This window comes from Doryrhamphus excisus, linkage group LG4 (genome assembly GCF_037039965.1).
Source record: "Doryrhamphus excisus strain RoL-2023G ecotype Guam linkage group LG4, RoL_Dexc_Guam_v1.1, whole genome shotgun sequence".
Classification (NCBI taxonomy): Eukaryota; Metazoa; Chordata; class Actinopteri; order Syngnathiformes; family Syngnathidae; genus Doryrhamphus; species Doryrhamphus excisus.
In genome coordinates, this window is record NC_136360.1 from 11,935,622 (window position 1) to 12,223,979 (window position 288,358).

The 288,358-nt window shown below is 43.5% G+C and overlaps 11 protein-coding genes across 36 annotated transcripts; 5 read left to right on the plus strand and 6 right to left on the minus strand.

Moving 5' to 3' along the window:
* The first annotated feature begins 1,851 nt into the window (after window positions 1–1,851).
* Window positions 1,852–8,476, plus strand: polr1b (RNA polymerase I subunit B). Its single transcript, XM_058073582.2, has 15 exons — window positions 1,852–2,063; window positions 2,408–2,575; window positions 2,651–2,797; window positions 2,872–3,004; window positions 3,080–3,216; window positions 3,950–4,173; window positions 4,246–4,417; window positions 4,514–4,685; window positions 4,776–5,057; window positions 5,141–5,274; window positions 5,338–5,508; window positions 5,931–6,087; window positions 6,161–6,357; window positions 6,447–6,697; window positions 6,769–8,476. Exons 1-15 carry the CDS (start codon window positions 1,887–1,889, stop codon window positions 7,649–7,651), a joined length of 3,405 nt encoding a protein of 1,134 aa, XP_057929565.2. The 5' UTR covers window positions 1,852–1,886; the 3' UTR covers window positions 7,652–8,476.
* A 4-nt stretch (window positions 8,477–8,480) lies between these two features.
* Window positions 8,481–16,617, minus strand: kdm4aa (lysine (K)-specific demethylase 4A, genome duplicate a). The gene is made up of 22 exons (XM_058073583.2): window positions 16,507–16,617; window positions 15,466–15,629; window positions 15,218–15,393; window positions 15,031–15,145; window positions 14,768–14,961; window positions 14,512–14,561; window positions 14,275–14,378; window positions 14,037–14,174; window positions 13,734–13,963; window positions 13,527–13,660; window positions 12,590–12,963; window positions 12,327–12,423; window positions 12,064–12,248; window positions 11,792–11,996; window positions 11,645–11,721; window positions 11,373–11,428; window positions 11,195–11,303; window positions 10,705–10,893; window positions 10,460–10,630; window positions 10,255–10,374; window positions 9,121–9,213; window positions 8,481–9,050 (listed from the first exon to the last, which is right to left on the minus strand). The coding sequence occupies exons 2-22, from the start codon at window positions 15,622–15,624 to the stop codon at window positions 8,910–8,912; spliced, it is 3,117 nt and encodes a 1,038-aa protein (XP_057929566.2). The 5' UTR covers window positions 15,625–15,629; window positions 16,507–16,617; the 3' UTR covers window positions 8,481–8,909.
* Window positions 16,618–17,119: 502 nt separating this feature from the next.
* Window positions 17,120–86,003, minus strand: ptprfa (protein tyrosine phosphatase receptor type Fa). Of its 11 annotated transcripts, XM_078790178.1 has the most exons (40): window positions 85,611–86,003; window positions 83,754–84,111; window positions 76,724–76,873; window positions 71,488–71,877; window positions 65,916–66,092; window positions 65,111–65,256; window positions 63,163–63,304; window positions 54,026–54,214; window positions 50,897–50,914; window positions 48,689–48,799; window positions 47,517–47,528; window positions 44,555–44,824; window positions 43,200–43,781; window positions 42,895–43,031; window positions 42,665–42,809; window positions 41,459–41,764; window positions 40,042–40,235; window positions 37,044–37,070; window positions 35,020–35,137; window positions 34,180–34,761; window positions 33,010–33,107; window positions 32,678–32,934; window positions 32,523–32,601; window positions 31,773–31,979; window positions 29,800–29,963; window positions 28,047–28,058; window positions 27,720–27,832; window positions 25,599–25,631; window positions 25,192–25,289; window positions 23,848–23,971; window positions 23,602–23,777; window positions 23,362–23,481; window positions 22,002–22,156; window positions 21,469–21,754; window positions 21,016–21,194; window positions 19,763–19,889; window positions 18,975–19,100; window positions 18,735–18,889; window positions 18,265–18,400; window positions 17,120–18,175 (listed from the first exon to the last, which is right to left on the minus strand). In XM_078790178.1, exons 5-40 carry the CDS (start codon window positions 66,007–66,009, stop codon window positions 18,107–18,109), a joined length of 5,787 nt encoding a protein of 1,928 aa, XP_078646304.1. In that variant the 5' UTR covers window positions 66,010–66,092; window positions 71,488–71,877; window positions 76,724–76,873; window positions 83,754–84,111; window positions 85,611–86,003; the 3' UTR covers window positions 17,120–18,106. The 11 variants fall into 11 exon arrangements, with proteins under 11 accessions (XP_078646304.1, XP_078646305.1, XP_078646309.1 ...); XM_078790179.1 differs by lacking the exons at window positions 47,517–47,528; window positions 50,897–50,914; window positions 85,611–86,003 and having other exon boundaries at window positions 83,754–84,285; XM_078790183.1 differs by lacking the exons at window positions 41,459–41,764; window positions 47,517–47,528; window positions 50,897–50,914; window positions 85,611–86,003 and having other exon boundaries at window positions 83,754–84,284.
* On the plus strand, window positions 85,181–88,115 carry hyi (hydroxypyruvate isomerase). Its single transcript, XM_058074112.2, has 8 exons — window positions 85,181–85,907; window positions 85,986–86,097; window positions 86,214–86,328; window positions 86,404–86,482; window positions 86,566–86,615; window positions 86,681–86,750; window positions 87,454–87,588; window positions 87,656–88,115. The coding sequence occupies exons 1-8, from the start codon at window positions 85,709–85,711 to the stop codon at window positions 87,709–87,711; spliced, it is 816 nt and encodes a 271-aa protein (XP_057930095.2). The 5' UTR covers window positions 85,181–85,708; the 3' UTR covers window positions 87,712–88,115.
* On the minus strand, window positions 86,617–123,738 carry szt2 (SZT2 subunit of KICSTOR complex). 8 transcript variants are annotated; one of them, XM_078790173.1, is made up of 75 exons: window positions 123,456–123,736; window positions 122,527–122,652; window positions 121,549–121,722; window positions 121,293–121,463; window positions 121,089–121,217; window positions 120,786–120,948; window positions 120,365–120,471; window positions 120,077–120,287; window positions 119,838–120,008; window positions 119,534–119,765; window positions 119,319–119,448; window positions 118,558–118,703; window positions 118,333–118,485; window positions 117,930–118,044; window positions 117,564–117,769; window positions 117,255–117,491; window positions 117,104–117,182; window positions 116,887–116,975; window positions 116,653–116,821; window positions 116,455–116,572; window positions 115,605–115,718; window positions 115,326–115,529; window positions 114,524–114,621; window positions 114,269–114,407; window positions 113,872–114,195; window positions 113,491–113,686; window positions 113,286–113,333; window positions 112,641–112,768; window positions 112,142–112,409; window positions 111,887–112,052; window positions 111,393–111,485; window positions 111,140–111,218; window positions 110,688–110,978; window positions 110,091–110,226; window positions 109,904–110,020; window positions 109,686–109,755; window positions 109,360–109,545; window positions 108,963–109,178; window positions 108,651–108,843; window positions 108,181–108,255; window positions 107,834–107,972; window positions 107,560–107,695; window positions 107,290–107,410; window positions 107,052–107,204; window positions 106,759–106,861; window positions 106,008–106,122; window positions 105,256–105,343; window positions 105,058–105,176; window positions 104,796–104,960; window positions 104,390–104,474; window positions 104,077–104,247; window positions 102,287–102,472; window positions 102,025–102,212; window positions 101,785–101,945; window positions 101,604–101,701; window positions 101,399–101,531; window positions 101,110–101,240; window positions 99,973–100,026; window positions 99,706–99,827; window positions 99,456–99,641; window positions 96,665–96,920; window positions 96,489–96,568; window positions 96,272–96,397; window positions 96,005–96,207; window positions 95,552–95,648; window positions 93,838–93,918; window positions 93,504–93,578; window positions 92,253–92,318; window positions 90,624–90,837; window positions 90,335–90,512; window positions 90,140–90,262; window positions 89,570–90,080; window positions 89,381–89,491; window positions 89,234–89,302; window positions 86,617–89,137 (listed from the first exon to the last, which is right to left on the minus strand). In XM_078790173.1, the coding sequence occupies exons 1-75, from the start codon at window positions 123,477–123,479 to the stop codon at window positions 88,994–88,996; spliced, it is 11,079 nt and encodes a 3,692-aa protein (XP_078646299.1). In that variant the 5' UTR covers window positions 123,480–123,736; the 3' UTR covers window positions 86,617–88,993. The 8 variants fall into 8 exon arrangements, with proteins under 8 accessions (XP_078646299.1, XP_057930082.2, XP_078646303.1 ...); XM_058074099.2 differs by having other exon boundaries at window positions 101,785–101,948; XM_078790177.1 differs by lacking the exon at window positions 113,286–113,333.
* A 128-nt stretch (window positions 123,739–123,866) lies between these two features.
* ddx10 (DEAD (Asp-Glu-Ala-Asp) box polypeptide 10) lies at window positions 123,867–126,894 on the plus strand. The gene is made up of 2 exons (XM_058074251.2): window positions 123,867–125,293; window positions 125,402–126,894. The coding sequence occupies exons 1-2, from the start codon at window positions 123,950–123,952 to the stop codon at window positions 126,593–126,595; spliced, it is 2,538 nt and encodes an 845-aa protein (XP_057930234.2). The 5' UTR covers window positions 123,867–123,949; the 3' UTR covers window positions 126,596–126,894.
* A 412-nt stretch (window positions 126,895–127,306) lies between these two features.
* On the plus strand, window positions 127,307–131,742 carry LOC131130103 (transcription initiation factor TFIID subunit 4-like). Of its 6 annotated transcripts, none has more exons than XM_078790193.1 (17): window positions 127,307–127,536; window positions 127,664–127,757; window positions 127,863–128,252; window positions 128,355–128,473; window positions 128,556–128,666; window positions 128,726–128,827; window positions 129,014–129,136; window positions 129,217–129,306; window positions 129,393–129,524; window positions 129,597–129,729; window positions 129,797–129,881; window positions 129,949–130,109; window positions 130,180–130,310; window positions 130,851–130,976; window positions 131,041–131,097; window positions 131,175–131,282; window positions 131,380–131,742. In XM_078790193.1, the coding sequence occupies exons 3-17, from the start codon at window positions 127,868–127,870 to the stop codon at window positions 131,503–131,505; spliced, it is 1,989 nt and encodes a 662-aa protein (XP_078646319.1). In that variant the 5' UTR covers window positions 127,307–127,536; window positions 127,664–127,757; window positions 127,863–127,867; the 3' UTR covers window positions 131,506–131,742. The 6 variants fall into 6 exon arrangements, with proteins under 6 accessions (XP_078646319.1, XP_078646321.1, XP_057930239.2 ...); XM_078790195.1 differs by having other exon boundaries at window positions 127,866–128,252; XM_058074256.2 differs by having other exon boundaries at window positions 127,681–127,757.
* On the minus strand, window positions 130,777–140,086 carry LOC131130102 (uncharacterized). 2 transcript variants are annotated; one of them, XM_078790191.1, is made up of 6 exons: window positions 135,619–140,086; window positions 134,903–134,935; window positions 133,898–134,070; window positions 133,500–133,644; window positions 133,013–133,318; window positions 130,777–132,098 (listed from the first exon to the last, which is right to left on the minus strand). In XM_078790191.1, the coding sequence occupies exons 1-6, from the start codon at window positions 136,897–136,899 to the stop codon at window positions 131,919–131,921; spliced, it is 2,118 nt and encodes a 705-aa protein (XP_078646317.1). In that variant the 5' UTR covers window positions 136,900–140,086; the 3' UTR covers window positions 130,777–131,918. The 2 variants fall into 2 exon arrangements, with proteins under 2 accessions (XP_078646317.1, XP_078646316.1); XM_078790190.1 differs by having other exon boundaries at window positions 133,500–133,737.
* Window positions 140,087–140,091: 5 nt separating this feature from the next.
* Window positions 140,092–166,995, minus strand: LOC131130105 (aquaporin-4-like). 2 transcript variants are annotated; one of them, XM_058074259.2, is made up of 7 exons: window positions 166,876–166,995; window positions 166,240–166,293; window positions 144,079–144,189; window positions 141,177–141,627; window positions 140,938–141,102; window positions 140,780–140,860; window positions 140,092–140,710 (listed from the first exon to the last, which is right to left on the minus strand). In XM_058074259.2, the coding sequence occupies exons 3-7, from the start codon at window positions 144,084–144,086 to the stop codon at window positions 140,456–140,458; spliced, it is 960 nt and encodes a 319-aa protein (XP_057930242.2). In that variant the 5' UTR covers window positions 144,087–144,189; window positions 166,240–166,293; window positions 166,876–166,995; the 3' UTR covers window positions 140,092–140,455. The 2 variants fall into 2 exon arrangements, with proteins under 2 accessions (XP_057930242.2, XP_078646322.1); XM_078790196.1 differs by lacking the exons at window positions 144,079–144,189; window positions 166,240–166,293; window positions 166,876–166,995 and adding an exon at window positions 142,464–142,538.
* A 1,689-nt stretch (window positions 166,996–168,684) lies between these two features.
* Window positions 168,685–224,486, minus strand: LOC131130100 (cadherin-2-like). The gene is made up of 16 exons (XM_058074250.2): window positions 224,325–224,486; window positions 221,876–221,993; window positions 192,522–192,733; window positions 190,860–191,033; window positions 187,782–187,937; window positions 186,650–186,794; window positions 186,396–186,568; window positions 185,532–185,669; window positions 185,266–185,451; window positions 184,813–185,066; window positions 183,703–183,845; window positions 182,210–182,443; window positions 181,884–182,117; window positions 180,515–180,654; window positions 175,767–175,928; window positions 168,685–169,762 (listed from the first exon to the last, which is right to left on the minus strand). Exons 1-16 carry the CDS (start codon window positions 224,367–224,369, stop codon window positions 169,556–169,558), a joined length of 2,721 nt encoding a protein of 906 aa, XP_057930233.2. The 5' UTR covers window positions 224,370–224,486; the 3' UTR covers window positions 168,685–169,555.
* A 923-nt stretch (window positions 224,487–225,409) lies between these two features.
* Window positions 225,410–228,482, plus strand: LOC144898366 (uncharacterized). 2 transcript variants are annotated; one of them, XM_078790197.1, is made up of 7 exons: window positions 225,410–225,527; window positions 226,655–226,757; window positions 226,989–227,126; window positions 227,232–227,407; window positions 227,540–227,676; window positions 227,936–228,029; window positions 228,122–228,482. In XM_078790197.1, exons 2-7 carry the CDS (start codon window positions 226,661–226,663, stop codon window positions 228,269–228,271), a joined length of 792 nt encoding a protein of 263 aa, XP_078646323.1. In that variant the 5' UTR covers window positions 225,410–225,527; window positions 226,655–226,660; the 3' UTR covers window positions 228,272–228,482. The 2 variants fall into 2 exon arrangements, with proteins under 2 accessions (XP_078646323.1, XP_078646324.1); XM_078790198.1 differs by lacking the exon at window positions 226,989–227,126 and having other exon boundaries at window positions 225,411–225,527.
* Window positions 228,483–288,358: the final 59,876 nt, after the last annotated feature.

Genomic DNA, 288,358 nt, shown 5'->3' on the forward strand with positions numbered 1-288,358 from the left:
GAATGTAATTATGACAAAAAATCAGGAAGGGGGCAAACACTTTTTCCACACCACTGTATATCTCAAAGCGGTCCCCCACATCTTTTTGATTTCCCGGTAAATTGGACATGATATAATCCTTTTTAAAAAGTGTTTATGACAGTAAATAAAATGTGCTTACAGCGCCCTCTGTTGCTTCGGCATGCACTTGACATTTCATAAGCCAATATTTGTGGAAAGGGATGCGTTGGTTCTTCAAATGACCCTAGAAGGCGTCGCTATTGTCACACCTGTGCTTCTGCTGTTTAACTGCAGGCCACTAGGAGGCACTAGTGTCCCAACTCAAACCTTTATCTTCTTTCTCCTCCACAAACTCTTGTACAACTTTCTAAAGCAAAAGTGAGAGGGAGTGCTCATGAAATCACCTTCATGGCATCATGTGAAGGTTCCTCCAGTGAGTCATGGCGGAGGAATGTGAGCGGCGGGAACACGACCCCAGGGAGCGCTTTCCCAGCCAGGAGTTTCCCGGGAGATGACTGGTGATTAACAAAACACACATTACAACAGAATAAAACTGTCTGCAATTTCCCGCCGTGCTGCATTAGTCGTTATCGTCATCATCATCCTTCATAACTGCTCTGTGGAATGTTTAGGACACGTGAACTTGAAGCAACACGCTGCTCTTGCTACGGGCGCCATTTCATCGCTCGTGTCAATCATTACTGTCACACATCTTTGAGGCGGAATCCTCACAAAATGACTGACTACATGAGCATGGGTCAGAGGTCATTGATGGGATATCAACGAAGTAACTCAAGGAAAATGTTCCACGAAACAATCTTTGACTCATCCAGCAGCCTGCCATTGGAAGCTGGTGGTGGCCAATACTGCACACTTTCTTATCGATCTGATATCAAGTAACGATAGGGCCAGATTAGTTTTTCAAGATCAAATATATATTACAAACAGTTCTCAGCATGTAATAATAAACTTATTGTATTATTGATATAGTATCTCTGTTGCAGGCAAGACTCCCCAGGGTGGGAATGTTCTGGAAATCAAGACATTACACAGGTGAGCTGCCTATGTGAAAGTAGCGGCATTGAAATATGTTCCACATTAGGAGTCTAATGGTTTCTTTCCTGTCCAGATTGTCCACTGGACGCTGCGACTCCACTAAGTAGAGTGCTGGGCCCTCACGCTGCAACCTGCAACACAGGACCTCGGTATTGCAATACAACTGTGTGCAATACAAATGTGCAGTGCAGATGAGCATCATAGTGATAGTACTTTTATATGTGTATATATTTTAAAAACAATTTAGATGCATAAATTGTTATAAATGTAATATCTATTTTTAAAGGGAGGCATTTAATATTTGCGTGTAGTTTTTAAATGTTGTAAAAAGGCTAAACAAAGTTTTTGTTTAATTTGGACCATACCTGTCAATATTAGCATTTAAAAAGAAGTGAAATTCCTGACTAGTTTCGTCTTCTTCGTCTCGTTGAAACGGATTAGGCTCGCTACCGCCACCTTCCGGCGCGGAGTTAGTGTTTACGCTTTGATTGGGTTTTTTTTAAAGACTAAACTCAAAATACACGGATGTATGAATGAATGCTTGGAGTAAGAGTAAAGATGTATCGCTATGATCGGAGAGAAAGAGAAAAGTAGGAAGCGGACAACACCAATATGGCGGCTCCTTGTTTACGTCTACACGTCATAAAATACCCGGATAATTGACTTAACTATGTTTGTTTTTCATTATCTATCTCTTGCACGTTGACGTGTGTCCCTTAGTTAAGCTAGTATATCGTTAAAAAAAACTGGGGAAAAAACAGCGGAAAAGCGCGACTTCCGGTTTTGTCATATGTACTTCCGGGTTGAGCGGCCACATGTGATAAACAAGCATGGACTTCTCAGCGAGGTGGACAGATGTGGCTAAAAGTCCAAGTTTGAAGAACCTGACGGACGGAGGCTTCGGAGTGTTGAAGGAAAGTCAACAGAGCTCCATTCAGGACTTAGTCAGAGCTCACATTGACTCTTTCGACCAGGCCGTCACTGTCGGACTCAGTCGTGTCGTGCAGGTCTCCACTGCTAGCTTTCTTCTACAACTTACCTGGCAACTTTCAGCAAATACATATGGTCCTGTTTATTTGTTCTCGTTTTTGTAACTATTTTTGTAACTAACATTGTCATCACCACAAGCATTAGCTCAAGTACAGCCTCATATTTGGCAACTTTGATTATTTTCTCCTTCACCAAGACAATGTTCACTTTTGATGACACGTTTATATCATTCCTCGTTTAAATTATGTTTAGAATTGTGCTTGTGCATCTACATTATGTGACACTTGTTGGCTAAGTAAATATTTAATTATTGGAGATGATGTACCTACTGTAGGTAACAAGTGTGTCATGTCGCCGTCAGGCCATCCCGCCTTTGGAGTTCACGCTGAAAAATGACAGGATCGGTCTGTCGTTTGTGGAGGCCGCCATCTACCAGCCGGTGGTTTCCAAAGGGAGTGTCTGCAGAGAGATGAGGATGTTCCCAGCTGAGTGTCGGGGAAGAAGATGCTCGTACAAAGGAAAAATAGTGGTGAGTGTGTGTCGCATGTCTGTGTTTGTCACCATTATCAGAGTGTAATCCCCGCTTATTGTTGTGTTATGACAGGCGGACATCAGCTGGTCCATCAACGGCGTTCCCAAAGGCATCATCAAGCAGTCTTTGGGTCAAGTGCCCATCATGGTGAAGTCCAAGTTGTGTAACCTACACGGCATGTCACCCAAACAGCTGGTAGAACATCATGAGGAGGCAGAGGTATGCCCTAGTGCTTTATCATCATCATCAACCTGCCTCAGGGATGACATTGTATGGGTGTCACTCTCTTCCAGGAAATGGGAGGCTACTTCATCGTGAATGGAATCGAGAAGGTCATTCGCATGTTGATTATGCCCAGGAGGAACTATCCTATTGCCTTGTCACGGCCCAAGTGGAAGAGCAGAGGGCAGGGATACACCCAGTATGGTAAACTTCAGCGTCCACTCCTTGTTCCATGCAGACTCTTTTGTCTCTGCATGTCCTCACATCTCCTCCTGGTAGGTATTTCCATGCGCTGCGTTAAGGAGGAACACACGGCCATCAACATGAACCTGCACTATCTGGAGAACGGCACGGTGATGGTCAACTTCATCTACCAGAAGGAGCTCTTCTTCCTGCCGCTCGGCTTTGCACTGAAGGTAGCACCCTGACTCAAGTATCTCATGTTGATGCATTTTGTATGCTGAATGATTATTAAGAAGTATTTTAGAGGAGTACACATTCTGCCAATAGTAATAATGTCTCACACTCGCATTAACTCATTCACGACCAAAGACGTATCTATACATTTTGTTCAATCTGGTCATTCACTCCCAAAGACGTATTTATATGTCTTTTATGTTTTTTCTGTGCGAGAGGCACAAAGAGGTGATGATGCAACTCCACAAGGTGTAGTAGTGTTCATTCATTCATTCATTTTGTACCGCTTATCCTCACGAGGGTCGCGGGGGTGCTGCGGCCTATCCCAGCTCTCTTCGGGCGAGAGGCCGGGTACACCCTGGACTGGTGGCCAGCCAATCACAGGGCACATATAGACAAACAACCATTCACACTCACATTCATACCTATGGACAATTTGGATCGCCAATTAACCTAGCATGTTTTTGGAATGTGGGAGGAAGCCGGAGTACCCGGGGCGGAATCGAACTCAGGTCTCTTCGCTGTGTGGCCTGTGTGCTCACCACTCATCCGCCATGCAGCCGCATTTTGATTGAAATTGTACAGAAACTACATTTTTACAGATACACAGGATACGGATCGTATGTCCAGTATGTGCATAGAAATATTCATAGTCCAGCTTGGACTAATGGAACAATCCCTTCGTGTTGACACCCGTTTAAGACCTGCCATGTGTTTTTTTTATGCTTCCAGGCGCTGGTGAATTTCACAGACTTTCAGATCTTCCAGGAGCTGATTAAAGGCCGTGAGGACAACTCCTTCTACAAGAGCTGCATTTCTGAGATGCTGCGGATGGTCTCGGAAAAGGGCTGCACCACACACAGCAAGGTGCTGGCCTACCTGGGCGAGCGCTTTCGTGTCAAGATGAATCTCCCTGAGTGGTACACCAACGAGGAGTGCGCCAACTTCCTGCTGGAGTACGCGCTTGTTCTCATCACTCGAAGCACGTGTTTTTTTGTTTGCGCTCACGTCTTTTATCTTCTGCTCAGCGAGTGCATCTGCATCCACCTGAGGTCCGGCCTGGAGAAGTTCTACATGCTGTGTCTGATGACCAGGAAGCTCTTCACCTTCGCCAAACAGGAGTGCATGGAGGAGAACCCTGACAGCATCATGTGTCAGGAAGTGCTGACTCCTGGTCAGCTCTACCTCATGTTTCTCAAAGTACGTCGTCATGTGTGAATGGAGCACGTTGGCCACTAGGTGGCAAGCTACGCGGGACGTTGGAAATGTTAAGCGTTTCTTTGGTGGTGTTGTCAGGAGAGGATGCTTGCCTGGCTGGTGTCTGTGAAGTTGTCCTTCGACAAGCGAGGAAGTCGGATGAATGGCGGCTGGAGCGCTGATAACATTATGAAAATCTTCAACATGGGCACTGACCTCACCAAATCTTTTGAATACCTGCTGGCCACGGGGAACCTCAGCTCCAAGACAGGTGAGGTCCTCAGGCTTATGACGGTTTTTGGTTCTTCAGTCAATGTATCAAACGCTATACCTGACCCCCCCGAACCCCCTTCTCCTCCAGGTCTGGGCATGCTACAGAACACGGGTCTTTGCGTGGTCGCTGACAAGCTCAACTTCATCCGCTACGTCTCGCACTTCCGCTGCGTGCACAGAGGCGCCGCCTTTGCCAAGATGAGGACCACCACTGTTAGGAAGCTGCTGCCTGAGTCCTGGGGCTTCCTGTGTCCTGTCCACACCCCCGACGGAGAGCCGTGCGGCCTCATGAACCACATGACTGCCAGCTGTGAGATTGTGACGCCGTCGCTGTCCACGTTAACACTGCCCTCCCTGCTGTGTTCCCTTGGTGAGTGCTCGCCTCTGTCCGCCGTTTGCCACACGTCATCTTCTTGTCTCATCTCAGCATCTGTTGGGTTGGGGGGGGTCAAGGTGTCACTCCGATGGACGGTAGTCCCGGTCAAGCCTATTCGGACTGCTATCCTGTAGTTCTGGATGGCGCTGTGGTGGGCTGGGTGGAGGCGGAGTTAGCCCCTGGCGTGGTCGAGTCACTGCGCACATTCAAGGTAAGTGGACATGTGATCTATGCACGTGATGGAGGACATGGAGTGACACTTGGACTCTGACAGGTGCTCAAAGAGAAGAAAATCCCTCCTTGGACTGAGATTGTTTTGGTTCCCAAAACCAAGAAAGCCAGCTTGTACCCAGGCCTCTTCCTCTTCACCACGCCTTGCCGCATGGTGCGACCTGTCCACAACTTGACCCTGGGACAGCAAGAGCTGATTGGAACCTTTGAACAGGTACCTTTTCCCACATGGGTATTGTCGGAAAAAAAGCAAGTTTCATATTTGATACAGTAGCAGGCTTGGGAAAGTCGTATATTTCCCTCTTACACATTTTAACACATTGTGGAGTTAATCAATCTGTTCTGGGGTCAACCTGTAGCCTCCATACAACTTTTACTAACTGCACAGGCAATGTTTTGAGTAACATTTAGCAACAATGAGGATAAGCGGTAGAAAATGAATGAATGAAGCATACAAGCCAAAATTTACCATTGAGAAGAAAACTGAACTATGTAGTACTACTACAAAAAGTTTAGTAGTGTGACTGTAGTACTCAATTATGAGTAACAAAGTAGCCTTGACTTTAACTGACATTTTCCTGTGATGACTTCTTCTGAATAAAAAGTTGTTGACGTAAAGTTGTGATGCGTGTGCAGCTCTACATCAACGTGGCCGTCATGGAGGATGAGGTGGATGCAGATGTGACCACCCACCAGGAGCTCTTCCCTCACAGCATGCTGAGCGTGGTGGCCAACTTCATCCCCTACTCGGACCACAACCAGAGTCCCAGGAACATGTACCAGTGTCAGATGGGTAAGCGTCATGCTGTTTTCGAGAGGGACACGTTGTTCTGTCTTCGGTCTCTTAAGGTGGTCCTCCTCACCAGGTAAACAGACCATGGGCTTCCCGCTGCATGCCTTCTTGGACCGCTCGGATAACAAGTTGTACCGACTGCAGACCCCGCAGAGCCCCTTGGTTAGGCCTCACATGTACGACCACTACAGTCTCGACAACTACCCCAGCGGCACTAATGCCATCGTGGCCGTCATATCCTACACGGGCTACGACATGGAAGATGCCATGGTTAGTCGAAGCCAACCAGTTACTTCCTCAGCTTCTGATTCCACTGCTGCTGTTCGTTGGCATCCTGATGTGTGCTTTCTGGTGGTTAGATCGTGAACAAGGCGTCGTGGGAGCGAGGCTTTGCTCACGGCTGCATCTATAAGACAGAGCTGGTGGACTTGGCCGACAAGGCGCGTGGCCAGGACGGTGTCGTGTTTGGTAACAAGCCAGGCGACCCGAAGGTAGAAGACAGACTGGATGCGGACGGACTTCCTGCCGTTGGATCAACACTGCGATACGGCGACCCCTACTACAGCTATATCAACCTCAACACCGGCCAGACCTTCGTCACCTACTACAAGTATGTCTCAGTGTTTGCGTCTTTGTAAGAAGGCCAGTAGTTTGTTGCTCATTTCTTCTTGTCTTCCACAGGAGCCAAGAGGCGTGCGTCGTGGACAACATCAAGGTCTGCAGCAACGACGCCGGCTCAGGTCCCTTCAAGCGTGTCTGCATCACACTGAGAGTGCCAAGAAACCCGGCCATCGGGGACAAGTTTGCCAGCCGCCACGGCCAGAAGGGCATCCTGAGCCGCTTGTGGCCCCCCGAGGACATGCCCTTCACCGAGAGTGGGATGAGTCCAGACATCCTCTTCAACCCCCATGGCTTCCCCTCACGTATGACCATCGGGATGCTCATCGAGAGCATGGCGGGAAAGTCGGGTGCCTTACACGGCCTGAGTCACGACGCCACGCCCTTCGTCTTCTCAGAGAAGAACTCAGCCTTGGAGTACTTTGGCCAAATGCTGCGGGCAGGCGGCTACAACTACTATGGCACAGAGCGCCTCTACAGTGGCATGAGTGGTCTGGAGCTGGAGGCGGACATCTTCATAGGCGTGGTCTACTACCAACGACTCCGTCACATGGTCTCAGACAAGTTCCAGGTCAGAACCACAGGGGCGCGCGATAAGGTGACCAATCAGCCGGTCGGGGGCAGGAACATCCAGGGAGGCATCCGTTTCGGGGAGATGGAGAGAGACGCCCTGCTGGCCCACGGATCCTCCTTCCTGCTCCACGACCGCCTTTTCAACTGCTCTGACCGCTCAGTGGCGCAGGTGTGCGTCGACTGCGGCAGCTTGATATCACCCCTGTTGGAGAAGCCACCGCCCTACTGGTCCTCCACGCGGCACCGTAAGACGGTCTGTACGCTGTGCGGCAAAAGTGACTCCATCGACTCTGTGTCTGTGCCCTACGTCTTCCGCTACTTTGTGGCAGAGCTCGCCGCCATGAATATCAAAGTCAAACTGGATGTCAAGTGACGGATCTCAGGATTTTGTTCCTACACGTTACCATGGTGATGGGTGGCTCGGAGTGAATGCCCCGCCTCCAAACTGAGTCACAAGTCCTGCTGAGCAGAGAGTACAACCAGAGGATGACAAAACTTAAACATCGTCCTTTGGCGGCGGTTGGTTATATCGCCATGGCGACCTGCTAGTAATGGAATGACTTATGGAGTTCTTCTCACAAATTATTACAAGTAATAAAATCCTGTACTTTTGCAAAAGGGGATTAAATGGACTCAAAAATCCAGTTCTAACGGTGGACAAGTGAATGCGATATAGTAGAATAAAGAGACTCTTGGCTGAGGGGTTTCTATAGTTAATATTATTAATTTGTGTTTAATGTTGTACAAAAACACTTGAATATCTGGAAGTTCATCTTGTCTACATATAAATGACATTTACACAGAAAATACACATAGAAAGATGTTTTACAAAACAAATATGAATAATATTATTAATCAAAAGCTACCTATGTCCGCTAAAAGCAAGTAGCGCACACACAGACCGCGACATCCTCGCATACTTAAATTACCAAGTACAACCTTGGGGGTGGGGGGGTAATAGAAGTTATGTTTTAAAAAAAATCTGAATTAAATCTTTTTTAAATGTATCTATGCGGTAGAAAAAATAGACGGAGCATCTAGGAATGGTTCATAAAAAGGAATGCCGTTATATTAGTGGCACAAAGTGTCTGACGGACATGGCGTCGTACAAGTACGATTGCACTAGCTGAACATTAGCATAAGCACGCAGGCTTTGGAAAGTAAATATTCATGGCCTAGCTTGTTCCTAATGTTATATCAGAAGACACGCTGACAGAAGCTAAAAGTTGGAGCACCACTTTTGGAAAGAAAACGGCGACTGTTCTAATCTATATTTTGTCCGTGCTTGTAATAAAAATGGTGTTAGAAAGCAATGAGTTAGTATCAAATTCATAATCAAAGACCAACAGTCATGGTTTGAAGATAGGTACCAACTCGGCAAAACGTGAAATGATAAAGACACCTTGAAAATGACTGATTGGACCGTGTATGTGTGTGTTACCTTAGACATGTTTGATGATGTCACAGGCCAGGATGGCATGAAGACACTGTCCAGAAAATAAAAAGTGAGGTAAATACAAGAGTGAGGTGAAGCTTCCTGGCCTCCTCGTCCTGCTGCCCTTTTAAAATAGGTTAAAAATAGATCATGAAAAAGTCCAAAGTGGTCCTGATGTAAGTTGTCCATGATGGCTCTACTCCATGATGGCTCTGTAGATGACGGGTTCGATATAGTCGCCACGGTATCGTGAGTTGATGACCCGCTGCCTCTTGGACTCCTGGATGATCTCCTTGTCCTCAAAGATGCCGTCGAACCTCATGTCCGACGCTTTGGACTGCACAAACGGAGACAGCATGAGGCCCGAGTGCAGGACCACATGGTGAAACTGACGATGAGACACTCACCAATCTGGACTTGACCCTCTTGGGGAGCTCCTCGTCTAGCGTGTAGACATCGTCTCGCTTGGCAGTCAGCTGTGAGCCGTCTTCAAACTCCACCTGTGCATAGACGGGCCATTCGCACTTTGTCTACCACATTTTATATACAGTAAAGTCTCGTTATATCGATATTCTTCTATAGTATAGAACAATGTTGAGCAGCTTAAATCAATCTTTGCTTAAGGATTTCAATACCAAAAAAGAACACGGCGAACGGCTGCTTCCAGTCAACTTTATTTTTCACACTTCCACCACCAGAGCACAGCACACACACACCGATTCCCACACTTCCTGGTTCACAGGTTATGCTCAACCCGCCCCACATAGCTGGCCAAACACATGCCTGCAACAGAAGAACCAACTGCGTTCGTGGTTTCTCTCGTGTGTATAGAATCTATACACACACGAGAGAAACCACGAACGCCAGCATGTACATATGAAAAACAGTGATTATTGCAAGCGATAAAAAGATATCTGAATACAACACAATTAAATACATGTATTTGTACGCTTGTGTCTTCGTTGGAATAGGTGTGTATGCTATGTCAGTTGGTTCTTCTGTTGCAGGCATGTGTTTGGCCAGCTATGTGGGGCGGGTTGAGCATGACCTGTGAACCAGGAAGTGCGGGAATCGGTGTGTGTGCTGTGCTCTGGTGGTGGAAGTGTGAAAAATAAAGTTGACTGGAAGCAGCTGTTCGCCGTGTTCTTTTTTGGTATTGAAATCCTTAAGCAAAGATTGATTTAAGCTGCTTTTGTATCAATATAAGCGGACCAAATTGGCTGGCGGGAGATGAAAAGGGCATCGTAGTAACCGGATTATCATAATAACCGGGTATCGTACTAACGGAACTAATTATATCATAAAAGACTAGAAATTTGCCAGGAAATGAAAATAGTATCGTAATAAGTAGTAATTCGTTATAGCCGATATCGATATAACGAGACTTTACTGTATATGTATATTTTATATATACACACACACAAGTAATTCAGCTTTTATTTTTTGTGGACATGACGACTACCCTTTACTAAAACACAGTCATGGAAGGATTAGCTCAAAAAAACCTCCTAACCCTTAGATAATGACGATGAGGGTCTTACCAGATACATCTGGACAACGCGTGATGCCACAAACTTGGCACCGTACACAAGGCCGTCCGTCCACCGCACCTGGACCACTTCGCCCTGGGGCGGAGGTCCGAGCTGGGCACAGTCTCGACTCTGGAGGTAAGGGTGATTCAGTCAAATAGTACATTGTTAGCGTCACTAGATGATGTAGTGCATGCACATTGGGAGCGTGACCCACCACAATGTCTTCAGGGAAGAGATTGTCACTGAAGGAGCCGTCGTCAAAGTTGACCTCGTAAAAGGTCTCCTTGGAGAGCTGGACCACATCACACTGGTAGTAGCGGCCATTCTTGTGCTTGCAGATGACCTTCTGGCCCACCGTCAGCTCGTGCATGGCCGCCTTGTTACGCTGGTGGAAGACATGTGAGAGCCAAGCACACACACAAAAAAGAAAATTGCATCTGGATGACAGCGGTCACTTACTTCGATCTGGGCGGGGCCTTTGTGTCGACAACAGGTTACGTGCACCACAAAGGGCCACTCATCAGGCTGCATGAGGACGCCGGCAGCCTGTGCGCATGTGGGGTGGTAGGCAGTGGGACAACGGCCATGTGAACACTGCACGCAACAGCCCGACGCCTTCTTCATCCTCTTCTTACAGTAGTAACACTTCTGCAGTCCAAACGACAACAAAGCTGCTTTGTACATCATGCTGCACCCATTTAATTCCTAATACTACACACGTGATGGCAACACACTGTTTATCTCCTTCAAACCAAGAAAAAATAAAAAAAATAAAGTGCATACGGCATTCACTGCGAGGACATGAAGTCTTGGATCGCAAGTGTCAACATTATTTGCAGGGACTGAACTACACAGTTTGCAGCACTATCACTGCGTACATGTTAACGCTATCTGCTGTCATATCATACTTTTCAGCAAAGGAGTGTATTTTGTTGTTCACTGTGCTCACCAGTTTAAATCTCTGCAAGGGAATCCCACTCAGATCCACGGGAGTCCTCTCAGTGATGTTGACAAAGCGAGCCTCCAGCACGGCCACCGCGCACAGCACGTGCACCCACCTGCGACACATGGCACCATTACTCGAGTACAACAATGACATCCACTAAAAAGACATAGACAAAGCATACTTGTTGTTGTTGGCCTTCTGCAGGGCTCCGCCCCTCAGGCAGCACAAACAGCAGTTCTGCAATACACAACATCATCAGTGTCATCCCTGCTAGTCTAGCGGATAACGTTAGACTGTACATAATGAAAAGAGTCCTTTTTTGGTTGGTTAAAAAAAAAAATTACACACATAAATCTAACCTGTGGCCTTACAGTATTTTATAAATTTCGCATTTATACTTTATGTTTAAGGAGCGCCAGTATTATCGTTTGATGTCACATCATGTTGCTTGACCTCCATCATGGCGTTGGCTTTGCAGCGTGCACACTTCCACTCCTTGCTCACTCTGGTTGGGTTGATGCCATAACAGCCTAGAAGAAACAGAGAGAAGAGACTTAAGAGAGTGACCATTACTTTCAAACCATACTCATGCTCTCTTACTGGTGTGGACACGGACGCTGCACTGCGAGCAGCTGATAAGCAGACTGGTGCCGTCCTCCTCCAGGTGAGGCGTGAGTGGTGGCTCCTCGCACTCAGCGTCTTCCTCTGTGGTGGTGGCAAAGCACGTCTCCGGGATCAGCGGCTTGGTCCGCATCCGACCTCCTCCCACCATGACGGGAGCGTTGGTACCACTCACACGCTCGGTCTTAAAAGTAGGAAGAGAATGTGAGACCAGCAGACAAGTGTGGTGGTCTGTGATGGTGATGATCTACCTGCTGGTATGCGAGGAAGAGCGTGCAGATGGAGCAGTATGGAGGTTTGGAGCCCATCCTCTGGTTGTACTCTTTCTCCTTCTTCATGTTGGGGGGTCTGCTCTGCCACAGGTGGGCCAGAGGTTTGGCCCAGCCCTCCCCTTCCAGACCCCCCTCCTCCATGGATGATGCCTCCTCTGTAGCCTCTGAGACCCAAATACACATGTTGACACATGCTGAAGGTATCAAATGTGGACATAAATGTTGCACTCCTACTGACGGACCTTCATCGCTCAAACCGTCCTTGATGAGCGGGTGGTGGCCAGGCAGCTGACCAAGATCACTCTCCTCTGTGGTGCTTCTAGCCACTTTTGGCCCCTGCTGGACAAAAACAAATACAATGCATATGATGATTTTTAAGCTGTTTACAGTTGAATGCTTATTGGCTCAAAGCATATCTGATGATGTGTATGAGAGAGGGCGTGGCCTTGACGATGATAATAGTTTCACTAATAAAGTTGAACTGTATTCAAACATTTACACTCACTTTGATAACGTCTTTCTTTGCCTCAATAACATTTACACTGTTGTCTTTCTCTTTCTCCTTCTCCTCCTCCTTCTTTTCCTCCTCCTCTTTGGGCGGGGCCTCATCCTCGGCATAGTCTCCCTTGGCGTAACTGTGCACGTGCAAGACGTCGGCAGGGCTCAGCGTCCTCTGGAAGACTTTGTGTGCCAAGCCGGCGCCCAACTCCGCCTCCTCGCCGCTGCCAGTCGCCTGCATCGAGCACAGCGCCACCACCTGGCCTGAATCGGAAGGTGGCATGCTGTTCTCGATTGTTGTCTGACTTTGCAGTGCAGGTATTTGCTTGATGCCTTCTTCCTCTTCTTCCTGTGGCTGTGACTCCACTTTGACTGCCAGGTCTGAAAAAGAAGAAAAGTTAACATTGACTCTGTTATACAATGAACGCTTATTTTTACACTTGTATGACACTTATGTTAAAGGGGCCCGATTATGTTCCTTTTTTCATGCATTTGTATTGAGTTGTGGGCTCCTATAGAGCAGCTACATACAATGACCCGCACAGCAAGCTTTCTATATCTTCCAGAATCTGCACCTATTCCAGCTGTATTTCCTTGGATTTACAAAATGTTTAATTTATTGAGTAAAGTTTAATTTATTCCACCCATGGCCCGCTTCAAGGCACACCCACTCCACTCCACTCCACCCCACTTCTAATTTTGTTAGTATAGGAGTTGACTTGTGGGGTAGGATCAGTGGGTATAGTGGTTGGCAGTTCGTGCTGGACACTGTGACTTCACAAAGAGCCGGTGATTTGAAAAAAAAAAAACTCTCTGAAATAGCATAACAGGTCCCCTTTAAGATGTGACTTAAAACATTGCCTGTACAGTAAAATATGGGAAATGTGTTTTGAAATCTGATGTTGACCATTAAATCCTAAAAATTCTCTTTTATCAAGTGGTACCTTGTGTACCTTGAACTGGAGCTTCCATGGTAGTCAGCTTGACCTTCTTTGGCTCCGCCTCCTCTGCATCTGTATCAGCTTTGATGTCCTCAGAGGCTTCCAATACCCGTTTTGTCCCCCTCTGAAGTTTTGGACTGACCCACAGAGACATCAGTGAAGACTCCTCCTCCGCCTGTCAACAACCATGTGGCCGGCATACACCATTACCTGCTGTTCTCTTGGGCAGGGTTTGCCGTATGGTCGCATTCGGCAACAAGTGGCCGCTCTTTCGGGGTCACACTCGGGTCTTTGAAGAACTCTGCGGCTTCAGGTGTAGGCTGGGAGTGGTCGATGGGAGCATTGTCTTTTCCTGCCTTCCACAGCTTGTAACGCTCCGGCTGGAACTTGCGCACAAAAACATCCATGGAGATCTTCACCATGTCCTGGCGGCATGAGCACTGAGCCAGAGAGTTGGGCACATCAAAGGCAAGAAAACGCAGCGTGTGGTCTAGTAAACAACATGCTGTGTACCAGCGTGGCTTGCTTTCCATAGTCGATCCATCTCTGAGTGGCAAAGTTTGTGGATTCGGCACAGTTGAACCCGTGGTTGAACCCTGCATGGTAGCCGAACGGGAAGGTCACAATGAACTGGCCTGCCTCCTGCGTGACCTGCACATTCACAACGTGACATGCTATTAAACATATTGACTGTATCTTTACCAACTATTAATTTAGAGATGCTGATTATTACTTCTCTGTGGTGCCTCACCTTTTCAAATGGTATTCCGTACTTTTTCAGGATCGAAGGTGAAATCAAAGTCATCTTGTGGCGCAGGAAGGCCTCACAGCTCTGAGCGTTGCCAGGAAAAAAACCTGTGAACAAACACATCACAGGTCTAAAAACAGAACTGTGTGAGCAATGATATACACACACTGGCCACTTCATTAGGTACACCATCTAATGAGCACCAAAACAAAAATTCTCTAATACGAAGACCAGCTGTACCCTTGGCAAGTCGCTCCAATCTCCTCCCGTGTTCTGGCGGGACAGCATACCTAAACAGAACATAAGCACATATACTTATTCTTATGAATATTACTGACATAGTATAAGTAGTTTAACCCTGCATGGTAAGGTGCTGCATTAAAAATATTTACTGACAAAGAAAACTACAACACTAATCCGTAGACCTCAGAATCCAACACAGGGGCAGGTGACAAAATAAATAAATACAATCCTGTCTGCAATTGTTTGCACATACCATGACTTGGGCTCTCCAAAGTGTAGGTAGTTGATGCTGTAGAGGTCCATGTCCTCCGTGTGCCAGGCGAAGGCACTCTTCCACATGCCAAAGTAAAGATAAGGTGTGTTCACTCCTTTGATCTTGATTCCACTCTCGTGCTCCACCGTGTCCAAGATGGTATCGAGTCGGCCGATGTTCCACTCAGTCACATCCTGCGAATGACCACACAGTCAGCCTGACGTAGCTGAACTGGTACCAAACCTGAAAGTCTCTCTCCTCACCGGGTCATAGAGACTTCCGCTGACGTCCGCTCCATAGAGGGGAGGGTTGAAGGTTAGATTCTTCCAGAACTTTCTTTCCAGTTCATCAAAATCAACATATCGTGGATTGCAGAACCTGTAAACATTTGAAGATGCTTTGTGAAAAGCTGAGTAAAAAAAAAAAAAAAGTCATCACTCCAAAGCTTACTTGTCCATGTTGGAGGTCTTGCGGAACTCATCAACTGTCATGGGTTTCTTCTGGATGTTATACTGAGTGAAGAGGCCCGACTGGCCTGTCACCACCTGTTGGATGGGAGCAGGAATGACCAGGCTGTCGATATCATCGTAAGTCTTCCTGGGTCTCCAGCCTTTTGGGGGAATCACCTGCAGCCGGAGAACACAAGCCGGATGGGTCAGGCCCATTTTGTCAGCGATAACATGCAAAATACAACCTACTTTTGCCATTCCGGCTTTGTGCGCCCCTTGTGACTCCATGTAGGCAATGTAGCGGCTGAAGTCTTTGAATTCCTCTGAGGATGGGCTGAAGGTCATGATCCTGCAGGCCCCACTCTGGCCTGCCGAGTCTGTGCTCATGGTGGACGCCTTCTTCAGCATCAACTCTTATTGGCAGATGATATAGAAACATTAAAAATCTAGGTTTTGGATCCCTGACAATTTGCTTTTTTCCAGCTGTTACAATGAAAATTGGTTGATGCTGTTAGTTGCATGGACGTAAATGGATAGTTTGGATTTGTGACATGAAGTATGACATCCCCATCAGCAGTGTGGCGCAGGTGTCACGCATTACTTGAGTGGCCCCACCAGCTAAACAAAACTGATGATGCACTTTGCACTGCTGACGGAAATACAACTTCATGTAAAAAATCAGAAGTAACACATCTACTTCATCACAACTTAACACGATGTTTGAATTACGCTACATTATCTGACTTTCCCTGGTTTAAGCTCATGCACACAACTTTCTATATAGTAACAGACTATGTTGACGATGTACCAACGGGAATGTAAATAATGCAAAATAACACCAAAACATCCAATCCTAAACAGGCCCGCCCATTTCAGTCGACCAATCAAAACCACGCTCGCCTCTGATTCGCTGAACAACGTGTCTGTCAGAAACTGTGGCCCATTGACAGCGAGGCTCCTCGGAAAAATAGCTAAGCTAACACGCTAACTGTAACACAGCTTGTTGTTTGGCGTTACAAGGATTAAGTCAGGTTCTCAACAAAGAAAACGCGACAACATTTATAAATGCAACTGTGCGATTAACACCTGCGTGTACCGCGGTTCTCTGTCAAAACACAATATCTAAAAGCAGAAGAGTCGCCTTGAGCGGACGGAGATATGACAGCTGCTAGCATGTAGCCAACTAGCAAACACAGCTTGTTGCTCACCGTCGCTCCTCTCTCCAAAACTGCAGTTTACTCAAACTTCCGAATAAGCGAAGTGACACACAAGCGTTAAAGATTAACTTACGTGAGGTGCAATGCGGGCGAGTTGTTTAATCTCGTAACTCGCAAGTTAGCGGAGTAGAAACAGAGACATTAGTGCAGCTAAAGACAGTCCCCCATTATTGCAGTGACGCATGCGCAGTATGTGTTTGTTTACATATGCAAGGAGGGACTTCCGTATACCAACAACCAATCATCGGCTCTATTTTCTAACCCGTTTTCTTTCACCTACATGCCCCCAAGAACCGTCGTATACTATCTCTTTTTCCATCAATGAATTTACTCAATCAGACATTACAGATCAACTACCGGTTCTAGTCTCCCTCACCCCCATTCTATTGCTGTTATGCAAAAATTGTCAGCATTTATTACTGTCATTTTTTCATGTAGCTTCTCACATTTAGCCAATAGTAGGATAAAAAAGGCCTGGATTAAGTAAGAATTCCCACATTTAGTCACCGGGAAGGTACTGTAGAAGGACATTCATTAATTAATCCATTCATTCATTTTCTACCGCTTTTTCCTCACGAGGATCGTGGGGGGATGCTGGAGCCTATCCCAGCTGTACTGTAGAAGGAAGTAGGACTGAATAATTACAGCTGCGACAGGAGAAAACGTAAATTCGTAGCATTTAGGTGTTCAAAGCCATTTATTTTCATGTTTCTTTTATTTTATTAAAAATAGAGAGGCGATCACATATGCAAGAGACAACATAAAATATTTTTCATTACCGTAATTCAGTCCCCCCTCCACTGATGACTGAAGCACCATCGTATATGTTCATGATGTTTTTATTCATTTATTTTTAAAAAAGCAATTGGACTATTCATTTTTTCGTCAGGATTTAGGGCTTTGGAGTGACTTTAATTTAACAACACCAAGACAACTATATCATTATTCTTACATTTTACTGATGTGAAACAGCTGTCATCACAACACAGGCTGGACAGACAACTAAACTTGACCCAGCAGGCATTCTTGCTCTCCATCAAATCGAGTACCTGCTGTGACATTTTGTCAAATCATTCAGTGTTGACATGAATCCAGTGGATGGCGTACGACTGCATATTGTTCCTCTGCAGGCTTTGAAGCAACAAACCAGTATTTAGGAACAATAAACTGTGTCATGTGGTCTTTTCCCTTCTTCTTGGTATGATGCGGACATATTTTTGTGGATGTCAGAACAAAAATTAGCTCCTCTACCCCAAATAAAAGAGTGTGAGTAAATAGAATATGATGTATATGATACAAAAACATGTAGCAGCAGTGAGTATATGCTCTCCAGTATTAATAATAATAATTATTACTATGATAACACCTTGGAGCGTTTTGACAACACATTTTCAGTGTTAATAAAAAAATAAAAGCATAAGAGAGTCATTAAGACGTAAAAAAATAAATGGCAAATATTTGCAACAGAAGAGAAATGAGGAGTGTTGGATGTTCAGAGTGCGTGTCAGGGTCCATGAGGGTTCACCGATAGCCACAGAAGTCGCATCGCAAGGAGGCGGTCTGACTCCTCCCCCCCAGTCTGCGGGCACTTCTTCCTCGGCCCACATTGTCACCTCCTGGTCGGATTGTAGGAGCTGGACACCAAACTCTTGCGAGGGTGTCTTCATGATGGGTTATGTTGCATAGTGGTCAAAGCTTCCCAGGTACTCCAAGGCGGCCCGGTAACACAGTTGGTACTGGTCCTGACGGCACACAACCAACATGCTATAACACAGGACACATCACAGAACAGGAAGTGTGAAAGGTAGGGTAACCATGTGGAGTCTCATACCTCAGTCTGCACCATGGCGGGCCGCTGAGTTCTGAGCGTCTTCACTGTTTGAAAGACATCGACCACACCCTCATACCTCATCCTCTCCAGGACGATGCTCAAGGTGATGAACACGCCGGTCCGCCCCACGCCGGCACTGGTGAGTGGGCAAACATTATTGAGCATTGAGTCTTTTTCTAATGGTGGATATTCATGATGTAGTGGAATTTTAACGTCACACATGAATAAAACAACATTCAGTTCATTATGAACACCCGTACAATCAGAAACTGCACTCCAGTCCTATAGGTGGCAGTAATGCACATTAAAAAGTGACAGCTGCCACACACAGCAAGCTTTTTTTCCACCACAGCTCCATCTGTTGGATCTGGTCGGTCTCTGCCCCGCTGGGCCCCAATGCAAACAGACTGGAACTGTAAATTCTTTTGGATTGGAACCAAAATGTATACTAAACCTCGTCCAAAACTCACCTGCAGTGCACAGTGATGGGTCCGTCCTGCCCAAACTGCTCCTTGGTTTTGTGGACTTGGCCGATAAAGTCAATGAATCCCTCCCCTGTTTTTGGCACACCTTGCTCTGGCCAATCGGTGAACTGGAACTGCCTGATGGTCCTGGACTGGCCGTCCTGGCAGACGTGGTCCGGTGGAGTGTTAAAGTCACAGTAACAATAACAAAAGTCAAGCAATAGAAGATGATTAGACACTGCTTACCCTGGCGTCGGTAACTTTGAACTCTCTCAGGATGTACTGTGGCATGTTGTACTCTGCCATGGGGTCCACAACAAAGTACTGGTAGCGGGCCGAACGCTCAGCAGGCCAGTACTGATGGCACTTTTCCTGAAGGAGCAAAGGAGAAGATGCAGTGTCTGGTGTGTTTCAGGTGGGGGCGGGTGGATCAATCCAGATATCGATGGTGTCAATACAAAGAGTAGTATCAGTATTGGCTCAACACTAGCATAAGATAAGACATATATTTTTGATATCTTTCAATTTTATTTTGAAAATATCCCTGCATTTTTGTTGTGTTATTTTACTTTTTTTTTGTTACAAACTCAGGATGCAGGAGGGTTTTGGCAAAAAGTAAAAAAAAATGTGAATGAGGACCCAATTGTATACAATTATCTTACACTATTTCCTTTATTTTGCTCAAAGAATTGTATTTCATAAGATGAAATGGAATTAATAAGATGGATTGATGGAATAATTGTGTTGCTATTGTTACATGTTCTTATTTAGTTGTAGTTTTATATTATTAAATTGCTCACATATAACTTTGTTGAAAAAATAAACTATATACATATCAATGTTTTGTTTTATACTATTATTTTTATTGTATTTTTATAGTATAATAATTTTAAAAAATGTTTTTTTTAACAAAGGAAGGGGTGCTTTTCCAAGTTTTTGGTACCCTGGACAAATATACACACTGTCGGACATGCAGACCTAAAAAAAAAAAAGAAGACACATTTCACTGCACTACATCTACATGCATCTTTTACCCGTCCCATCTCGCGGAGTTTGGTGAGCATGACGACAATGGTGGAGTTGTGTTCCCATAGCATCCTCCAGAAGTCCTCAGTGGTTTCCGCTAAGGGGCCCTGTGTGGCCATGTAGGCTTTCTGCAGCCTGCAAGGAACACACACACACACACACACACACACACGTCAGTTTACTCCTCAGCAAATACACATCTGACATTGCATCATCACTCATGGCTGCGTTAAAGATGAAACCGGTTGAGTTGTGTTGTGTGTGACAATACTGCCACCAGGGGTCAGTGTTGACATAATGAAACACGCACAGGATAAGCCCGTGTGCGCATTTGGAACATCTATATCCACCATTTGAATATTTCATGTTACAGTGTGCCAACAGATGAAGTGTTTAAGTTAAGTGTTTCATCAGAACCATAATCATCAGTTTCATCAGACATAATCATCATGTTACTAGCTAATGCTGCTGGGTGGCAAGGCCAACATCCCATATTTATATCATTCATAATTACTGTAATAATGTGTAATGTCCCTCTTTATAACTTGTATATTTCCAAAAGTTATGTACTAACAAAAATGGAATACAAAGGTAATAAATGTTGGTAGAACATTTCTTTGCCACTACACACACAAGAAAGACAAAAAAAACATTAAAACCCACATCTGTTGGACACTCCACGGCAGTGTTGGCTTACCCACCCCCCTCTCTAATACTTTGATTGAATGACGAGAAGCTTTTTCCATCAATTGGAAGATGGCGTCAGGTTTCATTGCCTGTTTACTTCTCAAAGTGGGTGCCTTCCCTCACCAACAGCGCATACAAATGAAAAAAAAGTATGAGGACTGCACTGTCAATGTGCTTTGAAATGTAGCGTCATCAGGATGCGACAACATTTTCTGGACTCCTGAGAGTTACTATAACAGTAATACTTATTTTGAAATGACAGTAACTTGCAATGTACTACATTTGGAAGCAACTTGCCCAACACTGTCTGGCACCATGGGTCAGGGTGGCAGGAGTACACAAACAGATGCTTGCATCTTTCAGTGTATTTTAGATGCAAGAAAAGTTTATTTGCTATCCGACCTGTCACATCTGGCAAACATCAGGTCCAATTACAGCAAAGAAAAGACGAGAAACAACAGGCCCGTCGGTACGACCCGTTTGTTTGGACAGCCAACACCTCAGGCAGAGGAGAGGCGCTCATTAGAGGTGCACCTCTCCTCCTACGGTTCCAGCATCATCTCGGTCGACTCGCCTGTAGCCGTCAATGAAGCTGCCGTTGATGTAGTCTGAGCCCTCCACACCTCTGATTGGCTGCAGGCAGACCCGGCTGGACTCGAAAGGCATGATGTTCACCAAGCGGTTCTTGAACTTGTTGCACGGAAGATTGGCACTGATGAATCTTGAGGTATGTGCTTTGGAGTTGGCCAACTTCTGCACAGACAAACACACGTCATTAGGTACAGGGTGGTGATAGTAGTAGGTAGTAGTGGGTATTTGTAGGTACTGAGAGTGCCGCAATTCATTAAATACACTTGCAAAAACTAACAACAAGCCAATCTCAAACATTTCATGAAATTAATAAACTCTGTGGTCGTAGTACTGTGAACTTGTGTTTTGAGCCTTTTATGAAGCTGAACAAATATGGCAATCATAATAACAAGCATGCTGTATCATGAATACCTCCCTAACATTGAACTTATCTTACCTTAAACTCCAGCTCCATGGCGGTGACTGCCTCTCCCAGAGGAACCTGGCTCAATTTCTGGATGTGCACGTACAGGTTTCGGGCAGGAACCTCAGTGTTGCCGCACGTTGCCGCCTCCAGCAGGGCCTCGTGGATGAAGATATACTGGTCCTCCGTCTGCACCATGTAGTTCCTCTGAGCCCGCATGCATGTCACGTGGCCGTAAATGTCCACCGACTTTTCGTGTTTCATCCTCTCCAACATGGCGTCAATGACGACGAAGCAGCCAGTGCGGCCCACGCCGGCGCTGAAACAAGAAGTTGTGCTGACATTATATGTCACCCTCCACACATCCACACAGTGCAGTGTGTTGGTTGGTGGACAGAGAATGGTCAGAACAACACCAGAAGGAAGAGGTCCTCCGTGTTCTTTCTTGACAGTGTGGCCATCCATCCCACTGGTGTACTGCGAGGCTGCACTAGTTGGCCTTAGCTACTGTAAATTATTACTTAACTATTAGTTTGCTACCGTCTTAACTATCTTAGAGAGGGTACCTGCAGTGGACCACCATGGGCCCGGCATCTGGGGGGTTGCATGCTTTGATCCTGCGAAGGAAGGCCAGCGTCGGGGTGGGATACTCAGGCACTCCGTGGTCGGGCCAGGCCATGAACTGGAATTGTCGGACCTCTCTTCTCTCACTCGAGCCATTCTGACACAACATGGATCAGTGAGGTACGTTATAATGTAAATATAGTACATTAAATATGATGTCAATATCTACTATATTCATTCATTCATTTTCTACCGCTTTTCCTCGCGAGGGTCGCAGGGGTGCTGGAGCCTATCCCAGCTGTCTTAGGGCGAGAGGCGGGGTACACCCTGGACTGGTCGCCAGCCAATCACAGGGCACATATAGACAAACAACCATTCACACTCACATTCATACCTATGGACAATTTGGAGTGGCCAATTAACTTAGCATGTTTTTGGAATGTGGGAGGAAACCGGAGTACCCGGAGAAAACCCACGCATGCACGGGGAGAACATGCAAACTCCACACAGAGATGGCCGAGGGTGGAATCGAACCCTGCTCCTCCTGGTCTACTATATTTAGCAAGCAAAAAGAAAATTATAGGTACTCTAAATAGTCAAATAATATGGATACTAAAAAAAAGCAACTTGCGACTACTCCATACTAGTGTAGACTTCTGCAGACTACAATGAACGCTCAAGAGGCTTTCTATCATCACTGAGCAAAGAGTGGAGCTTCAAGCACTTCACTCCTTTGTGCTAACATGCCAACATGCTAACCACTCATGCACCGTGTGGCCTCGGTAAAATATCAGGTCTCAAAAAATGGAGAAAAACAATGTTTTGTGAAAAGATACATTTGAAGTATAACTTTATTTAAAGTGGGTGCCTTCTTTATTTTAATACTTTAAAATAAATTTAGCAATATAGATTTAGCCACAACATAAACAACACAAAAATCCTTGTTTTACATGAAAATAGGAAGTATTTACAATTTGGAACTTAATTGTGAACGCATTTGTGTGCGCATGTGCATGCCTTACATTTCTCTTAAATGTGTACCTCCTGGACGCTACACTCCTCCATGCTTTTACACTTCCTGCTGTGGAGGATGTTATTACATGGGAAAGATGGATGCTAAGCTCTTATAAAATGTGTTTCTGCCACCTTGTGCCGATTTTTACGATGTAAAAATAATATTGTGCGTCATCACCTATTTGCCTCCCGTGCAAAAAAATAAGATGTATAAATACAGTCTTTGGGATTGGACGTTCAGGTTGAAAAAAAATGTAAAAGACGCAAAAAAATACATCTTTGGCAGCAAATGAGTTAATTTGCATACACACACACGCAGAACACCAAGAATCCTAAAAGAGGGCTGACCTTGTAGAGGGCAAAGGTGCGCACGCTGTAGGTGGCCAACTCCACCGTGTCTAACATGGTGACCTGGATCATACCGTAGGTCTCAGTACCACGGCTGGGCCAGTACTGGTCACACTTAACCTGCAAGAACATTCATTTCATCACTAGCCCTCTAGCTGAGTACCATTCATTTCTTCATTTCTACTTCACAAACAACATTCATCGGGGGTGACACTACCCTTATCATCATGCTCCTCTTACCCGGGACTTCTCCTCCAGGCGTGTCATCATGACAATGGTGCAGGTGCGCTGCTCCCAGACCAGCCTCCAGAAGTCACTCAGCGTTTCAGGCAGCGGGCCCTGTGTGGCGATGTAGGCGTTCTGCTTCCTGTAGCCGTCCACGTAGTTGGCATTGACGTAGTCGCTGCCAGAAACCCCTGCCAGTAAATCAAACCAAATGAGCCTCGCTGCGTCAAAAGCATGATGCGGCAGTTTGTTCGCACCTACCGTCCACAGGCGTGAGGAGGACTCTCGAGTGGTCGTAGGCGATGACATTGGCGTAGCGATTCTTTGGCTTGTTGATCTCCATGTTGGAGTGCTCCCATGTGAACTGCTGCCCGGGGTCAATGGACTGAAAGGTGAGCCATTGGTCGAAGGTCATTTAACACGTTGTCACTAGGTTGTCTCATTACCTCCAACAATCACACACAATGATGTCATTTGTTTCTTACTAGTATTGCCCTAATGCACGGACAAAGGAAGAAACAATTCAATTTCTGGTTCTAAGAGTTACCGTTTGGATGTTCATTCAGGATGACAAAAACTACACAACTTATTTCTTGTAATTGGACGCTTTCTAGTGGGGCTCACATGTTCCGACGTAACGACGTTATCTTCTCAACTCTAAATGTGCTATTTGTCCAACGCTTGCGCCTCACACAGTAGAAAGGAAACCTTGATGCAGATCCATTTTGCTCCACAATTCCAACACCTCTGTCCTGGTTTATCTGCTCTGAAATTCTCCACTTTAAATGCAAATGAGCTCCCTTTGTAGGACATCAAGAAGCCGTAATCCCTCAGCAGCCTTTACAGCAGCTAAAAGCAGCAAAATGTTATTTGTGGAAACCAGGGAGATAATTCATGCATAGTTGGTGGATTCCCTTCCTTCTTTAAAGACAGTGTGAACTTTAACATGGAGAACGACCTCAGGAAGGAAGGTTTGGAGAAAGGAAGTTGATTTTCCTGGTGTGCACAAAGTCCAATGTAGCTAACATATTGTATGTTTTTGTGGCCAATGAACATTTAGAGGAGGGACTATCTGAACTAAAAATTCACATCCAGCTCTGTGTTATCAGTGACAATCACAATTAGTGTAATATTGAATAATGTCTCTCAGGAATAATGTATTCATTTTATTTTTAACATATCCTGAGGGCCAATATAAATGAGCTACAGGCTGAAAATGGCTTTGGACACCTACTGATCCACACAGTCAACATAAGGAACATCTTTAATAAAAAAAATTCTGGTCTTTCCATCAGACCTACTAATACAGCTGTGTTTTACTGGCCTGCTTTTACTTTGTAGGCCTGACTTAACCAACTACAGGATGTGTTACACCCATGCTGTGGACTGCCGGACGATGTGCTGCTGTGACTTTTTTTCATGAAAGTTCAAATACTACGGCATATCAGCACGGGAGGGTATGGTGGAAAAAAAAAGTATGCTCTGATTGAGAGACCCCACTGACCCGCATATGTATGCATGTCCCACATTGGAATATAGGTTCCAAAAAGAGAGATGAAAGAAGACACATGGGAAGAGAGTGTGTGTGTGTGTGTGTGTGTATACCTCATATTCCTGAGAGAAGCGCAGGCCGTCGTTTGCCTTGAGTCTCTCGATGTGGTCGTTGAGGTCGCAGGTGGCGATGGGAGGATGTTGCCTCATCCCTGCGGGAAGATTCGGTGAGTACAGTAGCATGCACGTGAAGGAGCTTGCACACACATCAACACGTGCGCATGCATGCACGGTGACGGAGCAGCAGCGTGCTCTGAGCGCAGCAATGATGCTGAGGAGAGCAGAGAGAGGCGACCTGCAGCCTTTTGGTATTTAACATAACACATGTTTGAAGTTATGTTGTCATGGTTGATGTGCACAGCGGTGGCAGCTTGCTGTGTGTGTGTGTGTGGGGGGGGGGGGGGGGGGGGGTAGTGGTAGAAGCAGAGCGAGGAACACACACATAAGGAAGGACAACTAACTTGGAGTGGTCGGGCAACTGAGGGTACTGGAACCTGTTGGGGTAGGGGCAAACAGGACAGGAGTCAGTGGAGGTGATCATGACCGCCAGCATGCAGACGGATGAGAAGGAACAAAACGACAACCAAAGCTTTGTGTTGTTTGCTGTTACCATTGGGCCAACGTGTGTAGGGATATTATTATGAAAAACAATATACAGTAGTGGGATGTGATAATGCAACTAACTAAATAACGCTAAATGGATCTTTGTCTCCTTTATAGACTAGCGCCATAATCACCATAGTCCATAGCCTGATATTACTTTTCGATACCCCCAGTGAATGACAAAATATCACAAATAATGGCAGAACCTATAAAAAGTCCTAAAATGCTCTAAACCCTATAATATGCCTCTAACACTTCATAAACGCAATGGCGACTAGGCAAAGGCTATACTGGGACGTATTTAATTTGAAATAAACAGTGAAACAACATCAAAGTGAGAACAAAAGAACAATAGCAAAGTGACTCTACCCACATCGCAGCCCTCGATGGAAAAACGTAGCCACCCCCGAGTTAAGGGCAAAATATAGCAGTTGATAAACTGAACCCAGTACAGTTCAACCCCTCCTCACGTCAGTCCCCCACCATCATAAAGACCCAAACAGCCGAGACAGTAAACACCTTCAAATATCTGTCAATAACTCTGGACAATAAAGTCACCTTTGATCAGCACACCATGGACATTCAAAGAAGAAGCCAACAAAGACTGTTGCACCCCACCTTCAGTTGGCGTCATTCAACCTATCCTTCCATACTGTTACCACACTATGCTTTCTGTCACCAACCGAGACAAATACAAGATATCACCCACTAATTGAATCAATACCTCATCCCATTACCTCCAGGGCGAAGGTACAGAGCAAATAAGTTCAAAAGGGCCCGTCTTTTGGGAAAAGCCTGATTCCTGCCCCGAACAGCAGGCCCCGCTGTTACTGTAATGTTGTTGTTGTCGTTACTTGTCATGTTGATTGTTTGTTGTTACTGTTGTGGTACTGTTGTTGTTGTAATGTTGTAAAGACAACGTTCCCCCTGGGGACCAACAAATCTCATGTAATCTAATCTAAAATTCATCTCTTAGAGCAGGGGTGCTCATTAAGTCGATCGCGATCTACCGGTCGAACGCGGAGTGACATTAAAAAAATATCATCCTAGCATCAATGCCGCCACTTGATTGATATACAGGGCAGCCATTCAGATGACAACTGAATGTTGCCCTTCGGGTGACCAATCAAATCAAACAACGTCTCTAAGTGCAGCAGAACTTACGATGTCAGCCTATCATCCATCCCCGTTACTTGATTGACATACAGGACAACCAGTCAGATGACAACTGAATTTTGACCTTTAGGTCACCGCTCATGCGTAAACAACGATGCAAAGTGCTAAGCTAATCGGCGAATTGCGTCAGATTTTAAGCCCTCGCTAAAGTTTATGGTCACTAAAATGAGTGAAGTAGCTGGACCAAGTAAAAAGGCAAAAACATATCACTTCCATACGGAATGGGAGGTGGACTTTTTTTTCACAATGTCTTTTTCGAAGTGCGTTTGCCTGGCTAACCTGGCTATCAGCAGCTACTGTCCGGACTATGCATCCCTGGCTGATTCAATTCAGTGCAAGTCATCAAAGTAAACTCAGGTAATTACAAAAAATGTTAATAGTTAATTATGTGTGTTTTGCAATATTGGCTCATTTGGTTATGTAAGGTACATCAACATACATTGTACGTACAAATAATCCTCAATACATTTGAAAATAAATAGATGTTTTGCATTTTTGTAGTGTCTCAGTCATTTTAAAAGTAGCTCGAATGCTGAAAAAGTGTGAGCACCCCTGTCTTAGAGGATGTACTCATCGTGGTTTACAGCCCATTTTATGTCTTTGCATTGTATTTTTAATGAGTGCCTATTGGACCCAATAGATTCAATAAATCTTATTAATAATTAATTCATTATAAAATGGTGAAAAAAGATGCAGGTTGAAAATAGCCCTCAGGCTGCACTTTGAACACCCCTGTCCAACATGTTGCCCATCACTCAGGGTCATTTTGGACAATAAAGTCTGGAGGTTAGGAGTGTTCTTGCCTTGTGTCTGATAGTTAAGCCTCCTCATCTCTACGGGGTCTGATGTGTGGGCCAGCAGGGAATCCTTCACCCCCACCAAGTGCTCGTCTTTGGCTGACGGAGACGTCCGTTTCCTGGAAAGAAGGACACTCTTAAAACATTTTTTTTACAGATCAGATAAGGTCACTTCCGAGCATCTGAAGAAAATGCTTGGAAAAGTAATGGACTGTAAGCAGAAACACTAAAGTGTCAGAGAACACGGTGTCAGCAAAAAGAACAAAGGGTGAATGAATCACTGGAGATGGAAGAAAATGAAGAAAATGAAGAGGATGAAAAAGAGTAACTCACCTTTCTTGTTTGCTGCATCCACAGAAAGCAGAGAGAAGAAAGAGATAGAAGTTTAAAAGTTGAGTTTTAAAATTTGACAGAGTGATAATCAAAGATAAACACAGAAAGACTTGATTTGGACTAAGTCACAGTTGATGCACTACTGTCATATGTACATACAAAATCCACTTAAAAGTCGTTAGGTTTATGCTTCTGCAAACCCATTGTGGCAAAGTGTGATCCTTTCATAGTTCTGCGTCTGGGTTGAGTGCACGTCGTGTAATTCTTTGGCAAACCAGTAGGTCAGGTGTTTCCCAATGAGTCAACTCAGTGAGCATCCATAACACTCAAAGATAATTTAGCTTGTTGGCTAAACACATGGCGTGTCCTGCCTTATGATGATACTATCACAGAGGTCTCCTATCTCACCAGCTGATGTAGAGTTGCTCACAAAGGCTCAAACAATATTTGCTTCAACGTTTTGGTTTTTTTCATTATAAGTGCTGAATTCAGACTTTATGCTTTTAAATAATGACAAATGAGCACAAAATAGGAGTAAAATAAATGAATGAAAGTATTTGGAGAAATAATTGAAAAGTGTTTAGGAGCTACTGGATGGAGTCCCGTGACTTACCGAGTATGAACTCAAAGAGAGGCATGGCTGGTGCTCCTCCAACCTCGCCTGACTGAGGAGGAGCCCTCATTGTTGGACACACTTTGTCAGAGGCACCGCTGGTGCAATGGAGCTCAGAAGCCAGACGTGAGGGTGCCGCGTTTACTAACTGCAGATAATCTTGGCACAGCATTGGCCGTGGAAATGTAGTCATTACACGTTTTTTGCAGGACTACTGTGTTCCAGACAGTGAGCACTGTGGTTCTTTCCACCTCCGTGGATGCACAGCAAGAGCGCGCTGCTTCTGGCTTCAGCATCAGTTTGGCAGATATTTCATGTTCATGTTCACAAAAACAGTCCAGTGTGAAATGCCGTTGACAGATGAAAATAATTTTTCATCTGAGCTTGCTTCGTAAACAGAGAACATCACAAAGGAACAGTTTTGCAACGCCCTCTGAAAGCGAACGTTTTGTGGCATTCCAAACTTCTTTTAGGGCTCACTTCCAAATGTGCAAATCCCATTAAGTTAAAGTTTGGCATCTTTTAACACGAGAATACAACATTGTAACTACATATATTCATAGGTCAAAAAAGTGGAAAAAGCATAATAGGTCCCCTTTAAGTACGCTGTTTGATTCCTGCATGAGGTGAGGCTAGCCGACATGATGGCTGATTTGTATGGGTAGCGCGAGAGGGGACCAGAAGGGATGACAAAAGACAGTGGAGCAGAACAGAAGCCATATGGACCCCATCTCGGCGTCCTCAGCGCTCCAGATGTTTGGGACTCCGTGCGGGGAGCACGAGCCAACTGTTGGCCTGAAAGAAACAGAAGAACCCACGGGGGCCCCGAGGCCACAGAGCCTCTCCTCCCATATGTCAGCCGGGACCTCGGTGGCCCCCGGCCGAGCTCGTCCAAGATGGCATCATGCGTGTTGTTGTCGTGTTCTGTTTGATCTGAGGATGACCACTATGAAGGCATGTTGCCTCCAAGCCACACAAACACAGCCTGTCTTCCCTCACATGTCACATTTGTTCACAGAAAACAGGACCGCTGATCTTGTTGCTAACGCTAAGGAAGTTAGCCTTTCATTGTTGGAAGTCGTTTAGCGTGTTATTGTAAAATACCACAGCTAGATGTATGTCTTCATCCGCCACACTGACCTCTTGAAGAGGAGGATAGCGATGACGATGATGATGATGAGGATGACGGCCAGCACCGGACCCATCACCCACAGCATCTCCGGGTCCTCGGAGTGTCTTGCCATTCCGCTGTGGAGCTTCACCAGGATGGGCTCAGAGAAAGGGCTGGCTGCAAACGTCCTCTGCTGCAGAGAATAGCACAATAACAATCAAGGTGACAGCGACAAGGACAAGGTTCATTTGTTTGCTTACATGATTCATAAATAAATGGTGGGCAATTTTGTTATTGTAGCCGATTGCTGATTAATTTATTCCATGAGGTTCTGTTTTGAAAGAGACGATATGAGCCTTATGTCTAATTTTGTGTCTAAATGTAGGTACAGTATCTTCCTCACACCCAAGCATGGAGCTTGCTGTGTGCACTGTGCACAAAGATGGAAGCCCATTGTTGTCCAAAATGTCTGGCTAGGACGAAGAATGAAGATTGAGGGACAACGAAGAACTCCAGTCCGACCTCTCATTTGATCCACTCATCTTCCAGAGGAAGTACACGCTGGCCTCATCCCGCCTTCCTCTATCAGTCATCCCTCTGGTCAGGTGACCTTTCGCTTTCTTCCTTTGTCATCTTGTTTTACTGCACTGTTTCAAACTTTTATTGCTTCTCTTTCTTCATGGCCGTGTGCGCTCCATCTTTGCAGCACCAGGAAAAGCTCTCCCCAGTAAGAGAAATGTGATGAGGGTTCTATTTTTTTTTTCAGCAACGTACGTGTCATTTACTTAATCTGGGCTGTACGGCGCTATCTTTAATGAGCTTTGTTCAACTGCGGTAATTAGAGGAGGCAGAGAAAACGGAGGAGCCATGTTACATCTGCTTCACTCGCTGGCCACATTAGCCACACCTGCAGAATATTGGGTTTTGCAGAAGGAACACAAACTCTCCTCACTTTAGGAAGGACAAACAACAGCCTTAAAGTATGAAAAAGCCATCCACGCCGCCTCAAATCTCCTCCCGCTGTCCATTTATGAGTTATTAAAGAGCATCATGACGTGCACGCTGCACCGCTGCATACAAAGCAGGCCAAGCTTTATCAAGTCAGACGTGAAAGTTCATCTGCTTCCTAATATCTTTATACATAAAACAGGTGCATCCCAATAAATCTAAATATTGAACAAAATACACTCAAGACCACAGCTTTAAAAAATGTGGATTCAATGTCATTTTCTGTCAGGTAAAAAAGCTTTCTCTCTCTGATGGTGGTCGGATTGTTGAGCTGCATAAGCAAGGCCTCTCGCAGTGCATTTGTAACTTCTTCCAAGATCCTGAAGGTTATGGAACAAAAAAGTCAAGTGGTAGAACCCAAAAAATGTCCTTGAGGATCCAATGGGCGATCTGTCAAGACACAGGACCATCATCCCATCAGCCCTGAAGGTTATTTCTGGTGCCGAGTGCAGTCCAATAACCATCACAAAAGGTCTCCTTCAATGCCACAAAATTGCTTTTTTGGAATTTGCACAAGAAAACCAACTGTGGGACATTGAATGGTGGAAGAAAGAAAAAAATGGAACATGATGGTCCTGATGGCTTCCAATGTTACTGGCATGACAAAGGGGGCTTTTTTTTTCAATAGAACAATGGAGCTTCAGATTGCACAGGGGTGTCAAACGGTGGTAATGACTGGCATTTTCAACAGGACATACTACAGTTCATATTCCCCACCTGACAAAAGAGGAATAACTTAACTCTTTTGGACCATCCTGCGTGTTCCCCAGATCTAAGTCCAACTGAGAACATTTGAGGATGGATGGCAAGGGAAGCTTATAAAAACAGACATCCATTCCAGAGAGAGGATGCCTTCCGTGAAGCCATTTTCACTACATGCAGTAACATTCCTACTCGCCTCCTAGAAATGCAAGTAACCTATTTAGAGACGGCGGTAAATGTTTAAGGACTGACTCGGAAGGTGCCAATTAGCTCTATAGGGATATTAACTTACAGACTCGTCGTCCACCAGCTCGGCGAGGACAAAGCACCGGTACTGCTGTTGCCCCGGCAATGGTTTGTTGTGAAAGCCATGGTATTGGTGCTCGTCACCCAGCGTGAAGATCTCAGGCAGAGAGTCCAGCTTGGCAGTGATGTAAGGCTGTAGGAAGTTCGTGCTTTGTCTCCTCTTCCTTTGTGCACTGACTGCAGCGTCCAGGAGCTACCAGATTAGAACAAAACAAATCAAAGGGGAAGAATTCATTTCAAGAAGATAGAAGTTAAAGGCCTCATCACAGAAGTTTCTATTCTGTCCACATGCTATCACCTTAGAGGTATCTGTAGCCATTCATCATCAACAACGACATGATTAGAGGTTGGGAAATAATCCACTCTCACTAAATTGGTCCAAAAAGTATTACTTACTAACCGCAAATCTGTTTACGCTGGTGACTAATCGTGACAGGCAGAGCAATTCAACCTGCTTCCACTAGATGGCAGATGGTACATAATTAACTGTGCATCCACCCGTTGCCATGCATACACAGGATAAGAACATGCATGCTAGGTTAATTGGCGACTCCAAATTGTCCATAGGTATGAATGTGAGTGTGAATGGTTGTTTGTCTATATGTGCCCTGTGATTGGCTGGCGACCAGTCCAGGGTGTACCCCGGCTACACCGGTAGAAAATGAATGAATGAATGAATCTATCTAATGTAGAATACGACATAGTAAACACAGACCTACAGTATATATTCACTCACCTCATGAAGGTCCATATCGTCAGGGTTTTCCCACATCAGAGAAGTGGGTGTCAAAGGCACCACCACAATGTAGAAGTACCTACACCACATAAATTCCTATTCATGAACAGTGTATAAAAATAAATGACTACTGGTCAAAACCATGGAGCACAGACTTGACCGGCGTTCCAGGCGGGACCCTCGGCAGCCGCACGCTCACTTTCCCGCCCTCCTCCACATCCTGATGATACTCAGACGGTTTAGTCTTGAGGAGATCTGGTGAGGTCCGGATGGAGACTTGCTGCTGGAGTCCGCCGGCGCTGTTCCCGCGGCTCATGAGCACAAAGGAGTAATGCGTGTCTGGCTGCAGCTGCGTGATCAGCTTCCTCCTCTGGTGACCCGGCACCTCCACGCTCTGCTGGTTGTAGAGAATCTAGCAGGGAAGACACCGTCACCGCTACACCTGCTGACACCACATGACTCTTTCTGCTTGGGTCACTGAACATACCTTGAGGGGCACCTCGGACTCAAAGCTTTCTGGAACATCCCACGTCAGCAGGACGGACGTTTTCATCACGGCCTTCACGCCAAAGTTCTTGGTGAACACTGAGGGAATATTTTAGTCATTATGGACTTTGGTCTAATATGAGCCAGTGCAAGTATTTCTATTCCATTCAGCCACTGGAGCGTCACTGATTGAAAGTTGAGCAGCGCTAGCCAACGAGTTAAAAGGCCAAGCTGTCAACTTGCTGTCCAGTGCAGCTTTGAAAGGCGTTTGAGGTTTACCAACACATTTTAGTACAACCACACTAGCTGGCATCTGTGACAGAAGGAGGAACGCTGAACCACAGTGTCTGACACAGACGTAATTTGGGGATGTGTCCCCTGCACTTTTTCAAAAGGCAGTTTTGGTCCCATTTAGTTTTTACCATCCAAAAACAATACGATATTAACTGGTTGAACACTACGACCAAGCGGAAAACAGCCACACAACCCCTTTAGACGCTTACAAGCTTATTGATTGTCTCTGCCGTTTTTTTTGTTCGTATGTCATTGGCTTTTTTTTTTCCACAGTCGTCCCGTATATGAGGTTTCATTTACAATAACATTTGAATCTGTACCTGCCTGTGTGCACAGCTATATGTGTGTTTGATACGCCCCTCCCCACTAGCTAAAAGTTACTACTGTACGTATAGCATTTAGCTAATCTGCAAGTGATTCTCTATTGTAAATGCTGCATTTGTTGACTAAAACTGGATCACAAATATGAAAGCGGCTCCCCCTACAGTAGACATATTCTCTTTCTGCAGCTTCAAGCATTTTTCAAAATGGACCAGTGGTTGCTGACCAGTTGAGTGTCCTGGTCCTACGTTTGGTGAAGTTTGTCCTCACCAAAGTGCAGATTGGATGGCACACTAAAAAGTGAAAGACGTACATGTCAGTAAAAGTTCTATTAGCAGTAAAGTGTTTTTCTAAATCCTGCACGCTGACAAGCTATAATGCACGCCCACCCCGCACCAGCGCCTCACAAAAAGCTGCACACTAATCTTTTCCCTGGGAAGAACTCTTGGCTTGGATCAAACACTACAGGATGGCGCCGGTCCAGGCGACAGTGTGGAATGAAAAAGGAAGCTGCTATTTGTGAGAGGAGAAGAAGGATAGATGAAGGTGAGCTTACCTGGCATGGATGTGGACATGGTCCTGCTCTGGATGCTGGGGCTGATGGGTCCGCCCCCTTTACTGGTGAAGGCTTGCACTCTGATGTCATAGGTGGTGTCAGGCCGCAAGCCTTGGATGGTCATGCGTGTGTTGGCAGTGGCGTTGGAGCTGTTGTTCTGGCTGTTGATGTCTCTGTAGACCACCACATACTTTATGATCTTCCCATTGCGGTCCGCAAGAGGGGGCGGGTCCCAGGCCAGCTCCGTGGTGGTGGCAGTCAGGCCGACCACACTCAAGTTCAGAGGGTAGCTGCCGGGGATGTCCTCCGGGGTGCTGACCTCCTTCGTGTACTCCTCACCATTGCCGGCACGGTTTTTAGCGCAAAGTTTGAAGATGTAAGTCGCCCCCTTGTGGAGGCCGGTGACTGTGAAGTGATCATCGGTCTTGCGGAAATCTCTAATGGTGAAGACGTCCTCCTCGGCTCTCTTGTACTGCAGCTGGTAGCCCACGTGCTCCCCCACCACCTCTTTGGGGGGCTGCCACTGGATCAGCGCTGTGTTTCCAATGGTGGTGCTTATCATCATGGTGGGCTTGCCAGGTACTGCAAAGCACATTTATTCACATTGCATTACATCTCCTAGTTTTGGGGGAATAAATTGGATTCTACATTCTACTTCCCTTTCACTAATCCTAAGTCAGTCAGTTAGAACGAGCCAATGTGTGCAGGAGAAGTGAAAAAAGAAGCTCTGCCGGCAAGTGACATAATGTTGTGTCCTGAATTACCTCAAATTCGATCTAACCAGTTTGCGTGTTTCCATGGCAACACCATTTCGATGGATGATAAAGTACAACATCAAACCTGCGCCTGAGGTAGTGACCACCCTGGCCTTGCTGCGAGCGCCGTCCCCCTTGGTGGTGTATGCCGCCACTGTCACAGAGTAGCTGGTCTCTGGCAGCAGTCCCATCAGGACCGCCTCCTATTGGGAGTGCACAGAGAGAGGTGAAAGGTGAACATTTTTCTTGGTACCAGCAAAGGCTTCCTCAATTAACACAACTTCTACATTTCATTTGTGAACAATTACATACTAAGTCATCATATTCTAATAAAAAGCACCTTTGCTAAACACAAAAACATTGACATGCAACTCCCACTTGGTGTGGTAGAATCCAAGTTAATACAGCCATGCTTTCATTTTGAAGCTCAATTTGCATTGAACAGGAAGTTAAAAGAAATTGTGTTTTAACGGCCCGTGGAACATTCTAAAGTTCAAATTAAACGACAAAAAATTAGCAGAAATGGAACCCCCCCCAGCAAAAATAGGTTGAAACTGTTGTTACTAATAACACTAATAAATAATATCCAACGTCACCAAAAGCACAAAACTGAGGCTATAATGTAGGCTAAGAAGAAGACTAATCTTAAATAATATCATATTTCAAACAGTACTGATCACATATTGGATGTAGACACTCTAATCAGAGATGACCAAAGTGTGGCCCAGGGGCCATTTGTGGCACAGCTAATTTTTTTGTGCAAATACAATTAATAAAGAAAACTATCAATATGTATATAAAAAACACAGCAAAAATAGCGAAAAAGAGATAAAAAACAATAAATAGTTGGAATGTTGAGACAAAGAATACATTGGATGGATTCAAGTCCTGTTAGAAAATTAAAATATCATACTGGTCCTTTTACTTTTCAGCATGTGGCCCTTAGAGGAAAATATTTGGACACCCCTGGTGTAACCGGACAAGAGGAATGTTGCTGGCGATGATTTGAATCAAATAATACCTTGTAGTATCATTTATTTCCCGCTCGTTTGTGGCATGCCTCAACGGATTTTACTATAAGATATAATTATTACATACAATATATGGGCTCAGGAAATTTTGCAGGGGCTCAAGCCACTCTAAAATAAAGTTAAAAGGATGTCCAATGTAAAGCCATTGTAAATCATCAGAAGCCTAAAGAAAGTCATTTGGGCAAAAGACAGAAAAACAACATATTATTGTTTTGACACAAGTGCTGATGTTCAAGACCTGTTGCATGTGAAGCATGTAGGTGTGTGTGTGTTTTGCTTCACCTTAGATATGAACAAACAAGTCAGCAACAAGCTGCCAGAAGCTTTAATTATGATTTTACGGCCGACAGTGATAAAACTGTCGCCGGATGTTTCAAATGTTCTAATTTCAAAACAGACGCTGGCTGACGCTATCCGCCTTGTCGTCTCCTGTGCGAGGATGGGAGGAGTGCGGGAGGTGGGTGTTACCTGAGGTGAAAGATGAAAGCGCACGTGAATCGTCTGAAGTCATCGTGTTTTTAATCCACAGGTCTTACTTTCACTGGCATTCGGAGAGACGAAAGAGCTTTACCTTGTCTCTCTCTCAGCATGTGAATGAACGTGAAGACATCTTTTACGTGTCTGTTATTTGTCTTCAATGTTTACACGAACCCCTTTTTTTTTTAGCCTCAGGTACAGAACACGGACGGATGCTAATTGAGCGAGGAGCTTAGATTGGTCTTCCCCGCTCTTGTTTTCGTTTTGTAAAAGCAGATTAAAAAAGGGCTTGTATGAGTAAATGGAACGTGGCTGCTGGGGGAGGGAGGTGTGTGAGGATGAGGAGACAGCTCCAGACCTGTCCACACACATCTCATGTTTATGTGCTGCTGCTAACAACGATTCCATGTAATTACAGCAAAGAGTGTTAAAATGACATGATTATTGTATATGTTTGTTTTCTTTAATTGCACGTGCCCAGACAAGGATTAGACAAAAGTGTTTTTTTTGTGGTTGAAGGTGTTACAATCAGCACACACACCATGTTAGAAGAGAAAACACACTTTAGAACGCCGTGCACGTTAGGGGTACATGTACTCACGTAGTCCATCGAGTCCTGGTCACGCCACTGATGAAAACAACAACCACAATGAGACAACTATGAGTGGAGGTCAGGGTGCACGTGAATGACAGTAGCCTGTGACTGAATGTGTGTACCACATTTCTAGAGGCGAACTTTGACCCCAGTTCCCTCAATCAATAATCAAAATACACAAAAATGTAACTCTGAGGAGTCTGCGAGCACGAGGATGTGGAACATTCAGAAGGAAAACTGCACAATCCTGATGTCATACATCAACATATGTCTCTCTTCTGTGCATTTTAAAGATATAAAAACAGCTAAAGGGGCACAGCAAAGAATGCATGTAATGGGAAACAATAAAGCAGTCTGAAAAAAAAAATCCAAACAGCGCCAACATTTTACGTTGAATTACCCTGACATTGTTATTATTATTATTATTATTAACAGCGTTATGCCGATCAAACAGCGTTACTGGCGTCTTGACACCTTGCCAGACCACATCGGCTCACGCCTGGCTTCACCACTCGTCGGAAGCGCTTTAGCGCCGGCCTCACAGTGCCTCAGGCAGATACTTTCAAAGTGAAAGTAAACAGGCAAAGAAAGATGATAGCACTTCCCCCTTATTGCTGGATGATGAAGGATGCAGCTATCTTTTTCCCCCAATGACTATAAGAACATTCATTCGGTCCACTTTTTGAGTACATTCGTCAAATACACAGCAGCTTGCAGGCCCCGCAGCAGTGATGTTGTGTTGGCGTGTTGCCATGACGATGTGCTATTATTCTCACGATATTGCAGTATCCCTCCATGTCAACATGTTGTTTGGACATGCCGGCCTGTCCTCTGTACATGTGGACCTACTAGTAAGTCATGCATCGAAAAAGAAACGGGATCTTCTCACGCTCCCTACACTGGCACCCATGTGGATCTTGGCTGAGCCTGAGCGGTTCTGATGGGAACGGAGCGACAAAGAGATAAGACAGCTGAGGCATGACTGATGGCGGCGTGCTGAAAACAACTCGAGTGCAGCTGCTCAAGATCACCAGTGTGCTTTGACGAGGTGACGCATTGACTAACATTGTTCATCCATACCAAGACTGTGTTTTTAACATTACTGTGTTCAGAGTACTTTCTAAGATATTTCTGCTGTGTTTTGAGGTGCTGGATGGAGTACCAAAGAGGTAGATGGTGGAGGCGCATGCCCAAATTGCTTTTGGAACTTCGCAAGCAGAGACGTGCCACAGATAGGCTGCCGAATCTTATCAGGTCACGCTCCGCAGCCATCAGTGCTGAGAGGTGTCTTCATGCAAACAAGCCGCCAGCACAGGAGTAATTAAAGGTTCACTTAAGCCGCATCAACTGCACGCAGGATGTCAACTTGGCACCATAGATCCAAACAGCTCCACTCCTGCATGGTCTGATTGTATAGTCATTGGGCGGCCTTCATGTCAGGCACCCATACAACATGACTAATTCCCCTCATGTCAAGGATTCCCATCCATCATGGAGGGAAAGTTTCATGTTGTGGGAGCGAGTCATGTTCCAAGTGCACATGCATTCGGCGTGTGCATGTTTCTAAGGTCAAGTCGCAATCTGTGCGTTGCCTCTCATCAGCGTCACCGCTGCCAGGGGGCGGGACTAAACTTATCAGGGCTGAAGCTGCGAGACAGGTCCCTGGAGACCGATCCGCGGGCGGCATGCTGACAGAGCGGCGCTTCTGCAGACGGGAAGGGAGATGCGGGCGGGCTTTCATCGGACCTCCTGCTCGCTCTGATAAGACAGGAATGCTGCTCGGGAAGCAAATCAGGTGAGACGCTCCTCCAGGTGAACAAAACAAACCTGAGGGCACTTGAAGCTTAGACCACCAACACAACCATGCTACTAGAAAGTTGTGGGTGATGCTTCACTGCAAGCTGCCATCTTGGTGTGACCTTTCAACAACACCTTTTTCCATTTCAGGAAAGGTTTTCAGTGTCTATGCGTTTGCTTTATTTCGAAGTAGTACAACGCTTTTCATCGAAAAATTCCAACACACCTTCTGAATTTTTTTTTTTTAATTTGTCCTGCAATAGCCTGGCAAAGACTCGTTATGCAGCAATTAGATACATTTTACTCTTCATATTTTGTTCAAAAAATAAATTGGTATTTTAGAATTGTCCCAGTTTTTTGTGTGGTGGCAAACATGATACAAATGTGATAATAACCATAGAACAGGAAATGTAGCTTATTGTGATGTGAGGTACAGTGGAACCTTCTCATCCAACTGCTGGTCCACCGGTTCTTCTTATTACTAAAATACGCTTGTTTAAGCCGACGTCAGCACACATCGTTGCAATTAGATATTCCAGGGAGTCCTTTCGATAAAAAATGAGTCTGTTTTTGTGGCCAAGTGTTGTAGTATTGTTCAAGTCATCGATATTACTAAGCAGCGTGAAACTGCAATTACACAGCATTTACATGTTTCCCGTTCAGCGCAAAATAAGTCAAATACAATGATTGCAGTATTGACCTGGATTCTACCACAACAACTAAATAAATGCACCCATTTAATACAATATGAAGTTTATTAACCACCAGAAGAAAGATTTCTGCCTGCATAAAAGCCTTATTGTCATTGTAGCAAAGACATAGTTGCCTCTTGCTACTTTGGGGTTTCGAACATTGTGCCCGCACATTGTGTGCTTTTTCAAAAATATATTAATTACCAAATGATTGCCGTTTCGTGGTTAAATATGGTCTACTACTAGAAAAAAATCATTAAGTAAATGAAGCATTTTCAAGCATTAAAATAGTCAAAAGAACGAAAATAAAAATATAAGGCGTTCAAAAGAAGTGCTATGAAGTGTAATACAGTATCTGTGACTTGTGTGCGCTTTTAAGTGACGTCAGCTCGTAGAGTTTGAGTGCTATCAGCAGGTTAGCAGTGTAGAAAGTGGCTGACAGCAGCTCCTGAACATTGTGCACTCTAGCGAAACCTCACATTAGGCCCCGCCTCTGAAGAGAAAAAAATGATTACCTGAGCTTCTGGAAGGGAGACGTCCATGATGAGGGGTTGCCCGTGAGGTTCTCCCTTCTCCAGCCTGGAGTAGATGATCTGGTAGCCCCGGATCTGGCCGTGCTGCTTGACTGGCAGGGGGGGCTTCCAGCTCACCCGGACCGCCGTCGAGTTGAGAGCGTCGGCCTCCACCTTCCTGGGCGGGGCTCCTGGCACTGCGGCGGAAAACAAAACAGTATTGTAAGTGACGTGATGGCTTGTTTGGGCAGTTTTAATGATGCCTCTTTTAATGATGCCTCTTTCATTTTTGTAAATGCTGTTATAGGAGCTGAAATTTCAACCTAAAACTTTTTCCACCGACGGGACACATACTGAAAAGTGAAGGGATTGAAAGGGCCACTTTGATATTTTGTAAACAAACACATTAGTTATAGAAGTTATATGTGTATATTTCAAGAAGAAATTGGATTTGGTTTGTGATATCGGTGAAAAAGTATACTATGAACTGCAGTCTTTTTTCCCCCAAATATTTCAACTTTCTTCTTAAACAAAAGTTCTTTCCCGTAATATTATGACTTTATTCCCATAATATTATAACTTTATCACAACCAAATTTTCTTCTCATATTACGACTATTATGAAGAAAAACGACAGTAAAATGACATTGTTTTTGCAATAATATTTATTATCGGAAGATTGTAACTTTTTTCTTGTAAGAATTCAACTTTTTTCTTTTTTCTTTATTCTCATAAAGTTACCGCTTAGTTGTTTTTTTAAAGAAATTTTTTCAACTAAAATTTCTTGTTGTAAATTGTCTTCTCGTAATTATGACTTCATTGCCACAATAAACGTGACATAACCCAATAAATAAACCAAAACCCAATTTCCCCAAAATGACTTGTTTTGTTTGTTTTCCATAGTATTACAAATATATTACAAACATATGTATATATATATTTTTTTATTTCAATCTTTTTCTAAAATGTCCTTTTTCTTTTCTTTTTTTTTAATTCTGAGAAAGCTATCACTTTTTCCAGGCGATACTTTGGACACCCCTGACCTAAAATCTTGTCACTTTGAGTCAGCAGTGCTAAATAGGACTGTGGGGGACATTTGGATATTTTAATTAATTATTTTTTTTAAGCCCAAAATTCTGTCTATTTAAAAGAAAAAAGTTGTTAGCTTAGTGTTATATGTAGATGACACCGCATATTATGCTAAGTATTAGTATTAACATTTTCACATTTTTTTTGCTCTTTTTGCCATTTTTGCTGTATTTCTACAATGTTGTACAATGTTCCATAGGACAATAAAAAACTGCGGGCCACAAATGACTCCCAGGCTCTTTTCATGATTGCTGATTACTTAGAGCAGACAAACCAAAACAAACATTTCCTTGTTGTTGTTTCCAGACTACTTCCTGTCACCGGCCACGTACCGTCCTCCTGAGTTCTGATGCGGACCGCCGGACTCTCCGGTCCGGGCCCGATGATGGTGTGAGCTCTCACCCACACCAAATACTCAGTCCATTTCTCCAGGTGATCCAGCACATAGCTGCGGGTGTCTGCTCCAATCCCAGACACCTGGTGGCGCTGCATGTTCTCCTCGGACGGCGCTTGGTAGGCAAGGGAGTAGCTTATGATTCTGGCGTGGTGGTGGTCTGTCGGCGGCGGCGTCCAACTCACTTGGATGCTACTGGAGCTCGGACTGAGCAGGGTTACATCCTGGGGAGGGGCTGAGGGGGCTAATAGGAGGAAGTGGTGGGGAGGGGTTAAGCAGGATGGATAATGGAAGACAAAGACAAACTCAGCCTCTGGACTGTGGAGACATTACATCACAGGACATGGACTCTCACAAGGACATGAGACTAAAACGTCGAATTGTTTCACTTTAGGAACTTGGAGGCTTGTGATCACAGCATAAAAAGTACGGTAAAATACATCACAGCCTATCATAGCAAAGCCCACATGCCATGCTATTATGCCCCTCCAGGGACGACTGGATGTGCTATGATCTTCAGATGATGCTGTTTTTCTTTCCATGATCCAAACGGGTTTAGGTTAATGTGCAAACATTAAAGTATTTGCCCAAGATGTCCTCGCAGTCCAGAGACCAGCAAACTGGAGTGATGATGTCACACACTTTCAAACACATTCAGGTCACACAACCACACATGAGCACACCACAACGTAGCGGGGGAAGCAGCTGGAGGGGACGACATAGGAGGCAGGTCCGGCTGGACGATGCTCAATTGAGACAGGTGGTAACAGAACCTTCCATTAGTCTTATACGAACTCTGTGAGGTCCGATGAAGAAGCAGGTTTAAAAGCTGATTGAGGAACGTAATGGAAAACAAATAAAGCAGGGTCTGGGATCAGCCTTTGTGTTCTTTTCCATTCCAGTGTGAGACACTCCAAGCTGGAAGGATGGAGGTGGAAGTGGAGACGTTGACGTGGGAGATCAGTGTTCGAGTCCAGTTACGTGTCTAATCCGTGCATTAAAACTTCTTCTCTTTTCCATTTTTGTGTATTTTTCGAGGTCCACAGTGTTTCAAGACCAGCTAGGAGTTTATGACCATCAGATATCCACAGCCTTCACGCCCAAACCGGAATATTCTAGTGTGACAACATGAGCATGTACTTACTAGACTGGACAGTCCTGCACTCGATGGGCCGAGTGAAGACTCCCAAGCCCATCTCAGATCTGGCAGCCAGGGAAAACATGTAGACTGTGTCGGGTTTCAAACCATCCACCGCATATGATCCAGATGGCTCGAACGTGATGCTGTGCTGCCGAATGTTAAGAACCACCAACAATCAACCTCTTGGACGTCTCAAATGGTCTCGGAACAGACCCTGACAAAAGTCCATTTACCTTTTCCTCTGGATTATTGGCCTCCCAGTAGAGCAGCTCCAAACCAATGATTGGGTCCTGCACGGGCCAAAGCCAAGATAGCATGATGCGCGAGTCCAGCTCAGCTTCAGCCTCAAAACCAGATGGCTGCGCTGGAACTGGAGCAAGAAGAAGAAGAAGATGATGACGATGAATGGATAATTCTAAGTGAGCTGGGAAAGGCTCCCGCATCCCGGTCTGCTTGAGGAACTCTAAGCTAACAATAAGGTGCTGTGGACCACACAGTGTTACTTAGGATTGTTTTAGGTTGTCTCAACTGTCCTTACCTCCTTGCTGAGTCTTGATGAGCAGGACCTCAGATGGGGGCCCATCACCCACCGAGGTGAAGCCCAGCACCCTGACACCATAGGTGACATCAGGGGTCAGGTCAGCGATGGTGGTCAGCTGACTGTCATCTGTGTTGTGTTTCTGCCAGGCGCTCATTGGGGCCTCTTGGTTGGCGCTGTAGTAGACCCTATAGCCACGGATCTGCCCATTGGCCTCCTCGGGGGGCTCCCACTGGACCAGCATAGTGCTGGGGCTCAGCATGCGGGCCTGGACATGGAGCGGGGTTGACGAGGGCGATTGCTCACTGGTGCGGGTGTCCACAATTCCTCCGGGCAGCCCTCGGCCCACGTTGTTGACCGCCATGACCCGGAACTCGTAATGGGAAAATGGGCTAAGACCGCCGATGCTGTAGCGGGTGGTGGCTACCCCGTCCACTTCCTGGAAACCATTCTCGGACACTTTGGGTCGGTACTGGATCACATAGTAGGACACAGACTCAGGGTTGCCAGACTCCCATGTCAAGGTGATGCTGGTGGCGGTGGTTTCTGTCACAATTAGGGATGTGGGTGGCTTGGGCAAGGCTGGTGGGACACCAAAAAAAATTTACTTAATTGTCACCTTTTTTGTATGTGGATATGTTATTATGTTGCATGTTTACAATTTCATGGAACAAATACTAGAATTGGAGTTGTAAATGTAGGTCAGTGTTTTTGATACATTGGAGTATAAAAGTGTTTGTCCCCTTCTGGAGTTCTAATTTTTGGTCACACATAAATGTTTCAGATCATCAAAGACATAAAATATTAGTCAATGACAACACAACTGAACACAAAATGCAGCTATTAAATAAAATATTTTATTATTAAGGGAGAAAATTGAGATTAATTGAGATCTGGTTATAATAGGTCATAGAGCCATTTCTAAAGCTTTGGGACTGCAGCAAACCACTGTGAGAGCCTATATTCACAAATGGCGGAAACATGGAAAAGTGGTGAATCTTCCCAGAAGTGGTCGGCCAACCAAAATTACCCCAGGAGCAATTCAATTGCCTCAGTTAAGATCAGTGTTCATGACTCCACCATAAGAAAGACACTGGGCAAAAACGGCCTGCATAGCAGAGTTCCAAAACAAAACAGCCACGGCTGAAGAACATTAAGGCTGATCTCATTTTGATGATCAAGACCTTTGGGAAAATACTCTGCACTATGTTTAGGTCAGTGAAGAAGGCCTTAGTGGCCCTGACTGCACACCACAGGTTCGAGCTCCAGAGTGATGCTCATGAGAACAAGTGCAATAGAAAACACCATGAATGGATCTTCATGCAAGTATGTGAGAGTTTGAAAGTGAAACCAACCTTTCACCGTGATCTGGGCGGTGGTCTCAATCATGCCCAGCGAGGAGATGGCCACACAGGTGTAGTTGGCTGATTGGCGGATGTTGGCCAGCTCTAGCACGTTGCGTCCGATGGGCATCTCCTCCTCGGGGGTCAGCTCCGCCTCGCCGCTCATCCACTTAACATACGGCATGGGTGCCCCCACCGCCACACAGGTCAGGTTGACGCTGCCGCCGGGCATCACCTCTTGGTGGGTGGGGGGTATGGAGAAACGAGGAGGCACGCGCCGAACTGCAGGGGTAAAGAGAGGGAGGGTGAGAGAACACTCACAGAGACGACGGGACACCACGGTAGACCGCCTTCTACTGTGCACCACTTTGACTATGTCCTAGAATGGCTTATGACACGAGCAGGGCACTTGCAAAATGTCTCAGTTCCTCTTGGGGCATCCTAGGGATTAAAATTCACCTGGGGGGGCCGTGTACACTGCTCGTCATGAGTGCTTCCATCACCTCCTGAGGCAGCGGGATGTGGAAGGAGAAGAGGAGCATACCAAACAGCTACTTCATTGTCTTCACGCCTCGATCAACTTCCTCATCACGCAACACGCGGATTTATGCAACGCTCGGTCTTTGCAAGGCATCTCAACACAAGGTCATGAAAAGATAACCTGCAGCCAGGTGGGACAAACTGGGTTGAATTTACGTGGAGGAGATGACGAGTGGGAGGAGAAAGGTCGAGTCCAAACAACTTTATTCATACGCATTATTAAAATACACTAAGTGTCATGTGAATGGGATGGTCCAATCAAAATTATTTATTAAATTATTATCAAGGTGCACAGTAGAAGCTTGATGTACACACACGCACACACTGACATGAATCAATACATACTCTAACTACGTATTACGTATTATGGTACATCATTATTATACAGTTTTATGCTATGTAGGAAAGGACATTGTTTTGTCAGAGCCAATTAAATATTTCCTGTTGATATCCACGAGGTTAATTAATTAACACTATTTTGGAAACGCATTATTTACATACCATTATAGAAACACAGCAAAATGTGCACCGGTAATCATTAGCATGATATTTACAATACTGCGGTACTTATTTTTATTACGTTGATTTATAACCTTTCATTACTGTTACTATTATTATTATTAGTCCTTATTTGTCCTAAAAAGGGGTAAAGGTTAAAAATGCAACATTCAGGTACCAGACCTCTTAAAAAGCGTGTGTGCGTGTGTGCCCTGAGCTAATGACAAGCATGCTAACATTACCTGCTCTCATCCTTAAAAGCTCTTTAAAGAGGATCAATGAGCCTCAGCTGGCCAGCAGCCTCCACTGCATCTCAATGAGCCACTTATATCATTTATATGCTATATATATATATATGTTTTTATACTGCATGACGGTGAGAGTGTTGCATGTCCCTGGACAGCAGTAACATTTAATAACAACCTTGACAGGAAGTTAAATAGATAAATACCGTAGATCCCCACAAGGGTCTTTGAGTTTATTTCTTCATTTCAGCTTTCTTTGCAGTATTTCTATACTGCATCACAAAAGTTTTGACTGTGCAGGGAAAGTGTTAAATAATGCACCGAGGGCCACTTAAAACCCAGCAGCGACCTAAAATGGTCTTAGAGTCACTTCCAAGGCCACAGGGACCGCCCCCCCCCCCCATATCTACTGCAGGTTTCGCTCCTCAAAAATTAAACTGTTAGTCTCGCTGGCCACTTCATTTGGTACACAATCTAATGAGATCCAATACAAAGGTTCTGCCTTTACAGATTTAATATGGACTGATACTGTCAGAGAGATACAGTCATCCCCCGTTTATTGGTTCTATGATTAGTTATTTCCATGAAATAGGATTTAATAATAAGGGCAATAATAATAAGACAACCTGTTTACGACCTTCTAAATACGTTTCTTAACATTAGAGCCCAATAGACCCATTTAGTTAGATTTACATTATTACCCAATATAGTAGATCACATCAAGAGAAATGAAGACATATTCCTTCCATACCTTCCAGCATACTTTCACCATTACAATATGACTTTACACTCATATTACCCAATATAGTGGCCAAAATAAAAGCAAACAAAACTCCTGCTTGTGGCCGATGTTGAATACAATATTACATTCACAATTAGAATTCTTCTTTTGCCTTGTTTATGTATTTTAGCTCATTTAGTTAGTTCCTTTTTGCCATTTTTATGCTCAAAATAGATAAGAAAAAAATCCCTGTTGCTCAAATATGCATGCTTTTTACTAATAATAGGGTATATTTGATCACTGTATGGGACCTCATTGGATTGTGCAGGTGTACCTAATGTTGTGGTCTCTGAGCGTATGTAATCATCTAATGCTGGCCAGCATGGAGGTAAGTCCACATCGCGCGTTAGTCCATCTGAATTGCTAGCAGTGGGGAGGATGAAGGATGACCACAATGCCGTGACGTCTTTTTTTAATCAGTGTGGAGCATGGTGTTTCACGTGAGGATGGCCTCCCAGGTTGTCATGGCAATACTGAGGCGTTGTGAGAGTGCATACAAGCCAAAGAACAGAGGCAGGAGGGAGAGCAGAGATGCAAGGAGGGGCAGGCGATGCTAAATGGGGTGAGGATGCAGTGGGAGGAGCCATGCAGGGAAAAGAGGCGGTGAGTGGGGGGACAATTTCGGATAAAATATGAATAAGTTGTCAAATGTTAAAAAGTGATGCTCATGTCTCAATATGCCTAAAAGCTTGTGCAGGCAGTGCATGCAAAGCAGGAGCAGGAAGGGGTAAAGCATAAGGGTGCAGGCAGGGGTGCTCGGAGTCTGGGAGAGAGAGAGAGGGGGACAGGGCAGATGAGGAGGGAGAGGGGAGGCTGGGACGGGCCTGAGGCGCATGGCGACCCGCCAACGCTGCCTGGCTCCAGTCCAGCAGGCCTCCACGTCAGGAGGAGAACGAGCGAAGAAACCAACCTTCTCGCTGATCTGACAGGTGAGAGTTGGAGTGTTGGCAGTGTTTTTTGTGGTGGGGGTGTGGTGGGGGTGTGATGGGGATGGGTGAAGGCAACGTAGGAGGAGTCAAAAACAACAACAACAACAGAGGGGAAGCAAGGAAGCAGGAGGAAGGAGACAAGGAGAAACAGAGAAGAGTAAAACAGGCCAAAATCTGCTTATCCGCACACATGCGCGCACACACACACACACACACACACACACACACGCACACGCACACACACACGCACTTTGAGGGATAAGCTGTCAATGACACTCGGTAGTGTAATGAATGAGTTTGTGGTCCAAACAGAAAATGATGAAGAAAAGCAAACAATACCTGAAAAGGTCAAAGGTTACAAAAATGCAAGACATTATAACAAATAAAAAAAATCTCTAAATTACACTTTGTTGATAGCTGGTGGCTAACTTCCAGCATGGGAATTTGGACAGCGTTGCATCCCTTAACATTAATTACAGTACATGCTGCTTTTAGGAAGTGTGTTCTTTAAAGTCAGTCATACAGTGGCACCCGTTTATGTCAACACTCCCCGGTCTGCCTAACTGCATCCACATAAGCGGTTGTCAACATAACCAAAAAAACAAAGTGCTTGCACATTTACTTTGTCTAGAGACACAAGGATTGGTTAAGGAGTCACAATAAAGGATTTTTTAACACCGTTTTCCTCCATATTCTTTTGTTTTCGTGTAATACTGTATGACTACAATGACAAAGATTTTGTACAAGTGAAAATAAAAATCAAAACAAAAGGGTGCATTGAATTAGTTAATCCAGACTAATACTGCCATGCTTTTGATGCTTATTTTGCACCGAACAGGAAGTCTCTGTGTGGATGTTTCAATGCTGTGTAACTCCACAGTAGTTATATTACTGATAGCGGTCGACTTAAGCGAGCATTTTTTAATAATAACACGATGGTGCAGGACTTGATTTGGTCGACATAAGTGAGCGCCACTGTATTTTGCTGTTAACATGCTGGAATAAATTTATTACATAGATGTATTATTGCCACCATATTATATTACATCTGATAATGGAGGCGTATTGGACAAAGCAGCGAGTCCATCAACAGACTGGACGTGGCAGTGACCTCCAGACGGGGTCACGCAGGGGCCTAGAGGGGGTGTCTTACCTCGCACATAAAGGTTAGCTGGAGCAGAGTAGCGAGTCCCGGCGCTGTTGACGGCCACGCACTCGTACTTGCCCTGGTCTGACTCCTCGCTGTTCTCAATTTGAAGAGCCCCTGTGGACACCAGCGGTCACAGGTCACATACAGAAAGCATCGAAAACACACACACGCACACATGCACGCGCACACACACTTGCATGTCGTCCATCTGTTTGTGAGAGCTGACATCGCCTGAGTGGGTCCACAATTTCATGTAGCGCAGTTAGCTACGGTTGTTATATGGAATGCTTATTGCTCGTTAACTTGCTAGCGTAGTGGTTCATGTAGTGGACATTTGTCTAACTTACCTTATTTATATACTTGTGTCTCCACGTTCAGTAGCGAGACAGACAACATGGATGTGTCATCGTAGGCGTGTGACAGCACCATGCAATGGCTTTATGAAATAATGCAGCGACTGGAAGTCCAATTAGTAGGTTTTAGCTCATCGGTAGGGGTCGTCCAAGTAGGGGTGTCCAAACTGCGTCCCACAGCTTGTTTTTTAATCCCTTACTCCAAAAATAAAATTAAACATGGAACATTACAAAGGATTACATATTGGGACCACACTAACAAAATAGTGGATACCATCACTTTTGTGATTTAGCATTCAAAGCCCTATAAAGTTGCAGACTATTCTGCAAAAATAAGCTATTTTTATCTGCAGAAAACACACCTTATTCACCCCCAGTTAGTCATATTCCATAAATACATGTTATACTGGTAGTTATGTTTATGTGTTTAGTAAACAGGAAGGTAAAGAATATACAGGAGGCCGGGCAAGTTCTATAGTTCTATAGGCTAAAACTGTATTTCGTACAGTAGGGGGCAGTATTTTAGCAGAAGGACGGCACATCTCACTCTGTGGCAGGGGCCCCTAATTCAACTCAACTGGGGGCCACAGGAGGTGAAGCCTGGGTGAGGCTGGGTGTAGTCATGTCTACTATTATTGGATGATAACAACTAAATACATAATTATAACTGTTTAAAACACAAGTGTTGCAAAGCATGCTGGGAAGCTGGGAGTACTCCCAAACAGGCTTTTTTTTGCAGCTCTTGCTTTGTAAAAAGTTGCAAAAAAAGAAGTTGCCCTGTTACCAATTACACATTTTTGTGATGGTGCCGTCATTGTCGTTACTTTTCTGTCTAGTGACCTCTCCGGTTCATTCCACTGTGTGGTAAGCTCATTGTGAGTTCAGCAATGATTACTTCTTCCTCAAATAAAAAGCTGCTTCCTTTAAGCCGGCTAAAGTGGCTCTCACCATTTCCCCAGGGTGCACAGGCTGCACTTACATTAAATTTCATGTAAGGGGGCACAACAAGTTTGAGACCTCTGCTCTATGGGAAGAAGGAAAGGAAAGCTAGCCTAATTGCTGTGGCTCAAACTTCAGTCTAACATCCCCAAGCATCAAAATCTTCCTTAAAGTCCAGTTTTAATCCATGTTACCCAGTGTGCCGCAGAAATAGAGCACATAGCAACCTGTACATGACTTACTGTGCTCAATACGTCCGTCGAAAACAACAAATGTTGGCTGTGGTGTCTTTGAACGTTTTTGGCTGCTGGTTTTTTCGTGTTTGTTAGCAATTTGGTTGTTGTGACTATGTGCCAGGGTTGTAACATTTTGATATTGCTTATAATAATTGCTAGGTAATGTTCAACCAGGTGTATGTATCATCAGTGTATCACCTGTAAAATAACAGAACGTGTACCTTGCTGTCAGAACTCAAACAATAATCTTCACAAAGCGAGGCGAGCCTCATTTTGTGACTGAAGGTGTTTTCAGTGCTTCATTCTCACCGAGAAAGGCAAACAGATGCTGATGGATGTTTGCTCTGCAAGACTATGAAGCTGCCGAGACTTCCTCTGCCCTTTAGACGCGCTCACTTCCTGTTTGCGTATCCGTCATTGACGCACTACGTGCTTAAACAGCCTGAAAGTCAAGGTGACTTGCAGTCAAATCCTTAACGTCAAGCTTTTTACCCAACCAATTCACCTATTCAGTGAGCTATCATTTAAAAATGAAACACTTCCGCTTAAGAGTGACGGCAGAGAAAGTGTGGCAGCGAGCGTTGAAAGACGGACAAACACCTGGAAATGGAACAGTGAGATGACGGCAGGAGGAGGAGGTGTATGGGAGGGGTGGTGAGGAAGGTGGGAGGTGGCATTCTTACCTCTGATTGGTGTACCACCTGGCGAGGTAATTTGAATGCAAATAGGATTAAAAAGAAGCATTAGTTAGGAGGACAGACTACTCTTCTCTTCAAGCCACAATCATGGAGGCTGTCATTTGCAATTATCTTTTTTTTTTTAAATTCTCCCAAACACTGAGAGAAAGCACAAAATGTTTTCTGTCACAGTCTATCATTAGCGGATCTGCTTATTTGCCATCTGCACTTGCTTATTAGGAGCATCCTGTTGTCCTGCGGTATCAAACACCTGACCGCGACACACCTGCTTGGGCTCAACCTTGCTAACCTGACGCCATCGTGCCATAGCGAGGCTGGTAAACAACCCCTGTTAGCTCATCTCGTGATGCAATGCAAAGACTTGCAAAGATTTGCTGACTTAGCATCAGAGTTGCTGTAGTTAGTCCAAATGTTGAGTTTCTCTACTGTCATTGATGGATTAACTTCATAGCAGGATAGCGTTCACCTTGGCTGAAGTTGGGAACCTGCGAATTAACCGCAGAGTTTCCTACAGAAGGAAATAACTGCCATGGCCTCTAATTAGCACCGGGTCAGAAAACTGCTGTGGCTGTAGGCAACCTCCTAATGCCATTAATCCATCTACTTGTGCTTATCTGAGGTCGGGTCGCAGGGGCAGCAGCCTAGGCAGGGAAGCCCAGACCTCCCTCACCATGGCTACATCATCTGGCTCGTCCCGACGGATCGTTGGCCAGTTGAGAGACATAATCTCTCAAACAAGCCTCCTACCAGTCGTGCTCCGAATCCTGACCAGATGCCCAAGCCACCTACCCCGTTTGGGGTAGGATCTTATCCCCGACCTGGAGACGACATCTTTTTCCGTGATAAAACCATGGGTGCTGATTCTCATTTCAGCCCCTTCCTTCTCAAGTCATTATTTCTAGGAATCACTCCACCAGATGGCAGTAGCTGCATTTGAAGTGTGATGAGCAACTAGCAGCTTCAGAATGACAACACTTGTTGTTACTGTTGTCGCTATTACAACATTGGTTCTGTTAATAAATGACCATGTGGTCAAACATACGTACTTATGATTTACACTTAGCTGGCCTCATGCTTAGCTGCTCTCTCGCTAGCTCTTTGTGGTCTTTGAAGTCCATTTATATATATTAATATATTTTGATAACAATGCCATCATAATTTCAATATAGTGAGTAAATGAGACGTAGAGGTATGGTTACTATGCAGATATCATTCATCTGGATAATAAACCAAACTCTAGGAAGACAAAGAGATATTTTGGAAGAGGGGCCCTGGAAGCTGTGTGGACCCCTGGAGTGGGGGGAGGGGGGGCTCGCAATGGGGGGTCATCAGCAGCTTTCAAAGGGCCGGGCACTGAGACCTGCCATGACGTTCCTCCAGTGTCATGACAGATCTTTCATTGTGAAAAATAATATGACTTTATTATCTTTTCACAATGGGGACAGCATCCGAGACACACACTGTAGATTATGTCCATTGTATCCTTCTCAAGCAGAGCTCATGGAAACACGTGGAAATGTGATTAGCTGTGCAGGTGACCTCCGCTGGTTTTAATACATCCTTTCCCTCACAACGACACAGAGCGCTCCTCGTTCATTGTCCTCTGGAGTTCTGGAGACAGCTTGATATTAGACCATTTCATGTAAATAGACTGAAAGGTGAGACTAGGAGGGTTCTAGAAGGTTCTTGCAATATTTTAAGGACTAAGGCTGCAGTGTTTTTGTGTGCTGCGTTCCTTCTGAGCCATCACTGGAAGGTACCTGATTTGAAAGTGTCAGGGGGTACAAAAAGAGTCTCATATGATAGTACTTTCCATAAATGGTATTACTGTAGTATTGGGAGTGTGCTGTTCAAAATCAAGTCTTGTACTGGGAAGACGCCATTTTGTGCATCTGTAGCTTTAATTCTGGGCGTGTGAAGCGACTTTACAGTTCAGATTTGTAGAATACCACATATGCCACATATCACAATTTGCATCTTCTATTATTGCCTTATAGTTATTTATTATATATATTTATTTGTAGTTAATTTTGCAATTTCTATGCTAAAAGATGCTTCAAAATTCTGCAAAATTGGAACCCGCAATGTAGGAAGGGACGCCTGTACACTAAAAACAGCACAATAGATACTGTATGCTACATCAATGTAACATTAAGGAGTGGAATGCGTATTCTTATTATATATTAGCGTATTCACTTTGGCATCTGTAGCTGACTAATGGCTAGTTGGTAGAACTTTATTTTAAGATGTGTAACAAAGCCTGCTTGATTTCCAAAACACAGGGGAGGATCAATCCTTTATTATGTCATGAAAGGCTGCAACTTGGGCACCAAAAGCCAATGCGTTTGGGCACCTCTTCTCTCAAAATGAGGGAGATGATGTATTCTCATGTTTTGGTGCCCATAAAAGGTAACCTTTGCATAATAGGGAGCTTTTATGTTGTATGTTGCATCCTTTTTGTGTGGGTACGACACCTGCCCATAAAAGCACAACGGCCATTTTGCTGTTCTTTGCAAATAACTCGAGCAGAGGTTCCAGATGTGACGTTCCGACTTGATGATTTTCAAGACTCTCTGTCCATCAAAGCAGAGCTGTGTTTCAGAGCGTCAAAGGAGACTTTTCCTCTTGCTGTACAAAAGGCTAAAGGTGTCAAATTGAAAAAGGGAGCTATTAGAGTTCCATAAAAGGGGGTCAGACTTGTCAATTTGTGGACAAATCCAATCATGTTGGATATAATTAATGCAATCACAGACATGCTGGTGGATGACTGAAACTAATTGCTGAGTTTTCTCTGAACGACTTGTTGATCCCAGCTGGAGTCGTTTAAAAAGTAAGCTTGCAGAGGGGTTTAATGTGGGGGGGCTAGAGAGCTCATTTATCCATGGACAGATGTTCCAAGACTGAGTTTGACTTCCTTCTCAAAGGGTGAAGCAAAGGATACAGTTTGGTTCATTGGACGTCTGCCTCAACGTCTCCAGATGGTTTAATCACCACTGGAAGACCAGTATTCCCAAACAGCTGCTGCTCCCACACTTCATCCGTCATCGTCATGTGTCTTAACCACAACGTCATATTCCTAGCTAGCGCTCACTGGTGGCGTTGTTGGGAGCTTACCTGAGCGGAGCTGCTTGATACGTCCGTCGCTGCTGTTGATGTCCACGGGAAGGAAGTCCTTAAACCAGAAAATCTCCGGGTCGGGGTTGCCGCTGGCTGCGCACAGCATGGTGGCAGTGCGTGTTCTCTCCACCACCTTCAGCTGGGGGCCCATGTCAATGGTGGGGAAGCCATGAGGGATCTGGTCCTCTGGGAACGACACGGACGGACACATTAATGACTATTTAATGTATTTACAATATCGAGAAAAATTCCCTCACAAGAAAGTAGCAACAGTCGCCCTCATCTTGCCTTCACGCCACCAGCCATGTTTTGATGCCTTAACCACGCATGTTTTTCTTGCCTGTGCATTCTAAAGATACAGTGCATCCGGAAAGTATTCACAGCGCTTCACTTTTTCTACATTTTGTCATGTTACAGCCTCATTCCGAACTGAATTAAATTAATCTCTTACCTCAAAATTCTACACAAAATACTCCATTATGACAATGTGAAAAAAGTTTTTTTTGACATGTTTTGAATTTATTAAAAATAGAAAACAAAAAAATCACATTTACATAAGTATTCACAGCCTTTGCCATGAAGCTCAAAATTGAGCTCAGGTGCATCTTTTTTCCACTGATCATCCTTGAGATCTTTCTACAGCTTAATTGGAGTCCACCTGCAGTAAATTCAGTTGATTGGACATGATTTGGAAATATAATAACTGTCTATATAAGGTCCCACAGTTGACTGTGCATGTCAGAGCACAAACACCAAGCATGAAGTCAAAAGAACTGTCTGTAGACCTGCGAGACAGGATTGTCTTGAGGCACAAATCTGGGGAAGGATACAGAAAAAATTCTGCTGCTTTGAAGGTCCCAATGAGCACAGTGGCCTCCATTATTCGTAAATGGAAGACGTTTGGAACCACCAGGACTCTTCCTAGAGCTGGCCGGCCTTCTAAACTGAGCCATCGGGGAAGAAGGGCCTTAGTCAGGGAGGTGACCAAGGCCCCGATGGTCACTCTGTCAGAGCTCCAGCGTTCCTCTGTGGAGAGAGGAGAGCCTTCCAGAAGGACAACCATCTCTGCAGCAATCCACCAATCAGGCCTGTATGGTAGAGTGGCCAGACGAAAGCCACTCCTTAGTAAAAGGAACATGGCAGCCCGTCTGGAATTTGCCAAAAAGCACCTGAATGACTCTCAGACCATGAGAAACAAAATTCTCTGGTCTGATGAGACAAAGATTGAACTCTTTGGTGTGAATGCCAGGCGCCATGTTTGGAGGAAACCAGGCACTGCTCATCACCAGGCCAATACCATCCCTACAGTGAAGCATGGTGGTGGCAGCATCATGCTGTGGGGATGTTTTTCAGCAGCAGGAACTGGCAGACTAATCAGGATAGAAGGAAAATGAATGCAGCAATATATAGAGATATCCTGGATGAAAACCTGCTCCAGAGCGCTCTTGACCTCAGTAGACTGGTCATGTACCTTGACCATATAGACAGTAGACATTAGCACAGCCACAGTCAAAAGATTGGCTTCAGAACCACTCCGTGAATGTCCTGGAGTGGCCCAGCCAGAGTCCAGACTTGAATCCGATCGAACATATTCAAAAAGACTTGAGGCTGTAATTGCTGCCAAAGGTGGATGAACAGTATTAAGTATTAAAAAAGAAATTATAAAAAAAATTATAAAGTATTAAGCAAAGGCTGTGAATACTTATGTAAATGTGATTTTTTTGTTTTCTATTTTTAATAAATTCAAAACATGTAAAAAAACCTTTTTTCACATTGTCATAATGGAGTATTTTGTGTAGAATTTTGAGGTAAGAGATTAATTTAATTCAGTTTGGAATGAGGCTGTAACATGACAAAATGTAAGGATGCACTATAAAAACAGCTAAAAAGATTCAAATAAGTATGAACACAATGCACGTTATTCCGCCTAAAATGCCTTCTGAAAAAGACTCCAAAAAAGGGCCAACAATGCTCCATTTACATATACAGTGTTCCCTCATTTATCGGGGGGATAGGTTCCCATCCGCAAAGTAACCAACTTCATTTTTTGGGGCGCCATTCCGCTATACTGTAGCGGTTTTGTATCTTTTTTTAAACATATTGCTGCAGCACTCCTGTTGCAGTCCTCCTCCTTCAAACACAAAATTCATCTACACGCTAGAAATTACACACGAGACACGGCAATGCGGCAGGAAGGATATTGGAAATACGGTAAAAGTATTACATGTTATCATGAATGTACCTGTTACTACATAGTTACAGCATGCATGTATACGTATATACAAAACCATAAAGCGTTGTTGGATGTTTTTGGAGGTGTTTTAATGGCGGCCTTTGTGGACGGAATAGGTGTGTTCCATTACGTGCAGTAATGAGCTGTCTCTTTTTATCGGTGTTTATATCTTCAGAGGGCGCAGAACAGAGAAAGATTGTGAATGATGGGCAAAATTCCAGGAAAAGTGCAAGTTTCCTTTAAAAGCCAAAAAGATAAGAGCCTTTAAAGCTAAACTGTCTTAACATTCACGGCTGCTGGTGAACTGCCGATGAACTGCTGTAGTGCCATGCAGGTAGTCTTCAGTGTGACACTACATCAGTGTGATGAACATCAACACCCACACACACAGTCGCAACACACACTCTCCAAGTCTTTAATGAGAAAATAGACAGTCATGTAAAGATTTATGTGGATGTTGGAAAATCCTTTGTTGCTGCAACTACTGGTGGACTAATGAGACGTCATTCATCAAAATCAATACTGTGCTTCCAACGTATCCTCACATTAAGTACACCACCACAATAATATTAACAATATGTTTATTACTATCCTTGTAGAGATGAGGATACTGAGGTTCTCATTGGGAGTGACCAGGATGGATAGGATCAGGAATGAGTACATCAAAAGGACATTACATGTTAGAGGCCTTGGAGATAAAGTCAGAGAGGCCAGATTGAGATGGTTCGGACAAGTCCAGAGGAGAGATAATTAATATATTGGTAGACCTGGCTGGACCACCTTAGACACAGTGTGTCCGAAGTGATTCATTTTTTGCAAAAACAGAAAAACAAGAACAGCAAAAATAGAGCAAAAAATGCACAACAAAATGACAAAAACTGTTGACACACACACACACAATAACAACTTTTTATTAGGGCTGTCAAAGTTATCGTGTTATTAATGCTTGAACGAGAGTTTCCTTTAGTGCCACTACTTCTTTTGACGTGTGATTATCGTGCACATCTTGTTTGATAGGCACAAGCTTTAGTTTGAGAAAACAGTGGTGACCGTTTAGCTAAAAGCGGGGATAAATATTGAGCAGAACCAACGTCACCCCTATCCTTTGCGATCGCAACAGATCCACAGCCAAAGTCTGTGCCAAGCTGCCTAAGCTGCCTGTATTTTTGTCGCCCCCATATACAAGCTGTTGCTGCTGACCGGAGGAAAATCGAACTGCTGCCCCATGTGAGTTAACTATGGACAATGTGATTAATCCTGATTAAATATATTAATGGATTGACAGCCCAACTTTATATACAGGACACTGCTGCTTCTTGTGGAGGAAAGTAGTACTGTATGACGATGTTGATGCTACTTTGAACAACCTATAATGATCACTATTGATGCTATTGTGCCAGGTTATTCATGTTTTGTTGAAAAAAAAACATTTTCACAATTTATTTTAGCTGTTTTTCTTACTGCAGTGACTCACTGCTGCTTCTTGTGGAGCAAAGACACACATAGACAAAGACGGATGTTACGAGTCTCGTACGGTCGATGATTGTTGTTGGATGGAGACGAGATTAGTCACTCGCGAGGCCCATTAAAATGTGGTTTTTGTGCTTTAAACCAACAGAGTAGTGAGTCTTGCTGAGATCAATGGCATTTTTTAATGATGTCAGGGTTCTGGCAGTCTGTGCTTGTTCTGAGCCAAAGAATTCCCCTAAGCAGGATTTGGGTCCAGTGTGAGTCGAGCTGAAGACAGACAAGCTTGACTTGACCCATGAAATTCTGTTACATTCACAAGTTTCCCAGACTGACTGTGGGCGAAGACTTGAAACACACAAATGTGTTCCATTGAATGAGGCAAAAAAAAAAATCAGGCTGCGTTCATTGTAAAGTGGTTCTAAAGGTAGCCATATTGTCAAATGGTACTGTTAGTTGAAGCTAATGACCACCAATTAAAATAAAAGTGTTTTCTCGCCAAGATGTCACCCCCCTTCCGAGCTCTCCACCCTCCAAAGAACTGACCTTCACACTTAAATATTTCTCTGTGCTCTCTCGCAAGATAATGAGCAAAGGCGGCGTGCATGTTTTAATAAAGTTAATAAGTGAAGATGCCTCCCTTGAATGGTGGGTTCATTGACAGGTCACGCTGCATTTACAGCCTCGGTGCATCTACATCTTTAACTAACTGGCATGGCAATGTGTGAAAAAGAGTCATCGCATTTGTGGGTGTGATTGTGGATAAAATGTCTTTGTGACTGTCTTTGACCGTCTAGGACTGAGGTCGGCAACCTTGTGTGATCAGACTATCCAATTCCTGTTTTTCTTTATCTTCCTGGTAATTTACACATGTACACACACATTAGTAAGCTGTTTTTGTGATGTTCAGAGTGCTCCTGAATACATCTCGCATTCTTGGAATGAGAATGACAAATGATGAACGAACTACAGATGTGTTTAGGTTGGAGATACTGTACATAAGGTTTGTGGTGTTGGAATTGTACTTCTGCGTGTGTTCAGGTCAGAATGAAGTGTCAGGCTCGTGTGACTGTGAGAGGACACTCCGCTGTGCTTCATTGTGGTATTTTTATGAAAGACTCCTTCATGTATTCTCCATTTGTGAGCAGGCGGCTTCCTCCTCTCCAGTGAGGTGAGTCAGCTATAACGCTAGCAGCTGTGTATGGAGCTATCATTTTATTCTTGAAAGTATTTTTGCCCTGTTTAACCTTCCGTAGTAGTTCCCATATAGCTCCCTTATGCCGATCTGCAGTTGGAAAAAGCTGAATTTGTCAGAACGCCATGCAGAATCATTCACAGATTTGAGTTGAATATTTCACAATCTTTATGAAAACGCACGGTTCCTCCGGTTGTTATCACCAATTTCGGCGTGGGAGATGCAACCAGGGGGCTGAAGAGCCAGGGTTGCTGACCACTGGTCTAGGAGTACAAGGTGAAGGTGTTACAGTGGTGGACCAATCAGACAGACAAGCTCCAAACACACTTCAAATGATGCCCAAACAATGGATGTCTTTCCAGTGTGACAATGATCTTTGACATGCCCAATGTTGAATGATCCAAGAGGTGACATCCTGACAAGTGGTGCCCCTCCCACGATGTGTTTACAAGCAACATCCTGACAGATATCATCCTTGCAGGTGATGTCCTGCCAGGTAATGTCCTTACAAGTGTGACAGGTCATGGTCCCATAGTATTTTGGGGTAATGCTGTGGCAGGTGATGTCCTTACATGTAATATCTTGACACTTGACGTCTCAACAGCGATGTCTTCACAACTATCATCCCAGAAGGTGATCTCTTCACATGAGTAATCCTGATGTAGACCATCTGGACAAAAGACATCTTACAGGTGATGTCAACAAGGTGATGTCTCTATGGTAACCTTCTAACAGACATCCTTATAGGTAATGTCCTTACAGGTGATGTCAGCACAGTGATGTCTTGATCGGTAACGTTCCGACAGGTGGCATCCTTTTAGATGACTTCCTTACAGGTGACATTGTTATACAGTACGTAACGTCCTTAAAGGTGAGGTCTTTATGGTTAACCTTCCAACAGACATCCTTATAGGCAATGTTCTTATAGATGATGTCAAGATAGTGATGTCTTCATTTGAAAGTGGAGGTCTAGGTCTGGCCGGACTCCTCGGCTAACGGGGCGGGGCGGGCTGAAGAAATCTCAAGAACATGGTTGTGGCCACGGCTATGGAAAACTAATATAAAAAAATATTGATAGCTTCATTTGTTTCTTGAAAGGTCACCTATATTGTCCATAATCCTTCCTTATATCATCCTTTTCACACAATTTATACTATCTTGAGCTGAAAAGAGGTAATTTAATTTTTGCTCTTGTTCGGCCCTGCCGCTCAAATCTCACCACGGCTGTGGACGGCTGTGGCTGTCGTGCCACGGTTGTGGGGCGGGGCGGCCAAGGAAAAGCACAGCCGTGTAGACCTCTATTCAAAAGGATGACATACTTACAGCTAATGACCTTAAAGGCGATGTCAAGATAGTATCTTCATAGGTGAGGCGTTGGTAACGTTCTTAAAGGTGACGTATCTTTGAGTAACATCCTTCAAGGTATCATTCTTACAGGTGACAAGATTTTATATCTTCATGGGTATCATTCAAGATAGGTAGGCAGGTAACATCCTTACAGGTGATGTCAACAGTGTGATGGTAAAGTTAAAGTTTATAGGTAAAGTTCTGACAGGTGACATCCTTGCAGGTGATGTTTTTACCTACAGTATGATCTGAAGGGTGGCATCCTTACAAATGATGTCACAACCTTGAATGGAATCCAAAGACGGGCGTAGAGTGACTTGTCAATATGTAGAACAGCAAAGTGTGTGTGTGTTGGGTAAGGAAACAACTTTAGAACAAGACTAAAATCGAATTACTTCTTTATCAGCATGAAACACCCTACAGATGTACGCACGTATATTTGTGTACTTGTCCGTTGTGTGTGTGAGTGTCTCATACGTATGCCCTGTGTGTCACTGCTTGTCTGTGTGTGGAGGAGATAAAGAGAGCAAGATGACTGATAGGTTGAGTGAGTGAAATCTCTTTGCTGCAGACCCCAACACAGAACCTCCTAACAAGGTCACAGGCTGGATTTGGGAAGGGGAAACGGGCCCCGAGACACTTTAATGTCTTTAGTTGCTTCTGGAAGGACTTGAATTCCTGTCACAAATCCTCATCTGGCTGATAAACTTTGCCGCAAAGTTGTTTACTGCCATGTGAAGGTGCTCGGAGGAACAAGGTCCTCGTTCCCACCAGAGAACCACACACCCTGTGCCCTATGAGTCCATTCAGGCCCGAGAGATTCCAGGACGGATTTGAGAGCCACTCCAGTTTCAAAACATAGTGTGAACATGAGGCGATGACCCTTCACGCCATCCCGCCTGAAACCTGATCACCTGCAGTTGGCTGGCATAACAAAAGTGTGTGTGACGGGGGACTTTTCAGATCTACTGCTGGTCTGAAAGGTCCATGCAAGCACTTAGTCGCCGGTAGTCTGTTCATATATTTTGTGACTTAATAGGCTAACAGTAAAAACAAGGCTTATGGAGGCCATAGCTCCACCTACGTATGGTAGTGGAAGCCTGCATATTGTACTGTACTGTACAGGTATTTAAATTAGTGCCAGTATTACAATGTACACATACACAAATAAAGTGCAATGTGACATTTTCAGCCTTGAAGGAGTTTCCTTGCCCTGCATGTTGTGACCTCGCTACAGCATCCACCTCAACGCACAGCCGGGCGTGCAAACATGCATGCAGACAGCATAAAAAGTCCCAGTTATGCCCAGGAGGTCACGTCCCTGGACAGAAACAGGTGTGGACTTAGATGCTGAGCTGCACGCCCCAAGGGGGACGGGGGCGAAGGTCACTTTCACTGCTCTGTATGGTCGTAGAGACGATGTTGCCACCCATCAAGGCCGTGGTTATTCATCCAGAGCAAAGCAAATGACAGAAAATGTTTGCGACGCACTGGACCAGAAGAAGACATCAACTCAAAGTCCAACTAAAATTAAACATTGTTAATGTTTGCATCACACTCTGGTGTGCATTTCAACACGTCCACCCCCAAAACATTCAAAATGAATCATCATTACTTTATGTTCCACACATACAATATATAATATTCTTTTTCATTCATTTCTACCGCTAATCCTCACCAGGGTCACGGGCGTGCTAGAGCCTATCACAGCTGTCTTCACGCGAGAGGCAGGGTACACCCTGGACTGGTCGCCAGCCAATCACAGGACACATATAGACAAACAACCATTCACACTCACATTCATACCTACGGACAATTTGCAGTCACCAATTAACCTAGCATGTTTTTGGAATGTGGGGAGAACATGCAAACTCCACACAGAGATGGCAGAGGGTGGAATTGAACTCGGGTCTCCCAGCTGTGTGGCCTGTGCGCTCACCACTCCTCCGCCGTGCAGGTTCACAATCATAATAATAATTTTAATTAGCATTTTTTGAAACTGAGGTGAAAAGATTGAAAGTATAATGCGTCACTCAGTAGAGAGCAGACCTCCATGAAGGCCAAAAAAACACGTCAGCCTGACTCATCAGTTCCTCCTCGGTCCTGTAGGTGGTGGTAATGCTCATGACACGGCAAGCAGTTTTTTGTTGTATTTTTACCACAGCGCCACATACTGGATCTGGTGGGTCACTACCCCACTAGGCCTCAATGCAATTGGACTGTAACGGGCATCAAAAGTTTTCTGTCTTGTAGTTTTTACATCATTGAAACGGACAAACAAACTAACTAATACTCATCTATATTCTATGCACATTTAGCATTATATTAGCAGTTTGAGGGGTTTTCCCGCTTTTCGGCTTTGTCAGACAGCACTGCCTACTACTGCCAATGAGCCTACTACAACTACTACTAATACTACAAAGACAAAGGCCAACAAAAGGGTGTCTGTCAGGAGGTGTATTGTGAGAAGTATTAGCGCACAATGCATTGAATATTTGTCTATGAAGCACAATCGTTACTTTTAAGGAAGCCCCCTGAGTGTTTGTGTTTGTTTGCATCAACAGGCTGCAGAGCCTCAGGCCTCCATGATGGAGGAAGTCTAATGGGTTCCTGAGTGGTTTGGAACAGCCTGTACGGGCTCTTGTTAGTCTGTCTATTAGACTGTCGATTACATGACTGTGTTTGGGATGCATGTTGCCTTTGGCGCTAACATGCCTGTCTATCTGTCTGGAGACACACCTTTGAGAAATCCCCACCATCGCATTCCTAGTCCTGACATGCTGATGTTGTACATCGTCAGAACATAAACGCTGGATCACATGACCACTGAAGAGGAGTGTAAAGAAGTCAGGAGTCGGCAGGTGGAAGTCAGGAAGTCAGGTTGGGTCTTACCTTCCAGGACGGTGAGCTTGGCACTGGTGTTGATCTCGCCCACGCTGTTAGTGGCCGTGCACTCATAGATGGCCTCGTCACGGTGGGTCCTCAGCGGCTGAATACGAAGAACGGATCCCGAGCCGTCATCAAACTCGATCACCTGATCGGTGGAGAGACAGGGCCGGTTAGCCTACATTAGCATTGCTGCTAGGGGCAATAGCTGGACACGCGACTGGTTCTTACGTTATCATAAGTTCTGACTTTTGAGGTGATATCATCAAAAGGTTTGGAAATTTAATTAAACTACAATGGTACCTCACTTTATTCATTTCTTCCAAAAGGTCTGACAATTTACAAACAAATTAAAATTACAATGAAATGATTACTGTTTCTTACTGTGATCGGATTGCTGGCACTTGAAAACTTTCTTTGGCCCCAAGGTGCGTTATTGCGCAGTCACACTCAATAAAAAACATACAGTTTGTTTGGGCACTCGATTTCATGGAACGATACAGCACAACGCAAATGGACTAGTTCGCTTTGTGCAATATTGTACAAAAACCAAACTGTGGTAAACAAAAGCAAACTATGGCATACAAAAAACAAAGTATGAATGCAACTTAAATACTTTATCTAAAAACACATCTTTATAATTATAAAGGACAGTGGGCATTCTGACAGCTGGAAGTTACTTACAGTCATAAGCATTATTGCCCCCTACTGGACTGGAGAATAACAACTCAATCTATATTTTTTGCAACAGTACTCAAGCACGTTTTAGGTCATTTGGGTCCCAGACATGTAACCAACCCCACCCGGCAGATTGACAAACTGTTCTAGATACACTGAATCCAGTATACATGTTTTCATCATGACAAATCATCAAAGAACCTATTCTTTAAGAGTCACAGGGAGTTGGAGGTGCCATTTTTCATGCATTTGGGGCAGATCCATTTTTACTGGGTGGCCCCTTCATAATTTTTAAGACATTTTTATGTGAGCCGTATTTAGTTCAATTTCTAGTATATGTCACAGGCCGTACTGTTGGCACCCGTATTTTAAGGCTTGGTGGAGGTTTCTTGAACAGAATCTCGAGAAGCTGAGGCACTCCACTGAGGGACCACCCCGTGGAGGGCAGCCCAAAGAGGAAGTTTTGTGGACCCATGATGAGCTTGAGTGGACATCAGCTATGTGGAGGCTTTTGAGAATGTTCTTAAAACCCTCAGGAGGTCAGGGCATCGGGCGCTGCACTTCCGCCGTGGATGCAACGTGTGTGTGACCCACAGAGGAAGAACATTCCTGTACTAATGAGGAAGGTGCATTCTGTTCCTGGAGGTAGCAGCCCCCCCCTCATGCCCTCTCCCACCCTCCCCGCACTTGGAGGCCATCACTCTGAGTTTGAAAGCAGGAGGAACATGCCTGATTCCCGAAATGACAGGAGCCACGTCTTCACGCTAAGAGGAATGACTTTCATTAGCAAGCAGGGGCGAGAAGCTGAAGTATCACCGTAATCATCGCCATCTTCATCAACTTTGATTACAGTGAAAGGTGACACCAGTCATCACAGAAGCATTCCTGCGCTCACGTTAGCTCACAACATTCTTCATTGCCACAAAAGGTGAAATATGGTGAAATCTCATCAGTGGCTATTTGACGTTTGTTTCCAGGCCTCCCGGAATGTGATAAGCTCTTAAACACAATCATTTTCAACTGGTTTGCATTTCATTCAATGCCAAGCCCCGCCCACTCACGCAGCCTAGCAACACACACCTGAGAGAACGTTCAAGAACCACAGACCACCGCCACTCCACTTATTCATCCTATGTAAATATAATGCATTTCACATAATAAAAAAAAATCCAAGTGGTAGGTTAAAAGAGAATTTAAAATAAATAAAGAACGTACATGCTTAAGAACAAAATAAAAAGTACTAACTTGCCAGGTGAAGATGTGCGTTGTGTCTCACCTCAAAGCGCTGCGAGCTGACCTTCTTGCCCTTCTTCATCCACGTGATGCGAGGTTTAGGGTCGCCCACCGCCTGGCACACGAAGGACGCCACTCCCCCCGAAATCCCCGTCTGATCGTCGGGGGACTTGATGAAACTGGGCATGCCTGAGGGAAGCCCGGCAAATACTTAAAAACATATCTCCGTGCTACGTTTGAGTGTTCTCTCAGCACAGAGATGCTGCTCGGCCGAGTTGCCGTGGAAACAACGGTCAGCAGGGAGACGCTGGCCTTTGCTGCGGCAAAATAAAGTTAGCAGCAGAGAGGCTGAGGATTCTATTATTAAGATAGTTATTTCCCATGGCTGCTGCTTGCTGACCCGCAGCCTCCACTTGCTCAGTGCCTTTGGTGGTCTTTGTACTTCCTGATTGGCCGACATGGCCTCTCCTGCTGAACAACACGTTTTTATCATGACAACAAACAGCAGCGGGAAGCAGATGTTTGTTTTCATCGTCCCTTTAAGATGATGTTGTGTGTCGTGTCCTGAAACTGCTGTACAGTCATACATACGTACATCACTGGTATCCTTCTTTGGCGAGGTGTAATCACATGAAAAGCCAAAGACAAAGCAAAAAAATTATCATTGTGTTTTGTTTATACTTTTGCTGCTATTGCTGTCTTGTATACTGCACAGTGTTGCTGCTACTCGGAAACTTTCCCTCAGGGAAATGATGCTCACATATATTACATGCCAGTGAAAAGTAGTTTATATGGATATGCATGTATGTATGTATGTCTATACGTATATATATTACATTCATACTGACTCTCAGCGTGCGATGGCAGGACCAGCATGGCCAACAGCAGCAGCATGAGGTGAACAGCGTCCCCATCAGGTGGCCATCTGCAGCTTTTGACCATCTTCCAACCGACCACCCACTTTTCTCTCTGGTCCCCACAAGGCTGCTGATTGGTTAAAACGTCACACGGTCATCAAGAGACACCTGCCAGGAGATGACAACATGAGAGGGAATGTCATGTCAGGGTGTCGGGTGGGCTGTAAATACAATAATATTAACGACAAAATTCCCCTAAATTTGAACAAACAACAAATCAATATAAGAGCAAGGCAACAAAAGCACAAGAGCACAAAGTCCGAAGTCGAGTTGCAGCCAAACTTGCTAACCACTCTAGACTCTACATTGCAAGCATCTACAAGGCAAGACATTGCCGTGTATATTTCATCTTCGCGACGCAACCTAATGCAAAATAAATCTCAATCCCCTTGCGAGCATGAAACCAAAAAATCAATTTGTCATTAAGAGAAACCCGCTCACACCCCTAAAGATGAAAAGTACAACACATCTGATCAATTGTGACCTTTTTGCACATAACACACAAGCGGAAGATCTCCCGACTCAACATCACAACAATCTGTCGACTACAGTTCATCACCAGCAGGGGTGATCACACTGACGTATGTACAGTAATTAGTGTTTACATTAGTGGTGGACGACACTACAAATTTTGGTACTGATGCAATACCAAGCAAATACAGGGCAGGTTTCGCTGATAATTTTTTTTGGGACATTTTTCAAGATCATGAAATGATTTGAATTATTGATCGATGATTGTGTCATTCATGTTTAGTGAACCAAAGTCAAAGAGAAGGTGCTATTTTTTTGTTTGTTTGTTTGTTTTAACTCCGGCTAGCATGACGTGACTCCTCGGGTGCTAAGAAACATGCAAGATGCACTCTCTGACTTATGTCCCAGCGAGAGGATGTACTGCTGCATTCAAAGACTCGCTTGACTGCAGGAGCGGTGCTGTGCTGCGCTCTAAACTGAGCCACATCACAACGGCAATGCTGCCTAGAAACATAAGCCTAACCCCTACACATTAGTGCCTCAATAACCACTCTAAATGTAAGTGCCTCTGTAACTTAGTTCCTCATTAGCTCGTCATTAGATCCTCAGTAAACTACTGTATACATTTTTGTGAAACTTATTGTAAAGTGACCCCAAAAGGCGGTCACAAAAATGTTTGAAAATGTGAAGCACTGTGTTTTAATACACCAGGAAAAAACTAAGAATCTTTTAGATTAAGTTTTTAAAGTCTGGCTCAGATGTACTATTAATAAAACAGGCTGCTTTAAGTGTCTCCATTTCCCCAGCAAAGTCAGTGACACTAAGAGCTTGGTCAGGAAGGAGAAGACAAAGAGATGAGACGTCTGTGACAACACAAGCCCACAATGTTTTGACATGCAACCGGCAGGAAAGTCAACAACACACACAGCTCTCACTCGGCTTTTTTTTTTTTTTTTCAGCAGGAGGTTTGGAAATAGATTGGCTGAGCTGAATAATTGATGTTCCTCTAAAAGCCATCTCTCAGCCAATTACTGCCACAGAAGCCCAATTTCCTCCAGGGCCTCTGTAGTGTCCACCCTTGAACCTCTGCAGGCCCACACACCACGCAACAACAAACGCGACAACAAACACACTAACATGCATCACGTAGAGACAGACAAGAACACATGGACACACTGAGTACCAAACATTGGGACTTCAAGCCAGGCGCAGTAGGAACATGTATTTTCTCATACGAAAGGATACAAAAGTGAATTCATCTGTTCCAGGGTCAAACTGCAATGTTTTCCACAGGACTGCAATCTGGGTGGTTGGTTGGTGGGGTAATAACGTAATTATGTAATTGCCCAATTTGCATAATTGCCCATAATGCATGAATAATAAAAACATCCATTTTCTTCTGCTTACCCAGGACCAGGTTGCAGAGGCAGCAATCTCAGTAGGGAAGCCCAGACTTCCCAATCCTTCGACTCTTTCAGTTCCACCAGGGGGACACTGACGCATTCCCAAGCCAGTTGTGAGACATAATCCCTACAGCGTGTTCTAGATGTGCCCTAGGGCCTTCTCCCGGCTGGGCATGCCTGGAACACCTCACCACAGAGGCGGTCCTGAGGAATCCAGACGAGATGTCCTTGCGACCTCAACTGGCTGCTCTCGATGTGAGCTCAATGTGAGCTCCTCCCAAATGACCAAACTCCTCACCCTATCACTAAGGTGAAGGTGGGTACAAATTGAGATCATTGCCTTCCGGTTCTGCTCTCTCTTCACCACGACGGTTCAGTTCAGCGACCGCATTAGTGCAGACGCAGCTGCGAACACTGAAGGTCACAGCCTGATGAGGCCATCAGGACCATCATCTGCAAATAGCAAAGATGAGATCTTAAGGTCCCCAAACTGAACCCTCTTGATGACAAGGCTGCGCCTAGAAACTGGGCCCATACAAATGTCTGCATAAACACAATGGGTGACTAAGGGCAGCCTTGGTGGATAGGCCAACGTTCACCAAATTATGCAAATGAGGCTCCTGCTCCGAATTGCACATAGTAGCGTGCCACCAACCCCTTACTCCTGAAGGAGCCCCCCCACAGGACACTGTGAGGGACACGCTTGAATGCCTGTTTCCAAGTCCCCAAAGTGAGTGAGTAAAAATACATGAAAAGCAAAACAAATAATTAATTTGTCATCGTTTATATTGTTGCAGCCGGACTACCAAACGCTACTTTTCATCTTGTGTCATTACAGCATCATTAGCCAGTGTGTATCTCATCATCACATTATTGTCCCTGTTGTCTCCATGGAGGCTGTTGGCGCTTTATCACATTCCAGTGTGGGCGCCACCGCTCCTCGGCAGCCATGTTTGACCACGCCAGAGGCCACAGAGAGTCAGGACGGCTTTAAGGTGACGCTTCCTGAGTGGACAGCTGCCTCGTGCCCGCCTGTCGTTAACACGGTTAAATGTGACTGGCAGTGGAGCCTCGGCGTCTAGCAGTGTTGTAGCAGTGTTGTAGCAGTGTTTCATATTGACAAGCAACTCAGTGAGACGCTCATTAAGTGTCATGTAGGCTTCACACTACATCCAGAAAACCCTGGAAGGATTTTATTTGCAGCCACAAGATGCTGAGGACAGAGACTTGTTGGTTACTGTTGGTACACTTCCGTACTGAGAAATGCAGCAAAACGTGCAGTGATGGACCAACAACCTCCATGAGTAGTTGCCACGTGAACCACAATAAAATGCAAATAAAGTAATGAATTCAATTTTTAATTACAGTCCAATCGGGGCAAAGTGGTCGATGGGGCCAGTGTAGTAATGCAATTGGAATTAGAGTCTGAGGAACCATAGGTCTCTAAAGTGGCATAAAACTCAGAGACTAGAACTGCTGTGGCACACAATCTCACAAGACCACAGTTCAACGAGCATCGAAGGATTTTTGCTTTCTCTTTAGCTTTTTAAAAACACCAAGCAGCCTCTTCTTGAGAGAACAATATAGGCAGTTACGTTACATTCAAAGACTCCACCATACACGTCCTCACTCTACAGTTAACATTTGATATTATTGACATTACTTCACTTCTTTTTACACTTGTATGACACTTACACATGTAGTAATAAAGGACGTGGTTGTCGGAGCATGGCGAAGGTGAGCGCTAATCAAGGACTACACGTCAGCTGACACGCTGTCTCCAGCAGGAAGCAGCAGCTGCACAAAAGCAGGATTAGCTCCATTAGCGCTGGAATCTCGGAGGCAATTAACCTGCTCCCAGCTCAGATTCCAGCATGCCGCGTCACAGCGACCCCCCCTGAACACAACGCAGGGGTCAAAGGTGACGTGAGGGTGGAAAGGAGGAAATCCAAAGACATCCTCTTTCTTTTCTTTTTTTTTTTAAAGTGAATTATGCAAAAGCAATAGTTAGCATTGCCTGTACACTCAAAGCCAATAGTTTTGACCCTGGAACAGATGATTTCTCTTCACATTATTTTATATGGAAAAAAAACAATTGTGAAGAGCTATGAATGTATGATTTAACAATCTAGGAGCAAAGCATTTTCAATAATAATACCAAAAGTACACAGACAAAAAGCTAATTATATGATATTTTAAAGATACTGAGATGAGATTTGATTTATGTCTACATTGCCAACATTGCCTATGGGCTGACTCTGGCAAACGGACAGAAATGTTCATTCATTTGAACACTCCATGTAAAAAATAAATAATCTAAATAGCAAAGTATAATCCGGATGACATCAGAATTAAAGGCAAATGAGTTATTAAACTCTCGCTCTTTATTAAAAATGGCTGAAATTCTCCATATGTGGATTTTTACCAAAATTGAAGAGGAACATAGTTACTGAGGCCACTTAAGTAGATGTTTGGCTTCTCAAAACAATATGCGATGAAAAGAGTAGCACATTTGCATCACAAAAATGCACAAAAATGACATTACTGACACCTAGTGACCAATGTAGAATACTATGTAGCACTCAGTTCTTTGAACGCATCCTCTGTCCTTCCAACAAACAAAAAACTAAAAAATATAACTATTCAATCACATAACAGCAAGATTTATGAATGAATCTATCTTTTTAAACCGTGAAAGAGTGAAGCCCTGAAATTTGAACCGCAAAGTAGAAAGGGACGACTAAAAAAAATCCTTCTTTTCAGTCTATTCAAACTCCTATTCCTCAGGGTCGGTAGTACTTAATCTGACTGCTAGCGATACAAATTCTCCTTGTTGGCTTCTAAAAGTGCCAATAGCCATGCTTCTACTCCAACTGGTGGAAGGACAACTTTACATTTAAAAAGGCTTTTTCGTGTAAAAACTCCAGAACGCTGGGTCGTGTTCAACTGCTGAGGCATAAAGCTAACACTTTGTGAAGGTATTTTGCGAGTTAAATGCCAAAAATGAACGATGAAGTCAAGTTTGTTATTCTTCTGAGTGAGGTCATGAATATGAAGCATGAAATTAAAGACAAGCGGATCTCACACTCTCCACATTCCTGCAGTGAGAACACCAGGAACAGTCGGCATTCCCGTCTGGATCCGGGTACTTTCTATCTTAGCAGAAGTTGGGTCTCAAAGACGTAATCCCAGCTGCGTGAAACTTAAAACTTCCCCCCAGGGACTCTTTTGCTCGACACCGTGTTGGATTTCTCACCAGAGCACTGCAACACTTTTCTTTTCTCATGCGTCCTGCACATTTCAGCATTATTACAAATAAAGTTTAAAATGTTCAAAGTAGCCACCAGGTGAGCGAAACCAAGCACTATCTTCATGCTAAAGGAACGATTATGGATGGATTGGGTCACAACCTTCCAGAGCGGGGCTGAGATCATCATCATTAGCAGGTTGGTCACCTGACTAAACATCTCAACGTGGATCCAGACACCTGCTAGACTGCAGCAGGGTCAAAGAGTCCGACCGGGTCACTCAACAAACCCCTCCCTGCTAATTTAAAGTTACTAACTTGGACCTGCACAGACTAAATCCATCTTTGAAAGCACTAGAAGTTCTTGAAGCAGGCGTCTCACCTGCAGCACAGGTCCACAACATGAAGAAGAAGACGACGTCCAGAGGTGGAGGAAGAAGACTGCTGTAGCCTTCAGCTTAGAGACAGAACAATCCCCTCACCAAGCCCAGAAAAGTCTCCTCCTTCAGGCTGGGGGGTGTAAGACGGGGGCGGGGGTGCTGCTGGGTTCATCCACAGGTGGAGGCGTGATTGATCCAAGCGGAGAACGTCTGCTTGTGGCTGCTCTTCACCTCTCCTGAGAGTGTAGAGCAGCCAGCCCGCCAACGCTGATGATGTCACAGGTGTCAGGTTTCAAGCCGTGAGGGTGGGCCGGGTGGGACTGTGGTGGGAACTGTGCTGGAGGTTTGACCCAGGTGAGACCGGCTCCTCCCCCTCACGCTACCTGGTAGCACTGGAACAGACAGGAGGACAGGGAAAAGGGTGGGCGGGGTGGGATGTTTGTCGGGAAACAGAGCAGCTGTGTGAGGGTCCATCCGGGCCTTCTTTAGAACCTTGGACCACAACAGTCCTTCTGTCAGAACCTAACATTTGCTACATTCACATTCTTGGATGTCACAAACGCTACCGCTAATGCAGCTCCACTGGAAGTGAGCTTTCTTCTTCTTCTGTTCACATTTCATGTCTGTCATGGAGGCTGGTGGACGGGACTTTTGCTCCAAAGTCTTCAGGACCAATACAAATATTGTTTTTTATCTTGTGTTTTATTCATCAATTTAAAGGCAAATAAAATCATTTTCACATAAAAATGATTGGTATCAGTATCAGTACGGGCAATACTGGTACAGAATTTACTTGCCGTCAGACGATACCAAATTATCCACTATTACCTACTCCTATTTCAAATTGAGCCGAGTCAAAGAAAGAAATGAAATGGCAACGACAGCGATCCCTTGCAATATCCTGGTTTGATTATTGCTAGCTTGCTATATCTGTGTTTTTCCAGTAATTAATTGATTAATTAATTATTTTTATTAGTCAAAACTAGGGCGGTTGAAGTTAACGTGTTAAGCTTCCTTTAAAGGCCTTTCCATTTTTCTGACACGCAAATAACATGCGTTCCTCCTGTTTGACCCTCAGCCTACACCGTAGTTTGATTGACGCATGGTAACTGTAGCCACACGCTGGAACAAATAGCAGAAATGGAAAGAAAGAAAAAGAATACATCCATACATCCCTCTGTGCATCGGAGAACGGTAGATGGTGCGTTCAATGAAAGTAGAACAAATCACAGCGCGTATAAAACTGTGGGATTTCTAATTAATCGTTACAATATTGTAATAAAATATTTACTGTAGTACAATGATTAATTTCTATGTATTTTGATGAAATGTTTTATGACTATTACCCTATGTTTTAGGTATTTTCATTTGTATATTTCATGAAGGAAAGGTACAAATGAAAATACTTAAAACTGCATGGATGGAAAGGTGCATTGAGGCAAATCTTTAATAATCCTTTCTGAATGTTCCTAAATAGGCCTTTTTACTCAAACATTTAGAATTTAAAACCAGTATCATAAATAAACAAATCTTATTTTGAGCTGACACTGTAATCAAAAAAACATGTCTATGTCAGTGTGAGAGGTCTCACTTACTCACGTTTTGTTTTTGCTCAATGTTTGTGAGCAAGTTAAGAGCTAATATGGTAATAATAAAGAAAAATAGTCATACAAAAATATGCTTGCCGACTGTATTGTTTTAAATAATGGCCCATAGTTCCAAAATTGATACCACTTTTCATAAAATTATCATTGTAACAAAGATTTCCACGACTTATCATAGATAAAAACTTATTTCTATCTGCGATTGAATGTGATTAATTCTGACTTAACTATGGACAAATGCGATTAAAGTGATCAATATTTTAATCCATTGACAACCCGAATTAAAACATATTGAAAGTTTGACTGTAAGTGATATTCTGGTCTCTAAGTGGTAGTAAAGACACAAAACATTGAGATGTTACCTTAGATTCCATTTACCTTAACCCTGCAAGTCCTGAAGCCACTGTGACAGTGGCTTATTTATTATTTTTCCACTTAATGATTTAATGAGCAATCTGTATTAACATTAAAAAAACTCCAAAGATGTCAGTGGCCTGCCAGTCATGAACCTCACTGCACACCACTGCCCCCGGTGGCCGTGAGCATCAAAGATGATGACATCACAGCAAGGTATTGAATAAGTAGTAAGTGCTACGATCGTCTTTGTCTTTATGTATGCCACTTTGATACATGTCATGCATGAGTGATGCTAACACCAATCAATGTATGCTTTGCAGCCAAGTCGTGGACGCCATTTTTATGGATGGGTGATTTTGACTTCTTTATACTGAATATCAAGTGTAATTTGATGCCTATGTGGATTGGACAAACACAATAATGCAACAATAATTCATAAGTGTTTTCTCCATCTGCAGGGTGTGTTAGCGCGTGGGGGTGCTGTGGTTGCGCAAGGGGGATCATATCCATTTCAACACAAAAGCACAAAAGCATTTTTCCAAAGGCCACCAGCTCACGTTTCTACTGTGGATGAGTCACTGCTGAGAACATGAACTCTGAGGGTCAAAAGTCACATGAAAGCAGCATAATAGAGGGCGTGGTCAGCTGGTGGGAGTGGTCAGGCTTTGGGCGTGGCAGCTACGTGACACTGCCTTAGACATAGTCTCTGTGCATCAGTGATGGTGATGGAGACCCCTCGCATGCGGCGTGTGTCAATCAGTGTACAGCCATACTTACACTTTGCATTTTCAGTACATAAGTGTGTTCCACTGGGAATTACGGCATTAAGCAGTGCACTGTCAGTACCCACCCTCTATAGTCGCCACCTTGGCTTCATAGCACAAGGGGAGGGGCTAACTCAAGTGGAAGCAGTAATACTGCAGTAATGGATATAGGACAGCACTACTGTCAAAATTCACACCCTCAGGAACAAAGTATGCTTAGTGTACAGTGGAACCTTGGTTAGCGTCATGAATTTGTTCCAGAAGGTCCAACTCTAACCAAAACAGATGTTTTCAACCCCCCCCCCCCACACACACATACTAGGGGCCGTCAATAAATTACTATTGCATTGAAGAGAGTTTGTTTTACAAAAGCAATATATTCCAAAATCGACCAGTCCAGGGTGGTGTACCCTGCCTCTTGCCCGAAGACAGCTGGGATAGGCTCCAGCATACCCGCGACCCTCATGGGGATAAGCGCTACAGAAAATGGATGGATGGATTCTAAATCAAACCACCAACCTCCTCCATGCAGATTGGTTGGAACTCAGTAACATGGTTAAGTTACACTTTGTCCGTTCTGCATCATAAGACACACTCCAGCACAAACATCAAGATAATTGTCACTTTTTGTTCATAAGCTTTTTAAAAATAAATATCACTTGTGAACATGTACTCCTCTAGAAAGAGTCTAATCATTTATGTTATTAATAGGCCTGTGAGAAAATCATGGTAATTAATAAGTAATTCATAAAAAAGGTTGTATGATTAAAAAAAAATACTTTATCCAAGAACTTTGGTTAGTGCACTGATTTAAACCATGCAAACTTTTTATGACCCCACCTCTGAAAAGAATCAGAATCGTTAGGAATTGGAATTGCTAAAATTCAAACAATACCCAACCCTATTTGTATGCATTTAGAATTGTTTCATGCATGTAAAACTACAAAAATGTGGTTTTTGAGAGTCAAATGTTGGGACATTATAGACGTAACGGAGGTCCCGGTCAGTGTTGTCAACTTGGTGACTTTGTGGCTAAATCTGGCAACATTTCAAACCCTCTTAGCGACATATTTCCTCAAAAGCGACGACTGATAAATCTTGTTACTTTTTCTGCTGTCGCTGTGTTCTGGTGTTTGGTGACTTAAATATTGATCTGCAGTTTGTGTTCTCACTAATGAGCAGCAGGGGCTCCTGAGCCATCCGTCCCGCCCCTAAAGCAGTCACAAACCGTCAGCTCAGTGAAACCCCAAGCATCCATGAAACAAAGTATCGGCTACAAAATGTGCTGCTTGTGGACAAGCAGACTCGCCAGCACACGGGGTTCAAACTCATTAAATTCCTAAACTTTGCATAGAAAAAAAAGGCCACTGTATCAAAGTATTATATTGGTTTTTCTTTTGGTAAATGTCAGATAATGCTGGCTTGTTTACATAAGTCGTAAAACAATGACTACTGCGACGAGGCAGAAAAAGTGCATAGCGCCTATTGCAGTGGATGCCCACTCTCAAGCGGTCTTATGGCAGGTCTGAGTGGGGCTAGCGCTGACGTTGATCAGGTGACATGGTCCGGCCGCCATGTTGTCTCGCACAGAGTGTCCTTCTCCTTCCTGCAAAGCATTAACATTTCCTGGCTGTGATGACAAACACCGACTGTGTTGATCAGAGGATAACGACAGCTTTGTCTAAAGGTCGCCTCCTGCGGGCTCACACTCCTGCTGCCCTCAATCATGCCCGAGACCTCAGCATCGACATCAAACTTTGTTTTCTGGGATATCATCAAAAACGGTCCTTTAGGTTGAAGGTCACAAACAAGAACATTGTTTGAGCCTAAAGTGAAGACACATTCTACTTCTTTCTATCTGCAAACAACTAGACTGTGTCAAAATTTGGGGAATTTTGCCCATCATACACAGTTATTGTGTAAGGTATGAACACATATGTTTGACTCTTTTCTGTGTGTTCTCTAGGAAAACAGCTAAAAAGAGGCAGGTAATGAATGCACGTAATGGGACACACCTATTCTGCCTAGAAAGCCTGCTATGAATCAAAAGCTCCAACCACATTCTATGGTTTTGTATCCATGCTAAAAGGTACATCCATGATGACATGTAGTACAGTATTTTGTACTAACTGCAACCTTCTTGGGTGCAATGATTTCTCATAGCAACAGCAACATAGAAACAAACCTATAGCATTAACTTTCCAAACCCGCTCCATTTGAGGAATACAAATTCCAACAAAGTTGAAAACACTGATCTTTTCTGCTACATCTTCTTCTTCTCTGGCAGAGGTGAGGTGAGCAGAGTTGTGATGCCATCTGCTGTACAGAATTGGAACAACAAGCTACATTCAGAGACAGTCCCATTATAATGTGTTCACGAGGCCCGGACGCCAAAAATAGACGTATGGGAAACAGCAGGTTTGCACAAATAATAATTTCTCTATGTTGTCCATACACAGTATGCACATATAATAAGCTCTTGTTAGTGCATGTACATTCCAGTTTGTCCTCACCATGCCTGTTCACAATCAGCCAAAAGCATGCAGAAGTGTGTGTGTTGTCTCTTCGGGTGCTGTGATGAAGTGCAGTGTCAGCACAGTGATGGCCTCCCTCCTACTGGTCCAAAAGCTGCTACACTTTCACCGTCTCCATAACCACTGTGTCTGCAGGCACACACACAGCTCACATTGTGTCATTTGTCTCCGCAGCTCAGCTCCAACAAGCTAACTGCACTTTCCACTTCATGAGGTAAGCAATATGTTTATTATTGTGCCGACAACCGTTCCTAATATATTTCGACCTGTCAAGCAGCTAAAAAACAATGGAAAAAGACTGTAATAAATAATAAAAACGCAAAATGAACACCTCTCTGACAGCGTTGTTGTCATCCTGTCTGAATGAGTCTTCCCTGTTTTACAGTCAGGACGCTGCACCGAGCAGCTGAAAGCCTTTGCAGCTCCAAAAAGTCAATGTGGCCCAATGAGACGCTCAGGAGACCTTGTTAAAGTCCAACTAAAGGGACGCGAGACAGACGGACTAAGACGCTGAGGCGCAGGAGAATAATAAGCCAAGTGTCAAACATGACTAATTAAAGTGGCAGCAGGACATCAGGCACTAATGCTGCTTTTAGCTTGAATCTACCTGGAGGAAACAGTGGAAACCATGCGTCATTGAACACAGCAATTACAACCAACAACAATAGAGACTGAGGCTCTCCTGTATTTACTTCCTGGTCAACTTTACTGAGACTGAAGTCAAAGTGCAGCAAAGTGAAGACTGGAGTATAGAACTGCAACGGCCAAAGCAAGGCCAACAGCAACAGGCTAAGCTAACATTAGCATGTGACACGTATGACCAAGGACAATAATGATGGTGAATGCCAATAATTGACACACCTATAAAAATGGATCAAACATCTGCCTCTCACACTTAATAAATTCATTTTAAACTCAGTTTTACACATCCCATCTTGCCAAAGCATCTTCTTGCTGGAAAATGGTGAGTGTATTGGCTTGTGAGAAAGCGCCCTCTGCTGGATCCATAACTGCAGCATTCTTTTTTCCCCTGGAGACAGCACCATCAAAACATTTTGGTACAGTAACAACAAACAAAAATACCCCAACTATAATTTAAGGTAGAGAAAATCATTAGTGACCAGTGGTGCAAAATATACAAAAACGATAAATAAATCAATAAATAAAATCAATATTACAGAGAATAAGACTACAAAATATCAGGACAATGGTGACTGAGGTGAGTCATATGATTGGTGACATCAACAAGCTGGCGTTTTTGGATTTTCCCACTGTGGAAGCAGTTTTCAAAATACAATATACCATGAGACTTTCTACAACTGTGTAAAAAAACTCTTTTCATATAATTCTTAGTCCCATTTATTGATTTTCTTATGAACTGAAAAACATTTGTGTTTTGACCTTTTTATGTGTATATGATGTACATGCAGCCATTCCTTCTCCCGGAAAAGTTCTGATACTTTGTTGACCTCCTGATCAGTCTGGGTCTAAAAACCTCCGTCTTGGAAGTCAAATTCATTCATTCAGCTTTCAGATGGAAATAATAAAACAAAAAATGCTGGCTTTTCCTCTGTGGAAAGACAGCAGCAACAAGTACCTTCCAGCTCACGCACGCCCCCGCTCTTTTAGGATGCAGCGGTACTGCAAGTGCCTCCAGTATGACATTTCTATGTTCTATTTTATTCTATTTTATTGTTGGATTAGCAAGGATAATGACCTGCAAGAAGTTGGCCCCCAACTCACTCAAACGCTGGTCAAATAGACTAATTTGTTTAGTGCTACATTTGTGCTGTTTTGTGCTGTTAAAATTAACTTTTGTTTTTGAGTTATTAATGATTGAATATATTTAATATACTATACATTATATATAATTTTTAATATTACATAACCAGCCCCCGAACATGCTCCAAATTGAACCAAAATAAGTGTCATTTTTTTATTAGTGATTATTATTAGCTAGATTAGTGCTGTTTTGTGCAGTTAAAATGAATGTTTTTGCTGCTTTAGTGTTTGAATTATTACAATTTATTACATAGGTCAACCAAAGGTCACCCAGCCCCCCAACATGCTCCGAATTCAACCAAAGGAGTCTAACAGTAATAGGCCAAAACTTCAATCGTTAATAACTCAAAAACAAAAGCAGCACAAACGTTAATTTTGACTGCACAAAACAGCACAAACGTAGCACAAAAAAATTAGACGACTTCGGAGCATGTTGGGGGGGCTGATTATGTAAACTCCAAAAGAGTCTCACCAGTGCCTCACCAGTCATGAACCTCACCGTCAGTGAACTCTACAGGGGAGCCAATGGCTAACCACGAATATGTGGGGATCTACAAATATCTTACAGTACCTGCTTCACCAATGGTACCTGCTTTCAGTATGGTGAGTTGAGGAGTTAAAAGGGGGACTTTTAGGGGACATATTGTGTTTAAAAATGTATTGTTCTAATGGGATCACGGTGACCCACAGCGTGAGTGAAGCCTATGAAGGTTCTCCAAATCCAGTTAGTAAGCGCCATCAGTCCCACTTTGAAGACTTATCTGCACAATCATTAGCAGTCAGCTCGTGAGGACGGGCTAACGAGCAAGCCACGAAACCAGCTCAGTGCTGCATGAACATTCACAATAAAACTCTCCACAAAAAAAAAAAAAAAACACACGATGAGCAACATTTTGTCTCGTCACATCAGCAGAACGCGCCCTCTCATGGACGGACAGTTTCCCTGCTAAGCAGTTTGTTTACCTCCTCAGAGGACGAACACATCAAGCTTCCAGGGGAGCGGCAGATTGTTAGAGTCTAGAACTGGGCCAGGCTCAGCGGGTCACATCCCGTCAGAGTCCAGGCCAGACCGCCGCGGAGGCAGCAGCCATGAAGGACGTGACGCTCTCGGAAAAGCGGAGCCAACATCATCGCTTTCCCCCGCCCCCGCCCTGCATTGCCTCTCATTATTCAGCTTGGAGCGGCGAGCATATCACGTCCCAAACATATGGTCGTGATTCATCACCTCCTCAGGAGCAAGAACCTCCACCAGCAGCACACACTCAAGAACACGTCCCAAAAAGGACAGTTGTTGCATGTGATGAAAAGACCAGGAGGACCACCTTACACCAGCAACACAGCACTGTAGACAAGTTCATGAAAAAGTCACTTTGTAATGATGTTCCAACCGCATAATGTCCCAAGAGCTGGCTTCACTTTGACCCACAACAAAATGAAAAGCTGCAGCGAACGCATTGGACAAGCATGTGGAGGAAAGCCAGGAAGCATTTAGTCTACAAGACGTAGCAATGAAGTTGAATGACATGGAAGGCAGGCTGAATGAGATCAGGGAAAAACTGCAAGATGACACAAAGTCAAGGAAGTGATTCATGATGATGGGCTGGAAGAGAAAATGAATGCCTGCAAGGATGGTATTATATCAAGGATGATGTGCAGAATAGATTATCCACATTACACAAAGGTCACCAAGATGTTACTTCAGCAGAGCAACAGGTGACCAACTTTCTACAATGAAAAGGGTTGGACGTGGATGTCTATCAGGAATAACACCACTACGCTAGTCATCTTCACAAAGTTCACCCTCCAAAAAACAAGGAAGCAAGCTAAAAGGAACAAACGTCCATATCATCAATAATCAACAACAACAACTGCACAATAATACCCTAAAATACCACATTCAATGATATTAAGCAATTCATTCAATACAGTCATTGAAAGTGACCAGTAAGTTATTCATCTACAGTATATCTGGAAATTAGGCATGAATGGTGCAATTCTATATGGTAGAAAATGGGACTTTAAAAAGGAGATGGACATGTTCTTTTTAACCCAGAAGATAAAATGTATTCAGAGATGTGCATGGTGGCCTCAGAGAGGAGACTCTGAGCATGTAGGATGATGCCGGGTCAAAGTCAAAAGAGTCCGGTGCAGAGCGTGCATGCAGTGAATGGTCCTACAGGGACTCTGCATTCATTAGCGAGACATGTGGTCAGAGAGCAGCTCGGGTTCATCAGTATTCCTCCACACTCGGCCTAGCTGCAGCCTCACAGCGGCTCATCACTGCAGGAAGCAGTGGCTTTGATGGACAGGAAGATAAAAGTTTACATACTGACATCACAGCAGGTCTGAGCGACACGGTGGAGTTGTGGTTAGCATGTCTGCCTCACAGCCAGGTTGTTCTGGCTTTGAATCTGGGATTGCTCCAAAAGCATGTGTGTCAGCATCTTAATCGTTCAAAGGTTAGTCTCTCTCTCTTCGTCAGCACTACAAAATGAATGAATGAATGAATGTGGAGTGAGGGCTCCAACTTAAAAAACAATCTTGGAGCCGACGGGTCCCAAACAACATGGCGTGTCATAAATTCACTGGCGTATCTTTTAACAATCTAGCGCCCAAGTAAACTTGAACTCTCCTCCCCGCCAGCAGTACACTTGTCCACTGCTTGTTGTCTGGTTCTGATCCATTTAGCACCGCTGCCTGGGGTGGGGTGGGGGGGCGGGAGCTCATGAATAAGGGGACAAACTGAGGACGACCCCAACAACAATGATGGATGAGAGACAAGCCTGCTGCGTCCTCCTGCCCATGGAAGACTACTTCAGCGTAGATGTACTTTAGCATGCTAACTTCACTTAAAAGTTTGTTGCTGTACCACTCCGATGGCCCCCTGGTGAGTGTTTACATCCTCTCTGTGAAGCGAAGCCTCCTTCATCATCTGGCCACAAAACACAAGGCCAGGCGGCCATGATGGAGCGCTTCGCTGGTAAAAGTGCAATAAAAGACAAGGCACGCTCCACTTTACAGTGCTGCAATACACACAATACCCCCATAAATATCAAGTCTAAAGCAGTTGCAGAGTCCTTCAATTCCAGCTAATGCTCATTTCTCAGCAAAGGCCGTGTTTCAGTTTGCATACTTACAGTTAGCATTTTGAATGCACACGCCACTCGTTAGCGGTTCATTGGTTGCGGACCCGGCCGTGTTAAATGATTTTCTAATGGTAATGAATGGAATATTTTCACAGAGCATAGAAAACCACATAATGACTTTCTAAATATGGTGTTTAACATTAGTAGAGCTCTGTAGATATGAAATAAGACCCCTATAGTAACCTTTACACCCCTATTATTCAGTGTTTACAGCACAGTGCAACTCTGCAGCGCACACAGCTACATTTATAATTAGCAGATGAATGCACAGACACCCTCAGAAATGATTCAGTGTCAACAACATTTTAAAATACAAAACAGCTGACTGTACAGAAAGGTAAAGAGGAACCTTACAATTTTACTTTTTCTTGAGCTTTTTCACACACAGAAAAACATGACTGTCCAAAAGGGTTGTTAAGGGAAGAAGAACAGAGACAGAAAGTTGTGTCACATTCAAAGTAGGAAGACTCCAGCATCTCTATATGCTAACTCCCATTCTATACCAGGGGTGCCCAAAGTGCGGTCTGGGGGACATTTGTGACGATAGCTGTTGTTTATTTTTATTACATACATTACATTGCACTTTTATTACAACATTCATTCATTTATTCATTTTCTACCGCTTATCCTCACGAGGGTCGCGGGGGGTGCTGGAGCCTATCCCAGCTGTCTTCGGGCGAGAGGCGGGGTACACCCTGGACCGGTCGCCAGCCAATCACAGGGCACATATAGACAAACAACCATTCACACTCACATTCATACCTATGGACAATTTGGAGTCGTCAATTAACCTAGCATGTTTTTGGAATGTGAGAGGAAACCCGGAGAAAACCCACGCATGCACTGGGAGAACATGCAAACTCCACACAGAGATGGCTGAGGGTGGAATTGAACCCTGGTCTCCTAGCTGTGAGGTCTGCATGCTAACCACTCGACCACCGTGCCACCCCATTGAAATATTAAAGAAATAATATTTTTTAAGACTCATAGCAAATTTGAAAATTTGTTATGTTATTGATATGTTTTGTATTATAGGAATAAAGTCAAAATAGTGGTTAAGGTGTTGGCCACAGAAGAGCTGGGTTCCAATTTCTCTCCTTGTGGAGTTTGCGTGGATTTTCTCCGGATACTCTGGCTTAGTCCTCCCACATTGCAAAAATATGCATGCTCGGTTAATTGTTGACTCCAAATTGTCCATAGGTATGAATGTTGGTGTGAATGGTTGTTTGTCTAGATGTGCCCTGTGATTGGCTGCCAGGGTCAGCTCCAGCATACGCCTGCTAATGAGGATTAAGCAGCATAGAAAACGAACAAATGGGAATAAAGTCATAATATTATGAGAAATATTATGAGAAAGAAATTATTAAGAAAATTGATATTTGAAAAAAACCCTAGCAAAATGGGAAAAGAGAGCACTGAATAGGCTTTTCCAAAGCTGACATGCAATACAGAGAGTAACTTTTAGCTATAGCCACATGTGTTGCTTTACAAAATATCAAAGGGGCCCTTGCATCCTGTAATTATAGACTATGTGGCTATTGGTGGAAAGGTTTGGACACCCCTGTTCTACACCATTAACAATGTTTCACTTCTTTTTACACTTGTATGGTATTTATAACATTGCTGGTATACTTGATAAAAATTGCTGTGCAGTTTGACTCTGGAACAGACGATTGCTATTATATAAAGTGTTATCTTATGGTGTAATGGACACTGAATTCAAATAAAGCAGTTTTTTGAAGATGGGAGGCAAGAAGAAAAGCCTCCTCCATGACTCTCCGAGCTGATGAACTATAAAACTGTTTTTCTCCAGCCAGGCATGTTTTATCTGTGCAACCAATTAAGTTTAGCATCTCATTCATAAATAACATTGAAACATCAACTTCATTTTTATTATTTTTGGTACTGCACTGTTTATAAATGTAGCTGCTGTAGTTCCTGCAATAAACTACCTATTTTGTTCAGTCATGTTGACACATCTATTGATTTGGAGCAGGGCGTGCACGCCCCAGGCTCGTGCACAGGTGTCATGACGTGCACGCCACGTGCACACACACACACACACAAACACGCACACTCACCATTTTCCTGGAGGGCCGGCTAAGGTGGTCCGAACCAGAAGATCAAAAAATTAAACCTGCTCCAAAAAATAAAAAAAACAGCTCCACTTCCTCTCGTGCGTCAGTCCTCCATAAAATGAAAATTAACAGGAATAAAAAAAGACAAAAAGTAAATCCAGCTCGGTTCTCCTCTTCAAGTAGTGTTCGGTGGTTCCGCTCAGCTCAGTCTTCTCCGACTGTCCACCATCCTCTCTGGAAGACAAGCTCCATGCGTACACTCGCTCGCTGCCATCGGCAGACTTCGGCCTCGCTCGGTTCTTTCCGTAGAATCCGCAAAGGGAGGATGTTGATTGGCTGACGAGCTTTTCACAGTTCAGTTCTAGCACGTCAATAAAAAAGGCTTCACTTCTAGAAATTTTAATAGGTTTGAATTATTGGTTTATTGTTTAAGAAGGGTTCGGTAATTTAATAAAATAATGTATCATTGTACTAACAATTTTAAAAGTAAAAGGTTAATTGTGTTGTTGCAGATTGTATACATTACTTCTACATCCAACACTGAATAAAAGCAGTTTTAAAAACATAAACTATTGTTCCATCGTGTAAATTAGATTTTGATGCTTTATATTTTCCATCTGTGTCACATTTTTACCATTAAGACGAGGAGAGTCGAGGTTGATGCTAGCGCGATATGAAGTTTCCAAATCGTACAAAATTAATACTAATACTTGATTCATCATTGTGCACAAAGTGCATACTGCCACACGCAGCATAGCAAGGACAGGGAGAGGTGGCAGTCCACATGTTAAGCATTTACGCACACATTGTGCGATCAAGCCTCCCTCCCATCCTCGCCCCTCATGTCGAACAAGGCAGCAGATGGCACCCCCCCTCCAGGCTAGGATGCATGCTGCTAATATTAGCCTTATTCTCTCAAGGTGGACTTCCAGTGGCAGATGGCATGGAAGCGTCCCAGTGACTGCACAATGTTCCTCTTCCTGCATGTGTAGTGCTTTTTACACGCAACCTCTTTCCCCCCTAAACTTGTTGCGTTTTCTCATCTTTCCTTACAGTTGAATGATGTGTCTAATTAGCTCCACTTCTGGATTTGCTGTCTGCAGGCGGGCCGGGACAGAACCCGGGAACGTCACAGACTACTGTGAACACGGACTATAATAGACATCATGAGCTCAACATGTCCACAAAATGTGTGGGCGGAGCTTGTTTTAAATTCATAGATGGCACCGACCAACACGCCGTCAGGCCGCCAGCTACAGTTACAATTGCATGCCACCTTCAGGGGGCGCCGTCAGCTGAACCACTAATTAACAAACGCAGCCTCCGAGGGGGTCACGACAGCAAGAGCGTGCGCTAATTTACTTCCTCGCTGCCAGTTGATTACACCCCCGCGACGCTTCCTGCCAACATGGCCGCCAGGGAGGCTACAGGGCGGCAGTGGACGTTTTCCACAAGTTCTCGTCGTGGTTTTTGCTTATGTAACTGGAAAGGGAAGGGAGAAAAACCTTGGGATAATTTCCAAACCAAAAAAGTCAATTTTATAGCAAAGTTAAGATGGCCAACGCACAAATTATCCCATCATTGAATTATCTGAACGCAAACGTCTGACGGCCATTTTCTATTTTTTATGCTGGACGGTGTGCCTAATAAAACATTTTGTAATAAAAACACTAGCATAGTAGTCAAGGGACAACTGCGCATGCACTTGTGAGCGCGAGGTACTTCTGAAGACTTCGAATTAAAAAGCTAAAAGGCGACAGTTAAACCTTATATGTACTTACAGTAGTTCAATCTATATTGGTATAGATGTACTGTATAATTTTACATTATGCAAATAAGTCACGTGAACACTTTGTTTACCTACTTCACTTCCGCTTTGCGACATTTCCGCTAACTTGACGAGCGAAAGTCCATCACAGTTCAACTTTGTATACACGTCTGTGCGAACTTTTTGCGCAATGCCTTCGCTCAGGTTCTGCGCCAACCTAAGCTGGCTCTTCACAGAGCTGCCTGACGTCAGCCAGCGGATGTACGCTGCCGCCGCGGCCGGATTCCAGGCGGTAGAGGCGGCCTGGTTGTACGACTCGGATCCGCAGGAGCTCCGGAGAGTCCGGGAGGCGACGGGACTGGAGGTGGTTCTGATCAACACTCCGCCCGGTGAGCCACAGTATCCTCTCTGATGGACCACTCCTCCCTTTCGTCATCATCACCATAATCATCAGGTGTGTGTTGCAGGTGACCTCAGTGGGGGAGATCTGGGTCTGGGGGCGGTTCCAGGAAGAGAGGCAGAGTTTAAACAAGGATTGGCTCAGGCCCTCAAGTTGGCAAAAGCATTGGACTGCAAAAGGTCTCACACACACATAAAATAAATGATTATGTCAGTGATCAGTTCCAACCATCAAGGCCTATAGGTACAGTAGTGTTGTGGTTTTAAAATATGTTGTCATAATCCTACATCATCAGGATCCACCTGATGGCCGGCAAAATTCCCACGGGGGCGCACAGAGACGATATCGCCAAGGAGATGGAGACCATCTTTGTCCAGAACCTCACCTACGCTGCTGAGCTCCTCTCCAAGGTGGCACTGTAGGACACGTCGACATAGCAGATGATGGCTTAACTCCAAGCTGCAAACCTTCCATGTTTCTGTCAGGATGGAATTGTAGGCTTGATCGAGCCCATCAACACACGGCTGACTGAGCCCAAGTATTTCCTGGACTCGCCCCATCAAGGTAAGATCACCTTCAGCACGTGTGAGCAAGAGATGTTCCTATTGGAGGTATTTACCGCGTTGACCTCATCCAATGTGCCGCAGCCGCTGCTATCCTGCAGAAGGTCGGAAAGGCAAATATCCAACTGCAAATGGTGAGCTCTCTCTGTATTTATTTGTCAAAGTGATGCAGAGACGATGTTAACAAACAAACTCTTAGGATGTTTTTCATTGGCAAATCATGGATGGAAACCTGACACATAACATGCGGAAGTATTTACCACTGATTGGTAAGTAAGAGTTCATTCTCCCATTTATGACTGGATTTTCTGCCCATTAATTGTAAGACAATTGGAATGCAAGCTGGGATAACCAATATTTCAAATAAATTCTAAAATACAGTAAACCACCACTTATTTACAGTATGGCATTTGTTCCTCCAAATATTTGAACATTTCTTTTTGTTTGACAATTTTCTTTGAAGGCGTTTTTTGTTTTTACATAAAACATTGTCAGTAATAATTTATAACATATACAGTCTTAGTAATAAGTGTTACCAGTAGGTGACAATATAAAAAACAATATAACTTAATTCCTTCGACTGACCTGAGTTGTCATGAGTCACTCACTGAAGTTATTTGCGTACTCAGTTTCATTTGAGTCACCCAACACAGAGTGCCTTGTTCCCGCCAGTCTGTGAAACTCGACTCTTCGTCAAGTACAGTACCTGTGGGTCAGTGAAACTGGACTATTGTCCACCTGTGAGTTAGTGAATTTGAGTGTTGTCAACCCGGAAGTCAGTGAAACTCAAGTCCTTGTCAACCCGTGAGTCAGTGAAACTCCAGTCTTCGTCTACCCGTGAGTCAGTGAAGCTTGGGTCATGTCAATCCGTGAATCAGTGACAGTCGGGGAAGATGAAAATGAACATTTTTAAAACTATATTGACGGTGAAGATGGACTAGAGCTGTGCAGATCATTCTCGGTGTGTCTCAGGTCACATTCAAGTGGCTCAGGTTCCGGGCAGGAACGAGCCGGACAGCCCTGGAGAGCTTAACTACGACTACATCTTTACCACGCTGGAGGAGCTGGGCTACCAGGGTTACGTGGGCTGCGAGTACAAGCCACGAGGTAGGCAGGATTGATCCACCTTCTCTGGACTCCAATGTGACATTAACTGTTAACTGTCTTCTCCCAGGAAGCACACAGGAGGGTTTGGGTTGGCTGAAGGATTACTGGACCAAACGGAAGTGACGTCACAGCATTTTTAACAATAATGAATGAAATCAAAATGTCACGGTTTAACTTTTTGAAAAGAACCAAAAAGTTTATTTTGTGTGATTTATTGGCCTGTATATACACGCTATGTAGGACAATGTACAATGTTAATTTCCGCATCTGTCACATGATCTCCAGTGTTTGACATCCTAATGTGAGCGTCACACAAACGTGACCGTTGTCCTTAAGTTCGTTTGCCTCCCTGCGCTTCATCAATCACGTGGCAAAGTTGGGGAGTTAAAAGTCCATTTGAAAAAACTAAAAAAAAGGCACTTGAGGTCACATGACGCATGCAACAGGTTTGACAAGCCTGGGACTCAAATCTGAGACCAAACACTGATGTGGTATTTCACAAGGCACCAGTAAAGTGTTCCATTTCATCACAGAGTCTGTCAGTCCGAAGTGTGGAGTCCAAAGCTGCAAAGCTTTTTACACCTCATCAGTCACACCGCAGCTGGATGAAGTTTTATTCAAAAAGTCCATCCTGACTTTGGGACCAAAAGAATTCATAATTCAGAGGTCGGGAACCTATGGCTCTACATCTGGCTCTTGCACATTTGTTAACACTATAACATTTTTTTAATTTTCTTTTTTTTCTCCTGCTGACATTTTAAAGTAAAACATTGTAGAATTCAAAGTGTTAAAAATAACATTAACATTAAATATGAAACATTATAATGTATTTAATTAATTTTGGCTAGAGACAATGCAATCTCCTTCTGATATTTTCCCAAGTCAGATGCCAAAACACAATTATAATTGGATAATGCGGTAACCTACCAGGTCACTGAGAGAATTAAGAATTTGAGAATTTTACTTCCTGACCTATCAAGCAAACACTTTTGATGAAGAAGATATACCTATAAAAAAATAATGCAGATACTTATTAGATTCTAAAATTGTTGGTCATGTCTAAAAATGCACACATTTAGTTGTATTCAGAGTTTCAAAAAATATTCTATGGCTCTCACGGAAATACATTTTAGAATATGTGGCTTTCATGGCCCTCTTAGCCAAAAACGTTCCCGACCCCTGCCCTAATTCATCAGCTGCACCTCTCAGGAGTGTGCACAATGTGTGTGTTCCATACATGTAAAAATGCCTTTTAGCAGTTTAGCATAATGCTGATGCTAGCTAGCCAAAAGACCGTCACAAGATGGTTTAAATGTCCCCCAAGTTTGTAATTTTGCACGCATGATGAAAAAGCTAAGATAGCAGTCAAGGCTTCTTGAAGACTCCTACTTGCGTGCTCAGACTGTCACAAGAGTCCGGTCCACAGGTTATAGCAGGCTGTGTTGATGACCGACTCCAGGTGGTGGTACATGGACACCAGCTGGGGAGGGGGGCTGCTGCCATCCTGCGGCTGAGGGGGCAGAGGCTCTCGTAACACGACCTTCAAGCTCTGAAAGCGAAAGATGGTGTTTGATATTTCAAATACACTGAAAGTACATTAAACCATCCGCTGAAAGGACAGTTGACGTAAGTCGGGACAACTAACCGTTTTTCCAGCTTGGGAGTCCAGAAATACCAAAACAAAGCAGTCAGTGAACTTATGGTTTAGAACGGCCTGGAACAAAGTCATACCGGCTCAGTGTGTTTGACTTGGGTGTTTAAAGTTGAGTGGAGAATGGAGAAAACCCCTCACCAGATACTGGATGCCACTGTCGTCGAAATGCCGACAGCTTTGTGGGAATCGGCTGAGCAGAACTTTGATGAGACTTTGGTACCAGGCTGGACTCATGTTCAGGAAGCAGTCCTGCAGCAACAGTGGAAGTGTGTTTCAGGACTGCTACAGACTCTTTCATCAGGTCTGAATGACAAGATTAGGTCTCACCAGCTGGGGGTCAATCTCCCCCACCGAACGGCTCTGGACGGCCTCCAGCAGCTCCTCCAGTTCGCTGAAAGTCAACTTGGTCAGCTTAAGTTTGTCCATCGCCAGGTGCTCACCGTGGAGGAGCCTCCTCCACAGGTTGTCCCTGCGGCAGTGACCCATGGCCTCCTCCACGCTGGCCTGGATCTGCCGGCGGGCGGCCGCCACCTCGTTGTTGAGCAAGGGAAACAGAGGGGAGGGGTACAGCAGCCCCTGAGGCTTGGCCACGGCCACCAGTGGGTAAAACTCATTTCCGTCACTGGGTGTGGAGGTGGCTGCAGCCTCAGACGAGGTATCATCCCAGAGGTCCTGCTCACCTCCAAGAGAGCTGCAGGCCTCCGCCCGATCCGGAAGGCGGCTGCCTGGCTCACTGGCATCACGGTGGATCTGAGGAAGCTTCTTGAATCGTCTCATGTCAGCGGTGAGTCGAGGAAAGAGCTCTCTCTGGCTGGTCATGATCACGTAGAAGTGCAGCCTGCATAGACGTACATTACAGAGGGATCTTCATCAAACTTAACCACCAACCAGTCTTACCTCAGCAAGTGCCTCTCCCCATCCGACTGATCCTCAAAGGGCGCAGCATTGTGGCAGACCACCAGGGACACATCAAAGTCGTCATGGTGATGGAGACCCTCCAGGTCCTTGTACGAGCCGGAGCTGAAGTGGGAAAAAATTAAAAGTCAGATGAGGCCTCTACATTGAGGTCTTTTGCTCCTGAGGACGTTCTACCTGTTCCACAGCGCCACCAGTGCGTACTCGTGCAGGTCAGGAGTTGCCTTCTTTGCATCGGTGGGGACAGCGGCCTTGGACATGCGTAGGGGCTTCATGCCGTAGGTGCTGGTGTGGTCGGTGATGTAGTTGTACAGCTGGTGGGCAGTTATCATCCCCGTGGAGATGGAGAAGCTTCCTGATGGGCAACACAAGGACAATCAACCTGATGCAGAATGCATCTGAACATCTATGGAATGTTTTCTCATCTAGGAGGAACGACTACAAGGAGTACAGTTTCCACCCAGACCTTGGAAGACATGGTTGCGTCCAAACTTGGGGATGTCGGGATGCTGCAAGATGAAGTCATTGAGGAAGTCTGTGAGCTGGTAGCCCTGGCGCAGAGTCATGTGGGAGCCAACCAGGTACTGGTGCACCATCCGCAGGTGGAAGTCGTAGCTGAAGGAGTGCACGTGCATCAGGTCACGCACCTTGTCACACTCCTCAGTGAAGAGCATGGAGAGCTGAAAGACAGCATCAGCACTCGTTAGAGTCGCCTGAGGACAGCGTGCGTGTGCTCTAACCTGGAGCTGCTCAATGTCATGTACGCACAGCATTCTGGGAAATGATTAGAAGGGAAGCTTGGGGTCATCATCAAATCAATGGAGCGGCTTTGCATATGGTTAGCATTTCTGCCTCACGGTCTGGTGGTTCTGCTCTTCCCATCTTTATCTGGGTTTTGTAGTCCAGAACCACATTGGTGTGAATGTGTCCTGTGACTGACCAATGACCAGACCCGAGTGTAACCCACGTCTCACCCAATGTCAGCTGGGATAGGCTCCAGCTGACCCATCATCTGGTAGAAAATGGAGGGAGGGAAGGAAGGGGACCATTGATAGCCTTCACATTAATGCTGAATCGTATTCAGAGACCAGTGTGTCCTTTGTGGACTTTGCAGTGATCCAATCCAAAAGAATCCAAATGTTTGAGAGCTGCTGGAAGACGAGTGGTGAAAAGATAAGAGCCAAAAATATTCTGACATGGAGGAACAAAAATCTGAATTCTTCCCTTCCTCCCTGCGGTGTTCCAGCAGTCTGGCAGACAAATTAAGTGTGACCTCTGAGCTGGTTATCTACGGCAGCGGGAGGCCGCCGGGATGCTTTAAAGCGGAGGTGTGTCACCTCCCTCTGTGTGTTCATGTGACTATCAAGTTAGCATGGTTACTATTCCATCATCTACAATCCCCCTTGGCTCCCGTTCTGGACAATTAAACTCCCAGTGCGACTTTCACAGGAACAAACTGGAAGGTTCAGTGGAAGGGCTCGTCTCCTGGTGGTGCCACTCAAAATTTGTATTGAAGAGAAATAAACGGAGCTAAGGAGGTGAAATCATGGGAATGGGAAAACAGAAGACAAGACACCCTGACTCTGACCCTTGGGGAACGCCACACATGTTTTTGCATAGTTTGACAAGAATGAAGGAAATCAATCCTAATGTTGATCAATGAGCAGAGTAGCACTATGCTAATGAATGACCCCTTCAAAGTACAAGACAACATAAGGAAGACAGAGGCAGAAATCCTAGCGGGAAAGCTCAGCTACCAAAGACGCAAATACTGCAGCGTGGCAAGACAATCACAAGCGGACAATATCACCAGCAAGCACAGAGACAAACAGGAAATCGCAGAGGAGCCGGACAGTTCAAAGGTCATTGCCATACTCAACCTTTGCGCATGTGATCACTGAAAGTAAGCAGAAAGGACTCATTTCACGACAATGCCAGCCATCCCATAGGAGACAAAAGACAAACGTGTGGAAGAAGGGACGGCAGCAAGGAGAGCGGCGGGGGGGAAGAAGGAAGGGGGGTCTGATGCTTGAATGCAGCAAGAGCACCCTCCCCCCTCTGTCCCCTGTCCAGGAGAATGGCTGGTGGGACGTACCGCACAGTCAGATACTGGGGTGGCGTCTGGGAACGGCTTGCAACGAGGTTTGGTGAGGAGGCTGCCCTGATGGAGAGATGACAGGAAGTGTGTGTGCGTGTGTGTGTGTGGAGGGGGAGGCAGGGAACAGAGACAACACACACAGCGACAACAGGATGGAATGATACACAAATGAATGAAACAAAGTTGGGATGGGCCCGATCCGATCCAGCTTTGGTATCAGGTTCCATACCAGCCTAATTGACCAATCGGCATCCCTTGCTACATTGCAGTTAGAACATCTCCTTCACTTTACTGCAGTTTTTCAAAAATAAATTCATTAATAAATGATCACTGTGCCATGGTTAACTACAGCACCAGACTTGACCACCAACAGACTTGACCTTTACTACATCAGGCACAATCACAACACAGGTTACTGTTGTGTCCATTGCCACCATGTGACAAGATAAAACTCAATTCTGAACCTCCAATGTCACTTCCTGTCCACCACTGATTCTGCTCCCTTAAAAAGTAAACTGCCTTAAATGGCTTACTTTGTCTGATTATATCTACTATTTTGGGTAATACAAATGTAAAGTGACAATATGGGTGTACAGAGAGCTATAACTACGTTAAAAAACGTATTTATATGCAAAACTATCAAAATATTCAATTTATAAAACAGGAACAACCTCACGTCTGGAACCAATTAGTCACGATAAACAAGGGATTACTGCATCTGAAATTGCTGACACCACCTGCGGTGATCTTCAATCCATGAGCCATCTCTGCGCTTTAATGTTCTCAGCAAACATAGCTAGAAAAATATCAGCAAAGCAGCCAACAGACTGACATCAACCATGATGATAATTTGGCGACCCGAAAGTAACATGAAATGTAATTTGAATGATCATGTGATGTCCAACTGTCTGTGAATCCATGAATGCTATATTTGCTAATATTCTTTTGGCACATTAAAGCAAACTGAGCTCAGTTATCGGAATTGTATCAAGATCGGCAGATATCTGAATTCAGGTACTGGGATCGGATCGGAAGTAAAGAACAATGAAAAAACAAACACATCCCCTTCAAAGTTGATCTTTGGACATTTGATTGTGTCAAATGTTACCATCCACAATTTCTTTCCACTTGAAGCCTTCAGCCATCGCATTCAGCCCATTTACATTTGCACTTCCTCCTCCCCTTTATGCAAGCTGTAGCTATCAAAACATAGACTCATGATATGCATTCATGGTGCGGAGGTCCTACCTGGGAGTTGACGGACTGTCCCATGGGAATGCGGGAACACTCCAGTGCGTACTGCTTGACACAGAAGTAGCATCCCTGCCAGAGGGGACATGGACAGTGTGATGTAGAGTTACTGTACGGGGATTAATAACAACAAAGTCTCATTAAAGCTATAAAGCGCTCGATTAAAACACTCTAATTGCCTCATTACCCAACTGGTCCAGCGAATGCCAAGAAAACATGAAAGGACAGCACTTTTTATCCCCTCCACATTGCCACTAAATGCCCCCCCCCCATCCAACTGTTTCTAATATATTGCTTACATTATTTGGTGGCGGGAAGCAGAATGTGTTACCTGAAATGCTAGCTCCATCAACACGATTCCACCTGGTAGTGCCCTCTGGAGGTGATACGCAGTGGTAGCGGACACCGTGGTCTGAAAAACGTAATAAATAGTCATGTGTATAGTTATTCGGGACTTGGAAAATTCTGATCACCTGATCATAAAAAGGCTAGCTCTAGCCATCAAATGATTACACATGACTGGCCAGCAAGGTCTTCTTTAACATGACAACAAGGTTGCCGACAAGGGTGCCGACAAGGGCTATATACACTAAGCTACATACAGTATGACAAAAGCATCCACATCTTGTTGCACAGCAAATTAAGTATCTAATAATATATCTCTGAAATAATTAATTCATTTATATTTTTACAATGGGCAGCACGGCGGTCGAGTGGTTAGCGCGCAGACCTCACAGCTAGGAGAGCAGGGTTCAATTCCACCCTCGGCCATCTCTGTGTGGAGTTTGCATGTTCTCCACGTGCATGCGTGGGTTTTCTCCGGGTACTCCGGTTTCCTCCCACATTCCAAAAAAACATGCTAGGTTAATTGGTGACTCCAAATTGTCCATAGGTATGAATGTGAGTGTGAATGGTTGTTTGTCTATATGTGCCCTGTGATTGGCTGGCGACCCGCCCAGGGTGTACCCCGCCTCTCGCCCAAAGACAGCTGGGATAGGCTCCAGCACCCCCGCGACCCTCGTGAGGAAAAGCGGTAGAAAATGAATAAAGGACAGGAACAACATCAGATTAAAAGCAGTCAGTGAATAGACTCCACCATCCATCTGTATGAGCCTGGAGTTTGTTTTGCAAAGAAAAGATTATACATCGTTGTTTGATAGCATGAATTAATATAAAGTTGTTCACAAACCCAACATACAAATATTCACATTAGCACTCAATAACGTCATCAAATCTTATCTTGTCGCATTCCCACATAGTGTAGTAAAGAAAAAGGGGGAAAATACAGTATAGTAGTCTAGCTGTGCACCATCGGATAAAGTTAAATGGTGGGTTCATGGACTCTTGAACAAAGTAGTACATGTCGCCGCTTGCAACAAAAAACTGTATGCAAAACTACGAGATGTTTCTTTTGTACATTTGAAAATATTTTACTTATTTCAATATGTGCGATTAATAGGATCCAGCATAGCCACGACTCTAGTAAGGATAAGCGGCATAGAAAATGGAGGATGGATGAAAAATATGCGATTATTATCTACATCACCGAGTTGTAAAATCAAATTAAATCGTATAATTTGTACACTGCATCAAATAATTCTGTTTTAAAATATGATCCTGTGTATCTAGATTTGATTTGAATCGTCCAAAGATATTTACATTCTGACTTAACCATTATGGAAATAAATAAATACTGTATTAAATCAATCAAGGTAAAGTAAAAAATATCTTGACACCATATTTCTGTAGTTAGAATACTACGTCCTGGTTCATGGAAAATTACGTAAAATTTTATAGGTACAAGAATAGGGCAATGTTGAAATCCCTATTAAACTAAAAATGTTTAAAAGAAACGATAACACTTTCATCAAGTTCTCGCCAAAAGGACAACCCCTTTCACACCTATTTTGTGCAACACTGAAAATCAAAAAGATAGTAATGTTCTTGTAGCTAAAATGCCGAGGGGTGAGTAGCAGTATATTAAAAAAGAGTGAGACATTTCTGTTGTAGGGCGTGACTCTGCCCTCTCTGAGGTAAACACTCACCTTGGGGCTGTCCTCGCTCTTCTGCTTCACATAAGAAAAAGACATCCTCCCCTCTGATGACATAGAGCTCAGCATGGCAGCGCGAGCCCGGGCGATGCTACAACAGACACAGGAGGGGTGAGAAGGGGGTCAGTCCGGATCCACTTAAAGTCCAAAAAAGACCCGCAGGATCCCTGCCAAGATGCAGAGCAGAGTGAGTCACACATGTCGAGAGCCTAGAAAGTGACAGTGGGCACATTGCTGCATCCACCAGGGGGCAGTGATGCTCAGAGGGGTGAAAGGTCAGAGGAGCACGGGTGAATGACACCAGAGGTTGAAATGGATTAGTCAATCTGGAAAAGTTTCCTACTAAAAGTGACAAATGCTGAGGAGCGAGCATGCTGCTGATTCTGTGTGACAAGAGTGTGCTACAAGACCAGCATAGAATCCTGGAGTTCAAACAGAGGTACAGACCTGCGTGCCGGGGACTGGGGCCGCACCTGGACCAGGATGAAGCCCATGCTCTGCAGGTACTGCACATACTGTTGCAGGAAGGTGCTGGAGATGTCCAGCAGCCACGGCTCCTCCTTCAGTCGACTGGGCAGCATGTCAGCAGAGTCAGTGCTGTAGCTACGATCGCGGCCTGATGCTGTGGAGTCGTTGGACCGATGCCGCTTCTGGCCCACACAGAGCACAAATTAGCATTGATATTCTCAAATTGTCTTCCTGGTGCTTCTCTACCTTCGCTGGCGGTGGCACTGCTTGTTCCTCTTGGATCTGCTTGCGAAAGATGGGGTCAAACAGGAGCGGCGTGGCACAGTAATGGACCAGCCTGGATGACTGCTTCAAAGTCTCAAGGTCGGCCAGCTGAGGAAGACACTTGTGCTCAGTACGGACTGATTGCTCAACCAAGGACACACTTGACTTGAAAAGTGTGATGGGCACAGTGAGAACTCACCGCGATGGGCATGTTGGACTGAGCTGACCTCTGCTGCCATGTGACAAACAGGTTCTCAATCTTCATCTGTTTCTCTAGTTCTGGCAACACAAAGACAACGTGTCAGGAAATGCATATCATCGCAAACCCCATGAAGCATAAAAATAGCATCCGTGTACGCTTATCATTGCTTTAACCTCTTCGCTCGGCCACTTTGATCTCCAAGAGCTGGCCGCCATGTCGGGCCACAGCGTCGCCCTCCATCAAGGGTCGGATAGTGCAGACGTCCCTCAGAGCCTCATCAAACGGCAGCAGCTCGGAGGGGAAGTGGAGAGGAGCTAGACTTCGACCCGAACCAGACAGCCTGCCTTGCTCTTTGCTGTGAAGCGGAGGAACAGGACTCCGCAGCAGCGTGTCCGGCTCCATGGCAGGCCCAAGGAAAGGGTTCGGATCCTGAAGAGGAAGGACACAAGTTAGAAGTTTATATTTGTTGAGGGGACCTTCTGGAGAAATTACAATATGGACAGACTTATTTTGGCCCACAAACAACCTCCAAGGTGGCGATAGGAGCATTCATATCTCCACGCCGAGAAAAGCTGTACACTTGATAGTCACTTTTAATTCCCTGAGCTGGGTCCATGCTGGCTATTGAGAGCAACTTTGGGGCGAGTTTGCTCAGCAGAGCAGCTCAGGGCCGAGATGGCCCAGCATGGCAGGCCTGGCCGCGGCGTGCCCAAAGGCGGGAGGCTCAAACTGTGCGCTGGTGCTCCCTCTGCCTCTCATCACATCCGTGACAGATGAAGGCCGGTTCAGGCAAATTTTATGCTGCTCTGACTCTGCTTCCTGTCCCAGCTCATTAGTGATGCAGCCATGAAGGCCATCGGAGGGAAAGCAAAAGTCAACTTCTTACTATTCTTTTGCTTTGCTTTGCAATTGGCCGTGGGGAAATGGAGGATGATGGGGGGGGGGCACTTAAAGGGCAATTGCTGGAAGATGCTGCTCCAATAAATCTCAACCAGTAACACACAACATGTCAAAAAAGCACCATGTGACCTGCGTGGACTCGAGAGGATGTCTGGGACCAACATGTCTTCCATCATGTTTTCGTAAAAGCAGCCCAGCAGCTTTTATTGTGCTGAGACTTGCCCTGCGTTCGCACACACGTGAGTTTTCATGTGGGGCTCAAGTGGGTCAACAATGTTCTAGTTTACTGGTTTATCTGTGGAAGGTCTGCTGTTCTTGAGGAGTCCTGCCGCAACCTGCATTCCATTGTTTTACTGCATTGTATGGTACAGACAATGACATTCTGTCCGTATGTGTGTGTGTTTTGTGCCCTATTGTGCTTCAGCCACCAGTACTCCAACAAAAGGGTGACTGTAACAGTCAAAGATTCGTGTTTCTTCCCAGTCAACCTCTGTGGATTACCATGACTTGAATTCCAAAGGAAAGTAAACGTCGCTGTAACAAAATCGCTCTCTGGGAGGTGATTAGGCGTACAGGAAGAGGCAAGGCCTGTGGCAGATTTGTTGTCATGTTGACTGCAGAAACACTCTGCAAATATTGATCTCTGTTGCATATTTAATATATAGTAGCTGTGCTGGTTTTGGTAAGCGCTTAGAACAGCAAATGGAGGAAATGGGCCAAAATAAAAGCAGTTCAAGGGGACCTATTATGCCTTTTCCACTGTTGCCTTTTCCACTGTTCTGACCTATAAATATAGTTAGAATGTTGTATTCCTGTGTTAAACGATGCCAAAGTGGTCCGATAATGAGGTCTGAACATTTGAAAGTGAGCCCTGAAAGAAGTTTGGGCTGGCTCAAAATGCTTGGTTTCAGAGGGCGTCGTAAAACTGTACTTTTGTGATGTCACAGAACAGCAGGCTTCCTTGTGTGGGGATGGCTGTAGGCAAGATACGCTCTCTGCCCTCCCCCAAGCTCTCCCAGAGGCTGTGGTGCCCCTAACAAAGTGTGTCCGACAATGAGTGCTCCTCCTCGGGCAGGCAAAGTTGGAGGCAGCGACCACAAGTCTGGCTTCACCTGAGCTTCACCGCACCAGTGGTGCCCACATTTACCACTCTTAAGAGTTCATACATGGTAAGTTAGGGGTCTCCAGCCAGTAGATCATGAGCTGACAGTAGATGCTAAACACTTTTCAATTAGCTATCCAAAGAATGTATTTATTTATTATCAACTCCTATACCCACTATATTAGAAAGTGGGGTTTGCAGTAGTCAGGAAGTACTTTGGGAGTGTGACCAATCAAAGTGGCGTGGGCATGCCCGGAGGCGACCATGGTTGAAATAAATGAAATTAAAACACAACAAAATTTGGCGGGAATCACAATCCAAAGATATAAAGCTCTAGAAAGTTTTCTGTGTGGGTTATTGTGCGTACCTGCTCTATAGGAGTCCACAACTCAAAGTGTCAGAAAATGAGCATATTAGGTCACCTTTAAATCAAAGATGAAATTGATTTAATGTAACAAAATATCAATACAGGGACTCATAACTGCTCTTGTGCTTGTGATGAGTCATCAAAGACTGACAACACATTATGTGCGTAGATATAGATATAGTACACACACACACACACACACACACACATCAAAACTGAAATATATATTTGCTATTGTGCTCTGTAAGCAAGTGGAGCACACCACACATCACACACTGGTCATAGCCAATCACTGTTTTACATGTAAATGTTGAAGTAAGGACGTGTTGGCTACAAAGGTAGCAAGGAAGGGCTTTGACTTCCTTGGGACACAACAGCTGCATGCAGGGGGCCCCAGGACCTGCAGCCTCGTGCCAGAGTAAACCCAGATGCTGGCCTGACAGGCTGCTTCCACCTGAACTAGCAGACACCCCCAACCAGATGGGAGGCTGGTGACGGTTTGAAAGGGCAGCTGTTGAAATACTGTATGCAATATTCCACAGAGCCACATCAAATCCTTCATTTGCAGTTATTATGTAATTTTCTCTGCACCTACCCGCTTGGAGTCCATGTCATGGAGCGGTGTGTCGGAGAAGCAATGGTGATGGAAGAGGCCCATCTTCTGGCTGAGCAGACAGTGGACCACATGGGCCCTCGCGTTCTGCCACTTTACCAGTCGAATCAGCTCACGGTTCAGGGAGGCACCGAGGTCCACAGACCAGTTATAACTGTACAGCGTCACCTGGTGAACAAAGGTGTCAGTTCAAGTGTCCAGAGGCGATATTACGCCGTGCATAACATGTCACCTTTTTGTCCAGGATGTTGATGAAGAGGAACCTCTGCCGGGGAGCTACTGACCCGGCCTGGCCAAAACTCAAGCAGTCGACCTGCTGCTCTGAGGCCTCAAAGCGCTGGAAGCCCTTGTGAGCTGGACACAGGAAGAAGGCCAAGGAAGGTCAACTGAAGCATAACGGACAGCTCGCCAGCACGCAAACCGAAAGAGAGGATGCACTTTCAGCTCCTAATGCAAATCTTTACGGCTGATGAACACTAAAAGTGGAAGTCAAACTCACGTGTGAACCTATTTAGTGAAGGCATGTTTTCCTCCTCAGAACTGTCGTCTGCGGCTGACATGAGATGTACAGACGGCCGACATGGACAGAGAGAGGACATGGCGCAACACAAACTGATGTTAGACGACACAATGTGTTAAGACATGCACATATACAACATAAGTAGTGTGAAAAAGTGTGTTCTCCCTTCCTGATTTCTTATTTTTTTAGCATGTTTGTCACAAATGTAACTGCATTGGGCCACCCTGAGTAGCAACAACTGCAATCAAGTGCTTGTGATAACTTGCAATGGGTCTCTTGTGAAGGGCGCTGTGAAGGAATTTTGGCCGAACTCATCTTTGCAAAATTGTTGTAATTCAGCCACATTGGAGTGAAGCATGAAGCACCTTTTAAGGTCCTGCCACTGCATCTCAATAGGATTAAGGTCTGGACTTCGACTAGGTCATTCCAAGGTCACTTTTTCTTCAGCCATTCACAGGTGTTGGTGTGTTTTGGATCATTGTCACAATGTTGTTGTGGGGTCTTTTTTGACCTCTTGGATGAGTTGTCATTGCTCTGTTGGGTAATTTTGGTTGACCAGCCACTCCTGGTAAGAGTCACAACTTTTCCATGTTTTCACCATTTGTGGATAATGGCTCTTACTGTGGTTAGCTGGCATCCTAAAGCTTTAGAAATGGCTTGATAACCTTTTCCAGACTAATCTCAGTGATGTTTTTTAATGCAAAAAATAAGAACTTAGGAAGAGGAGAAACACTTTTTCACACCACTGTACATATGTAAACACAAACAGCCAACAACAACATGCACATACAAGCCACCATAGCAATGTGCTGCGGTCAATAGTGACATCACGGTCTTCATGTTTTGATCCCTCTTTTCAAATTTTGCCTCTTTTACATGAATTCACACATAATTGTTTATATAATGGTCTTTGATTTCCTAAAAATAGGCATAATGTGTTCCAGAGTCAAAACTAACACTGTGGATAGTAAAAGCAAAGTAAGTACATTTTGTTTCTGAGATCATGCGAATGTATTGTCAAACAAAACATGAAGGCAGGTTCTGTTGAAGTGGTTCCTCACAAAAGGGGCCTAAAACAAAAATGCAGTATTAAGGCAGCAAGGAAAGGTATGTTACCTTGCTCTGTGCTGCAGTGCCACTGGTGAAAGTTTCTCCCAATGAGAATAAAGCTCCTGGAAGCATCAGGACTCAGCCAAGGGTTTTGGACCAAGGTGGAAGGTACAAATGTGTCTCCAGATGCTGGGCAGCTGGAGAAGGGATGGAGACATTCATTTAACATATTCGAAGAGTTGAACACAGGTGTCACTCTTGTTCCCAGACGGACTGTGAATGCTTAAAACAACAATAACAGAATACTGGGATGAATAAGGATGCTTTTGACCTTGGCCCACGTATCCAAGCTCACCTTGTCTTGGCAAAGACCTTGACACTGGTGTCATTGGCCAGAGAGCTGACCAGACTGACCACCTCCGCCAGGATGGACGGCAGCAGGAAGTGAGAGGCGATTTCAGCCGTGCACTGCTGAATGGAGGGGCAGCCTGTTTCCAAGCAGATGTATGCAATTGGTGAACAAACACATCCTGATCAGGTGTAGAAAGAGTTGAGAGTACCAAGTTCAGCCATGAAGGAGATCCAAGGCTGGTAGGTGAGCTGATAGACGGGATGCAGGGCGCCAGCATCGCCCTCCTCCAATTGACACGCCTGCCTCCTGCAACAAGGGCCCTACTGTGAGTCTTCAGGTCAGCGCTGAAGGAGGAACGGTATTATAAAATAACAAAATCCAAAACAAACCTCTGTGCGTGCTCTAGTTCGCTGACTTTCTCTTGGCACCACGGGTGTTTCACACTCTCTGTCTTGTGCCTTCGCCGAGCAACACGTCCCTCCTCTCCTCTTTCTTGTACAATGTCATCAGTCGTTTTTGGGCTTCCCAGCTCAGAGGACTCAGGTTTGCTCTGCTGGGACAAACAAAAACGACCATGCTCACTGACCTGCTGACTGGCTGACTGTGAGCAAAGCCTTTGTGGAACTGACCAGTATGTCCCAGAAGCTGCGGCGTGTGCTCTTTCCGGTGGGGGTGGTGGACTCGGGTGTGCTGGGCCCTGTCATGGTGCCACCTTGTGTTAAGGTGATGGGGGAGGGGCTGCTCTTAAAGACCCGTGACCCACTGCGCTGTCTGGGACTGTCCTTAACATCCTTGATCTCAGCCAGACTCAACAAGCCTGAAGACGGCAACTTTTAGTTAAAGTGAACAAATACTGTCTCATTCAGTCAGTAATAAATAAGAAACACTCACCTTTGACCTCTTCCTTTTGGGCTTTGGTGGCAATACACGGCACGCAGAGAGGATTGGGCAAGACCCTCAGCTCCATGATGACGTCACAGAGGGCATGGCGCAGCGCCCCCTGCAGTTTATCGGCCAGCTGCGAAGGGCTGACGTTGCCTTGCTCCCAGACATCGAAGCGCACCAACAAGTGCGTCTCTGTGCATCGTAAACAAACATTTCAAACGTTTCTAACATGAAAGCTTTGCAGCACTCCCACTGCTAGGATCACTATTCTGGGCGTTGAGAGGGAAGAGCCCACTTCGGAAATGAGAACGTGCTCTTAATATTCCAACTCCAGATAGGAGCTATTAATCACCTCCAACGTCTTGTCATCCCTTTGAGAGGAATCAAGATTATTATGAAGGTGATGTATGAATGGTTTAGCAAGCGGCGAGGCGGCCATCACTCCCCGCCCTCCTCTGCTTTCTGTTTGTGCCGCCTGATAAAAAATAAACAACGCTGCTTATCTGTAGAGCCAAGCTGAGGAATAATATTCCTGCTAGGTGATAAGCACATGTGGAGGTCCCAGCCCACTGATGCTTCCTGCTTGCGGTTGGTCTGTGCCATGTGATTTAGCTGGACCGCCACGGTTTACTAATGTAGACAGAAATGGTCCAGTTTGGATTCAAACATTATTTCTTTATTTTTTACATTAAAAGGGGACCCATTATGCTTTCTAACTTTTCTGACCTATAAATGTAGTTACAATGTTTTATTCTTGTGTTAAACGACAATGCCTTTGCAACTACTTTGGTCATGTCGAAATGTCAGAACAGCAAGAAATAAGTAACCCAATAAGTGTCCTAATAAGTGTCCCAACTGTGTTTATTTTGTGCAAGTCATGGAGCAAAGCGGTTGTCTGTGTAGCATTATAGAGTGTGCATACATTGAGCGAGGCAAATTACAAGCTCACAAATCAATCAGTGGGTCTACCAGAGTATTTTTAAAACACTGGTAATCCAGCAAAAAAGTGAAATGACGGACATTTTAAAAAGATAAATCGCCGTTTATTGTCAACTCATATACCATTTATCAACTCAGAGAAAGTTGGGTTTGGCAGCTATCCGGAAGTCATAATGAGCAACCCTCCTCTGGTGGAATAAATTAGAAAGTTTTCTGTGTGGGTTATTGTGTGTAGCTGCTCTATAGGAGTCCACAACTCGACACAAAGGGCCAAAATAGTCTAGAAATAGAGATTCTCAATTGTCAAGATTCGTGGAAATGGCTGACTATATGTGCCCTGTGATTAGCTGTATCCTGCCTCTCGCAGCTGGGATAGGCTCCAGCTCACTTCTGACCCTGATGAGGACAAGCACTATGGAAGGATACATGGATGGATTTGTAGACCCTCAGTGTGTTTGACAATATCTCTGTATTTCCTGATAGAAGCATGAAGTAGGTATTTAGAAATACTCCATGTAATAAAAGCAAATGTTAATTTATTTCTACGTTTAAAAAGCTCCCATATCTGCTATCTTTGTGTAACACTTTTCCCGAAAGGCTATTTCATGCAACCTTTCCTCCTGTGTGACATTTAGCTCCTGTGAGTTGAGCAGCCTTTGAGCGTCAGACTTTCTCATTAGCAAGTGAATATGTGACTAGGTCACACAAAGAAGAACAAGAGGAAAAACTTCATAGCTATCAAACATTTCATCGCTGCTTTGAGGTCATGTTCACCTTCGAGTCCAAGTCGTGCTGAAACTTTGCTATTCAGGACCTCTTTATCCAATCACACACATGTACAGCTGCATGTGTCTCACCTCGAATCCAGCTGCTCTCCACCTTCACCACACTGGTCAACTGGTCAAACTGGCTGGGATGAAGAGGAACAGAGCTGTTCTCAGATCTCTGTGGGGCGCCACAGTCCTGAGCTGGAACTTGAAGGGGTCGCCCGCTGGCATCAACAAAGGTCAGTGTGATGCAGGCAATACCTGTTGGAATATGAACAATGTAGCTGTTGCAGTAACAAGACATTACTGTTGCAGTAATGTATTTGGAATTATTTCAGGCCCCACTCCAAAGTGAAACAAGGTGAAAATATATGTAGTGTGTGTGTGTGTATGCAGCTATTACCTTTGCCTCCTGTGCCCTGACCCCCAGGCTTGTTGTACAGGTAGATGTCGCCATCAGCTGCTTCAGTGCCCGAATGAAAGCAGTGCTGCAGAATAACAACCATATTTCACAGACCATGTCGCTGATCACTTATTCGCATTGTAAATGATAGTAACAATGAACTAGCTTTATATAGCATCTTTCAAGATAACCAAAGTGCTTCAAATTGAAACCATTAAGTCTGGTGTGTGGGTGCTTACTGAACATAACAGTGTTACTGTATATTTAAAAAGTTTGGGCATCAACGCTTGTTTTTGTGTTATTGGATATGTCACAGGCCAATAAAAAAAAGAGATGCGGGCCACCAATGTCCCTTGGCCAAACTTTGGACACATCGGCTGCAAGTTTAAAAGGTTGCATATGCTACCTTGAAATGGTGCGCCGTGTTGCTGTCCGTGTACTTGGGCACATGCAGGAAGATGAGCAGGTTCTGACGCAGGTAGTGCGCCACAGCGGACACCCAGGGAAGACAGAACTGGGGAAGGCTGAAAGTCATGACCTCTGTGGCGGGAGAGCCCGATGGTTGGATGAACTGAAGACAGAAGACAATGTTTTAACGCTGTGTGTGCAAATGGGAACATTCAACAGGGTTCATAGCCATTACGGAGCCTTCGAGTAAAAGAACTGACCTCCACGTCAGCGGGCGTCAACTTGCAATTCCTGACCAGCATCACAGTGATGAGGTCCAGCGTGGTCTCGTCCAGGCGTTTACGCAGAACCTTCACCAGCTCGTCCGTAATCTCTGGACCTGCGACAACATGCAATTTCCATCGGAACACGTCACTGGTGCACTGGAAAGCATTTGATGACATGATGTTGCTTCTCACCGGCGTTGCCGATGCCATGCACCAGCAGAAGGATGTGCTTGTCCACTTGTCCCACTGGACGAGAACCTTCAAGAGACGACCTGGAACCCTGAGGAGGGGACACGGCAAACATGTGAAGACCGCCATGACGATGCTCGTGTCACTACTTTGTCTGGAACGTCTGAACATGAACTACGCTCACTGGTCACTTCATTCGGGCACAATGTTACAAGATATGATACTAGTAGGGACCTATCATTCCAATGGTTTTATTCTTAAGCTCACACACGAACAAAGTCTGACGGGAGCAAATGATCTATTCAAGAATCAGGAGGAATTGGAGCAGGGTGGTAGCAATAATTTTTTCCCAGCTTTTAGGGGCTTAAAAAAAACAATGTGGCACGTTTAATCCTGACATTAGATAAGCTGCAGAGGAGCGTTGACGTCATCCGACTAAAATGGATCTTTCCTGAGTCTTCAGCAGCACACAACTTCACAAGTTCCGTATTATCAAGTTATTGATAATAACAAGTAAGGTTTTATGAAAAAGGACTGCAACACACTCTTCTACATTCAAGTCAAAGCCAACAAGATTATGTTATGTTTTTGTGTGTGTTTTTTTAGCAAGGTTACACAAAGACACCTGAACCACTTTACACAAAACTTTGTTGTCAAACATGTACAAGATTTTTGGTACTTATCCTGAGGACTTGTACACGGTAGAATACAAGCGCTACATTGATGTCATACAACAAGAGTTTATGATTGCATACCATGAGGTCCTCTGAGAACAGCGGCTCCTGACTCCTTGCTAGGCCGATGCAGCGATTCATGTGGAGGACACCATCGATGTCTGAGTACTTCCCTGCCAGAGACGTCTCATAAAGTCTGGAAAAGAAAGACCAGCAAATGCCACCATTAAGTGTAAACTAACCCTCTGTCATAAACACATTATGATAGGACTGTCTGTGCCAAAATGTGTGAATTTGTTGTACTCTGCACGCAATTCGACCCTTGAATATGCTTGGATGCTTAGCCGCTCTCCATTTTGTACAGTACAGATAAATAAACAGTTTCTGCGCATGAATGTAGTTGTGAAACGCTTATTCACTAGCTGTGATGCTCATTTTGTCCAATCAGAAGTCTGACAAAAATGACCACAACTGACTTGGCTGTGCATTGTAACACATTTGTTGTTTGTTTTTTTAATTGCGTGTGTTACAACATCAGTAAGTCAATAACTTCACGTTCTGTTATTAATTGATTTAAAAACATGATATACAAATTAGGCAAAGTCTCAGAGCACCACAGATAGATCACACCCCTGTGGAAAACATCTGACAAGCATGTTGAACATCTCGTATTGCGGGTTTCTTCACAGTCAAATACACAAACACAGACAACCTTCATTAAATGATGTTTACATTTCCTCTCCACATCATTGCTACATTTATTTCATGCTTTATGCCCAGATGAAACCCTCCTGCCGGTGAAGATGCAGCCCAGAGAGAGGTTTTCACCAACCTGAGGTAGAAGACCGATTTGGTGGTGCGCTCCTGGTAAACAAACATGTTCTTCCTGTTGACCACCCAGAAAGAGATGAGCACAGAGCGCAGTGCCTGGATGGCTGTGATAAGGAGACACAATCAACATGTCAATGTATAATACTTAAATACTTGACCATATTTTCTCAACACATGGTAGATTTGCCTTGAAGGGATGATCAAATATTATCTTTTACATGAAAATTATCTTTGTGAAGGCAAGACTTTTGAAATGATTGAGAAGTTTATTTTTCCACGCCCTTGTACACCCACCTCTGGAAACCCCCATGTTGGCACCCATCTTGAGGCGTGGATGGATGTGGATGATGGTGCTCCACACCACATCGCAGGCAAAATGGCCTGGTATGAACTGCATGGTGGCTGCCAGATAGTCTCTGGCCTGGTAGCTCTCCTCTGTGTGGTAATCTACTGAGCACATAGGAAGTCCTTAGTACACACTATGTTTAGCTTGTGTTTTTAGCCTGGAAATACAGTAGCTAGACAAACTGACCATCTGATGTGTTGCGCTTTTGCCTGTACAGAGATTCGTTCTTCCAGATGTCTTCCTCGCTCTCGGCCACCAACAAGGAGTTGCACATGTGGCTGTCGTGCAAGTCCTGCAGCAGCATGCGCTACAAAATGCGAGCAAAACCCCAAAAATGTCAACCCAATGGCATTACATTCATGAACATTCCAAATTTAGGCAGAAATTATGACTGTTGTGTACCGTGTAAAAATGTGTACTAGCTTAGAAAGTATTTTAGTTTAGTAGTAGTAGTACCTGATTGACTATTCGACAGAGTTCCCCGATCTTCCTCACTACCATCTGATGCAGTTGTAAATATTCGGGCAGCTCCTGCTTGTCCTCTCTGGTCTCCAGCTCCTTGGTGCTTGGCTCCTGTTCTTCGCTGAGACTCCTGCAAGTAAAAAATAAACCTCAATAAATCACATTAAACTTTTACATTTCATAAATAAATGTATATAGTTGAGGACCAGTGATATCGACTGAAGACCTGTTTATTGATGTGAAGGAAGGTTCCTGAGACTTGTCTCACCTAGAATGCGAATAGACCTTGACTCGGTCTTGGTGGATCTTCACGATAAGCCAGAAGTCAGGCATCAGATGCGTCCGACTCTCATGTTCGTCCAGGGTGGGACTCTCGCATTCCGAGTCGCTGCTGCCACCATCGTAACCTTTAAGAAACGTGATATTAACCATTGAACATCGAACAACGCAATGAGAGGAAGCTCCACAAGGTTGACTGCAAGGCCGCATGTCTTCAGTGTTATTGACACAAGCCAGATGATGTTTATGTTTATTCAACATTGTGGCCTTGTTTGGATTTTTTCATTTTTTTTAATTCATGAAAACAGTGAGCTTCCAACGTGACTTCACACTCACCCTGCATGTCGGAATCCAAACTTCCTTGGCTGGAAACGACACTCTGTACTCGACTGGGCCTGGTCTTGCCGCAGTCTGAGAAAGACAATTACACAGTTCTGTCAGGCTCCCGACCTCAGCAGGATGACTGGAATAAATCAACAGCTAGGCCCGAGAGGCGTTCGGGTGGATCATGTGCTCTCACTCTCGCCTGTCTGGAAATGACTGCCTCGCTCCGCTAAAACAAAATGGAAAGCTGGAGTGAGCAGCACAGCATAAGCTCTGTTGTCTGTCTGTTCAGATGGTTAGCTTGCCGGGAATCGACAACTTCAATGTTTTTACAATCGTATGCGTTCATAAATCTGAGGACTTTTAGGATTTTAGGACTTTGTGGGAACATTTTAGGGAAGGTGCAACAATTTAATGTAATATGATAAAGTGATTAACAAATAGCTTTACTAGAAGAGCCATTTGATGTGTGGACCACTTACTGTGAGAGACCGACTGCACCGACTCAGCCAGGCTGACGCTCGAGGGGGTCTTGGGTGGTGAGGTGGGCTCGGGGCAGCGCTCATTCAGGAGTAGGAGGCTACTGGACTGACTCTGTGAGTCGTTGTCAGCGTCAGACTTGGAGGGTCCGTCCTTCTCACCAAGCTCTGTGGTCGAGTCATGTGTGACGTTGGCCTGCAGATGCGACATGTTTGATTATTTGTTATGATAAGTTATTTATTGTTTCAACTGACAACTAACAGCCACATTAAGGCACTAAGCCAAGACAGACAAAACTGTGACATATGTCTGACCCCATCGCCTGTCTCTGTGGTTGCACTCTCCAAGAGGGACTCTTCCTGAGGCAGCCCACTGTTAGAGCCGGTCTGCTGGAGGGGGACGGATGTGCTCTCAGACATCCTCTTGTCGGTGTGGATCCTCTGAGGGTGCAGCCGGCTCAGAGACACGTAGTAGAAGCTGTCCTGTTCACTGTTGAGCACATAGCCTGAGAGTGGCATCCGACGAAACTCCTGCAGGGTTCCACAAGTTACAGGGTGAAGATGTGGGCTTTCTACCTTTACCTATATTTTAAGGTGATGTATCTAAGGTTGATGTATCTAAACCAAAAAAAGAAGAGGAGCTAAACCACAAGTCTCACTAAAATGTGCATGTCAGCAATAAGAGCTCCTTTTAAATTGTGTAGGAGCATGCCTCTTTGAATTTGTCCAGTGACTGCTCCGGCCGAAAGACAAACTGAAGGGGAACATCTTCACTGTGGCAGTGTGGACGCCCGACCGACAGCATGACGTGCTCCGCCACTTTGTGTAGTGTGGCCAGGCCAATGGTTTGAGATTGGCGCAGGGTGGACACGATCTCATCTTCCAGCAGCCAGCGGATCTGACAGAGAGGAAACATTTGCAGTGTTTGGTTCACATCTCAGCAGAGCTTTCGCCTCCAAAGTAGAGCTGTGGTATTGTGGCCAGCTGGTGGCATCTGCAGGCGGAGGTGCGTCACTGCATGTGAGAAAGAACACTTACCTCATCCATTGTAGCCTCCATTGCCAGCTTATGAGGAAGTGGCAGCTTGGATAAAGGTTCACCACAGACCCTGGCAGAGGACAAAAAGCAACATTGCATTTCTCTGCTTCACAGAGACTAAAACAAACTCTTTTGATACTTTTCACATTCACATTTTAAACCTTGTATAAAATTCCAAATGGATGTGTGACTACAGCCAATAGAACAATGAAACTCACATGCCCACATCAGCTCCCCTCAGGCCATCCAGCACGGCTGTCAGCTCCTCGTCGGACCGATAAGATGACGGCTGTGCTGGAGAGCGGTTCAAAGACACGCTGCTCTCTGAGGTGTACCTGCATATGCGTATATGACGATCACATGAATGGTGACTTCGATTACACCTGACAACCTGCCTCAGCTCACCTGTTGTGATGAAAGTCACCCATCACTTCAATATCCAGAGGAAGTGTCAGTACGAAGATGTCCAATGTGACCGAGAGCTCATTCAGGTCCACGGACTGTAAGGCCTCTGCGTCATCCAGGCAGGAAATTATCTCACCTGGAGTCACAATATTAAGGCAGTGTATCAATTCACACACTTCAGTGAGCATTTTGATTGTGTGAGTGGGTTTGTTTAGTATTAATATATCATATTAATATAATATAATATTCAGTCATTCATTCTTTTTCTACCACTTATCCTCATGAGGGTCGCGGGGGGTGCTGGAGCCTATCCCCCTGCCTTTGGGCGAGAGGCGGGGGACACCCTGGACTGGTCGCCAACCAACCACAGGACACATATAGACAAACCATTGTCTATATGACACCATGTGTTATGAAACCATTCACACTCACATTCATACCTATGGACCATCTGGAGTCGCCAATTAACCTAGCATGTTTTTGGAATGTGGGAGGAAACCGGAGTCATAATATAATATGTATTATAACATAATTACCATTATTATAGTAATATGTCTATAAAAATCAATCAGGTTTTATGAATCAATCATGGCTCACCAAGGCAGGTGGGCAGTGTGCGAATGGGGGTGGAGCCATGGCAGCTCTTGGCGTTGACAGAACAGGTGACATGTAGGAAAAGCGGTGGCATGTCGAGCATCCGCCCCTCCGCCTCCAGCAAGGAGTCTCCATCCAGGATGCTAAAAGAGTCCTGGTCTGGATTGACGGTGTTTGAGTCAGAGTGCGACCTGCCCTCGCCACCCGTGTGGGTCCTGGTGCCAGGGTGGTCCTCGTACTCCACCACCAAGTCGTTGTCGCTCTCTGTCGTGACACCGCCGCCGGATGTTATTTCTATACCAAAATACAACAAAAGGCATTATAATGAAAATGAGTGAAAATCAGTTGTGGTTGTTCATGTCCAAAAAGTGTTTAACAAAGCACACTAATAACTTTTTGTAGCTGACAAATACATGTAAATTCACAGATTTGGAGGATGTAAAGTTATTTTTCACCTTCCTCAGTAGCTTGCTCGGCCTCTGACAGCAACTCCTCGCTGGGCCTTACCTCCATCTCACCATCCTCTGAGTCCTCCTGAGGAAGCAAAGCACAGTTTGACCCTAACATGACCTAAGACACCGACATACCACACTATCAAGAATCAGGAAAAAGACATTGACAAAAAAAATCCTTCTACTCCATATTGAGAAAATGTGTAGAAATGAATGTTTGTGGGTGCCAATGAAAATGCAGATCTTGGGGACTCACCTCTTTCTTGGACGATGGCGGGCAGTAGAAGTAGTAATGTGGATTGGAAGGCACGGGTTTGAAATACTGGGACACAATCCCCATGAATTTCTCCTGTTGAGTTTAAAGAAGATCAGTTTGAAGTGTACAAACATTTTTACGTTTGCACACTGAAAAAATCCCAGAATGCGGGCGGATATTTATTTATATATATCACTTAGTAACGACAGCACAACTGAACGTGGAGTTTTTAAAGGGCCCTTTTTATTATTAAGGGAGTAAAAACAATCCAAACCTACATGGCCCTGTGTGAAAAAGTGATTGCCCCCACTGTTAAGACATAACTGAGATTAATTGAGATCTATCAGTCTGGAAAAGGTTATAAAGCCCTTTGAGACTAAATACGTATATACGCGTGGCAAACATGCGAAAAAATAGTCATGAAGGAGGCAAACACTTTTTAATACCACTGGCACTTTGGGCACCCCTGTCTTTCTGTTACCCCGGGAGTTCACCTGGATTATTTTGTGCACATCTGGACTCATGTCACAGGTGGGATGCGTCTGGAGCACCTCCAGAGGGAACACTGGGAGCCTGGATGTCTTGGACTCATCCACAATGATTGAGGATACAGGCACTGGTCCTCGAGCTTCAACTTCACTGGAATCTTCCATCTCAAAACTGTTTCCACATATCACAAAAGTACATACAAATGAACAAAATTGCAATATCTCTACAACAGGTTGAGCTTCATTGCACCTTGCCCATACCTGGACAAGGAGGCTACAGCAGACTTGGCACCAGGCCTTTCTTCCTCAACCTCTCCAATGATGAAGGTTGCAGACCTCCCTGTGGGCTTTGAATTTTGAGGCCAGGTCTCCACCTGGCCATTCTCCCTGAAGACCCTGATGTGTCCACAGAGGGTCTGTAGGAAAGAGGTGACGTCGATTTCCTGCAGAGATTCCTCACAGTAGTCCATGGCCATCAGGACATCTTGGGAGCTGATGCTGTAGGACTGCTGCAGGCTACGATAGACACCTGAAAGCCAGAGTGAACAGGACTTAGGCAGGGATGCATTCAAACCCTCAAAGAAAAAACTAACTCCCACAATGCTGGTGGTCATAACTGCAGGCTTAAGCCTAAAGTCAACAGGTTCCCAGTATTAGGAGGGATCTATGATGGAGCCTTGAGACACACCACAGTGAGCTTTAGCATTCAGTTGCCTTCAGTTCAAGTGTGAATGACCGACAGTCTCCACAGGGTGTTCACCTTTGGCAAAGCACTGCTGGTAATGCTCCTGCAGCAGACTGCAGTAGTGGGCCAGCTCTTTGTGTTTGTGAGGGTGTGCCAGGAGGTCGGTCCATGGTGAGGGACTACTGCGGTCCTGAGACAGCGACCTGTGGGAAGACAGCAGGAGGGTATGACTGTGAATGCCTCATATAGTGGCAAAGGAACATGACGAAAAGAAAACGTGTTGCAAAACACAGATCAAGTACACAAAACAAGAAGCAAACGTTTCATTTACATACGTTTCCAAAGATTACCTAGTAAGTTAGTTACCACAGGAGACAAAACAGTTTGGCGATTTCCAAAATCCAAATGTAGGGAGGGGTCAAATGAGCAAAATCTTTTGGTGCAGATCCAGATAAAAGGTTATTTGTACATTCTCAAAGTGGAATAGAGGCACCAGGAAGGTGTTGATGTTAGAGCTGTCGTATTGATTGTACTGCTATGCATAATGTTGTGGCTGGTGAAGTCTACACGCTCTTCCCTAAACATTTCTAAATTAGCTCTATGCAAAAAAACAATGCAGCTTGTGAGATTGAAAAGCACTCCGGCGTGGAAAAAACAAGCAAGCTCCCGAAGGCAGCACCTCAGCAGAGGGAGAAGGAGTGCAGAGGCCAAAATGTCTACCTGAACTTCATCTGCTGAGACATCTGCCAGAACTGAGCCTCTTGAGGTCTATTCTCACCATGAAGACAACCAGAGAGACATCAAGTTAACACGTGAGGACAATGGCTCCAGTCATGGTCACTATCTTCTTCACAATTCAGTACCCAGAAGCACCACATTAAGTTATGGTGCACTGCATTTGTGGGACGTGTCATTGTTTTCGTACCTGAAGAAGACATCTCTAGGCTGGCGATTGGTGCCGGGGTGGACCAGCTGCTCCTTCAAGAGCTCCAGGCAGCAGTTGTACACGTAGACGGGACACTTCAGCTGGCTGCCGATGCTCTGCTGCGACAGTTGCCGGCTGAAGCTGCTGTGCAGATCAGACCTCTGTGGTTCTGTGAAATGAACTTTTTCCCCCAGATCTGGAAGAGACACAGAACAGCGGTGGTTTTATCCATTATTCCACTGGTGTGACTGCTCGGCCTTGATCCAGTTCCCTTCCAGCACTGTCGGCGTGTAGTGCACATTACAAAGTATATCATAAAATAATGAAGATGATTGGAGCATTTACACTGGTGTTTGAATGGGTGGTCTAAATCTTACTGACCTGAGCTCGGCGTTCCAGGCTCCGTTTCCAAAACCCTGCTGTCCCAACTGTCCCGGTCCAGTAACAGGGGGTCAGCAGGTCCGGGCTGACCCTCAGAGCGTGGCGAGAGCAAGGGTGACCTGGCGCTGAAGTGGCCGCTGCTGGAGCTCCTTCTCATCTTAATAGCCAGACTGAGGCTGGACTCGAACCTATCGAGTCCACTGATGGAACCTGACAGCGAGTCGGCCTGTGACTTGTTGCTGGGCGTCAAAGTGTCGTCTTCCTGTGTGCTGACATTACTCAAAGGATCCACCTCCGAGCTCGATGACATCAACATCAGGACATCTGTCAAAATGCGGTTCTTAAAAAAATAACCCATCACCAGTTTCCCTGTGCTGAAAGTTTCATTGGGTCGCACCTGTGAAGGTGGCTGGCAGGAAGGTGAGTAAGATCTGCTGGGAACTAATGTGCTTGGCATAGCACCTCCACTGGGGCACAGAGCAGCTCCGCCCCCCCATCAAAGGCTCCTCATCCACGAGGTCTGCATTAGTGAAACTCTGCCAATCACACGTACAATAAACATTAGCAATTAACATGAGAAAAACGTGGTCTGTTGTTTTACATTAGCTGTGTTGTGACTATTCCAATATCTGAAAGTGTGTTGCGGGATTACTTGTAAAGTGCTAGTGGATCCCATCATCTCTCTAATGCTGCCAGGGGTGTGGAATGCAGACATCACTTCCTGTCTGTCTGGAAGCTTCACAAACTCTTCTGATGAAAAGAAAGTTCTATCAACACCCAACACATTCGCAATTCAGCAATTCAGTACAGGCAATCCATGTACACAAGTTAATAGATCATACGTTGTTACTGGTATTACAACAGGCAAGCAATATGGATTATATAGACGCTGCTTTGAGAACCACCTTCTGTAACCTGCTAGTCTCTAGGGCTAGCCCAACAACCAGGCTAAGGGTTACACAGTGAATCAGAGCCCATCTGTCATCACTCATCTTACATTATCATTCTTTAGTGGAGAGTACCAATACATATTACACATACTAAATCTCTTTAGTAAGTGTGTGTGGCATATTCATGGTTTACCTGGATTGTGTCTTATATGAACAATGGCAATTGAAGAGAGAAGGGACAGTTTGGGAGTTTAATCGAACCTAATATCAGTCACTTTCATTGCAAATGTTGATCTGAAATTTGGAGATGGTCAACATCATGCTAGCAGACATTTTTACAGGCGTCTCAAATACTTGCATTTTTTCGTCCTTTTTGCCAACCCCAAATATAATAGCAGGGATCTACTGTATAATAAACATAAGGATCAACACAACAAAAAACTTTAAAAACTGAAAAATATTGAACTTATTACATTAGTATAGATCTAATACTACCATTGGTATCGATCGTATCAATATTTGGATGGAGCCACCCACCCATGTGCCGTACAGTTGAGAGCTCACCTTTGATAACAGGAAGGGCAAAAGGAGCACAGTGGCCGTCCCGTTCTCGTTCCAGGATGTGGTGCATGAAGGCGGCATGGTCGCCATGGGATAAGGGGATCTCTCTGTCGCTGAGCTCCTGCTCCAGGCTGCAGTGGAAGAGGCTGAGGAGAATCTCATTGGGCAAGCAGGGGGCGCTACGGAGGTGCTCCTCAAGCTCCACTTCTGTAAATACATGACAACCCTGTGAGCTGTTGTGAGTGTGAGTTAGATGGCACGGCAACAAAATAAATACTATACCTGTGCTGAATGTGAGGAAGAAGAGTTCCACCTGCTGACACTTTGGGAGTAGCTCAATGAGATCAAACTGGAAGGGAACCATGTGAATGCTCTCCTCTGAAGTGGAAGGTTCTCCTAAAACCAGAGGAGACACATAATAATAATCCGCCAGATGCAGAGCAGGAAATGTAATAATAGATCAATAATTCCATTCACTTAGCATGTTGGCCGCACAGTCAAGAAAGATCTAGCTTTCAAGCTCAGTTGGGCATCTCTGTGTGGAGTTTGCATGTTCTCCCTGTGTGTGCGTGGGTTTTCTTTGGGTACCGGGGTTTCCCCCACATTCTACATTTTAACCCAGTTCAAAGCTACTTAGCAGACAGACATCTGCAAGCTAGTAGTATTGTGTGGCATTCCCCTGGGATCAATATCGGGATCAAAACTGTTCAATATATACATAAATGATATCTGTAAAGTCACAAAGGACTTGAATCTGGTATTATTTGCAGACAATACAACTGCATTCTGCTCTGGAGCTACAGTCTTTCACACAGGGCCATGTACTGTAGGTTTGGATTTTTTCTCCCTTAAAATAAAGACTTTCATTTAAAAACTGGATTTTGTGTGCAGTTGTGTTGTCATGACTAATGATGATCTGAAACATGTAAGTGTGAGAAACATGCAAAAAAAAACCCTGAATTTTTCACACCACTGTATGTGCCCTGACTGGAGACCAGTCCAGGGTGTACCCTGCCTCTTGCTTGAAGTTAGCTGGGATAGACTCCAGCATACCCGCAACCCTAGTGAGGATTGTGGCATAGACGATGGATAATGCCACCCATACCGAAATGTGATGATGATGTTCTGTTACCTCTTACGTCCTTCAGTCCAGCAGGCAAAGAACACACCTGGTCCTTGTTCTGGCATAACTGGCTGAGGTACTCAAACGTCATCATGGTGGACATACATGCTAAATCTCTGGGGAAGATCTGAAAAGGAGTGAAATGCTTTTAGACACGATGCAACACCTGTTCACGTATCACACGGTATGCAAACGGGGTGTGCGCACCGCTTGAGGCACTTCCTGGTAGCGGAGGCCCTGCAGGTGGCGGTGCTGCTCCAAGCAGTTGGTCACCGTGCCGCTCTGAGGCTCCACCCAGCACTCAGTCACCAGGTTCAGCTCCACATCCATGTCCACGGGCTCCACCTCTGTGTCATTGTCATCGTCTGTGGAGAAGCTGCAGGGGGCAATCAGGGAGTGTTTAAAAAAAACACAGCCTTGGATGCTTGAATGAGATCTTACCTGTCCTTGGTGGAGGTAGCGTGAGGGGGGAAGAGGACGTACTGAACAATACAAGAGTGACTCTCTCGGTCAGATTCGGTCGACATGCCCTGCAGAGAGAGGTCACACCGTTTGTTTATAATGCCGCCATGGTGGATAACTACATCATCACAACATCACTGAAACAGAAAAACAGTCTCTTTGTGCTCTTGTGTTGGTGTGAAGTTGCATTCTTTACTTTCATTGGCAGCTCGATGACCATGTTGACGATGCCGTCTCCACTGGCAGCAAAATGAAAACCCTCCGACAGGCGGATCCTTCAAACACATCAAGCAATCATTTTAGACCAATTGTTACAGAGCGATGCAAACAAAGGAGTGCAGACTCACTCGGACAACATGGACAGGATGTGGGCGACCGCTTGCATGGCCACTGCCGGGCCTTGGCTGCTCTGCACAGCCCACACCCAGCGCCGGTGCAGGAAGTAGCGAGACAGCGACGCCAGTGTGGACGAAGCGGTGCGATTGGCTGCCACGTTGAGGGGCCCTGTGCCGCTGGAGGGCTGCGCAGAGTTCTCCATACTGAGAATGAAGGGCGTCCTGAAGTCCAGCGGCAACTTCTCGTACCTGCAGGTTGACAATAGTGTGAAAAGAAACATCGTTTTGTCTTTGTGTGTTATCCGTTAATAAGCCACTGACCTGATGAGCAGCTTCTCCAGTGGCTTGTTGAGTACCACCACACACGGCCGGTCTGACAATGCCTGCTTGGGAGCGGAGAGGGAGGGAGACTTGGATGGCGAGGGGTGTCCCACGGCCTTCCGCTTGGTCTTCGGTGTGGCCTCTTTGTTTTGAACGCGATGTGGGAAGCGCAGCTTGAGGATCTGCTCTCTGAGCTCGTCCACAATCTTACAGGAGACACAATATGGCAGCTTGCTATACAATCCCTGCATCTTAAGTAGTTGTGTGATTTAGGGCGGGGGTTATAATTTGAGGATGATTTATACATTTAATGTATGAATACATGGTATATAATCGTCTAAAAGCAACAACGTTAGCTCTCTCTACCTTGTTTCGAACATGTGCTGCCGTTCCAATTGGGAAGCCCAGTCTCAGCACCATGCAGGGCGTCTTGGAAATGAGACGCACCAGATAGAAGGAGGTGGGAGGCTGGTCAGGTGAACTGTGGACACAGAATGTGGATCTCAAATTTGATGGAAGAACAACTTTTTTTCTTCTTGTTTTGCTCCAATTGGACACTTGAGTTCCACTGGTGAAAACCTTGTACATCACATACCACTTGATTAGGTACACCAACACAGCAAGGACCACAGCACCAACACAAGTAAATAAAAGTCAGTATTTAGAAATTTGATTGAATTTTAGTGTGAATCGACTCATGTCTATTTTTAGTGCAGTCCTTCTTATGCACACAACTTGTTAAATGGATACCTCTCTGGCAATGTGTCACCTGTATATGAGTTTGACGTAAGAGTATCCCTCCACCAGCACGAAGCTGCTCCAGTCCCTCAGCAGAGATGTGAGCGCAGAGTGGGAGATGCGACACTGAATGGTGCTGTAGCGGCCGTTGTTGCCAGCTGTGTGAAGGTGTTTGGGCACAGGCCTGCTCGGACATTACATGATGTTGGAGGGGTACGCTAACAAGTTGCATAGAATTGTATGGTGGACGTCTTACAGGTCATGCTCCAAAATGATGGTGATGCGATGCATGTGCAGCCATCTCTGCCAAAAGTTGGCATCCATGGACAGGATGGGCTTCCAGTAGGAGGCGAACTGGGACTGGGAGGAGTCTTTGGAGCTGCTGTGCTGCAGAGAAAGAACCTGGGAAGGAGGAATGTCACCTTATGAAGGACTAAAAGTTCACAACTCATCCATCCGTTGCCACATTTGTCCTGTTGTTGGAATAGAATATTTAGCAACATATATGTGCTTATCTATAACAGAGCGATAACACACTCACAAGACTTTTACTGGGAACAAAGACGCCCTTTTTTAAAAATTAATCTCTCACACACAATTTCATTATGAGTCTCCATCATGTCGGCTGGCTTAGAAGACCAGTCTACTCGCTAAGATTAGTTAAAACCAGATCAGCCCAATACACCAACAAACAGTTCACGGGAAAAATGTCCTGATCATTGGGGCCGCCCACAGCAGGAAGAGGAACTCAGTTTCACTTTGGAGACCACTTGGACCTCGCCACACCTTGGTTAGCGGGCTAACATTCCCTCCAGTGCTGGCATAGCAATTGTTTGTATCCAATATTAAATTAAAAGTACTAGCATTATTTCACATCTGGTAGAACAAAGGAATCTTCATCCTGCTAAAAAGGGCAGGTTCTTCGCAATGTTCAATCACATGACACATCGTGACCTCAATTCACACTGCTAAGCACAGCTCACGGTCAAACAGACCAATGCAGAGTGTTTCCATTACCGGGGTGGTCGAACCAGGAGGGATGTAGAAGAGAGGAACTCCGTTTTTGGTGCTCTCGGGAATGGTGTAGTTCTCCGGTATGGAATTAAAGGACTGCAGGTGCACCAACATCTGATCCGTCTGGTTGATGCTGAGGAAAAGGTGGCTGGTGAAAGCTCAGATCTTATTTAGCAGGTTTTTTCTTTCTTTTTTTCTTGTGTTTGACATCTCTGTACCTCTGCAGTGTGTTCCAGAAGCGGCGGATGACGGAGGTGCGGTAGGGGCTGGTGATGGGCTTCCTCTGCGTGCAGCTGATGTCGTGCAGGATGTCATAGCTTCCCTCCATGGTGACCTCCACCCGGGTGGTGCGCTTGTTGGGGTCCAGCGGCCAGGAAGCAGCTGCCAGGTACTCAATGTGCATGTTGTGCTTCCACAGCAGCACCAGCTTGACCTCCAGCTGGGTCCCACCTGAAGGAGCAGGAGGACAACACGTGAAGATTACTACATTCTCTTGTCATTCAGCCCAGATTGACACCCAACCTTTCGTGAGGCTGATCTCTCGGATGGTGTAGCCCTCTCTCAGCCGCACAGATACCACGCTGATCAAATAAGCATGGACTTCTTTCTCCGTATGCTTCTTCCTCCTCATGACCAGCGCCGGGTTCCCACTTGCTGACACCAGGTGTTCGTTGAACAGCTTGTGCTGAGAAACTATGAAATGTTGCCTTTTAGGTATTGTTGATCATGTACAAAACATCTTGTATGAATTTGTGTCTCACCGCAGAAGTACTCAGAGTTCATGGACTCGGGGGACTTTAGGAATGAGTAGGTCAGGAAGGCCTTGTGGTAGGCGTTCATCTCCTGGCTGTCCAGGTCCAGCTGAGGACAGCTGGGGAGGTAAGAGCCAAAAGTGGCGAGCGAGATGAACTTCATGAGCTCCACGTTGGGGATGTAGCCGAAACTGCAGTCATAGGAGTAGGCCCCGCCCACCTGGACAAGGAAGGATGGCATCTTTGTCACTGATGTTCGTGCAGAGTTAAAGCGTGAACTGACATGTGTGTGAGAACCTGCACAAAGGAGCAGGCGATGGTTCCACTTCGTAACTGATTCAGCAGCGTTTCACACACGACAACATCAGGAACGCTCATCACGCCATCTGTGATGATGATGATGCCTGGGACACACAGGAAGCAATCGCTGCATGTCACAGGACCAAGCAGGAGTTCATATTCATATTTCAACATTCATATGTTGAAAATGTTCAAAACTGGATTCTCTAAAATTCACCCAATTATATGCAATATGCAATTTTTCTCTAGGGTTTGAGCGGTGGCAGTGGGCTGGAGCTCTCAACACATCTGGATATTTATGGAGTATTTTATGAAAATAAACTTCTTCTAGTGCCCGACTGGAATCAAATATAATTTTTAAATGCCTAAAATGAGCGGAAAAGGGCCCCTTTAAATTGCGTCATGACGGCCTGCATACCCGCACTGGAATTGGGTGGCAGCAGCTGCAGGGCTAGGATGCCTTGGCGCACCATGCTAACCAGTCCCATGTCCGCTGACACCATAGAGATGCCCTGCCGCCTGTGAGGCTGCTCGTCCAGGTTGTTGCTATGGAGACCTGAGCTTTGGCCTGACTCCACACTCTAAAGGTGAAACAGAATGGGACTTTGCGTTAAATACGAACCACAGACTAGATACAATTGTTGGCTCTGTAAATAGTCAATGAAATAACTCCACACTGACTTCCACCACACGTGTGTAAATGTGTGCGCTGTTTACGTACACTTGGCGCTTCATGCTGCTGATTCAGGACGTCCGCAATGTTGCTCTCTACTGCTTTGAGCTGCTGGTAGATGTGATGCAGAAACTCACCGAGGTCTGTTCGGTCCAGCTGACAGCCCTGCACCAAAACCTGCACATGCAATACGAGTTGAACTTTGAGGAAAAACACAAAAACTTAAATCAAAGTCCACTATTAAAAAAAAACCTGATGGGATGCAAGGCCAAAAATGGATGAATACACCAGGATAGTGATGAAAATCTTTGGCTTGAATAGCTGATCGGTTCCGGGAACCTTGAAGGGTTGAACTAGACCAGCCAGACACCTCGACAAGGCGTGAAAAACCTCATCAAATATCATCTCTCCTGTGCTGTCATCCTGGGAAACAACACACAAATCATTGGTTAGAAAAATTAGCAATTGTGATTGTGTTTCCACAAGCAAGACCAAGAGCAGAACTTACCACAATCCCTGTGGAGGGGCTGAGGTCCATCTCGATGATGAAGCGGTACCTGCGGGCCAGGAAGGTGGCACGAGTGGAAGGCATCAACATGGAGGGATGGAGGGATACCAAGAAGTCTTGCTGCCATCCTTTGGGTAATATAGTCAGCAAGTCTAACTCGTTGTCAGAGTTCAGCTGTGAGTGAAAGTTACAAAAATATATATTTACCGTAATTAAAAAAGTAAAAGTATAAGTGGATAGGATGCAGCACCCACTGAATTTAGAGAGAAAACCAGTTTTGTACATAGTATATATTAGTTGCACCGGACTAAAAGCCGTACATGTCCACATCATAAAATGGCATATTGTGGTGCACACAAGTCTGTGAAAGTCACAACAAGCTCATCCATCAGAAATCGCAGGAACACTAAGAACACTAAAATCACCATGCAGCAACTTAACACTCAAAAGGTAGGTATGAAATATACAATACATGTACCAATATGAGTTTGGAAAGAAAAACAACTATTTTAAAAACTTCCCATCATGCATTTCTTACCAGCAAAGCATTTCATTGGCCATGGCGTCCCTAAACCAAAAACCTTCTCTTTTCTGCCTTACTCTGGCTTAGATATACAATTCTTATAACTCAAAAAATATTTTGTGGCTGCCATTTTCATGAAAAAGCTGAGAAGAGGGAAGAATACTGAGAAGCGGTTGCCAGAAGCGGCAAGTTGTGATGTGAGAAATTCTAACAATCTCGTGGAAATCTTGTGACGTTTTCATACTCAACTGTTCACCAGCTTTAGGAGAGAAGTAAAAATAAAACAGAGGATAACAGACCAACCTCATGATATGACACTTCCTTATCAAGCAGAACAACAGTACTACATTTTAAACATGCTGTACATATACTGTACATATGTGTGAAAAGTCAAATTTAGGATATGCCCCACAGTATGAACATAAGGAAGAAAAGTAAGAAGCAAACAAACTCACCAGCTCAGGCTTTGAGGCGGGCCAGATGACTTGGTTAAGTTTACTTAAAAACCAGGCCAGACGCACGTTCCTGGATATTCTATATTCTTCCTTCATCAACAGGTAGATGTGATCGGCCTCCTCCACCTGGGGTAGCACAAGCATTCACCACAGAAACTTTGAATAGTCACAAAGAAACTAAACCACATACAGTGACGCTCCTTTGGGGGTTTAAAGACAAGATGTGTGTCGGTGTGTTTTAAGTTTATGCCTTAATTTTTATGTTGTGATTTGTCATGTACAAGAACATCACACAATTTACACAAAATGATCTGGACCTGTCCCTCGACCAATCACAACACAGTCGGCGTGGTCAGGGAGGAGACTATCAGATCTAACTTGTACACAACTTACTGACAATAGTGCCCCCATATGAAATGAGCAGCATAGGCCCCCCACTTGTTTTTTTTTTAACCTGTATTAGACATTGATACCATTTTACTGTTTATTTTTATTATTTGTATGTTTTATATGTATCATTTTTATGATTCACGCAAAGTGAAGTGATTGCTGCTTTTAAATAGTGATATACAAAAAGTTTACTTACCTTTATTATTTATTTGTATTAATTAATAATAAAACAACATATCTAATTATAGACCTCCTATCTAATAACATTCCTAGTAAAAGTCTGGTGCTCATTCTAGTTAAGTAAATAAATATCACAGGCCACAATTTACAGCATTTACAGTCAAACACTGCATAAAAACTGCATAAAACTGCCCATGTTATTATTTGACGAACATTTAAGCTGCGCTGTAAGTGCACAAAAAACATTTCCTACTGTTGTTTTTATATTTACTACCGCCACCAACATACAAGTCATATTATGGTGCACCACTTTTGCCAGCCTAACTCATTATTTTGCGGTGGGCGAAAGCCGTTAATACCTCATTGTCCTGTGTCTCTGCCATGCCTTGCGTTTCATAGGGGCTGCAGGGATGTTGTCGGTCCTTAAATAACAGATACGAACTTATGGTGGTCCAGAATGACGAGTCTTGTCTTGTTTGTCATGCTATAGCTTGACTGCTGTTGTCGTCTTCTTCAGGTCTCGTCGTGGCGGCTGGGACAAGCTCTCTTATGCACTACCGCCACCGTTTGGTTCGGAGTGCCACCGAAGCTCCGCCGTTCTAATTTGTCAAATGAGATTTGTATTCTTACACATTAAATACTATGAAAAAGTAGTTGTTAATTATTAATGGACAATATTAGCATAATCTTAAAATATCCAATAAGTTAATCATGTTTCGCTCCTTTGTTTAATAAAGTTTAGATTTTAAAAAATGGTGGCGCATGTTGATGATGTAATCACTACGAATCGTGTTCGCCATGCTGATCAACACAGTCGACTTGACTTTTTTTTAAGCAGCCCGTATGTTTAAAAATGGAGAAAAAAGGTTCTTACGGGAATAAACCAAAATCGGTAGATGTGTCAGACACGGCAGATCCCATCCAAAGCTTCGAGAAATGGAAGAAGAAATACAACATCACGAAATCTCGCGTTAAACAGGAACGACGGCAGAAGAAAAAGCCAGACTGGCAGGTCGAGCGAGAGAACATAGACAAGCTTGTGAGCAAGTATAGTGACATAAACACCAAAGATGTCATTAAGTTCTCAGATTTTCCTATTTCCAAGAAGACCCTGCTTGGTCTGCAGGAGTGGCAGTACAGGCAGCCCACAGAGATCCAGAGGCAGACCATCGGCCTCGCCCTGCAGGGCAAGGACATTCTCGGCGCCGCCAAAACGGGCTCTGGAAAGACTTTAGCCTTTTTAATACCTGTGTTGGAGTGTCTGTACCGCCAGCAATGGAGCTCTTTGGACGGCCTGGGTGCCCTCATCATCTCCCCCACAAGGGAGCTGGCCTACCAGACATTTGTGGTGCTTCGTAAGGTGGGCAAGAACCATGACTTCTCCGCAGGGCTCATCATAGGTGGGAAGGAGCTGAAGGGCGAGTCGGAGAAGATCCACCACACCAACATCGTCATCTGCACCCCAGGGCGGCTGCTCCAGCACATGGACGAGACGGCCACCTTCCACGCCTCCAACCTGCACATGCTGGTGCTGGACGAAGCCGACCGCATCCTGGACATGGGCTTCGCAGACACACTGAATGCCATTGTGGAGAACCTTCCCAAGACCCGCCAGACGCTGCTCTTCTCCGCCACGCAGACCAAGTCCATCAAAGACCTGGCTCGGCTCAGCTTGAAGGACCCAGAGTACGTGTGGGTCCACGAGAAGGCAAAGTTCAGCACCCCAGCCACCCTGGAGCAGAGCTACGTGGTGTGTGAGCTCCACACCAAGGTCAACATGCTCTACTCCTTCATTCGAAGCCACCTGAAAAAGAAGGTCATTGTCTTCTTTGCGTGCTGCAAGGAGGTGCAGTACCTATTTCGAATCTTCTGCCGTCTCCGACCGGGCATGCCGATTCTGGCCCTCCATGGTAAGCAGCAGCAGATGAAGAGGGTGGAGGTCTACAACGACTTCATCCGAAAGAAGAGCGCTGTGCTGTTTGCCACCGACATCGCTGCCAGAGGCCTGGACTTTCCTGCTGTCAACTGGGTGCTGCAGTATGACTGTCCCGAAGACGCTGACACCTACATCCACAGAGTGGGACGCACAGCCAGGTACAAGGAGGGCGGAGAGGCGCTGCTTCTGCTCCTCCCCTCAGAGGAGAAGGGCATGGTTGGACAGCTGCAGGAGAAGAAGGTGCCCATCAACAAGATCCAGGTGAGGCCACACGTTAATAAATCACAGAGTAGATTTGATTGCAATTTGTAGATGCACGGTGAGTTACTCACAGAGACTTGTGGTTTCGTGGGGCTTGATTGTTTCCAGGTGAATCCAGAGAAGCTTCAGAATGTTCAGCAGAAGCTGGAGGCCTTCCTGGCCCAGGAGAAGGAGCAGAAGGAGCGTGCCCAGCGATGTTTCGTCTCCTACCTGCGCTCCGTCTTCCTGATGAGGAACAAAGAGGTGTTTGACATCTTCAAACTCCAGCTTCATGAATATGCGCTGTCTCTGGGCCTAGCGGTGGCGCCGCGTGTGCGTTTCCTGAACAAAGCTCAGGCACAGAGGGCGGAAAAAGTGGAGCAGTGTGAGGACGATGAGGAGCTCCGCAGTTTCAAAGCCCAGCTGAGAGGAGGTGTTCCAAGCAAGGAGGAGTCCGATTCTGAAGAGGATGCTGAAGGAAGTGATAATGATGATGATGATGATGAGGAGGATGAGGAGGTAGATGACGTAGCTGACGTAGATGACGAGGGTCAGGCCAAAACGCTCTTGGGTGAAGATGCCGATGAGGACGACCTCAGAGACTTAGACTTCCTGACAGTCAAAAGAAAGGACGTGTTCAGTCTGGAGGAGGACCAGGAGAGACAGGAGTCCACCAACAGCCCCACCAAGAAAAATAAAAAAACCACAAAGTTTAAAGAGGCCAAGAAGATCCTCAAGAGGAACTTCAAGGTTAACACAAAAGTGGCGTTCACAGAGGAAGGAGAAGCCAGGCAGCTTTGGCCTCCAGTGCAGCGCTCAGCCACAGGCCAGGAGGAACAGCAGGAAGAGGAAGAGGAGGTCTCAGGGATCAACTTGGAGAAGGCCAAGCAGCGTCTGAAGAGAGAAGACCAGGAGTTTGACAAGCAGGAGTACAGCCGCAAAATCAAGGCCAAACATCGTGAGCAGAAGTTGAAGGCCAAGGCAGCAAAGAGGGAAGCCAGCAAGAAGCCAGAACCCGAGTCTGATGAAGAGGATGAGGTGGTGGCGTACCTGGCCAATGACAGCGAGGACGAGTTTGACCCTAGCACCCTGCCGGATCCTGACAGACACCGCTCAGACGATGAGGACGAAGATGAGGATAAAGCTCGGCCCGCTAAACGGAGCCACAGCAGTGACAGCAGCAGCAGTGAGGAAGAGGAGCAGCTCCCAGCAGCGAGGAAGAAGGTGAGGCAGCAGGATGAGGAACACACAACGCTGGACACGGGACTGTCTCTGGCTGAGGACGAGGAGCTGGTCCTGCAGCTGCTGGCTGGACGGACGTAATCAACACTCCCGATGGCACGCTGACCCCGCCCACTGTCCGAATGGTGGGGACATTTTCTTTCCTTTTAATCATCATAATTGTCGTCATCGTCATGTCACATGACTGCCATCCTTCAGAGGGACAGCAACATTCATGTTAGGACATTTTGGTGTCAAAATAAACTTTTTTGCCGTTTATGTACAAGGTGAACTGTACTTTTCTGTCATACCCGACAAGATTGTTAATTATGTCCTCGATGTACATTTATCCTGGATACTTCTATATAAAGTTATATCACAAATGTGTATTGTCAGTTTATTTTCTTCATAACGACATCATCTAACCCGAGAAGCTTTGGAAACGCGTGTACCTTCTATTTAAAGATGGAAAACTATTTTTATTTTTTATGTTTAACATAAAAGACAGCAAGCAATGAAATGCTGACGTTGAGTTTTTATGCAGTACATATTTGCCTCCATAGGGTGGCCGTAGAGTTAACTTCTGTAGCCGCTGTAAGGGAAGGGAATTGTTGAAAAAACACACAAACATCGAACATTTCTATTTAAAGATCGAGAAAATTAAATCAACTGGATCCTTCTCTGTCAATTGACTCTCTCTTAATTGGTTTTAGTGTGCAACTGAACGCACCACCAGTCTAGCGTTCAGGATGCAAGGTGCGTCCGCTTCCCTGGAGGACTACGGAATTTACACACATGCCCCAGCGCTTGATTTGGCAGGCGCGTCGAATCCAGACTCGAAACCAATTGACTTCTTATTTCTCATTACATCATTTCAATTCCATGTCGTCTTAGGCACTTCTCATAGTTCCATTCATCTATCAACATGAAATCCCATTCGTGACGTTGGCAGTTTCATTCAAAGTGTTTTGACTCAACCGCTAATTGCGAGTTGGCTAACTTTGCACAGTTGGCGATGTTTTCAATTGAGCGCGTCAAATAAGGTTTGTATTTGAGTGGGTGCCGTGTATATGGAGTGAGTTAAGACATTTTTCTGCATTTTATGTTGATAAAACAGTTGTGGATTTATCTAAAAGAGCTAAATCACACCTGCCAATATTCTAAATATAGCATCTCTTTGGAGCTAGCTCCCTTTGAAGTAGCTGAAGGATCGTTTATTGTTCGTCTTGGGTCAAACAAAATCAACATTAATGCCGACAGGAAGGTACGTTTTTACATTTATTTTGGCAATCTTAATCTCACTTTAGATGAGTTTATGTTAGATTTTGCCAGTAAAGTTTATAATTCAATTGTGTCGCTTTCCACTCAGAAGTAATGATGTCCACAAATAAAGAGACAACTGGGACTATAAGAGAAGACATTCAAGTGAAGACATTAGCAATTCCAGCCAAGTGTGGCCCCATACCTTCTTCAGGTGTTTCCAAGGTGGATGTGGTCTCCACTGGCCCTGTTCTCCAAGCCAACACCTCATCAGTTCAGCCCCCTCAGACACCCTCCCCCGCCGTCATGGTGGTGACCACTGTGTCCAAGCCAGGTGGGATCGGCACCAACCATCTAACCAAAGCAGCTTTGAGCCAAGCCAGCTCCACTCAAGGAAGGACAGTGGTTATAACTGTGCCAAGGTCAGCAGGGCCACCGGTGGCTGTGACGTCTCGACCGGCTCAGACTCCGCTCCCCACCAACATCCAGATCCCGCCAGGTGAGCCTTATGGTTGTCTATAAAGGCCCGCTCTGAGGAGCTTGGTGTTTCCTCATTCTTTTGTCCATATCAGGTAAAATGAAAGTATGTGTTGATTGACAGGTATGATGCTGATCCGCAGTGAGAGTGGTCAGCTGATGCTGATGTCTCAGCAGGCTTTGGCCCAGGCTCAGCAGGGAGTGAAAAGCAGGAACGAGGCAGCAGGAAAACTGATCCCCCAGGTGTGTGTGTGAGGTCTGCTGGGGTGCTCCACTGTTCAGGTGTCAGCCACCATCCATATTAAAGATATTATTTCATCTCCAGGCGTCGACAGCAGCTGCAAGCCAAAGCAAAGAGAAGGTGACAGTGATCCGGATGACGGCTCCTCCTACTTTCCAGCCAGCAGCAGCGGTTCAGAAGACGGCGGCGGTGAAGGTGAAGGTACCACCATCCGGTTGTGACGGGCACCAGTTTGACTTGTACTGTACCTTCAGGTGATTGGCATGACTCCCAAAACACCCATGGTTCAGACCTGCAGCCTTGTGCAGCCAGTCGCCATGGAAACCAAGAAAGAGCCCCCACCTACATTTAGCCAAGTGAGTCTTCAATCACAGGTGTCCTGTTGACACCAGTCAGTAGAAGCATATGAAATTTGAACTTGTCCCCACTTTTGTTTATGGTTTGGCCTTGGAGGAGGTCTGTTCTGTACTGAGTGACATCACAACAAATTCACAAAATTGGCCCACACTAATTGTTTGCGTGACCGTCTATCCATCCATCAGGAGACCTTAGAGAGCGTGAAGAAGTGCAAGAACTTCCTGGTGACCCTGATGAAGCTAGCGTCCAGCAACTCCAACTCTGCCAACATGGCCAACAACGTGCGAGGCCTGGTCAGGAGTCTGCTGGTGTGGTTTTCTCGCTCCTTGCCATTCATGTTAGATGTGTCTGCTCATCGGGTCACGTGCCCACACTGTCTCCCCCGCAGGAAGGCAAGCTGGAAGCAGAGGAGTTCACAGAGGCACTCTATCAGGAGCTCAAGTCCACGCCACAGCCGTGCCTGGTGCCTTTTCTCAAGGTCGGGGTCACATGACACCTTTTATTCCTTTTGCTGCCTCCGCCACACTGAACTAAACATCACAGTTGTCTTTTCCCTTGTGTCAGAAAAGTCTTCCAGCTGTCCGTCGCCTCACCTCAGACCCCCAGTTATTCATCCAGCAGGCCTCATCTTCCTGCACCCCTGCTGTGAAGAAGCCCAGTGTGGACACAGTACCAAGTCCAAGACCAGCCCAGCAGGTGGACTGTGTGTTCTAAAGATCTCCATCATTGTAAAAACAATAATGTAACATCACTTGGCTGACATTCTAGCTGTCGAGTGGAGTAACGAGTCTGAGACCTGAGCTCACCATGTTGGCCCAGTCCAGAGCAGTCATCCCCAAGAACATCAGGCCCGCTTCCACAGCCAAAGTCACCCTGGTCCAAACAGGAAAACACATCACAGGTGCAATCAAACATCCTGGATAGTAGCAAGACATTGTTGAAGCAAAGTGTCGTAAATCTTTTTGTAGGAGCTTTCCCGCTGAAGCAGCCTTTTGTTCGAGATCCGCCCAGCACCCCTCGACTTGTATTCAGGGACACTTCAGCATCTTACAAGTAAGAAGATTACATTGGACACCTAAATCCATCACACTCCTGCTCTCATCTGTCTGTGTTCCCGCAGAGATGATGACGATATTAACGATGTGGCGTCCATGGCAGGAGTCAACCTGAGCGAGGAGAATGCTCAGAACCTGACCAGTGCGGTGGGTTCTGTGGTCCAGTCCTGTCAGGACCAGCTCTTCCTGTCTCCTACCCCTGTGCTCAGCAGAATCCTCCACACGGGTACAAATCGTTTGGTTTTTGACTCGTTTTGATACCAGCACTTCTTATCCTCCTGTGGGTTCTGCTTCAGGACGGGAGCTAGGGGTGACTGAAGTGGGTCCGGAGGTGGTGTCTCTGGTCTCTCATGCCACCCAGGAATGTCTCCGTGGGATCCTGGAGAAGCTCACTGTGATGGCAGAACTCCGCAAATCAGCAGTCAAGGTACTGGCCAATATGTCTACAGCCGTCTTCATTGTGCCCTCATTCACCTTCGGATCTCTACTAGCTCTAATTTGTAATTATTAAAACGTAAAAGAATGCGTTATTATTAAGGGTGTCACTAAATGTTCTGTTCATGAGACCAGATGGTACGAGAACCAAGACCAGGTGATGTTTTAACATAATTTTGAGAAAAGTACAATGAAAACAAAAAGGACAAAATGGAAATATACTAATTTCTACTACGTTACACCCTCTGTACCAACTCTGCCTCCACCCAAGACAGACTGTATGACTGACAATAGGGTTCAACCCCCTCTTGGAACAAACACACTAAGGTGCTAAAATCAGGAGGCGAGAGACGAGGAACATATGCATATGGCATACATATACCGTATGAGGACACGCATGCATGTGGCAATGTATCGCAGCCTGCACAATGTTTGAGTTCATTTTCATTTGTGTGATTAAATAATTGGTCCTAGGACGATGTCCTGAACCATTCGGATTTACAGAGTGACATAACCGTTCTGTGGATTGCAGGAGGACTTGTGGCACGCCAAAGTGAGCGATGTGCGCTCTCAGCTGCGCTTCCTGGAGGAAGTGGAGAGTTTGAAGAAGAAGCAGAAAGACGAGGAGGAGAAGGAGAGGCTGCTGCGCTTGGCCAGGGTAAGTCGGACACAAAGTGGACCAGCTTTTTGAGCGTCGGTCTCACATCAAATTTCTCACACAGAGTCGCTCCCACACTGAGGACCCCTTGCACCAGCAGCTCAAGCAGCGAGCCAAAGAGGTGACTCTTCACTATCTGTTGCTTACATCAACACAATTCAAGTTGCACAAATGTGTATGCCTGCGTTCTGTGTTTAGTTGCAACAAATAGAAGAAGCTCAGCTGCAGCAGCGCGAGGCAAACATCACTGCTCTGGCCGCCATCGGGCCACGTAAGAAGAGACCGCTCACTCAGATGGAAAGACAGGTAAAATTTTGGATGACTTCTGAAAGCCTGCTACTTTAGTTGCTGCGTACCTACTTGTGTATGTTTGTTTGTGTATATTTTTTTCTCTGTGTATCAGGTGTCCCTGCCGCCCAGACAGGGCTTTCAGCGCGTGACTCGGGTCATGTTGCGTGACTTGCTGGCGTGCATGGAGCAGGACAGCTTCCTGCGTCGCTCCCTCATTCTTTACAAAGCAATGCTGTGATAACTTGCCGGCTCCTCCCACTGATTGGTCCAATATGAATAATAATTGGTGTTTATATTGACTCATTTTTGTTCTTTCATATATTTTGTTATTTATGCAGCTGCTGCTGTGATTACAGCTCTTCTTTTTTTGGCGGGGGGTTTGTTATTTTTAAGTTCTCCTTACTTAACTTACTAAGTTGTAAAAGAGTTGCAAGTGTTAAATATGTTTCTTCATCCGTCACATTAAAAAAATGTCCACAAGCATTTTTTTGTCATCTTTCCGTGTTTTTCCTTTTTTTTTTTTTTTAAGAGGACAAACATTTTGTGTTGAATGTCACATGACAGCGTGATACAAAAACCCAGTCTTATACTATAAACAATAAGATGTATAATATTTACATGTCCATGTCGTATATGATTTCATATATCACCTCACTTCCTGTCAGGCGGAGTTGGCTCCAGCTCTTCGTGTTTGACTCGCAAGAGGGGGTGCCGGCCACCTAGCCCCGCCCTCTGGAGCACGTACTCACTGAAGTGAGAAGGGGAGTCCACGCCGCCGCCACACGAGCCGCACATGATACAGAAGCCTCTTTGCTGTAGTCGCTCCAACACCTGCAGCCACATGTGTACAAGTAAGCCACACACAACACGCAGCATAAAATGTTACACAAACACAGATGACTGTAAACCATATAGGCAAAGTATTTGGACTCACCTTAATGAAAGAAATGGTGATAAATGAGGAAAGGGTGGAACTTAGTGATGCAGACTTCCCATACATCCTACTGAGATGGAATTTAATAATGTTTCTCACCTTTAATTAATTACTTTTAATTACATTTTACATTAATGACGCTCTCAATTTTCTTTGCCCCCGTGGCAGGTTATTTATCATTCACACTCCATGCACAGAAATGTACGGTTAGTTACCAACACTTAGGGTACTTTGTTTGGACACATGATTTTGCAAAATCACCAAGTTACCAAAACCAAAGCCAAATTTGTTTGAGGTTTGACTGTACAAGATTTTAAACATACACAGTCATGGACAAAAATTTCTAAAATGGCGGAAATATATATATGTTTTTTTACAAAGTCCGCTGCCTCAGTTTTTATGATGTCAATTGCCACATACTCCAGAATCTAATGAAGAGTGACAAGATGAATGGCAAGTCCTGTTTGTCATGAAAATGAAGTTAATACCCCCCCCCCCCCCCCCCCCCAAAAAAAAAAATTTCCACTGCATTTGAGCCCTGTCACAAAAGGACCAACTGACAGCATGTAAGTCATTCTCTGGCAAGGACAAAACAAAGGCTGAAGATGATTGAGTGAAAATAACAGACTGTTAGCTTTAAAAAGGGGAGTGGTGCTGTTCATTGCTTAGCACAAAAAGCCCTATTAAACAATAACCAACAACAAGCAACAATAACCATATACTTTGGCCTTGATTGTACGCAAGTCTGAAAGGTGGGAAATGTATGATAGGGCTGTTTTTCTGTATACTCTGTGTGAGTGATGTTCCATACCTGGACAGAGTTGATGTGGCAGTAGTCACTGAGCGGAAAGCGGATAACGTGCTTGGAGTCACGTTCCCGTCTGCCGTATTGGGACTCGCACCCATTCTTATTGACCTCCGGGAAGACCTCCTCGATGGTGGAGTGGAGGCCACTTACGCTGATCCTCTCGGCCAGGTCTTGGGCTACCTGAACCGTGACACACTCCCACGGCTGCAAAGCGCTCTCTCGTTCCCGCTCTGCTCGCCAGTGACGTAGTTCTGCCTGCAAGGGAACCAGCTGGAAAAAGGAGGCCTCCTCGTAGAGCAGCTCGTACTCCTAAAAGATCAAAGATCAGCAACTTGGAGAATACTGTGGATATTGTATTTCCTGTATTATAGCCCCAAGTGGACAGATCAAAGATTCTATTTTTACCATCTACTTGCATTGGGGTCAAGTGGGGCTTCATCCAGCAGATGAAGCTGTGGTCAAAAAGTTATTGAGGGGCACGAACACTCACTTTGAAGTCATCCGGCAGGAGAAGCTTGGAGGTACGCAGGAAGTTGAGGATGTACCGGAAAATTGCGCCATCCCGATCGATGAAGTAGTGTTGCTTCAGACTGTCCAACACGATGGGCTCGCTTCCGTCGAACAGGCGTCCGATCCTGCCGCCACGTGTCACACGAGACGAAGACAAACACACTGCTAGCGCGTCACATACAGGGACTACTGAAGCAAATAGTCCACGAGTTTGCAGTCTAAAAAAAGACAATGTCCTCTGTGACACTGGAACCAGACATGTTTCCTAAAGAGTCAAGTCAATGAAGTCTTACAAGCTAACTTTTGCGATGAAATGCTGCCCCCTTGTGGTTACAAGCATACCAACATCACCCACAAGTTCTGCTGAGTGTCACTCACCGTGACTCGGAGTACCTGGTGAGTGTGGCCAGGCTGCTGGTGTACATGTGACCTCCGACGTCAATGTGGACGGGTGCGTTGGTTTTGGTGAGCTGGGCGGCGGCGGGGATGCCGGTTGAACACAGCGGAGGTACATAAGGAGCCGGCGTCTCACTGCTGTCACCGCCGCCATCCTAGGACACAAAAGGAGAAGGAGGTGACCACTAGGCGGCCATATTGGTGACAGGCACGGGCTGTGGTAAAACAGGCTGTGTTGAAACAGACAATAACACACAGACCGTGAAAGACTAGATCCAGCTGACATAGCATCAAGCAACATGCGACCTGAAGGCGACATTGCTGAGGTTTCTAAATGCATTAAATGAGTCATCCTAAAATGTACCCCGCCTCCCTCCCTCGTCCATCTGCAATCCAGAAGCATCCGCTGTCGCTTGGCCTGAGACTCCAGACTCGCTAAAACACAAGTAATGGCCGCCTCAGGCTCGCCATTGGCCTCCACTGACGGGTTCTTTCCATGATGCACCTCTTCTCTTTCTCATCCATTCACATTCTTTAACAATATTTGTTACCGCCATCTTAAGCCTCTTTTTTTTTTACTCTGTTTTTCCCATCCAAGAGCTTTACAGTCATATGTCATATTAGTCATGTGTTTCATTAGAAGCAAATTACTTTTTTTTTTTTACTGAGAACAAACATAACCAAGCAGGCGTCATTCACCTTGAGGCTGTCACTGTAGTGCATGCTGGGTAAGTTCATTAGCAAGGCAAGGTTACCCATGGCAACCGAAGTGAGTGTACTTGACAAATTCACACTCCGTGGACACATCATTAAGTCAAAATGGTCATGGTCAAAAACATTGGCACCCCTTTACTTTGCATCAGAACATCCCCAAAAGCAGAGAAACATTAGCATTTGAATGAAAAGGGACACCATGACAGGAGACCCAAGAAGACCCCATTGTTGATGCAGACATAAAAAAACAGGCTGGAGTTTGTCAACACTTACCTGGAGAAGCCCAAATCCTTCTGGAGGAATGTCCTGTGGACAGATGAGACCAGAGTAAAGCTTTTGGATGACGGACATCACTGTTTCCATGTTCACAAAACAGTCCCTTGGGAATCAGCAACTCCAACCACTTCTGCCTAATGCTCATTAGACCCAAATAAACATTTCCTAGGAACCTAGAGAAGCAGGGCTAGGGGAAATGGCAGGCCTATAGCGTATCTGGACACGCCCATATAAGGAAGTCCGGATCGCATTGACGCCACAAAGCTTATTGTTAGGAAAAACTCTGAAACCGAGCATTCCATCCCAAAGTTCTTTCCGGGCTCACTTCCAAATACACAAACATAATTATCTGAAACTTTGCTTAACAAATACAATATTCTAACAACATTTAAAGGTCAGATGAATGGAAAAAGCATAATCGGTCCCCTTTAAGGTGTTTTTGACACTCACGACTTTTTGGAGTTGTATGTGGAATTATCACATTTGGCTTTTTTCTCTGCCTTTCTTGGTGTTCCGATGCAAACAAAAGAAAAAACATGTGAATGGGGTCACTTGGATACATGTTGTCCTGAAAAGATGCTAAAACCAATCCAATCAAAACATGCTAAGCTAAGCTACTATCTGAGCTGTGTGTTGAAAGTGACAAAGCATTTAGTTTTATATCAAATTATATATTTAATTAATAATATACAGAGGGCCAATGGTGTGACTACCTGTTTGACTGTGGAGAGGACAGTGTGCTGCGCATGTCTTTGACTACCCTCCAGAGGAGACAGTGCGCGTCTTTTCGGGTGAGGAGAGGGAAGGAGTCTACTGGGCTCCACGTGACCCTGTCGCGTCTCTGTGGCAACGCAGCTCGCTGTGGTAGCAGCGCCCACGACGCCGTCGAGCGTTGCTATGGCCACGGCTCCTATGCAGTGATTAGTGTAGGTCTTGGACAGCTTGGCCGCGCGAGACAGCATCTGCATGCGCGTACCCAGCAGGTTCTTGCCGATGGCCTTGTTCTCGAACCACGTGACCTCCGAGGTGCAGCAATGATCCCGGGGCCTCTGGAAGAAGGCCCGACACAGGGGGTTCCTTTTGGACAAGTACCGGACGAAGCTGGCGTACGGGCAGAGATCCGTACACGTCTCGTACATTCGCGGCAGGGTGACGCCATCCGCCTCGGGTTTTCTCCTGGGGTGACGGGACTTGTGGTAGGGTCCCAGGGCTTTGAAGTAGACGAACTTCCGGCCGTGCTCGTCCACGGCCAGACCGAATGAGTCCTCCTGCAGCTCCCTCTGGTTCTCGCGGCCTCTGGTGCAGAAGTACATGCAGGTCTCGAACCAGACCTTGTTCAGGAGTCCAAACGGCGTGTCCACGTCGAACATTGACGACTCGTACAGTCTGCGCAGGTCCGAGCGAGTAATGGCTTGCTTCTGGACTACCGGCCCCGCCCCCTGCTCCTCCAGACGCCGGATGACCGCCGCCAGGGTCAAGTTGGCGTTGCGCAGCTCCGGGTCCTTGGTGAGGTCCAGGGTTCGGCAGTAGGGCGGGTCGTTGAGGTATCGGTTTAGAGAGCTGCGGATGCTAATGAGGGAGGACTTGCTGTACAGCTGGCCACTTTTGGAGCGGGCTTCCGCGTAGAAGGAGCGCAGCAGCGCGCACAGGTCCTCCTTGGATAGACTTTCAAAGTCCGGACTCTGAGCCTTCTCGCTCAGGTATTCCCTGAAAATCCGGACAGCGTAGCGGGTCGCCAGGCGGGTGTTCTCACTGAGCTTGTTCCGCTCAGAGCGCGGGAAATGAGTGGCCAGGTGAGAGTCTGTCACTGCGGGGGGGCTGCTGCACTCCCCCTCGTCCACACTCCTGCTGAGGACTTCCACTGTACTGCCTGAAACCCAGTCCAGGTCCTCCCCTTCCTCCTCCTCCTCCCCGGTGATCTGTACCTCCTGGATGTCCTCATCGTCCCCCCAGCTGGTGTGCTCCGTGTCTCCGCTGTCAGACATTCTCGCCATATTGCAGTCTGCATAGAAGCAGTCCTCTCGCACTGCGCATGCGCTATATTGGACCGCAGCGCCAAAAAAGCCCCTTTTGTGTTTTAGTGACCTTCAACCGCGCACGCTCTTATTTTAAGCTAATAGGAATGTGCACGGCTGCACTGTGGACTAAAAGAACAACGTTAACTCTTTCATGAAGCATAACATGTTTATTTAACTTTAATCAATTAAATTTAGCTGATTAAAGTGCCTCATTGTGTTACCTAAAAGAAACATGACATCTTAGCATTCTTACATATACATCATTTTCCATTCACTTTAATGTTACCCGCTATCACATACACCAACTAATTACATCTACATAAAAATGTAAACAGAAAAGAGATTATTCACATTACAGACAGACATGTAAATTTCACAGGTCTGAGTAGATTCTATGGTAAGGAAATTATTTAGTTATTATCGTCACTTACCCCAGAAAGTGATTAATTAGCAACAGAATTACTGCAATTAGTTACCTGGGAAATGTTTGCATTAGTTGTTTTATTTTTATTTTTTTAAACCTTCAAATATGTAAAAGTATTGAGCATTGTGGTGCTGTGAGACTTTCATTGGATTAGGGCTGAGGGAGGAGCCTGTGTCTTAGAGTTTGCTAACAAAAGGGACTATGGGACTTTGTTTTACCAAGTCAGAAACCACAGCTTTTCTTGGCTAGCTATTTAGTCTCAGGTGTTGTTGTGGAGAACAACGGTAATTGAAGTGACATCCAGATCACTTATAGAGATGAGTGTGTTTTAACTTTTTAGATATTCACATTACCAGTTACTGTTACAATAATGGCACCGTTGTTTTTGAGTTCATTGCTCCCAACACTAGAAGTGACCACATACATAATGTTTCTCCTTCATCTCACTCAGCCGTGACATTAGCCACCATGCTAAATAAGGTCAAGCAGGAAATGCGGGTGCCACTTATGGTGGTGATTTTGGCCAATCCTTCTGTGCATACGTAACGCACTTAAAACTCAATAAACAAATGAATGCAGTTATAAAATCTTGTTTTTATCATCTTCGGCTTTTATCTATAATTAAATCTTTTTTATCTTTGCGACACTTTGAAAATGCACGCTTTTATTTCATCACATCTGGACTACTGTAACGCACTTTACTCTGGAATTAGCCAAAAGTCTCCCTCCCGCTTACAGTTAGTCCAGAACTCTGCGGCACGGCTTTTAACAGGAACCAAAAAGGGGGAGCACATCACCCCAATTCTGGCCTCCCTGCATTGGTTGCCTGTTTGCTTTAGGATTTATTTTAAGATGTTATTATTTGTTTTTAAGGCGTTGAATGGGCTGGCCCCCAAATACATCTCGGACCTCATCCAAATTTACACTCCAGCGCGGTCACTGAGGTCCGAGGGCCAGCTCTAACTTGTGGTGCCCAAGACGAGACTTAAGACCAGGGGAGACCGAGCCTTTTCTGTGGTTGACCACAAGCTATGGAACTCTCTCCCCTGATGATGATGCAATATCCATCCATCCATCCTTCTGCCCATCTTCTTCTGCTTATCTGAGGTCAGGTCGTGGGGCAGCCTAAGAAGAGAAGCCCAGACTTCCTTCTCCCCATCTACTTCGCCTAGCTCCTCCCAGCGAATCCCAAGACATTCCCAGGGCAGTCCCGGGTCTTCCCCGAGGCCTCCTACCAGTCAGATGTGCCCTAAACACCTCCCCAGGGAGGCATCCGGGAAGCATCCGGACCAGATACACGAAGCACCTCATCTGGTTCCTCTCAATGCGGTTTCTCTTGGATGACAGTGCTTATGCCACTACTTCTCACCCTCATGGTGATTTGCAACCACTTGTTATCGCCAACATTTGGATCGCAACATAAAATCCAGTACTGCGCACTCACTGTTGGAGGCATGTTGAGTGAACTAAGAGCCCACAGCCTTTTTCCGTATACTTTGCATTGGAATTATGTACTCAAAATACTTAGTGTGAGTATGGCAGTGCACAAATTGAGACAGCCACAGTGAGTGTTGCAGCCACTAACAAGTTTTGGAGGCCAAACAGAAGCAGCTGTGCCTCCAGTTTCATCTCGTTACGAGAAGCATTTAATTGTCAGCCATCTTGCTTCACAGACGCTGCTCACTTAGCAATTAGCCAAGCTTCTGATATACAGCACAAGTCTGATTTGTATGCACTTTGTTCACACACTGATAAGAACGGTCCTGAGCGCACGTGTGCCTTTTTTTTCCATTTTATCAACGCTTGCATGCCAGCGTCGCCGCGGGGGGTCGGGAGAAATAACATAGCTCGCCTTCAAAAAGGAGATGTGCACATTGACGGTTTTGAGGGGGGAGGAAGGGACATGCAGGTAATTTGCTCCTTGACTAATCAGCAAAGCATTTACACAAAGAACACACTTTAGCTAGCAGGCAACCTGAACAGATTAAATGTGCGAAGATGTGTGCGTGTGCGTGCATGTTCAAGTGAGGATAATGTGTGTGCTGAGTCGTATGCAGTGCAGGAGTGTTGGAGCGGAGGAGGTTGGAGCAGTTTAAAAGTGAAAGATGAGGTGCAGAAACGTGAACTATTTGTGCAAAATGTGAGCAGTGAAAAAACAGAAAAAGACAAACTGGATTCGTCTACAATGAAGCCAATGTTAAACTCCAAAAGGCCTAACTTTTTTAGACGGTTAAGAATGTTAAAATGCGACTTAAAACATGGCCTGTACATTTAATGAAGCTTTTTTGATGGCCAATTTGACCCTGGCACTGGGTCAACAAATTGTCAATGTGTGAGTGTCCATACGCTGATGTACAGTCAGGCCGATAGTGACATCTGCTGGTTGAAATGAAACATTCCGTGTGACAAAACATTGTACACGTTCATAAACATGTGCAATTCATCCACCCATCTTCTATGCCGCTTATCCTCACTAGGGTGGCGGGTATGCTGGAGCCTATCCCAGAGGTGAGAGGCGGGGTACAGCCTACACTGGTCGCCAGCCAATCACAGGGCACATATAGACAAACAACCATTCACACTCACATTCATACCTATGGACAATTTGGAGTCGCCAATTAACCTAGCATGTTTTTGGAATGTGGGAGGAAACCGGAGTACCCGGAGAAAACCCACGCACACGCAAACTCCTCTGTGACATTGTCCAGAACTTCCGATTGTGTGGCCAACATGCTAACCACCCATTAATTATTTTTTAGTAATTCTAGGCAAAACATTGAGTTAAATAATATAATTAATTAAAAATGTGTCATAGTTTATTACCATTTGTGCTAACTGATAAACACCCTGAGAGAAATCTTTCTATACTGGTTTCTTCAGTCCAATCAGAGGATTGAAGCCGTACACCTTACACAAGCTAATAAACTAATAAACGCCTCCCTCAAACAATCGGCTTCATCCAATACAGTAAATATACCCATATTATTTTAATCTACAAGTGTTTAAACCAAAGTACCTTTCAATGGTTGATATTGTCTACAGCAGGTCCGTCTCCTTCAGACCCAGTGTTGTCTCAGCAATGCAGACCTGGACCCGCTTCCTGTCTAGTCATACAGATGACAGAACCTCCCCGGAGACCTCCCGCTCCCTGCCCCGCTCCTTCCTCTCGGCCCGCTCAGCTTCCATGGCGCCGAAAAGCGGCTCCTGAGCCGTGACCGAGTCCTGGCGCTGCTTGGAGCCCATGAAGGGTGTCTTGATGAAGCTGTCAGAGTATTGTTTCTTGGCTTCCAGGTCTGGACAGAACAGGTACTCGTACAGGGCAGCAGCCACACTCCCTCCCAGGGCCGGGCCCACCCAGTACACCTAGATGAACATGAATAGTCCCTATGATAAATTCCTCATACAACAAAGACTTCTGTAGAACAAAGTTACCCAGTGGTTCTCCCAGGACCATGTGATCACAGCCGGGCCAAGGGAACGAGCAGGATTCATGCTAGCACCAGTGTACGGAATCTAAGGATGGAATGAACACAACTTCCTTCACTCTAGACACGCAAGCTAGGATGACGACAGAGGTAAGGCGACCTTACAGCAAACAGGTGGCCGACACACACCGACAGGCCGATGGCCAATGCCGATGAGCCCTTGAGGTCACTGCGTTTGTGGTCGCACGTGGCGAAGATGGTGAAGATCAGCTGGAAGCTGATTAAGATCTCTACCACCAGAGCGTTCCCCACTGACAGGTTCTTGTTCACCTGTGAAGAAAGCAGCATGACACACTGACAGGGAAAGCTTCCTGACACGGGTCATTAAAATGTCTTCCCCTTACCGCCGTGATGCCCATGCTACCCCTCACTGAGGCTGGCGTGATCCCATACAGGACGGCGGCCCCCACTATGGAGCCCAGGCACTGGGCCAGCACGTAGAACACGGCCTTGGCCACGCTCAGCTTGCGGGTCACCACCATGGCGGCCGTGACCGCCGGGTTGATGTGAGCACCGCTGATGTGACCGAAGCACTGAACCAAGGTGCTGATGGTCAGGCCGAAGCACAGCGAGATGTGTGCCAAGTCAGGGACCTGGGGGTCCCCTTCAGCGGCCCCCCAATTGATGGTGGAGCCCAGGCCCATCAAGACAAAGAAGAGCATGGCCAAGAATTCTGCGCCAACGCAGCGCCAGAACTCCTGAGTCCAGATGCCCTTAAAGGCGGTCATGGCACCGGCGAAGCAAGATGGCAGCCGGCGGGGACGGTGTGGCATGTGGCAGGGGAAGCAACACCTCCTGGAGCGGGAACACCAAGATTGGAAAATGTTCTGTCGGCTGTTTTCTCGGGTACACACACACACACACACACACACACACAGAGCTACACAGTGTTTAGTGTAGAACATAGTGGGCTCTTTGTCCTGGTGTACCCCACCAGAATCAGAACCTCATGTTGTTAGTGGGAGCACAAACACAATGAAGACATCACAACATCTTCACTAATCACACTAATTGCTTTCTTTCACTTTCAATCAAGCAAACATGCAGGACATAAAGGGGTGCTGGGGGTCGTGGGAGACTTTATTTGGTTTATTTGGTATTTATTTTGTATTTATTTATGTACAGTAAAACATTAGAATTAGAATTAGAATTATTTCCATTAATTATTTTGGATTTATTCCTTACCATGATCAAACCTCTAATAATCTTGTTTACATAAACATAGTACATTATTTGTACAGTATTTGCAAAAAAAGTTTAATAAATGTAATAATACAAAATAATAAAAAAATTAACTGAATATAATATAATCAAACTCATAAAATACATATGCATACATATGTATACAACACATTACAATTAATACATTAAATTAGAAAGGACAAATATGAATTTATGTCAAAAATATTTTAAATATTATTTTAAAATATCTGACATGTGTCCAGACTTGAATTAAATAACAATTACATCCAAACATGGATTCTAGCTGTATAAGTAAATTGAACCAACTAAACCATGACTCAACTACTGTCCATCATGGGATGTCTTTACAAAAAGAGAAACAGAAACAATGCTATTACATAAAGTTACAAAGTATAAAGTAAATAGATTGCTGTTATGCATGGACTCACCTGATGTGCTCCACACCCCCGCCACTCTCACTCATGACTCCACAGCCTGAGACCACCCTGTTCTTTTATAGTGGGAGGCGGGGAGGAAGAACTTAACTAGGACTACAGTGGAACATCCATAGCCAGACAAAACAGTCTGGATAGATCTACCTCAAAAACCCCATCATGGGTGACACCTCAGCTCAGTGAGTGTCGGTACCAGTGGGGTGACAGGAAAACTGTGACAATAACCATAGAACAGGAAATGGAACTGACAATATGCAATCTGAGCAACGATATTCATTATTATATTATAAGGCTTTATTAATTACATCAGGACCTTTACAAGGCCACAAGGCTTTCAGTTTGACCTAGGAACATATTTTTTCTATTTACACCAGAGGTCTCAAACACGCGGCCCGCGGGCCAAATGTGGCCCGCAGGACACTAGTTTGAGGCCCCCGCCTTGATATGAAAGTTTAATGTTAGTGCGGCCCGCGCAACTTTGATATGGATGCTGTATGATATCATGTACCCAGAAAAAATTATTACGTTTGATTAATGTTCATGTTAAAGGTTAAATAACTGTTAATAGTTATCCTCCCTATCCGTGTGGAAGTGGTAAGCTTTTGGCTATTTAAGTTTAAAGGAAATAACTAGAAGGCTACCGTTTAGGTCGCTAGCTCTCTAGTTTGCGAGTTAGCATGTGTCTCAAGACCCTGCAGTTGCGCAATATGTTGTAAATAAAAAGAGTATAAATGTGACTATAGTCGTGTTTTGTCATGTCTACAGGGCTCTGATAATGCTTTGTTAATTTTAATCTGAAAAAAATAATTTGTCTACCCACCAATGTCTACCCAATATGTGGTTTTTTAAGTTTTTATTATTTGTCGTTTTATTATTATTATTATTATATTTATTTATTTATTTATTACTGATTGATTTTCTTTATTCTTGATTTGTTTATTTATTTTTCATCTTATTTTGTGTAGAAAAATAAAAAGTAAGATATTTGAGAACAGTGGAATGTTTTATCAGAGCTTTTCTTGTAGAAAATCGGAACCAAAGCAAAGTTTATTCATTTTTCTGTTTTTAATAAATGCGTTTTTTGGTTTTTTTTTGGAAAACCTGATGCGGCCCAGTCTCACCCAGACCCTAGCTCCAGTAAATTGAGTTTGAGACCCCTAATTTACACAATATCCTGTATGTACAATTAGCATTGGAATGAGAACAATGTGGAAGTCAACTGTCAATGTCATGTTTAAGAAGTTAACAGATGGTAGCAGTTTCACAATGACGCCACTTGCTGCTAGTGTTGTAGCAAAGGCGTTCAGCAGGGGGCAGTGCAGCTCTTCTAATTGTGTGTATGTTTGTTTCCAAAGAGAGCTAAGGTAATTAAAGTGGCTTTTTATTTTAAAAAATAATTTCTTTCAGCACAGCAGAGCTAATTATTTCCTCCTCTAATCAATCAGATGCAGACATTGACTGTGACATTTCCACGCTGGATCATTTCCACCTGTGCTCCATGGGGATGTCTGCCATTACTTCACACTCGTTTTGATGTGTGTGTGTGTGTGTGCGTTACCCTCATTAGTGGGTGGACACAGTTAACTGTGATGCCGTGATGCATTCTGACCTGCGCATGAAAACATCTGTTGTCTCACATTTAAGCTCTCCCTCGCTGTCCACTGGATCTTCATGGCAGGATATGGCCCCGCTCCTGTACAGCCAATTTGCTGAGAACAATCTAGAAGAAAGGACAAGGTCACACAACGAATGAGTCAATAATACAAAAACAACTATCAAGACTAACTACATGTCTGCCATAGGAAATCATAGAAATAATTGTAAGCCACAATTTAGCGTTCTTAACTTTGCAATGGTAACAGGCCTGTCTGTCTGTATGATGTCAGGAAGTACAGTAAGTGTGGATTTTGGGCATCCACGGAATGTTGAAAAAGTCTACCCAAAACCTGAGCAAACATTTTTGGTTTTATTTAATTCAACAAGCTTAAACTGTACCTGCGTTTAGTCCTGTCCATGATAGTTGTTTATGATGATGCTATGTAAAAGAACCTTCCTATGATCAGGTGGAACTTTTGCCACAGGAGCTGTTGTGCCAGGATTGTTTCAGGTGGGAACTTCTGTACCGTGCCTCAGATACAACCTGGATGACCAACTGCTATAGTTCAATCTATAGCATCTGGATTCCTACTTGGTTATTGGGCTACCATATTCTGCGACCTGTAGCAAAAGTGAAAGTCAAAGATGTGTGAAACCAAAAGTTACCCCGCCCCTCTTTTTCTAGGGGTCAGCTTTCCAGAAATACCACTCACATTGGGAAGTACCTGAACTAAGACTTCCTGGGTTTTCTATAGCTTGTTCTGTTCAAAATAACTTTTGAGCAGAAGGTTGGAGATGAATGAAAATAAGTTCTACCCACAAAGTGTGAGCTTTCCAATGAGGCCATCTGTGCCCTTCTGCAATGTCTGAAAGTACCAAAGTCTCCTGTTTTCCATTTCAAGGACTTTTTCTCCAGCTATTTATCTAAATCCCTGGGATTTTGGAAAAACTCCTGTGTTTTCACCAAATGTAAAAGTAGAAAATGCTCCCCAGAAGTCAGAAAAGTTTCAGGTTAGTGACCAGGGTCTCCTTCTTCAGAAGTGTAGGAACCTCTCTGGTGTAGTGTAGACCTGAGCCTATGGCACACGTCAAATTGTAGTGTATACCTGTCAACATTTGCAAACAAAAAGAAGGGCAAAATATGGGAGTTTCCTAAGGAAAGGTATGCTTTTAGAGAAACGGATGAACGACTCTTGAGTGGAAATGGCGACATGGACCAGCCAAGTCTGTGGAAAAATAGCTGACAAGCTGGTGAACTTCAATGTAGGACACACGCAACAACAAAAATATGAAAAGTTGAAAAAACTTGAAGGGGACTTTTTATGCTTTTTCCACTTTTGTGAATGTACTTAGAATGTTGTATTCTCGTGTTAAATGTGAAAAGTTTCAGATAATGAGGTGAGCCCTTGAAGTTTGGGATGACTCAAAATGCTCAGTTTCAAAAGGCGTGGTAAAACTGTCCCTTTGTGATGTCACAGAGGAGCGGACTTCCTCATATGGGCACGGCTGTAAGCCAGATACGCTTTTTGCCGTCCCTCAAGCTCTGCCCCGCCGTCCCCCACCAAGCTCTGCTCCTCTGTTTGTTAGCAATGGCTTGTAAGGGAATGCCACATTTGTTTACAATTCCAAAAACCACCACCATCGGGCACAAGTGGTTGGAGTTCCTGATTTCCTACCAGCAAAAGAAATGCTTTTCTAATCTGTCAACAGCATTTCACAGTGATGTCTTGAAGTAACCTCTTTTCTTGGGAGACTTCGAACTGTCCAGTTTCTACTTCCGGATCGGATTCGGAATCCAACACATATGGCTGTAGGTTAAAAGGCGACATTTTAAAAAGATACATCGCCATTTATTATCAACTCCTACACTGTTCGCAGCAGAAACCGGAAGTTCCTTTTAGCACTCGCGAGTGTGACCAACCACAGCAGAGTGGGTGTGCCTGGAGGTGAGCTGGGGGTGGAATTAATTTATTTAAAACAGACCATTTTTGTGGGAACCACAAAATCCAAAGAAATACAGCTGAAGAGGTGCACATTCTGGAAGAACTTGAAAGCTTTCTGTGCTGGTTACTGTGTGTAGCTGCTCTATAGGAGTCCACAACTCAGTGCAAAGAGCCGAAAAATGAAAATATATATTTTTTTACAAGAAGCTGAGGGATAGTAATAGTGGATCCAACCTGCATACCAACAAGCTGTACGACCAACTAGTTGTTTTAGCTAAAACTGAATGTGTTTGTCTTGCGGCATGAGATACTGACATTTATTTATTCTAAAGATACGTGAATTTCGCCTTTCATTCATTGATTCATTCATTCTCTACCGCTTTTCCTCACGAGGGTCGCGGGGGGTGTTGGAGCGTATCCCAGCTGTCTTCGGGCGAGAGGCGGGGTACACCCTGGACTGGTCGCCAGCCAATCACAGGGCACATATAGACAAATACTCACATTCATACCTATGGACAATTTGGAGTCGCTAATTAACCTAGCATGTTTTTGGAATGTGGGAGGAAACCGGAGTAAAACCCACGCATGCACAGGGAGAACATGCACTCAACCACTCGACCGCCGTGCAGCCCCCTACAGTCACCTTTACACTCATATTACTCAACATTTTAGATATAATCAGAGAAAATATGCCATTTTGGTCATAAATAAGATTTATGCTGGTGTGTGTTTCAACGTCTTACGGACATGTGGACAAGAAGTGTTTAGTTTTAGCTGGAGTATGATGCAATAGGAGCCCGAGTTATTATTATAATGATGAAAAATTATGAAAATTGTCTTATGTTACAATGTGGACACCTGCAGCCTAAATATTTATGTACAACATTTTTTCTCTTTAAAGTTGACAGTTGCGGCTTAGATTCAGGTGCGCTCAATAGTGTGGAATTTCTTAAAAGGGACCTATTATGCTCATTTTTCGTCCCTTTGTGTTGAGTATTGGACTCCTATAGAGCAGCTACACATGATAACAGCACAGAAAGCTTTCTAGAGCTTCCAGAATCTGCACCTATTCCAGTTGTATTTCTTTGGATTTTGCGCTTCCTGAGAAAATGGTCTGTTTTCATTATTCCACTCACCACCCGCCTCCAGACACGCCCACTCAAAATCGTTAGCTGCAGCCCTATCCATGGACCATTCGGACTGAAATGTTGTTCTGACTTTGCTGAGTCATGCCAGGTTAAACCAAATGGGAAACTTTGGACTTTCCAGAATAAGGACGTGGGCGTCGTCAGGTTGCTGCTAATGAGCTGAACACTCCATGAGGGGAGGCAGGTCAATCAGGGAGGCTGATTTGTGCTTTTTCAGCTAACAAGATTAACACGCCAATTCCTGCTGTACACTCTTCCACCACAGGGGGGCGCACTGACACTGAGCTCTTGATTTTGACTGAGAATTTTCCTGAAAACCCCCCAAAAAAGTGTTTTGCCCTGCAGACAAGCATGAGCAACAAATGACGCTTGAGGGGAAAGATGTTCAAAAGAGCACATCTTTATCTTTAGTGAGGCTCGTGTCTTTTAGCGGTATATTAAGGAGTGCTCTGTAAGATCGTGCTCCTACTGCAAATTAGTGCAGGAAGCGGCCTGACATTTTGATACTTTGATAATGAAGACTTTATTGTGCGTTTTAAGAGGCTGTCGCCACAGAATCCAGACAGAATAATGAGGAAATCCTCCAACGACTTTCATTAAGCTGGACAGCATTTTTAATCACATGGCTGTTGACTCGTCCATTAACCTTTCCATTAAGTCTGCTACATTTACACATAAATGCTAAATGTGACCTTTGAATGTGGGATTGTGGTTGATCCCAGAGATTACGCAGGTTTAATAGTCGGGGGACTTCTTGTTGGAGGGAGAAAAAGGAAGGAAGCAAGTTAAATGTAGGGGTGAGTTCAGGTGCAACAGCTACGCGTCCGTGAATGAAGGACTAAATGACAAGGCAGAGTTGGCAAGTGAGCACGTCGCTCAACACCCACCGTTCCCTTGACGACCGTCATCAGCTACATACCGCCATATCTTTAATATTCACAGCCTCGTCAGTGGGCTGTTTATGACATGAGCGAGGCCCGCGGGTTGCGGCCGGAGGCGGCTGGAGACCTTCATACAAAAGCTCTTTTCCTTCAGAGAAATGTCAGCGTGCTCTTTATCGGCAACACAAACAGCCGTTAAAGGCGAACGCCATGTCCCACCCGGGAGACGCCGTGTAGCATATCATCGACCCTTTAACTGTGAGTCCGCACGCACAAGTGGACTGCTAAACAAAGCGTCCGGAGATCTAGCTGATAAATCTATGTGAGGACTTTCTCACTGCAGTATTGATCGTGGAGCACGGTGCAATTCATTGGAGTGCTTACATTTGGACAAAATGCCTCAACAACACACTCAAAACTTTGTTAGCATTATTGTCTTCAGTAGAAACATTTCCTCATGGGAACTCAGAATTAAGTGTGCAGGCAATGTTTTAAGTCACGTTTTGACACGAGCGTACCAGGTAGTGAAGGTTTGTTAACTTTGTAAGGACATTTACGGTGAAGCTGGAGTCCAACTGCTTTTGTCTGGACACTTCAAAAGGATCTTTCCTAGGTTCATGCCCAAGACCAGGGATCTTGGCCTCAAAACGGTTGGCAACCACTCCTGCATGCAATGATGAACCTTGGTTTTAAGGTCACCCAATAATTAAGTACACATTTTATTGGTAATTACCTATTTTTGGGGTCCCCTGCCAATCAAAGTACCTTGGAATAGTTCTGAATTCAGCCCTTTGTACGGCGCTCCTGGCCACTCCAATACCGCTCATCATAAGTACATTGAAAAATATATACAATTAATCCATCCATATCGGTATCTGTATCAGCCAATTTCAATCCTGGATGATCGTGATTGGAATCGGTAGCATAAAACCCTGATTGGAGCATCCATAATACATACACATATGTATATCATACTGTATATACACATATACATACCATATACTCACACACACATAAATACTACTCTCAAAAACAGGACCTTTGGAACGAGAGGCGAGAGCACTGACCATTCAGCCAAATGCCCAGGTAGTCGACCCAGCATTCAGCACAGCTCTTAAAGCCAAGGGAATGAGGTTGACCAATGTATACTTGCACAGCCACATTGGCTGGCATGTGTTACATATACAGTGTATACACATATATAGTACCTACTGTTCACAAGGTGTTTTTTGTACAGTTTGAAAAGTGTAAATTATTATTTTCTTGTTAATGCTGAAGCGCAGCACAGTTCCAGCTTGTAGCCTCATCTGTGCTAACAATGGCGACACAAACAGGTGACTTTTAATAAAGGAAGCTGGTTTTCACGCTGTGGCTTTTCCTTGGCACGATCGCTAGCCATTACTAGCTAGCTTAAGGCTAAACTGTACTGTACAGTCATCCACGTTTGTCACGGTTCATTGGTTCCAGACCCAACCACGATAAGTGAATTTCTGCAAAGTAGAATTCAATATTAATAAACGGAATATTTTCATAGAGCAAAAATAAACCTGTTTATGACTTTCTAAACATTACTAGAATCCCGTAGACATGAAATAACCCTCCAGTGGTCACTTTTACATACTTTTTAGTGTTTGTTTAGGCTTCTTCTAGGCTATGAGACAGCCGCCGCTAGAGCTAGCTAGTTAGCCTCTTGAATGTACACATTGTAAACTTAAGAAAGTGTTTCAAATGGAGTGGAGAAGAACAACAAAGAAGCCGAAAACCTACCACTTCCACACGGAAGAGGAGAACCTTTTTCCACTCAATCTCAGCCATGACATGTTGGCTCGGCACTGCTGGCTCAGTAAGCCAGTCTGTGTGAAAGGTAATGGAATATACTGATTTTACTGATGCCTACTGACCAGAATACTACATATAACTTCTCTTTCAATATTTTCTGACTAATAATAGTCCATAGTCAACCATGAAAGAGTGATCATTTATTAATTATTGACTATATCACAAGGCACACTTCCTGTCTCTCACTCAATGTGTTCCATGTGGGTACTGGGCATGCCTCAATACTAGACTGAATGTTTCATTCCGTAACATTCTGAATACAGAGAGTATATAAGTTGATACACATCATTTTCTGATGCCTTAAGAGTGACGCTACACATGAAATTGACAGCCTGGGCTTTTAGCTCGGTGGCTAGCGCTGTTGACTCTCATCTGTGAACTCTAGTTTAAGGCCCAGCCTGAACGCGAGGCTGAATGAACCAATGGGGTGACACCAGCAGACAAGATCTTCAAGTAGTCAATGCTGTTGACCCTGTGGTCATTGAGTTGAATATGAATCTGACATGGAGGTTATTTGGAAACAAAAGTTCTTGTTGGTGAAACGTCAAGTCATTTTAAACTAGAGAATAACATGTCAATATGTTGGCTTAAATATAATTACACAATTGACTGAATGGACTGGTTATAACAGGAAGATGAAAAACACTAATTCTAAATTTGTCTTTAGAAAAGATGACATTTGGGTTCTGCTTTCCACCACCACCACCACCAACGACCCACCATCCCAGGTTTATCTTCTCTGGGTTGATATTCATCTTCACTGGGTTTGTAGTGGACATTATTTCTCCAAAGCTGAGCAGTTTTCTTCCCTCATAAATTTAAGTAACATGTCACGTCACAAGCGAAGGTCTTCCCTGCGACTCCCTGACTTATCTTCACTGATTTACCGCCAACGCCGCCTGTCCTCAAACACGCCACAGATAGCCAGAAAGTGTTTGCCATTATCTGCTGGGCTGGACTGGACTAAAAATTATTTGCCAGTTGTATTTGTCCTCTAGTACTTGTGGAGGACACTACCATTACATTTAAATAACAAAACAAATACCACTTGTGTTGCATAGTTGTGTAGCTTTGAACACCTTTCTGGTAAGTCTTGATCAGCAAACTACATCAACATTGTAATTACTGTTTTTGTAAACACATGATTACAGTTTTGATACATGATAATCAACATTTTCATAATGACAAAGCCCCCCCCCCCTCCAGCATTCTGTTTGGTTTTTACAACATGTGGCTTTTTTGCCTGCCAGCCATTCATCACGCGTGCACACAACAGTTCCTCAGATTGATCATGTGACCAGCCGCACCCCACTAAGCATGTCAGGTGATGAAGTGATAGCACCTCAGCTGGGGGTTTGGACTCCTTGTTGAGTTAATTGGCTGATTATTCCCTCACCGCCGGTAATGAGTCCTTTAGCGTCGTGTAAGTGATCCTTGATCAATTTTGACGTGTGCCATAGGCAAGTGCCTTTTGATACCCTTTTTACTCCACACAGGGCCTCTCGCCATGCACTAACTGTTTGAATTAAAGCAGGCCGCCAAAGACATCTGCTTTTTTTCCTGAATGGCATGCATCATTTATTGATCACAGATGTCCGATTCCAGTTTGTCAGTCTCTTTGATGTCAGAGAATATATCAGTTTTATAATAGAACACGACTGTAATTTGCATTACCACTCAATATGAATTATTCCAGTCCATATCCTCTACTAACTGAGAACATGCATACAACTACAGCTTTGTACAGTAAGATCAGAAAATCTCTCTTCTCTCAGACTTTTTCCACTGTCTGCCACATACAGAAAAATTGAAGGATGTGAGGGTTCACTTTGGTACATTTTCTACATTAAAGATACTAAAAGACAATTCAAATTAGGGCTGAGAATTTCAGGGTACCTCAAGGTATGATACAATTTGAAATACATGGCTCGAGATAACAATATCATGATACGGTGAAAGAAACCCCCCCTAAAAATGTCATTGTTTATATTCTGCAGCCTTCAGCTGGGATAGGCAACAGAACTCAAATAAGGACAAGAAAATGGGTGAATATTTTGCCGCATATTTATCTAGAATACAACCAGCAATGGTTCAAAACAATGAAACACGTCGAGAGCGTATCGATAATCCATTGTAGGGTTAAGTATTGCCATAGTTTGATATACGTATCAATACTTCGTCACACCCCTAATCCAAATGTAGGTCACTGCATACTAAGCTATCTGAACAAAACATCCACATCTTAGCTTTGTGTTATACGTAGCAATGCAAATGAGTGTAATATACATCTCATTAACAATTAATTTAAAGAATATGTAGGGGCATCTAAGAAATGAGTCCCCCGGGCTTACCTTTGGACAACGATGTCCAACTGTGAATATGCAAATAACTACATCAATTATATACAGTACTAGTATTCAGAGAACCCCACGACTGTTCAACAAGTAACAGGAAAATACATCATGATGAAACTCTTTCTTAAAATCCATAGTATAAATCTTGTAACTATCGCATACAGCATGTGGACAATTTAGTGCTATAAATTGCAGAAGATGTTTGAAAGTATTTTCCCATGAGTCTTGCTTGCTGTGGCTGTAAAGACACGGACATCCTGCAGGAGGTAGCTGGTATTCACCTCTTCAGCCCCCGTTGGTAGATTTAAAAGTTGCTAAAATTGAGTAGTTTCTTTGTCAGAGACCTCCATGAGACTTCCTTGTAGCTGATGCCTTGTGGACAGATCGATGTGTTTGGTGACCTCATCAACTTTTGTGAGAAAAAGTGTTGTGTCTTGTCCTCCAACTTGCTGCTTGGACGTGCTTTTGCCAACAGGCGGAAACAAAAGTCTTCATGCAGGGAATATCATGTCCACTTCTAAAACGCTCAACTCATGTGCCCTCGATGCAGCTCTGCTTCCTCTGCGACGCCTCACAACGTGACACTATCCCGAGGGAAGCGTCCATATTTGTTATTTATCTTGAAATAACCTGTTTATTCCCCCAGAATACTCTTATTCTCCTCCTCCTCCTCTGAGGATGCTGGGAGGGTGTCAGCGTGCACTTTCATCTCTTGCCTTTCATTTATTATTCAGCCCCCCGCAGCAAGAAACTCCACAGCGTCCTCATCACGCCTGCTTCCAATAATTATATTATTGTCTCGCTTTTCTTTACTACTACTTACAACTGTGAGTTTTTTATTGCTGTTCAACGACACTAAGCTACGGGAATTGGCATCCTGACGATTGGTCTGCTTCTCCTGTTCTTATTGCAAACCCTACAAGGTTCAGTCTGTGGTGATGAATGTTATGCAGCTGCATTGATTGGATTGATCATGCTGTGTGTGTTATTATGGGCCTGCTTGCAGAGCAAGAGTGCAAAGCTGCAACAGAGACGGCTAATTGCATAGCGATGCAGCCCATCTTATTATTCCTGCTACCGGTGGTGTGTGGAGTTTGGAGTTTTGTTTTTAATGTGAGTGCATGCGCCATTTCCTTTACCAGGAAAAGCTCTGTTACCTTGTTGTAAAGGTCTGATCACTTTCCGTTGAACTTGGACATACTGTATATAATCCTCCATTCATTGAGCAGAGCATCACTTGTTGCCGACTTCAGCTAAAGCAAAGCAAAACGACAGTTTTTTTAATGCATTTGTCTGTGACTTTCAAACCTTTACGGACAATAAAGTTTGAAAGAGCAACCTTTTCCCACCCTCGTTTTGTGACACAAATTATCAAACTGGACAAACCAGGAGATTTAATATGGATGTGGTGTCTTTGGACGTGAACGTTGACACCTCAAGTCAGCCCTTAGATGAAAAAGTTTTTGCTCCCAAATTGAGATTCCTTAACGAGCCTCAAGCGATCAAAGAAGAAGCAGAAAGTGAAGTGACTCACCAGAGAAGAAAACGTCAAACCTTGTTGGAGTTGCTGACTTCCTGAGTTTCATCGGATTTTAAGATTGAGAGTCGCCAACGCGGCTTTTTTCACTTTTTATGCTGTCGAGGAACTCCGGCGTTCCCGTGTGCTTTTATTGATTTTCCTCTCTTCCCAACCTGAAGCTCTTTGGCTCAAAGCGGAGCGTCTTTTTCTCCAGCAAAATGTCAGGTGGGAAGTGGCGGAGCGTGAAGGGCTCAGAGTGCTTCTGAAAATTCGCTGACAGAAGAGAGGCAGAATCAAACCTCTGACATCTGACTTTGTTCCACACTGAGGTTTTGTAAAAATACACCTTCTCACACATAGTTGCTTCCATTGCCACTTTGTTTGCTTTTTCAATTAAGAAAAACACGAATAGAACTACGGCCATTTGGTAGATATTTCAGGTAAAACAGGTTCATATTGTGAGTGTCATTTCCAGTAAGTGTGCAACGACAGTAAAGTACTAAGTATACAGTGTACACCAGGGGTCTCAAACTCAATTTACTTGGAGGCCACTGGAGCTCGGGCGGGTCTGGGTGAGACTGGGCCGCATCAGGTTTAAAACAAAAAAAACCCAAAAAACGCATTTATTAAAAACAAAAAATTTTAAAAAACTTCGCTTCGGTTCCAATTTTCTACAAGAAAAGCTCTGATAAAACATTCCACTGTTCTCAAATATCTTACTTTTTATTTTTCTACACAAAATAAGATGAAAAATAAATAAACAAATCAAGTATAAAAAAAATCAATCAATCAGTAATAAATAAATAAATATAATAATAATAATAATAAAACGGCAAATAATAAAAACTTAAGAAATCACATATAGTTGGTGGGTTAGGGTTAGGGTTAAGATTAAAATTAACAAAGCATTATTAGAGCCCTGTAGACATGACAAAACACGACTATAGTCACATTTATACTCTTTTTTTATTTACAACATATTGCGCAACTGCAGGGTCTTGCGACACATGCTAACTCGCAAACTAGAGAGCTAGCGACCTAAACGGTAGCCTTCAAGTTATTTCCTTTAAAATTAAATAGCCAAAAAATTACCACTTTCACACAGATAGGGAGGATAACTATTAACAGTTATTTAACCTTTAACATGAACATTAATCAAACGTAATAATTTTTTCTGGGTACATGAAAACTTGCGCGGGCCGCACTAACATTAAACTTTCATATCAACGCGGGGGCCTCAAACTAGTGTCCTGCGGGCCACAATTGGCCCACGGGCCGCGTGTTTGAGACCCCTGGTGTACACTGTATACACTGTCAGTGTTCTGACATAAGTGTTCCATTTGCACACAATTCAGTGTATTGACCATTTCAGTCCATGGCAATAAATCTAAATAACAAATCAAGTGTTACTACGATAAAGCCTGCTGTGGAATATGGAAATGATCAGTAAGTTCATTTCCCTGCAAGATTGAAGTGGTTCACTACCCTGAGGAATAACGATTGCCATCTGACACTCTTGTCATTCCTCCCAGGTGGCTAACAGCCGCAAGCACAAACAGGAAGTGAATTCCATACAGTAACAGACAACTTTACCTCAAGAAAAGCATTGCACCGCTTACCCAAAACCTCGAAGGGCCGTATGATGCAGAGAACACACTTTTTGTCTCTTTAATCACTCCTGACGACCATCTTTTTTTTCTCCACATCTTCCTGAGTGTAATTTCCTTGTAACCCAATTAATTTCCCCAGTGCAATTACACAGAGGTGCGCTTTAAATCACTGCAGAGACTCACATCGTTAGCATTCATTATCCGCTCCTCGACTGTCGGCAAGACAAAACACTTTTCACACCACAGACACGCTCATTTAGTCACCTTATCCAAGTAAGTTGGCGCTAGGCATGGCCCGCTATATGACTTTGACGGTATGATAAGCTTGGGGCAAAAATGTTTTCACGGTACAGCTCTAAAATGTGTTGTTTGAAAAGAGAAAAATGTTCCCATCATCTGCATGTGAGAGATGAACACACATGTCTTTCTCTTTTCTATGGGTTCTAAATATATAAAAAAAGAAATAAGAGGTAGCTAAGAATGCACGTAATGGGACGCACCTCTTCCACGTATAAAGCCTTCTGAAAAACCTCCAAAAACGGCCAACAATGCTTACTGTATATATGACATATTACATGTGACTTGGATATTGAGTAAGCTACAGCAACATTGTTACTAGGGCTCGAGTACTGACCAGTGCGAAAGCCCTATTGTAATCCTAATGTTTATTAGGGCTCGAGCACTGACTATGAATGTGTGTGTCCATAGACTCTATAGCGCTACCAACTGGTGAAAATGTATATCGGCCATAACTTCCTTATGCATGGTCGGATCGTCTCGATTTTTTTTGGTGGGTTCGGTCAACCTCCACTCTGTGACTCTGTGTGTACATAGACTCTATAGCGCCACCAACTGGTGGGAATGTATATCTACCGTAACTTCCTTCCACATGGTCGGATCGGCCCGAAATTTTTTCTGGTGGTTTGGGTTACCCTCCCGTCCGTTACCATGTGGGCGCATAGACTCTATAGCACCACCCACAGGTGGAAATGTATATCCGCCACAAGTACCTTCCGCATGGTCCGATCGTCGCAAATTTTTCTATGGCGATTTGGGGCATCAGACGGGACGTGACCGCATACCCGCCTTGCCACTGGTGTCGCCCCCTCCTGGCAGAAAATTATAAGTGCCAAAACTCCCTTAGGACTTATCCGATCACCACGGTTTTTTGTACGGCATGTCCCCGCGCCCGTCCACTCGTGCGCATACCCCCGAGCGCGCCGGGGTGCTCCAGCCCGCTCATCACTGCTTGCAGTTTTAATTATTATTGTTATTAACATTGTTACATGTTAGAATAAAATGTAGATACAGGTATTATTTTGGTAGTTATCACCCTTATATCCATTTGCTTAGACAATAGAAAGTGTTTGAATGTGCTGAAGAAGGAATGTTCCCGTGACCCTGATCAGAGACCCACCAGCGACCCCCAGGTCCTGGAGGTGCCTCGATGCACCAACAGCGACTTTGCATATGCTCATGTTAATCCTGCAAGAATGTGTCAAGATAAGAACTCATAAAACATTAAAAGTAATTGCTCTCACATACACACACACACATAGACAAACAAATACAGCTTGTGCAACTGCCTTCTCCACCCCCCCTTAGAGTTGCACGACCATGTAGTAGGGACCCCCGAAAGAGAATAAAAGGAGAGGAGTGTGAACTGCATATTCAGAGTGGAGCGGCATGTCACTGCGAGTAACTTTGAATATTGTTGTCTGTCTCTTCTGTATTTCTGTATTTAAGTGTTTTTACAAGTGTCACAGGAGTTTGAACCTGACATTACACCAAAGAAATATGATACTGCCGTAGTGACACCTCGCCACACCACACCGGCTAGCGACTAGCTTCACCACACACTCGCTCACAGCGCATCAACGCCACGCTCACAATGCCTTAGGCCACCACCGAAAGGTAACCCTACATATTGGAGCTGCCGCCACTGCTGCTGCATATTTGTTTTTGAGTTTGGAAAGTTAATGCTCGGTGTAGTGTTCGTTTCCATGTGGCTTTGTGAAGTCGGTAACACATTGAAGGGAAATTTTAATGCATACACGGTAAACACACACAGAAATTTTAACTACTTGATGGTGTTATATTTGTAAAAAAAATTGTTCTTTTCATGTAAAACAACAATTTTTGTATTGTTTATGCGGTGGCATAGTTGTTTACATGTTTTGCCAAAGTATATATTTGTGTAAAACTTGTGTCAAAGTGAATGTTATGCTTGAAATGTAGCTTTTCACAAAAAGCTGTTTTTCCTCCCTTTTTTTTGTTGAGAACTGATATTTTGCTGAAACTTACCCACTGATTACAAGCAGTAATGAGCTGCCTCTTTTTTTTTTATTATCTGTTTTTATATCTATAGAACGCACTTTCTATCCGGTTTATTGTGTGTAGCTGCTCTATAGTCCATAACTCGATACAAAAATGAGCATAATAGGTGCCCTTTAAGTGGTTGTTGCTTGTTGTTCAGTGGAGAGTTAACGGTGTACACCACTTATCCTTGACTCCTGAATCACATCTCCACCCTTCGTGTGAGTAATATGCCAAGTGACAATTGTGACAACAGTGCAGCTGTACTGGTGCTGCTCAAATGGTAACAAGGTAGCTAACGCCAGGTGTTATCTACATTGAAGAATATACAGTATATACACAATAAAATACTTGAATACATTGAAGGCCAGTTCTGAATGCGAGGAATAACACAAAGTGGCCGCACTGGACCTCCACTTTCTCTCATACTGAAGAAACGGTATGACATACAATTGTAGTGGTTTTGAAACTGTGACTTTTGTATGCCGTGGTATACTTGAAAACCAGTAACCGGACCATGCCGAGTTGGCGCTGAGCAGCAAAACATGTACCATGTGTCCACTTTTTATAGACTTTTTTTCCACCAAACCACAAAAGAACATTCAACCGACACTAATTATAAAACTTTTAGAAATGTGTCAGAAAAGAAAAGAAAAATATACTTTGTTTGAAATCCAAACTACAAAGTTTTCCCCTTCAAAGTAATCCCTCTGGAGCCTTCTCTGCCACGCCTCCATGCACCCCTGGAAGGATTCATCAAGGCCATCTTGATGTTGTACACATATTCAAAAAAAGGTCCTCTTGATGAATTGGGAAAGAGGGTTAAAAAAATCATATGGAGACTGGTTGAGTGAGTAGGAAGGTTGCCATCTTCTTCCTGGCCAGGAAATGTCGGATGCTCACGACATTGATAGCAGGCGTATTGTCCTGCAACAACTTTTGCACACCAAATAGACATACTGGTTGATCTTCTGGCCCTTTGTACGATGCCCTCGCATATTGAATAATGCCATCATCAACATCAACAGTCCTGGAACCTTTCTGACGCATGTAGTATTTTTGAATTTTTTTTAGCCTGCTACTATACTGAACTTAGCATTACCTCAAGCGACATTAACACTTCTTTATAATGTTTGAGTTAACTTTCATGATCATGTCCGGCAAAGGGCGCCTCCCCAGAGGTTGCACTAACAAAGGGATGACATGGTCACCAGTTCAGGCCACAATAAAGCTGCACTGTTTGGTTGCCAGTGATGACTTCCAATGGAAGAATCTTCCAAGAAAGCCATTAGAGAGCGTGAGTCATGCTTCAGTCTGCTCTCGCGTCTCTGCCAGCAGGCTGATAAGAGTCAAGCTGCCCCCTTACCAAGGCAGTTGCCATGACAACCACCAGCACAGAGTGTAAAATATATGAACAGTCTCCAGCTGGGCCAGTAAATAGACAGATCCTGGTGATGGTTTGTTCAAGTGATCACAATTGATACATTTACTGCATACTAAATTTCCGAGTATTGCGACAACAGACAAGTCCTTAGTTGCCCCAAATCTTCATTCTTCATCTTAGCAAGACATTTTAGACAATTGTATGCTTTGAACTTTGTGGGGATATTTTAGGAAAAATATATTTTAGGAATAAAAAACTTTTCTGTTTGCAGTGCACAAAGCGAGGTGTCTTAAGGCATGCTTGGGTGACTTTCAGTTGGAAGAACTATAGGACAGGTCCAACATCGGTGATCTTTGACTTCACAAATGGAAGAACGTATTTCCAGAAGACTTGCGCAAACATTTTCTTCACTTTTCTCTTCCTGAAGCATGACACAAACCGGTTTTGCTTTTCCTAAACTCGTTGAACTACGTTCATAAAGAAATGAAGGAGTTGACTAATCACTTTTGACTTAGTCTGGTTCAAAACATGGTAGAACTAGAGTTATAAAGTTACAGATCAGTTTGTTTTGTTACGGCTTGGCAGAACTTTTTGAAACTGTGTGTCTTTAGAACCTGGATCATTCAAAAGAGAACTTCTTCTTTTATGAAATGCGCCAGTTTGGACTGCACGTTTGGAAGATGATTCCCAATGTAACAATCTGATGTGATGTTATTGTGGTGAGAAGAGGCAAAGATTGGGGCTGAAGACGCAGCACGGATGTAAAAGAGAGAAAAGCCTCTGGAAGTTGGACTTGACATCAGAGAGATTCCAAGAGTTGCCGCCTGCTCGTTTCCTCCTATCCAGGCCTCAATCTGTCAGCGAATAAGAAGTCGTCTTCTTTCCTGCCAAATTTCAGGCTTTGCTCCCTTACAAAAGTGAAAGTGGAGCAGCAGTTTGCAGCCTTCGAGCGTAGGAGAGAAAAAGGATAGAGGACGTCTCACTGGCTTCCTGTAAGCTTGTCCGACATCCCGTGGACAGATGTTCAATGGTCATAGCTCTCCTCTCTGTGTCTCTTTCATCTAATGAATGAGCAATGTAAGGCAGGCAGAGGGTTAACACAACAAAAGGAATGTGCGTGTGTGTGTGTATGGGGGGATGAGGAGGTAATGAGATGAAGAGGAAGAGGAGGAGGAGAAGGAGGGATGTGCTGAAGGACAAGATAAAGAAATTAAATTGCATGGAGAGAGAAAAGAGGATGTGAGGAATGAAGTGTGTGTGTGCATGTGTGTGTGTGTGATGTTCACAGTCTTTCAAGTGGGTCTTATCTGTCAAATTCAGTGAAGGCGATTGGTGTGGTTGCCATGACGATGTGTGGAGTGGACTTGGGAGATGGGGAGGAGAAAGTTTTTCTATCCTTAAATAAAACATCCAAAAAAGACACATAAACACCCACGTGAACGCTCACACAAACATTTACAGTTACATGCATATCTGTTTGTTGTTTCACTGAAATGTATGCTGCTTTTGTCCTGATATGACCCCCCCCGTTGTCAACATCATATATCACACTTACTGTATATAACGCTTTTCTAGCTACTCAAACACGCTGATTGGACATTCTAGCAGATCTCCACACATTGGGGTTTCAGAATTCACAGCATATATTAGTGGAATGTATGTTTGCATGTAGGTATGAATGTGAGTGTGAATGGTTGTTTGTCTATATGTGCCCTGTGATTAGCTGGCGACCAGTCCAGGGTGTACCCTGCCTCTCGCCCGAAGACAGCTGGGATAGGCTCCAGCACCCTTGTGAGGAAAAGCGGTAGAAAATGAATGAATGTTTGCATGTATGTAAACGTGTCTACTCTGTGATTAATCTCGATTAATCACAATCGCTTTAAAATGGTGCCACCCTGAAGCCTTTCAAGAAGCTAGCGATCGATCAATCAATCTATCTGTCTATGTAATCACACATTTACCTTAATTAAGTAGACTTTATGTATTAGCTTGATTTTTGTTTTGAGATAAAAGTATGGTTGCTTACTGCTGTCCAGCTGGTCCACCTCTTCACTCTCATACAGTTCCATACAGAATTCTTGTGATGAGAGGTCCCCTGTATGAGGTCCTCGTTGTTGACTTTTTGTTGATTGGTCCAAGTCTTTTTACTGTATTTAATGAACACAAAGATAAATGACAGGACCAAATAAACTGAGTGTGTCAATCAAGCCAACAGATACCACACAAGTCAAAAATCTAACACTAGTCTCTTTAATAGTAGCAGAACATTTGAATCACACTTTAAACTGTGCTATTATGAGCAATGAGGAGTTATAATTTAAGGTAAATGTACTTCTTTTCAATAGGGTTGGGTTTACCTGTAGAGAGATGATAAGAGAATGACTTATACTGGTAAAAATGATAAATGTAAACTGTGTGCAGCGGCGGACTTTTTGATACATAAGATGAATCAAATGCTGTCATCATGAGGAAAAGGAGCGTTCGGATGGGGAAGTACTTACTCGGCCGACCACGCTCACTATAAACACTAAACCACTTCCTCCCGAACTAAACAGGTTGAAATGGCGATACACCGGCGATACACCAGCGAAGGTTGGCGGGACCTCAGAGTGTGAATGAAAGCTTATTTTGTTTAGCATGCTAGTGTAGTAGCATAGGTTGGATTAATGTAAAGAGTGTTTTACAATGTCCGAGAACGACGTGCAGGTTCTGAGTGAAGATGGGAAGCAAGTTTATTCTTGCTCCTTGTACAGAATTCTCAACACACAGAGGACATATTACCGGTGTTCAAAATAAAAGCGCTGTTTGCTGTCTAACTGTGTAAATAAGAGTCATAAAAATATCTTCCACATGAAGTTGGAATTGCATGGGTGACTACATCTTCCTTAATCACAAGCACAAGCATTACAGTTTGTTCAAGATTTAGTAGCAATGTGTGCAGAAAAGTTAGCCAGTTTGTTGCCAATAAATAAATGTGCTCTACAATGTGAGACAAGTGTATTTCATTATGAGGCTTAAGGTTTGTAGCTTTTTATACAAGACTCTGATTAATTTATATTTTATATCGTCATATATCCCGAAAATCTTGTGTTCACCCAACACACAAACACACGCACATTCATTATAAAGCCGTGTTTGTCATGTTGAATGTATCTCGCATTCTTGTAATGTCAAGTGTCGCTCCCAGGATGAATGGACTAGAGACGTGTGTGAGTCGGAGATACATACAGTGTATGGTGTTGGAATTGTGCTGCTGTTGATGTGTTCAAGTCAGAATGAAGTAATGAAAGAGCGGACTGTGTGGGGATGTATCACTGTGAAAGTATAGTATATATATATATATATATATATATATATATATATATATATATATATATATATACACACACACACACACACACACGCACACATACATATATGTATGTATAACTTACACACCTAGACTCCGACTCCACCTGTTTATTTATTTTTTACATTATCATATCATCATCTTACATTATGTGTGAGCCACACTCTTGAGGGAAGATTACTGGAGCTGAATCTAATCTAATAACCGCAGCAGCGCAGGGATCTACTGTATTTTCATATTAAATACTGTACATATTTACATACATTATTGATAGAGTCAATGTGGCCTTCAGAGAACCAGCTGTAATGATGCAAGCATATAAATGTACTTTATCTCTTCATCGTATTAACACATAAATGCATGTGATTATTATCGCTTTTGAAGAAAATGAAATACAGTAATCTGTTGTTTAATCGTGATTAATTGATTGCAGACCCAACCGTGACAAGCGGATGGTACAAGGATTCCTTTTGAATAGACGGAATATTTAAATGGTAAGAGCATAGAAAATCCCTTTAAGACCTTTTAAATATAGTTTTTAACATTATTAGAACTCTAGACTCTCTCCTCTAGACATGAAATAACACCCACATAGTCACCTTTCCACTCATGATACCTAATATAGTATACATAATAAAAGAAAATAAGCCATTTTTGTATCAAGTTGTATCGGGTCTCACTTTGATACGACGGCAGAGAAAATAACGCCAAGTGATTTGTGAAGTCTGATTTTTTTTTTAAGGTAGGCATTTTTGTGATGCAAATGTATTCTGCTTTTGAAAGCAAATTGTTTTGAGAAGCCAAACTCTTTACTTAACTGTCGCCAGCAACTAGCTGGAACTACTTTCCTCAGCACCGAAATCCTACCAGAACTCTGCTCAGAGCACAAAGTTGTTCTGGTGATCAAATTCAAAATCAAGCTTGCGTGTCTCACCAAACTTTACAACTCGTGAACAGTGTAGAATACTAGATATCATTTACAGCGTCTTTGAATGCGTCTTCTGAATGCCTTGTATTAGTATTATAGCTATTTTAGCAATTTCTAGTCTTGAAAATGCTTCATTAGGGCAAAATAAATGCCAAATTTGCCGAAATATATATAAATAAAAACTAATAAAGGAAAGCGTGGATCAATTTAAAAAATAACAACAGTGTTTCATCCTTATTGACCAAAAATACACACAAGGACACAATGACTTTGTAGTCAGTGTTACTCTGTTACTAAAACGAAATACATTATACATTAAGGACAGACAAATGTGCAAGGTATAGAAAGTCAATGATGAACAACAGCAGTGTGGCAAAGTGTCAGTGCAGCAGTGAGGAATGCAGTAATATTAATGTCTTTAGTTTATAGTCTTTATACATATTCATGTTTTACAGTTGGGCTGCACGGTGTACGAGCGGTTCACGCGCAGGCCTCACAGCTATGAGACCTGAGTTCGATTCCACCCTCGGCCATTTCTGTGGGGAGTTTGCATGTTCTCCCCATTCAATCGTGGGTTTTCTCCGGTTACTCCGGTTTCCTCCCACATTCCAAAAACATGCTAGGTTAATTGGCGACTCCAAATTGTCCATAGGTATGAATGTGAGTGTGAATGGTTGTTTGTCTATATGTGCCCTGTGATTGGCTGGCCACCAATCCAGGGTGTACCCTGCCTCTCGCCCGAAGACAGCTGGGATAGGCTCCAGCACCCCCCGCGACCCTCGTAGTATGATCTATCATATGAAAACAGAAGAATCTAAATAAAAACATGCACAAATGGAGGAAAATCTGCTGTAGGTTGAGAAATCCATTATCATCCATCCAAGTCTTTACTACTCTGGTCAAATTAAAAGTAAATGTGCAAGCAATGGCTTGTTTTTGGTTTTGGTTATGCCGACAACCTCTTCTGTCGATGTGAGTCAGCCAGCCTGAGGCGCTTCATGCTTATTTCTGCTGGAAACCATTTTCTGCTACAATGTTTGTTTGTTTATTTGTATGAAAAGGGTTCCCTGACTAAACACGGACTGAATGACAGCAACAACAATAAGGGACAAGAACAAAAGGACAAAAAGGCAGCAGCATTCACTGCAGAAAAAATAAACATGTCAAGTCAAGAAGTGGTCGCCTGCACGACGCCGCTGCCAAGCTGAAGCATTTAAAAAGATGCCAGGCGATGCAGGCGGCCGGGAACACGTTTCTAAGTCGTGTGGCGAGAGCGGCAAGAAGCAGATGGCGACTGAGTGCACCAACACACTCATGACAAGCTGACTGGGAGCTGCAGGGGAAACTTCCAGAAGATGTGTGCTTCCCTGACACGCTCTCTTGAACTTGGTATCTTTTTCTTTGTCATCCACACTCACTTTTTTTTTTTTTTAGGTACATAATCTAATCAATACAATTTCACGGTCAAACTGTGGCCATCATGAAAGCTCAATTGACCGTACAGGCAATGTTTGAAGTCACACTCCAGCATACTTTTAACTGTCATACAAGTGTAAAAGGAAGTTAAGAGAGACCATGCACACGTCTAGCACGCCACAGTGTATACACATGCACACACGCAAACAGCTGCCCAGGCGAGATAAGTGGTTCTGCCAAAGACTTGTGAATTTAAGTGGAAAACTGCAACACAACACATCACTCTCTGACACACACACACTTACTGTGGAACACAATTAGACGCAGACAAAGTGGTAAATGTCATGGTGCAGGTTCTGGAAGGTTGTTTGCACACTTCAACCATTGTCTGTTATCATTAAGTCGATGCAATGTTGACCTCTGAAGACTCTCAAGTCTGCAGTCACTACATCGCCATGATGAGACGCTGAGATGCTGGGGGGGTTGGTGGGCGGGGTAGCCTTTTCTGACTCTCAGAGCGAGTGAGAGAGCATGATTGAGGCTGCATTTTTCAGATGCTTTAGCAGCACTGTCGCTTTAGTAGAAATGACATCATCACACACAACCATGTCATTCCATTTTTTTACCCAGTCATCACATTGGTCTCCGGTTTGGGGGGGCCCCAGTCGGTCAGTTAGTCAGACCACCACCGCCCACGGGCATCTCATCGTCTCATCAATAAGTAGTAGGGTAGTAGGTCCTTAAACGTACATGTATTTCTAATTGGATTCTAAGTGAAGGACAGGAAGTGTGCCATAGTGTCAAGGAAAAGCCAGAGTTTTCTTAGTTAAAATAAAAAAAGACAAGTGTATAGGATGAAAGCAGTGTGCTGCCATTGTTCGGTAGAGATGAGGAAGCTGGATCTATTCATTGATGTTTCTTCTAAGGCAAAAACATCTACCAGCTATATCAGGGGTGGGCAAATATTTTGACTCGTGGGCCACATTGAGTTAACAAAATTGCCCGGGGGGCCAGAACATATATTTAACACACACACACACACACACACACACACACTATTTTATGCTTATAATTTTCCTTGAATTATTTGTCTAATTTTATGTGTAAAAGTGTTATACTATCAGCTGTATGTTCTCATATCCCTTTTTTCAGGAGCACTTTAAACATCAGACCACATCAAACTATGTCATTTCATTTGACAGTTTTGTTTAGTTTTTTTGTTGTTTTTTTTAACTAAATAAGACATTCCACTTGCAAGTCATGTGGCCAATTTTTATGTTAAAAGTTGAAATACTTAGAAAGCAACTGGCGGGCCGGATTCAAACACTTGGTGGGCCGCATGTGGCCCCCGGGCCGCAGTTTGCCCACCCCTGAGCTATATCAACAGGAGAAATTTAATTTTCCATACTACTGATTTTCACTCAGTGATGACGACATCTAACATGTCATCAAATCACACAAGCGAAAAACAAAGACAGAAGACTTACCAGCTAAGACTTGCCAGCGTAGGCAGTTTCCATGGAAATACGGCCATGTTGGCTCTGGAGAGAGAAAAAATAGGGATGACAGTTTATGTTGGCATTTCCTTTTCCTGGCAGGTTAGCAACAAAGGAAGGAAGGATGGATGGAGGGAAGGAGGCTCTCTCAGGTGAGCATGAGTGACATCCAAACATTCACAAACAACATAAAGATTAGCATGTCATGCTAAGAAGATAGTGTGTCAGCGCTTTGAAAATACAGCATTAGCGTCCATTAGCATTTTAGCATAGCACAGAAAGAGGATTATTAAAATGCGAGTTTGTTTTGTTGGCAGCAGCTTATTTCCCCCGCTTCACCTTGCATTGCCGTGGAAGAACAACACGTGGGAATCCTAACAACACACTGGAAGAGCTGCTAACACATACACACTCATCTATCACTTTTAATTATTCAGTAGGTCTCTCATAAGGATACTTCGGGGTCTCAAGTATTTTCGCAGCATTGTTAAGGTTCTACCAAGTAGAAAACATCTGGTTTCTAAAAGAGTAGTATGTAGTGGTTACATGCTAGCATTACAAACATGCTAGTATTTCACAGAAATTGTAAGGGTTACACATGCAAAGAAACAGATAAACATTACTTACATTTCAAAGTGTAAGTAGTTACGTTTTGTCGTTGGCGTTTTAGCAGCCAATTGACACATTTGAAATCCTGTGAGTCTGGGAAAATGGAAAGATGGCTAATAGCTGTAATAGCTCATTATGGGGTTTTCCTTTAAATAAACTAGCAGCACAGTACTGAAGAAAACGCAACTGGTAAAACAGCACCCCCACCTGGCTATAAAGAGGAACGTGCGACGATGTGAGTGTATCCTGTCTGCTTATCGTCATCAGTTGATCATTATTATTTGAAGGGTTTATCGTACATTATGGGATTTGGTAAAATTATTAATTAAATTAAATTATTGTACAAATACGATAATTATTGTGCGTTTGGCAACGTTGACTGGATTTGAAGCCTTCTCTTTCATGCATTTTTTATGCGGATTACTGCCACCTACAGGATTGGAGTGGAACAGGCTTTTCTTATCTGCTTGCCATTCTTGGTATCTCTGTTTTTTATTAAAACAAACAAAAACAAACAAGCCGCTAACTCTTGCATTTGATGTTATTGTTGTAAAATAACACGTATTTGTGTGCATTTAATAATACTAATAATGTAGAAAAATGCCGTTTCCTCAACATGAAAAGATAAAAACATGCAAAAAACTTTAATTTGTAATCCAAAGAACATGTACATTAGCATTTTATCTTCACGATCCAAAGAACGACAAGAGAGAGAGAGAGAGAGAGAGAGAGAGTGAGAGAGAGCGAGAGAAATACAATCTGTACAGTTTACAGTGAAGAAGCCAGCTGGAAAGTTTCCAGAGAATGCTAAGGCAAAAAGTCAGTAACTTTGCCTTGTTGGTCTTCAAGCAGCATCCAGAAAGTTCCGTGCTACCGACCAGAACTCGACTGGGCTCCCTCTGTTGGCCGACGGCTGAATAAGTTACTTGTGGGGGAAAAAAATAAAATTAAAAAAGGTAATCCTTTAGGAATCAGGTGTTACTGTACACGTCTTCTCGCCTTCCAGGAAACAAACAACAAAAAAGAAAAGGTGACAACTTCCAGGTGCTGCTCAAACTCTCATTCAACACATTCATGCTGCCCGTTAAGAATGAGCATTACGGTACACATCAGTTTGTAATTGTTGGTAGCAAGGTAGCTTGAAGACAAGTCCTTACTTTTACACGACAAAAATGTTATGTTGTATGTAAATATTAATCTTACTGTTAATTGTTTGTTCCAAAAACTTTATTCCTGAAGCAAATGAAGGCAGTTGAAAAAAACAACAACACAAGATTAAGCTACTGACATGTTTGACTTTGTATCCCGTCCTCCTTGAAAGGTTTAGCTGCTCCTTTTTAGCATTAGCGCTGCTAGCTTAGCATTAGTCACGTTGCCACTTTAACAACGAAGGAAGGAATTGAGTGTTTGAAGTTATGAGATAAGGAAGATGAAGCATCACTTTTCTGTCTGCAAGCATATTAGCGTGGGCGTGCTCGAGGAAATATCTTAAAGGGAACCCTCAGTGTTCAGACTAGTTTATAGCATTATATTTATCAAGGTGGCATTAAAATCACGATATACCTTTTGGGTTTGACTGCTGTGCAATATACCAGTGTTTCCCCATGTACATTCCATTCACTCATAATTACAAATCTGAACCACCACAAAATAGATTTGGCGCTACCTGCTCACCCTCGCTCTTAAACACCTTAGACAGTAACGCACCAAGTCTGCCAGAGAATAAAAAGACGTAGCATAAGAGATTAAGTGTTGCCAACTCAGCAAAAGTGTCATTACATATAGTAAGTAATCAGACCCCTCTAGATCCTTTTTTTTTGTGACATATGGCTGTCCTCAACGAGCGGCGGGTGATTGATGCTGTGGGCCCCTTCACCATCTACAAGCACTCAGTTTTGTTTGTGACTTTTTGCAAATGCATCATAGCCAATCATATCATCTTCCTGCCCCCCCCCCGTGGGAAACACTGTATACTAGGTATACTATTATTAATATGTTTGACTTTCCTCTTTCTCATGCACACTGCATCATTATTAAAGTAGAAAAATGAACTCGTTATTCAGTATATAATGAGTTTTCACACTTCAGAACTAACAACCTCTCTCCAATTACTATTAATAAAGGCCCCGCCTATAATTCGAGCATTTCCGCTACTGGAAACCCAAAAACGCATATAGTGTTTTTAATGTCATATTTCAACCTTAGAAAACATGGAGCTGCACAGTAAAGCTGCCATGTTTTTTTCTGACCTTTTACAGCATCCATCCAGTGTGGAAACAACTTACTCTCACACAGGCGCACACACACACAGGCGCACACACACACACACACACGCGCACACACACAAACACTATCATGGCCGTGGGCTTGCTAGGAGCTTGAAAGCAACATAGAGAATGAAGAGCCAACACAAGCCAACAATGTACATAAAGGCACATTTGACCTCAGTGTTCATGTCCTGTCAGATTCAAGTGTAAGTGAGCGTCCTCCATCGCGATGGCGCCGAGCTCGCCCTCACTCCCACGGTAGCTCCCGGATGCTCGCCACTGTCGTACGGCGACAAGTCTCGGAAAGTCCTTAGAAGCTGTTTGGCGCTGAAACAGAAGTGCTGCTGACACCCTTCCCCAGCATCCCTCCCCCTCCCCCAAATGACCCCCCAGAATCCCCTCCACTGAAGACACCTGTCGCCGCCAGAGCGCTAGTCGTCGCCTCCGCCATACAGGTCGGCCAGCTTACGGAAGCGGGGCCCCCAGTCGCCGAGGTAGTCGTAGTCCTGGTCGCCGCAGCTTGAGGAAGAGTGCAGGCTGCTCAGTGAGCCGGCTGTAGAGCCGCTCCCCTCGTAGTCGAACACCAGCAGAGAGTCGTAGGGGGGCGCCGTGGGGTCGTTGTCTGCAGCCTTCAGGCCCTATGAGAACCGCAATTGAAACAAATTGATTTTTATTATTTTATTAGTCATCATTTAAGTAACAACTGCAGGTTTTTGGTGTTTGCTCAGCTTAATATTGACAGTGGTTCGTTTGCACTTGCATGACAGTTAACTCATTCAATCCTAGTCTTTTTCAAAAGGCAAGTCCTTCAGTACAGTTTAGTAATCAGCAGTAGAGCATATGTAAGTTTCAGGGAAAAATCAGTTCCCAACTAGAAAAGGGAGAAAAACAGCCCCCCCCCATTTTGTGACAGCTCAAATATTCATTCATTCATTAATTTTCTACCCAACATGAACATAAACACAAAAAATACATCAAAATGATTTATTTACAAACTGCACGCCGGCCTCACAGCTAGGAGACCCATGTTCAATTACACCCTTCCCTCTCCACCACACGGGCATCTCTGTTTGCATGTTCTCCCCGTGCATGCGTGGGTTTTCTCCGGGTACTCCGGTTTCCTCCCACATTCCAAAAACATGCTAGGTTAATTGGTGACTCCAAATTGTCCATAGGTATGAATGTGAGTGTGAATGGTTGTGTGTCTATATGTGCCCTGTGATTGGCTAGCCACCAGTCCAGGGTGTACCCCGCCTCTCGCCCGAAGACAGCTGGGATAGGCTCCAGCACCCCTGCGACCCTCATGAGGATAAGCGGTAGAAAATGAATTAATTAATGATTTATTTACAGATATAAAACCATAAACTATTTTCACATGTGGAACTGATGTGTGTGTGCATGCGTTAAAAATTCCCTAAAACAAATACCTAACCTTGGGCAAAAGATTATTTCTATTTATATTATGCTGAGGGGGGGTTTCGGCACAGCAAAGCTTTGTTTGTTTTTAATTTACATAATACATGGATGCCAACATGCATGAATGATGATTGGCAGGGAAGAAAGATGGGCGGTCGTAAAAAATTAAATGTCACGTGAACGAGGGCCGCACATTATTTTCTTAAACAAGCATCTAAACAAGCATCTAACATTAGAGGGCATTGTGGACACATATCACATATATCAAGCAGCTCTGCTATGCTAGACAGCTGTACCGTGACTGTGGCCAAGTGACGCCTGGTCCATTGTGTGAACAAGGCGACCATGTTTGCAGAGTGCTTATACCGGCTGTGGGATAATGACTGCAGGCATTGAAAGCAGATGGATGTCACAGGCTAATCCTTGGACTCCCATCACATCGAAGGCTATGTCCACACCGACGCCGACAGTTTCAAAAAAGGTATATTAAGACTCTCCATCCAAACCAGTAAAGAGTAAAAAAAAAAAAAAAAAAAAGACCATTGGCGTGCAAAAATACATGTATATCTAAAAGTGGTTTTGGACACTTACTTGTTATTGTTGCTGTTGTTTTATGACATATTTAAACAAAAATCTTCTTAGGGCTTAAGTTTTTAAGTGTTACCTTGGCTGTATTGTCATTTCGATAAATATTTTAGTTTATTTCCTAATTCTAAATTCCAAACTCAATGTGTACATGAACTGTGGAAATAATTAACGCTATGTAGAGTAGTTATATTCAAGTACTATTGAATCTATGAACACAACTACTCATGAATTATCTTCATTGCCATGTTCAACGGAATTGCGAATTGTTTATTTTATCATGACTTTTACAAGGTGCTGTTTTTGTCTTATATGGTTCTAACTTGAAGTATGCATAGCAGAAAATGAGGCAGGTGCACCACATATATATATATATATATATACGTATATATTTATATATATATATATATATATATACATATATATAACTTTGTTTAAAAACAGTAGTTTTCAGTTGAAACCATTTCAATAAAATGCAAGTTTAATACAATAAAATACAAGTTGAACATAACCATGCCACTAAAACATCGAATCAAATCAAACCATGAATTTTTTGTATCGTTGGACCCCCACTGTCCATATCAAAACACATTTTAGTCAGTAGAAGCCCGAAAAAGCTACCACAGCTACAGTGATATAGTGTGTTACATGTACATTGATGTATAGCTAAGTTTCTTTGAATGAAATACTCCATAAATCTAAGTACAGGTACACAATTACAGGGTCAATCTTCCTTCTACTTCTTCTCATCTTGAACGAAACACTCGAATTGCACAACCTCCTGCTTGACTTCTATTCTGTTACTATTGTCCCGGGGCTGAGGGTCTACGCTACCCCCATCTCTGATCCAAAAACACATTTCATAAGGACAAAAACCTGCATTTGCATTTGTGCCGAAAGACCAAACTGCATCAAAACACGCACGCAACCTAAAACCGTCCAATTCCAAGATGGACTAATTATTCTGCAGCGTTTGCTGACCATTGAGAAAGACCATGAGCTGAGCCTCCATGGTCGAGCGGCTGCGAGAGCGTCCGGCCTGCACATATCTGCGGCGGGATTACAGGAGTAATCCCACAGTTCTCCTATGTAGGCAGCGCAGTGCAGTCTCACGCCGTCAGATCCCAGTTAAACCCTCCCGCTACCTGCTCCAGTGACCCATGCGGACCCTTTCAAGACTATGACAGGAGCAAAATTCACAAGTAGGACTCGGGGATGTCAAACTTCCAATCGCCGGCCAGCCTCTCTAACTTCCACATTAGCCCCTCCCCTCTGACTGGTTCCCTGGAGGAGACGCATCACAGCAGAGATGAAGGAGATCAGTGTGTGTGTGTGTGTGTGTGTGTGTGTGTGTGCAGCGCTGGCGATGGACAGCAGGGAGTGCTGTGGGAGAAGGAGAGATTAGCAGAGCATGGCGGGGGGAGGATTTGGGTCAGGCTGGACAGACGCTGCCTACATCTCTAAGAGGAGATTCAGTAGATTACTCTGCATAACCTCCATTCCAACCCCCACCCCACCCCACCCGAACCCAAACACACTTCCTTGTTTACACCTGTGGGGGAGCAAGGACTGCTTAGACTGGCTGTCAGGCTCACATTCAACACAAATCTTCCCACAGATCCCACATATTTATCTGATCTGAAAGTTTTCCCTTTTTGGCATGTCATGTCTTCATGGAGTGCCTGTTTGGAGACACCTTTGCATGCTGATAAATGACAAGGCGTCTATAAACTTTTGACTTGGGGTGTATTGTCTCACCAATATACTGCAAAAAATATGGTAGTTTTCTGTCATGTATTGATGGACAACAGTAGTGGTAATGCACACTGGGAACAAACTGTTCCCAAAACAGTGGAACAGGTACCATTGATTCATTCGTTCATCCATGAAGAGCTATGTCCCCATACTTTTGTCTGTATAGCTTTCCTTCACCCCTGCATTGTGTCATGTGGCCATCGCTGGAGACTCGGCGGGAGGAGAGAATTAGCGTCAACGAAGGGAGGCGGGGCTTGAGGCATCCGCTCGTCATGTCTGTCGGAATTAAGCCGTCTAGATCAGCTCGCCGTGTCTGACAGGCCCGGCTCATTATTCATAGCTCCGCTTGGCAGATGTCTTTATGCAGCCCGATGACAAGATACACACTCTAAAGCCCAGAGAGTGACGTTGATGGCAGCTTTGGCTGTGTCAACAATGACTTCTCAGCTGTGGAGATGGTTTGAAGCCCCTTTAAAAGGGAAGACGTCTCACTCTGCATGGCATCGGAGGACTCTTTTAGGATGCTTTAAAGGCATCATCACAATGATATGTTAGGCTAATCAGCGAAGCCGCAGGAAGTCTATAAACGACAACATCCTGCTGAATTCCATACTTGGAGAATTCCAAGACATAAAAAGTTTTTAACCTTGTCAAAAGAGAAGGGTAAACCAATCAAGAGCGGCGTAAAAAGCATCTACAAGTCTTAAAAGCAGATAGAAAGTGTTTTATGATCTTCTGGCGGACAAACAGACAGCAGACTTGCTGTGAAACGGCAACATTGATAGTCAAGGTGAGTGAGCTCGGGGACATAATTTATTTATTCCACGGGTGGAGAAGGTAATGTTCTCAATTTGCTGATTAATTGGATTTCACTACCTTTAACTTTTAAGTTACATGGTTATACTGTTCAAGTTAAGTTTCCTGGAACAATAAAAAGAAGATGGAATGTTGGCTTTGTTTGTTTTTTTTTACGTCGAACTGACTCAAAAGCATTGCGGCGTCACTGTTGGATTACCCTCATGTATTCAGCGGTGTATTAGCTCATCCAGGTTGTGACCACGTCGGAGGCTGGCTAATCCTGAGCAAAGCTAATTAGGAAGCACAAAGCCACCAGACATTGCTTATGTTCCTGTCTTGCTGCTCTCATGTGACTTTGGATGAGACAAAGGTATTTGGATAGGTGATCAGTGCACCTCCAGGAAGTGAAAAGGGAAGAGTTTAGATGATGTCCATTTGGGAGGTCTTGAATTGTCTTGCTCTGTCTTGAATGGAAGTGGTCGTCTTCCAACCTGAAGGTTGTGGGTTCGATACCCCTTAATCCCTTGATCATGTCAGGACAAGATACGGAACCCCCAGGTGCTCCTCATGCTGCGTCATCAGTAGGTAAATGTGCTAACAGAGTCAAAGCGCTTTGAGCGCCTTGGAGGTGGAAAAACACTATACAAGTGAAAAACCATTTACCATTTACAGCGTGTACTTACCTTCTAAGTGCGCCAATTTGGACAGTGTACTGATTCCCAAATCCATTAGTCTTTGTGCACTCACACTATCTTCTTCTTTTGGAAGGGTGACTATATAGCAGAGGTAGGGAACCTATGGCTCGGGAGCCAGGTAGGGCTCTTTTGATGACTGTATCTGGCTCTCAAGCATTTCTTACCACAATAAAAATGTATTTTTGCTAACATTTTAAAGTAAACATCACAGAAATGACTGTTAAAAATAATATTAAAAATCAACAACTTTTTTATGCATTTTAATTTGTCCATCTATTTTCTACTGCAATACGGCCGACCATATCCATCTTTCCTGATATTTTCCAGGTCAAACACCAAAACTCGATTATTACTGGGTAATGCGGTAGTCTACCTCGGTCATTGAGATGTCAACATGTAAATATAAACTTTTCTCCTTTAGTCAAATAGTCACCTAGCTAAAGCTGCAGAACTAAGCCTTCTGGCAAAGATGGCCAAAAGAATGAAATATACTGAGTATGGTGCAAAATTATGCAGCAGCAGAAGTTGTATTAATGGCAACAAGTATTTGATTTATTATTAGACACTGCGCTGCTCACGAGTGTGCTGGCCACACCCCATTGGCGTGGTGTAGTGTGCCTGGTCTACACAATTAGAGCCCATTATATCTAAAACTCTTGGTCTTACATAAAAATGCACACATTTTATTGCATTCAATGTTTAAAGAAATGTAAATGGCTCTCACAGATACACATTTTAAAATTTCTGGCCTTCATGGCTCTCTTAGCCAAAAAGGTTCCCGACCCCTGCTATATACTATATACTATTTTTGAAGTTTGTCGATGGAGACACAGCACAGGAAGTAAGGATGGTAAGGATGATCCGATGCAGTGTCAGTATCCAGTTCAGAGACCAGCATATTTTGTGCATCGGAAATTTGGGATACCGTCTGCAGAGATTTCCGATCCGTGATCCACATCTGTGCTTAAATGTTGTCAGCTAGTAGAGTATAAGCAAGTACTGTTACATTGATGAGACATGACATTAGACTACGCCTGAATCCCAATTCTACCCCATACCCCGAGATTTTGCGCATTCAAATCGAGAGGTAAGTTTGAAGGGGTATACAGCAGACATGAAATGAAGGAGAGGCACGGAGGCCGAAATAAACATATAAAAGTAAGTAATTTCGCATTATTATCGAGTTTCACAGTAACATAACGCATGTTTTATTATGTATTCAATCATTTGCTACTCCACGTAAATATTGGCCATGTTTTGAATTGTTGGGTTTCGCAAGTTATAGCTAGTTGGATAAGTGTAAATACGGTATTGCAGCTTTGGAAGTAGTCATGTACCGCTTCCTTTGTGGCAACACCAAGAACACGCAAGTGGTTTGAAAAGAAAGTCGTACCTCGTGGATGAAGTCCCCAATGTCTCCAGGGTGGGGCGCGGCAGAGCGTAGGGGGTACTGGTGGTCATGATGGAGGGGCCTCTCGTCCAAGCGTCTGATGCCAACCTTCACACACTCGGGCTCCAGAGAGTCAGGCTGCTGCAGCTGGCTCAGGTCGTAGTCCTGCAAGAATGCACAAAATAGCACGCAGGGTTTGCATGAGGACATCCACAGGACAGTACCACATGTAGAGTGGATGTACACTTTGTGACGATTTTTATTTTCACTGTGTACTAAGTTTACTATCTTTGATATTCTAGATCTACTAAGCTGGTAAGTATATTTCAAGATGGGGGTGGCAGGGCTCAGTCAGTCAGTCCTCCATGTGGAAGTATCCCTGGGCAGGATACTGAATCCCCAGTTGCTCCTGATGCTCCATCATCAGTAGGTAAATGTGCTAACAGTATCATAGCACTTTGAGTACCTTGGAGGTGGAAAAGCACTATATAAGCGAAAGACCATTTACCAAGATATCTTGTTCAAACCTTCGATATTATGTTTCTATGTGGCCCTAATTCTCCTTGCTTAATTTCCTTTAATAGAATATTCTGTGGGGGCCAATAAAAGGGGAGCTGCATGCCACACATAGACCCCTGGCGCGCATCCCTGACCTCAGTAGTTAATGTCATGTGACATCCACAGGGAGGAGTCAAACCCACACTAATGCTATCAATTTACTATCAATTTCTAAAGAAAATCACTTCACCATTCACCTTGCTTCCTGTAGAATGCCTTACCATGGCAACCGTCAGAAAGCATTCAGCTCTCTGCATCCTCCGGGTAAATCCACTTTCAGGACCACTGTGGACTGACCTTGGCTGCTGTACGCAATCAAGCGCCGGCAACGCCACGATTTTCATAAAGACCTTTCTCACATGAGTGGGAAGTTCTGCGAAGCGGCGAGAAAGGGTCGCCTCTTGTCGCGCCACACTTAAAAGCTTCACTCGGTTCTTTGAGGACTCTGCGGACGTAGCCTCAACTTTCCTACTTCAGTTCTGCCGTTAAATTATTTAATCGCTGGCAGTGGAGTGGACTCAAGTGAAAGCACTCACAACAGATGGCCCTGCCATTGGCTCACCCCGCCCGCCCGCCATGTGGATAATGAACGGCTGCCTGCAAGCTCGGACCCACCAATGATCTAGAACCGTGAAGGCGCTGTTTGTCATTCAGTCATTATGTGCCCTGGTTCTTAGTCGAAATTTCACAAACAGCTACGGATCAAGTTAAATTTCAAACTAAAGCACCCAAACCAAGGGTGTCTTGAATGTTGCCATGATAACAAAATGAGCTGTGAGTTCCCAATTCAACATGCTCGAAGAGTTTTTTCAAAAATATATTCATCAATATAGTAAATCCTGCTGTTGTAATGCTGTTTCACGTTGAACATTACCTATTATTACTCAAAACATAAACATTTTAGCACATTTTATGTATAGTTGGCCTAAATTAAGTATTTTGAAGCCTAAAAGGCTAAATGTAATTTTCCACACTGATCACCAGGTGTCAGTAATGTCAATGCAATGTATGTAGAGACACACAAGCACCAGACTAGCTCCCTGGAAGGATAAGTTTGGATTAAGTCACAGCAGGCATAACAAGCCCCAATAAAAATCTCTCATGAAAACACAATACTGTTGTGGTTGTAACCCATGCCAAGCTGAAGACTCAACTCTGAACCCCCGACATCACTTTGTCCACCCCTCATCGCGCCAGAATGCATTTTCAGCAACACACATGAGCACAAATCTTATTTATGTCTTAAATGGATATTGGGTAATACGAGTGTGAAAAATGTAAAAAAGTGTTTTTCTTTGGTCTAAAGCCAAAAATATTAAATTTCCTACATTGTGGAAATTCACTTATCATGGTAGGGTGTGGAACCAGTCAACTGTGATAAACGAGGGAATACTGTATAGTTATAGTGTTATAGTGCAAGGGAAAAGTTTTTAAAAATAAATGAAAAGTAAAACTTCCCCGCCCTGAGGACATCTCGCATGCAGAGAGCCAAGAATTACCCTGATAATTGACAAGAGGTAGAAGGTTTACAGGAAAAAAAAGAAGAAAAAAAACCCCCGCTGTGACCAGGAGAAACAGAATGGTGATCAACCATTGGGTGTGAATGTGGTCCAACTGGCATTCCCCAGCTGGTGTGGGATTATTAATTAATATCGGTGCCTCTGTGTTGGAGTCATCCACAGTGAGCAAGACAGTCATTTCCCTACGCCTTCGCTTTGGGGAAAGGGACATGATTGTCAGAGTACCCAGCCTTCTTGGAGTCCATCAGACTGGGAGACCTCAACGCCCATGTGTGCAATGACGGTGTGACCTACAAGGGCCTGAGTGGGAGGAATCCCTGATCTGAAACTATGTGGTGTGATGTTATTGGATTTCAACTGATCATCACCTGGTCACGAGTTGGATTAGATGGCAGGGGATGCCGGACAGATCTGGGAGACATGTAGTGAGAGAGTGCTGGGAACATCAGGCAGAGTCTCCCGTTCGCCGAGTCTTCAACTCTCACCTCCGGGAGAGCTTTGCCTGCCTTCCAGGGAGGACAAAGATATCGAGTCCGAATGGACAGTATTCCGTGTCTCCATTGCTGAGGCAGCTGATTGGAGCTGCGGATGCAAGGTGGTCGGTGCCAGTCATGCCAAACACCATGGCGGACACCAGAAGTCAGGGCTGCTGTCAAGCTGAAGGAGTCCTACCAGCATGGATGGCTTGTGGAAGACCTGAAACAGCTAAGAGGTACTGTCAAGCCAAGTGGCACGTGGCTTCGGCAGAGGCAAAAACTCGGCCTGTCGGACAGATCCATCACCCTGGCTAAGGTATCAGGGGTAGTGAAAATGCACCTTGGTGACAAAGCTCCAGGGGTGGATGAGTTTCACCCTGAATTCCTCAAGGCTCTCGATGTTGAGGGGCCTCTGGATTAGCAGACCAGGGGTGGTGGTCCCCCTTTTCAAGAAGGGTGACCGGAGGATGTATTCGAACTATAGGGGGGGTCCTGTGGGGCATGACTTTGTGTGATTTGGTCCTTGTACAACTGGAGCAGGAGCTTGGTTTGCATTGCGAGCAGTAAGTTGAGCCTGCTTCCAGTCAACACTGGCCTCCGCCAAGGCTGCTCTTTGTCACAGATTCTGGTCAGAATTTTCATGGACAGAATTTGTAGGTCCAGCCAAGGAGTCCATGGAGTCCAGTTTGGGGGCCTTCTGACCTCATCTGTGCTATTTGCAGATGATGTGGTCCTGATGGCCTCTTCGGGCTATGACCTTCAGCGTTTACTGGAACGGCTCAGTGTGAAGTTTCTTGGGTGAGACTCAGCACCTCCATATCCGAGGCCATTTGTTCTCAATTGTTAGCCACTGGAGCAAAGATTTTTTGTTGACAGCTTCATATGACAATGCCAGTCAGTTGGTCTGAGCGGCTGGAGGACAAGTTGGTGATTTACACTAAAAATGTCATAAATTTATCAAAATTATAGATACAATCTTTCCCATGTGGAAATCTCTACCCGTCATGCCTGTGATGAAAAACCAAAAAAAGATAAGTGTAATCAAGCTCTAATCAGTGGGCAAAATATTCCCCAAAATCATCATTGTGTGTACTTTGTTAACAGAAGTAGTTTCTACTGTAAGAGGCAAACTTAGTGGGGTCAAAAGAGAGTTTCAGCTCCCGCCCCCAGGGGCTTATATGAGCTTGGCAGCAAGACAGCGACACAGGAAATGATTCTCCAACAAAAAGCAATTAATCCCCATTGCAGGTCCTCTTTTGTACTACACTTAATCTTAGCTGGAGGACACATGACAGAGTGTGTGTTTGTTTGTATCGAAACACTGTGTGTCTTTTCTGGTTCATTTGTGTATGTGTGTAAGCGAGGATTGGTAGAGTTCATTCAGATTTCACCGGTGAAACAAAACACCAATCACCACCTCACTTTTTTTGCCAGCGGACTGTGGCAAGGCTTTGTACAAATAGCACAGCACAAAGACAAATGTCAACCTTTACATCGAGTGTGCTTGTCTTTTCCAGTATTCGCTTCCTTCTAATCCGTCACGATATACTGTAGAAAGATGGACATATTCTAAGATGGAATAAAAATATGATATATCAAAGAAAAAACACTTTATCCTTGGCTAAGCTGCCTTTTGTTTGATTACATTTTACTCACTGCATCAAATCTATAGTATATCTGATGTCGGAAATCATTTCAAATCAACATCAAGCAGAGGGAGAGTTTCACAAACAGATTTGACGCCGCCTGTTGGCATAAACACATTATAATGGGACTCTCTGTGAACTTTGTTCCAACTCCATACAGTAGATGGCAACATAACTCTGCTTCTTAACACACGTCATATGCACCTGGCCTGCCAGACAATAAGAAGACGAAGAAGGAGGGATCCCTGATGCCAACTTAGTTGCTATATTTAGGTGTACATTCCAAAAACACGCTAGGTTAATTGGCGACTCCAAATTGTCCATAGGTATGAATGGTTGTTTGTCTATATGTGCCCAGTGATCGGCTGGCGACCAGTCCAGGGTGTACCCCGCCTCTCGCCTGAAAACAGCTGGGATAAGCTCCAGCACCCCTCACGACTCTCGTGAGGATAAGCAGTAGAAAATGGATGGATGGATGGGAGTATTCTGTGCCTTTTCAAAAACATGTGAAATCTAGCGACTTTATGGGCTTACTCTATATTTGTGTGTACCTGGTCTTCCTCTCCGCCACCCTCCTCGTCATACTTGAGGATGTTGTCTCTCACGTCGTCCTCGGGGTCAATGAGGAGCTGCTTGGCCTGGCGCTCCTTATCTCGCCTCTTCATCCACATCCCAAACAGCAGCACAAGTACTGGGGAGGCAAGGAGTGTGGCGAGGAAAGGGTTATATTTACTTTTCACTCTCTTTGCTTCTCCGATAATAATGCTGAGTTTGGACTGACACTGTCAGAAAGGTATCAATTTACCTTCCTACCTAAGTCACTCTATCACTGTTTTAAAAAAATGAATACATTATAGCTGTTTCATGGTTGAATACGGCCTACTATTCTAAAAAAAAATGCATATTTATGCAAATTGTAGGTATTCTTGGCCAAAATTAAGCATTTTCAAGCATAAAAATGCCTAAATGAGTGAAACTACAGATATAAGGTATTCAGAAGACATGACATGAAGTGTAATACAGTATTTGTGACTTGTTGTGTGCGCCTGGAAACTAATGTGTGTGACAATTGATGAGACAATAGCCACTTCAGAAAGAATGCTGTCAATGCTAATGTGTGAGTCTTATTTATGTGTAAGGTGGCTTATTTCCGTATGTCTACTATACTGGGTAATACAATATGTAAAGGTGACGATAAGGGTGTTATTTCATGTCTCTGTGCCTATGTGGTCTCTGTACTCTAACTATGAAAATATTCCATTGATTAGTACTGTATCTTACTTCGCAGAAATTCAATTACAGCCAGGGTGGTTATTCACTTAAACCACAAAGAGGACAGAGTGTTAATTGAAAACAAGTGATAAATGGAGAGGGGCTGTTATTTGCTAAATGTGAAAACTCATTAATTACATAAGTTCATTTTTGACTTTACTACTGCATCATAATGCAATGGTTGAGTGACCATACCAACACATTAAGGCGCATACAGAGGTAGATTAAGCTGTTCAAGGTACTTCAAATGCTCATTATATACAACAATTTTTTTGTTACTTTAATTATGAAAAAGTGGAACGTAAATTGTAGCTCTGGTCATTTATGATGTTCTGAAGTTTGTTGCACATCACAGCAGCAACACAACCAATGTGGTAATAGCAGTAAGGTAAGGTAAAGACATTCACTGTAAATAGCAGCACGGCATGTGTAACACATGACTTTCACACCAACAGATGAGTAGCCATATTAACATTTTAAAGCGCATGCAGAGATGACAATGCTGGACCCTGACCACTCACGATGTCCAGCTACTACCAACTTGTGGAGTTCATATAAACGACATTAGCTTTTATTGGAGCATCTGGTAACTGAAGCATTAATTGGTGTATTTACATGTATATTGGTGTATACTATATGTGTGCTCACCTAGCAGTATGATGATACAGATGAGAATGCCAATGATGGCACCCATTCCTAGGCCGGCGGCCATGATGCGCTGCATGTCCACGCAGTCGCCATGGTGATCACACTGGCACACCTTGACGCGTAGGTAAGAAGTGTTGGACATGGGCAGGTTGCCGGAGTCTGTGATGGTGATGGGGACTTCGTAGATGCCGTTGGGAAGGGAGCCAGTCCGCAGGCGGAGTTGAGCGTGCTCACCTAGTGGAGGATGTAACCTCATATTTAATCATTTCATAACCACTTCTTTCAGGAAATGACTGTAGAAGCTCAGACACAAATGCTGCACTGACCACTGAGGCGACTGAGTGTCCAGTTACGCCGCACATCTGACGGGCGGCTGGGCAGTTCAAAGGCAAAGGGTCCGGCGTTGGGGTTCAGGTCAGGGTCGGTGGCTGTGATGTTGATGCCATTGGGGTCCGGCTTCTCGCACATTTCCACTTCCGGCGGGAAGACATGCGGCGCGTTGTCATTGATATCCAGCAGGTACATCTGGAGGGTGCCGGTCCCGCTGGCCGGTGGTATACCTGGACACATACGGTCACACTTCCTGTTTAGTTATGCGCATCCTTGGCATTCCCCGGATGAGCTGTCCTACATTGAAAAGACAGACGAAGCACTGTGTCTTTGGAGGACAGGCGGCGACATTCCTCTTAGGCAATTTTCCACTTTGAACAGACAATTCTCCTTTGTCTGCCAAGGAAGGCCAATTTTGAGCACAACATAATGGAGGAAAGATTTGGAAACATCTGGACGGGAAATGGCCGTGTCAGCAATAAATGGTAGGACTGTTTCGGTGTCATCCTGCTTTTGGAAAGTCTGTCTGCCACTACAGCCATGAAGAATGGACAATACAGGCATTCTTCTCGGAAGACGTCCTTGTCAAAACACAAAACTATGTGGAGGGATGGTTGATAATAACCGATTATTTATCATATTCTTTCACTTGTGTATATTTTTATTGGTTTGCATGGGATATTGTAGTGATGGAATATTTTGTGTATGGTTCTGAGCTGTGATTCAGGGGTTGGCCTATACAGGGCAGGGTGTTTGCCCACTAGTTGGAGCCAACTCAAGAGAGATGACGAGTCTCCGAGCCACATAGGCCGGATTAAGGTGTGTAGTAATGGGTACAGTGCTGTTTTGTAGACCTGTACGTAAAAAAAAACAAAACAAAAAAAACAGCAGTAATTTTACAAGAATAAAGTCAAAATATTAAAAGAAAAAAATCATCCAATGAGAAAATGTAAGAGAACAAAGTGAAAATATTGTTGGATAAGCATAAAATTTACAATAAAGAAGAAAAATGTAGATAAAAAAAACAACAGTAGAAATTGAAAAATCAGCAGTAATTTTACAAAAATAAACACAAAGTATTAAGAGAAAAAAGCCACAATTTTACAAGAATATTATAAGAAAAACATACATAATAATTATTATATAATAATATAAATATATAATATAATAATAATATAGAAGAATTATCAGAATTATAATATAAAATATATAACATGAGTTTAAATATATTCAAAAAAGTTCATATTATGAGAAACCAACAAAACTAAATGTCTGGAAAATTAGATTGGGGAAGACGTTATAATATTATGAGAATATAGCCAAAATATGAAAATAAAGTCATAATGTTGCAAAAAAAACTACAACAAGAATGTGGGAAGAAAGAGCAAGCTGACATGCATTTTTCTTCTTGAACTAAATCCGTATGTGGCCCTAGGTGGGAAAAGTTTGGACACGCCTGGACTCGAGTAATATAATAATAACATCTCACCGTTGTCGGAGGCCATGAAGGTGACGTTGTAGAGGTTGTTCTTGACATAAGGAGACTCGCGGTCCAGGATGGCAATGGTGGAAATCCGACCGTTGACAGAGTCTATCTCCAGCCAGTTGGCGGGGTCGTACATCTTGGAGTACCTGAATTTGGTAAGAGGGGTAAAGCATGAGGAAGTGAGTGTGTATCCGCTTTGGGAGCCAAGTTAGTATTTACATTTCTCCTCTTATTTCCAAATTTCTAACAACTCTTTACCATATATTTAGCATATGTGTGTGTGTGTGTGTTGCGGCAACAGCAGAAATAGTACACAAGTGTCAAAAAGCACAGAATTAAATGAACAAATATTTAAAAGAGCCACCATGCAAAGACCAAGTAGTCCTTGTGTGGATTTAATTGCTTGGAAAGAGAGCGAGAGGCTCATTGAGTAGTAAACACTACTTGCAGGACGCAAAGCAAGAAAAAAGAGGCATCAGAACAACACATTCACTCTGCGTGCATGCGTTTGTGTGGACGCATGTCTTTTGCGAGCCCCCATTGGCTGTTGCTAGGCGACAAAGACAGGAGCGCTCCTCAAAAAAACAGTGTGGTGTTTAAAAAAAAAAAAAGAAACAAGAAAGGAAGCAGCCGTCTGCAGGCTCTCTGCACACTAGCCAGGCTTCTGTTGGTCTGAGATCAGCGCTGAAGGATGCATGAGGATACACATTTTGTAACCTAAATCATGTTTACAGAAAAGCAACTCTTTACTTCCAGGAAGCGGTTTTTGCACCAGCAAAAATGAGCTGGTCATCCATGCGGAGATATCATTATTTTAATGGATTCATCACAAAATGAGGCCCTGGTGGTATAATTAATGGTACATGCTGCTGACTTTTGTGCAGATGGCACGGATTCTATTCCCGGCCAGGGGGAACCGACATCTAGCCACTGGAGACGTCCAGCACCGGTCCAAAGCTCCAAAATTAACATGCGATTGACTGACTTTGGTGACCCAATGGGGAAAAAAAATGCATGAAAAAATGAAAAAGCGCTGACAGTGTGAACCTGGAAGAAATTATTTCATGATGTGAAACATTGCTGAGACCACAAAGAATGAGTTGAAGTTCTTACCGGATCGTTTGCCTCATGAAGCGGTCGGGGTCCTGCGCGATGAAGCTGGTGAGCAGCGAGCCAGCGGGCAAGCCCTCGTCCAGCTTGATGGGTTTAGGATTGGGGCTGAACTCGGGGCTCTCGTTGAGGTCCAGAATGCGTATGGAGACAGTTGCTGTGGACTGGCGTGGCTGGTGGATGCCGCGGGCCAGCGGAGCCTCATTCTCAGCCTCCACCGTCAGCACAAAAGAGCGTGTTACCTCAAAGTCGATGGGCTGGTAGGACAGATTGACAGGGGGTAAGAAACACTAGATGAAATATTACGGATGAATGAAAGAGACAAGAACTTTAGGTACTAAACACTCTCTCCCACAGATTGGCAAAATTTGCACAGCAGAAGAAGCCCTGCTTGAATCAATGAGCCGTTTCCATTGCTATGGCAAAAAGTGTGCGTCTACCGTACAATGTTCTCACCTTGATCACCGTGAGGAGCCCCTCGTTGGTGGTGGGGTCGGTCGGGATGGAGAAGCGTCCAGTGGGATCTCCGCTCAAGATGCGGTACACGGCATTCCAGGCTGAAGTGTGGGGCTGGTCTTTGTCCGTCACCGTCAGGTTGGTAACGATCACATTCACCAGATTCTCGTGGACCTCGCCGAAGAACTGGAAGAAGACAGACCACGGTGGAATTCACAACAGGAATGCTTTCAACTTGTGGAACATTGTTTTTCAAAATGACGTACTGTGTCAGTGGTGAATTCGGGGGAATTGTCGTTGACGTCTGTGATCCTGATGACGGTGGTGGCGGTGTTGGAAAGGCCATATGTGGGGTTGCCCTCCATGTCGGTGGCCTGGATGATCAGCGTGTACTGGGACACTTTCTGCACAACCATGAACAAACCCAAAGCTAAACGTTTTTCCCTGCTAGCTTTGTGTAAAATACAATAAATACAATCTATCATTGACCAATTTAAGCAAGGCTGTCCTACAGACTAATGCTGTCCTATCTTGTCTTTAAGCATGAACTACCAATAGTATGGCACCTTTAGTCTGGCCTATCTAGTTGTTGAGCATGAAGTGATGAAGCCCTAGACTAGATAGCTCTCGTCTGTAGGAGATCCGTCTAGTCTGTCCTGTCTAGAGCTGTTGGCAGTGTTTGTGCTCCAAGACTAGATAGGACAACTCTAGCCTGTAGTCCTATCTAGGACAGACCTAGTCTATCTAGAGCTGGCCTAGCAAGTCTTTGACCGTGACAGCTCCAGTTGGAAGTCTGCTCAGATGAGAGACGTAACGTCTTGTAAGACAACCAGGGCATCCAATAAAGATTGTTGCTCTCTGGCCGAAGTTGTCTATCACAAGTAATATCTAGTTGACCTGTCATACAGAGACTTTTAGGAGGAAACATCTGTGAAATCTCCATGCTGCCAAATGGCGTGCCCTCGGAATGGCGGCAACATTTTGTCGGATCTACTGGTGTTGGATTATGACTAAAAAAAGCCACAATCTGTCTTAACACTGCGGGAAGCGCTGCAGGCCAGACAGACATTGACAGGCTGAGACTCCATATGGGGATGAACGCCACCAAATCCCAACACACACACACACACCTCCCGGTCCAGGCCTGCTGCCACAGTGATGATGTCACCAGTTTTGTTGTTGATGGTGAACATGTTGGATGACGGACTCTGGGGACTCTGAGACAGGATCTTGTATCGCAGCATCCCGTTGGCCGTCTTCGGATCATCCTTGTCCACGGCGGTCACCGTCATCACAAAGGTCCCTGCGGGGAGGTGCGATGACACACAGATAGGTTAGCTCGGTGTGAGAGCACCCACGTGGGCGAGCACTGCCGTGTCCGTACCCGGCTTGGACCCCTCGGGCACGGAACCGTTGAAGACGGTGTGCGTAAACTCAGGTCTGTTGTCGTTCTGGTCGATGACGTTGATGTGGATTTCCACGGGAGTCTCCACCTGGTTGCCGTTCAAGTCCACGGCGTGGGCACGCAACTGTTCACACAAACACACACTTACAGTATGTTTGACACATATATAAATGAAATAAGAAGTGTGAAGTTTGAGGATGGCTTCATTCAAACGTAGCACTTTGCATAACGCCCAACAATACCCAGAAAAACAGAACAAAAAGGCAAAATGTATAGAGAAAAAGCTGAAATGTTGATACTAGTAATAAAACAAAAGTATAAAGTATGATGTCAACATTGCAGTTAGCATTCACCCAATGCATGTTTACCATTACTGTTACAAATACTATTAAATACTGGACTCTGTGGAGAATTTATGCAGTCACAAAAACATTTTTGGCATCATTGTGTATATTGGTCCCCCGAAAGATGAAAGTAACACCGGTGTGAACTGCTTGACTCTGAGCGTGGAGCCAATTGGAGGCTGTGCCTTTCCTTTCCTTCCCTTGTTGTTGTCGTAGAAGCATCGGAGCAAGATGAATGTGTTTTGCATAAAAGGACCAAATATGATGAATAAAGCTATTGGCTGGCCTCCGACCCTCAGCCAGTAATTCGTTTAAAGCGCGCTGGGCCAAAGCCTCCCTCATGAATAAACATGTCGGCCCATCTCGGCTCAGAGTTCTGACAACTACATCCAGCCACATGAATATTCATCAGACGGCTTAAATGCAAATCACCCTGCTGCGACTCCAGATTCGCACTCCCCGGTGCGACTCTGTGCTGGCGTTCCTTCAGATCAAAAGGTTACCCCCGGTTCTCGGAGGGGCGGGTGACTGCAGTAGACACACTCAGACTTTTTTTTTTTTTTTTTTAAAGAACTACTTCTTCACCTCCATGCATGAGAGGAAATTTATCAAGCCCGGCGATGGGGACGGGATGAAAATAAAAACATATGGTGAACGATTTGAACGGTACTTACTGGGGAAATACAAAGGCTTTATGAAACATTTAAAAGTTAGCTTCCAGGTGACAAACGCAGCGCTGGAAGAAAGCAGTAGGGTGAAGAACTTACATGGAAGTTGGGGATGTGTTCCCTGTCCAGAGGCTTGGTGACTGACAGCTGACCAGAGATGGGGTTGATGATGAAGATGCCAGTTGGTGGCTGATCGGCGCCAGGGCCCGTCACACTGTAACGTAGCAGCCAGTTCTTATCCCGGTCCGATCGGATCTGTGTTCAGAAGGACATACGGCTGATATTAAAGACAAATGAGGGTACGGTCAGACTTTTTGGACTTCTTGGGTGTTCAAAACTTCTGCTTCTCCTCCAGAACAGAGAACCAAACGATAAAATACAACAAACACGTTCTGCAAGCAACCAGAGGTAACCAGAGGTAACCTTTTACCCAGTGTTGCCCGTGTATGACATCATCAGTGGTTGACTCTGTAATTCTTTGCTAGCTAACACAGTTATGCCCCAGGTCTCTGCTTTTCTTGGTGATCACGGCTGTGAAATAACTCACAATGGGGCCAAAGAATGTTGCAAGTGCCAGCATTTTGACAAAGAAGAAAAGAAACAATATTGAAGCTCGTACCTCCTCCCTCACTCCCCATCTTTGTCAAAAAAAAAAAAATCTTCAATCACGGTAAAAGTGATGTCTTGAGTAAACTCTTTTTAAAAAGTGTAATGTGTTAACATCTTGGGGTGTGCAGAACAAATTAATGGGATTTGCATTATTATTTAACGGAAAACGAAAAATATTTAGCAAGAGCAGGTGTGTTAAACATGGAATAACTACAACACAAAAAACTGCAAAAAAAATGATTAAAAAAATCAGGAGTAATAACGTAATACTATGAGGAAAAATAAAAATTTTAACATGAAGTATAAATATTTTTAAAGTCGTAATATTATGAGAACAAACAGAAACAAATACAATTTTTACTAAATTATGTTGATGAAAAATATAGAATGCTATGGGAATAAAGTCAAAATATTATGGGAATGAAGTCATCATTCTGAGAGGCAAATATACATGAAGAAACTTTCAATATTTGAGGGGAAAAACAGCAGGAATGGAAAAAAATGCTTTAAAATGTAAGTTATTTTTATGAGAAAAGTCAAAAACTTAAGAGAAAAAAAATCACCAAAAGACAAGGAACTAGAAAAATAAGGTAATTTCAGCAGCATAAAGTTGAAATATTAGAGAAAAAGTTATTTATTATTTTAGTTATGTAATTTTTTTGTTACAATATTATGGAAATACAATGGAAAGTTTAGAAATTAGTTTGAGGAAAAAGTCAAAAGTCTCAGTTTATTTATTTTAAAGTTTATTTAATAGGAAACTTTAAATACTAGGAACATTTTTTTTCAAAATGCAAAAATGACATTAATATTAATATATTAATTTCTAATATATCATAATATATAAGTGGCCCTTGCATCCTCTCATTTTTCAATAAGTGGCCCATGCTGAAAAAAGTTTAGACACACCTCAGTTCAAGTATGTTTCAGTTTGAGTGTAACCAAATGCTAACCAAAGCACTCCTGCAGTACAATACTTCCATACAAAGTGTCTGCTGAGAAACATCCAGGCCCTTGGACAAATGACTCCTGATTGAAATGTTTTAAGGTCAACACTGCAATCTGATCTGATTCTGAAAGTGTGAAGGCTTCTAATTAGCCAGCATTAACTAGAGATGACAGGCTGCAGCTCCAACAACCCTGCAACTTCCTGTTGGCCACCTGCCAAAGTGTTACCACGGCAACAGTTAGCTGCCTTCATGTTTCCACCAAGCCTGCAGCCAGCTGTGGTGTTTGGGCGCACAGACAGATGAAACAGGACGGAGATATTTCATCACACCAACTCCCCCATCAGTTTGGGATTAATAATGAAAGCGTACACCTCGCCTACAAGCCGGCGCTCAGCCTTGCACCATGTACGCCAAGAGCGAGGGTTAACCGTAACGCGGTTTGTTTGTTTTTCATTGCTGCGAGCTGCTGGAACGCTGTCAGAGCCCATTAGATCATCTGCACTGTTAATATTGCAAAGGAGGCTTTCGCAAGCTGACAATTGCCTTTATTTGGATTTCAAACAGCATTTTGTTGTTTTGGCATTGTGGATGAACAAATCAGGGCAAACTCTTAATAAATTAGGGGTCGGACCTGTTATGCCATTTTTTCCACTGCAGGGTACCGACTGAAATCCCCACCGCTCTACTTGTCATTGACACGTTTCAAAGCAGGCACTTGTTCAACATTTGAAGATGCACATGCTGTGGCGTACAGTGTACTCAACAGCGGGGATATTCCACCGGCCAAATCGGCCCATGAATGACATCAGGGAGGAATTCAGTTCAAAACATTGGAGCGGTAGGTTCCTAAAAACACCACAGCACTCCTGTCATACACACGATCTTTGACCAGCATTTGACCAGCAGGATGTCTTTAAAAACAGTAGGGCACTCCTGTCAGGTCCCGTAGAGAAGATCATTGACGGCAAAGCACCCTAGTATCTTTGAGTAGAATTTGTTTTTAAAATGACTTTAAAAACACCAACACAATCCCATTATATAAAGGATGTCAGGCTATTTTTTGAGATAGGTCCTTAGGAGAGCTCGTGTCATACTGATACATCATGATACATCATGATTCCTCTACGCCTCCTACCTGGCAGCTCTAAAGGCAGCTTCCTTCTACCAAAATATTCACTTTCTCCCCTCCGGACATGTCCCAACCATCTCAGTCTGGCCTCTCTGACTTTATCTCCAAGGCCTCTATAACATGTAATGTCCCTCTGATGTACTCCTTCCTGATCCTATCCATCCTGGTCACACCCAATGAGAACCTCGCATTGACATTCTATAAAGTCTCTCCAAGTTTCTGCTCCCAGTGCGTAAAGCAAGGTCCAGAAAGGACATGGCCAACATCGGTGACAATACAAATGGACAAGATCTTATATAAGGTTTCTCTAGAATAGTGGAAGCTGTAGGAGCTGCAAGAACTCCATATGTTCTTCATTTGTATCATCTGGTAGCAGTCCCAATACTTTTGTTTGTAGTTTGCACTGAAGCCACAGCGAGCCAACAGTCCTCAGAGCTTCAGAAGGATTGGCTTGCTGTGTGTATTTGTGTGTGTCTGTGTGTGCCTTACTCTGACAAGGTCCTCGGGGAACTGTCCGCGCGAGTTCTCGGGGACGTTGATGGGCGGAATGACCCAGTCCCTCTTCACTCGCCTCAGCCCGCCATTGCCCCTGACAACCACGCTGCGCCATGGAAACAAGATCTCTGGTGCCCGCTGAGTCAGTGTTGCATCACTGGGCTTCACCTGCAGAGACAGTAAACAAGCGTCATACACAGGGCACACGCACGCACGCACACACACACGGACAAGACGAGGCTGGCAGGCACAGTGCTGAGACGGCTCAGTGACTCAATGTATTTCTGATCTCATTGCACTGGCTTGGATTAATGCTCTCATTACCGTCCTTCTGATAAATGGCCACCACCTGTCACTGTGTGTGTGTGTGTGTGTGTGTGTGCACTGCTCCATCATGGCAGGTCACTAAGGAGCGACACTGCAGGCTTCACCCTGGCTCGTAAAAGAAAAAAAAGATCCATCCACTCTCTCTCCTGACCTTGGCCCGAGTGGACATTCTCAGGCGCCATTCACTGACTTAAATGTTGTTAAGGGAATAAACCCTCATAAAAAATCATAATAAAAAACAATAAAAGAAAAAATCATTTCCTGTGTAGCATGAAAAATACATTTGAAAAGAAATAGTCATAAAAGAGGCCTAACACAAACATGACGCAGACAAAATTATGAAAAAAAAACGTGCATGTACGTATAATTGGTGGCAATCTTATACTGTACACTCACTAGTCACTTCATTAGGTACAGTGGTGTTTGCCCCCTTCCTAATTTTTTGTCACACTTAAATGTTTCAGATCGTCAAAGAAATGTAAATATTAGTTAATGACAACATAAATGAAACCTTTTAACCTCATCCATGAGGTTACAAAAGACCCCACAACAACATCAGTGTTCTTGACTCCACCATAAGAAAGACACTGGGCCTCCATGCCATAATGACAAGACAAAAACATTAAAAAAAAGAACATTAAAGCTCATCTAATTTTTGATGATCCCCAAGACCTTTCGTCTGACTAGACAGAAGTTGAACTTTTTGGAAGGTGTATGTCCCATTACATCTGGTGTAAAATGAATGCCGCCTTTCAGGAAAAAAACATCATACCAACAGTAAAATATGGTGGTGGTAGTGTGATGATCTGGGGCTGTTTTGCTGCTTCAGAACATGGAATACTTGCTGTGATAAATGGAACCATGAAAGGAAGTTAATATACCACCGGGGACTGTTCTGGACTAGCCTAACCTATACTGACGTATATTCTTCAAGGACGCTCAATCTCTGAGACTACATCAGACCTCATCTTGAAATAATTGGCCGCTCCCATGGCAAAGCACTTGCTTCCCCTCATGAGCCATTGTTGACAGCTTCCTCTGGCCGCCGAGGCGTATGGCGGGCGGCTGCTTCTGAGCTGCGTTCACATGCAAAGCCAATCAAAAGCGGGCGCAGCATCTAAATGTGTGTTTATTATTGCTATTACACACGAAACAAACAAACAGATGGCTCGTGGACTCGCATTGTGTCTGCAATCAACATTCGGCCAAACTGCTGTGCCTGCTGAGCCAGGAAAGCTGTGATTTTATATCTGTACATAGTTCTCCATAAATGACGGAGGCCTCGGAGGGCAAATGCTGCACACTGGCGTCCTTGAAGTATGAACTCACCAATCCAGGTCCCTCCATGTTTGGACGGACAACAAGGCGCACTCGGGTCTTCCAGGACTGTTTGGTCTGCAGGTCTCGAGCGTAGATCACTGCTACCGTCTCTCCTCTCTCCACATGACCCAGCATGTACACTACTCCCTCCTTGCTCACGTAGAGTTGGGATGCGTCATCAGCATCCAGCCACATCTTTCTGCCACAGTCCTGGAAGCTCACTGCAAGAAGACATGGGAGATAGACGTCAGAAAATAAAAATACATCAGAAGTCAACTAGAACATGCAGACCTGCCGACCTTGAAGAAATTTCATGTTTATGACATTAGAAAATAGATTTTTCTTTATTTTTCCTCAAGCTGCTCTGCCTATCACTCCTAGTCAAATCGAAATGGGGTTGTATTTTATGGCTGTTACGACCCAGGGGAACATAACATACAGTAAAGTCTCGTTATATCGATATCGGTTATATCAAAGTACTGCTTATTACGATAATATTTTCATTTCCCGGCAAATTTCTAGTCTTTTATGATATAATTAGTTCCGTTAGTACGATACCCGGTTATTATGATAATCCGGTTACTACGATGCCCTTTTCATCTCCCGCCAGCCAATTTGGTCTGCTTATATCGATACAAAAGCAGCTTAAATCAATCTTTGCTTAAGGATTTCAATACCAAAAAAGAACACGGCGAACGGCTGCTTCCAGTCAACTTTATTTTTCACACTTCCACCACCAGAGCACAGCACACACACCGATTCCCGCACTTCCTGGTTCACAGGTCATGCTCAACCCGCCCCACATAGCTGGCCAAACACATGCCTGCAACAGAAGAACCAACTGACATAGCATACACACCTATTCCAACGAAGACACAAGCGTACAAATACATGTATTTAATTGTGTTGTATTCAGATATCTTTTTATCGCTTGCAATAATCACTGTTTTTCATATGTACATGCTGGCGTTCGTGGTTTCTCTCGTGTGTATAGATTCTATACACACAAGAGAAACCACGAACGCAGTTGGTTCTTCTGTTGCAGGCATGTGTTTGGCCAGCTATGTGGGGCGGGTTGAGCATGACCTGTGAACCAGGAAGTGCGGGAATCGGTGTGTGTGCTGTGCTCTGGTGGTGTGAAAAGTGTGAAAAATAAAGTTGACTGGAAGCAGCCGTTCGCCGTGTTCTTTTTTGGTATTGAAATCCTTAAGCAAAGATTGATTTAAGCTGCTCGACATTGTTCTATACTATAGAACAATGTTCTATACTATAGAACAATGTCGAGTGCATTATTGCCCACTTTTAATGCAGTTCGGCGCAGGATCGGATATATCGACAGTCCGGTTATATCGATATTTTTTCCGACTCCCGACAATATCGATATAACGAGACTTTACTGTATTTAACACAGGAGGCGGGAAAATGAAGTCACCCAAGTTTATCGATAAACTAAAAAAATAAGAAAAAAATAAGAAAACCCCCTTCTGTGCAAAAAAAAAAAAAAATCCTGGTTCCCAAACAAACAAAAGCATAGCGAGCACGAAGTAGCCGAGTGGCCCAGGAGTATGACGATAAGTGGAGACAAGCCTGCAGCGGACAAAGCCGCACGAACAGAGCAGGGAGCAAAGAAACCGAGCAGAGCACACCTGAACACATTAATAGGCTCCTGAAAAGTCGGGGGCAATACGCTGCTTCCTACAAAAAATAAACACAAAAAGCTGAAGCACAAAATAAGCAGTGCTTAAAAACAACAATGGGGTAAAAACAACAGGGCTGCGTTTGCAGGGGGCGGAGCTTCTGTACATACAAAGGCCTCTACTGTAGGGGATGTTTTTCATTTGTGAAAAAATGAATTTTCTCCAGTGGATTTAGTGGCGGCCTGCTCTCAGAGTGCCCATCTGTCAGGGGGATTAGGCAGGAACTACCCGGGCAATTTTTCCAAAACCTGGAGGAGGGGGTGGCGCAAAGCCAAATCACAAACAAGCAGAGATCCAACCTGAACTTACATTTGGGAATATGTCATTTCTATATGTTTTGTCTGCATAAATATTCATAAATAACTTTAGTCATTTTACCATACAACTTTCTTCAGGTTTCTGATTGCTTAAAATGATCATACACTTGAATAGCGCCACCTGTTTCTTTGGCATGCACATACACAGAGATGTATGCCACCTATGGCACGTTGAAGGAGCAGTACTTAAAAAAAACAACTCACAAAGTCGTGTTCCCGTGTCACAGTCAACTCTGCGAGAAGATGCTCCTCTCGTCAAAGTCGGGCACACGAGCACAGAGCTGCGACCGACTGCAATTAAGCGTAAATCATGTGCAGTTTGATGTGAGCAGACACGACGCTCTCAGGCAGAACAAAGCTGTCAGTGGCGAGTGGCGACGCTTTAGCGGTGACGGGCTCTGATCTTGCAGCAGACGAACAGCGGCTGCAGCGATTCGGGTCTTTGTTGGCCGACGGAGGATTAAATGGGTTTATTTTCATCACTTTGGAGAGTTTGTTTGATTATCATGTCACACATACATGGATTGCACAGCTCTGTCAAAATCTTACTCCAGTTTTTTCCATTTATCCTTAATATATTTACTAATTAATTTTTTTGTATGTATCATTTATCTTGGGGGAATTTTATTGGGTTTTTATTTCATTTTTAAGATTTATTCCATAAAAATTTTCCTCTAACATTACACAAGCATGTTGGCCACACAGTCAGGAAATCAGGAAGAACATTTGAAGCAGCGTTACTCAGGAAATTCCCACGGGATGACAAGAAGTCATTAGCTCTCACAGAAAAGATGACCAGCCCTGTCGGTGAACACTTAATTGAGCACCCTGAACCTCGCTATATTATGCCTAGCCGCCCCTACATTGATATAACTATGCCCCACATGATCAATGATTATTATAGTATAGTATAGTATATTACACTATGTCAGTGATTCTCAATTATTTTTATTGATTTTATTTTATTTTATTATTTTTTAATTTTACACATAACACACATAAAAACCGACTCTAGGTTTAGAAGAATTTAATACACGTGTACAAGTTACAGTAGCGCAGTATCTTATTTCCCATGATGCATCAGTTCTTAGAAAGCGCCATCCTGGACAACATAGTACGCTGGCGTGTGCATCTGTCAGAGAACCCCCACATGCCCCCTCCTTCCAGTGGACCTGCTCGCTGTAAATGCTCATACATTATCCACGCTCACGTTGAAAAACAGCCATGCCGTCCGATTTAACACGCCGCTGCGCCTCATGTGAGCGGCAGGAAGGAACTGGGGCAGAACGAAGAAGGCTTTTAGATGTCGACTGTGCTGCTTTCACTTGGGCCGCTCGTATCGGCTCCCAAACATCAAAACACAGTGCGTGGCACACTGAGACGGAGGACAAATAATTGATAAGGTTTCTCTTCTACCCTTTAAAAGTACATCCTCATGTGTGTCTGCTACCTCTGCTATCGCTCAAACGGCGATGGGAAAAGGAACCCTCTCACCATTAAAGTCACCTATACAAGCGTATACCCAAGCGGCTGTTCGCACGTACTGTTTATATCTGAAAACAACAACGATGGAGCACAGTGCTCGTCTCAAACTCTTCCCCATCAATGTGTCACATTACTTAAATACATTACATATATGTTTGTGAAGACTCACATGTTAGCATTGACAGCATACTTCCTGGTGGCTATTTTCTCATCAATGTATCATTGACACCGGTGTAGAATACTACTGTACTGCTACTGTTTATCATCAAGGAGAGAGATGATGCAACAAGTCAACAGTCCAGAACAATGGCGATTGTGAAAAGGAGGTGAAGAAGTGTGTGCATGCAGGATGGAACGGGTGGAGAAAAATGTCAGGTGTGATGTGTCATAGAGGGGTTTCAGCTAAAATGAAAGGACAGGTATACAAAACTGTGGTGAGACCAGCCATGTTGTTTGGCCTAGAGACAGTGCCACTGAGGAAAAGACAGAAAGCAGAACTGGATGTAGCACAGATGAGGATGCAGAGGTTCTCATTGGGAGTGACCAGGATGAATAGGATCAGGAGCAAGTACATCAGAGGGACATTACATGTTAGAGGCCTTGGAGATAAGGTCAGAGAGGCCAGCCTGAGATGGTTGGGACATGTCCAGAGGAGAGATAGTGAATATATTGGTAGAAGGATGCTGAGTTTAGAGCTTCCAGGCAGGAGGCGTAGAAGAAGACCAAAGAGGAGGTTTCAGGATGTAGTGAAGGAGGACATAAGGTTAGCTAGCGTGAGAGAGACTGATGCAGGATGGAGGACATTGATTTGCTGTGGCTACCCCTGAAGGGAAAAGCCCAAAGAGAAAGACCAATAAAAAAAATTATCTATGGCCACAAACGGCTCCCAGGCTGCACTTTGGATGCCACTGAAACTCAAGGCAAACCTTTACGTGCTTCCAGAGTTTTAATGGAGATCACTCGCATCTTATTGAGAAGAAGCAGCAGCGTTCACGTAAATGATTAACGTTGTTAGAGTTGAGGTGAAGCACAATGAGCGACAAACATCCATCCAGGCCACCAGCCAAACACAAACACAGTCAGGGTCACCTTAACGTGATTACCGTAAGACCGACACGGACGTTGACCGGAGGGGATTTAGGACTGCTCGGAACGCTGATCAGGAAAACACGGAATGCTGTGAAGTGTAAAGATGTACTTTGGACCCCCAAATGCTGCCTTGTGGCCACGAGAGGCTTAGTGCACAAAAGATGCGCACGTTTACATAAATAAACACGCACACTAAGCAGCACACATGAACCCTCGTGCACACGCACACACACACACACACAAGCAAAGAGCAAAGATTAAAAGTCAACAAAGAGAACTTAACCGGATTAAAGCCTCACTAGTGGATCTTCCAAAACAATTTTCACTGTGCAAAATAATCACAAATACTGCTCAACTTTGGAGGCTTGCGGCATGCATGCATGCATGCGTGTGTGTGTGTGTGTGTGTGTGTGTGTGTGTGTGTGAGACAGCTGGCTGTTGCTAGATAAACTGTGTCTTGAAGCCAAGCCAGAGGTTGTGTCTTGGCTCTGTCAGCCACCCGGCCCAGGCAGAGTATGTAGATATTTCATGAATCTCATTAAGACGCTCTTGCCTGGCCTCCGTCTTTTAAAAAACCAGTTCAAACAACACTTGGGTGCACAGATGGGGCACACCTATAGAGCATAGAAGTGGAACAGACCGTATAATTGTCATTTAGACGTTTGTTGTCATTATAAAAATGTCTATATTCATAAAACCCTCACATTATAGAATTCACTGCTGGTAGCATCAACATGCTCTTTACAATTTTCCTTTAATCACTCTCCTCACTAATTCAGGTGCAACTATTTTTATTTAGAAGCATTTATTCATTTGCTGCCTGCCTGAAGTGTTCTTGTGAGGGAAAAAAGGCTTACAGATCCAGGGAGACTATTCTTAGAGGAGGCGCTTTCTTTTAACTGTGCAAATGGAAAAGCTTCAATTGTTTTTTTTAAATGTTCTCGTTTGTCCCACTTTTAACTGTCCACTTCCAAAAAGCAGCCATTTTCCCCAAACATGGTCTTGTTTGCTACTTTGCTAATTGGACTCACATCAAACAAAGCCAAAAGTAGCAAAGCAAGAACAGGAAGCTTACTTGCCAACAAAAGCAGTTCGAACCCCTAATGACAGTATTGATACAGCTCGTAAATCCCATTTTTACTTACAAATATATATATATATATATATATATATTTTTTTTTTTCTGCTTTAAATCATGACTATTTTTTATGGTAAGTTAAAGAGAAAGTGGTTTGATGGCGCTATCTGCGGGGGGATTATACTCACTCAATATTTTCTTGGAGAATGATGCTTTGACAAGACGTGATGTTGTGCAAATGCAGGTTTTGTCCATACAATACTGTATCCTGGAATTATTTTGTGTAAAACTGGATTTCAAATGCATTTAATAAGTGTGAAAGGCATATAATTAAGATTAGAGCATCAAAAATAGGGATTTTTAAGCTTTTTATGGGCTATTCGTCACAGGTTTTCAACATTCACTGGGGGTCTTGGAATGGAACCCTCACAAATAGAAATAATCTACTGTTCCTTATCAATTATTCTCTTTTAACGTCTTGAATTTTACCACAGCACGACAGCTAGTTTGGCAATACTTTTTACACATTATAATGGGACCGCACCACAAATACATTGTGGTCCTGGCAATTAGCAATTAGCAATGGTGACCACAACTTGTTTGGATGAATGCGTTTCAGCTAATTAATGTTTTTTTGATTTTTTTTAACTCATCCTAACTTGCATCCAGTCTCCCAACTGCGGTCTGAGGAGCGGCAGCTAGCAAATATTCCCCAACATTCTTCGAAAGTCAACAGATGAGATGTGAAATCAACATGAAACGTCTGATAAACAACTTGTGAGCTCCGGGATGGACCATGAAGCCTTCTCCCTCCCTGCTGGAATGCACATGTTCGCACCACTCCCCTCTGTGCCGCAGCAACTGTCCTCCCCAGGCTGATGTTGTCCTCTGAAGGGGAGAGGTGGGTGGGGTGGGGGTGCTGCCGCACCTCCCTCCTGAGCGAGCATTTAAAATCAATCAGCTCGGTGGCTGAATGGACAAAAAGACCCTGTCCAAGCGGAAATGATCCTGAGATATTTTTTTTGGTGGGTTGAAAAAAATATTGCGTCCACACTGTCCTGGATTAGTAAATATGCAACCAGATGGGAACGAATCACTGAGTGAAAAGGCTGTAATACAGAAGTCTGGTGTTGTGAACAGACATGCAGATGGAACCATGTGACACACTATACAATAGAAGGAGAAAGGACGCATGAGCACAAGTCCGTCGTCTTCCGCTTTGTGCAATATCAAGATGAGAAAATATCAGCAGATTGACGACTGCACTCTAAGTATTGAGGTATTATGTTGGCTTGTCATAAAAGCTCACTTCCGGCCACGTGACTGCGTTGGGTCGATGATGTCATTGTTTTAAAAAAGCTGCAGCTCACTCGTCGATACGAAAACAAAAATATTGTTTCAGGTCACCAAGAAAGCTGTTTTTGTGTGGATGAGAAGCTGAAACAATAACATACTTTGCCGTTCAAACTTGTAACTGTTTCTGTGTGAATAGCCCGCAAGTCTCCAGGGAAGGTAAACAAAGATATGAAGCCACATCTGCATTCACAAAAGGATGGCGGGCTGAGAATGAATGGACGTCAATTAGTGCTCCGAGAAGCCAAGGCTGGAACGCTATCGTCACCTGCTGTTTGCACATTTTCTCTCTGCACAACTGGCAGCGATACTGCAAACGCACACGTGCTGGAAGGGAAAAATCAATACACACTCTTCAGTGATGGCGGCGATCCAGCGGGAAGGCTGGCCTCAGCTCCAATGCTGGTATCCATGACACTTCAATCATTTTAAGAACAACATGAATTACATGAACCCTCATTGCGGACTTGTACTATAGCAAACACAAAATGTGTACATCCCTCACTTATCATGGGTTTATTGGTTCCAGACATGACAGTGATACGTGAATTTCCACACAGTGGATGTCCGTATTTCTAAATGGAATATTTTCATAGTGACACAATAGAAAATCTGTTTACAACCTTCTAAATACAATTTTTAACATTATTAGAGCCCTCTAGACATCAGGAATCCCTACATAGTCACACTCATATTACCAAATAAATTAGACATAATAACAGGAAATAAGACATATTAAGTGAAATAAGTTCACCTAGTGAACACTGTAATACTACATATTACATCTTACGTCACTCATTTTTATGCTTAAAAATGCTTTAAATTTAGGCCAGTGCTACTCCATTATTTTCTGTCACCCCCCCCCCCCCCCCCCCACCAGGAATTATTTTTTTTGGCGTGCCACCACCTGACTTAAAATACTAGAGAAACTGATATTTATTCATTTATCTGTACTGTACAGACTGAATTTGAAACTGAAACCAGGAAAATTCAACAAAAAGGAGAGTATACAAGCATCATGTTGAGTACTGTAAATTTGTACACGTTGGCAGGTCTGCACTAAAATGAAAACCACTCGCAACCCCCCCGACAGTTACCTAGCTTCAGTTGTGCAACTCGCTTGTAAACAGTCGACAGTCGCTTTTTTTCAACGCCTCAAAAAAAAAAAATCCCTAGAACGTTCCAGTGTGGACAGGGCCTGAGTCTACAAGCTGTGAGCATCACTATAATGCATCCAATGCTTCGAGAGAAAAAAGGTGAGAACACAGCCACGGGTTCTTTTGGCAGAGATTGCTAGTCTGCATCCACCAGCACTCTCCCACTGCTCCTTCCTCTTCTTATCAGTGGGAAAGCTGTGAAAATGGACGTCAGTTCCCTTGTTGCCTCAAGACTAGAAATTACTACCAAACATTGCACAGTCACTATGGTTACGTGGACAAAGACAACCAATACTTGCATGAACAGAGTTGAAAACAGATTCGAAAATGCATGTAAACACCTTAATTAGATTTTTTTAAACAGAAGTAGACAACATGATTGGAAAACATCTCCACCTTGCATGTTTCCACTGTCACTGATCAATCAGCAACTTGGGATTTTTACGCATGTGTCAGTCAATTCACAAGAGAAGACAAAGCTGATGTTTACACCAACAATGGCACAAAACTGTCATGAGCCTAAGCTATGGAAGCCATAAGTGATCAAAATATAATATTGGATCACTGCAATATTGCAGTCATATACACTTCAGCTTGCTTGCTTACTTAAAGTAAGTTGCATTTGGACGGAAGTTGAACTTGCGGTGTCATAAAAAAAAAATAACACCATAACTATTACACGGCAACTTGACACACAACAAGGTAGATAACATACATGGGGCAACGACTACCAGTAGTAGATAATAATAAATATGTTAACTTTAAACATGCACGTTGAGCAATCATTTACAGAACGGTGCCGTAAGGTATGCTCGGAGCAAGCATCACTCCCAGTTCTGTTTTCTCAGCATGCTTTGCGGCACTTGTTTTGTACAAACCTGCTAACGTTGTGTATTTATTTGTTTGTTCAGTGTTGACTATTGCTCCAATTAAAGAGCCGCTTCCTTTAAAAGGGAACTGCAACCCATCATTCACACATATTTCTTTCCCTTTTCTGTGTATTATAACACGAGAAGACAAGTTCATTTGAGCTCTATCAATGTTTTATCGTTTGTTAAACATGCTGTGATCATGCAAGAACAAGTACACTGATCATAACATGTGATACTTATAGTATGTTTCCGTGTTTTGATTAATTAAAACATGATCAAAACTTCTTTCCTCTGCACCTTGATTACACTTACGCTACTTCGGTCAATAACAGCAGCATAGATACATCGACAACACTTACATCGTCCGCTGTGCTTGGGCTGTCTGTGTCTTCCAGCACAAGACGTGTGCCCCGGTCTTCAGATAAAAACCGCTGATAGCAAACGAGCATCTTGTTGAGTCTTGGTAGCAAAATTGAGAGCTAGGTATCAACTCTGTCTATGAGTAACGCTGACACGAACAGATAGCGAGGCGGTAGGTTAGTCGCTAGCTAAATATAGCTTTTCGTGTTAGCTGCTCCAATAACAATATCACTGTAGCTTGGTCTGTTGTTATGTAAATGGAACATTTAGCGTCAAAATACGTATTTCCCATGTTAGTTAGCTCATATTAAATCGTTTTCTCCCGCTAGAATGCACAGAAAAGAGAAAGAAATATGTGTTCATGTTTCACATAAAGATTGTGAATGATGGGCAAACTTCCCCCAAAAAGTTCCTCTTTAAGCAAGTTGAAGTGCCTCTGACCACTTCCCATACTTATACTACATTTAATGTCAAGTAGGGGGCTACAAAACATGGTCCTGAGATGGGAGTCGTTAGTTTGAGACCTTTATTCTAGAAGAAGCCAATTTCAATACCTGACTTGACGCCTGAGCATGAAATTACCAAAATTGCCTCATATCGTTTGGTCAACACTGCAAGTGTAAAGTGTACTATTTGGGTAACCTGTCTTTTTTATTGCATATAAACGTAATGACGTAGTGGCATTATAGTGATACTCAAGTTTTCGACATAATTCACACTAAAAGTACACAACACCTCTTATGATGTCTCATGGATAAACTATAACAGCAAATAGGAAGTCAGCCAGTTGTTTAATTAGGAATATTAGCACTTGTATTGATTATGTGATGCTATATATGGATGGCATGGGATATATTGGAGGCAGGCTGCCTAGGAACCTTTACACTGCGTCATATCACATCCTGGCCAGCATCAACAGGATGTTTCATTAGAAGCTTATTTGATCACACTGCGCCATGCTGCGGTGCATCACAGCAAATTGACAAAGGAGAATCGCTGACTTGCTCCGAGATATAAATCTACTTTATGAGTGAGATATAAATCTGATCACACACATACACACAGACGGAAGGAGTGTTTGACGGCCAGCGTGCACACATACAAACACACACGGAAGTGGTTTAAGGAAAGCCTGGTCTTCAACAGAGCTGCCATCTGTTATTGCAACAGTCCAGGACACACAATCAATATTTGTAGCGCCGAGCTGCGACAACTGCTGATAGCCTCGGCCCGCTCTTGTGGCCAAATGAGATTTACTTCATTACGCTTCTTTATTTAATTGTGCCAGCGCCTGTACGGAACCGCAAAATAGCCCGCGGGGAAATCAGACCGGCGCTCGGATTTTGTGCTCGCAAAGTGTGCTTTCATTTCATTTTTAATAGAGCAATTCCACTTATAATGATACAATGGAAGACGCGCATTTATTGTGAAAGCATATAACTTGACTGCTCGGCCCTCCCAGCCCACGCAGCAGCTATTTAAGATGACAATAATTAGCTTTCAGCTTTTCGCTCACTCCCAAGAGGGCGATGTTGAGTCAGATAGAGGTGAAAGAAACCCCGGAGGTCAGTTTAACCTGGACGTCTTTGCAGATACCTACCATGATGCTGGACTACTATGTTATGCTGAAGTCTACAAAAGAAGTACATTTCAGACTTTTCATCAGGGAAAAGTGCAATAGGATGACACTTTAGTTCCACTGAAAAGAGAAAAGCCATACAGTGTAACCTGCTTACATCGGTCTTGCTTATGTTCCCAACCCTGTTCCTGTTGTTACTGTAAAGGAGTGGCGGGCGGTGCGTGTAGTACCCCACGCCTTCAACATATTTTTAACCTGAGGCCCAATATCATAAAAAAAGAGATTTTAAAAACTTGTCTTTCAGGGTTGCTTGAGTTAAGTACTGGCAACATTTCCACAGACTCGGAGGAACACCGACACACCGACAACCGATTACAATGTTAGTCCTCTTATTGTCAAATACATAGTCACCGAAATTACTGCTAGTATCATCGTGCATGAGTAACTCATTCCGACTGGTGATTGGCGGCGCCAGTGCAAAACTTGGCGCTCAGCCCAATGCATTGAGGTTACATGGAATGACTCGGTGATGAAAAGGTTAAGACAACTCCAAACCTCTACACTGCAACATGACCTGGAGCAGTTCAAAATGATCTACTAACTTGAGAAAAAAAATTTGCAATAAAATACATTCACTCACTTACCGAACGTCAACATCCACGGTCAACACATTTCTATAAAAGTGTGCGTTGTATTTTTGTTAACTTCACTGTTATCACTAAGCAGCATATGAAAACAAAGTAATCCAAATCAAATATGCACAAATTGTTTTTGTTATGATCTCCAAGCGAGAAGACCTCCCACCTCCCAGTTTAGCCGTCTTTAATGATTTTAATGTTTCAGTTGAAGGTTGTCTCCAGGGAAGTGTGATTTATTTAGCATATTTTTCTGTCCAATCATTTCCATTCAAAGTGAGAAATAAGAATAAGGGAGTTGGGTGAGAGTGAGTGAGTGAGCTAGAGTGAGGTCAGTGTGTTAAGTCAGTTGACTGGACGTGAGCAAATAACCTCCAATGATCCCAGCTTACTTCCCTTATCAGTACGGAATGATGTTTAGTAAAGCCCTGATCAATCCTGCTATTGATCAGAGCTTCTTATCACACCACATGCACATGCATGTGCAGCATCAGATTTTCAGCATGCCTTAGAGGAATGTTCAAGATCATCCAAAATTGGCAATACAGGCATGGCCAACAATACTGGCATGCCAAAGATGCCATAAATTATAAAAGAGATTGTGAGACTCCAAATTCTCCATAGGTATGAATGTGAGTGTGAATGGTTGTTTGTCTATATGTGCCAGGTGATTGGCTGGCGACCAGTCCAGGGTGTACCCCGCCTCTCACCTGAAGACAGCTGGGATAGGCTCCAGCATCCCCCGCAACCCTTGTGAGGATAAGCGGTAGAAAAAAAATGAGTACCCACGTATACATGGACCCAAATATTCCAATTGCATTCGGTTTATTTGCTGAAACGGAAAGAATGTAACCTTTGAAAACACCTCATTCCGAAAGAAAAGTGCCAATCCAAATGAACATATAATCGGATTCCTTTCTCCAATCCGATTGAGGTATCTTGTACCCGCTCAAATGGAAAGTTGTCAGGGTGCGTTCTTCTTCGTGTTTTTCTTCTTGTTTTCTTCTTCAGCTTTCGGTGTGCATTAACGTCATCTGTGGAACTGAATCTAAACCCTTCTTCAGAAAGAAAATATATATCAATATAAAACATGTCCTGAGTTAAATTGTAAAATATTAGCAAGATTGAACTTTATCTTGTTTGTCTATATGTGCCCTGTGATTGGCCAGGGTGTACCCCGCCTCTCGCCCAAAGACAGCTGGGATAGGCTCCAGCACCCCCTGCGACCTTTGTGAGGAAAAAGCGGTAGAAAATGAATGAATGAATGAACTTTATCTTTTCCTGTTTAAATTTATATGATGTAAAACGCAGCTTGAGACGTTCTTCAGTTTTAAAAATGGAGGCAAGCAATTGGCACTGGACTGCTGCGGAAAGTTTTTTTTTTGATCCAAACTAAATTTCAAGACTGGATGAACCAAAAACTCGCAATACAGAGTTATTTCAACAAATGAAGCCGGGGAAGCCGGTATTTATACGTTATTGATTATACGTAGCTGCGCATGTGGACAAGAGATTGGAATATTCCTTTCCATGTGTACCATTGTTTTTGGAAAAGTCATTCGGAAAGAGGAAAAACTCCTCATGTAAACGTAAATAAATGAATAAATTAGCCTGATTTGGTTGAATTCTATTCATTCCATTGGCATCTTTGGTATGCCGATATTTTTGGCCATGAAAGTATCCTTGAACAGTCAGGAAAAACAATGACAACTATTGGTTTAATTTTACTATAATAAAATATGCATTCGCAACCCTGCAATTTTGCAGATTTTATAACCCGCAAAGCAACCTGAGAAGCCTACACAAACACTCATGTGCGTCTATTTCCATGCCCGCATAGCCTGTGTGGCACAGTTCCACATGTTCATTGTTATTTTTGGTTGCACCGTGAGTGAGTAAGGTGTTTGTTTTGTGTTTTCTTTTCTTTTGACAACATCTAAACTTTTCTTGGCTTCTTCTTCCAAAAGACCTCAACAGATTATTCTTCAATAAAATGTATTTCATTCAGGTGTAATTTCTACAACAATTGACATTTCTGGAACGTCTAGGCCTCCCACAACAAGCGATTTCCCGGAGGCATCCATCTTGGATTTCCGTCTGTGACGCCCATCTTGGAGTTCTGACTTCTGAGGTAAATTACATCTGTGCTTCAGCGAGCACAGGACTAATAGCAATCATCACCTGCCACACACACCCACATACACACACACACACACACACTGCTGCTGCTGCTGCTGCTGGGTGTTAAATGAAGCCATTCACACTTCTTCTTCTTGCTCCTCTACTCTCCTTTAAAAAAAAGCACCACTTGAATTTAGACGGTGCCTTAGACAAAGAGCGCCAATCTGCCCACTAAAAACGAATAAAATAAACCTTTCATCTGCCTCGGGAACATTTAGTGTCGCTCTCCCCGAGGACGCCGCTTCGGGGAAATCTTTTGCGGGAGAAATGAGTCCGTTATCTGATCCCAAAGCGGCTGCGTTTTCATCCACTGAGCATGAACGACCCCGCAGTAAACGACATAAATCTAGTTGGTGGAGGAAATCGATGGCAGAGCTGGAGGGGACTAGCAGCCCGGGAACACACATACACACAAACAAAAAAATAAAGCAGGTTTTTGTGCACCTGAGGCTGCTTGAGAAATCTGACCTGGAGTCAGTTCTCTTAACAAATGCCACAATTTCCCTTGACAAACATAAAAAACCCACCTTTTTAACACGTCATCTTCCACTAAAGATTCTCTGATGTAATGAACTATTAAAAAACATGCACGTGACTCGTTTGTGATGTTAGCTCGTCTGCTTTGTTAGTTATACAGGCGGTCCTTGGGTTACAAACGAGTTCTGTTCTGAACACATAAGTCACTTGAGTTTTACGCCAAACACATGAACGACATAAAATACCGTCGTAAAAACACAAAATACAAGAATTAAATGAATGAGTAAAAAAAAAAGAGAGAACAAAAGAAATCACTACACTGCTTAGTTAGTGTTATTTTCATAGGAGGAGATCCTTTAACATGCTCAAGGATACTGTGGTAACCTGGCAATTATCGGTTTCCAAAAGTCTGTCTTCCAAATTGCAATTTTTTTCCTATGAAAATTATTTTACCACAGATAGTTTCCATTTTTTTCCCATTTACAATTTTTTTATTCTGTTTTTTATACACTTATTGCACCACCATAGTGACAGTGAATATAATGTATGTTAATTAATGCAATTCCAATTGCATTACTAACTAATTTTAATGACACCATTATTTTGTTTACACAATTAGTGTAATAGTGCTCTTATTTTAAAGACCCAAAGTACGTTTTGTGTGTTGAGAATAGACCATTAAGACAAGCTCATCCTCATTTCACTCAGAACCTGCATGACATCAGTGGGCATTACAAGACGCTGGTTTGCATTAACAAGGGACCACCACACGTTATAAACACACTCATACAGCCTGAATGACAAACATATCAACGTATCATATCTGTCATCATATCTATTTTATCACATGTAATGCTGGAGTAAGGTAAACCAAACGCTTCATGTCATTCTCCAGGAGAGAGGCATTTTGAAGGTTTTTGCCAACTTTTGTTGGTGTTTAATTTAGTTACAAAAAATATATATATTTCATGTTTAAAAAAATATGTTTGAAATAAACTTTTGGTGGTGTTTCAAGCCACCATTTCAACATTTAGTTTAGTTTAGTTTCTGTCTATACCGTCATCGGTCTGTTAGTTTCGGTCTGCTGGGAAAATGACATAATTTCCAAGATTCCTTATTCATTTGTTTATTTTTTTGTCCTGTCCAGCCATTGAAGCAGATAGTATAATGAAACAGATTTGCTCTGTCAGGGAAAATCGTAAGATACTCTTTCTCTGTTATATAGATTTTTATTAGACTTTATTTGATGTTTTGTTATTATGCAAATTTGGGGTGGCCGGACAATCTTTCTGGAGAAGGAAGGGACGGCAAAGAAGAGAAAAGAAACGAGAGGGGGGAGTGTGGAGGCAAGGCGTGACAATACAGAGGGAAACAAGAACAACAGCAACAACAACAATTGCAACGACAATAACCAACAGCACTATATCAGCAAATGTCTATGACGGCTATAAAGACCATAATGGAGAGGACAAAATAGCATGTTATGCTAATAACACAGCTACAGTGATAGTACTGTAGTGCAATAGTAGTAATGATGATATTAACCAGGATAGTGAACACAATGACAATAACTGGAATGCATACAATTATAATAGCTATGATCTTATTGCCAACATCACCACCACCGCAATAACACCAACAACATGATAACATTATGGATATGTCAGTGAGTTATGTGGGGAGATACTTACTGTATGTGCTGTGAATGTGTATGTACTGTGTATACAGTATATACATGAAAGGAGGAAGGACTGCCACCCACCACCCAGCAAGCGCTGCCCCACACAGCCAGACAGAGCCCCCACCACCAGAGAGCCACCGGCTCCAGCCACTCCCCAAAACGCTGTAAAACGGCGTATTTTCTCATTTGACCTTCTATAAACAATGGCAATTCACAATTCACTATTTCTTTTCAGTCTCTCTATATTTCTGTTGCTACCTGCTGGTGATACTCTTGTCACTCTGTCTGGTGAAAAATGAATATCGAGTGATATTTTCAAAAGGGAACAAAAGAGAGAGAGGAAATTTGTGAGCGAAAATGTGAAATCTGAGACAATTGACAGTGTCGAGCACGAAGAGATGGCAACTGCTAGCGTTAGCTTGAGTGTTACCGACAGTGCTAGCAAAGTTTAGAAGTTTAAATCACACTGGATCAAACACTTCTTTTGGCTGGAGTTTGAGAACAACCCTGTGTTCTGTAAATATTGAAAAGGGCAGACAGGAGGTAAAAAACGACAACCACTCCAAGTGGCACATCACCTGCAGAGACAGCTGTCTCTGTCATAAGAGACATGGAACTTGGAACACCAAAACAAACCAGCTTCGAAGGTGACTGTTGCCCTGGATAGGCAGGTGATGGGTTCCAAGGTGGTGATGAGAAGGCATCTGAAGATCAAAATGAACATGGCCTACTTTTACATATGCCACAATAGCATTACATTGGTTTGGTTTAGAAATTCACCATAGTTACAAAGTGCGGTATTAAGGGTGTATCAATGCATCGATTTATATTCCTACAATTCAACTATATCGATGTGTTTTTAGCAAGTTTTTCATTCCGGATGCCGTATAATCGATCTAACATTATTTAAAAAAGTAATCAATCTACTGAATCGATACTAGAAAATAAAGCATCGGATTTAAGCACCGTGGGTTGTATATGTTTTTGATAGCACTTCAATGATAAAAACTCTATAAAGATGATAAACACATTCATTTCATGTCTGTGACGTCGTCGTCTTCCGGGGTATGTAGTGGTCATGGGAGTTGCCAAGGACCTGCGGAATAAAGTTGATTGGCTTTTTCTTGTTTAACTTGTCTGTCTTCATCTCCGTTTAAGTGACGTTGTTGTGGACAGTCTTGATGGTAGTTTACGGTCCAGTAGCATTGACGCAGAAAACCTCACTATCTAGGTCAAAACACCTATGTGTATTCTTGCTAGTTGGTGCACCGTTCTTTCAAATGGCTGCTCTGATCAGGAGGATTATCAACACAAAAGAAAAAACCCCTGCTTCCATCGGCCTGTACAGGTGAGAATGTTTTAATTGAAGATACAACACTACATTCATTCTGAGGAATTTGCATAATGTCCCTCACCTTTGGATGCAAGTGCAACTATGGATTGTATTATTTCAAGTACATAATTCATCATGCCAAGCACCCTATGTTTTGTACTGCATTTTTAACTAACTTTTTTGTACTCATTGATAATTTATTCTTAAGTATGCCCGCATTATTAATAATTTATACCTGAATCCTTTACAAAAAACATTGGGAATCTAGGAAACCAGCACTGTCCATTATTCTGGTATTTGTTTGACATTAATAGTGGTTGAATATTTGGCTAAAATGTTACAAAATTGATATAAAATTACTTTGTTTCATTTGAAAAGACCCAATATCGTTCTTGAATCGTATCGGCAACCACGGATTGAACTGTTTATTAACAATGAAGCATGACACCCTACACAATATCATTATTCATAGTACTAAATATTCATAGGCCCTGTTCTTCTTCTGCAGTCTGATTAGGGGCTATTAGTTAAGTAATTGCATGTGATGTGACGTCAGTCATGTATGTGTACCTTAATACATGTGTGTACGGTATGTAGTATACCAGGCTATGTACAATACAAAGATATATGTGCATCAACTGTTTAAAGGTTGGGTTAGGTTCATCCTGAAACTCCCTCCAAAAGCCCAATATCCCTAACCTTCTGTGAGTAGTGTCTGATTTTAACAGGCAAAACGGGTGATAACATACTGTATACCCCCTGCATACCTTGCCTCTTCTTCTTCTTTGACCATTCATGTTATTAAAATACATTTTGTACATCTTGTCAAGACGTTTGAGATCTTTGAGCAGATTTCAAGTGAATGAATGTAGTCCAACACAAAGACAGCGCTGACACCACTAAACGTAATGCAGATGGCTTCATTTACTTTACACCACCACCATGTGTCACATTAATAAACATACTTTGGCCAAACCAGCATGACCTACTTTGCTATGCTCAGCCGCCCAAATGTCGCCTTCTACATGTTGTCCAAGCAAACGTGTGTTGCGTTTAAGTCTTTACAGTCATCGCAGGTGTTTCCATGAGCCGATGGAATCAGTGCAACGCATGTTTTGCAACAACCCCGCTTTCTGTTGACAGCCATAATCTATAATCCATCCTAATCCATAGTAGTAGTTTTTAGAAGCTTTACCAAATCAAATCAGCAATTGTTGAGCAAACATTTGATAAAATCTGCACTGAGCTTGCCAGCCAAAGCTCACACGCTCACAAGCGACTAAACTCAATCTCCATACAAGAACCTTTTGTTGTCACAGAAGGAAAAATAAAGAGCTTGCAGCATGTTTCTTGTTGTTCGACAGAAAGAAAGTAAATTCAAGGCAACCTGCCCACCATGTCAGTGGAAAGTTCTAGCATTCTATGCGACTACAGAACCTCAAAGATCTCAAAACTGTTGTCATCAGGGAGCAGACTGCACGAGAGTTATATCCAATCTTTCATTTTTAACTGAAACTATAAGTTTTAGCTAAATGTGACAGCACTACAACTCCCAAAGAACAAACAAAAATAACTAGCACAGGAAGTCTATGCATGAAAACTACTGGTGTACTAAGTAACAGATGTGTAACAGGTTGATCAAGGAAATATCAGCAGTTGGTGAGTTGTCAAGGAAGACGTCAAAACATCTTTTAGTGACACCAGCAAACAACCTGCTGAAGACAGGAGTGAAGGTATAGAAGACCTCATGAACAAAAGTACAAAGGCTACACCAGAAGATGCAAACCGCTCATGAGCAAAAGGAATAGGAAGGCCAGGCTGGAATATACCAAAAAGTAGGGTCTTTCATCAGCTTTATTGGTCTATCTGTTGGAGATCTGTTGCTTGGTACACCAGTGGTTTCGTTCTTCAAGACATTCCAAATGTTTGTAATGCCTATAACCATTCATTCATTCATTCATTTTCTACCGCTTATCCTCACGAGGGTCACGAAGGTGCTGGAGCCTATCCCAGCGGCGAGAGGTGGGGTACACCCCGGACTGGTCGCCAGCCAATCACAGGGCACATATAGACAAACAACCATTCACACTCACATTCATACCTATGGGCAATTTGGAGTCGCCAATTAACCCAGCATGTTTTTAGAAAGTGGGACGAAACTGGGGTCCCCGAAGAAGTCGTATCCGACCCAATCTGAAACTGAATGTGGACTAGTTATGGGCCAGTTAGCAGTTCATGGTATCAAAATTTTGTATTATTCCTTTCCTATCATACGAGAGATAGTGGAGGTCCAGCACAGCCACGATGTGGAACATCCAGTGTTATTCTTTGCAGTTAGAACTGGGCTTTGATGTGTTGAAACCACAGGCATGTGCTGTGATGCTGTACGTCGGGCATTGACAACATAGCCGTTGTTAGCTGCTTCGTTAGCAATGAGCGGTGTTGCAAGTGGACATGTTACTCACGTCAAGGAGACAGAAGTGGATGATAAGTGGTATAAAGCGTTTATTCTCCACTGAGCAACAAGCAACAATCACTTGACAATGCCTCAGTTGCTAACAGCACTCCAGGAAATGGAAGTTTGGGGAAACTAAATAATAAAAGTAACCATCTTGAGTCACTAGATTGCATTTTGCTTTGTTTGTTTCACTTCTTTGTAAAAATTTGTATGACACTTAGGAACGACCAGCGTCCCAGAAAGGATTGCATTGTTTTTCTGCGTTAAACTTGACTGCTTTGGCACGGACTCAGGCGAGAAATCAACAAGCGTGGCGTCATGCTTCAATTACCAGCGTGCAGAATTCCAAATGACCTCATATAAGACTGCGCCAACTGTATCTGATATTTTGTACAGTCTACGCATGGGACTCACACAACATCGAACCCCGCACTCACCCACCCACCCACAGACACGCAGACGCACACACACACACACTTGCAGCCGTTAGTTAGATGTGAGGTCAGGCGTGTAGACATCATTCATTTAACAGCAAATGGCTGAGAGACAGAGACTGAGCGGGCGATGGGAGGGAGGCAGAGGAAGACAAATGGGCGGACAGGATTTAGTGGAACATGAACAAGAGTGGCTGGGAGAGCACCTACGGGAGTACACACACACACACACACACACACACACACATTCCAGTCTGAATTGTAGCAAGGGGTTTTGCCTGCTCGATGTATGATTCTAATGAGAAGCAGGCCTCCTCCCCCACACACTGTATACAGTAGATAAACACAGACAGAGTGAGGGGTTGGTGAGTGTCTCTCAATGCGCTTTTATGTGTGTTAGCATGAATAGAAGCAGAAAATAGTGACTTTCCTCACTGTCAGCAAAATGTTGGTACACAAGAATTTAACAATGAAATAAGTACTATGTGGCCATTTGTGGCTAGCTTGGAATTACAACATTCTCCATGTCTGATTTATGCCTGGATTATGGTCTTGCATCAAGGCGCCAGCATACTTTCTCAAACGAACATTTCTGTTTAGGCCTGTCATGATAATCTCAATTAACCGCATGCTAAACAAAAATGAACTTGATGATTTTGCCTGCCTCAATATATTGACATGTGAATGCATGTTTATGTCCATCCTCTCTTTCTACCAAACAGGCTAGATGACAAGAGGGTTCACACTGTGCGTCTGTCTCAACACCTGGACATGTTGGCTCTATAGTGGAGGGAACGGAGTGAGTGAACCCTCCTGTCAGTCATTCAGTCTCTCGATTGCAGTAGGTGGAGGCGGGGCCGCTACACACAGAGCATCAGCACAGAGTGAGCATCAAAAGTGATGAATGCCACAGCCCAAGTGTTGAAATATGTTGGTTTTAAATAGAATGAACAAGTTAGCCCACGAGCCACAGCGTGGCATTAGTTCAAAAGTAGTGGCAATGAACAAGGGGAATACGACCAAGTTTTCCCAACTGTATGGGGATTGTTCAGTATTTATCGTGATTTTGTGCCAGGATTGAGCGGTCTGCGAGTAAATCCTTCCACACACAAATATTCCTTCTCCTCATGATGAAAGCATTTAATTCATCTTATGTATCCGCAACGGCAGACAGTCATCAACTAAGCAACTGAGCTTACAATCATTTATACCGTTACAAGTCATTTTCCTATCAATGGAAGAATCTATAGCGGTATATAAAAAAATATCGCCCAACATGTCACCCATCTATTACGTCATCAGCAGTTGTTTCTCAAAAATGTTAACACAAAACACATTTTTGTAGTTTTGCAAATATAAGTGAGTTTGATGTTCATTTATCCCTTCTATCCATCATTTTTATGTACTATATCAATTTCAAATTGTTCCCTATATCAAACTATAAAAACTATAAAAATGTGTTTTGTGTTAAAATTTTTTTGCTTTTTGGAACAGTTCAGTTGGATTTACAGTATTCATGATGGTAAAAATTGGTTTGGTTAGCATCCGTCGAGTTGGACCTTCTGGAACAAATTAATGTCACTTACCAAAGTTCAAAATAACCACAGCAAATAAGCTAAATGGTTAATTAGAGTTGTGGTCACGTTAACCCTGTGGGAAACAGTGCTCCTACTGCTTGGACAGAGAACATGAGACACAAAAGACAGTGTAGAAGTAGAAAGCATATAGACAACGCGGAAGCATAATCCAGGCTTTGCCAGTCAAAGGAAAGTTTTTCCTTTCCTCCCTGTAGCATAGAGATGATTTACAGATCTGTGTGAATGGGGATTGCAACTTTTCTAAAAAGCAATCAAACATTTTCGGCTGGATCATTTCGGTAAAAGGCCCCAAGTATCACCCTGCTTTGTTTACACCTTTAGGAGAAACAATGTCTGACAACAGTGTAGCGATGAAAATGCTAAGTGTTGAAATGCTCTATGCCGAGTCGCTAACAAGCCCCAGAGAGGAGAAACAATGTCAGAATCACCAAAAGACACATTCACATACAAATTCAATGAAGTGTGGCAAGGAGTGGGTGGGTTGGGGATGATAGCACTCTCATTTGGTATCCCAGCCCTCTCTTCCCATGCAGCTGGGAGGATAGCAGGATAGCTGGTGATGTATGACACTGGAAGAAAGGAGGACGACCCCCCCCCCCCCCCCCCACCCCTTCCCGTCCACCCCGCATGAAGCAAGAAGTGAGGAACTAAAAAGGAAAAACGAAAGAAAGGGGGAGGATGTGCTTAGTGTGTGCTGGCTCATATGGGAGGGGTTTTCCAGGGCAGTGAGTGTTTTTGTGTGTGTGTGTGTGTGTGTGTGTGTGAGCAAATCGCTGACGCTGCCTTAATAGGAAGGATGGATGGGAAAAACGTGAAGGTCAGAGCAGTCAGGCCTGTTGCGCACCACAGGAAGTACAGAATAGCAGCTGACCTCGGCTTGGCACACACACACACACACACACACACACACACACACACACACACTTACCGTCCTCGCTGACTAACATGTAGGCCTGGCAGCTGTATCAACTCTCTCCTCCCACGCTTGTTTTTGTTTTCTCACATAGTGAAACCCAAACCTGACTCAGTTCCCTGAAACTGTTGACTGTTCCTCATTTACACTTGGCTTCCAAAAACACTTTAGCAAGGCCAACACTGACATGAGGGCCGGGACCACAAGCACGCAGAGCATTCATTGAATATTTTCCTGGACATCTCCTCGCAGCAATAAAAAAGAAATCACAAAGAAATCACCACACTTCATTCTTAATGTTTTGAGTCTGTTTATTTAAATTGGGAACTGCACTTTTTGGGGGGGAATTTTGCCCTTCATTCACAAATTTCCCTTTTCTGTGCATTATGACACAAGAAAACAGGTTAATATGAGCTAGCTAACAATGGACGTCATTGGGATACACCAATTTCATCTATGAAGTTCTGTAAAAAAAAAACCTCTAACAACGTTGCATCACGTACACTGATGATAACATGTAGTTCATATTATTAGTATTATTAATATGCTCCCCCCATTTTTGCTTTCTCTTTGACGTTCTTCTTAAATTACAAAAAGAAAGTATGTAAAATCATCATATTATTAGAAATGTGAGGAAAAATATTGTCATTTGGGTAGCAAGTTGACAAGTACATTTTTAAAGCCTTTTTAAAATAAAAATAAAAATAAAGTTGTAATTTTTCTGAATATTAGGTTGCGGAGAAAATGTATAATGTTAAAAGAATAAAGTCAAAATATTATAGAATAAGGTCACAATTATGAGAATAAAGTCCTAATTAGAGGAAGAAAATAAACTGCAGCAAATGGAAAAACACCCGTTGTAAACGTACAAGAATAAAGTCAATATATTAAGAAGAAAAAAAATAAAGATTTCCAGAATATACGTGTAATAGTATGAGGAAAAAATATGGCCTAGTGGCATTTTGGTACCAAAGTGGAAATATTACAAAAAAAATAGGTTAAAAAAATGTGGTTATTTTTTTAAACTCACAATATTATGAGAAAGTAAAGCAAAATATAGTTGTGCTTTGGGGAATATTTGGTTGGTGGAAAATCAAAATATTTTGGAAATAAAGTCATAATAGTACAGAGTACATTAACAAAGTATACTAAAACTATGATGTGCTTTTTTTATACCTATATCACAAAGCTGAGATGCAATTTTTTTCTTGAAATATAAATAACTTAACTAACTAGCATATATTACAAAATATCAGGATGTGGCCCTTGCTGGGAAAAATTTGGACATGTCTGGCCTAGGGCCTAACTGATTAGTCATTTAATCGAAACAAGAAGCTCCATATTAATCGACTCATAAAAGCAGTCAGTTGCAGCCTTCGAATGAACATGGAGTAATCTCGCTGTTGAGTGGAGAGTTACGTGCTGAGTAGTCCACTTGTTCCTCTCCAGGAATAAACACCGGGTTTACGAGGAGCAAAGACGCTGTTTTCACTTGCAAAGAAAGTCCAACGCAAGCATTTTAAACAAATGACTATCAAATTATCTTCACTTCCTGTTTCCTTCTTCTGTCTCTCGCTATCAGTCACCTCTGACCTCCTTTCCCATCAAGCCCAGCCCAGCCCACCCTACCCCCTGCAGCCTGTCTGTTCCTAACGAGGCCCCTAACCTCCATCCTCTCATTAATAACACAGTGTTGCGCTGCTCCAATTAAATAATTAACAGCGCCTGAAGCCATCTGATTGAAACAAGGCGTGTCAGGGTCCCCGAATGATCCCCAAATATCTAAAAGGGCTCACGGTGCTGCTAAGGCACCAATGCTGACAAGGAATAACTCAAATCTGAACGGATCTAATTTGCCAAACAATGGCAAAAGTGGCTTTCGCTAGTATACCATTAAAAGATAAACCCTGACTCTCGGACTGGCTGACTGCTGTCAACATTAGCGCTTGTCAACAAACAAAACTAGCCATTCCTTGCCATTTACTTGTGACTTTGGCCTGTGATATATAGAGAATGAGCAATAATGAAGGATTTTTCAGTCGTTTTTAGCTGTTCATGCACAAATGTGTCTTCGGGTGGCTAATCTAAAAAATATATATATGAATTGGGCGCATTTTATTAGTTGCCATGAAGGAATCTTATTTTGCACTGAACAGGAAGTCACCTTGTGCTTCAGTTAATTCTATGTAACAACACAGTAAAGTATGCCGCTGTTGTCATACATCAACATAGAAATGGGTGTCAATGCTGACTGAAGCAGCTTATTAGGAATCAAATCAAATCAACTTTATTTGTATAGCACTTTTCCTGCAAAGACATGCAACACAAAGTGCTTTACAGAATTAAAAACAATTACCACAATTAAAAGGAAAAACAATTACTAGGAAAGCCCCTCCATCCCACTCTCCATACCAGACACACACACACACACACCCACACACACAATCACACTCAGTAGGGAGATATGGCATGGCACTGAGGATCAGGAAGAAGTGGACAATGACTTTAAGCCAGAGGTGGGCAAACTACGACCCGAGGGCCACATGCGGCCCACCAAGCGTTTGAATCCGGCCCGCCAGTTGCTTCCAAAGTATTTAAAACTTTAACATGCAGGCTGACACACAAATTAACCTAGCCACTGCACTGTCTGGGCAGTAAAAAAAAAGAAGTGATGTTGCTCATGCTAGCATAACACATAAAAAGGATAAGCTAATGTTGTTTTAAACAGCATGACTATGACAACTTAACCTGGCTTATGCCATAGGGACTGACTGAAAAGATCTAATGTGGTTAATGCTAACCCAGGAGCTACTTACACAGTTGACAATGCAAAATGATGCGTATAAGGGCAGGCCGACGATAAGACAGCATTTGTTACACTGGATAAATACAACATCTCACCATTGTAATGTTTCATCAAAGCGTGTCGTAAACATGGCCACCGCTGAAACACTATTTTTTGTCTGGTCTTGCTGCTCTGTCAGCTCCAGCCACGGTCGCCTTGTTCCACTTCACAGAGTCCATCCAAGCACAGTCAAGCGCACAAACATGTGATAGTGCGAACACACACACACACACAGTTTTTGCTGCTTCTCGTCTTGTTTCATGCTTTCCTTTTCAAAAAGGAGAAAAATCCCTTTTTGACCTTTCGTGCTGGGTGCTTCACACTTGCACTCCTCAAATACAGAGCAAGGAGACGTTTTCACAGTCCACAGGTTACAGTCAATTTGCTTCTTCCTTCCAAAATCACTTGTCCAAGCAAAAACGACCCGTGCTGATGGGCTAATTGACAGAGTGACATATTGATCAGCCAGTGAGGACAGCCTTCAATAAAATAAGGTGGCGGCGGAGACTTGTCCTTGCTGCTTTTCAAGCAAAGCCATCTTGTTTTTGTGCCGTCGACTGTTGCAGAGGTAATGGGTGGAAAATGCACATTATCCCTTTAGTGCAGGAGGGCACAATAACATGTGTGCACAGAGGCTTTTATAACAGCACTGGGCGCTGCAAAAACTGCAGGAAAAAAATAATTATGAGGGATAAGAGCTCAGATTTGAAGGAGAACCAAGGTAATGGGTGATTTTTGGTGACAAGATATATAGCGGTTCATGTTTCTAAAAACACACATATCAAGCGGTTCCTCTTGGGTATAAGTGTCGGACCCGGCCAAAATAAGCCTGTTTGGAAAGTCCCCGATATTCCACACGTGTCACACTGAAGCCAGACGTCACTAAAGCATCAAACAGAAACTCTACTTTCAAGCTGAAAATCCCAAACAGCCTCAAACTCAACAGTCTGCTTACTTTCACAGCACATCATCCATTCAAGTGTGAAGGGATATGAGACAAAAAAGGAAAAATAAATGAAATGAAATTGATATTTTAGAGGGTGGACTACACTGGATTGAAGGGGTGTCACGAGATGTCATGTCACAAGTTCTCGTGAGATTAAAACATGACAAGAACACGAACAGTCTTGGTATAATTTTGCCAGCCTCGATATATTGCCATGTGAATGAATGCCTGTCTGTTTTCCTCGTCTCTTGCCTCCAAACATGCAGAACGAGAGTTCACTCTGCGCAGTGGTTCAGTATTTAGATGCTTTAGAGAACAACGACTAACAGAATGAGACCTCTTGTCAAGTCATACAGTCGCTTTGTTTCTGTGGGGGAGGCGGGGCAAGCTAGGATACTGATACAGCAAGAGTGGAGCCTCGTGACGAACAGTGCAAGGTAACACAGAAATTAGGAGGTAAAAAATGCCACAATGCCACAACCCCCGTGTAGAAATATTAATAAGCAAGGTGGGCCCATCTTTGTGTTGAGAACGTCTGTAAGGCAAGCTGGGTGCAAGGATAAACGCGCTTCTCATCTTTTTTTTTCATTCAGAACCTGCTTTGAAAAACACTACTTACATTAAAGCGGTAAAACACAACATGGTGGAAATATCCTCATCCAGCCCGAGTCGCACACTCACCACTGCACTAGCACGCTAAACTAAGCTACTCCACTAGCTTCCAGTCACGCTCCGTAAGACGAGTTTCCGCCAACTTTTGTTTATCACCATTTCAACATGTTTACTTCATCAACTTAGCTTTTTTTCCATTTTAATGATCACTTATACCGATATTTTATAAGCCATTCTCTTACCATTGAAAGAATTTATACAGGGAAACTGGCATATAAAAATTATCACCCAACCCAGAGAGTGGTCTATACTGTATGATGTGAGATGAAATGATGATTCTCGATAGCTTGTAATTCTTCAAAGCACACAGTTCAGCGACCAGACGAACCTCAATTCACTCTACACCACTCTTTATTAGAGCTAAAGGTCATGACACAAAGGTCATACAATTTTGAGTTCAACCAAAATACACCTTGGAAAAATACAATTATATATATATATATATATAATTTATTTATTTATTTTTTGTGATGCCACCACAGTGAGAGGAAACGTGTGATGATAACCGCAGAGCGGAAAATTGAACTTGGAAGAAGAATGGAATGTACGATTCATGTGACGAGACCTCCTAGGTATAACATGCGAAAGTATGTCATTTGTTTAGTTTTGCTGTATCGTTGTTAACTTTATTAATTATTTTGCTCAAAATTAATTCACAAAGAAGACACAGAACAGACTGTGGTAGTCTACCATATAATGTTTTGGGTTTTTTTGGCATCATACAGCAGATCCTTGCTTTCTGCAGGGGCTCTGTACTCCGACCACCAGCATTTTTCACAACTACGGTGCAGACCACCAAACAAAGTGCAAAATGTCAAAACTCAGAACATTATCAATGAAACATAATGTCATTTTACCTGTATGATCATGTATCATGGGCACAAATGCTAAATCTCAAATCCGTGGCAATCCCCTGTATGTATTTTTTTGTCAAAATGGTCGGTTTTCAAATCTACAACAGCCTTTTTAGGCAGCAAAGTAGTTGCGTTGCTGGCTGATGCCAAGCAAAGAAATCTTTAAAACGCTGATGCTGCAAAGAGTAAAAAGCTAACACCAAATAGACGTACAGTATCATGAGCGTGACTCGTTTCTGGATGTTAGAGAAAAGTCCACACCCTTCCCTCCACGTAAACTCCTCGTCTTGCATTTTTACCATAATCTGTCATCCGGCAAACATCACTACTGCTTTCATTCATGGAGGCAACAACATTAGCAAAATGTAAATATTTTCCTACACGGCTGGAAGTCCTTAAATCTTAAACCTAAGCTCCCGCCACTGCGTGTAAGCTGCACTTTTTTTAAAAAATAAATCCTGTTGCTGAGTTGAGTCCAAATATGTGCATGTGATTAAGAGTGTGTGCACGGATGCGTGATTAAGTGCACGGGCCATCAAAATCCCCACAAAGTTGACAATCCAAGCCCAGACTGGCATCCTCTCCACAAACACGCTGTGATTGATTCGTTTATTGATCAGGCGGCCGCTGACACCCTGAGCACCGCCTGCAGACTCAGGATCCCCATCAATCGACTGTCTGACACGCACACACTCAAATATATTCATGTGTACTGTCCTTCTCAAACCACACCATCACCATCACACATAGGAGCGATATGAGCATGATAACCGCCATGAGAATGCAGTGGATGGTATCCATGAAATAATGCACTTTAGAGTTCTTTCACATAAAAAGCGAGTTGTTTATGTTATTTGACATTTGACTAAGAAGAGCAATACTTGTTTTCATGTTTCCAGTCTAGCTTTTTGGTATAGCGCAAAAAGTCACTACACTGATCCCTCCTGCTACATATTCTTATTCTCTGGCAGACCAGCGTTGTTATGTCTTTATGACTGAGCAAGTGCCAAATGTATTAGTGTATGGGAAACACTGTATACATAAAGTTTGGAGTTTTAAATCAAACAATACCTCTCGCACTACAAATATTATAATACAGGATATTTTGTGCACTTTTACTTCCAAAAACAGTGGACTGGAGCATGTTTACTGTCCCAGACAGACAGTGTGAGCTGAGTGGGTGGGACTAATCCTGCTCCACTCTCAGTCTTTGCAAAGGTCGCCCCCCCCTTCAATCTCCATTATGGTTCAAATATCAGCAGGACTCTTAAACAACCCCCAACCAACAGCAGGGGATTATTACTGCTCTAAGTCTTTCACTGTGTGTATGTGTGTGTACCCACACTGACCATTGAAGACGGCCTGTCCCTTTGTCAGCTCATGCTGCGTCTCCATGACGTATTCCTCCTGCGAGAAGCCCCTCACGCATGGCGGCCCGCCCTCGCTGTTGCCGCCCAGGACCACCACCTGCAAGCACAAGACATTCAGAGGGATGTTTGGAAGATCAAACTCTAGCTGCTTGCTGGAAATAGTTTTTAACCAGCTATAATGTCAATTTAGTCAATCAAAGTGTGAAATGCACATCCCATGGTAGTGCGGAGGAGACAACACCCCAGCTAACTACATTTTCTAGACAACATAGATTGATTTTTAGTCCGAACAGTGAGCTGGCGTATGTGCAAAGCTGTGTGTGTGTGGTCACTTTAAGGGGCCAGTGAAAGACTGCACACTGTACAAAGCTTTAAGAAATACACTGTGAGTGGATGTTTGAGACATGCGGTGATCTGTAACAAACACAGAAACTACCTTTTAGAGTCTGTGTTGGGTATTTCCCTCGACTTTGTGCCAACATTCCATTAGTTTCTGTTCTCTAGAAGACTGAAAAAGTCATCTTTTTATTGGGATCCCACTCACTAACACGTAGCAATAAAACATAACCTCCAGGACAGAGGTAACATGTGTGATTGTGCAGTGAACACCCAGTTAAGCAACCAGTTTTGTTCTGGGAGAGTGTTATTAATAGCAATTAGTCGCCATAACGAGCAGCACACAATCAGGTCAATTAAATGGGATGATAATTAACACGCAGACTTTTCTGTCTCCTGTTGTTTCAACATGGAACCCCCCCCATCCTTTCAAACATTACTGCATATTCCCACTCCTGAGGAAAGCATCTGTTGTAGCTTGTTAGCGTGCTAATGGGGATGGGGGAGGTGATTAACGCAGGAGGGCCACAGTGATTTGCTTCCACTTAACCCAAAAACTTTAAAACCCTTCACATCAGCACAGTCAAAGGGGTGGGGGGCGGGATTTAGCATCGCCGGATTAAATCTCATTTCCTATTAGCGCATGGAGGAAATCACGGTCTGATGTCATCACCGATGGACCACCAAGCACAAGGAGAAGCTGCTTTGGTTGCTCTGTGGTCAAGCTAAGCTAAAATTTAAGCTAACAAGCCTCATCTTGACACAAATGGCCTTACATAGTATCACAAAGTATTCCAGTACACAAAGCCATTTTAGCATAAGGTGAGGGACTAACTCAGGTTGTTAGTCACAATTAAATAGGAGAGAAGAAGGCACGACTGTCCGTACTCTACATAGTACACATATTAAAAGTGCATTGACGGAAGTATCAGGACTAGGCAGGTATAGCTAATGTCGCCAACGGTAACTGTACATTAACATTGCAGCCAAATAATTATACACGTCAATTAAATTATTATATTTTTTAAAAGAGAAACAATAAAGAAGCAGAAAAAGAGAAAACTACTTCAAAATGTATTTCTTTGACCACACAACCAAGCTAATGCTAGCTAGCTACAGCAGCTGTCAAACAGTAATGCTCTCAAGTTAGCGTGACCATTACTTTAAAAAGGTCTAGTCATTTACACAAACTTTGAGAGAAAAACTGAAGAATCCGGGGGACACTTTTTAAAATTAATTTAAGATGCTAAAGCTAATCTAATGTAGGCTAATATTTGCGAACAAAACAACCACATCTTAGCTCTGTGTTATAGCTGACAAAGGAAATTAAAGTTATACATTTAATTATTTCACTGTATTTCTAGAACATGCAAAAAAACAGAGCTGCGGGCACAAAATGACCCCCGGGCCGCACTTTGCACTCCCCTGGTCGATGGTTAACTTTCGCTGGGAATTTCATCAACATCGTGGGTCCCAAAAAACACAGTTAACTAGCAAGCACCGGGAAGCTAGCGGAGGCAATATCTTAAGGGATGCTAAAAATGACGCTAAAAGCCACACTAATTAATGCAGCTGACCTTTGACACAATTGGACACAGTGCTGTGCTTGCTATTTATTTGTTTAAAAAAAAAACCGCAAACTTGGCGTCCAGGTCCGTTAACTGTTTACTGGCTGTGGTGGGACACATTCACTGTCCATTCATGTCCACTAACACTGACTATTGGCTTGGATAAAAGCAACAGATACATACAGTACATTTACATTTACACGCACAGTCAGCAGAGACAGCGAGATGATATGCTTGACTGTCATGAATTGTGCTTTATGAATGGAAGTAAGAAAGATGGAGAATGTTGCTTCAGTCTTCCACCCTTGCAGACAACCAATGCATTTATGGGATGAAGAAGAATGGCAGCATTAGCAGGCCACACTAGAATCATCGTACAAAAAAAGCGAACATTCCTTGAATAAAAGCCAACCGAGGAGAGCAGGGACAGGTGCAGAAGCCGAACCACAGACTGCATCCTACGCAGCCTCAAGTCGTCTGCAGGCGGGCTCCATGACGGCAAAGATCGTTGAGTGAACGTTTACCTGCAGACGAGCCGCCATCAGCGTCCAAATCCACAAACGATGCATGATGTCCACCTCTTGGAAGCCTCCTTGCAGCCTCGACGACCCGCTGAAGAAGTCCGACAGCCCCCCAACCAGCCCGCCTCTGAGAGTCTGATGCTCCGCCACCTCAGCCGAGATCCAGCCCCCCCACACTGCCGCCTCCTACCAGACATAAGTGTACCTCCACGTCGCCCCCTAGCGGAGACCACACACAGTGCATGGACTCTACCATGTACTTTGATACAATCCACAGGATTATTGGCATTGAAGAGATTTTAAATATGGAGATTTAAATGCAACCCATTATATTTGGTTTATAAAATATAAAAACATGCACTTTTTCACAATATAGTTTTGTTCGTACACAATAATACAAAACAGATCTATTTAAAATGCTCATATTACACATTGAGAGCTTGCACAGCCAGTCTGCATGTGTGCATGTATTGTGTAAAAAAAAAATCAATAGCTGTAAATCAAAGTTCAAGAGCAGAGGTGGATGGAGTAGCAAAAGTTGCTCTTGCACTTTTCATCACAGAGTTTTTGTCTTCTCCCATCCGCAGAAGGTCAAAGTGTTGTTTTCTTGGAAACTTGAAACAAAACTGAAACAAAACCTCAGGAAAGTGCGTGGGGATGCTGAGAGATATTGTCACTGGGCTGAAAAACAAGAGCGTGAGAAATAGTTGATACATCACAGCTTATCATAGCAGTTCCCAGGCAACATGGAGAACGTATAGGCACACCTAGTTGTGTTGATCCTTTAATGAGACCTTCACAGCTCAGTGCTTGAAATCATTATGTTGCTCTGAGCTATCAGCTGAGTGATTTTTAATAATAACAAACATATACAGCACCTCTATAAATAGACATACACAGCAAAATCAAAAGTGTTAGATTTCCAGTGTTGGTGTTGTATGTTAAAAATACAGTGTTAATTTAACACTTGCTTAGTTTAATTCAACTATGTGAGAGTTAATTCCTCAAAAGAGTTGGTGTTAATCCAGGGAGTTAAATCCAAGCAACACTGTTAAGTGTTGATTTTAAAATCAACACTTAACAGTGTTGCTCCCAGAATTCCAACGGATCTGTGACGTGTTTGTCTAAAGGGCGGGACGACTTGGAGACTCGAGCACGGTCAGCAGAGGACGACTTTACCTCCAGACTTCACGGAGTATCTTTTCAGTAAGTATTTTATATGTGTCGATAAGTGTCGCGGAGTCCTGTCTATAGCTCTAACAAGGTAGGCTAAGTCCAATGTTAAGGTTAGCTGTTGTATGCTATTTTTTAAGGGTGCATTAATGTTCCTTTTGCACATCAGTGTTGATGAATATACACAGCTTGCTTAGGCTACACGTTTGGATAACACGGTATATAACTGCACATTTTTTGTAAGAGGTTAAAGCTAGCTAAAATGGTGTAGCACGAGCATGAGGCATCACATTAACAGAATATTCTCTGTCGGAAAATCTGTAGGCCATCGAAGTGCGCTTATGGCAATTAATTAGCTATGGTCTAGTTTCGATGAAAATATCAAGCGATGGAGTAAGGTTAGAGAGCCGGGGCTGGGCCGGGGGGTTGAGCTCCCGCCTGCCCAGAGACTGCTGCTATTGCTAAAAGTCAGGCTAGCTCTGTGAGCCGGGTAGCATGTTGCTGCCTTAGGCCTGAGGCACCGGACCACCACGCCAGCCACACAGAGCTCTGCTCTTACAGGGAGGAGTAGTTTATTTAATTATTTTATTTTATTGTATTTTATTTATTTTTAACTTTTGGGACTTAACAAAAGCTTATTCTTAACGTTAGCTTCTCAATCTAACGTTAGCCGCAGCTAATAAAGTTACCGGAGTCACACACACCCCCCACCCCCCAGCTGCGGCCATAATAATAAACGTCTGAAATGCCGGTGAGTTTTTAACTTTAAAGTTACAGTGTTTTAGCTATCTATGCATATGAACAATAATGTCGCTGTCATGTGCCTTCAGTTGACGTTATTTTGCCAAACTAATTAGAGACGAGTTGATCATGTGTCTTTGTGTTTATGGGTAAGTGTCGGTGTTGTTGGCAGGAGAACCAGGTTAGCCGTCATGATAGCAGGCAGGCTGAGCTTTAGTAACAGTGTCATTGTGCTGGACCCCGTTGTCGGGGTGGAGACTAGTTGGCATGACTTGTGAGTAACACTTAAAAAATCAAAACAAATACTCAGACGGTCGAACTCAGGCAAGGCCAAATCTTCATGTTTCTCCACATCCACGGTAAACATACTGTAAATGATGATGTAGTGTGGATGTCTATTCTTCTATGTTTTTCTATAGTACATCATGTTGGTGAAGGTGAGATTTGGAGAAACGCAGAAGTATGTCAAAGTGGCTGAGACTGAGGATGGCTATGATGACTTCAACACATTTCTTCAGAAAGGTTGGCATCACTTTTAATAGAGCCCAGAATGTTTGTGTAAATTGACTCATTGCTATAATATCTACTGAATTTATGTGATATGTAAATGTCTCATATTATGGAGTTATGTTTATGATAGCTAATGGTAATGCCCTGTGTGCCCTTGATCTAAAATGTTGGGGAAAAGAAGTTTAGAAAATTTCTGTTTATCATAATTTTTCCATTGCTCTAAATTTAATATTTTTTTATCAGTCATTCATAAGCTAGATCTTCCACTTGAGACTGAGCTGCACTTGACAGATGAATCAGGGACAGAAGTCGATGCAGATGTGTTTGAGGAGCTTTTGCAAGCAGGGAACCTTACTGTTAGGGTGGCAACTAAGTCAACAGGTGAGACTCAGGCTTGTGAGGTCAGGAGTGGATCGTCAATAGAGTATTGTGGAGAACTAATTATTTTTTCATTTTGTGTATACATTTTTCTTTTACTGTTTACAGTTGTGCTTCATCATGATCTTTCATATACTTCGTTGGAGTCACCCATGTCAGACAACTCATCTGTGTCAGTGTCAGAAGACTCCGTGCCAGTATCCTCTGATTCATCTGATGCAACAGTGATTGTTCGGACAAATGGAGGGAAGAGAACCCATGCTGAACGGAAATCGGCAAAAGAGGTCTTAGTTATCAAATATCACACACAAATATATTGTGCAGTAGAACTGTGTCAAACTTTTTTTGTTGTTGGACATAATGATGATCGTGATGGATATAATTGCTAATTTGCTTTATGATTCTTTATGTTTTAGATGGTGAGAGATGCTCTGAAGGACAAACCGGGTGGACAGATTATTTTGGATGAATATGATAAAATGAAAACATTGATGGATAGCACAAGGAGACAGTTGGTAAACCTTCTTGTGGCCGACATGGTTGAAAGTCATGGGTAAGACTTCATTGTTCATATTTATACTTTACAGATTTTTTTTTTAACAGCACACTTATTTTAGAACATTGCATATTAGTAAAGCAACTTATTATTTATTTTCTCCTATGAAAGAGATAAATACTAAATGGCTAAAACATGATACAAAAACTGATTAAAAAAAACTATTTGAAAGAGACTTAAACTCAGTGACACTAACAACAGTAACATTTGTAAGCACTGAAGGAACTGTAGTAGTAATGTCATGTTTATCTTTCAGGAGGAGCCCACCTGTCTCTGTGCGAAGTAAATACGCTTTGGGCATCATCTCTCTGTTTCCCAGCCTCAGAGATCCATACTCAGACAATGGATATGTAAGTTTATAAATGAAAAGCTTGTATATCAATTTATGGAGTAGTAATGTGGTCTGAACTTACTCTACAATTTAATGTTTTTAATATTACAGGAACACTTCTATGACCCACAGAGTGGATCTGGGTACTTGGCCTGGAGGATAAAAACGGTTCAGCGCAACACTGCAGCTCAGTCCCGGAGATCTTCCACCAGCACACCCTACCAGGATAGTCCAAAGAGAAAGAGGGTTGAAAATGGATGATGCTAGCAAGGACCTTGGTCTAAATGCAATTCAGTCGTGGTGTCTTGTGAGAAATACTCCTCTTATTTTTGGTGATGTATTGGAAAGAAATAACTGTTACTGGAATCTGCTCCTCCTCTTGATTCAGATTGTGAATATTGTATTTTCACCTATTGTAACTAACGGTATGACATACTATTTGAAGCACTTGATTAAGGACCACCACAAGCTATTTCAGTCTTTGTTTTCACAGAAAAGACTGATTCCAAAGCATCATTTCATGCTACATTATCCACGTTGTATTAGAAAAATAGGTCCACTCCTTCACGTATGGTGCATGAGGTTCGAGGCAAAACATAATTTTTTTAAAAGATCAGTGAAAAATTTCAAAAACATCACAAAAGCACTGGTGAAACAACACCAGAGACAGCTAGCTTACCACTGGGAGAATTTTAATTTTCAGAGATTTGAGTTTGGTCCAGTGAAGAAAGAAACCATTGATAGCTTGGAAGGAGGTGATGTTTTAAGTTCTGTTTTTGATGAAAATGCATACTGTGAAGTGTCAACCACTAATTGGGTGAAGAACTATGGAACAGAATACCAGACTGGTATGTTTGTTTGTACTGGAACAAATATGGAAGTTCCTGTTTTCAGAAAGGTCACCAACATCATAATACATGATGAGCAAGCTTTTATTTTGACTTGCAGAGTGGACACTCTTTATTTTGATGATCATTTCAGTGCATACTGTATCAATGAGAGAGCAGATTCATTTTCTGTTTTTCCAGTTAAGGAGTTGATTTATTACAGGCCCTATGACAAACAGTTTTCCAATGAGATGTGTGAAAAAACATACATAGTGCCACATTGTCATATTGTGTGAAAAAACATACATAGTGCCACATTGTCATATTGTGTGACCTGTGTTGTGGTTATTGCAAAGCCAGTGCTGTTGTTAATGTGGTGTGCTTGTTTGAAATACAGGTGATTCAAACTGCAACTTGTGTGGTTTTCTTTGTAAATTTTATTGTTGTTGTTGTTATTATCATTATTATTATTATTATTAACAACAATAATGATGATAATAACAACATTATTATTATCATTAATATTAATATTAACATTAACATCAATATTATTATTATTATGAGCAGTAGTAGTAGTATAATATTTAACACTATCCATAGTGTTAGTATAATTTGAATTTTATTCAGTGTTAAAACAACACAATGATAGTGTTAATTTTTGACACTACACACTAGTGTTAGGTAAATTCAACACTGATGGGTGTTAAATTTCAACTATTGAGAGTGTTGATCCAACTCTGTCACAGTGTTAACTGTTTAACACTTTCAAAAGTGTTATTTTAACTCGATTTAGTGTGGACCAATATAGACACTTTCAAAGTGTTGAATTTAACTCCCTAGGAGTTGATTTAACACTTCTGAATTTGCTGTGTACTTGGGGGCAAATTAAGGATTCATTAATGAATGTGCTTTGCCGGGAGGGCTCTTTGCAAAGAGTGGAAAGTCAAACGCCCCTCAGGCTGTTTAGTTGAGAATTCAAACAACATTTTAAAGCAATCATATGCCGCTAGAGTTCAAACCGGCGTCATTGCATGACATCATGCTCGCTCTCTCACGAGATCAGTGAGCATCAATAGTGATGCTAATGGTTTAGTTGATTTCAACCTTACATACAAGATTTCATGGCAATACATCATGTGTTTACATTTGCATTAGAATATGCATAATACATTTTAAATAACATGTTTAAAATATTCTAATTGTAATAATTTTAATTCATATATTTTTGAAAAATAAATATATTTGAAATACTGTATATACAACACATTTACAGTAAAATAATATATTTAAACAAATATATTTTTGAAAAACTGTGATCATCCAAAAAATGTTTCCAAAAATATACGTATTAAGCACATTTATTTCATATTTTTTTCCCCAAATTAATGAAAAAAATACCAATCAAACGCATTTACAATACTCTACTCACCCATTCAAAGACAAAGAGCTGGGTATGTGTATCTATGTATCATCATCATCATCAAACAAATTGCAGTATTTTCATAGTTTATAATTATAGTACTTATAGTGAAGTAAGTCAGTCTTGGTGAATAAAGTCGATAAAACATCTACATACAAACAAAGTCTTAAGATAAAATGAGCCCCCAATATAATACATATACAGTATGAAGTATAGTTATTGACCACACCACCAGTCAGAAGAAGGTGAAGTGCTGGGAATGAGGTCCTTACCCATGTGAAACCCCTCTGGGTCTTGTTCACGAGTGAGGGAAGGTTGGAGCGTGACGTCGATGGACTCCATAAGACAGTGCATGCTTCTCAATTATTTTCTGCCCTGTATCTAGTCCAGACGCCTCCCTGGTGAGGTGTTCCGGACATGCCCAATTGGGAGACGGCCTGGGGCAGACCTAGGACATGCTTGACGGATTACGTCCCACAGCTGGCCTGGGGACGCCTTGGTGTCCACTTGGTGGAGACGGAGGAGGTGGCTGGTGACCCGAAGTCTGGGCTTCCCTACTGAGACTGCTGCTCCTGCGACCCGGACCTGGATAAGAGAAGGAAAGTGGGTGGATGGGTGGCTTTTGACCATTAACGTTCATACATTAAAAAAAAAGGAATACCACAGCACCAGACGTCGCTAAAGGAGGCTAAAGGAGGAATTCACAGAACCCATCATGTTTCCGGGACAGATTGTGTAATGCCATTAGCTTATTTACGTTACCCCTCGGCGGCAATGATGTGCAGATCATACTGAAATCAATTCTCAAATCAAAGTATCAATACTGTGACATGTCAGCCATTTGACAACTACATTACCAAAAAGACCAAAAAAGGGAAACACAAAGACTCCCCAAAAACTGTCAGAGTGAGTATACCTCTCTGGACTCCAAAATGGCTGAGCACACAGCAAACAGCACAGAGATTACACAGCATTTCTGACTTGGTCTCTAACACACACGGGATGCACCTTCCACACAAAGCATCTACACCCACTACGGGACATAACACTGTGTCTATATGATATGCCGTTAAAAACGCACTAAAAGGCACACTTAAAAGCCTTTGATTGTCTCAAAAATCGACAATCAAAGGCTTACTTATGTGTGTTACAAAATCTGTTGTACGACTTTGGTAAGCCCTCTGCTTCATTGACTGTCGGACCATTTCCCACTGACACAGGAACGTTATATGTACTAAGGCAGCGATAAACCAATCAGAAAACATGACGTAATACATGCAGTACATACACACCTCCAGTAGATATATTATACCGTTATGCTAGAAAACAACATCTCTCCGTTACTGTGAAAAACCAAGTGAAGCAGATGAATTGAATAAAGTGAAGTGAAAATGGTATATATGTGGTATATATGTCTGATGTCAGGCGGCACGGTGGTCTAGTGGTTAGAGCGCAGACCTCACAGCTAGGAGACCAGGGTTCAATTCCACCCTCTGCCATCTCTGTGTGGAGTTTGCATGTTCTCTCCGTGCATGCGTGGGTTTTCTCCGGGTACTCCGGTTTCCTCCCACATTCCAAAAACATGCTAGGTTAATTGGCGACTCCAAAATGTCCATAGGTATGAATGTGAGTGTGAATGGTTGTTTGTGATTGGCTGGCCACCAGTACAGGGTGTACCCCACCTCTCGCCCGAAGACAGCTGGGATAGGCTCCAGCACCCTCGTGAGGAAAAAGCGGTAGAAAATGAATGAATGAATGGCTGATGTCTTATATTGTTTAATTTATGAGATATGCTATGATTTCAAATACACTACTTTTTAAAATGTACCCGACATGTTAAGTTTATTTGCAAGTATCAGTATCACTGATCTTCTTCTTTCTCTTTGGGTTTTTCCCTTCAGGGGTCGCCACAACAAATCAATCTCCTCCATCCAACCCTGTCTTCAGCATCTGTCTCTCTCACGCCAACGACCCTCATGTCCTCCTTCACTACTTCCTTAAACCTCCTCTTTGGTCTTCCTCTACGCCTCCTACCTGGTAGCTGTAAACGCAGAATCCTCCTACCAATATATTCACTATCTCTCCTCTGGACATGTCCCAACCATCTCAGTCTGGCCTCTTAGACTTTATCTCCAAGGCTTCTAACATGTATTGTCCCTCTGGTGTACTTGTTCCTGATCCTATCCATCCTGGTCACTCCCAATGAGAACCTCAGCATCCTCATCTCTGCTAGCTTCTGCTTCTGGCACTGTCTCTAGCCCAAACAACATGGTTGAAACTCTTCTATCATTTCTACCATAAGGACTGTGGCTGAAGGTCAAAATACCCAAAATAGTGCAATTTTCAATTAACACTGTGTCTTTTCTTTTTACACTTCTATGCCATTTCAGGATGTTGAAATGTGCTTAAGCATTGCCTGTACACTCAATAAACTTTTTGTGATGGCCACAGTTTGACCCTGTAACAGATTATTTGTATAATTTCCTATGGGACACAGTGTGATGTTACGGTGTGGCTCACATAGAACGGTTAATGCTATCAATGCAGATGAGCATAAAGACAGCTCAGAGAGTTGTAGCACAATAAATCCAAAAAAAGAGGACATCAGAAATTGGTCCTGGCTGCTTTTAAATGGACTCATCAGCTTTGGGACACGGCGACAAAGGCAGGCTTTGAAAATGGTGGTGAGAGGAAGAACGTGTGGCATCTCTGCTGAGAGCGGGGAGAGGAGGAGGAGGAGGATGATGCTGCGATTTGGCCCGAAAAAAAGGGGATTTATCCTCCCCTCAAAAACAGAAAAACCTGGGCTGGTGCATCAATAAACTGCTGTGGAAAAAGGTGTGTGTGATGTGGGCATCAGTCAATGTGCGTGTATGTGTGTGCGTGTTGAAGTGGAAAGCTTTCAGCCCGGTCACTAAGTGGCGTTCCAGCCAAACGTGATCACTGCACTCCTCCATCCTCCACTTCACTCGCCTCTATCATCTCCTCTTCCTCCTTTTTTCTCATTGTCTATCCGTCCATCTCCTTACTTTGTCTCTCCTCTTGCTCGCCTCCTCTTTCCTTTTCCATTTCTTCATCCTCCCTCACTCTTTTAAGCCTTTTCCCTCACAGATTGTTGTGTTTGCCCTGCGGCGTCTTCCTCTTCATCTGTTTGCTCCCGCCGTGGTTTCCTCACAGTCCTCCACGCTGCTGCAAACACACTACTTGCCACATCATTAGGTACGCCAGCACGTACACTAACAATAATGCTGCTTTTGCAAAGATAGTGATTATTGTTGTGATTATTAAAAGGCTAAGAAGCAAAGCCGTGTCACATGGAAAACTCTCCAAAGGAGGTGGAACACAGGGATGCCCACTAAAAAGAGAAAAAATGACCTAGGTTGGATTGCATTATATTGAGAACTGTTGCTATGAAACCATGTTTTGGGGCGGCTACATGTTGTTTAAAGTGATGGAAGAGTGGAGTCCATCAGAGATCCCTGATGTTGGACCCGTTCTAGTTCTTCCACACCAAAAAACACAAAGTTGAAAGCATGAAATAAAGATGAAAGTCTAGGCTAACCGATTCATGTCGCTACAGCTATGTTCGAAACAGCAGAAGAGTGAGCATGGTCGTGTGGGCACGTGTACCTAACAAAGTGACATGTTGCATCACCTTAAAATCAACAAACAGGCTACAATTTGGCTCTTTTGCCGCCTCTAATTCTGTTCCCCCTCTCCGAGGCGAGTGCGCCTCGTGTCAGCTCGCATTTCTTCCTTCCTCCACTTTCATGTTTTATCGTTTGCCCTCTCTGCCGCTCGCTCGTCTGTCTCCTTGATTACTCGTTGCTCTCATCCCAACTCGCAACTGCCAACTTGAATTAGACCACAATCTCAGCTGTGCGCCCTAATGTGGGGGGGTGGGGGGTGACGGCACATGGCATAAAACATCCTCGAGGCGGCAAAGAGTTTTATCACATAATGTTTTTCCACTTTTATGACGAAAAAGATGCTTAAAAAAACGCGAAGCAATCTTAACGAGCAAATAAGAGGCGCCGCCTACCTCGTACACCGAGTTGTTGTTGTTGCATGTGTCACTTGACAAACAACAAGAGGGGGCCGAGGTTCAGCGGCATGGACGGCTCTGATGTTGGTGTCACTGCCTTGTTCTGCAAGAAAAAGAGTAAAAAGACATTTGAAGAAGAAAAAAATGTACAAAGTGTCATTTCATTGTATCTTACCTGATGCAAGTCATTGTTAACCCTCCAATTAGTGAGTTAGCTAGTTTCTTGCATAAACGGGCTGCATAAACTGCAAACAAGATTGTTCCGGAAGAAGAGAAAATGTAGTATTTGACAGGTAATGTTTGTTTAGGTAATTACAATTTTGTTATGGCTGCACGGCGGTCGAGTGGTTAGCGCGTAGACCTCACAGCTAGGAGACCAGGGTTCAATTCCACCCTCGGCCATCTCTGTGTGGAGTTTGCATGTTCTCCCTGTGCATGCGTGGGTTTTCTCCGGGTACTCCGGTTTCCTCCCACATTCCAAAAACATGCTAGGTTAATTGGTGACTCCAAATTGTCTATAGGTATGAATGTGAGTGTGAATGGTTGTTTGTCTATATGTACCCTGTGATTGGCTGGCAACCAGTCCAGGGTGTACCTCGCCTCTCGCCCGAAGACAGCTGGGATAGGCTCCAGCACCCCCGCGACCCTTGTGAGGATAAGCGGTAGAAAATGGATGAATGAATGAATGAATGAATTTTGTTACACTTGATCTGTGTGTTTGAATGCGAAGAAGTTGACAAACAGTTAACCAAAGCATTCATTCATTCATTCATTCATTCATTTTCTACAGCTTATCCTCACGAGGGTCGCGGGGGTGCTGGAGCCTATCCCAGCTGTCTTCGGGCGAGAAGCAACCAAGCCAATCACAGGGCACATATAGACAAACAACCATTCACACTCACATTCATACCTATGGACAATTTTGAGTCGCCAATTAACCTAGCATGTTTTTGGAATGTGGGAGGAAACCGGAGTACCTGGAGAAAACCCACGCATGCACGGGGAGAACATGCAAACTCCACACAGAGACGGCCGAGGGTGGAATTGAACTCGGGTCTCCTAGCTGTGAGTCCTGCGTGCTAACCACTCTTCCTTAACCAAAGCATGTCATTGCCAATATGTGGAACTGCAAGTGTGATTAATGCTTTTTCACTACTGGTAAAAGCAGCTACTACCAGGTACAGTAGTAAGTACTGTACAGTAGTAGTAATTCGAAATTATAATTATAAATGACAAACAGACGGCACTTATTGATGTTGCATACTTTCTGGCGAGATCAAATTCTCACCTTCTTGAAATTGCTGGCATACTTCTTCTTCTCTATTTGTCTTTAAGGAGGGTCGAGGACCATGAATTCCTGGACCAGTCTTCTCCATTCACATCCATCCTGTGCAGTTCTTGTGCACGAAGTTAATGATGTCATTGCTCCCCCGTCTCCGCTGTCCAACTCTGGTTTGTCATCCGTTAATACGGCCCTCAAAAGTATAGAGTTTGCATGTTCTCCTCTACCCGTGTGTGGGTTTTCTTCGGGTACTCTGTTTCCTCCAACATTCCAAAAACATGCTAGGTTAATTGGCAACTCCAAATTGTCCATAGGTATGAATGTGAGTGTGAATGGTTGTTTGTCTATATGTGCCCTGTGATTGGCTGGCGACCAGTCCAGGGTGTACGCCGCCTCTCGCCCGAAGACAGCTGGCATAGGCTCCAGTATACCCCTGTGATGGATGGATGGATGGATGGATGGATGGTGCGATGAGCCAACATGACAAAAACATGACAAAATGTCAAATAAATGGTATTTACTGATGTTGCATACTGGCGAGATATGGAATTCTCACCTTATTTATCAAACTTTCTATTTAGCAGTCCCACACAGCTAGAAAAAGGATGCTAACACTTTGCAAATGTGGACAGTCCACAGTCTCAACTTTGTCTTCATTCTTCTCTCCTTGCCATGTAGAAGAGGCAGTAAATACAGGAGAGCTTATCTTTTTCTGACTGATGCGTTCAGTGCGGCTTCGTTTCTTTCTGTTCCCCATGGGACTATTTTGACGTGGAAAACCCAAATTGAACGAATTGAGCAGACCTGAGCCAGGCGGTAAAACATAGCCCGAGCTTACAAATTGGAAGAGACATTTTTAAAACCGCAATCAAAATGCTATCAAAGCACATAAACTGTTTTAAAGCTGTGAGTTCACTATCATGACAACACAACACACACTGTTCACTCCTTGGGGACTTGCGAAGGGCGCTGGGATGCCAACACAAGGTGGCCTACTTTATCAGAGAGCCTCGCAGGCTTCGTGGTTAAATGGTTAACCAGCCTTAAGAGATGAGAAGTGCCGTGGCTAATCCTGCCTCTAGGCAAGGTGCATTAATCTGTCAGGTGGGGCCAGTAAATCACTACAATCAAGCTGTGAGAGCTCACAGAGCGACTTGAAGCGCTACGTGTTGGATAAAGTGTCTTTTTCTACCATGGCAGCTTGTGGATTTACAGCTTTTAGCATCACAGTAGGCCAAAGAACAGATTCTACAGCGCCGCTCATCTGCACGCCCATCCGGGGAAGCATGCGTTCCTTGCTTTTCAACTTCTCAGAAGCAAAAACACCTCCAAGCAAACAGGCCAGCCCCGATCACCAGTGAGGAGCATCTGAGTGGAGACACCACTGGGAGAATGTGATGTAGTCAAATGAGACCAAAATGAGTCCAACGACAGGTGGAGGTGGAAACATTATACTTCAGGGTTGTTTTTGTGACCAAAATCCCTCCTGAGATGTGTGCAGCCCTGGCGACCATAACTACATGAAATACATAACCACCAAGTACTGAGCCATGCTTTGCAGTAGGCATTATTTTGAAATATCTTTATTGAAAAAAAAAAATCAAATAATATTAAACCATCCATCTTCCATGTTTACCCTCAGTAGGGTTGAGGGTATGATGGTGCCGATCCACTTTGGGTGAGAGGCAGGGTACACCCTGAACTGGTCGCCAGCCAATCACAGGGCACTTATAGACAAACAACCATTCACACTCACATTCATACCTATGGACAATTTGGAGTCCCCAATTAACCTAGCATCTTTTTGAATATGGGAGCAAAAACCCCTACACGCAAGAAAATATGAACTACATGCAACCCAATCACAACTTAAAAAAAGACCTATTATGTTTTTTTACACTTTTCTGACCTATAAATGTAGTTAGAATGTTGTATTCTCATGTTAAATGATGTCAATGTTTCAGATAATGAGGTTTGCATATTTGGAAATGAGCCCTAGCTGAAAGAAGTTTGGGATGGCTCAAAACGCTCTGTTTCAAAAGGCGTGGTAAAACTGTTCTTTTGTGATGTCACAGAGGGGTGGACTTAAATGTAAACTCTCTGCCCTCCCCCAAGCGCTGCTCCGCTGTTTATTTGCTACTTGCTGGCCTTGAAAGTGAACAGAATGTTTGTTTACAATTCCTAAAGACGACACCATGAGGCACAAGTGGTTGGAGTTCCTGATTCCCTACCAGCAAAGACAGTTTAATCTGTCAACAGCATTTCACATTGCACTTTATTTTGTGTAAGTCATGTAGCAAAAGCGCTTGTCTGTGTAGTATTATAGCATAGAGCAGAGGTGGGCAAATGTTTTAAATTTGCGGGCCGCATTGCTTTAACAAAATTTATGGGGGGCCAGACTATATATTTTACACATAACAGTCCACCTGGAAGAATTGTATCTAAGTGTGTGTGTTGTGTCCCTTTTTTTCAGGAGCACTTTGTAAACAGCAGACCACATCAAATAACGAAATTGATCAAACCGCTACTTATACCATCAAAAGATTGGCTCAAGCCATGATGCCAGGTTGTATGTTAAGTTTAAATGAAATACTTTGGAAAGAATGGGCGGGCCGTATTCAAACACTTGGCGGGCCGGATGTGGCCCCCAGGCCGTAGTTTGCCCAACCCTGGCATAGATGAAGCGGGGTTGGTAATAGCCGTTTCCCACCACAAAACGCATACATGTGACCGCTGCCGTAGAAAACCTAATGCTAAAATGCTAAAGCTACTTACTATTGAGAGACATTTTGACGTAACATCTTTTCTTGATAAACTTCGGACTGTCCAGTCTCCATCCACTTCCAGATTGTATTCGGGATCCAACACATACGGCTGTACGTAAAACATTTTAAAAAGATAAATATATCAACTCCTATTTGGAGTTTGCAGCACAAACCGGAAGTCTTTCTATACACTCCAACGACAGCAGAGTGGGCGTGCCTGGAGGTGGGCCGTGGGTGTAATACTGTACATTAAAACAGATTGTTTTCGCGGGAACCACTTAATCCAAAGAAATACAGATGAATAGGTGCAGATTCTGAAAGAACTAGAAAAGCTTTCTGTGCTGGTTATCATGTGTAGCTGCTCTACAGGAGTCCACAACTCAATACAAAGGGCCAAAGTGTCAATGTCACCACGGCTTGGGGTTTTTTTTGGTGGGGATATGCAAATTAAGGAATTATATTGGGAGGAGCGAACCGGCTTAAGCCTCCTTTACACGTGCATGCATTTTGTCCCTGTAATTTTGTGCACCAACGAGCAAATTGATCATAAACAGGTGTGAACCATGTGTAAACTCAGAACATCAGAAATTTTCACAATATGTGGCACACATAATTTCCGTGAACGAGCCATAAACCTCTTTTGTGTCTTGGCTCTTCTCTTAATAACTAATCATAATGTCCAAAGTGATGCCTTGTAGTCAACAATTCCCACACTGTGCCTTCATTTTTCTAATTTATGCCTCCCTCTTGCTCTTTCTGCAGCTGCGAGATAATATAGACTTACTTTTCTTTTCTGCAATGAGAGCTCCTTCTCTGGTGATCAACATCTTGTAGGTCCCTTGCATGTAGAACAATTAACGAAGCTGAAGGTGATGCCTGCAGTCGTGACGACTGCTTTGCAAATGCAGGAAGTGGTGATGACAATGTATATGGGGGACAATGCGCCACGTGTGTACTATGTCACATTCTAGACGTAAACTACTACTCGAATTTATGTGGTTGTGTGCATTCCTGCTAAGGCGCATCATTTTCAGTCATGATCATTCGAGACAAGCAATCGCTGATGGATCTGACTCAAACATTGAGCTCAAACATCTAGCAGCAGATATCATTCAAAATCAGCAGGGTTCTTTGTGGTTTTGACTGTGGACCCCAGGGTGGAAGATTAGAGAGCTACTGGCATGAAAACATTAAACTCATCCCTGGTTGCCACAGAAACGTCAGCCTTGACTATATAACCTTTGGGCTGACAGCGCTAACCACCGGCTCAGCGTTCTGCCCTGCAGATGGAGCAAGAAGGTTAAAAGGGTGTTGTCTCTGTCCGTGGCTGTAAAAAAGAAGCGGTTTGATTAACACAGAGCCTGAGGAGGAGAGGGAGATCTGATTCCTTCAGGCAGATAGTTGCTTCCCACTGGGAGGAGGCCAAACGAGAACTGTCTTCATGCTGGGAAAAAAAATCAGTGGTGTTAAAACAAATTAATGGTTGAAGCCATATAGTAGATTTTAGCCTCCAAAAGTACACCGAAAATGATTACGACCCCCTTTGGAACGAAGGATGGTTTCAAGTCTGCACATTGTGTGATTGTCTTGCAGGGAATAAGAAGCGAGTGTTGATATTGATTTTAACTTTGGCGATGAGCTTGTTTTTACACTTGTATGTCAGTTAACAATGTTAAAAAATGTCATTGCATGCGTGGGTTTCCTCCGGGTACTCCGGTTTCCTCCCACATTCCCAAAACATGCTAGGTTAATTAGCGACTCCAAATTGTCCATAGGTATGAATGTGAGTGATTGGCTGGCGACCAGTCCAGAGTGTACAGCGCTTCTCATCAGCTGGGATAGGCTCCAGCATACCCCCCCAAGGATAAGTGTAGTGAGAATAAGCGGTATAGAAAATGGTTGGATGGAAGGAACACATGACTCACCCACTAAGTTAAAAGCAGAGAATAAACATGGCTTTTAAGACGGCATTTAGGGGCGTTTCCAGATGGAAACGTTTTCAGGTGAAAATGGCAAAGTATTTTACCCTTTCAGCATTTCATCCACACAGAAATGACATTCTGAGTGCTCGGAAACTGTATTTTTCGATAATGCCCCCTTGTCGTTTTTATGATACAAGTAAACGACCGCCCCATCTGTGTCACCTTACCAGAAATGAGCCCTTGCCGACACAATAGCACAGGCATTTTTTTGTCTTACAGTCCACAAAGACCTGGAAAAGTAAGTCCACTTTGTCATCAGACTAGACAAGCCGTGGAAAGCAGAAGATGACGGACTTTACATACATGCATTCTTTCTTCTTCTGTAGTTTTGGTGTGATGTGGTTCGGTCTGTGTGCCTGTTCACAGTGCCACAAGTCACCTTACGTAGTATGTGTTACATCGTTTTCACCCAGTGATCTGTTCCCGTCTGCGTGCGACTATTTACAAATCCGACACAGCTTGAGGAGTCAAAATTTGGATATAGTCTGTGATCTACTGAGGGGCCAGTCCATTCAAAACAAACAATAAAATCTCAACAACCTGGAAACCGGTGCAAGGAGGTGAGAATAGGGGAGATGTGCTCCTATGCCGCTCTTCTGGACTTCAACCCCAAAGATTGAGCAGTTTCTCTGATTAATTATGGTCAAGGAATTTGGAGTCCATTCATTGTAAATAACCCTTTCGGGAGAAAAGTCAGACTGACAAGAGACTGGCCACATACACAGATATGGAGGAGGACCTCAGAGAATATCTGTTGAAGTTGCCGCTCAAAGTGAAAAGAACGTAGCAGCGTCAGACTCTGACATCACAGTGGAGATAATAAAGGGTCAGACATCTTCATCTTGTGCTAATTCCTATTAAACTGTTTGTTGTTGTCACATCAACACATGCTGATCTGTAACCCCCCCCAATCGCAGATGATCAACGACGATTCTCACCCTTGATGAAGCCAACTCTGTTGACATCATTGCTCTTTCAACAGCAGCCAATCTGTGCATCCCGCATGCAGCCTCTCATAACCCAGCATCCTATGTAATGATCTATATGCAGCGATAGCTACCAATCTACCCACTGTGGGCAAGACCAAAGAGATGCCAAAGGACCTCAGGAGCAAGACTGTAGCACTGACTGGAGTCTACAGTTACAGATCTCTTTCAATGTAAATACAGTAAGAACGATGCCAAAGTATTTTTCTTCAATATGTCAGGTTTCTCATGGTGCAGCAAAGTGGGACACCCCCGCCCCTCCAAAAAAACCCCCCTCAACATAAAACATGATAAAACTTTTTAAAAAAAGCTGTAAATAAAAGGCGCTTATTCAGAGCAGACTTTATGTGGCACGTCAATGTGGAGCAATGCTTTCATCTTTCAGCACAAAACATTTGGATTGGATTTTAAAATAGAACACATAAATTGAAATATTTGCATATTTGCAGCAAGAAGAATAACATTGTGGACAAACTGACCAGTTTGACAAGCAAACGATACCGGTTGGTCGTCGATCCTTTCGTGATCATGTCGAAGTATCACTGGGCAAGATACTGAAGCCCCACTTTGTCATCAGTAGGTAAATGTGCTATCAGTGTCAAAGCTTTGAGCGAACGTTGGAGGTGGAAAAGCGCTATACAAGTGAAAGACCATGGTTGCATTAGTAGAAGCCCCCTGGTTGGATTAGAATGAACCATAATTATCATGAACCATAATTAGCAACCGGTCAACAGTCCATCTCCTATAGGGGACCTACTATGCTTTTTTCCACTTTTCTGAACTATAAATGTTGTTACAATGTTGTATTCTTGTGTTTGAGCATTTGGAAGTGAGTCCTGAAAGAACTTTTGGATGCCTCTGAACACTTGTTTTTTTTCTAACACCGAGTTCTACTGACATCAATGGGCTGCAGATTTTCTGCACTCGAATACGGAAGTTCTTGGGAGCGTTTGGGAGTGTGACCAATCACAGCGCAGTGGGCGTACCCGGAGGAGGATTGTGGGTAGAATAAATTATACTGTCATCAAGCTGCATGTTTTTTTTTTCTTTCTCTGCTGCTCTCTGCTCTATAGAAGTCCATACAATACAAAGTGCTGAAAAGGAGCATAATAGGTCCCCTTTAAACAACATGAGAGCCTGGGCTGCGCATGAGAGAATAGAACACAGCTGTCGTGATTTAAGACGAGAATGGATGTAAATACATATAATGTAATTTAGCATGAATTAACTGGAGGTCGTGTTTCTCAGTTAATTCCTGTCAGAAATCCCCCCACATTTGAAATACTTTTAAGAGATTAATAATATCTATTTATTTATCTATATTGTACAGACTGATAAATGCAAAAAAATGGAGAGCAATGAAGCATGCAAGCCTATTCAAGAGGCAAATTGCATGCAAATTCATACATGTTGGCAGGTCTGCACTAATATTGTTATATATTATTAAGTCCCCCCTGACAGTTCAATGCACCCCACCCCACTATTTGACAAGCACTAAATGCAATATCGTTATCACATCTTACATTTATGCATTCCCACATGGTATTAGCGTTTGTGACCAAATATGAGGTGAACGAACATAGTGGCCCCTAGAAACAAACAACATACAAAATGTGGCTCATTGCTGAGAGCTGCAGCTGCACGATCGGGAAGACCTGGGTTCGAATCCCCGCTCGGCCATCTCTGTGTGTTCTCCCCGTGCATGCGTGGGTTTCCTCCCACATTCCAAAAACATGATAGGTTATTTGGCGACTCCAAATTGTCCATAGGTATGAATGTGAGTGTGAATGGTTGTTTGTCTATATGTGCCCTGTGATTGGCTGGGCACCAGTCCAGGGTGTACCCCACCTCTTACCTGAAGTCAGATGGGATAGGCTCCGCCATACCCCTGCGGCCCTAATGACGATAAACGGATGGGTGGATTCTTGTACATCGGTAATGTTTGATAGCAAATGCTAATTGGATGTACTGCATGAACTGTGTGTCCTAATGAACTTTATGTACAGTAGCCATTTTGATTGACATATAGAAATAGTAAATACAATAGTATTTCGGCAGCACGGCGGTCGAGTGGTTAGCGCGCAGACCTCACAGCTAGGACCAGGGTTCAATTCAACCCTCGGCCATCTCTGTGTAGAGTTTGCATGTTCTCCCCGTGCATGCGTGGGTTTTCTCCGGGTACTCCGGTTTCCTCCCACATTCCAAAAACATGCTAGGTTAATTGCCGACTCCAAATTGTCCATAGTTATGAATGTGAGTGTGAATGGTTGTTTGTCTATATGTGCCCTGTGATTGGCTGGCAACCAGTCCAGGGTGTACCCCGCCTCTCGCCCGAAGACAGCTGGGATAGGCTCCAGCACCCCCGCGACCCTCGTGAGGAAAAGCAGTAGAAAATTAATGAATAATATCAAAGTTTACCTGTTATATAATACTCCCCTGTCTTTCTTTTGCATATTGTAGTTCTACTTAAAACCTCATTAAGATCCAAATGTGTAACAACTCCACTGATTTGTTCCACCATAAGTTTGAACACCATAAAAAGTTTTAGGATATCATGCACCATCAAACATTCTGTCAATAAACAGTGACCAAGACCCAATTTAAACTTAAAGTGTGATTACAATGGCTCCTTGTTAGCTCCAAGTGGATATTTGCATCAGAAGCAAAGCCACTTGACGTCATAAACACAATGGAGATGTTCAGGCCTCATTTTGCTGAGTGGGAGGAAGTGGCTGAAGGAGCACAGACAGGAGGAAGTGGAGGGTGATTGTTGGGCTGTTTGCTTTCCACCGTTACTCACCCTGATGACTTTGCCCTCTGAGGTAAGGCGGACAACTTTAATCTTCTGCAGCCGTCTCATCCATTATGGCCGCCGGTCGCTTGTAAGCCGCCGGCCTGCTGGGAGGCAGCACAAATTAATGACGGAGGACTGAGTCACGAATCTAAGTTTTCAGAAGCAGAAGCATTTGCACATAAAACAGCAGCTCTCACACCTGACCTGCTTTGAAAAAAAAGCTCAAGATGAGGGATTTTTGTGTTTTCTTTGTCAAGATACGAGGTGTTTGCGATGGAAGTGCTAACAATGCGCTGCGCTGCTGTGCACACGCCCACTCACATCCAGCCTCTCCATCTTTGACGCTGCACGAATATGATTAAAACCTTTCTCTGGGAGATGGCTGCCTCCCACAGCCCGCAGCCTTGGGAACGTGGGTGTGCACATGCAAGCGCTCGCACACAACATGCAGCAGATTGAAGCTGAACGCACGGGCCGACGCGCCGCGCATCTTATAATTAAACACATGAGCTGCCAAGTCGTCAGCGACGCTTGCTGCTTTCCCGTTGGAGAGTCTCTCCATCCGCGTTCATCTGAGACGTTCCCTCAGGTGTCTTCTAGGGATGCTGATGAAAAGTTGATTAATTGTTTGAATTTTGGAAGTGGATGAGTGTAATATTTGCATTGGAGATGTTGTGGCTACCATTAAAGCAACTAGCATGCTGCCAAAACAGGCTGCCATAGAAAGTCAAGATTAAGGAACTTTTAAATCAGGCGTTCTCAATTGGTCTAAACCTGGGACCCAAAGGTCATGAAGTTGCGACCCACTTTGAAGTTTTTATTTTTCTTTGTCACAGCGAGACACGGCGTTGTGATGTCGTCGACCCCAAGGTGCAGAGACGGGAGCCGAGTGCAGGTTAAAGTCATTAGATGAATAAATGCAGCAGAGCAGAAGAAGGGATCAGGCAACAGAGAGATGCTAAACATGCAACACTCCAGCACAGGATGACACTAACAGCTGAAATAAATACAGCAAAACACAGAAAAGAAAAGGAAGCAAAAAACAGAACAGAATAAAACAGGAAGTGGTACAAAATAAAGGCCAAGGTATACAAAAGAAAAGGCTTAAGCACAGAGCGTGACATTATTATTTGTTACATATTTGTCACTTATCACCTTATTATGTATTATTTAAGTCATTTTTCATTTTTATTATTTACACGCTTATTTAATGCATTTTGACCTGTAATTTTTTATGAAAATTTTATGAAAAGATTTTTTGACATTTTAATTTTTTTCTTTTTTTTCTTTTGTATGATTTTTGCTCTTTTATTTATGTAATTTTGTTATTATTTATTGTTAATGTTTAAAAATGTAATTTGTATATATATTTATTTTAATTATTTTTACACAAAGTCATTAATAATATAATAATTTGTAATTATGTTATTAATTAATTATGTCATTGTATTTTTTATTATTTTGTAGACTTAATGTATTTTTATTTTTATTATTTTTTACACTTTTATTGAAGTCATTTTTACAAATGTATGTTATAATCGACTCTGGTTTCCTCCCACATTCCAAAAACATGCTAGGTTAATTGGCGACTCCAAATTGTCCATAGGTATGAATGTGAGTGTGAATGGTTGTTTGTCTATATGTGCCCTGTGATTGGCTGGCGACCAGTCCAGGGTGTACCCCGCCTCATGCCCGAAGACAGCTGGGATAGGCTCCAGCACCCCTGCGACCCTCGTGAGCAAAAGCGGTAGAAAACGAATGAATGAATGAATGTTATAATGGCTTTTGAAACATTAAAACTCATGACTACATTTCGAAGGTAAATTTCAGAGGAATTTATGAAAGCATTTTGTCTCGGAAATGAGAATCAAATCAAATATGAAAGACCACATAATCATATATTTCCCTTCTAGAACTGTGCAATGTACATATACCAAGGAGGAAAATCACTAAAATATTGCTTGATTTTACTTATTTTGATGTAATTTTTGTAACTGTCCCAACCAACCCGTTGAGAACCACTCTTCTAAAAGATATTGGATCTCAGCATTTCTGTCAATGAAATACTCCATAAATATATGTACATGCTAAATCTGCATACTTCTCCTTTTGGCCGAAACAATTTCTGCACCTCCTCTCCTGACCACGCCTATTCTAAACTGCATAGAAAAGAACAATCAGTGGAGTGTTTGCGTAGCGTGATGTGAGCACGAGTGGCGTGGTCAATGGCCTGATGAGCAAACAGAATCACCTGAGGGTTCTTTTGGCCTTCATATTCATGAGTGTGAAAACGAGGGCCTCTGTGGTCTCTCGGGAGTTCCTGATGCCGATCGCTTGCCGCAGGGCGCACACCATGTACGCTAACATCCCACACTGCCCTGTGTGTGTGTGTGTGTGTGTGTGTGTGTGAGTGTGTCCTCGCTCATGAGCAGGTCAAGAGATGCTGTGGCTGGCAGTGTTTTCACACTGTTGCCAGGAGGGGAGCAACACACACAACACACGCACTGTATCTTTTTATGCACCACACACATGCACACTACAAAGACTCCGGAGAAAAATGCCTAAAATGTGATAGGAGCCAAAACTTTCAAACAAAGTATTTTCCACTCATGTGTAGGCCCATTATGCTAATATCAATCCAACGTGGGTCAAGGTATGCTAAGCTATATAAAAACAGCGTGGAGCTCACTTTTGTGGTTTAGGTTTTTTCACAAAGAGCCCACCATGGATTCCCCAGGCACAGCTTCCTCAATGGAAGACATGTCGATGGGATTGAGGAGGTCTTATTATGGAAGTATTCCTTCCACCAATCCACAACATCTCGAGTTGAGGTCAGCAGCCCACCATTGCCACTATACAAGTGTTGACTGTGCACTGCTTTCCTCTCCTGAGATGCCGGAGGGTAGTCCAGAATCTCTTAAGAACCGTCTGGAAGTCGTTCTGCATGGCTCCTCCCATGTCCCATTGCCTCAGCGACTGCCAAAGCCACAGACCAAATGGCCTGTCGGTACCTGTCAGCTGCCTCCAAATTCCCATGAGCCAAAAAGGCCCGAAATGACTCCTTCTTCAGCTTGACGGCATCCCTGACCAATGGTGTCCACCAACGGGTTCTGGGATTACTGCCACGACAGCCACCGACCACCTTACGGCCACAGAGTCCTTGACAATGGAGGCATGGAACTTGGCCTATTCGGACTGAATGTCCCCCACCTCCGTTGGAACATGGTTGAAGTTCTCCCAGAGGTGGGGATTGAAACTCCTTCTGACACGGGGCTCTGCCAGTCGTTCCCAGACCCTCACAACACGTTTGGGCCTGTCAGGTCTGACCGGCATCCTCCCCCAACATCGGAGCCAACTCACCACCAGGTGGTGATCGGTTGCCAGCTCCGCCTCGCTCTTCACCTGAGTGTCCATTACATATGACCGCAAGTCCAATGACACGATCACAAAGTCAATCATCGAATTGCGGCCCAGGGTGTCCTGGTGCCAAGTGCACATTTTGACACCCTTATGCTTTAACATGGTGTTTGTTAACAAACCGTGACGGTCACAGAAGTCCAACAACAGATCAGGGGTTCAGATCAGGGGGGCGTTCCTGCCAAGCTGTAGAACAAGAGAATCCCCCGAGGGAGCACTCTCCAGTACCCCCTCAAGGGACCCCAAAAAGGGTGGGTATTCTGAACTGCCTTTTGGTGCATAAGCGCAAACAACAGTCAGGACCCGTCCCACCACCCAGAGGCAGAGGGAAACCACCCTCTCATTCACCAGGTTAAACCCCAACATACAGGCCACAAGTCGGGCGCAACAAGAATTGCCACCCCTGCCCGTTGCCTCTCACTGCTGGCAACGCCAGAGTGGAACAAAGTCCATCCCGTCTCGAGAGGACTGGTTCAGGGGCCTTTGCTATGCGTCGAGGTGAGTCTGACTATATCTGGCTGGAATTTCTCAACCTCGCACATCAGCTCCGCCCCCTTCCCTACCAGAGAGGTGTCATTCCACGTTCTAAGAGCTAGCTTCTGTAGCCGAGGATCGGACCACCAAGGACCGCCACTCAACTCACTATGCACCCAACCCTTTTGGTCCTACCAAGAGATTTAGCTCGTTGGAGGTGGTTCCATGTAACCTCTTAACCTCAGGCTGTGCCTGGCCGGGCCCCATAGGTATGGTCCCGGCCACCAGATGCTAACTAAAAAAAGCTAACTTAAAAAACCAGGGCGGACACTAACCGAGGTTGCACAGCAAGTTGGTCATTTTGGTTTGCGGGTGTCATTGTTGGGCCATTTCCACTTTTTCATTTTTTTCCTCGACCATCTTGGAATGCACACCTGTTGATTCTAACCCATTAGATTCTTTACACTCATAGTACTGACTCAGGATGGGAATCGGACCAGGGTGCCATATGGACTGGACAGATGTCGTCGGCACCACCGAGGGCTATGAAGAGCTATTTATATCCCCCACACCCCCACTCTCCCTCTCCGCGACCCCCTGCCTGTGGGGGTGTGTGGGGCGCATGGAGGAGAAGAATCCACTCAGGTAAATTATTCATTAACGAGCGCTGAGCGGAAGCGGGGAGGGCCCGACACGGCTCTCAATAAAAGAAGCGGCGTAATGTGTGTTCACATCAAAGTGACACCACCCAAATGAGAAGTGACGCCACTAAAGGAGGCAATGTCGCTTCGCTTTCTGATCAAAGCCAGACCGGCGAACTGCGGTGTGCCGGGGAGGGCGGGTGAGGTGGAGCCAACGGCAGGCCTGGTAGAACCAGAAGCAGGATTACCAGATCACTCAACCTGAGAGGAGCTTGGTTCCTTTAGCATCAACAATGAGCTGCTCTGGATTTTGGGGTCTTTCCAGTCAATTATAGCCTATGCTAATAAAATTATATTATTTTGTACAAAATGTATAGAAAGTAAAGGAACTCTAGTCCAAAATATTTAGGGAGGAGGTTAGGCTTGAGAAAATTATTCTGAAACCCTTTACGAAGAATAAAAATCCTGACAATGAAGATGATTTATGACTATGTAGTTCCATGTCAAAGATTGTTTATTGTTTATTTCTCTTTGAAATATAAACATTGTATGGGCACAATAAACAGTCTTTCGGAAGAGATTGTACCAAGGGAAGGTTTTGGTTTCATGTTTCTGTTGTTTTCTTGCATAATATCTCTAAACATCAATAAAAGAGATAATTTTTAAAATGATTATTACTTTTCCTCATAATATCATAAGTTTAGCCCTGTGATTGACCGGCCACCAGTCCGGGGTGCACCCCTGCCTTGGGATAGGCTCCAGCATAGCAGTGAACCAAGTGAAGATTAGCGGCATAGAAAATGTTTCTCTTTAAATGTTAGAATATAACATTTTCTCTTAATATTTTTACTTTATTCTCACAAAATTGCAGCTGTTCTTTCCAATACCTCTATTGTTTGTTGAAAATGTTACTTTTAACAACTATTTATACTTGTTTCCAGTACATTTTTTCCTCATGTTTAAGACTTCATTCACTAATTTTCAATGCGACTTGTGATTACTTGGGTCGCAGAGGTATGCTGGAGCCTATCCCAAGTTTGGCAAGAGATGACAGGGTACCACCACGAACACACAACCTTTTTTTGTTTGTTTCTCAAAATATTACAACATTTAAAAAAAAAGCGTTTTTCTTTCTGACATTTTTTTGCTCATAATATTACAATGTTATTCTCTCAAAATCTCAACTTTTTCTCATTTTCTTCTTGACATTTTGACTTTATTCTTGCTGATGTATCAATTGTTGCTGTTGCCCCAGGCCAATACCAAAAAACAGGCGAGGGCTGTAAATGGGCCCCCAGGCCGCACTTCAAGAAGACCTGGGTTGGAATCTCCGCTTGGGCATCTCTGTGTGGAGTTTGTATGTTCTCCCGGAGTGTGGGTTTTCTCTGGATACTCCGGTTTCCTCCCACATTCCAAAAACCAAGGTTAATTGGTATGAATGTTCAAATTCAAATGAATGGCCATGAATGTTCAAGCGTGGTATGAATGTCCATGAATTGTGAATTGTATGAATTGTCCATAGGTATGAATGTGAGTGTGAATGGTTGTTTGTCTATATGTGCCCTGTGATTGGCTGGCGACCAGTCCAGGGTGTACCCCACCTCTGGGACAGCAATGCAAACAGCTGGGATAGGCTCCAGCATACCCACGACCCGAGTGAGGATAAACGGTATAAAAAATTGATGGATTTTCTATTGATTCGGTTAGTGTACATTTTGGTTAGAGCCAGACCTTTGACCAAATTAACATAGGAAAAGTACCAAGAAAAAAACCCACAACGTCAAGACAGTGGAGCCTGCCACGCATGAAGTGCATCATTTGGGATACGCAGATAGTCGGTAGTTTTGGGGGATCCATCAGAAAGTAGATCACCGACGTCTCTGACATCAAAGATTCTGTTTGCTTCAAACTTGCAATGTGAGCGAGGCAGAGCGCGTCCCTCAGAGACAATCAGCTTAAAATCACTCACGCAGCCATTCTTCTGCTCTGGCGATTAAAGTTTAAACAGCTTCCCTTTTTTTCTGTGTGAGTTTTTATCTTTTAAAGGCTGGAAAGTGGAGCGCATCCCCACTCCTGTCGCAAAGACAATGAGAGAGAGACGCCATGTTGGGGCCTCGTCCTCGTAAATGTCAATGTTTTATTCACATGCAGCTTCATGACCGAGGTGAGCTCGCAAGCAGAACCTTCTTCTTCTTCTTCCCTGACTTGTTGTGAGCAGTTGGTGGTGCTTTGATGGGCTGAAAACAAGAAGCACATTGCGTATGCTAAGTATGTGATGTCTGTGTAATTAGCTGCTTCTGTCGTCTCCACAACAGCCCCAGTGGGAGGCCCACTCTCAGCGTCTCGCCTCCCTCCCGTCGTCCCTTCCTCCCCTACGGCTTCTCACGTCTCCTCCCCGTCCTCACATCATCATGTCCCCCATAACATTCCACCATCCTGCTGTTGGGCTGTAGCAAAGAATTAGCATCACATATGGAGACACATGAACAAAAGTAGTGGGGCTCAGACAGGAGGTAACCCGTCTACACAATGAGGATAGTTTCCACTCCAGTGGAAAGACTTTTTATAACATCTTGGAGACTTTTTTGCCCCTGATCATTGTCCTGCCGCAGAACCCAAGTTGGTTTCAGCTTGAGGTCACCAACGGATAGCCGGACATTCTCCTTCAGGATTTGGGGGTGGACAGCAGAATTCATGGTTCCATTTATCACAGCAAGTCTTCCAGGTCCTGAAGCAGCAAAACAGCCCAGACCATCACACTACCACCACCATATTTTACTGTTGGTATGATGTTGTTTTTCTGAAACCTTTATGCCAATGTAATGGGACACACTCCTTCCAAAAAGTTTAACTTTTGTCTCATCAGAGTATTTTCCCAAAGATCTTAGGGATCATCAAGATATTTCAAGCCTTAATGTTCTTTTTGTTCAGCAGTAGTTTTTGTCATGGAACTCTGGCATGCTGACCGTTTTTGCCCAGTGTCTTTCTCGACAACACTGACCATAACTGAGGCAAGTGAGGCCTGCAATTCTTTGGATGTTTTTGTGGGGTCTTTTGTGACCTCCTGGATGAGTCATGGATTGACCCTCTTTGGGTCAATTTGGTTGACCGGCCACTCCTGGAAAGGTAAACCACTGGTTCATGTTTTCACCATTTATGGCTCTCACTTTGGTTGGCTGGTGTCCCAAACTTTAGAAATGGCTTCATAACCTTTTCCAGACTGGTAGATCTCAATTACTTACTTTCTGGGAGGCAGCAACAGGCAGCAACAATTTTGGATTTTCTTCTCAACCTAAACTCATTCGGTCCCAAAGACGTATTTATATGTCTTTTACATTGTTTTTGCACAAGAGTCACAAAGAGGTGATGATGCAACTACACAATAGAAGAGAGAATGTTTGGTACAGTTTTAAAGTGGAAAAAATGGGCACAAGGCATTGAAGGGAATTTTTACACACACAGTTCAGTTGCAAATGTGAAAATTGCAAATAATTGCAAATAATTCACTGTTATTTTTTTTAAAGCCCCTTTTCTCCTTTTTTCTGATATTTTGGTACAACATACCTATGTTTTATTGCTGATTACTAAATAATGGAAAAAGGTAGAAACAAACATTTTTCTGCTGAAAGATGAGAGCCTAAGAGCCCAAGAACACAGTATTCCGTGTGCCTTGAAAAATCAGTCCAAATCATCAAAAAACGGCCAGTACAGAGAGGGATGGCTTTTGAAAACTGCATCTCCACAGTTGTTATTGACTAATATTCAAAATTGTTTGAAGATCTGAAACATTTAGGTGTGACAAACATGCAAACAAAAAGAAAATCAGGAAGGGGGCCAAGACTTTTTCACACCACTGTATAGAGGATGACCTGCGCTTGGTGTGAAAGTGAAGCTACCTCACAGGAGATGGAGGGCAAACGTGTGTTTGTCTTTAATAAGGAACCTTGTGCATTGTCGGTGTTTGCTTTGTGTGTGCGTTACGGCTCATGATGCCTGCCTTGCACACACACACACCTGACAGCTGAGATTGGAGCCAGTGTTTGCCTCCTCATATCTACAGCGCGTCACGTCAGCTCGCCATCGTGCTCGAACGGGCTGAGTCCTCCCGAGGAGATACTCGTCTCATTTGATGACTTCCCTCAAGAAGGCAATCGCGGGAGCTGTGAGGAGGCGTCCTCTTCGTTGTAGCTGCTGCATGAAAGCTAATTATTTACTGTGAGAATACCGATCATATCATAAATAGCCCTTACATTTCAGCAAGCCTTTCAACTAGGATGTACTTTAGTTTATCCTTGTACAGCTTGAAGAGTACAGTAATCCCTCACCACTTTACGCTGAATTTTGCAGCTTCACTCTAACACGTTTTATGGCAAATATATGAATTAATAAATCATCACACTTGGTCAATCATGGTTGAATACAATCTATTAGTAGTCAAAATATGCATATTTAAGCCAATTGTACATATTTTTTGGCCTAAATGTAGCATTTTCAAGCATAAATATAGCTACATGAGCTAAAATACAAATATGAGCCATTCAGAGGACGCAATCAAAGAGTTTGGTATCATATGTAGTATTCTACACTGGTCACTAAGTGTCAGTAACATTACATTGATGCAGGAAGTACTATCTAGAACAGGAACAACAACTGAGTACTCCCGCAATGCAAACATGTGAGTCCATATTATGTCTTATTTATGTCTAATATGTCTTATATTCTCTTATTATGTCTGACATATTATAATACAAGTGTAAAGGTGGCAAAAGGGGTGTTATTTCATGTCTAGAAGGCTCTAACGATGTTGAAAAAAACACCTATTTAGAAGGTCATGATCAAATTTAATATTCTCTACGTACAAAAATATGACATATATATAACAAATTCTACTTCTTGGAAAGTCACTTATTACGGTCAAGTCTGGAACTGATTAACCGCAATAAACAAGGTGTTACTGTACAGTCAAACTTATTTATATTGACAACCAACTTACCCTTGGCCACCTTGTTCTTCGTATTACTTGAAAACTGAGGCTGAAGTTGACGCCAACTACTTTTGTAGACACAAAACTTGAGACCCGTGGGGTTATTTCTTTGAAAAATGGGTCAGTTTCTTTTGTTGTTGTATTAATGTCATCATAACCGCTAAGTGACATAACTACTGTCAAAGTACACTGCATTAAAACATGCACAGAGCAACTTCCTGTCAAGCATGGTGGTGGCTGAACGAGTGCTGTTATCACTGGGGAGCTGTGGTTCACAGCGGTGAAAGATGAATTCCAACATCCACTCTGATACTGTGAAGCAGAGCAAGATCTTAAGATGTTCCATTGTATTGACAGACACATTGTAATACAACATTTATGTGGTCGAGTGGGCTCATAATGACTCACAATTTATTCTCCATGATGGAGGCACAGTGTTAGCAGCTACTGAAGCTAACATCTGTCTGTGGCGTGACGCCTCCGGTGGAGCCATGCATCTGTGACAGCAGAGTTTGCAGACAGAGACGGATGAGAGGGAAGCTCAGCATTCTGGATGCGCCATTAGGCACGCAAATGATGGGCGCCGCTTGGCCACGTTTGAATTTGAGCTGATTTGCATTGCTGGCGTTGTCATGTGGTTGATAAATATATCACAACATGCTCACTTTTGAGAGGTGGCAATCCAACAATATGTTTCTGATTGTACAATTGCACCCTATCCTACAGAGAACCGCTTGTGATCGGAATATTCCAAACAGCCTTCAGCCCCCGAGCTGCACGTGCACGAGAGTTGACGAAAGAGGAAAGAGGACGAGGCGTGTTGTTTGGAAGTCCTGAAAGCTGCTTTGTCATTTTTGACGCGGCTCGACAGCTCCCACTTTCATATGCTAATGCTCCACTTTGTGTTGAACGTAAATGACTCACCAGAAGAAAGCGGCAGGCAGAACACTTAATTCAAGGCCCAGAAGAATCCAATTTTTGTTATGAAAAAAAGAGAAAACGAGGGAGAGAGTGAGAGAGAGATGGAAACTTCAGCATTGAAGCTGCAGCATTGAGTCACAAAGAACTTCTGTGACTTCCTGCTTCTCTCATCCAAACTTGAAATATTGTCCAGTCAATTTAAATAACGTAGCATCAAAGTTATCTCAAGGCACTTTAGACATGGAGCAAGTCCAGAACCACACTCCTCATGCATTACAGCAATCCAACTGAAGTTGACATGAGCAAGGACTTGAACGGACATGAAAGAGGCAAGGAAAAACTGCCCCTAGGGAAGAAACCTCTGTGTAATAATATTGTATAACACGTAATCTCACTCACCAATCGTGTAACAATCGTGTCTTCAATCAAGGTAAAAGTGATGTGAATTCATCACTTATATTAAAAAAAATTATTTGGTTAAAGTACGTTTCAGTTAAAGTCAGATTTTCTGGAATGGATTAGTGACACTAACCAAGGTTTGACTGTTTTCCAGTAACGGACAATGTAATTTACTATTTAAAACATTACAGGACATTGCGCTTCAGGACAAGATAAAATGTATGTAGGATGTAAATTCACTTTTATTTCTATCTGCAGATGAAATGTAGTTAAAATCTAATAGAGTGAAATATGTTAATTTGGCCTCGGATTTAATGTGTACATTCAATTTGTACATAGTATGCTGCTGCACTGCGAGGCCTACATGAAAATTATGACACTTGATTTTCTTCCCTGGACATTTTGATTATAAAAATATGTAAATGGCTACTTTGTTGACTTTTAAAACAATTGTAATTAGAGAACAGCTGCCACAGTCCCAGCTGAAGTTGTAGTAATTCTACACTTGATCAAACTTACAAGATTTGTCCGATCAAAACATGATGACTGTGTAAGACTTCAAAATGTGTGGCTTAGGCTTCTGTTGTAGAAATGCACAAATTTTTGTTTCAACACGGCATCATGGGAACCGTAGTTGTTTTAGCCATATAATTAGCTGCATCATTGTTTACGCTTTAAGGTTTAAAGTGTGTGAAAAAAGTTTTTAAATGGATGGATGGATGTTTTGGTTCTAGTTTGTTATGTGGCATTTTTAAATTTATTTATTCATTCATTCATTTTCTACCGCTTATCCTCACGAGGGACGCGGGGGGTGCTGGAGAATATCCCAGCTGTCTTCAGGGAAGAGACAGGGTACACCCTGGACTGGTCGCCAGCCAATCACAGGGCACATATAGACAAACAACCATTCACACTCACATTCATACCTATGGACAATTTGGAGTCACCAATTAATCTAGCATGTTTTTGGAATGTGGGAGGAAACCGGAGTACCCGGAGAAAACCCACGCATGCATGGGGAGAACATGCAAACTCCACACAGAGATGGCCAAGGGTGGAATTGAACTCGACTCCTAGCTGTGAGGCCTGCGTGCTAACCAACCGCCGTGCCTGCCTAGAACGATAATTATTGTCTATAAAATGTGTTTAGAGTTAACATTTTTGGGTGTCTGGAACTGATTAATTGGATTTACATGTATTTCTGTGGGAAAATTTGCTTTGGTTTGAGTCTGCTTTGGTTTGAGTCGGACCTTCTAGGACAGATTAATGACGTTAACCGATACACCATTCATTCATTTCGAAACTCCTTATCCTCACGAGGGTAGCAAGGGTGCTGAAGCTTATCCCAGCTGTCTTTGGGTGAGAAGTGGGGTACACCCTGGACTGGTGGCCAGCCAATCACAGGGCACATATAGACAAACAACCATTCACACTCACATTCATACCTATGGACAATTTGGAGTTGCCAATTAACCTAGCATGTTCTTGGAATGTGGGAGGAAACCGGAGTACCCGGAGAAAACCCACACTCGCACGGGGAGAACATGCCAACTAACCACTCGTCCACCGTGCGGCCCACCGAAGCACCACAGTAGAACAAATTATTTTTAAAGTAATATTTCCAACAGTAGAAGTTTTTGAGGATGACAGATGACACAACGTAGCGACTACTGTCAGTCGACATCATCGTGTCGACAAGCTTCACGCGATACGTCAAAGCTGTAAAGATCACACAGCATCCATGTTGCTGCCGAACAATGTTAGAAAGTGTGTGTTTCCGTTTCCTGTGTGCGGTTGTGTGTGATTTTTGCCTGCTTAAATATTTGTGCGAATAAGCAGCATAGAGCCGACAGGCCTACGGAGGCTCTAACATCCTTCTGCTGTCAAGAAACACGGCAGCTGAGCTCACACGCTGTGTTTGACTGAGCTTTTCTACATGCTGGGAAGTTGAAAGCAGATGCACGCAGGCATACGCATGCACAAGAATATGTTCAGGCAGTCTATGAGTGCGTGGGGTGGAATGGCGGAATGCAATGTTACAGTACTCCCTAATGTTGTGGCTACGGAGACCATTGAAGGTCGACAGACATGTTCCAATGTCAAATGTTTGTTTTGTCCCATTTAACCTGAGGAAAAGAAGCCTCCACACCAACGCCAAGATTTTAAAAAGCCATATTTTATATACGTAGTCACTGTTTACTGAAACAACCTGCAATCCTTTCTAAAAAAGTATTACATGTCAGTGAGTTTGATTTGAAAAAGTCTGTAATCCGTCGCTGTCATGGTGTTGTTTGTCGTTGCCAGCGTGAAGACGTGTTTCCCGAGCAGAGGAAGGATCCGATAAGTCCAATCAGCTGCTCGGCTGAGTTTGCCGAGGACGGTTTGTCACCCGAGTGTCTGCGTCCTCGCTGCGACGGATGCAGGGACACGATTCGCCTCCTCATCCATATTGATGGCGAGCGGCGGCATTCAGCGACACCGGAGCCTGCGGTTTGGTTGGAGTGGGAAGCGCTTGTTCCGGTAATCTCAGCCTGTTTGGGTCACTTTCATGTTTGTCTTTGTCTCTCTCCTTTGATCACGGGTTCTCCTATATTAGCTTTATTTTCATCTGGAAGGAACTTTTGTTGGCCTCCAAATTTTTCATCTTAGAGATGCAAATGTATTTTAATATTTTAATATTTACTGCTTGGTGTGGGCATTTGTTTGTTTGACAACAGGGTTTTAGAACTTTCAGAATTTGACAATGGGTTTCAAAGTGGATGTTATGGAAAATGATCGCCAACCAATGGTGTCCAAAGCGTGGCTCCAGAGCCATTTTTTTTATCCATAAGTTTGTTCAATTAAACAAGAAAACGTAATGTAATGAAAAAAACTTCAAATGCAGTACAATGTACTTGTGTAAACTGTCTTATTTATAAATGTAATATTTTTTGCAGTTAAAGCAGAGAATATGTTTATGACCTTCTAAATAAGTTTTTAACAATATGAGAGCCCTCTAGACATAATATAACACCCCTATAGTCAACTTTACACTCGTATTACCCAATAAGACTGTAAATGTGTTCTGCCGGTCGGGAAGCTGAATGGGAAGCAGACAGGAAAGGTTGTCAGATAATTCAAACCTGCAATAAAAGCCTGTTGTCTGGTGCTTGTACGTTTCACCATACATTACAGTAACATTACTGCCACCTAGTGACCAGTGTAGAATACTGCATATCATCTTTGAACATGTCGTCTAAATGCCTTATTTTTGTATTTGAGTTTATTTATTGTTCCGTGTTAATACACACTAGGACTAGTACTAGTACTAGAAAAGCAATCCTGTTGCTGTAATCGTGTCCCATAAGGTTTTGTATCTGACGACGCAGAGTCAGCCCCCCTCCTCCACCAGTACCCTGCAATCAGCTCCAAACAAGGTGAGCTCCACTTCCTGTGTGCATCCCCCGAGATGAAGCATCCATGAATCGGATGGAGTGTTGATTAGCGGCGGATGCAGAAAGATATTCCAGCGTAATTAGAGATGTGTGCGGTTTCTCGCACTGCAGCTGCAGTAATACGAGGCCGAGCGCTAACGTATTTAACTGCCAATCACCGACCTGGCTAATATTTCCCCGGTGAGAAGGTTCTCTGACACGCTGGTGATTGATTACCGTCAATTCTTGAGCGAAGGCTGCTGGGCAAGTGTGCGTTTATTTGTGCTAGCAAACCCACAATGGCGAGCAGAGAGGCTTTAAAGAGGACATGAAAATGTGCAGATATTCCCTCAGGCTGTGTTTCAACATGCAAAGCCACCTGCACGCCCCCGCCCCCTCATTTGCATATTTAAAGCTTTTTATAGACAATGGCAGGCGCCACGCATTCAAGTCATCCTTTTGCATACGTTTCCCTAATTCCCCGCGGCGCCCCTTACGGATGCGCTGGACAAGAAGAGAAGAAGGAGCGGGGACGAGGGATGGCAGGGATCAGAGGGAGAGCTGGGCTCGGCGCCGATGTCGGCAAGTAATTGATGTGTTTGTCTCTGTAAGCAAGGAAATTCCGCCCCACTTGATCCCATTTGGCTCCTCTCCAGAGAATCGCAGGTTCATATGTGCTTCACTTCAAGGCCGAGGCATGTGCACGACAGCCATGCACACTCAGCATGCACGGCACACCGCTAAATAGGCTAAAGCGTCCTCTACGCTCATTTCCACACAAATCATGCCATTGAAGCTGTACTTTTTAATGAGCAGAGAATTATTGTCTTCTTTTTACACACACCTGGGTAAAGCATCCCTGTCAACCTTCCCAGTTTCCCAGGGAAACTCATATATTTGGCCCCTCTGTTTAGGCGCCATACATTGAAGAATTTCCAAGATCCATCCATTTTCTATACCGCTTAGCCTCACGAGGGTACCGGCCATGCTGGAGCCTATTCTAGCTGTCTTCGATCGAGAGGCGGGGTACACCCTGGACTGGTGGCCAGCCAATCACAGGGCACATATAGACAAACAACCATTCACACTCACATTCATACCTATGGACAATTTGGAGTCGCCAATTAACCTAGCATGTTTTTGGAATGTGGGAAGAAACCGGAGTACCCGGAGAAAACCCACATAGAGATGCCCGAACGGGGAATTAAACCCAGTTCTCCTAGCTGTGTGGCCTGCGCGCAAACCACTTGCACACTGTGCAGCCCTATTTTCAATATTGATGTAACATGTAAAATATAAGCATGTCAGTTAAATAGCATGGTTGCACCACATTCTTACTACCATAACTCGTAAATAAAATAATTTTTTCAAAAAAATAAGGGAAAATAAGACAAAATCTCGCTGCACGGCAGTCGAGTGGTTAGCGCCCAGACCTCACAGCTAGGAGACTAGAGTTCAATTCCACCTTCGGCCATCTCTGTGTGAAGTTTGCATGTTCTCCCTGTGCATGCGTGGGTTTTCCTCCCACATTCCAAAAACATGCTAGGTTAATTGGCGACTCCAAATTGTCCATAGGTTTGAATGTGAGTGTGAATGGTTGTTTGTCTATATGTCAACTATATGACAACTGGGATAGGCTCCAGCACCCCCGCGACCCTCGTGAGGATAAGCGGTAGGAAAGGAATAAATGAATGAAGATAAAATCTCAATTATTTTCAGTAACCTCCTAACGCAGAGGAAATTTGGCATTGGTCTGGAGGATAGGGGGTTGTTTGACATTAGATTTTCCCTTATGTTTTTGAAAATTTTTATAGAAACACAATTTTCACATCATGTCTTTTTTTGTTTTGTTTTTTTACAAATGCAAATGTTGACAAGTAAGCCTTTACTCGGTCTATGAGTTTACCCAAAAGTTTTCAATCAATTTCAGACATCAGAGGTAAAGCCATACGTTAAGTTTGTGGAGAACAGATGGCTGCATTTCAGGACTACAATTTCACACGCATAAAAACGGATGATGAACGGGCATGGATGTCTGAAGCATCGCTAGCGAAGCTGCAAAAACAACAAGATTTTTTTTCAAGTCAGCAGAAGCCAATACTTTCTTGTCTAAAAACAGTAAATCTTTCCAGTAGTCCGCCTGACTTGGAGGCCTTTGTTGAAGCCCAACAGAGATACGATTTGTCTTACCGAAGAAGAAAAAAGAAGACACAAAATGGTTGTAAGAATTTGCATGAAGCTGATTTAATTCTGGCCTTCATTACTAAGATTGAATTTCAATCTTAATGCTAAGTTGATTATCCATTGTCTAATCATCACATTTACTCCTACCAGTCCCATCCTGTCAAAACAATTCATTTTTCTGCTTTTATGAAGAGATTGAATTGATATGAAGCATCATTTAGTTCAGCCTTGGGAAAATGAATAACCCATCCCCCTTTTATGTGGCTTACATGGAACTATTAAGCTTTTCACTCAGCTTTGTCTTGTATAGAAAAACTAAACCATAAATCATATCAACCATGTATGTTGGCAGTTGAAAAACAACAAATTTTAGACTTTTTATCTCTTTTAGCGTCAAAAATGTACACCTTTGTTTGTGTGAATTCAATATGGCGGGCATCTGGTTGTGTCATTATTACACCGTGTGAGTTCAACTGGGTTATTAATGATGTCCTTCCTTGTTAGCATCCTATTAGCTAGTGTAGTATCTGATATAGTAATATGCAACATGTCATATCTTATACAGTATGTGTTGTAAGTTAATGAGCGCTGCTGCTCACTAATAAACAATGGTATATTCATTTGGACTAATTAGACGGAAGGGCAAACGAGGGTTAATGCGATTTCACATACGTCTGGTTTGCTTCATCAGAATCTGATTCATCATCACAACATCAAACAAAATGGCAACCGGAACCGGAAGTCATCTCCGGTGCATCGCCCGTTATGACATCATCAGCGGTTGACTCTTGAAAAAACATGTTTTACAGATATAAAACAATTCTAAATATACATAAATGATCAATGAAAGGGATAACCAACATTTAAGGTTACTTTTACTTCATTGAAGACATGACTGTTCCCAAAGATACGATGTGGCGGCAGGATCAACCACCAACCACATCTTCCTGTTTTCTGTCACGTCACGTCATATCACGTCTTCAATGAAGATAAATGCAATGGTAAATGTTCATTTAACCACTGTAACGCCAATCAACTTACATGATGTCTATACATTTATGATGGGGGGTGAGATGTACATTTTGGTGAGGATCTGTAATATTCTTTCATCATTATTGTTGTGAAAACCTACTTAAAACAGCCAAAAACTACAAAAAAAGATGTCGGAAAACAAAAAAAAAACAGATGACATCTCATTTGGAGAATAGAATTTCTTCATCCTGCCGTCCCTGCAGGACGCTGAGGCTTACTTGGAGGTTAAAGATCACCTTAATTGAATGGAAATACCCGTAGCGTTCTGTTTGTGGGGGCAATGTGTGTGTGTGTGTGATAGATTAGCCATAAAGAGTAAAGCCATTTAAGCTCCAGCGCCAAAGGCCACAACATCACATCAGCCTATTTACTCATTTACAATGCTCCGCCATTGCCCCCAACAGCCTGCCACCGATACATCACACACACACACACACACACACCTGCTTTAGAACAGTTTGTAGCATTAATTACCGCATGTAGAGTGCAGAGATAGCACAGTCCTGAGAGACTGTTTGACACCGTGTGTGTGATTGTGTGTATGCAAAGCACACCCGCCACCACAAAACAGTTTGTGATAAGCCGGCGAAAGTAATGAGAAAATAAATATGATGAAGAATCTTATTGTGGTGTTTTATCGCAGACTGACAAAATAATGATAAAAGAGAAGAAAAAGCTTATTTATATTCTGCCAGTCTTTTATGCACTTTATCTCCTGGGTGGAACTGTCTCTTTAAGGCCCGGCTTTGCTTTTAACGCTGTTTTTTTAACCCTCATCTGGGAGCTTGGCTACGTCCTTTAGGAAGGAAAGTATACAAGGCCGTGTTGGAGGAATAAAAAGACAGAACGGACGCATAAGTAAGTGAATGGAGATTAAAAATGTAGATTAAAAATTGCCCTTCCATCCTACGTCTCAGCTCATTGCTGCCACCAAGAGTCTTCAATAAATAAAAAATCATGTTAAAAGTTCATTTGTCCATTTCATTCCTGATTTATAATTATTTTCTATATTGTTTTCTGCATGGAAAACTGTAATTATTCTCTGTATGTATTTGTTGTTAATATTTTTGGGCGTCTGGAACAGATTAATAGGATTTAAATTACAGTAATCCCTCGTCACGTTGTGCTTTGCATTTTGCAGCTTCACTTTACCACGTTTTTTCAAAAAAGGTATTCATTAATAAATCATACTGTTTTTACGGATGAATACGGCCTATTATTAGTCAAAATAGATGTATATTTATGCAAATGTGACATGTTTTTTTGCCAGAATTAAGCATTTTCAAGCATAAAAATGGCGATATTAACTAAGCTAGTCTTTCAGAAGAGGCATTCAAAGACGTTATGATAATGATATGTAGTCTCCTAGACGAGCACCAGACTTGATCGCTGGAACAGCAGCCTTTTTCAAGTTTGAATGATCTCACAACAGGCACAATAATCTCTAACAACCCTACTTTTCTGTCTGCACCTCACTCAGCTCCCCTAGCACCAGTACACATTTACAGCAATACATATGCTACTATATTAAGTAAGATTTAGGTAACAAAGGTGACTATAGGGGTGTTATTTCATGTCTAGAGGGCTCTAATAATGTTATTTATAAGATCGTAAACAGGTTTTTTATGCTCTAACCACAAAAATGTTCCATTTATAAATAAAGAATACGAATTTGCGGAAATTTACTTATGAAGGTTGGGTCTGGTATGGGAAATAGATTCGCTAAATTTAGCTTAAAATGAACCTCCACTTTCCTGACCTATAAATGTAGTTAGAATGCTGTATTCTCGTGTTAAACGATGCCAAAGTTTCAGATAATGAGGTTTGCACATTTGGAAGTGAGCCCTGAAAGAAGTTTGGGATGGCTCAAAACGCTCAGTTTCAGAAGGCGTGGCAAAACTGTTCCTTTGTGACATCACAGAGGAGCGGTCTTCCTTATGGGCGTGGCTGTAGGCCGGATATGCTCTCTGCCCTCCTCCAAGCTCTGCTACAGTGTTTAAGTTGCTAGCAATGGCTTGTAAGGGAACTTTGTGAACTCAACGCGGCCCACAAGTCAAAAAGTTTGCCGACCCCTGTTCTAAGCAGTCAAGAATGTGACCATGGCCACTCCACTATGGTCTGCAGCCACGCCTAAAAGGAAGCTTGCGCCTCCGTTTTCACGGGACGCATGAAATCCAAAGAAATACAGCTGAATACGTAGGTGTAGATTCTGGAAGAACTAGAAAGCTTCTCTGTGCTCGTTATTGTGTGTAGCTGCTCCATAGGAGTCCACAACTCAATACAAAGGGCTAAAAAATGAGCATAAAAGGTCCCGTTTAGCGAATAAGTTAATTATGTAAACTAATCACGTGAATTACTGTACATGATAATGTAACATATAGCATATGAACACTGGATGATGTGATGTACATGGAATAGTCTCATGAGGTTTCGACAGTCTCACAACTTTGTTACGGGTTCCATTCCCCCCCTGTGCATGCCAGGCCTCTGCTTGGCCATAATGACAAAAAAGTACTGCAGACGGCCCCTCCAAGTGCTGGGAAGGAAACGGCGCAGTTGACGTGCAAAAGTGTCCAGTGGAGCAGTGAAGGCATCACGTTAGCAGGATTACTGCAGACGGAGGAGCTGTGAAATGGCGGCTTATCTCCGCGCCGCCTTTAGCGCACAGCGGGCTCGCTTTGGCAGCCTCCGCGTCGCGCTATCGCGGCGGCCCTATAAAAAGTTAGTGGGTGCGTGAAGCTGCCACATGTTCTCCTCGCACGTTCCACCACAGGAGACGACGAGTTGCTAACACTGCTTCCTGCTGACTGACAGCCATTTTTAACTCAGGTGCCAAGAGGAGGGATTGGCCTGGGTTGCTATGGGGACACACTCGAAAGGAGGCAACGCAATTAAAGGAAAACTCTAGTGTGTTGTTAGCATCACACTTCAACACTTAAATAACTGAAGCTGTAGTGTTGGCTCAAATACTTCATGGAAGGAGAGATGATTACCAGCAATTTGAAGGACCATGGATACCGTATCAATGCAAGTACAGTTGATGTGAAGCTCAACTCTCCTATAGTTTGCCCTTTTTTCCTACCAGTATTCCGTATTTTAACTGTCATCACTACTCGGAAGTGTAACAATATCTCAACACTTTATTGCCCCAGCTTATTTTCCCCAAAACGTCTCCTATTGTGAAATGCAAATGCTTAGGTAGGTAAGCTTCTTCAAGTCTGGCATGGCTTAAGAAGCATTCTAATTGGTGTGCAGTGTGTCATTAGTGTGTGAACCATCACCCACTACAGTTCAGGCTCATTAAAAGTTTCAAGTTCACTTATCAGTCCCAAGAGGGGCTTTGTCTGCAAGACGTAGGATAATCGTCATGGTGATGATAATGATCATTTTCACTCTTTTCATGCTAATCACATCTAACGGGCTTTCTTTGTGCGCCACGTTCATCATGCAACAGGGTAGTTTAGCAAAGTAATGAGTGTGTCCTCGCAGTCCAGCAGGAGGACAGTACCGTTTGGTCGCCATGGTAACGTCTCCCCTGCTGCCAAACGCCCTTATTAAAGTGTGGCTAATAATGACATCAGCCAGGCAGGCGGTTAGAAACAGACCAAAACACAAAGAACATTTCATGAGTCTGATCATGGAAAAGTCTGTAATGCGGTGGCCTCGTATGATGGTTGTGTGGGTGAATAAAGTAACAAAAAGGTAAATCATTTTAACGATGCTATTTGATAACAGTGGCATAAAGTTTTAATAGAACTTTTTCACTGTCTCACATATGAAATAATCTGAACATTGTGTCTTCCAATATACTTGATTTATTGCCTTATAAAAGTTCCACAGGGCAGCCTTTGAGATCCTCCACCGCTGGTATTCAAATAATATCGAAACGAACATTTTGGGTGGCAGATGGTCTAACAGGAGCGTCCAAACTTTTTCCAGCGAGGGTCACATAGTGAACAATGAAAGGATGCAAGGGCCACTTTGATATGTCATCGTTTTCTGTCAAACTGTTGTTTACCGATTTTCCCATTCTGGAAGGCGTTTCTAAAAAAATATTATTTCAGGGCACCCAGAAACCCATTTCCATGTGGATGAAAGGCTAAAATGCTGAAATACGTTCCTGTTTCAACCTGAAAACATCCCCGTGTGGCTAGCCCCTTAGTTGTCTTCATGTAATATATTCACACAGCCTATGCATATGATCATCCATGAGCTAAAAACAGACACGACACACACTGATGCGTGTGCAGCATGAGGCAGACAGATGGTGAAAGTACAGCGCTCGACTCGTCAGACCTGACAGCGGCGCACACACACACACACGCACACACCCTCCTATCTGGCTCGTTTGCACGAAAAAGCAACAGCGGCGTCGCTCAGAGGATCCCCACACTGCAGCGCCGCCTCACCACAAAGCATAAAAGTGATTTATTGACACATCAAGTACAAGTAATCTCTTTAATCAGCACAATCTTATCACATTATGAGCAAGTCGGCGCGCACAAAGCGCTATCGTTTATCGCGGGCAGCGTGCGGGCCCTGAGCTGCTGATGGAGGGAGCCGGTGCTGAAATTGAATTGGGAATTGGGTGTGGATAATAAAGCTGATTATAATGTACGGAATAAAGCACTTAGATGTTGACATTATTACAATACCCGCTGCTAATTAAGTGCATCCGCGGGAAAGCTTCACACGCGTGCAGGAGCCGTTTAGCCGGGATGAAGCGCCGTTTAGATTTATGTCGGTCGTATTGCGGCATAGGCAAACACTTCTTAACAAAGTAGTCGTCATGCGTTGAAGAGGAAATGAGGCATGTAGTCGGGGGGGGTGGGGGGGGGGGGTAACGAGAACATGCTATGTGAAGAGTTTTGTTTTGGCGACATTTTACAACCGCATGAAATGTATTCGACAGCTGCTGTCATTGCAGCACTAATTGACTGTGTGTGTGTGTCAAGTAAATACATAACGACTGCCGACGCCCCCTCCCCTCCCCCTCTATGGTCGTTACGTAGCCGCCCTGACAGCTCATCAGCGATGGCGGGACGCCGTCTTATTCTCGCCTGATTGCTTGAGACACAGCCATACATTTTACATGTTACAGCTGCATCAGCCACCATCCAGCATGTATTATTTCATCCTCTCACACACAATAATTCACAAGTAGGAAGCGTCTTCCGGCTGCTTTGCTGCAGTGTCGCTCTACCGCTCGGCACAGTGATAATAAAAAGTGCATGGTGCTGCTCCACGGGGAGAACATTTCATATCCTTTTTCTAGTCAAAGTCCTCCAGTGCTACTGCTGAAACATTTGAGTGCTTTCTGACCTGCACGGCACTGCAAAGCAGCTCCTATATGCCATCTTGCAACCACACTTACACAAAACAAACTGGAACTTGAATATTCCTCCTGGCAACACCAGGAGGAATATTCAAGTTCAGAGAAGTTGCGAGCAATTTGACAACAAAGGCAACCCGAATATCATAAAACAGGAAATATGACCAATGACATCTTACATTTTCCATCCGCAGGCGATGTAAAGGGTCAGGTGGGACAGTAACCCAACAAATCCAGCAGATAGAGCTGGTGTAATTAAGCTTATTTTCTGCTGTGTGTCATGTTTTATAATGTGCATACTGCCACCTAAAGGACTGGAGTGGAATATGTCCTCCCAGTACATCAGGACAGTTTGGCCTTGGTGGAGGTCTGTTCACCTACTTAAAAACATCTCTAAAACTCGTTTGCAGGCTGTTTGTGTATCAGGAAAGGAATCAATGAAGGCTCTTCTTCTCGCAACTTGGCTTTGAACGTCTCTGCAAGTCGAGATACGCTTCCTGGCGAGGGCGATGGCGTCAGCTTCAGTCAGCCGCTGACAAGAAAACATCATGTGACCCAGCACTTTTTTGGATGTTGCGTGTTTGAGGACGCAGCTTTAATGAATAATTGAGAGTGCATTCTCTCGTCACATCCCGTCTTTAATTAAAACACTCAGGGACAGCCGGCTTGCCGTCACGTCAGCTTCTGATAGAAAAAAGAAAAAAAAGAGGACAACCTTCTCTGCTGCTTCCCAGCGATGATGTTTGCTATGTGGCATCAGAGAAGATGAAAGCTGCAGCAGTGTGAAGGAAGGAAGGAAGAGGAAAGAGGACCCAAGCATCATGAAAACGTTTGTGGTGTGAACAAGCTTCATTAGCGAGCGCACGTTGCTTGTGTGCACGTGCGCTACCCACAGCGACAATCAACAACAACAGAAAACAACTTGCTACCGCGACAAGAACAAGGAAGACATTCAGGTCAAACACTTTACGTGTCTCCGTCTCCGTCATTATAGCCGTCAAAGAAGCACAAAGGAAAGAAGCAAACTACTCTTTTACCGTTTATGGTTAATACGCTATACAGTAAATCCGTGCCTGTTCGTGGTTTGGTATTCGCTTCCCTACATATCTTTTCTTTGTTTCTTTTTGTTTTAAAGTAACTTCTAGAAAGTGGTTTGGTGGCGCTATCTGCAGGGGAAAAAGAGTTGCGGAAATGAATCCTGCCACAAGTCAATTCATTACACATTTTTCAGCAGTAAGATGCTTTGCAATACGTGATATTGTGTAATTTCAAAAGAAAATGGTTGGATGGCTCTATCTGCTGGGTGGAACGAGTGCTAAAGCTATTCATCCTCTCACAAGTCATTTCACTCAACATTTTCCAGGAGAAAGATGCTTGACAAGATGTCATGTTGTGTAACTCAAATAGAAAGTGGTTTGATGGCACTATCTCCCGGGGTAACAGAGTGCTGCCCGTATGAATACTCTCACAAGTTAACTCACTCAACATTTTCCAGCAGGGAGATGCTTTGCAAGACATGATGTTGTGTAACTTCAAAAGAAAATGGTTGGATGGCACTATCTGCAGAGCGGAACGAGTGCTAAAGCTATTCATCCTCTCACAAGTCCTTTCACTCAACATTTTCCAGGAGAAAGATGCTTGACAAGATGTCATGTTGTGTAACTCAAATAGAAAGTGGTTTGATGGCACTATCTCCCGGGGTAACAGAGTGCTGCCCGTATGAATACTCTCACAAGTTAACTCACTCAACATTTTCCAGCAGGGAGATGCTTTGCAAGACATGATGTTGTGTAACTTCAAAAGAAAATGGTTGGATGGCACTATCTGCAGAGCGGAACGAGTGCTAAAGCTATTCATCCTCTCACAAGTCATTTCACTCAACATTTTCCAGGAGAAAGATGCTTGACAAGATGTCATGTTGTGTAACTCAAATAGAAAGTGGTTTGATGCCACTATCTGCCGGAGTAACAAAGTGCTGCATGTATGAATACTCTCACAAGTTAACTCACTCAACATTTTCCAGCAGGGAGATGCTTTGCAAGACATGATGTTGTGTAACTTCAAAAGAAAATGGTTGGATGGCACTATCTGCAGAGCGGAACGAGTGCTAAAGCTATTCATCCTCTCACAAGTCATTTCACTCAACATTTTCCAGGAGAAAGATGCTTGACAAGATGTCATGTTGTGTAACTCAAATAGAAAGTGGTTTGATGGCACTATCTCCCGGGGTAACAGAGTGCTGCCCGTATGAATACTCTCACAAGTTAACTCACTCAACATTTTCCAGCAGGGAGATGCTTTGCAAGACATGATGTTGTGTAACTTCAAAAGAAAATGGTTGGATGGCACTATCTGCAGAGCGGAACGAGTGCTAAAGCTATTCATCCTCTCACAAGTCATTTCACTCAACATTTTCCAGGAGAAAGATGCTTGACAAGATGTCATGTTGTGTAACTCAAATAGAAAGTGGTTTGATGGCACTATCTCCCGGGGTAACAGAGTGCTGCCCGTATGAATACTCTCACAAGTTAACTCACTCAACATTTTCCAGCAGGGAGATGCTTTGCAAGACATGATGTTGTGTAACTTCAAAAGAAAATGGTTGGATGGCACTATCTGCAGAGCGGAACGAGTGCTAAAGCTATTCATCCTCTCACAAGTCATTTCACTCAACATTTTCCAGGAGAAAGATGCTTGACAAGATGTCATGTTGTGTAACTCAAATAGAAAGTGGTTTGATGGCACTATCTCCCGGGGTAACAGAGTGCTGCCGGTATGAATACTCTCACAAGTTAACTCACTCAACATTTTCCAGCAGGGAGATGCTTTGCAAGACATGATGTTGTGTAACTTCAAAAGAAAATGGTTGGATGGCACTATCTGCTGGGTGGAACGAGTGCTAAAACTATTCATCCTCTCACAAGTCATTTCACTCAACATTTTCCAGGAGAAAGATGCTTGACAAGATGTCATGTTGTGTAACTCAAATAGAAAGTGGTTTGATGGCACTATCTCCCGGGGTAACAGAGTGCTGCCCGTATGAATACTCTCACAAGTTAACTCACTCAACATTTTCCAGCAGGGAGATGCTTTGCAAGACATGATGTTGTGTAACTTCAAAAGAAAATGGTTGGATGGCACTATCTGCAGAGCGGAACGAGTGCTAAAGCTATTCATCCTCTCACAAGTCATTTCACTCAACATTTTCCAGGCGAAAGATGCTTGACAAGATGTCATGTTGTGTAACTCAAATAGAAAGTGGTTTGATGGCACTATCTGCCGGAGTAACAAAGTGCTGCATGTATGAATACTCTCACAAGTTAACTCACTCAACATTTTCCAGCAGGGAGATGCTTGACAAGATGTGATGTTGTATACTCGCATAACTCGTATAGAACGTGGTTTGATGGCACTATGTGCAGGGGGAAAAGAGTGCTGCAGCTTTAAAACCATATCGACTGATTTCATACGTCTCAGCATTTTCTTCAACCACTGGTAAAACTAATATATTTTTAAAAATATCATTTAATAATGAATGCATCGTAAAGTTACTGGATGAATCTGTGGATGAATATTTCTATATTGCTCATGTCTGATTGGACACTTAAATAAAACATCAGTATGGGTTTACAGGCATTCACTGCCCCTAGTGGCCAGGTCCTGCCGCACGACGTGATGAGGCAGACACATTAAACACATTAAAGTGCTTTCATATGACAGTAATCTAAGTCCTGATTTATGTTGCATTATGCAAACTCCTGCAGTTATTACCTTTGAGAAGGGAGGAGATGAATAATATAAGACTCTGGAAAATAAGTATGCAGGATCATGGAGACTCCCCGCCTCCCTTGAGCAGTAAGCGAGAAGATGCGTTTGTACCTGCGAGCGAGGCTACCTTGTTTGTAGAGGACACCTGCTTTTACAATGTACCACATGTGGGCGGATGTGTGAAGACTGCTTCATTTTGTCATTTGATGTCTCCATGCTGAGGACACAGACAACACAAGTACTCCTTCTTTGTGTTTGATATACAACATGCACAGCCAGACACCATGTGAGTGTGCGAGTGAGTAAGTACCACACAGAAGGGCTACAAGTAGCCTTATCCAAAATACAGTAGATCCCCGCTTTTCAGTTGCCTTCTCAGACCAACTTAGCAACCAACCAACTTAGAATAGCATTACCCACAAGGTATGCCGGGTAATTTCATGTTGGGGAAGTGTGCGCATGGACTTTGCGGCATGCCCTGCAGGTTATATTATTAAATAATATAAATAATATAAAAATTTAATAATAATATAAAATATATTAGTGTGTGGGGCGGCACGGTGGTTGAGTGGTTAGCGTGCAGACCTCACAGCTAGGAGACCAGGGTTCAATTCCACCCACGGCCATCTGTGTGTGGAGTTTGCATGTTCTCCCCGTGCATGCGTGGGTTTTCTCCGGGTACTCTCGTTTCCTCCCACAAAACATGCTAGGTTAATTGGCGACTCCAAATTGTCCATAGGTATGAATGTGAGTGTGAATGGTTGTTTGTCTATAGGTGCCCTGTGATTGGCTGGCGACCAGTCCAGGGTGTACCCCGCCTCTCGCACAAAGACAGCTGGGATAGGCTCCAGCACCCCCGCGGCCCTCGTGAGGAAAAAGCGGTAGAAAATGAATGAATGAATATTGGCGTGTAAGTGTACCAATATAGCAGCCTTAAACATGTAGGGCAAATAAACTGCCAAATTAAGGAGATTAGAACCACTAAATGGTGGGTTTTCCTACAAATACAAAATAATGTTTTGGTCACCCCTGACTTATTCACCAGCTTGTTTCTTTGACCTGTAGGATGTGGTCATGCGTTCAGTTTCATGGGAAGCGTTGGATCGTTATTCTCCTCCTGACTTGGCGAGGGCAGGCGGCATCTCCCTTCCAGAGAAAACAACAAACACCGCTGATGGAATGCGTTGTAAACAAGAGGACTTAATGAAATCTCTCATCAGTGGAGCTGACTTGCCACTGGGGACACCCGGCGTCTAATGCGGCAATTAATTCTGCAAATGAGTTACGAGTGAGTTATTCAAGGCAATATTGCCCATTACGCCCAGGCTGATTGCATTATGGCGGGAATATAATTGAGATGCCAGACCCGTGCTGAGACGCCACAGAGGGCGGGGGTGAGTTGGCGGGGCTGTGCTCCTAGTGCAGCGGTTGTGGATGGTGTGAAGGATGTCGGCCATAATTACCTAACAGACGCCGCTGACAGCCGCACAAAAACATTAGTGACACAGCCATCTTTAAAGTGTTCAATCCTCCTGCTCTGTGCCCTCTTTGGGCACATTAAGATGTCTGCTCTCAGCAGTCATCAGGAAAGCTCATTCAGGAAACATTCACCTACAACTTTGACTTTCATCTCTGACTCTTGTCAGTCGATCCTGCCACATTTGGGAGCTTGAAATAATAATAATGCTTCAGCGGTGTATGAGTATGATGCGGGTACATGATAAGATGAGAACACATGAGTTTATCGTATCACATCGTATCACAAGGACGACAGTATGACAACATGGTGCATGAGAGAATTCATGTATAAGAAAATGTGTGCTTGGGAGTTTGAGCGTCTGAGAACATGGGGATATGAGATCATGATGCATGAGTATGATCGTGTGAGCATGTGGAAACAGGAGCTCGTGGGTGTATGAGGATGTCTGGACATGAGTAGGTATGTGATGATGCTGCATGAGCGTATGAGAATTATCATGTCAGGATGTGAAAACAGGTGAGACCATGAGTGCATGGGAAAATGACTACATGATGGTGTCATGAGTGGTACTGCAACAGGCGGATCAGTACAGCATGAGAACACAGTACATGAGAGAACCAAAGACAATGAGTTTATCGTATCACATCGTATCACCAGTACAGTGAATGAGTACAGTGTGTGAGTTGTGTGAGGTACTGAAAGCACGACAGTATGACAACATGGTGCATGAGAGAATTCATGTATAAGAAAATGAGTGCTTGGGAGCATGAGCTTATGTGGACATAAGGGTATGACACCATGCTACACGAGTATGATCATATCAGCATGTGCAAACAGGAGCTCATGAGAATATTAGGGTATGAGATCATGAGTGTATGAGTACAATAATCTGTGGCATGACAGTCTGAAAATATTGTGCATGAGAGAATAATTGTTGGGTGAGAGTGTATGAGCGTTAACAATATTCAAGTGTATACGAAGGACTGAAAGAATGACTGGACAGTATGGGAATGCATGAGAAAATAAAATAAAACACAATGTTTTTCCAATGTAAATATATCCAGTGGATTGTCCCATTTCTTTCCCTGTTGTTCTTCCTCCTCAGAAGAGATAAACAATGGAAGACTCTTAAACCTGAATGCTATAAGAGTGATTTTAAAACACACGGAGCACAAATGTACTTACTGACCTCCTAAAAGTTGCAACTTTCACTGGAGTCCACTTGAAGATTTAAGAGCAGGCTGAGGTCGATGTTCCAGCGTCTGTAATCAAAGTCTCATTGTTCATGTGGACGGAAGCAGCATGTTTAAAGGGGACCTATTATCCTCATTTTTCGACCCTTTCTATTGAGCTGTGGACTCTTACACACAATAACCTGCACAGGAAACTTTCTAGATCTTAAAGAATCTGCACCTATTCCAGTTGTACTTCCTGTGCTTCCCACCAAAACAGTAATTTATTCCTCCAACAGCCCGCCTCTGGGCATGCCCACTCTGCTGTGATTGGTCACACACCCAAAGTGCTTTTAACCACGAACAACCCCACTTTCTAATATTGTGGATAGAGGAGATGATAATAAATGAATAAATTATTTGGAGAGCTAATCGAAACGTGTTTAGGAGCTATGAGCAGTTCATGATCTACTGGCTTACCTTGTATGAGCTCAGAGTGGTAATGTTGGCACCGCTGGTGCAGTGAAGCTCAGGTGAAGCCGGACATGTGACCCTGCCTCCAACCTTGCCTGCCCAAGGAGGAGCACTCATTGTCGGACACACTTTGTCGCCCATCCTCTTTGAGATCACAACATTGCAGTTTTGCAACAGCTTCTGAAACCAAGCGTTTTGAGCCATCCCAAACTTACATTTATGGGTCAGAAAAGTGGAAAAAGCAAAATAGGTCCCCTTTAACAAAAAATGGCTGCACCGACACAACATTCATGCACCCAAACAGCAGCAGCTACACGAGAGTCCAGATACTTTCTCATCTTGTATGAGATAGTGATGCAGGTTAACACTCATATACACATATTTACAGGATGTTTATTTTGTGGCAAATGTTTTTTGACAGCTGGGATAGGCTCCAGCATCCCCCTCGTGACCCTTGTGGGGATAAGCGGTAAAAAATGAATAAATGAATGAATGAATGTTTTTATATTTCTGTATTTATTTGTAAATTGGGCAACAGGTTATCTTGCAAATGAAAAACAACAGTAAAGTTATGTAAATTGCACATGGAGGGGCGTCCCATATAAAATCTTGCCTTGGGCACCACTTTGGGTAGGACCGGCTCTGGCGATGCCCCCTGTTGCCTCGTTTCCTGAGGTATCAACAATAAGGTGAACTTCAAACAAACAATGATGATGGCAAGCTTTAAAAAAAAAAAAGAGTTTCATATAGATGCCGAATGGTGTAACTTTGGAGTTGATTGACAGCTTACGAAGCACATCCAGGCGTTGTTTTATGACAACTTAAGATGGGTGCAGACTTCTCTGCAACAAACTCATCATCAGGCTGCAGAACCCCAAATAAAACCAAATAGAACTAATGAGAGAATGTGAAATTACAGGAAGTCGTCCTCAAAGAGAGACTGCCAGCATGTAAAAAAAAATATGACGACGAGATGAGACTTTTTTTTTAAAGTCGTCTCGCTCTCAGCTTTCAGCCCGCTCATGCATATTTGATGACATCAGTTTGAGCTGTCAAGTCACATGACAAGACATCCACATGTTATTGATTAATGCTGATATATCCAGCCCATACATTATACATGACCAGCAACCTTATTGTCTTACACAATCAATATGCACACACGCCATCATTTACTTTTCAAAAGCAAATAAATGATGCAGCCCATAGTGTTATACATGACGATATTAGTGGTGTAACAGTATGCAGTGTGGTAACCAGCCTTTGGTTACTCAGGAGAAGCTAGAGCATGGAATAATAATAAAATAGAAAACCGCCAGCACACTGTATAAGGGGTTCAGCACGGTTGCATTTGTGTTGTTATGGTAACTGCTGTGCAAGGATTGTTTCAATATACATACGCTATACATCTATGTAACTGGACAAATGTCTATGTAACTGGGCAATTTAGCAAACATTAAAATGGCTAAATGAATGAAAAAAACAACTGTAAGGCATTAAGAAGACACATTCAAAGATATAATACATAGTATTCTGCACTTGATGAAACAATACCCACCACAAGAAATACACAAAGGACAAAGGACTCCCAATGCTAACATGTGAGTTGTTTTTATGTCTTACTTTTTAAAAATATGTCTTATTTTCCTTTTTTAAGTCTACTATAAGGCTGCACAGCGGACAAGTGGTTAGCGTGCAGGTCTCACAGCTAGGAGACCCGAGTTCGATTCCACCCTTGGGCATCTCTGTGTGGAGTTTGCATGTTCTCCCCGTGCACATGTGGGTTTTCTCCGGGTACTCTGGTTTCCTCCCACATTCCAAAAACATGCTAGGTTAATTGGCAACTCCAAATTGTCCATAGGTATGAATGTGAGTGTGAATGGTTGTTTGTCTATATGTGTCCTGTGATTGGCTCTTGCCTGAAGACACTGGGATAGGCTCCAGCATGCCCATGACCCTTGTGAGGATAAGCGGTATAATAAATGGATGGATGTCTATTATATTTGGTAATAGGTGTGTAAAGGTGAAAAAAGGGGTCTTTGCTCTGATAATAGCCAAAAACAAACATATGTACAAGGTTGTACACAGGTTGTCTATGCTCCAAATATGAAAATATTTCATTTACAAATCAGGAATCCTACTTCTTGGAAATTCCCTCGTCACGGTCTGGTCTGGAACCAATTAACCATTAACTGATTTCTGTACTGTATTTATATAAGTCACAATTTTTTTCATAGTTTGGTTGGTCCTGTGACTTTTTTTTTTGCATGTTTGTGCCATTTTAATGTTCCAGAGCATGAAAAAAGTCAATGGTAACACAACTGAAATGAAACTTTTTATTATTAGGGAGAAAAGACACCAAAACCTACATGGCCCTGTGTGAAGAAGTGATTTCCCCCTATTAAAACATAACTTCACAGTGATTTGTCACGCCTGAGCTCAAGTGGAAAAGGCATAAAGCCATTTCAAAAGCGTTGGGATTCCAGTAAACCACAGTGAGAGGAATTATCCACAAATGGCGAAAACATGGAACATTGGTGGACCTTACCAGGAGTGACTGGCGAACCAAAAATACCCCAAGAGCACAGTAACGACTCATCAAAGAGGTCACAAAAGACCCCACAACAACATCCAAACAACTGCAGGCCTCACTCGCTTAAGTTAAGGTCAGTGTTCATGACTCCATCATAAGAAAGACACTAAGCAAGTTCCAAGACCAAAACCACTGCTGAACAAAAAGAACATTAGCTTGTCTCAATTTTGCCCCCCAAAATCTTGATCATCCCCAAGACCTTTTAGGAAAATACTTGAAGTTGAACTTTTTAGAAAGTGTGCGTCCCATTACATCTGGTGTAAAAGTAACGCCGCATTTCAGAAAACAAACATAATACCAACAGTAAAATATGGTGGTGGTAGTATGATGTTCTGGGGCTGTTTTGCTGCTTCAGGACCTGGAAGACTTGATAAATGGAATCATGAATTCCGCTGTCTACCAAAAAATTCTGAAGCTCACAGGCTGAAAAAGTGTGAGCACCTCTGCTGAAAACACCGCCCTTCCCTCTGGCTTCATCTTATTGTCTTGTGAATTTAACAATAAAGTTAGGAGCAGTGTCATGTCACTCCTAAAAAAAGATAGCTCCATCAATAAAACCTGTAAATTTCACTTGTAATTCAGGAAAGCTTATTGAGATTTTCCTCTTTTTTGACTGAAAACTTTTGACTGAGGCCACTTGAGTGACTTATTGTCCGGAAAATGGGGTTTTCAAATCTCCACTAACCTTCATAATCTCTCCTAGAGAAAAGTACGATTTCTTTTGGATATGTCTTCTAGCAAGCCAGTCAAGGCCAGTGTTTATGAAGTTAAGTCCTTTTTTTTGTGCGCTCTTTTAAAGGTTCCTCGTCTCAGATACAGAGTACACCTCCGGCCTTTGGCATGGCCTAATTCTTTTAAAGTTATTCAAGTCCTACTTCCTTTAATTCTCCTCCAGAACATGAGCAGGAGGCGGGTGACGCCAAAGCTAACAGATGGCAAGGCCGCCTTCTGGTTTCATTTAAAAGTTGACCAATCTCAAAAGTTTTTAGATGAAATGAAGGCTCAAACACCAGCAGGACTACATTCTTCAGTTTCCCCAGAACCACAATGCAGATCCCGGGAATAAATATGAATCATGCTGACAGTTTAATTGTGTATCGCCAGTCAACAAAGTGCTGAGTGTCGCTTGTTGACGGTCCAAAGTGTAAACGTTTGACTAGCCCAGAGCTCACACCGACTCCGACGTCTTGATGGAATTGCTGATCAATAGCAATTTCATTTCACTTCTTTACCTCCACGCCTGACACTAAACTAATTAGCAACGTAATGGAGTGAACGTTTGAAGGTTGGACAGGCCGCTTTAAACGTCACTTGGTTCCGGTCCACTGAATAGGGATGCCTTTCACACGCAGAGAGGCCTTCAGTGGTGGCATAGCTTCATTAACATGCTAATTAACACGGTCATTGTGACCACAAGCTCAGCTAAAAACGTCACAAACTGACGTTATGTTGTTGGCATTAAAAAGCAATGCTATGGCAACCTAAATAGCTAACTAAATAACCGCAAATGGGGACAAAAAAATACAGATGCAAACAAAAGTATTTGACAAAATACTGTACACTGTTCACTGATAAAAATATGTTAAAGAACTCTCCCAATACTAATACCAGCCTTACCTTATTTAATCTTCGTATGTAACTATATAAAGGTAACTATAGGGATGTTATTTCATGTCTACAGGCTCTAATTATATTAAAAGTGTATTCAGAAGGTGGTAAACAGGTTTTATATGCTATGAAATCTATGACAATCTTCCATTTCTAAATAAGAGATCCTACTTTGCAGATATTCACCCCTGCTGTTGATGGTTGAGAATTTTGGGTTCGGGTCACGATCATAATAAACCACACCCACTTCCTTCCTAATGGCCATCATCAGGTTTTCACTGATGAGACACGGGCGCCTGATTGACAGGTTAAATTTATGCTTCTGCACAGCGCCGCACCGCCATCTTTGTGGCTAATGAAGCACAGTGACGCTAATTGAGCGCTCCGTGCTAGACTCGTTCAAATACGACTACACCAACACCGGCGTTTATTATTGGGTCATACTGTTCTTCCAGGGACACGGCGCTTTGACAGACCATTTGTGGACCAGTTTTCATGTCACGCCTCCCCACTTTATGGCCATTAGTGCCATGAAAATGGTTTCTAGCTGCTTCACCAGTCCAATAAGAGAATGTGGAGAATCTGATCCATCTTTAAGGAAGCAGCCTCGTCACAATTAGTTCCATCAGATCAAACACAAGCTTTGATTAAATCCCTCCTTAGACGGAGCGAGCACATTGTTCTCCACAACACACACATATTCACGCCCCCTCGGAGTCACTCTGACACCTCATTCATCACCTCAGCTATTTTTAACCTGTTAATTAGCTGCACGGTAAACATCCTATAGCCACGTTAACAAGGAGGAATAAAGTGGTATATTCATATCTTCATCTGAAAAGTTGTGGCTGTCAAAGAGAACATTTTTTTCTATCTGTATGCACAAGATTGTATTCATTTTTGGCCCTTTTTATTCCGCTTGCGATGCTGCTTCTACCACTTCAAAAGGCAATATTATATTTTGCCTCTAGGGTCATCCCTCACCACTTTAAGCTTCAAATTTCACAACTATTTTAAAATGTTTAAATTAATAAATCATGAAATTCTGAGTTGAATTATGCCTAGTATTTGTCAAAAAATATGTAGATTTTAACAAATTGTATATACGTTTTGCCTAAATTAAGCATTTCCGCTAAATACAACCATAAGGCATGGAGAAGATACAGTTTTCAAAGTGATAGTATGTAGTATTCTGCACAAGCCACAAGGTGTCAGTACTGTTACTGTAATGTTCGGTGAGACAAACAAGCACCAGATTTGATTGTCGCGCAACAAGTTTGAATCATCAACAGGCACAATAATCCTTAACATTGGCTACTATTGCACCCATAATCTACACCAAGCTAAACCTCAACTCTCAATATCTGAAGGTCACTTCCTGTCCACCTTCCACTCAGCTCTCCTGGCACCAGAACCCATGGTCAGTAAATGTATTTACAGCAACACACATGAGCAATGATGTCTTAAATGTCTTATTGTCTCTTATTATATCTACAATTGTGTTTAATAAGAGTGTAAAAGTAACTACAGTGGTGATATTTCATGTCTAGAGGGCTTTAATAATGTTCAACGCTGTATTTAGAAGGTCATAAACCGGTTTTCTATGCTCTAGCTACGAAATTGATTGATTTACGAAACTATGGAATCCTACTTTGCGGATCATGGTCGGATCTGGAACCAATTAACCATGATAAAAGAAGAATTTGTTGTTTTTCTTTCCACTGGAGCTAAGAGGAATGTGGTGTCAGAAGTGGGATCCTTTGTGGGCCTGTGGCAATTCTTCAGAGATGTTGGAGGGGTTATACTTTGGAACCAGTTTCCACCTCTTCACTGCACGGTCTTGTATAGGCCTACTACATATCTTTAACCTTCATTTCCCTGAGGGCAAAAAACCAAGGGAGTTCTATCGGACCTAATATAATTCATTTCACTAGGCTAGAATGTTCACACTGTCTGGTGATCAAACTGGAGCTGCAGTTCACTGAAGATGAATTCTGTGACATTGGTTTCCCTTGGGAAACAGTTTTCCAACATGATAAGGGGCCCAAACAGACCTTCAAGCTAACACCTGAACCCAAATGAGTACCTATGGGGCATCCCCAAGCCGAAGAAAGCAAGGCGGAGGAGCACAAGGTGTCCGACATCCACCAGGTGATGACCAGCTCCACCAGTGATGTCATCATGGAGTAGAAAAGGTTCCTTCTCAATAGATAGCAATGGTGCCCCAACCATTGGGAGGTGTGCTCATTTGTGTTGCCAGGGATTTAGACCAGGGGTCTCAAACATGCGACCCGTGGGCCAAATGTGGCCCGCAGGACACTAGTTTGAGGCCCCTGCCTTGATATGAAAGTTTAATGTTAGTGCGGCCCGCGCAGGTTTGATATGGATGCTGTATGGTATCGTGTACCCAGAAAAAATTATTACGTTTGATTAATGTTCATGTTAAAGGTTAAATAACTGTTAATAGTTATCCTCCCTATCCGTGTGGAAGTGGTAAGTTTTTGGCTTTTTAAGTTTTAAAGGAAATAACTTGGAGGTTACTGTTTAGGTCACTAGCTCTGTAGTTTGCGAGTTAGCATGTGTCTCAAGACCCTGCAGTTGCGCAAGATGTTGTAAATAAAAAGAGTATAAATGTGACTATAGTCGTGTTTTGTCATTTCTACAGGGCTCTAATAATGCTTTGCTAATTTTAATCTGAAAAAAATAATTTGTCTACCCACCAACTATATGGGGTTTCTTAAGTTTTTATTATTTGCCGTTTTATTATTATTATTATTATATTTATTTATTACTGATTGATTGATTTTCTTGATTTGTACATTTATTTTTCATCTTATTTTGTGTAGAAAAATAAAAAGTAAGATATTTGAGAACAGTGGAATGTTTTATCAGAGCTTTGTCAAAAATCGGAACCAAAGCAAAGTTTATTCATTTTTCTGTTTTTAATAAATGTTTTTTTTGGGTTTTTTTGGAAAACCTGATGCGGCCCAGCCTCGCCCAGACCCTAACTCCAGTGGCCCCTAGGTAAATTGAGTTTGAGACCCCTGATTTAGACAATCAAGACCAGACCACAAGCAGGTGTGTTTCAGCCTCAAACAGCTTCACAAATGGTCGTAAAAAATATAAAAAATGTGGTACCTGATAAACATCCCAAAAAAGGGATTGAGTGTGTTTGAAGACTCAAAACGCCGCAAGGCTTTTCAAGGTCTTGTTTAACGGGCTGAGGATTGTTTATGGCCGCTAAAAGCCTGGAGAAGAAGAAAAGGCCAGCATGCATCTCAGCAGACAATCACACAGCATGCGTCCACTCTTGTTTTTCATCCACATGCTTTAGAATAAAAGCTGTAACTACTTGTGAGTATGGGAGTCCTTCAACATGCACACAGACAGTCACTTACATGTAAATGTACTAAAAAACAATGGAAGGCTTGATGCTGATGCCCCTTGGACGGGCCGACTAACATGGACATAAGTGGTTGTCAAAGCTGAAACATTGCATTGCATTGTGGTTTTGTGCAGAACCATTAAGAAAATGGGTGATAATAATCGATTCTTCGACCCATTTCTCCATTTGTGCATATTTTTATTGATTCATTCTGTTTTCATATGATATTGTTCTGTTCTGTCTCAGGAGACAATGGTAGCACAAGCAAGAACAAGGGCCCTGACCAAGGCTGAGTGTATGGAGACCATGTGCAGCCCATTTTCTTGGCTTCACCGGCTCGGTCCAATGGTACATGGAGTGTTACATGGAGTGTCTTTCCCCAGGGACTGGGTGGAGGGAACGAGGATTGAACAACCAACCTTCCAGATTCTGGATGACCTGCTCCTGAGGCTGTGTTGGGCTATAGAGGTCAAGGGGCGTTTCCCTGTTAGATATTTTTTACTTTATTATTTTTCATGATGAGTGGAGTCGGTTTATGTCCCTGGTTGGCGCGCCCCTTGGGGTTGGTCACAACAGGGTTGTTGTTGACTGTCCTGCATACAGACATTTGTTTGCCTGCCTGGTGCCAAAACAGTTCATCAGTGGCCAATATGAATATGGAATGAGACAATCTTTGGGGGAGAGAGAACATTGTTATAAGCAGGCCATGACCAAAACTCCTCCTCTGTTTAGCGACAAGCTTTTAGTTTGAAGTAGAAATAAATGTAAATGTAAATATACTAATATTTGTTGGCCATCAGCCATGTTTCTACCCCAGGGCAGTAGTGGATACAGATGTTGATTACCACCATCACTTGTGTGGGACTGTACATTTCATAAAGCTTTTATGGTGGCCACAGTTTGACCCTGGTACAGATTATTTCTGTTTCCATTTTTTCCTTCAAGAAAAGTTCCTGTGTCGCTCCTTTCCTGTCACAGCCTTTCATGGAAAACAATCTGAAAAGGAGATGTTAGAGATGCCTAGAGGGATTCATGGAATGAACAAGTTGATGTCAACCATTGAGCTCCTTTGTCATATTCCTATTGGTCTTGTTCAAAGGAGGATCCTTCATCTTCATATCTTCCCTCTTGTCAGCCCGGTGGTCACAAGTTGTGCTGCTCTCTCGCTGAACCCGTTACATTGCACAGTGCCGTAATGTTGGACCTTTCCGAGATGTGCTCAGAAGGGGAACAAACGAGTGAGCGAGCTGTGTGCTCCCTCCAAAGGTTGCCTTAATGGCGAGGGAGATAACGAGGCGTTTACACCAGCCGCAGTGATCACACTGCGGCCTCGCTGCCGTTGTCATCACATTATTAACGTGCACGTGAGCGCTCTGACTCAGACTGATAAGGCGGACACCACCGGGTACAAGGGAGGATGTGGGGGAGCAGCATGCAGGGTTCAGTCAAATTTATGAACAAATCTCCCAACGTGACATCCAGTCGCTGATGCTCTAGCACATGGCTGAAGCTAGCAGGTTGAATCATTACGCACTCCAGGAAAGGTCCGCTACATACTAATGGCTAATATATGCCATATTTTGTTGTTTTCATGAACAAAGTGTGTTTATATTATATTAAAGTGGGTCTGAGATCAGCGTTACTCTCGATTGAAGTTGCATAAACTAAAAATGAGCTCAAGTGTGTGCACGCACACACACACGCAATTATGGCTTTATGTTTATGAATGAGCGTTATACCCCCACACTGTCACTCACTGTCACACATCTACCAATTCCATTTAATCACAACAAGGCCACACCTCTCATACATGTCATGTGACCTGACAACTTGTCACCTCATCTTGTGATTGACCGACATACCCCCAACCCATATGCCACCCACCCACCCATCGCTCCCCTCCAGTGGCCTCCATACTGACAGACAACCCGCCACAATACTGCTGGCGGAGGCAGAAAAGGGCCTCCCTCGCCGTGTGTCAGAATATTCACACACACACATTTCCACAACTTGGAATGAGGCGGGTGTTCCGTGGAGGAGGAAGTGGTGGGGCTTGTTCTGACACTTCTGTTCATCTCATTAATCACATCCAATATTAGATATGTGTTATCACACTGAAATCGTCAACAGTGTGTGTGTGTGTGTGTGTGTGTGTGTGTGTGGGTGGGTGTTCAAGCAGATGGGCCATGTGACCGAGAGTTGCCACCTCACACCTGACATCACATGACATCAGTTTGAACATCTGCTTCTAACACATGACATAATAATAACAACAACAATAAAGAATACATGAAGAATTTTTTTAAATGGGTTCCTGCTCTTTCCTTGCAGGCCCATAATAATAATACAAATAATAATAATATTAATTAAAATTAAGATTTTAGTAATTAGTTATACTAATTATTGATTTTTATTTATTTAATTTATTAAATAAAAATAATAGGCATTCTTATTATAAATTATTTCATTATTTTATTTTTTATAGTTTTATTTTATTATTGATATTTAATAGCGACAATTATATACAGTATTGACCATATTATATTATTATATTGATATTATTATATTCTAATAATAAATATTATTATTACTATCATCATCATTATTATTTTTACTGTTCCATAAAAAGAATTAAAAAACAAATCCATCAATCCATTTTCTATACCGCTTTCCCTTCTGTGGTTAAGAATAGATAATAATATAATTTCTATGCAATAATAATAACAATAAAATAACAAGAATGATAATAGTTATGGTATTGGTATGGTTAATTTCCAACATGAAAAACAATCTACCCAGCTGTACAGGCGCACTTGTGCAGGCCGAAAGGAGATCAAATACTGACATCCAGTGTCTACTGCGAGTACTGCAGCCTCCAATCATAACGTCTCCAAGCCTCCGTGGTCAGCGAAAAGCTTTACTGCTTACCACTCACACACAACGAGTTATGTACCCAATTCAAAATAATAACTTTTGTCCTTGTTGAGGCAGATTCTCCTCATGGGCTAAGCCAAAAACAAACTTGCCTTTTCGTTGGTACCTCCTGTGTAATGAAGTCATTGGGCTTCAAATGCAGCCTCCAAGTATAACCTCTCAGTAGTACCATAACCCACATAAATAATATGGGTCAGCCATGGACTGTTGAGGCAATTTCAGCCTTCAGCCATGAATATAAAACTGAAAATCTTTATTAAATGTCCTTGCCGTGCGAATATTCCCACAATATATTTCCAAAATAACAACATGCTGGTCAAAATTGTCCCACAAGTGTCATGGCCCTTTTAGAGAATGGATAATTTTTGGCAAAATATATCGCCAATGTGTAGAAATCCATGCACAAGGAGCGGTTTGACTGGCTGTCAGATGGAGGAAAAGTGGCCGGTGTTCATCGAGGACTTTTGCTAGTACCGGATCTTGCTAGTATTGAAGATAAACACAGATAAATGTCCTTGGACTGTTTTCTCGCCTGGCGTCGGGGAGAAGGCTCTGCAACATCCGCTGTAGAACAACCAGGTTTAGAGACAGTGACTTCCCCCTGGCCATCAGACTGCTGAATGCCAAATAATGCCCCTCTACCTGCCCATACGCACAACCAAAACTTTAAATTATTGGTATCTAAATTATTTAAATTATTTGTACAAATTACTTTACGCTGTACATTGTTCATATTTGATGTCATCTATTTATTCTCCACATTATTATTTATTATTTATTACAGTAAACCTCGGATATATCGGAAATTCGCTCACAACGGACAGATAAAAAAGAAGCAATTTTTCTGTAATGCATTTCCAATAAAAATTCATTGCATATATCAGATTTTTTATAACGGATTTCGCCTATTTCGGACAAAATCTCCAGTCCCGTTCCAATTTCCCTCGCATATATCGGATGGCCGCATCGTATCCTTTGATCAGCCAAAGCTGAAGATTATAACATCTTTGTATGAATTACAGACATGTATGTACATGAGCATGTACAATGAAATAAAAAATAAATTTCTCAAATCTGTAGAAATGCCTTCTTGTTGCTATTAGCGAGGTTTAGAAACCAAACGATAAACGTAAGTGCAAACGATAATGACGTCACATGCTATTGAAATGTATGGGAACTTGCCAATAAAGTTAAATTCTCATTACCTTACGTCTCTTTTCATTGCCCAGTCCAGGTACATTGGAAACATAGTCAAGGAAGTGCCTTTTTATAATGGATAAAATCCGATTTACGCATATACCGGATATAAATCCGATATATGCGTAAAACGGACATTTTCCGGTATACGCATATAACGGATTTCGCTTATATCGGACAAAACCAGTGGGAACAATTGAATCCGATATATCCGAGGTTTACTGTATTACACGGGAACCAGGCAACAACATTTTGTTGGCAATTTCACTTCTGTGTTATTGTGCAATGACAATAAAGAAAGCCTATGGCTCTATGTCTATGTAAATTCATGTAAACGCACCCGGTAAGTTTATTCTGGCGCCAACAAGGTGCTGCTTTTTTCTTTATATCTCTATATTATTTTTTAGAAATGTCAAATAGCTACGGGAAATCTGATTAGAGGACTGATTAGCATCTCGTCATTTCGTCTTCATCTGGGCATCAGCGATGAATAGACAATTTTTCAACTTTCTGAGCACAAACTTTCACACGTGATAATCGCCCTATCACGTAGGTTTCATTGAAAATGACTGGAGTAGATGCGATGTCGCCTCTCCTGTGCGGCACCCACGAGCGCCTTTGTTGTAATCCATGTAAAGTAAAAGTAGGCGTATGTTTACTCTTAATCACACAAAAAGTAATTTCTGTAATGTTTGCCATTGCACACACTAAATCATACTTATCTCGTCTGGAAATGACAGCACATGATTGTTGCGTCATCTGTCGACAACACGCCAAAAGCTTTGTCTTTGCTATCCATACACGTGTGGTGTTCCAAAGTCTTCATCCTGGCCAAACTACATTTTTGAGGACAAAAACCTATGTTTGTAGGTGGATAAGAGGCCAAAATGCATAGAAAAAAAGTACCTAAAAAAAATCTGTATTCGTGTGGACTTAGCCTCAGTCGTACTTCCTTTAAAACAAGCCGCCCCCCATACACACAAAACCAAGGTCAGTTTGACAAAAAAGAACATTGCAGGGAGTTTGAACTGACATATTACCAAATGTCACGCTAGTCCCAATAGGTAGAATCGGGTTGAGAAGAGGTTTTGTCAGGACAGGACCACTTTTAACTGATGTGTTGTTTTTTGCGTGTAAAGTTGGGAGTTGTTTAACATAAAAACCACATGTCAACTTCCACACCCTTGAGTGTCTTAGTTTTATGTTCAGGAACAAAGCCTGCATTGACACGTCTTCAAAATGCGTGACCAAAAACATTCCTGCCAACAAATGTAATCCTCTCACCCAATAGAATCAAAACTCTTCTTACAATAAAACCTCAAACATGACAAGGTCTTTCAAACACAAACTAGCATTTCAACCCTTCGATGAACTGCAGCCCTTAGCTTCAGAGTCCATGAGACGCTTTGAAAGAAACCTGCACTTTTTCTGGAATTTTCCCCATCATTCACAATCATTATGTGAAACATGAACACATATTTATTTCCCTTTACTATGCCAGTCAGTATGAGCTAGCTAAAAATGCTATTTTGACGCTAACAACGCCAACAGTGTTCCATTTCCACATTTAACCATATTGTTATTGTATGTATATGTATATAGATATTGATATTTCTTTTAAGCATGATATGAAAAACAAGCATATTGTTCAAATTGATCTCATGTTTCAAGATGGCGCCACCCGTGTGCAAGCTAGTTAAAGCAGCTACGTACCGTATTTTCTGCTGCGTTTCTTATGTTTAATAATGCTTAATTCATACTTTCTTTTTTTTTTTTTGAGTCATACTGACCCCTAAGCAAGTGTGCAGCTATCGCTGTCCATCTTAGCACATTTGTAGCTTGCTGCTTGTTCCGTTGTTTATACCTGGGAGCAGCTGTTAGCTTTGAGCACCTCTTCGCTACGCCGAGCGAACGGAGCTACGGTCGGAGATACGATGGAGAGGCTGCATAGCAGGAGTGAACAGCGAAAAAGATGGTATAAAGGTTGCTGTATAAAGACTACCAACCATGTTTACTGTCTGTCGTCATGGGAACGTGAAATGGAAGCGCTAACCTAAATATATTGGGATATATATATTAGTCTCAGCATCGGAATAGACGAAAGAGTGGATACCTAGATCGCAATTTCGCTATGAAGACTCAACAAGATGCTTGTTTGCTGTTAGCATTTTTTACCTGAGGACTGGAGTACAAGAATGGTGCTGGTAGACACAGCCATCCTGATGAGAGTGGACACTGTAAGTGTTGTTAATGTTTCTATGCAGCTGTCGGACGTCATAAATCATCAAAGATACTGTAAGTATTACATGTTATCATCAATGTACTTGTTAACGCATGATCGAAATAGCTACCTCCCAATGACGTGCATTGTAGGCTACCTCATACATACCCGTGACCATAGTGAGGATTCTTCTCATCATTTCACCAAATTTTAAGGCATTTTATCTTGGACCTGCTGAACATTTCACACAAAAGATTGACTATCCTTTTAGGAGGTCAGTTCTTTTCTCTACGTGAGCCCCCCGTTAGTCAGTGTGGTCTTTGTCTGTGCTGACCTCAAGTTACTGGGGGTTGGGATCTACAATGACCGGGGAGTCATGTTTCCTTCAGGGCGAAGAGGACAGAGAGAAGAACGTGGAGTACACGACATGCTGATAACACACACGGGCCACATTGACCCGATAACGAGCACACACTTACACACACACCATCGTGTAACTTTACAGAAAAATTACAGACAAGCTGAGAAAAATATGCAAGATTCTATTCTACACCACAATACACAATATTATGGCCAAAACTTGGCCTCGGTTTGCGTACATTCCGGTTAGCATTCAAT

Bases quoted from the DNA above. Each gene is read 5' to 3' on its own strand.
- LOC144898366 (XM_078790197.1), top strand. From the start codon at position 226,661: ATGTTGGTGAAGGTGAGATTTGGAGAAACGCAGAAGTATGTCAAAGTG. The intron at 227,127-227,231 runs GTGAGACTCAGG...TACTGTTTACAG, and splicing joins GGTGGCAACTAAGTCAACAG to TTGTGCTTCATCATGATCTT. The intron at 228,030-228,121 runs GTAAGTTTATAA...TTAATATTACAG, and splicing joins CATACTCAGACAATGGATAT to GAACACTTCTATGACCCACA.
- ptprfa (XM_078790178.1), bottom strand. From the start codon at position 66,009: ATGGTCAAAAGCTGCAGATGGCCACCTGATGGGGACGCTGTTCACCTC. The intron at 41,765-42,664 runs GTAAGTACATGC...TCCTCCTATTAG, and splicing joins GTGCAGGACTGTCCAGTCTA to CCCCCTCAGCCCCTCCCCAG. The intron at 40,236-41,458 runs GTACGTGGCCGG...TTTCCGCCGCAG, and splicing joins CATCAGAACTCAGGAGGACG to TGCCAGGAGCCCCGCCCAGG.
- hyi (XM_058074112.2), top strand. From the start codon at position 85,709: ATGCCTTCGCTCAGGTTCTGCGCCAACCTAAGCTGGCTCTTCACAGAG. The intron at 85,908-85,985 runs GTGAGCCACAGT...TGTGTGTTGCAG, and splicing joins TCTGATCAACACTCCGCCCG to GTGACCTCAGTGGGGGAGAT. The intron at 87,589-87,655 runs GTAGGCAGGATT...GTCTTCTCCCAG, and splicing joins CTGCGAGTACAAGCCACGAG to GAAGCACACAGGAGGGTTTG.
- ddx10 (XM_058074251.2), top strand. From the start codon at position 123,950: ATGGAGAAAAAAGGTTCTTACGGGAATAAACCAAAATCGGTAGATGTG. The intron at 125,294-125,401 runs GTGAGGCCACAC...GATTGTTTCCAG, and splicing joins TGCCCATCAACAAGATCCAG to GTGAATCCAGAGAAGCTTCA.
- LOC131130102 (XM_078790190.1), bottom strand. From the start codon at position 136,899: ATGGCGAGAATGTCTGACAGCGGAGACACGGAGCACACCAGCTGGGGG. The intron at 134,071-134,902 runs GTAAGTGTTGAC...TTTGTGTCCTAG, and splicing joins AAGGATTTGGGCTTCTCCAG to GATGGCGGCGGTGACAGCAG. The intron at 132,099-133,012 runs GTATGGAACATC...ATGTGGCTGCAG, and splicing joins GCCACATCAACTCTGTCCAG to GTGTTGGAGCGACTACAGCA.
- polr1b (XM_058073582.2), top strand. From the start codon at position 1,887: ATGGACTTCTCAGCGAGGTGGACAGATGTGGCTAAAAGTCCAAGTTTG. The intron at 4,686-4,775 runs GTGAGGTCCTCA...CTTCTCCTCCAG, and splicing joins GAACCTCAGCTCCAAGACAG to GTCTGGGCATGCTACAGAAC. The intron at 5,275-5,337 runs GTAAGTGGACAT...GGACTCTGACAG, and splicing joins AGTCACTGCGCACATTCAAG to GTGCTCAAAGAGAAGAAAAT.
- LOC131130105 (XM_078790196.1), bottom strand. From the start codon at position 142,498: ATGAGTGAGAGTGGCGGGGGTGTGGAGCACATCAG. The intron at 141,628-142,463 runs GTGAGTCCATGC...TTCCCGCTCCAG, and splicing joins GGGGGTGTGGAGCACATCAG to GAGGTGTTGCTTCCCCTGCC. The intron at 141,103-141,176 runs GTAAGGGGAAGA...CTTTCTTCACAG, and splicing joins GTAGCATGGGCATCACGGCG to GTGAACAAGAACCTGTCAGT.
- LOC131130103 (XM_078790192.1), top strand. From the start codon at position 127,868: ATGATGTCCACAAATAAAGAGACAACTGGGACTATAAGAGAAGACATT. The intron at 129,137-129,216 runs GTGTGGTTTTCT...TCTCCCCCGCAG, and splicing joins GCCTGGTCAGGAGTCTGCTG to GAAGGCAAGCTGGAAGCAGA. The intron at 129,307-129,392 runs GTCGGGGTCACA...CCCTTGTGTCAG, and splicing joins GCCTGGTGCCTTTTCTCAAG to AAAAGTCTTCCAGCTGTCCG.
- szt2 (XM_058074099.2), bottom strand. From the start codon at position 123,479: ATGGCAGAGACACAGGACAATGAG. The intron at 104,961-105,057 runs GTCAGTTCTTTT...TTCTGTCTTCAG, and splicing joins TGACGCCCGCTGACGTGGAG to TTCATCCAACCATCGGGCTC. The intron at 89,492-89,569 runs GTGAGACCTAAT...CTGTTGCTGCAG, and splicing joins GGGAGATTGACCCCCAGCTG to GACTGCTTCCTGAACATGAG.
- kdm4aa (XM_058073583.2), bottom strand. From the start codon at position 15,624: ATGCTGAAGAAGGCGTCCACCATGAGCACAGACTCGGCAGGCCAGAGT. The intron at 14,175-14,274 runs GTGAGGCACCAC...GTGAATGTGCAG, and splicing joins ACGGAATACCATTTGAAAAG to GTCACGCAGGAGGCAGGCCA. The intron at 12,964-13,526 runs GTACCACTTGAT...CTTCTTTTTCAG, and splicing joins TCCAGTTCAAGGTACACAAG to ACCTGGCAGTCAAAGTGGAG.
- LOC131130100 (XM_058074250.2), bottom strand. From the start codon at position 224,369: ATGCATCGTTTGTGGATTTGGACGCTGATGGCGGCTCGTCTGCAG. The intron at 186,569-186,649 runs GTACGGACACGG...ACCTCCCCGCAG, and splicing joins GCCCGAGGGGTCCAAGCCGG to GGACCTTTGTGATGACGGTG. The intron at 180,655-181,883 runs GTGAGCACACAT...TTGCCTCCCCAG, and splicing joins CTGTATCATCATACTGCTAG to TACTTGTGCTGCTGTTTGGG.